Source organism: Colias eurytheme, chromosome 23 (assembly GCF_061535395.1).
Source record: "Colias eurytheme isolate Ceu_HAF_F1 chromosome 23, ilColEury1 Martin Lab GWU primary, whole genome shotgun sequence".
NCBI lineage: Eukaryota > Metazoa > Arthropoda > Insecta > Lepidoptera > Pieridae > Colias > Colias eurytheme.
Genome location: NC_143002.1, coordinates 1708989 through 1997346, shown reverse-complemented (window position 1 = coordinate 1997346; position 288358 = coordinate 1708989). Strand labels below are relative to the sequence as shown.

Genomic DNA, 288358 nt, shown 5'->3' with positions numbered 1-288358 from the left:
CTCTATGCCAAATTTCATGCAAATTGGTTCAGTAGTTAAGGCGTGATTGAGTAACAGACAGACAGACAGAGTTACTCCAATAAACTGTCACATACTCTACAGAGCATGTCATAGTGGTTGAACTCTTTTTCGTGCAGTCGGATAAAAGCGATTGGTAAACAATGTAAACTAAACAAAAACACAGAATTTATTTTTATTCATCTTTATTACTGAAGTATACTTGAATGTAAGCTAAAAATGATATTTACATTCTTCGAGTACGTTACTCTTAGTTGAAAACTTGAACATTATTTATTAAATGCAAGATAGATTTCTGTAAGTAATAACTATGCAGTCTCACAACTTTGTCTTTGAAAACTTAAAGCGTGGGTTTTACGTGATATTAATATTACATCTTATTAACTTGTACAATTACTTTCGCTACACGTTTTAATTGAGATTAAAGAAAAGTTCATGTGAAAATAGCTCTAATGGTCTTTACTTTACAGACCTTTTTCTTGTATAATAATTAACTAAATATAGTTTTAGTGCATACTAGCGGTCCGCCCCGGCTTCGCCCGTGGTACATAATATTTACGTTTTCTCTACATAAGAACCATCCTCGTACTTCAAGGAATATAATAAAATAAGAATTATCGAAATCGGTTCAGCCGTTATCGAGTTATGCGCTTACCAACACATTTTGCGATTCATTTTTATATATAAGAAAGATATTATTCAGGATACTGAAATAATTTTTAAACTATCAGTAGATTACTAGATTACCTACTTACATATGTCATATTTTTTAATGTATACAAAATGGGCAAAAGATTGTCTTTTATATATGGAGAAAATATAGGTATCTACCAAAATGTTTCATGAGGGACTGAATCACACTGCTATTAGTCAATGCAACTACGTAGATCAAAGGCAAAATAATTTGCATTGTACTAAGAAAAACTTAATGTTTCATAGCGATTAATATTGTAATACTGTGGCGATATATTATAGAAAGCCGATTCACTTTCTTTTTTTTATTGAGAATAAGAATCTCGCCTGATGTTAAGCTGAGATGTGGTCTAAGATGGTACGTGCTTCTCCAGAAGGTCCATTCTACGCTTGAAGATCCCCATATTGTACTCGTCGGGGAACACAGACTCAAGAAGCATGTTCCAGTCCCTCGCAGTTCGGATAAAGAAAGTCTATTGATACGTAAACTTAGTTATAATATTTTTTATTATTATATTTAGGTATTTTTATTATAATATTTAGGTATCACACAAGCCATACTAATATTATAAATGCGAAAGTAACTCTGTCTGTCTGTCTGTTACTCAATCACGCCTAAACTACTGAACCAATTTTCATAAAATTTGGTATGGAGATATTTTGATACCCAAGAAAGGACATAGGCTACTTTTTATCCCGGGAAAATGACGCAATCCCGGAAATCCCACGGGAACGGGAACTATGCGGGTTTTTCTTTGAAAACGCGGGCGAAGCCGCGGGCGGAAACCTAGTAGGTTAATAAAAAGTAAAAACGAGTTGCAACAAATGCAAATTTGTTGCAACTCGTTTTTACTTTTTATTAACCACTGAGAGAAGCTCTTGTTATGCTATTAAATGTTATTTTGAAAGGAAGATAAATGTTATATACTCAAACTCAAACTCAAACTCAAACATTTATTTATTCAATTAGACTTCTTCTAGAAGCACTTTTTAAACGTCATTAAGTACATATTTTTAACATTTACCGATTCGGAAAGCAGTTTCTACGGAGAAGAATCGGCAAGAAACTCCATAGTTGCTCTTTTTAATCATGTCAGATTTACAATTTTACAAATTACATAAGTAATATAATAATATATTATCATAATATGCCAAAGAACTGTCCTGTGGTTTATAACAAGCTACATCCAACACACCATCCAAACATCCATTAATATTAACTAATTAATATTCAACGGCTTACAAAATTACTCGCAAACTTCCCTGGTTATCGCAGATTTAAGTTTGTAGCTAAATCAAAGCCGATATTGCCTACATTTTAAGTCTTTAAAGTTACGGGACTTGGGAATTTTTCTAATAAATTCTTCGATATTTTTGTTGAAATATTTTCCTTGATTTACAGGTTTGATCAGTACGGACGAACCATATTTTTATGATATTCAATTTCTGTAAGAAACGATTTTCCATCTCACACTTGAAAATTAAAGAGAAAAAATTGTAATAGGCATACAATATAATACTAGCTGCTCTGCGCGGTTTCACTCTCGCAGTACTCCGCTCCTATTGATCTCAGCGTGATGAAATATAGCCTATAGGCTTCCTTGATAAATGGGCTATTTAACACCGAAAGAATTTTTCAAATCAGACCAGTAGTTCCCGAGATTAGCGCGTTCAAACAAACAAACATACTCTTCAGCTTTATAATATTAGTATAGATTATTATAATCGTGACGTAATAATTAATATCTATAATATATCGTTTATCTAGTCGGGCTTCAAAATTAAGCAAATTGATAGAAAAAAAAACAAATAAAACTGTCATATTTTTCCAACGATATTTAATAAAGGAATAAATAAAAACGCCTCCAAACACGGTATCATTGAATTAAATTATGGTCCATTGTGAAATAAAAAGCGATCGTTTCATCAATAAAAAAGGCAAACAATTTTGTAAATATCTTCAAAAACAAAAGCAATTACGGTTCGGAATCTCTCTAGAGATTGTTTTATTACAGGATCCTATTGTAATGACTACAGTTTTTGTTTGAGAGCTTCCAAATTGTTTAATAGATTACATTAGATGTATTGATGACTTCACAAACAATACTTTTCTGCTTTGTTATGGTAATAATATTATAGACTTATATTGAAAACTAGCTTCCGCCCACGACTTTGTACGTGCATCCCCGTTTTTCCCCGTTCCCGCAAGAATTTTGGGAAATCCTTTCTTAGCGGATGCCTACGTCCTAACATCTACCTGCATGCCAAATTTCAGCCCGATACGTCCAGTGGTTTGGGCTGTGCGTTGATAGATCACTATATCAGTCACCTTTGAGTTTTATATATATAGACTAGCGGTCCGCCCCGCTTCGCCCGTGGTACATGTTTACGTTTTCTCTCCATAAGAACCATCCTCGTACTTCAAGGAATATTATAAACAAAAGAATTATCGAAATTGGTCCACCCGTTCACGCGTGATGCCGTGATCAAGGGAAATGTGGATTCATCTTTATATAGAGACTAAAGAGTTTATTTCATATTTTAACGAGATAATCCAAATACTAATTGAAAAAGTCCTTTGGATGTGGGACTTCATAATCCAATATTGTTATTTTGTTACGCGTCAATAAATTCGAACTTATTTATACAAAATAGATAATTACTAATGTAAAAAACGTATTAAAAGTTTAATCACACAAGTGTAGAAAATACACTTGTATGATTATACATTATATTATTTTTCGATCTATAGAATCAAGCTTAAACTCTTTTCGTTTAAAATTGTGACAGCCCTATTGCAACCAATTTTAAATAAATCTTGCATGCGATGCAATAGGGCTGTCACATCGCGCATTTTACTATACCTCCTCGATTCTGAACGATAAAATAACTTAAATTGACTTGCAATAACATATCTAAAGTATTACTTCAGTCGTCTCATATATTATTTTCTAGAAATAGGTAGGTTCTTTATATGCGACTTCAAGAAATATAAGTTTATTTAGTTATTTCTGTAGGAATTAGATTTTTCAATATTTTGAAAGGAAGTAGGTACATTAAATAATTATATCTCTGACCACTTAACATCAGGTGGTCCTTTCCTATGGCTTACTCTGACCAAAAATATAATAAGTTAAACTAAATAGTTTAAAGGCTTATCTATACTAATATTTTATATTATAAAGCTGAAGAGTTTGTTTGATTGTTTGTTTGAACGCGCTAATCTCAGGAACTACTGGTCCGATTTGAAAAATTCTCTCGGTGTTAGATAGCCCATTTATCGAGAAAGGCTATAGGTTATATATCATCACGCTAAGACCAACAGGAGGGGAGCCACGCGGGTGAAACCGCGTGGCGCAGCTAGTTATATTATGTAACTGCTACTTGCATAATAGAAGATCTTCAATGCAACGTCTATTCACGACGAGACTAGGTCTATTCTGAACTAAATCACACCTAGATAGTTACGGATACACTAAGTCTATTCAGTTTGACCTATTATATTGTAAGGTTCAGACCCTATTGTAGTTTGACCTTTATAATCATGTTTACAGGTGAATATATTTTCTAGTGAAGAGTGGGTAAGATTTTTTAAAATAATAAGCATTTATAGAGATACGAGATCCCACAACAGGATTAGTGCGTTCATAGTTTTTTTGCTAAAACCAAAATTTTATGTATATTTTTATAACTAGGAGAATATAATTAAATATCGACTAGGTTACCAGGCAAAATTTGACCGCAAGCATTTTAAATTTTTTTGAAGTGAAAACTTCTTTAGCGGCGCTGAGCACTTTTTCTGTAATGGGTATAAAATCTTAAACTCGCGTCAGGACACGTGACCTGATCGAAAAAGCGTAAGACGGATGGATATCAAACATGCTCAACGTTAATAATCAAGTTTTCACTTCTGCCGGCACTCCCGGAGTGCAACCCGTCTTTTTTTTTAAGTTTTATTAATATTAGAGTTAATATTAGATTTATAAACGAAGCAATAAAAAGAAGAGTCGACATAGGTAACCTTTTAATTATAAATCCAAATACAATTGACTTTAACTTCATAATCGCATTCGAAATAAAAATGAAACAAGTTGAGAACTGTAAATAACTTTTGTATTAATTTAAACTTAAGAGACAAATTAATCAAAGTTTTGCGAATGATGTTAATTTATCAATTTGTTTTGAAGTATTCTTTCTCGGCCCTTCGTTAGGGAACTCAATTACTTTATCTCGAAAAGAAAATACTGAAAGAAGTGGAAATAAATGTGGGTATATTAAGGATCTGTTTTTAAGATTTTATTCGAAACAAAATATTGCTTTTGCGTATTATTTATAAGTAAGTTTTAAGTTCATATTCATTAGATGAAGATTCTATTCCATTTTTTATATTGCACTAGCTTAACGCTCGCGGCTTCACCCGCTTTGTCTAAAACCTAATAAATTATATACTAAAACTTTCCTCTTGAATCACTCTATCTATTAAAAAAATGCGCATCAAAATCCGTTAAGTCATTCTAAAGATTTAAGCATACATAGGGACATAGGGACAGAGAAAGCGACTTTGTTTTATACTATGTAGTGATATACTGTCTATGGGGCATAGTGGTTGCTATTATGCTATAGGAGCATTAAGACCTCAAGGTTCTAAGTTCAATTAATGGCAGGAATAAATAAAAAGCAATAGTCCGCATTGAAAAGTAGGTTGGTACCTACCTACTTTTAAAGACCTCGTGTTAATGTAAGTAGGTATTAAGTCATAATTCGCTTATCTGAAGAAGCCACACAAACAAAATAACTTTATTAATAATTTAAAGAATTCCTTTCGAACCTTGTACATTGAAATTTGAATAACCAACAATAACTTTGATAAAACGAGCTTCATAAAATTATGCAACCTGATCGCTAATCTTGGAAGCTTTTTCTGCGGAAGCTGAGATATTCTTCTCATAAAAATTTCATAAAAATATGAAGCCTAGATTTCAAAGAATATTACCTATATTGAAATAGAAAATAATGTCACAGAAAGAAAACTATATCATTTTTGAATGGTGTATAGAATGTAGATGATACCTATATTTTTAGTTTTCAATACCTACGGATGATAGTTTTAATTATAAAATTACGCATAATATCTTTATTCATTTATTATTCTTTAAAGAAAGTTTCCAAGAACTTTTTGGCCCCTATTTCAGGCATTTATATTCACTTGAAATATTATTGATAATATTTTTTTCTATTTATTTTGGCTGCTTGGAAAAAGTTGCTTCTTCCGATTATGCCAACTTTTATATCTAACGAGCTGCTTAAATTCCGTCCGAATTTATAAAGGTAGTGGTTTAAAAACAATTTATTAATTTTCAGAAACCTCTTTTATCTTCATAAAGTACATTGCACTCATTCATTCAAATCACAATGAATATACATATACCACAGGAAAGGCCAATAACAGCACCACTCAACCAGAACTCAACTATATCGTATATCCGATGATGTACTGACAGATCTAATTCTTCCTTTGAACCTAACTGAAATAAAGCTGAGCTGTTATTTTTACATACATTTGAAGCGCGGTATGGATTCAAGTTATTAGGGGCCCCGAAGATACCTATTGCCATATCTTTTTTGTCCTTTTGACCGTTTTTTGTTTTATGAAATGAAATGAAATGAAAATGAAATGAAAATATTTTATGTGTAGTTTTATTTTGAATTACAAAGAGTAATAAAATGTCAGTATGTTTTAATCAATATATTATGTTCTCATCACTCATACAACACATGAACCAAACAAGCATTGCAAAGTTATGGCTTTTCCATTACGCGTCGAGGTTGAATACCATGTGAGTCAGGATAAATGTTTCTGTTCCACACCGCATCATAAGCTTAATCATTAGATATGGCAAAAACAGAATAACAAATTACAAATTTCTCTACGTGGATTTTTTATTCTGACCACGATGCGTCATAAGTTATTTGTCCAATCAATGAACGTGACATATACATACAGGGCCCCAAAATCCCCTCATTCGGCTCTGTGCAGTCAGCGAGAGCACTCGCATTTGCGGTTAGCAAAATCGATAGGACCCTTTTCATTTCTACCTACATAAATAATGTAACATTCGAACGCGTCTATTATGCTCTTTACTTCTCTTTGTGAAGCGAGAAATAAGCTTTAGCGCGTTTATTTATAGGCTTTCTTTGGTAATTAAACATGTGTGTTGCGTGGATTTTTTTATCATTGGCCTATATATTTTTCCAGTACAATTACATAGGTCTGAAGGCTTTCGTCATTCTACATTTTTATTTCTAACACCATACGATCGATGTTTTTGATTCTTTGACTTACCGGTTTCTTGACAGTTTTATGATGGAAATTTAAATATCTGAAGGCTCCATAACATAAACTTGCGTGTGTACTATGTGCTTGTAGTATGTGCAATATTGCAATCTAAAGCTGGGTATCGACTTCGCGCTCCTGGCGCGCGCGCCATGAATGACCGCGCCGAGAGTGCGTTCCGCGGAGCGCGTTCCAAATAATTGAAGTATATCAACTAAGCGCGCCTGGCGCGCGTGGCAACTGTTCCAGTGTTTGACCGTTCATCAAGGAAGCTAGTCGTGTACGAGCAGTAGCAGCATTTTTTTCTTTAAATCCGGCACAGGGACTCCCATTTCATTACTGATTTCTCTCCAACCAATAAATCGCTCAGAGAAGATCTCTAAGCGATTTATTATGATACGAAGAAATTTTACTGTTCCAGAAAACTTCTTTCGTACCATATAGCTGAATTAATTTACGGCAACTTTGGTTATCCATAATAATTATTACTCGGAGCGCAACAAACACAAAAAATACGACAAACCCGTCTCCATTGGCGCGCGCGCCACGTTTGATGCGCGGTAAAAAACCGACACCCGACGGAACGGACCGCTCCGCGTTCGACCGCTCCAACGAACATTTTGGCGCGCGTTCCAAACTGGTATCCAGTTCACGCGGCTGGAGCGCGCGCCAATGTTCGACCTCTTGGAGCGCGAAGTCGATACCCACCTTTATGCACATCGCTTTGCAGCAATAGCTTCGACAGCTGAAGGTCACATCACCTATTGATAAATTAAGATCGTTACACAAAAAAATCTATGTAGGAGTACGCTTTTAGCCCGCCCAGCCCCGATAGACATTCCTGTTATGTTTTTTCAAAGTTCAAAAACTAATATGGTTTCATGTTATACAATCTACATACATTTATAGTAATAGGAAACTAAAATAGACTACGGCTGAACATTTTTACAGCTTGTTTCATAAATATAACAAATAGTTTGGCATAGTGTTGGAGCGAGGTGCCAAGGTGGTTTGGCAGATGGCAGTGAGTGCTTGATAGCATGTAATATGTAATGTGTTCTTATCAGTAGAATGTTAGTCAGTTTAAATTGATTATTTTTTTTAATGATTGATTAAGAAATATAAAAGGTTGGTTTGATGCATTTGTGGATTGTGGTGATGACATAGGCCTACTTATTCTTATATATAAAAATGAATCGCAAAATGTGTTGGTAAGCGCATAACTCGAGAACGGCTGAACCGATTTCGATAATTCTTTTTCTACATCTACACTAATATTATAAAGAGGAAAACTTTGTTTGTTTGTTTGTTTGTTTGTTTGATTGTAATGAATAGGCTCATAAACTACTGGACCGATTTTAAAAATTCTTTCACCATTCGAAAGCTACATTATCCACGAGTAACATAGGCTAGGTTTTATCCCGGAAATCCCACGGAAACGGGAACTATGTGGGTTTTTCTTTGAAAACGCGGGCGAAGCCGCAGGCGGAAAGCTAGTTTATTATATTCCCTAAAGTACGAGGATGGTTCTTATGTAGAGAAAACGTTATTATGTACCACGGGCGAAGCCGGGGCGGACCGCTAGTTTTTAATGAATAAAATTGGAATACATTTTATGACTTGTTAAGTTTATATCTGTTTTCAAAAAGATTTAAAAAATATCATGCTTGATTTAACAATTAGTTCGAAAAAAAGCACGCACTTGCTTTGGAATCTGAAATATGATCTACATTTTAAGAGCTACGAACGTCTACGTTACAGTTAAACATAAAATCAATCAATTTATTAATTTTTAGTCTACATCAACGTCTTCTGATTAAAACTTCATCAGAATGTGTTCATTCGTTTAGAAGCTACCATATCATATTTTTTAATTTTGTCTCTACAAATCGAATGTTTGATGAAGAATGTAGATTAGAAACACTCAAATTCTTTCAAACGTTTCTAATAAAAACCAAATCGCTTCAACACTTTTGAAGGTAAACCCAAGTCAAATATAAACTAATAATACAATTCGTTTTCATGTTTTAAACACAGCTAGCGTATTTCATATATTTCAGCAGATGAAATGATCCTCTCAAATTGTTTTATAGGGCCTAATAAAAATAAAAATGCGCGGAATGTAGCAGCGATACGTCAATGGAAGATTTAGTTTTGAATATTACAAGCTTATTACCTTACTTATTACATGGATCTTTAACGTGATTTTTACTACTATAAAGCTTAAAAATTTGTTTGTTTGTTTGAACGAGAAATCTAAGGAAGTAATGGAATTAATTTGAAATACATAATCATGCTTAAAAACTACTGAACAGATTTGCATAAAGTTTTCATCGATTTATATATTATAATGGAGGTTTCTAAATTTAATTGTTATATTATGTTGATGTTATTATATTGATACTAGCTTTCCGCCCGCGGCTTCGCCCGCGTTTTCAAAGAAAAACCCGTTCCCGTAGGATTTCCGGGATAAAACCTATCCTATGTCCTTTCTCGGGTAATCTCTATACCAAATTTTATGCAAATTGGTTCAGTAGTTAAGGCGTGATTGAGTAACAGACAGACAGACAGAGTTACTTTCGCATTTATAATATTAGTATATTGATATAACGAAGCCAGTGCGACCCGGTATTATATAAGAGAAGTTCGTATAATTCTTTTAATGTATTATTACGTACTATTACTATTACTCTTAGCACTCATTCAAATAAGAATATGCGTATTATGTAAAATCAAAAGAATCGTATTCTAAGAACTTTTCAATGAACTCATTTAACTGTAGTTAAATGCAATTTGCTTTCCTAAATAGTAAACAACTATTTATAAAGCGTAATGAAAAGAGCTTTTTATCTTTTAAAATAAACCGAATAAGAATAGTCAGTAATTATGCTATAAGAATTTTACGGCTTCACCTAACTAGGTAGGTTGTAAGTTATTTTTGAACCCCCAAGTGATAAATAAAGGTCAGCTGTTGCCAAGGTACGAGGGACGCTGGTTTGAATCCCGCCGAAAGCACGAAATCTTCCTATTCTTTAAAAAAATGAATTAAAGTTGGCTGAGAGACAGATAGTATTAAACTAAATGTCTCTGTAAAAAATCACTATGCATATAAAACTACATATTATCACTAAATAGTATAAAGCAAAGTCGCTTCCTGTATGCTTAGATAAACTACGCAACGGATTTTGATTCAGTTTTTTTTAAATAGATAAAATTATTCAAGAGGAAGATTTAACATACCTAATTATAATGTATAATTTTTAGGTTTCAGATAAAGTGAGCGAAGCCGCGGGCGGAAAGCTAGTTTCTTATATATCTGTATAACTCAAAGGTAATCATGTAAATATTATACTAGAAATACCAACATAGGCAAGTTTGCTATTAAATTTAGTTAAATTTTGGGTCAAAATAGAAAGCGCTGCTCAATTCATACGAACACAAAGAAAATACGATTTCCAATATTCTGCTATAGTTGTTCAATTTGAAATACTTGATTGTGAAAAAGGAACATTCAACAATCTGTATTCAATGTCTAGTAAAAATATATAGTAGATATGAAGTGGGCCGATGCAATTTACGTATGTTTTACTGATGGACTCTCTTAAAGAGTAGTAACTAACAAATTTAAATGCAACATAAATTCAAAAGTACTCAAGGGTCTAGTTGAATCCATACTAATATTATAAATGCGAAAGTAACTCTGTCTGTCTGTCTGTTACTCAATCACGCCTAAACTACTGAACCAATTCTCATGAAATTTGGTATCGAGGTATTTTGAATTTTGATACCCGAGAAAGGACATAGGCTACCTTTTATTGCGAAATATGTACCACGGGCGAAGCCGGGGCGGACCGCTAGTAATATATAATTTTTGTTGTCTAAGGAGAGAGTCACACAACAGTGATCTTTCAGACCAATTTATAATCTAGATAGGTTATAAAATGTAAGCGGTAACTAAGCTAGGCATTTTTTAACATATGTATATCCTGCAATCATATTCATACATAGGTCGTCTACTCATATGATAGTATACTTACGTGGTCTCTCTACACATCACAATGTACAGTTTTTTCCTTATAATGCGGATTTGTCGAACGTATATTTCATGACTAGCTCACGTGCAGTGGAATACCAGAAGACCTATTTATAATACGAAGGTCCAATCCACTAACAGGCTATTCAAGTATTGATAAATATTACAAATGGGGTGCGTCCATAATAGTCATAAATGAAATAAAACCGTCGGCCCGCTGCTTTTGTAATTAGGTTAATCAACGCTATTTTCAATAAGATGATAAAGCCGGCTACTCACGTACCTGCAGCGGCAATATTGGAATCGCACCCTTAATTGGCTTCTTAATTGTAATGTGTTTAGGCAAGCAGGGGCAATTTTTAAATTGCACTCTTTAACTTTTTAATTGCTCCGACTGCCGTGCAACCCGTATTGCCCCTGCGGCAGGTGTCACGGCATCACGTCACACGTGTGAACGGCTGAACCGATTTCGATAATTCTCTTTTTATTATATTCCTTGAAGTACGAGGATGGTTCTAATGTAGAGAAAACGTTAATATGTACCACTGGCGAAGCCGGGGCGGACCGCTAGTATAAAATAACATCAAGTCTAAAATCACAGCCCTAAGGCCACGTAATAATATTAAAACTTAATATAAATCCTTAATTAAACTGGTTAAAACCAGTGATGAGTATTTGAAGATAGTGGATAAAGATAAAAGATACTTTCTAAGCTTGTTGGCATAAAATAATTTTAGGGTGACTAATTATTAATATTGCGAAAGCAAATCTTAGAAATGTAAAAAAAATATTTCATTAAGTAATAGTATCTGTTTTTATCCAGCAAACTCTTGTATACAAAACAACGTTATCAAACTACTACTTAGAACCCGCGGCTTTACTTAATAAGACAAAGTCGCTTTCTCTGTCCCTTTGAAAATCTTTAAAACTATGCAACGGATTTGAATGCGGTTATTTTAATAGATAGGAAGGTATGAGTGTATATAATTTATTAGGTTTGAGACAAAGCGGGTGAAGCCGCGGGCGGTAAGTTAGTAATAATCTACAAGTACGATATCGCATAGATCCGATCAGAAGTTGTAGATACATCTACCTCACCTTACCTCACCATATAAATTATTATCATTCGTATAATATTCACTGGATTAAATACGTCTAAATAGTTCGCTCTATATTTATATTAGCTACTGTTGTCAAAACTTCTTCATTTTAAACTCAGTCATCATCAATACTGATATTGTAAAGCTGAAGAGTTTGTTTGTATGTTTGCTTGATTGAACTCGCTATTATTAGGCCCTACGGGTCCGTTTTGCAAATTTATTCGACTGATAAATAGTCCATTTATAGAGATAAATTAAAATAAAGATGAAGATGAGGATGAGGATGAGGATGAGGATGAGGATGTGGATGAAAACGAAAATGAAAATTATATTTGCCAGAAGTGAGGCGAGGAAGGCATAGAGGCTGTATGGCATCACGATAAAACTAATGAAAGAGCGGAGCAATGCGGGTAAAACCACGGAACACAGCTAGTAAATATATAAACAGTAAAAAACCCAATATTTGTCCAGCTTTCAAAATAACTCCATACAAATCGCTTACTAAAACTATCTATACAGTCGTAAAACTATAGAATTATGTGATTCATACATTCGTACTGAATTTATGAATTGGCTCGCGCATGCGTGAAAACCGCGCGCTTTCAGTTCGTGGAAGAATATCATTAGAATTGGCCGCGTCGAAAGTAATTTTACAAAGTTCGTCGTAAGTTTGAAACTGTTGTTAAAGTGTTGTGAAGTGTTGTGTTGTGGCGTGGAATATTGGTAAGGTGTTGTGTTTGTTGTTGTTTTATTATTGTTGTTGTTTAAAATTAGATTTAAGTGTTGGTGAATAGAGTCAAGCGATTATCTGCTTTGCTTATGATGCATAAATTTTATAGTTTTTAGACTTTTACGATGGTTAAATTAATATTTTATCATCTCCTGGGACTTTGTTTTCATAAATGTATTGCTATAAGAATAAAATTTCGGGGTTTTATTGTAAACCACTGAAAATAAAAAATGCTAAAGCTTCAAAGCTCTATATCGGAGTTTTGATACAAAAATGTTTTTTAACATTTGCTATAAAATATTAGTTTTTATGCAACAAGACAATAATTTATGTATTCAAATAAAACGTTAAATAAGTACAAGGAGTGAGACATATCGAAGAAAGCTAAATTACGTGTAATTTTAAAATAACGTAACATTTTTCAAGTCGCGGTAATTTTCAATTCTTAGAAACCATAATAATAGTAAATCTCAAATTGTTTCCCGGAAAAGAAGATGCAACATATTGAAGTATCTCCTCATAAGCACATGCGCAATTATTAAATTCAAAGGTCATAAAGTTCAAAGGTCATAAAGATTCAGTTATCAACGAAGGGCTCTGGCAAATTCTAATGTAGTTTTAGAAACATCTTCACCTTAATATAGCGATAAGCTACTGGCCCTGGCTATGTCCGGGTTGTTTCGGTTTAAAACAAAATATATCTTATAAAACTATAAGATAACGCAGCTTTCTATTGCTAAACCGTATTTTTTTATCCGTACAGTAGATCCCGATATTACCCTTTACCTCTTTAAAATTCACAAACTTTTCCTCTCTATAACTGAAGTATATAGTCATGAGTTATGGTCAATGTTGTTTATAAGAACGTTAATTAAAAAGCCAAAAGAACTGTTGATGTGTTTATATTGCAACCCCGATAGTAGTCACTTGATGGTATATGATAGCCGCCCATGACAATTCACAGAATTAGGAACACTGCGAATGTATTTATGAATGGCTTTAAAATAAAACGTGGTAAGGTGGTAGTAGGATTTTAAGGTAGGCTTTTTGGTTTAAGTCCCAATGTCATACTGATTGGGGTACACGGAAGGTAGATTGTTCACAATCGCCTAGGAAATAGTCTGATCTTAAAGCTGTTTATGTTATATGTTTGAAGACACTGGATTTGGAAGTTCTATGCAGAGAGAACTCAGACTTTGGTAAATCCTCTTAAAATGTACGATGGCATTAAAGCCAAGGAGGCTGTGGCGAAATACAGCGGCTACTAGTTTTGTATACCTCTTCAGAAGGTTTCTACTTTATATTATGTACATAGTACTGTGCAATTGTAAATCTTTTATATAAAAATGAATCGCAAAATGTGTTGGTAAGCGCATAACTCGAGAACGGCTGAACCGATTTCGATAATTCTTTTTTTATTATATTCCTTGAAGTACGAGGATAGTTCTTATGTAGAGAAAACGTAAACATGTACCACGGGCGAAGCCGGGGCGGACCGCTAGTAGCTAATATATACAATACTGCTACTTGGACATTTTAGAAATAAAAGGGTTCAAAGTGAAAGAGCAAGTCAAAAAATTATCATACTTTATTGATAATTTTTTAATTAAGATTATTGATGTAATCTTAAACAGGCTTAATTATATACTCCCAGATGATTTGGCTTTAGTCAAAATACGACCATAATCGAAGTCACCAAGCGAAAAAATATTCAACATAATCCAAAACGTATTGCGGTTAAGGGAAAAAATATTTAAAAGTCCGTCAAAAAGTTAATGGTTGCGAAAGAAAGATTCCCCGTGGGCATAAAAACGTGGGCTATAACAATTTAGTGTCTTTGAAGAAAAATGATAAAGATAAAAGGCAAGTTCACTACCAGTTCAACAGAATTTTGTGGTCGGATTTTTATTGAGTTGTTTGGAAGTCTATATCCTAAGATATTTTTGTTTGAATTTAATGGCGAATAGTATTTTCTAGTGTTAGATGTTACGCGAGTATTATACATTTAGAAATTAAAGATTTTTAACGGCGAACAATACAGCGAGCGTGGTCACGTGTAAAGTGTAAAGTGTTCGAAACGTCGGGAAAATAATATAATGAATAAATCGCGTTTAAAATCTATTAATGGCGAATTTTTCTTGTATTATTTAACCATTTGTTGAGGTACACTCCGGTTGGCTATTAAAAAAACATATCCCATATAAATCATTTGCCTTACAGTTAGTGCCTTACAATTGCTATTATACAGTTTTGCAGTCAACAGATTACAAAAATGTTAATAAAATAATAATCTACATTACATGCAGACAACCACATCGTTTTTCGTTATAATTTTAGTGAAGAGCCTTAGTGTATAATACATTTTCCGTAGACTTTAATTTTACTTTTTTGTATCTTTTTAGAGACGACAAATTACTTCCTATCTCATACCGGAGAACTTTACTTTATTAATTATTCACTTCCAACTTCAGCCGAGAAGCTAATAAGGAAATGTTACATTAAATATAGGACTTTGCATTATTGCTTGCATACTTCAATTTTAACAGATTTACCTACCTGTAAGTAAAGGAGATTTTCAATTCATAACGTATTTTTTATTATTATTTAACTGAACATTAGAAACTTATATCATATAATTATTTTATTATTAATAGATAAATCTAAAGTGGTTAGTAATTACTAATTGCATAATGTATAACACGGTGATGCATATAACGTACCTATCTATCTATTTCTGTCATGTTTAGGGCCGATTTTTCAATGCTTGGATAAAAAATATTCGTCGAATAATGTATAAAACTACTATTTTAAAAACGTATTCTAATTGCCCGTATTTGACAGTTTACGTGACATTTTAATATTATTGTGTCATACTTTATTGGATGGATAAGTTTTATCCAAGCATTGAAAAATCGGCCCTTAAACATTTTAAAGCTTCCGTATAATCTTTCCAAATTCTCCGTATATTATACCTCGTATTTTGTATTTTGTAATGCAAATGAGCTTGACGTTACTTGCGATATACTTGTATTTTTGGATACATTAATATGTATATGGAATTTATTATCTGTATAATGTAAGCTAAGCAGACAACTTGAAAGACAGATCAAAAAGTATAGTCCTTAGTACCTGGAAAATCTTCTGTAAAGATGTAATAAATCTTAATAGATGTATGTAATATGACATGCTTTATATTTGTATGTGTGTATGTATCTATGTATGTATTTATTATATATTAATGCATATTATGTTATTTAAATATTTTAAGACCCTCAGTTTCAACCGCGAGCAAAACAACGAAACTAAAATGTTCAGCACCATTTATAGCCTACTAGCTTTTAGCCCAGGGCTTCGCCCGCGTTTTCAAAGAAAAACCCCCATAGTTCCCGTTCCTGTGGGATTACCGGGATAAAACCTATCCTATGTGTTAATCCAAGTTACCCTCTATATGTGTGCTTAATTTCATTGTAATCGGTTCAGCAGTATTTGCGTGAAAGAGTAACAAACATACACACACACACATCTTCACAAACTTTCGCATTTATAATATTAGTAGGATAGGGGTTAACTCTGGAAAAATCAAGTGGCTTATCTTTATCATAGGCTTGAACTATTTTCATTCCTTTAGTTTCGTGAAAGCATTACAAACAGTCAGACATTCCCATTTATATTATAAATTTGTATATATTTATTGTTGTTTACAACGATTTTTATTCACTAATATATTTGACGTTGGTATGTCGTGACTGGTCGTCATTTATTGTAATTTAGTAAACGCCCACGACTTAGTTCTAATAAATAATATGACTACCAAATTTTTTTACAAGATAAACATAGTCTACGATCCAAACACCAGCTATTAACTGGTGAAAGTCCTATCAAAAAAGAAAGCTATAATATTAGCCGTAGTAAACGGAGAGACTATTAATTATTATGAGTTAGATTATAAATGTTATCATATTTGCACACAAAATCATTGGGTAGAATTAGACAATTAATATTGTAACCAAAACATCTCTAATTTGTAAATTCAAATTCAAATAATTTATTTGTTAAGTGTAACTACATTTTTGCAAGTAAATATAATTTGAATTTGAATTTTTGATAATGTTTGTAGGTGTCTGCAGAAGATACAAAATATTAATAAAAAGGAGTAAAATATTCGTGCAATAAATCTATATTATACACAGATTAGGCTTCGATATCGATTGTAGGTTACGGTACAGGTACCTTCTAGGGAAGCGGGTACCATTTTAGACCACATCTCAGCTTAACATCAGGCGAGATTGTGGTCAAGCGCTTCTCTATCGTCATTTAAAAAAAATATCCATTGGGACGTATATTTAAAAAAAAAACTTGAGCGATGTCAAGGGACATCCGGATGGAACGAAGTGTTAAGTTAGATAGAGACAGACAGATAACCACGCGCACGCCGCACGGCTAAACAACTCTAGCACAGAATACATAATAGTAGCTAAACGCTAACTCTAGCTAAAAGTGTCGTGACAAATTTTTGTAAGAATTTTTTCCGTCTAGAACCCTTTCACAACGCGCGATAAGGAACTTCGTTCCAAAAATATTCAATATACAGTTTTGACTTTCCTGCGATTTTATTACATGTAGGTGATAGATGTAGGTATACATACATATATTTTTACCAATGCTCGAAGATATTTTATCGCCATACCAATATATGACCTAAAAAGAAACCTATATTTACCGTGCTATATTCGCAATTTCCTTTCGCGTTGGCACCGACATCCGCAACAGGGGTTGTAGCTTACCATTATATTTTATTTACCTTTCTCATAAAAACTGGCAATAATAATAATTCATTGAAATTAACGGTGTCAATAAATTATCAAACGCTGCGTCTGTGACTCCATAATAAGTACACATAATAATACACATAATTCCTGTGTAAATAATACTTTTAACATTGTTTTGACATAACCAGGGTAAAGAAGAAAAATCTTACTTCTCATATACTTTTTGTATAAGCTATCTTTTATTTAGTTCTAATTAATTATATGATTGTAAAGCTTCAAATCTGTGTTCGACCTGTGAGCGTTATAATTGATATTTCTCTTATTTACTTACATAAAATGCAAAACAGATTCATCACAAACAATATAACAAAAGATTAACCCTAGACTAGATAAATGTCAAATGCTTAAATACTGAAAAGTCACGTACAGTCAGCGAGTAAAGATAAACCAACTTTACCGAATAAACTTTACAGCTGATTGTACCTAATTAGACTTGTGTGAATAGCCAATAAAATGGAAGGTAGCAGTGATTGATTATGCCTCTACAATTGGGTGAATAAATCTAACCGACATAGATTAAAATCTAATTATGCAGAACCGACATTTTTCCTTTATAAAATAAATGAATAGAAATTATATTATGAGCACAATGGTTACTTTGAGACCTTTTATTATAGCAATATATTGCATAATTTTAAGCTCTACCTCTTAAAACATAGGTTTTCTCGTTAAAATTTTAATAATACATGCATAAATCAGCAGCAGCATCACCATTAACAAAACTCTTTATGTTTCCAAAACCGAAATCCATTTTAACTTAAAAACAAGCATCAGATTAAAATACCTTTATTGTAATTTATATGAGAATATTAAAAATAATTTAATAACTTTCCCACTTAATTTCTTGGCAGTGAACCATTATGTAAACAGGATATTTGATGTGCGGTCTATAACAAATAGTAGTTGAAAGTAATGGTAAAAATAAATGAATGTTAAAATACATTTAATACATATTTTCGATAATATGTGCTAAATGTATAAATATATTATATTTGAATTTATAATAAAAATAGTATAATTATTTTAATGTGTTCAATTTAAGCTATTACCAATTGAATCAGAGTAACAAAAATATTATATTACCTACATACGTAAAAAACAATATGTCAGTCGCAGTTGTTTTTATTAACTTGACGTTTGCAAAAACAAGGAAATTCATTTATTATGATTAACTAGCTGACCTATATACTGTATTCCATTCACAAAAATAAATGCCGCCTCCTTGGTTGAGCGTAGAACCGAGGGGTCCTGGGTTCGATTCCCGGTAGAGACGAAGAAAAAAAAATGTCTCGGTCTGGCAGGACACAGAAGGCTGATCACCTACTTGTCCCTAAAGATAATCGATCAGTGAAACAGATGTATAATGCATCTGCCCCTTACCCCACTAGGGGACATGGGACTTTACTTATTCACAAAAATAATATATACTTTTTTCAAATTTTTCAACAGTTTTCATTAGGCATTTCCACACATAGCAAACATCCTCGCTAAGAACTTTCCTCGCGACGGCTGGCTCTATGTGGATTGTGGACGTAGCTTGGTCGAGGAAATCGGCGGCAAAACAGTAGTATATTATATAGTAGTATAGTAGATATATAGAATATAGACCAACTTCAAATGATTTATCGAATAATTAAACTCATTTAAAACAAAAGTCAATTTAGTATGATTGGTTTTTAAGACAAACAAAACTCCGCTTTCGCCATCTTACATCATTACGAATAATCGGTGATATTAATACCTATATTTTGAATTAAATTAGATATTTCAAGTTACATAAAATGTATATTTTACTACTAGCTATGCCCCGCGGTTTTACCCGCATTGCTCCGCTTCTGTTGGTCTTAGCGTGATGAAAACCTTCTTCGATAAATGGGCTATCTAACATCGAAAGATTTTTTTTAAATCGGACACCTGGTCCCTGATATAGGCGCGTATAATAAACAAACAAACTCTCCAGTTTTATAATATTATAAAGTATAGACTAAATTGATGATATGATTTAAAAAAAAGCAACTATGAAGTTTCATATCGTTTCTTCTCCATAGATACTGCTTTCCGAATCGGTGGTAAATGTTAAAATAAGTAATGACGATTCAAAAGTGCTTCTACAAGAAGTCTAAATAGATAAATAAATGTTTGAGTTAGGTATTTCAAGTTACATAAAATGTATTATCTCACTATTTAATTAGTATTTTACAAGATTGAAAGAAATAAATGTATTGATATTACTAGAATTGGAAGAGTCATTATATTTTTCATAATTTATATGAAAACTAAAAGATGGTGGATTTTTTGTCTAAAACCAGTCAATCATTTGACTCAGATCCCGCCCTTTCCATGTTACTAAGTTCAGTGTGAAAGAGACATTTGATGAAGTCAAAAACAATTATAAAAATACTTTAAATCAAAGTTTTTGCTACTTAAATAATTAAAATTCTTGTAGATATATTTCATTGATGTGGTAGGTATATTTTATTGATACGAGTAAGCAATTAATTGCAATACTTACTTCTTTCACAATATAACCTGAATCTGATCTATTTTCGTTAAAAAAATATTATTTGAACCTAATTTTGTTTTTAACACGCTCTTCAATGAGCTTAAGCTATCTATACGTTAAAATTCTCTCTCTCTCTCTCTTCAGCCTTTTTCCGTCCACTGTTGGACATAGGCCTTTCCTTCAATATGAGTAAATTCTTTTTTATCTGCCAACAAAAAGAATAGACGTACCTATCGATCGAATAGGATTATCTAATATTATTAATTAATTGATGAGCCTTTTAATTGTTAACAAATACAAAAAAAATCTCGTCATTTTGAAATCATGCTTTTCCTGTATCTCTAAAACTATATCGCTGATAATAGAGATCAAAGAGGCTATCGCTAACAGGAAAACTTGAAACTCGGAGTGTATGATAGAAAATAACAATGGATGGGTGCGGTAAATGTATGTTGGTATTATGTCACAACAAAAGTTTCCATCTTGCTTTATCGTACGGATTTTGGGTGACACGCCTTGCATTTTGTTGTTGTGGCTTATAAATAACACTAGGTTTCCGCCCGCGGCTTCGCTCGCGCAGTCAAAGAAAAACCCGCATAGTTCCCGTTCCCGTGGGATTTCCTGGATAAAACCTATCCTATGTCCCGGGGTAAAAAGTAGCCTATGTCCTTTCTCGGGTATCAAAATATCTCCATACCAAATTTCATAAAAATTGGTTCAGTAGTTTAGGCGTGATTGAGTAACAAACAGACAGACAGAGTTACTTTCACATTTATAATATTAGTATTGATTAGTTTAGCCTATATAGTACCTTTATATTTCAGTACATAACTTTACATTTGATTTGTTTTAAAATTACAAGCTTCCTAAGAAATCATGCTTGTATGGATGAATTTGTAAAACGATAGGTATTCGTTTATCATGTATAAATTATCAATACTTTATTGCACTTAAATATAAAATAAAAAATACAAACACTCAGAGCATTGGCGGTCTTATCGCTAAGAGCGATTTCTTCCAGACAATCTTTAGTACAACCTTCTGCAGTTTCTGAAGTATTTTCGAACAAACTTAACATCTTTTAACATGTGTAACCTATATATTATTCAATCATTTTTAAGAGCAAATAAGAACAAATAATGACCCATGCATCATAATCCACTACTCTAAATTGCAAATGTGTTGACGCCTTCAAAAAAGTTACTAACACGACTATATCGACTTTTACTAAACTCTTTACAGTAAGTACCACAACAATATCATCCTATTACCGCTAAACAGTTAAACCAACGTTAAACATAAACCGGGCACCGCTCAATTTGTGCCAAAAACACAGTAGTTACTAGTTAGTAAATACGTTATGTACAAAACAGGCAGAACGCCAGAACAACTGCTATCTGATCTAAATTGCACGCTTAATGTTCTGGTTGTACTAAACTAGCAATTATTGTAATGGTTACATTAATGTTTTTCTCCTAATTTATGATAACTTTATTGTCTGGCATTGAAATATGATGGTTTTTGTTGTACACGGGTCTTTAGATGATTGTTTATTTAAATGTGTTGGGTTCTGTTATTGTGTACTGCTTTTAATGGTAAATATGCTGGTCAGGACGTTTAAACGTTAACTATCTATATCTGCACTAATATTATAAAGCTGAAGAGTTTGTTTGTTTGAACGCGCTAATCTCAGGAACTACTAGTCCGATTTGAAAAATGCATTTGGCGTTAGATAGCAAATTTATCGAGGAAGTTTATAGGCTATATATCATCACCCTAAGACCAACAGGAGAGGAGCAATGCGGGTGAAACCTAGGGGCACAGCTAGTATTGAATATGATTCAAGTATTTGGCCACAGATAATAAAATACTAAACTTGTATATAATATGTATTTTGGCTAACGTAATCTAAATAAAGTCAAGTGGAATCGTAAAATTATATTACAGTTCTAGAAGGATTTTAAGATGAAGTTTTTTAATTAAAGTGAAATGCTTATTACAAGCCGTTGGTTCCAATATTTGGGTAAATTTATGGCCTGAATTATGCCTGATAAAATTATTCCAGAATAGTAGTAGGAATAGATGATTTTAATTTTGAATATAAAATAATGTGAGTTAATAATGCAATTAGTTTTCTGATGGAATCAATAAAATCAAACGTTACATAAGAAACGACTAAATATTTGATTCTTCAATAACCGAGTATAATACAGAAAGGTCAGTTAAACCTTCAGTAACCTCGTGAATATAGGTACGATACAAACATTTATATTTTTAACTAGCTGTGCTCCGCGGTTTTACCCGCAGTGCTCAGCTCCTGTTGGTCTTAGCTTGGTGATATATAAGCCTTTCTCGGTAAATGGGCTATCTAACACTGAAAGAATTTTTCTAATCGGACCAGTAGTTCCTGCCAACAAACTCTTCAGCTTTATACTATTAAATAGTATATATATATATTATAGATTTGTCCATTTAAACTTGTCTTTATTACTCACTAGGTTTCCGCCCGCGGCTTCGCCCGCGCAGTCAAAGAAAAACCCGCATAGATCCCGTTCCCGTGGGATTTCCGGGATTGCGTTATTTTCCCGGAATAAAAAGTAGCCTATGTCCTTTCTCGGGTATCAAAATAGCTCCATACCAAATTTCATGAAAATTGGTTCAGTAGTTTAGGCGTGATTGAGTAACAGACAGACAGACAGAGTTACTTTCGCATTTATAATATTAGTATGGATTTCAATTCTTATTATATCTTCATAGTTAACCCGTCCAATGTTGAATTGAGAACATCAAAAGATGTTCAAAATGGCGTCATAATGCGGAGCATTTTAGCACAGATTAAAAAGGTAATTAGCTTGACAAATTAAATCTTGCTTGTGAGAGAAAAAATACAGAGGAAAATTAAAAGCGACTCTATGATAAAAATAACGGTTATTCTGGGGTTGGATATTCGATATTTTGCGAATATTCGTGTAATGTGAGAGTCGTAAATAAAGTGGTGTAGCGGCGGTCCAGGGTGGCTATCTTGAGCGATTTTTCTTCGTTGTATTTATTTATTAACACGTATAAATATGGGTCTGATACTTATTTAATATTTATTTGATTGCTACATAGTATAAAAAATCGCTTTCTGTTTCCCTATGTCCCTATACATGATTATATCTTATATAGGGACATACTGATTTTGATGCGGTTTTTTAATAGATAGAATATTTCAAGAGGAGGGTTTTAGTATAAAATTTATTAGGTTTAGACAAAGCAGGCGAGTCACGGGCGGAAAGCTAGTATTTATATACAGGCATTTCAACAAATAAGTTTCTATAAGACTAACAACATACGTACACGCGGTACACGAATACACAATACAGTAAAACTACACCTACAAGACTCCTATAAGTAAATACACACACGCGTGTAGACACACTCACACATACACAATGATTGCAAATTGCAAAGTAATAAACTTAGCAAATTGAAATGTATAGAAGCGCATAATAACACAAAGCGAAGGAAAGCGATTTCTGTACGGAGCTTTCTACTAATGCAATAAAGTATAATAATAAGGAATATTGTTGTTAAAATCGATGAAGATAGGAAAGCGTTAGTGGAGATATAATAATAAGAATACTACAATGAATAAATTGTATTATTTTATCAATTTTACCAAGAAAAAACTAATTGCTTGTGAATGATTTGATGTGATTGACCTTACTAACACAAAATAATAAATATGTGAATGTTTATAATATCATATCATAATAAATATAGTTGTAAATCAAAAATAACTAAATAGATGCGTTAATTGGATGAAATTATTGTATTATCACCGATCCTTGAAAAGTGTTCAAAAATTTAGTAAAATCACTCCGTTTAGTAGGTCAAAATCGAGCAAGGAGTCGGTTCAATACAAATATACAAGTGAAGCTCATAAAAGCGTGTTAGGACCGTTAATAAGTTAATGACTTGTACCAAATGAAAACGGTGTAATAGCCACGGTCATTAACGTCTGAAACACGATTGGTATCAATTTTGGTCGGGCCCAAAACATCCCATGCTTTAGGCTGATATATGGTTCTCAATAAACAAGGTATTTAACTCGAGTTAACTGTGTCGTTATAGGTTAGGGGCTTGTAGGGTTGAATCTGGGATTGGGTTGTGTAAATAATTGTGATTATTTAAAGAAAAAATACGTGTGGCACTCGAGGACTGCCGCGGTAAAGCTATTGTATAGCATCGCATCGCTGTGCCGGTTGCCGAAAAAACCTAACACCCCCCGTGTTAGGTTTTTTCGTTACGGAATTTTTACATTCGGTCGCCGCGCTCAAAGCCTAAGATTATAAGAGCTGTGCAATAGCTTATAAATGTTATAAAGTTGAGGAATTATGTCGTTTAGAAGATGTAAACTGGATAAAGATAAAAGAAAGAGATAACAAGGGAAAGAGAGCAATGGAATAAAAATAGAAAGAGCCATGAAAGTATAACTTACTAGTGGTCCGCCCCGGCTTCGCCCGTGGTACATATTTCGCAATAAAAGATAGCCTATGTCCTTTCTCGGATATCAAAATATCTCCATACCAAATTTCATGCAAATTGGTTCAGTAGTTTAGGCGTGATTGAGTAACAGACAGACAAACAGAGTTACTTTCGCATTTATAATATTAGTATGGATTAGCGGTCCGCTCCGCTTTCGCGCGGATCGCGTACAAAATATTTGAAAAAACATCTAATTATGAAAAATATTTGAAATCGTTCTATTAGTTGCTGTGTGTTGTTCGTTTAAATAAACAAAACACAAAAAATGTTGTGTGGTTTTATGAAACCACGGTAAAAGTGAAACTGTTCGAACGGTTCCCAACACTGCTTTGTGTAGCGCATGTCGCGTGACGGTCGGCTGCCGAGTAGGTATACCTACTCGGCAGCCGCGATACACGCGACATGCGCTACACAGACCAAAAAGTTTGAGACGATGTAATAAAAGTTTCACTTTAACAAGTATTTGTATTCATAGATAAAGATAAAAAGTTAAATACTTAAGCGATAAGGGATTTAGGCCAAATCATACTGAACAAAATTAATGTATTTCTAAACAAATTCTGTAGGCGGTACGCGGACAAACCCACACATTTAACTGGAAGCATTATGTTACCATTGTTTTTAGAAAAATAGCGTTTTAATGACATAAACTGTACAATTTCGTAGTAATTCAAGCTTTCGTAGAAAACACGTCCAGAAACAAATTACTCGAATTAAGTTTTCATTTTTTACTTAGTAATAAAACGGCACGAGGTTTTCATTTTTGCGACATTAGGTCATTGTTGATTTGGAATGAAATGTATGTGTTTGCAGTCAAATAAATTGGTTTCATGTATCAGAAACTAGCTGCTCCGCGCGGTTTCACCCCCATGGCTCCACTCTTGTAGGTCGTAGCGTGATGATATATAACCTATAACCTTCCTTGATAGATGAGCTATCTAACACCGAAAGAATTTTTCAAATCGGACCAGTAGTTCCCGAGATTAGCGCGTTCAAACAAACAAACGAACGTTTACGTGTTAATGTTATAAAACTCTTCAGCTTTATAATATTAGTATAGATTAAGTTAAATGGACGAAACTGGAACGGTTTTACTTTGTGCATTATAGATATCGGTTTAATTTAAATATCGGATAGGATATTTCGAATTTTTTTTATTTTTTTTAAAGTGAAACTTTTATTACATCGTCTCAAACTTTTTGGTCTGTGTAGCGCATATCGCGTGTATCCGTCCGACCGTCACGCGACATGCGCTACACAAAGCAGTGTTCGGAACCGTTCGAACAGTTTCACTTTTACCGTGGTTTCATAAAACCACACAACATTTTTTTATTTCTTTTTTCGCATAGTGAACTTTTTTAGGAGTAGAATTCAGAAAAAATAATACTTATCTACATTCTAAATGTTATATTACGTTTTAAATTTATAAAAACTATAATATTTTGTATAGCATAGAAAATATCAAGTACCTAATATCGAAAATGTTTTAGTGTAGTTACTCCCACTAAAAATCCAACAATTCATATAATAACGGTCATATTTCATGTAAAATGTCATTCACATAACAATAAAAATAACAATATCATAAAAATGTTATTAGCGAATTGTTTACGCAGACGCTATTCGAAAGGCAGATATATTTTGAGATCGTCTTTCATTGCAAGGGCGGTCGGGTCTCTCACCTGACATCGAATTTTATACAACTAGCTGTGCCGCGCGGTTTTTCGCACATTATTCCACTCGTTTTGGTCTTAGCGTGATGATATCTATTATATAACCTATATGTTGACCAAACCTGTAAGTAATATTCATGCAATTTGCATTGAGATAATATGTACTAAGTTCTATGAGATATTATCTCAATGGCAATTTGAAGTAAATCCATTCCGTACTTTTTGAGTTTAGCCTGGACAAACAGTCAAACAGACAAGAAATCTTGACTCACTTATGATTTTGTTATTTAAATATGTAAATAGATATTTATTTTTAAGGTGCATGCTTTGGTAGAGCAATCAATTGAATTATTAGTTGTCTTCAGTAGTTACTAGCTTTCTGCCCGCTTAAGTATTACCTTTTTTTTTATAGTGGGGAAATCTTCCAAAGATACCCACGGCCCCCGGGGAAGGAGCCGTGGGTTATGTCGGATTCTTACCGACTAAAACCCCACTGTGTTCCGTCGAGCCGCTTTAATGATGGGGCCGCGGGTATTTGTATTACCTACTTAAAAACCATTAAAATTCCTTGCAAAACGCGAAAATGTGTACGCATATTAAAAACCTGATTATTTAACTCATTGGAGCATGATAAATTGCTAATTTGGAAGCCCGATAAAAATAAGTTTCTCTAAGATTACAAGCGTGGATTTTCTCAAATTCCGTTGACGTAGCTGAAATAAATTCAGGCAGTGTTTTTTTTATTATGGAGCTGATTTAGGGAAACTTTTGATCAAAAGAACGAAGATTTTATTACTTTTAACAGAGAGCTGTCGGTAAATATTCTTCTAGATACTAAAATCAGATCTAGCCTGCTTTGTTAGTAAATTAAACACCTAATTTAAGGTTAGTGATGAAAAATAAATTCATGATTAACATTATAAATTAATTTATAAGTCTTGCCATTATTTTTGCTTATTTATTTTATTTTTAACACTTTACTATGCTAGTTAATAATATAAATTACTTAAAACTAAAACTTATACCTAGACTAGCGCAGAGGGCGGCCTTATCACTAAAGAGTGATCTCTTCCAGGCAACCCACTGTGTGAAGTATTACAGGAAGAGGTAGGTGAGAAGTACATAACTACATAAATAATAAATACATACACTTATATAATATGCATACATATGCATACTTATCAAAAATAGTAAATCATTCTTTGTTATTTAGTTTTTGCCCGCGGTTTTACCTGCATGGTACAAAATAATTGTATTCCATACTCTATTCTACCTGAAAACTACAATTAAGATATTTAAGATTTTAACTGATTTTAAACGCGACTTATTCTTCATATTATTTTCCCAACGTTTCGCACACTTTGCAACTAAAATTAAACCAAAACTACAAATCTTGCATGATAATTCACAGGATGATTAAATTTTAATTTCATTCTACGTCAAGATGGTTATAAAGTACTAGCTACGCTCCGCGGTTTCACCCGCATGGCTCCGCTTCTGTTGGTCTTAACGTGTTAATATAGCCCTATTGCCTTCCTTGATAAATAGGCTATCCAACACTGAAAGAATTTTTCAAATCGGACCAGTAATTCTTGAGATTAGCGCGTTTAAACAAACTCTTTAGCTTTATAAAGCTTAAAATATTATTATATTAGTATTGATAACCAAACTCCTTCGAAAAGCTCTTCCGTTTTTCTAACAAACATACAAACAAAGTTTTCAGCATTATAATATTAGTATAGATAGTATATAGATTGAAGAAAATTCTATTCGTGCGATGTGGTGTCACTGGGAGCCATTTCACAGCCGAACGCCTTCAATATCACCTACTTGGTATAATTTATTTGTGCACGGACGAAGTGGTTTAAGTGATTTCGCAAAAAGTAACACCCTGTATAACGATTTTAAATTTTATTTTTATAAATTGTTCAAGTATGTGTTTATGAATTCAAAATCTTACCGTGTGTATACACACAATAAATTACTTTCATCGAAATTCCATTCTCATCTCTAGGTCTACGTAAAAAAGGTAAATTAAAATATATAAGTAAAATTTTGTTAAGTAAATACTTTTTAGCCGTGTAATATAAAAATTATTGTCGGAACATTTTTTAGTCATTGACTATTGATCTATATGATATATTTTATTAATTTCATCTTATTGTCGAACACATCTTTGTACTTTCCACAATTTAAAAAATAATATTCCTGCACATGAAAATAATTACTTAGTCTTATATCTTAATACTATTATAAAGGCGAAAGTTTGTATGGATGTATGGATGTATGGATGTTTGTTACTCTTTCACGTAAAAACTACTGAACCGATTACAATGAAATTTAGCACACATGTAGAGGGTAACTTGGATTAACACATAGGATAGGATTTATCCCGGAAATCCTACGGGAACGGGAACTATGCGGGTTTTCCTTTGAAAACGCGGGCGAAGCCGCGGGCGGAAATCTAGTATTGTAATATATCATTATACTATTGCGTTGAACACTAAATCATAATGATTGATGCATCTGAATTAAGCTCTATATTTAAAGTATGAATGTGCACTAATTACTAATTCACTTATTTTAACGCAAAAAATATATATTAAACTAGATTTCCGCCCGCGGCTTCGCCCGCGTTTTCAAAGGAAAACCCGCATAATTCCCGTTCCCGTGGGATTTCCGGGATAAAACCTATCCTATGTGTTAATCCAAGTTACCCTCTATATGTGTGCTAATTTTCATTGTAATCGATTCAGTAGTATTTGCGTGAAAGAGTAACACACACACACACACACATCCTCACAAACTTTCACATTTATATAATACTAGCTTTCCGCCCGCGGCTTCGCCCGCGTTTTCAAAGAAAAACCCGTTCCCGTAGGATTTCCGGGATAAAACCTATCGTATGTCCTTTCTCGGGTATCAAAATATCTCTATACCAAATTTCATGAAAATTGGTTCAGTAGTTAAGGCGTGATTGAGTAACAGACAGACAGACAGAGTTACTTTCGCATTTATAATATTAAAGTATGGATTAGTAAGATACACGTGCAGTTTCTTTAATATTTTGGCTAATAATAAGAGCATGAAAAAGAAAAGGTCTTTTTATATTATGTTGCTGTTTCAAATTTACTTTATGGTGATAGAGATAAATACTGTATATTTTTTAAAGTGAAACTTTTATTACATCGTCTCAAACTTTTTGGTCTGTGTAGCGCATGTCGCGTGTATCGCGGCTGCCGAGTAGGTATACCTACTCGGCAGCCGACCGACACGCGACATGCGCTACACAAAGCAGTGTTCGGAACCGTTCGAACAGTTTCACTTTTACCGTGGTTTCATAAAACCACACAACATTTTTTTGTTTTATAATTTTCCGTAATTAATATTACCTACTGTCGAATTATAACGAAATAAGAAAATTTGCAATTTATTATTATTAATTATATTCAAATTTTGATCAAATTCGAAAACACGTTCAAAAACACCAATGTTAAAGAACCAACAAGTAATCAAATTATGTTCTCCCGTTGATGTTTTCGTGTAACAAACGGCAAATTTGATAAACTATATATTACATTTTCTTTTCGCCTTTTCGCGTTTTTCTTTATCTGTTTATTGGTTTAATTCCGCTTTTTGTGTATTCGCCAGAAACGCAAAAAACGGAATTTCTGCTTCATTCAGGTCTTATCTCAAGGAGACTCCTAAAATTGTCGCAGCAATGTAATTATTGTATTTAGTTAGGAATTAATGCCCTCAAAATGGTATATATTATGTCGCAGTCAAATTGTATTATTTCGCCGTTTACAAATGCTCGGCATTTTGTAAAATGCCGAGGATTTACTTTTTCCAAAATTCTACAAAAAGACAGTCGCGACTCGCGAGCCGACGGCGCCCCACTTCGTGGGGCTCCTATTTCTGTGTAGTTTTAAAAACACGAACCTAACCTAACCCACCCCCTTATCCAAACGAAAAAATTTTTGATTACGAATTCTCGACATATTACAAAATGCCAATGACAATGACAATTTGAAACCGATCGTAATTTTACGTTACAACGTAGTTTATAACATCGCATACCTAAAGCGCGTCACACACGGTGAAGATACTATAATAATATTTTATCTTAAGATACTGTAATATTTTATATGTAACCGCCATCCTGTTACAAATGACCCACAAAATTTCGGGTCATTTGTAACAGGATGGCGGTTCTACAGGGGTCTCAGTACGCAATGACAAAAAGAAAAATGATGGTCAGAACGCTGATACCGGATACCTTAAGATACTATACTATAAAATATTACCGTATTTTAAGATAAAATAATAGAGTATCTTCACCGTGTGTGACGCGCTTTATACATAACTTTCTTTTCTTTTCTAACCTTATATACTTCAAAATAACTATTCAAAACAATTATTAAGTTTACTTTAGGAAGTTTGCAAATTAAAAAGATTGAATGTAAAATTATAGCTATTAAAAATTTGGTTAACATATTTTTCCAAGCAAATGTAAATTTTAAATTTATAAGAAACGATTATTCTAAATATGTACCTAAAATATAACTTAAATTGTAATTTTATCATAAAATCCCATTTGCAATTTATTGTGCGTAAGAACTCGAACAAAAACCAAATACTTACGGTCTATTTGTGGAAGCGATTATTCAAGAATTGTATTTGCCTTGCCTCTGTTAGCTCTAACCGAAGGAAATCTAGTATTTTCAAAGCCTAATAATAGGTTACTGCACAAACTTCCAATAGATTAAACATCAGCAAATTCTTTATTCGTTTTGTCATGTGTGCTTTTAAAATGGCTTCAGAAATCACGAGTAAAGATATTCTATTTTAAATCAGTTATTGCTGCATTGATATTAAATCTCTACATATTATACTGCTAAGTAAATCGTGAACATTTGGCACTATTTTAATCCTAAACATTTGTAAAAATGGATTTTTGTTTGTCACTCTTTCAAGGAACACAGATTTATGACATCAGGTATAGGAAAAATTAATTATTTTTCAGATAACTAACATTCGAGAGAATTCGTAAACTGAAGGATTTTCACTTTCAGGACAATTAAGATGAATACAACATAGTATAAAACAAAGTTGCTTTCTCTGTCCCTATATCCCTATGTATGCTTAATATTTAAAACTACGCAACGGATTTCGATGCGGTTTTTTTAATGGATAGAGTGATTCAAAAGGAAGGTTTTACTGTATATTTTTTTAAGTTTAAGACACAGCGGGCGAAGCCGCGGGCGGAAAGCTAGTATGTACATATAATATAAATTGGTGTTCTATGATATTGAATATTTAATTTAGCTAATTTATATTTAGATTTATTTTAACCTACTTTAGCTGTCTTCGTACTATTAAGCACACATTAAAAAAAACATAAACGACATTGTTCTCGTAGTTATTATGAGTCAATGATTAATTCATTCGGTTACTGATAGAGCCAACGATAGCCTCTAACAATCAGGAGTAAAGAATGTGCGAAGGTCGAAATCAGAACCCACTTCACTATAACAATATCAACGTAATTGCCCAGACCCTTGTGTTAACAATATTTGGTGTATAATGGCCGCTTTTACTTTTAATTAAAAGCAATTACGCAAAGGAATGGTCATGATGAAGCTTTTTGTCATTTTTATTGCGTGAATCATGACTAGTGTCAGAGTTACTGCTTTTTTCTTTTTTTTGTAATGCTTGTTATAAATTAAAATAAACAATACCAATAAATCATCAAAGCTATTAAGTTAAAAATATTTGATTTAATTTACTACAGATTCATATATCAATTTATAAATATGGAACTGAAAAAATGATGTTAAAAATTAACTCTGGTTAATTTTAACCAAACATAAAACAAGAAACCTAATACCTAACAATTAAAAAAGCCTTAAAAACACATTTAATTACCCGATATATTTCAACACACTCCGGTCAATCTGCTAACCCGCCTGACCTCCATCTCTAACCTTGACACCAGAACGTCATTCGACTCGGCAAACTAAAAATGTGATGGTACTCAAATTAGTTCTTTGTGTGTTCGCTGATTAAGAAAAAATCCCTTCGAGTTCATTATCTTTATTTAGGTTGGATCGTAATATTAGCGTTTATGTAAGTTTTTAGACTTAGAAGATGCATATATAAGAAAGGTTCCTATTTTATTTTCAACTAGCAGTCCGCCCCGGCTTCGCCCGTGGTACTTACGTTTTCTTTACATAAAAACCATCCTCGTGCTTCAAGGAATATAATAAAAAAAGAATTATCGAAATCGGTTCAGCCGTTCTCGAGTTATGCGCTTACCAATTGCGATTCATTTTATATATAAGATAAGAAGATTATCATAATATCTTTCTCTCTATTTACATAAAATTATCGTGTCACAAAGTTACCATACTCCTCCGAAACGGCTGGACCGATTCTCATGAAACGTTGTGTGCCTATTGGGTAGATCTAAGAATCGGCTATCATCTATTTTTCATACCCCTAAGTCATAAGAGTAAGGCAGAGCAACGTTTGCCGGGACATCTAGTTTAAATATAAATATATAATGGACTTCGTAAGTTTCTCAATAGTTTATCTGTTTAAAACAATTTGATGTCCAATATGAATAAGTTTTTATAGATATTTAGATGTTTTTCTCTAATAATAAAGAATGAAAAATAAGTTTTGTAATCGACAACAAATCCATACTAATATTATAAATGCGAAAGTTACTCTGTCTGTCTGTCTGTTACTCAATCACGCCTTAACTACTGAACCAATTTGCATGAAATTTGGTATAGAGATACTTTGATACTCGAGAAAGGACATAGGATAGGTTTTATCACGGAAATCCTACGGGAACGGGTTTTTCTTTGAAAACGTGGGCGAAGCCGCGGGCGGAAAGCTAGTTATTGATATAATTGAAAATGTACATAAAGACATGTCTAATAAATCAATAGTGTTACCTAATTTAACGAATTGTTACATTTGTTACAACTAAAATATTCATTACCACTTTTTCCCACTGTAGAGAAACGGGCCTGTCATGTAGATAAACTACAATGTAAGAAATATATCTCAAGAAAGAAACATTTCAAAACTGCTTCAAAAGCTCAAACAATTTCGAGTTTAACTTTAACCCAGTAATACCGTGGATACAAATCTTAAAAATGTTAAGCTTATACCCTGAATAAAGACGCCAATTTCTTAAAGCAAAGTATTTGAATATTAAGATGTTCGAGCGAATAATTGTACATTTTCCCAGCTCAATAATGTTAAACGTTTAAATTTAATAGCGTTTTTATAGCTTGAAAAATGTTTGAAAAGAAACTCTTCATCCAATATTCGATAATAAACAGTTTTATAGATAGAATAGATGGGATCGATTGGATTCGAGACTACGGGCATGGAAAATTTAATTTGTTTATACTTTACTGTTTCAACTGAAGACAGAAGCGTGCTAACAATATACTTGGAACATAATATAGGCATTTTGATGACGTGAAACCATGAGAATATAATATATTCTCATGGTTTCACGTCATCATATCACACATATTATGTACTCTTTGTGTAGTTGTAAAGGATTTGAAGCATTTGCAAGTAGGATTACGACTAGCCGTTTTATTACAAAAACACGGACTAACTGAAAACCTATAAAAATCGTGGTCTTAAAAAAACATATTTTAGCGTTAAACTGTAAAAAAGTTAAATGACTTTATAATAATTAAACTAGGTCTATGAAAGTTTTTGCAATAAGAAGGTAAAATAAAATTTCACTATATTGTAATTTGTATCTATTCGTAATTTATCCTCGTGCATTTTACGTCTCCTTTATTAATTTATTCATGAACTAACTATGATATAGTGGCCAATGAAACGACTCTACATTGTGAAATCCTATCTTAACCTACTAATATTATATTATATGCGAAAGTTTGTGAGGATGGATGTATGTGTGTATGTTTGTTACTCTTTCACGCAAATTCTACTGAACCGATTACAATGAAAATTAGCACACATATAGAGGGTAACTTGGATATACACATAGGATAGGTTTTATCCCGGAAATCCCACGGGAACGGAACTATGCGGGTTTTTCTTTGAAAACGCGGGCAAAGCCGCGGATGGAAAGCTAGTTCACTAATATTTATGACTAACCAACTAAAGACGCGCCTATAAAACGCGAGTTTAAACCTCTGTAACTAAGCTACTTCTTGTTTATGCAGTGATATAAACAAAGTTTAAAAGTGGTTCACTCCGTTGCAGCGCAAGTTTCAAGCGTTCGAGCCATTTGTATTGCGTCGGCTTAATTACCTTGGAATAACTTACTTGAACATTGCGTCAGGCCTCTATATAATGGAGAGAAACGTAGACTGGGCTTAAGAAACTATGATATATTATGTGTGTTGTTTGCAACTATAATTAAACATACATATATCGTGTAGAAATTAAGATTTTAACGGATTTTAAACGCGATTTATTCATTACTAGCTGCGCTCCGCGGTTTCACGCGCGTGGCTCCGATCCTATTGGTCTTAGTGTGATGATATAGCCTTCCTCGATGAATGGGCTATCTAACACTGAAAGAATTTCTCAAATCGGACCAGTAGTTCCTGAGACTAGCGCGTTTAAACAAACAAACTCTTCAGCCTTATAATATTAGTATAGATTAGAGATATTATTTACTAAGCTTATATTAAAGAGGAAATAATATATTATATTGTTATTCCTTTATTATGTATTAACTAACAAAATACTGGACCTACTTAAAGAGTTCTCAAACCGTATGATAGCGCTATCTGTACCAAGTTGCATACAATATTATTTTTAGTCGTTAGCTTGAACGAAACCGGGATAAAAGACTGATTTAGATACAGAGGTAGTAATGAAACCTTACTGTGATATGTAAATGTGTACTATGCATATAATAGTTGTGTTTATGTGTGTGAGTTAATCGAAGTGAAGTTTATTTTTTAGGATTCCGTAGCGAAAGGCTAAAACTGGACTCTAGAGACAGACGTCTGTCTCAGGCTGTATCTCATAAACCGTGATAGAAAGATGATATTTTCACAAATGATGTATTTCCGTTGCCACAACAAATACTTAAAAATTAAGGGGGGTCCCCATAGTACGGAACCCTTGAAACCCTATGCACTACACTACTCGCACTAGGCGGGTTTTTTTCTTTTCTTATAAATATCTTATGAATATTATGTCAATCGATTGCATATAAAATGTAGAAGCTTATCTGATATTCTGAAGCAGTTCCAGTTTCAGATATTGAGTATTTTGGTTGAATGTAGGCGTTTCGATTTATACAAATCTAATCTTGTCTTGTCGAATGTCTTGTGGTTACAAGCCACAATCTAAATATGTGATAGACCTAGGTTATATTGAGGTTAACACTAAATACGCCACATTCTTGTATCATAACCATCTATAATAATTTAATAGCTGAATTTCGATCTTAGGAAAACACAAAAAAATTGTTATAGCCTTAAAGTAACGATGTAGGCCATTTATTTTATTTACTACGATCTATTGATGGAGTGAAGCATCAATGAAAAGTATTACAAATATGAAAAACAATTTATTTTTGAGAAAAGAGCCAGCTTAGTTTATATTTAACTGGGAAACGATTGTCTTATACGTATATAAGCATGCGTGCATTAACATTTTATTTATTTAAATTATTTAAAAATCCTCTCTCGTATAATAGTACGAAAATTCTTTAATTTTAACGTTACTCCAAATCTTATCCAAGAGTATTTCATTACAAGAGAACTTATGCAAGAGCGGCCATTTGCAAAACTAATTTTGCTAAAGTCCCAAGTTTTGGGATCACTATTTTGCCGACTATCCCAACTATACTACTGTCTTTATCTCGACTTGACATGTGGGAAACATTATAAATTATTCACATTTCTAATAAATCATACAAATCTAGGAAACTATAATTGATATTAAAAGTACCGATAGTTAATTCTTGTATAAAGCTAATTAATATTTTTATTGAAATTTTTGTGATTTTTTAAGTGAAAACTTCTTTAGCGGCGTTGGGTATAAAATCTTAAACTCGCGTCAGGACACGTTGACCTGATCGAAAAAGCGTAAGACGGATGGATATCAAATAATATGCTCAACGTTAACTCCCGGAGTGCAACCCGTCATTTTTTTTTGTGTATGACCATCGACGAGGCGGTCTGGTCGATACGATTTTTGCTAAAAAATTAATAGTTATTTACATCACAAATTCAAATATAAATACAATACATGAAGGTCACGGCCATTGAAAGATATGATATAGGATAACCCATACTACACGATAAAGAAAAAAGTGACAATTATTATTATAATAGAAATTCTGTACAAAATGTTATAAAAACGCTTATGTCTGATACTATAAAATATATGTATTCGTCTGCTTTAATGTACTTATAGTAAACTAGCGGTCCGCCCCGACTTCGCCCGTGGTACATGTTTACGTTTTCTCTACATACGAACCATCCTCGTACTTCAAGGAATATAATAAAAAAAGAATTATTGAAATCGGTTCAGCCGTTCTCGAGTTATGCGCTTACCAACACATTTTGCGATTCATTTTTATATATAAACTAGCGGTCCGCCCCGGCTTCGCCCGTGGTACATATTTACGTTTTCTCTCCTTATTAACCATCCTCGTACTTCAAGGAATATAATAAAAAAAGAATTATCGAAATCGGTTCAGCCATTCTTGAGTTATGCGCTTACCAACACATTTTGCGATTCATTTTTATATATAAGACTAGCTGTTGCCCGCGACTTCGTCCGCGATTACGTCGTTTTTCGTCATTCGTCGTTTAAAAAAATACGTGACACTTTATTTTTGAATGTTCTTAATTGTCTCTTATAAAATTTAACTAAATTAAAATTGAACACTGATAAGAAAATCTTAAAATCGGAGGAAATCGAAAATCTGAGGAAAACATGAATGAATGTGATTTAAATTCTACATTACTTAGTATTTCAAATAATAATCTAAACGTGGCCCGCGTCACTTGACCCCCCGCGAGTTCCCCTCCGTTGCTATGCGAAAATACATTCGTCGCCCTGCTGTAGAAAAAATTGTAATACTGTGGCCTGGGCGTTATAACACGCCCAGAAAGTTCCTGAGTGCCGATAGACGTCCGTCTATCGGCATTTATAACAATTTTATTTTAATATCACCATTCACCATCTTGAGGAAAAGCTTCTAATGTCGATTTAAAACTGCATACATACGAATTAACCTGATGAAACATGTTCTAAAATTGTCCTTACTCCACTTTAAAGCATTACAAAAATAACATACTACGTTAATATCGCCTATACAGAAGATGATCTGTAATCAATTGTGAGGTTATAAGCAAACCCACTTTTATATTTGTCGGACCCCACCACCGAATTCGTAGATTGATCTTCTATGTTTACCTCTAATCTAAGTCATTAAGACTATGTCGAAATCTGTCTGCAGTAAGAGGGGCCTCTCGCTATTCGTCCGTTTCCAGAGACCGAATAGTTTCAATTCTTAATCTTTCATTAAACAAACTTATTAATCGTTTTTGTCTCAATTAATTGTAATATTCGCGTCCTTACTCTAGTCATTGCTTATGCTCATGTTCATCTTCAAGAGATCGAATAATATTATGTGCACCCTATCATTTGTCAAACGGTCTTCATATTGAGTAAAAGTTTCAGATTCTTGAGATAAAATATGACGGCCGTGATCAGCTGTGAGACATTATACCCTCTCAGTGAAGGTTTCGGTCTCACGGGATAGTACATGCCGTTCGCGGTCAGCTGTGAGCCGCAATTCTCGTTGTGAAGCGGTTTCAGGTTCTCGGCATAACACATGTTGTTTTCGGCCTATAGTAAGCCTCTTACCTCTAACGATTCTTGAGAACTCTTATTTCTCATTTTCTTAGCTTTGCTCGATTTTCGAGATAAAGATTTTTTAGGTGGCACTGATGCATGAAAATAAAAATTGAGTTGAAACGGACTGAGAGTGTTATAGACAAATATAATCAGAAAGCTTCGAACTCCTAAGCTATCGGAAGTTACACGTGTTATTGTGAGTCAACCATAAATGATATACATTTATGATGTCGGGAGATATTTTTTATATAATAAGGAGAACATTTCTTTCATACAATATGATTTCTGTGTAGCTTTAACTCTACTTTTACTGCTCTGCTAAGGAATATGTAAAATAATTGTACCAAGTTTCGTTTAAATCCGTCGAGTAGTTTTTGTTTCTATAACGGTTATACGGACAGACAGACGGACAAAAATTTTACTGTTTGCTTCGTTGGAATCAGTGTCGATCCCTAATCACCCCGTGATAGTTAATTAGGAAATATATTTCATGTACAGATTTAATATATAAGTATACATAATATACATATTTAGATTCCAATTTCCATGTAACGTTAAATTCGACTATACAATAACTAACAGACAACGCAGGTTACTCTCGTTTCCGTAAGTTGAGGCGGCTACATATTCGGTCCTCATAACATCACTTTTAGTGAACGAAACGACAGCGCGGTTTAATTCGATGCCAATACCATCAGAAAAAAGGAAATATTTTTAATTGTGAAAAAATATTATTCTTTTAAGCCTTAATTCACCCATAGTCGGGTATAGGCCTCCTCATGTTTTTTCCACTCTTTGCGGTCTTTGGCCAGACGCATCCAAGATTTACCCGCTGTTCTAGAAATATCGTCGGACCACCGTGCTTTCGGTTTGCCTGGCTTACGTCGACCACTCCATGGTCTCCATTCCGCTACTTTTAACGCCCATCGTCCGTCACTTCTTCGGCACATGTGGCCTGCCCATCTCCACTTGAGTTGGCATACTTTGAGAACAATATCAGTAACCTTTGTACGTTTTCTGATAGTTCTATTTGGTATGTGGTCTAGAAGGGAGATACCGAGCATAGCACGTTCCATTGAACGTTGAGCTACTTGCAGTTTGTGAGTAACTTTTTTAGTTAATGTCCACGTTTCTGCACCGTATGTCATCGAAGGTGTGACGCATTGATCAAACATTCGCCGCCTGAGAAATAGTGGGATCTTCTGGTTTTTAAGGATATCGGCAAGTTTACTGAAAGCCGCCCAACCTAGCTGTATTCTCCTGTCTATTTCATCTGTCTGCCCATCCCCTTCCAGTTGTATGGTTTGGCCTAGGTATATGTATGCTGTTACTCTTTGTATTGCGTGTTCCCTAACGGCTAAGCTGTTCAAGTTAGGGTATTCTCTGCACATGAACTTGGTTTTGTGTGTGTTCATTTTTAATCCAACAGCGAGCGAAGCGTTGTACAATTGCTCGATCATCACTTGTAAGGCATCGGGTGTGTGTGCGAATAGGATGATATCATCAGCAAAGCGTAGGTGGGATAAAAATTCTCCGTTGATATTCAGACCTGTTGATGACCAATCCAACGTTCTAAATACGTCCTCTAAGGCCGCTGTAAACAATTTTGGCGATATTGTATCTCCTTGTCGAACGCCCCGTTGAATAGGAATAGGTTGGGTCAGTTGATGAAGTTTGACCTGGAGAGTAGCACCGCGGTAAATTTCTTTCAAAATTTCCACATATCTCGTGTCAATTTGACAGCGTTGTAGAGCATGGAATACTGCCCAGTGTTCTAGGGTGTCGAAAGCCTTTTCATAATCAATAAAAGCTACACATAATGACTGACAGTATTCTGCGCATTTTTCTATGACCTGGCGCACGGTAAATATGTGATCAATTGTTGAGAAATTGCGTCTAAATCCCGCTTGCTCCACTGGTTGTTCAGCGTCGAAAAAATATTATGATTTACACTATTAACACTATTTTAATATAAAATATATGGCTGTGAGTGTGTAAAAATAAATCCAGCTAGTTTCACATCACACTTATGTTTATAATTAGCTATACGACATGAAAATATACATATTAATTCCCAAGCAATAATCATACAGGTAAATACTGAACAAAAGTATTAACAGTCAAAGTTTATTTTTACTAACATTTAACAACATGTAAATGATGAAGAAATAATAATTATCAACGAACTAACCTTTTCTATAATACTTAACACAGCACATTTTTTAAATTATCTTGCTCAACTCTGCTCAAAAATTTGAGGGTTTTGTTGGAACTTTAATGTGTCAAAACTATGATATATCTAAACTACGATACAACTTGCATGCGGAAATGCTCATTACAATCTGTGAATTTAAAGAATAACTAACAACATACTATTCAATTTTATTGAGCTGATGAATATCTTTTGCCTGGAAAATCACCGCCGCCTAATAAATATACTGTGTTTTCTTATAAAATCGTAACATAATTTCTTTTATCTACTAAATTTTAATAAATAAGTTCTCTTTGTTATTTTCATCTAAAAATGAGCTTGAGCTTATATTAGGCAAAAGTATACATTAAAATTTCAGGACCGCACCTTAAATGGGGCGCTTGGAAAATATGCCTACGGGTTATTAATAGAGAAATGATACACAACAAAGTTATGTTGGTTCCATTTTATTTATAAAATATAATGAAAATGGGCAAATATAAAACAAATTATGTAAAATGATTAAAAATAAATAAATGAAGCAACTACGATTCAAAGAAAACATCTTTTTCAGTGTGAAAATGCTCTATGCAATCCTGGATGATGAGTATATCATGTACTCTCATCCCAGTACGGTCGATAGCCATAACGATAAATATTATAATCAGATAACAGCAAAGTCAGAATAAAAATCATAACTTGTACAGTTGTGAGTGCAAAATTTATGTTTCATTTGGCAATAACATTTTTTTCGGTAGTAAAACGTAGTACTTTGATATGTGGTTGGCTGCCCCTTCTCTCCTTCCTGAAAAATATCCTCCAAAATTACCCGAGATACTTCCAATGATTGAACCATACGTTGGACATTAACTTCAGTCAAAAATTGACGAAGCGGATGATTACTAATTTCCACTTAATCCTCGCTGCCACTATCTTCATCATCAAATCATCAATTTTCAAGTGGTGTTGTAAAATTGTCAGCAGAAATCGTCTTCCAAAGGCGATATAATTTTATGAACATTGAATCTGTAAATAAAAAATCAAAAGTTAACTGTAAATCTATAAAAAAAGCTACTTACAAATAAAATTTTATCAACAAACTACTGTTCCCAACGCACCTCAAAATCTTGTAAAAGTCAAAAAGAATTCATCATTTTATTATTTCATTCTAAAAGTGTAATATAAAACCTTTATAAAACCAATAAAAATGTTGTGTGGTTTTATGAAACCACGGTAAAAGTGAAACTTAGGCACAAAATTATCGTATTTGTACGATAATTATCGTACGGTTCGACCGTCACGCGACATGCGCTACACAGACCAAAAAGTTTGAGACGATGTAATAAAAGTTTCACTTTAAAACACATGAATTGCTATCATTATAAATAATAAATACCTATAAAAGTAACAACTTACCTTTTGTGGGAACGCATGGTGAAAATTCACAAAACACAAAGATTGAATTTGATATTTTTGGTTTTATGACATTCAAATGCTATATAAATATAAATTTATAAATAATAAATTTATAAAGAATAGAAACATTCGATCACGAAATTATGTGGGTTCGAGTCCCGCCTCGTGATCGAATTTTTTCTATTCTTTATAAATTTATAAAACACGAAGATTTTAAAAATGTAACCAATGAACACAATCAATATTAGATTAATTGTAATATTGCTCTGAGATTGTAATGGTGTCTAGTTTGACTTAAAATAATAAACATCTACCCTCACTTTTAAAAATGTAGTATATTCACACGAAATATAAGCGCACCTTATAGGGAAGGGAAGATATGGGTTAAAGAGTTAAATAAATAACATGATTATATTTAAATTATTAATTTTCAACAGTATTTTCAGTAGTGTTAACATGTAAATTGATTTGATTTTTACGAAATCTCATAGATGGCGCTGTTTCAGATTTGTCTTTATACTACTAAATTCATTAAACTGTTTCTCTGCCCAAATTACGTAAATGACATAGTTTTTATTTTGTAAAGCTAGATAATAGCATGGCTTACTCGAAACCAACATTTAAACATGAGTCTTTAGATTGTACGCTGTCGTAGTACACGGAATATGTAAGAAAAATAAAGGCTCACAGCTCCTCCCCCGAAGGTGATATCATGATAATATGTTTAAACTATCCTCACCCGACCTCTTAGGAATATTCATGCAAAATTTGAAGTAAATCTATGCAGTACTTTTCGAGATTAGCTCGGTCAAACATACAGACAAACAGACAAACAGACAAACAGACAAAAATTCTAAAAACTATATTTTTGGCTTCTATATCGATTATAGATCATGGATTATGTATTCTTTTAAAAAAATATTCAATGTACAGTTTTGACTTTCCTACGATTTTATTATATGTATAAAGAAGATGTAAATTTAATATTGTAATATTAAAATGAGCTTTGTTTGCCTGGTATCTACAGAAACGCAGCCTTGATGTAACTTTAGTTATTTATTGCATTATATTTTATTCCTCGTCTAGTTTATTACAGTCCCTGCCTTATTAAGGTTCAATTCTGCCAACATCCAGTTAATAAGATGCATATTATTGTTATTCTGCTCTGTTCTAAGGAGAATATTGCATAATCTGCAAACAATATTATTTATAGTTGTCTTGATTTGCGTCAAAAGCTATATATATAATTACTAGCGGTCCGCCCCGGCTTCGTCCGTGGTACCTACATGTTTAAACTATCCTATCTCTCAAGTTGGATCGAGTGTGGTGTGCGAATTTTATTATAATCGGTTAAGTGGTTTAGGAGTCCATTCAGGACAAACATTGTGACACGAGATTTATATATATTAAGATTATAGGTGTCTTTACACACTAACACTTTTATATTCGTAATAGTTGTACCGCGCGGTTCCAGGCCGCGGGCAAAAGCAAGTATTTCTATAGCTTATGTGCTATTTTGGTACATAAGTTACTTCATGAATGAATGGATTGAGAATGGGTTTCCCGTAAAAGAGAAACCTACATATATTCACAAAAACATTCACGTTTATCGTATAAGAAAGATTCATAATGTAATGATTAGAATAGTAATAATATTGTTATTACTCATACCAAAGTAAAGAGACTTACAAAATTAAAGTTAATCAAAATTGTAGACTGAACAGATCAATATGCTATAAAACTAATTATTTTACACAGGTTTTAATGTTCTTTCGATAACTGTTCGTAGCACTTCCCTCGTAGTCAATACCTCGTAGCAATACTTACTCGTGGTGACACCTCGTAGCTATATCTCGTAACCACGCTTCGTAGCATAGCAATACTTACTCGTGGTGACATCTCGTAGCTATATCTCGTAACCACGCTTCGTAGCATTGCTACGTAGCAATACGTATTTAATATACGTAAAGCGCATTTAAACCATCAATAGTTATTGCAAGAGATTTGTATGCAGTTATCATAGAAGGTGAATTTGTAGCGGATATCAAAGTAGGTCAGATGGGCCTATCTGATTCCAATACTAATGTCAAACGGGGATTTGTATGAATTATAAGGACGTGTATACACTGGACAAATAATCTTCTTCTTTATATATAAAAATGAATCGCAAAATGTGTTGGTAAGCGCATAACTCGAGAACGGCTGAACCGATTTCGATAATTCTTTTTTTATGTAGAGAAAACGTAAATATTATGTACCACGGGCGAAGCCGGAGCGGACCGCTAGTTTATGTTATAAATTAAAGTATTATACCTGTAAAGACTAAACTGTAGGTAATAATAAAACTGTATGTATAAAAATAAGGAAAAGGACCTAAATAATGCTATTACATAACACTTAAGATAAGTGATAATATTTTATCTTTAATTAATAGCTTCCAACACATATCTATATTATTACATTTTTGAATCATTCATAAAATCAACGATCTATCAAGTTTGTTTCACATTTTACATCTACCATCCAAGAATGATACTAATTCACTTTTCTTATAAATAGAATTTGATTTACAGCCATTCATTGAAACTACTGACACGAAAAGAAATAAATGTGTGCGTGTCCTAGTGTACACACGTAAGAAGTGAAACTTCTTTATGACCTTATTTTTCAAAAAAATATTTACTAAAATTATGCAACTTTATAGAAATACGTCGAATCACGCGTGGTAGGGAAAAGAAAAAGATGGCGCGTAACGGAAAAATGTCACGCGTACGAAAAAATGTTACACTAAATTTTTTTCCAACCCCGATAAAGAAGTTTCACTTCAATAAAGAGAACATTAATATTAATTCTTGCTTCATTTCAATAGCAATCCATTATTGGTATTCCTGGAAAAATGTAATCAATACTAAATCATTTTGATTTTCATAAAAGGTCCTTTTAATTCTCGGCCCTTAATGTAAAAAGCCTATCGTTTCCTTTCCGCGGAAATTTGATCCAACTTTTTGGTGACTTCCGTATTGAGAAATAAAATAATTCACAAATTTACACATCTTAATTAAAATGAATGAAGGAAGAATTGAATTTTATCCCATAAAAATATACATTGTACATACATAAAAATGTGTGGTTATTTCTATATCAACCGTTTTTTTAACCCTTAATTTGGCACTGTATGCCAAAATATATCTGATTGTTTACGAAATTTTTGCGTGTTTCTTGCGACCTAAATGCGAAACGGATGGTCTGTTTGTCGGGGAACTTTCCATAACATAGAGCGAAAGTTAAGTATGTAAAAGAAGTAATTTAGGCCATTTTGATCTATGATATATAAAAAAGCTAGATACGTTACCCGCTCTCTATTTTGGCAAGAAAAAACTCAGCTAAGTGCCCGAGTTTCACTTAGTCACGCACCATTCAGCGTCGTGGCTGGACGTTCTTTTTATATTTTAATCGGCAGTTGTTATTACGAAGTACATGAGTGAGACATGTATTATGTCTCGTGCGTGAGAGTGAAAGAGAGAACAACTGTATTGGTGATAATGCGTTAGTAAGTAGGTATGTATTAATTACGCTGTTTTTTAGTGCAATGATGTTGGCGTATGCCGCGTCTACTAGTATAATAGAGTCATTGATTTTGATGTTTACAAAAGGAGCTATCTATTTCTACACTTAACTTTTATTAACGTTAACGTTAACGTTTAACTACAAAATGACCGAAAAGTTTCCTCCTACGTTGTAATGTTTTTACTAATGTTTTTTTTTAATTTTTTTTTAAAAATGGCCTTCATCTTTATTTATATTATTTATTTATATTCCCTAAGTGAGTATAATTATTATTATACTTAAACAACAAGTAGAAAACAGAAGCGACAGCTGTAATAATGTAGTGTGTTTAAACTAAACTTAATTAAATATACCCGATATAGCTTCATATTATTAGCGGTGGAAAACAGAATACCTTTGAGAACAGGTTATAAATAAAATAACAAATTTATATGTCTTTGGCTACTGTAATGTTTATTGACTGTGAATGGAGATTTTGCCAAAATAAAGTCTATTTCTATGCTGATAGGAAATTAAATTAAAGATAGCTTTTAGCTACGCAAACTTTTAACGTATATTTCTTACTTTTAAACAATTTGGAAAAAAAATTACGTAAAATTCTTATGTAGGTAACAGTTTATGCAATCAAAGTTTCGTGTTCTCAACAATTTATTTAAAAGTTTAGAAAACTAAAAAGCAGAAGGGCACGATAAATATGATTAATGCCTGGATCAAAGTAAAAACTCATTTATACTGTCTACGAGATCTTTAATCTATGAAATATCTCTCAGTCGAGTTTCAACTTTCTAGTATGGACATTTGACACAATACTTTCATTCGATTAGGGACTTTATGCGAATCGGATAGTGTTGAAATTGGCTTGAAAGTTTATAAGCTATATTTTGTATGCTAATACTCCCCTTAATTTAAAAGAACCTTATTGCTAAATTTGAGAATATGATTTTTCTTTAATACTTGTAAAAAGTGATTTATAAGTTAGTATATTGTAGTTTCGAAATTCAATCTGAAAAAAATACAGTAATTAATTTTAGTACTTCTTCTTTTATTAACGTTCTTGCGTATGCCATACTTAATTCAAAGTCAATTCGATTTATTCGTAATTCATATAATTATCTACTATCAACAAAAACCTGACTACAATATTATAATATAACGAAGCCCTTCGCCATGTATCTTTATCTGTTTGTTCGTAATTACCTCAAAAATATCTGCACCGATTTTCATTCTGTTTTCACCAATGTATATCGGGTTCTCGACGAACGTTCTTACATATAATTAGTTAAGTTTAAAACAAGACGGTTGAAATCGCGATCAAAAAGGCAGTTTGAACAAAATTTATTCAAACTTAGGTATATCAAAATAGCAACATCTTCCGATACAGCTTGCATCGCGATGTACAAGCCGGGTAAACTTACTTTGAACATCGTCTGATAAATTGCATTAGGCCTTATCTAGTTAAGCCGAACTAGGCCACGTACACAACGATTTTAGAAAACCGTATGTTCAGACGTGAAAGCGGCATATAGGGCAAAGTCGTTAATGCAAGAATATTTATTTATAGTATTGCTTTCCGCGGTTTTGCCCGCGATGTCAAAACTTAATAAATTATATGAAACCTACCTTGATAACCATTGATAAAAGTAGAATGAAAATCGGTGCAATAATTTTGAGTTTTTCGCTAGCAGACTGACAGACGCGGCGGGGGACTATGTTTTATAATATGTACCCTTTTATTAGTAGATATGTACTGATGTAGTTTTTAGTTTTTTGGATACCTGAGATCTTAGATCATTAAGTAATGGATGGAGTACGCTGGCAAATGTTCTAACTAAACTTTCTGCTGATTTTGGTGCGGGGAGGGTAACTCACACTATTGAAACACAATCACACATTCACAAAAATAATTTGTGTCACGAAAGTCGTAAAAATTTACGACCTTTTAAGCGACGAGTTTTAAAATTCAACTCTATCCCTAAGTTCATAAAGATTAAATTTGTATTTCATTCCAAGTTGTCTCGTGTGGAGTGCGGTTCAATATCGCGTTCTAAATTCAACTTTATAACTTATATCATAAAGATTAAATTTGTATTTCTTTAAAAGATAGTCTCGTAAGGAATGCGGTTCATTATCGCGTTTTAAATTCAACTTTATCTCTTAGTTAATAAAGATTAAATTTGTATATTTTCTTTCCATGATAGTCTCGTCTCTCTCTCTCTCTAAACATGACTCGATTATTTGTCTTGATCATATCGCTAAACGATACATCGACGATTATTAGAAATTGCATTTAATTAGAAATGTACGTTAAAAAAATAAAAAAATATACACAAATTAAAGGTTATTCCATCTTTTTTAATATTCGACATGTTTGAATTGCTTCTGCAAGACTTGACAGTGCAAAACGGCATTTTTAGCGGAGCACTCGCAGACGTCCTTTCAATGTTTTACGAATACGCAGAGTGTTTGTAATCGATTACGCAAGTAGTTTTTATGAAAGCATAAGATTTTTCGATTCGAATAATCTTATACCTCGGCAAAAGGGTAAACGCCTGCGAGTGTTATCCATTACTTAATGATCTAAGCCTGAGATTGAATACTATTACAACCTACGTATTGAGGCCATTGCTTTTAAATAATTATTCTTGACAAACATTAAGAAATCAAATGAAATTTGTAAATGTTTTTAATAATGTTAATACCTCATGTCAGATTTCGTGTGTATCTAATATCTTTATATTATAATTCTAATAATAAGACGAAAATCATAATTAATTATCATTAATCATAAACAATTGTACCTATACTGAGAATAGAAATATATTGTATAAAATGCTTAAAAGAAGCCAAATTAAAATAAATACAGGACGTGACGGCTTGAACCGTTTAGAATCCAATTTGCCCTGGTTCTAATTAAGATATTTAGATTCCAGGAATTCAACCTAATTTCATTAAAATTTATTCTTATATATATCGTATTACAGTTGAAAGGTTAAAGATTTTTGTTCAATTTCTAAAGGCTTTTGATGTTTATTTGAATGAATCCGCATTTTATTTCATGTATAATGAAATACTGGCTTTCCGCCCGCGGCTTCGCCCACATTTTTAAAGAAAAACCCGCATAGTTCCCGTTCCCGTGGGATTTCCGGGATAAAAACTATCCTATGTATTAATCCAAGTTACCTTCTAAATGTGTGGTAAATTTCATTGTAATCGGTTCAGTAGTATTTGCGTGAAAGAGTAACAAACACAAACACACATCGTCACAAACTTTCGCATTTATAATAATACATAGTAGGATAGGATAGGATACATTTGAATTAATATTATGAGTAGATATTTTAATACGATAAAATATATTTGTAACGGTGCGTAAAGGTAGCTCCAAAATAGTATGGAGTACTCAACAGTCTAAAGTCTACAACAAAACACTGTTTTATTGCAGTATTATTTCCAGTATGGCTCTAGTTGACATATTATTAAGTCATGTCAACTAGTGATAATATAACTAGTAATTTAGATTTAATAGCCGAATGTTACAATAATGCTATCTTATTATGTTTGTAATTGTACCTGTGTGTTCTCCAAATAAATAAATAAATAAACTAGTACCAGCTCTGCTGTATAAACAGCGCTGTCATTTTTCTATACTGGAAATAATGCTGCTTTTAGACATCATAGTACTGGGATAGGCTTGACGGTAATGAATTAATGATGTACAATCCATACTAATATTATAAATGCGAAAGTAACTCTGTCAGTCTGTCTGTTACTCAATCACGCTTAAACTTTTAATTGTTTAAATAAAATAAAATAAATAAATAAAATAAACTACAGAACCAATTTTCATGAAATTTGGTATGGAGATATTTTGATACCCGAGAAAGTACATACTTTTTATCCCGTGAAAATGACGCAATCCCGGAAATCGCGGAACTATGCGGGTTTTTCTTTGACTGAGCGGGCGAAGATGCGGGCGAAAACCTAGTAATTGATAAATGGATCTACGTAATATATAGTTTTTTAGACAATAAAGATACTTCTGTCTGTCTGCTTACCTATTTTTTGGGATACCAAACATTTATTTTGTAGTAAAAAGAGAAAACTCCTTACCGTACAGTTTTGAAGTGCTAAGAAAGTTTTAAAGCACTTGGATTTAACTTCCTACTAAATACCGGCAAAACCGCTACTTTAGTTTGGCTAAAAGTTTCTTTTTTAAACGGTTTTAAGAATCGCTTTAGCGTTGCTATTTTTACTTGACAGAAAACATTTTACCAGATTTTACTGCTGTGGATTTTTAAAAGGCATTGTAACAATTGTTTTTTTTTTCCAAAAATATTTAGAATTATTGCTATAATGTTTGGAAGTATAATATTTTCGGCAATTTTAACTAATATTATAATATAAAGCGGAAGAGTTTGTTTGTTTGTTTAAACCCGCTAGTCTCAAGAACTACTGGTCCGATTTGAAAAATTCTTTCGGTTTTGGATAGCCCATTTATCGAGGAAGGCTATAGGCTATATTATATTATCATCACGATTCACGCCGCTAAGACCAATAGAAGCGGAGCCACGCGGGTGAAACCGCGGAGCCCAGCTAGTATAATACATATATGTATGTATACCTCCAAGGGGACTGACTGGCATAGTGATCTATCAACGTCCGATTGGTCCGATTTGATAATTTATTCCACTGAGTGAGAGGAAGAGGGAGAGAGAGAGGGAGACTGAGAGTGAGAGGGAGAGGGAGACTGAGAGTGAGAGGGAGAGTGAGAGGAAGATTGTGAGGGAGAGGGAGAGGGAGAGGGAGAGGGAGAGGGAGAGGGAGAGGGAGAGGGAGAGGGAGAGGGAGAGGGAGAGGGAGAGGGAGAGGGAGAGGGAGAGGGAGAGGGAGAGGGAGAGGGAGAGGGAGAGGGAGAGGGAGAGGGAGAGGGAGAGGGAGAGGGAGAGGGAGAGGGAGAGGGAGAGGGAGAGGGAGAGGGAGAGGGAGAGGGAGAGGGAGAGGGAGAGGGAGAGGGAGAGGGAGAGGGAGAGGGAGAGGGAGAGGGAGAGGGAGAGGGAGAGGGAGAGGGAGAGGGAGAGGGAGAGGGAGAGGGAGAGGGAGAGGGAGAGGGAGAGGGAGAGGGAGAGGGAGAGGGAGAGGGAGAGGGAGATGGAGAGGGAGAGGGAGAGGGAGAGGGAGAGGGAGACGGAGAGGGAGACGGAGACGGAGACGGAGACGGAGACGGAGACGGAGACGGAGACGGAGACGGAGACGGAGACGGAGACGGAGACGGAGACTGAGACTGAGACTGAGACTGAGACTGAGACTGAGACTGAGACTGAGACTGAGACTGAGACTGAGACTGAGACTGAGACGGAGACGGAGACGGAGACGGAGACGGAGACGGAGACGGAGACGGAGACGGAGACGGAGACGGAGACGGAGACGGAGACGGAGACGGAGACGGAGACGGAGACGGAGACGGAGACGGAGACGGAGACGGAGACGGAGACGGAGACGGAGACGGAGACGGAGACGGAGACGGAGACGGAGACGGAGACGGAGACGGAGACGGAGACGGAGACGGAGACGGAGACGGAGACGGAGACGGAGACGGAGACGGAGACGGAGACGGAGACGGAGACGGAGACGGAGACGGAGACGGAGACGGAGACGGAGACGGAGATGGAGAGGGAGAGGGAGAGAGTGGGAGACTGAGATTGAGAGTGAGAGGGAGAGGGAGAGAGAGAGGGAGACTGAGAGTGAGAAGGAGAGGAAGAGGGGGAGGGAGACAGGCCCTCTGCAATAAAATTATTATCACAGATCCTACATTATTGTACTCCAATATTATTATTTTGAAATCAAATGTAATTATTTATTGAAATATACCATTTGTATTTTAGGATCAAACGGGTGCCACTCCAAATGTTATGTTTGTCTTATGTCTGGTTTATTTCACATATTTGTTAAAATAAACACATGTTAAACCTTTGTTATATTTCAAGCTTACCATAATTAATCTTAATTCGTATTAATGGATAAATTATATTCGTTACTCAACACCGGAAATTACCTTTTTAATTAATTTGATATAACTATTATTTTTAGATCAAAAATATCAAATGCAAGGCCTGCTCTTGTGGTTTCACATTCAGACCAATCGACAGGCAAAAAGTGTCACTCTATATCAAGTCTGGGATCGATTCAAAATACTTGAACTTTTAAAAGTAATTCAATTAATACAAATCTACTTAAAAGGTCATCAATTTATAAATAAACTTCAGAATGTTTCTTAGAATTACTAAAGTATACGTGTTTACACTTTACGGCACTTTCTTTTCATAAAAACAAGATGTTTTATCCACCCTTTAAGCTTTAGCGAGTTCTTAGTAAATAAATTTTCTACGAAAACCGTTAAGTAATTATTTGTTAATTACTTTATTCGTTAATTAATGAATTAATTCATCGAATACGTTCTTTGGAATCATATTAATGTTGTAAATTAGAAAGTTTTTGTATTATCTGTGGAGTCTGGAGATGTTTTGAAGATATTCTTCAAGATTGTTGAACTTATTTGGCAGTTTATACCTAGAAAAATAAATTATTATTAAGCACTAGTAATAGTATTTTATAAGCGAAATTTTCTCTAGATGAATGAATGAATGTTAATTGTTACCGCAAAATAGTCTGAACAGGAGCTTGAATCAAAGAATGAGCTTGAATGAAAGACGTGAATTAACTGATAAATATTATTTTACCAAGAGTTATTTTAAAATACATCATTAGTAGGTATTCAAATTTAGATAGAAATTCAAATTCAAATTACATTTATTTGCAAGAATTCAGTTACAAATATAGGTGTTGTTCTTACAATTTTATAGCACTTATACATTCTACCCACTATCTGGGTGTACATTTAAACAGAAATAAATTAAATGAAACTAAACTAATTATTATTCGTGTCACTAATTCTTAAACGTCACGATTGATATGATAAATTTTAAAGTCACCTACCTACTACTCGGCAGCTATCCATATTTCTTAATCCATACTAATATTATAAATGCGAAAGTAACTCTGTCTGTCTGTCTGTTACTCAATCACGCCTTAACTACCGAACCAATTTGCATGAAATTTGGTATAGAGATATTTTGATACCCGAGAAAGGACATAGGATAGGTTTTATCCCGGAAATCCTACGGGAACGGGTTTTTCTTTGAAAACGCGGGCGAAGCCGCGGGCGGAAAGCTAGTATACAATAAGTTAAATTATAATTTTATAATTTTTAAAATCAACCGCGTAGTTTTTTACCTAATTCGAATACAATAAACAAAAGAATCAATTTTAAGGTACCTTTTATTTAGATATTTATTTAGATAACACACCTTAATAATTTATCATTCCATAGTAATAATTTATCTACTATCTACTATTAGTTTTCATTAAATTGAAAGCGCTTTGATTATCAATTAATTGAATTATTATGCAATAGTAATTATTTATGCGTCTGGCGCACCGCCCAAATTTTCTTGGCAGGTAAAAATTTCCATCTTACTTCGTTCGTTTTTATGAGATTTAAAACTTGTGATTAAATAAATTTAAATATTAAGTAGTTGTATTTCATAAATAGTTTGGAAAATCCAAAAGTGCACGCCTCATAATTTTTTTTTAATAATTATTTATTAATTATTATCTTTGTTTATTTAATAACAATTAAACCACATCGAATCAGACCCTGAAAAATGAAAGGGTTCTATTCCTGAGCATACTCAAGCGTAAGAGAAAAAAAAAGACTCGATTAGTAAAGTATTTCGGTCGCTATCGTGTTAACAAGAAAATCCTCCGCACATACAGACACACGGACGTCCAAGACAGAACTTTTTTAAACTGTTTTTTAACTAGTTTAAATAACAAAAATGACTTCAAAAATATCATGAATGTTAAAAATAGTGTTTTTTCTTAATATGTGTGTGTATGTATTATCTTACAAGTGCAATGTATGATACATAAAGACATTTTAAGTTTGAAAAATCAGATGTTTTGCGCGAAGTGACAGTAGTACCCACCTCAACGCTTCGCTTATGAGGCGTGCAATAGAGATGTAAATACACTGTTAGCTTAGTTTTTCTAGGAGCAAAGGATTTTGAATAGATTAAAGATTGAGATCAAAGTACCTTATTAATATGATACCTACGTACTACTTGTATAATATTATGAGATTAATACATTAAAAATTCCGACTAGCTTTCCGCCCGCAGCTTCGCCTGCGTAGTAAAGAAAACATTGTTCCCGTTCCCGTGGGATTTCCGGTATAAAAGTATCATAATATGTCTTTTCTCGAGTCCCACAGTATCTCTCTACGATCATATTAAGCGGATCAGTGGTTGAAGCGTGAAGAAGAGACAAACAGACAGAGTTTTTTTTGCATTTATAATTGTTTTTATTATCTGCGATATTAGTAAGAATTTAATTGATATGTTCTGTTTAACTTACCTGTCAGATAAAAACAAAATATAACATATGACAATGTCAGAGATAATGTCGGCAAGTGGTGAAACCGGCCCATAATATTATTACTAAAATAAAAGGTTTTTTCTCTTGAATATAACACAGTTTGCTTTGAGTATTAATTGAGTTACGCTCGTCTTCAAAGTTATTATTATTTGACATTTAATTCTTGCTTTTCACAAACAAGGTTATGTAATTAATCAACGTATAATAAAGTTACATCATTTTATAGAAAATATTGCTGCTTTTATGAGCTTTCGTCATGCTAATATGATGCATGTAACGATATGATGAAATAGCCATAAGCGAAGAAAATAAAATAGATACTTTAAGCATCAATCAATCAATCAATCAATCATCAGTCTTTCGATGTCCACTGCTGGACGTAGGCCTCTCCTAATGCACGCCACTGAGCCCGGTCGTTGGCTCTTTGCCGCCAGTTATGACCAGCAACCTTGCGGACGTCGTCACTCCACCACTTTAAGCATATAACTTTAAAAAATATCATGATCAGCGAATATTTGTTTTTTTTTATTCTCTGGAGTAAAAAACACTTCTTCAGCAACAAAACTGAAACTCAAACATACTTATATTACTTGCTAGCTGTGCCCCGCGGTTTTACACGCATTCCTGTTGGGCTTAGCGTGATGATATACAGCCTATAATTATTAGTCTTCCTAGAAAAATGTGCTATATTACATCCAAATTATAAAGCTGAAGAGTTTGTTTGTTTGAACGCGCCAATCTCAGGAACTACTGGTCCGATTTGAAAAATTCTTTCGGTGTTAGATAGCCCATTTATCGAGGAAGGCTTTAATATCATCACGTTAAGACCAACAGGTTACAGGAGTGGAGCACTGCGGGTAAAGCCGCAGAGCACAGCTAGTTACTCATAAAATCACAAGAACACTATAACAACTTAATACCAACACCGTATCTGTCATTCCACTCCACTGAGTGACGTCATAGGTTATTATGTCACGGAAATGACGTAATCTCGAGATTCCAGGCCCCTAGACCCCGTCCTGAGAACGTTAATCAAAGAAAATTGAGCACATTATAATATGTTATGACGTTACATTCAAGTGAATACATTTATTAATACTAACGGAAGGATAAAATCAAGAAAATATTTAAAAATATGTTACAGAAATATGGTGGAAATGGATTAAAAACGAAAAGTATGAAAACAGCAAAAGTACTTTATTGCATCATAAACACATTCTTAAATCGCTATTTGACTTTGACTGTTTTAGAGATACTCATAGAGAAGCTTTTCTTAACTCTACCCTCTCATATTTATATCTAATATTATCACAGAACGAAAAATTTATCCTATGCTATCCTTTTTTTCAAGTGGGGAAATCTTGCCTAAGATACCCACGGCTCCCGGGGAAGAAGCCGTGGGTTTTGTCGGATTCCTACCGACTAAAACCCCACCGTGTACCAACGCGCTGCTTTAGACGGGATGCGGCTACACATTCGCAATCCTCCGCATGTCCCGACTCCCGCCCAGCAGTTGCCCGTTTCCAGGCCCTCCGCCACATCCTATGCTATCCTATCCTATCCTACTTCCTACTAATATTATAAATGCGAAAGTTTGTGAGGATGGATGTGTATGTGTATGTTTGTTACTCTTTCACGCAAATACTACTGAACCGATTACAATGAAATTTAGCACACATATAGAGGGTAACTTGGATTAACACATAGTTTTTATCTCGGAAATCCCACGGGAACGGGAACTATGCGGGTTTTTCTTTGAAAACGCGGGCGAAGCCGCGGGCGGAAAGCTACTAATACTATAATTTAGTAGAACAATTTGTTAGCGGTAACCTTTGATATGTAGTAAAGAGTTGCTTTTGTATTACTATCGCATCTTTTGCACGACTCATGATGCGAAGCATCAGAGAGTGCTTTACGATCGAAAAATTTTTTTCGCCTCATTTTTGCAGCTATTCTTATTATTATAGCCTTGTTAGTTCACGGAATCAAGATATTTTGCATACTATTGTCGAGATAATTTAATGGAGATTAATCCCATACTTTTTAAAAATTGATTTACTTCAATAGAATTGGAAAAAAACACCGAAATAGGTCAAAAAAATTTCCTGTCCGTCATGTGTGAAACCTGAAAACACTATAACTTGTGAAAAAATCCATCATTTGAGTTAAATTTTTTTTTAAATATTCTAATCGACGATTGTAGGTCACTGAATGCGAATGATTAATTAATTCAGTGTCGTTTAATTGCAATTAATAAAAAACGAAAACTACAATATTTTTTTTTTTATATTTCATAATTAAATGAGCATTATGAGTCGTGCACTTTTGGATTTTCCAAACTTTATTTATCATTTTAAGGCTTTATTCATATAGAATAAGGATAGGCAAGGGCATTGACTGTTTTATTGAACTCATAAGTCAGTAGGTAAGTCATAAAAATAAATCCTGTCATAATTAATAATTGGACAATTGAAAAACTTATAACAAGTTAATAGTATACTATTAACTTACAATAAATTTATAATTCCTTCTATTTTATGAAATATCAACTTAATGAAAAGTAAAGTTTAACTTCAATACACAGGTGATTGACTGAGTGAGGTTGTTGATCTTTTCTCTTGTTATATTTATAAAATTTTAAATTTATTTTTAGTAAAAGATATATAAAGTGTTTCCAACTTTCGTTATTATTCGGTTGACGAGAGCGTCTGTTAATTTGTAGTTCTGTACATATAGAAATTATCTTTTTAGCTACACCGATTTATATAAAAAAGTCTAAAAGAATACATCTTTTTCTTCTCATCATCAGCATCATTTCCAATCCAATATTTATTGTGTTTCAGGAATAATGACGATTTAATTATGCTACAAAAAAAGATTAAAGAAATCATAGCTTGAGCATTTGAAGAAAACCTTCTTTTGGCGCGTTGAAGATAAAATTTCAAGGTCACGTCATGGCAATACCGTCACGTCATGGAGTAAGGCAGTTTTGGTACCTTTGAATCTTGCCAAAGAATTTTCACTTTTGATAGGTGTGAGCGTGTGTGCCGACGCTCTTTTTTAAAATATTTTGAAGATCATACGTTCATAAAATAATATGTAATGTTTTAACTATAAAGTTATGTTATATAAAATGTATAAAGCGGACAAAAGAGGTGTAAAAGGTTTAAAAATAAAGTCACTTGACACCTCTCGACCCGCGAGTTTGACTTGGGTTCAGCAAATTGTTTTTACTATTTTTATAACCTTCATGAAATATTGATTTTGTGTGTTGTTTTTTTGTTGTGTGGGTATGAGTCAGTGGGGTAGGTTTCATTGTTTATGTTTACTAATTTAATATTAAGTTTTATTGCATTCAAATGCTTAGTTCATTTAGGTAATGTTCTATTTAAAATAATAAAGCCGAACTGACGCCACACCCCGGACACTCCATAGGGCGTATTCAGAAAGAAAGCTTGAAACTTGTAAGCGCTTATCGGCGCTTGTCATGTTCATATATTTTCCTGTCAGTGCTGTCAACCCGCGCAGGAAAATATATGAACATGACAAGCGCCGATAAGCGCTTATAAGTTTCAAGCTTTCTTTCTGAATACGCCCATACAAAATTATCGTTTTGACAGTCACACTGTACTCTGTAGAGACTGCAAATGTGTGTGTTAACGCTTTATGGTTGGCACATTTGTGACAAAAAAATTCGCGTTTTTCTGATGAAATACACAGCACAATATCTAACCATTTTCTACGAAAAACGATAATCACAAATCCAAAATAATAAAATTACTTTAAGTCAATTTGATTAATGTTGTCAATCTTCGTTGCGTATCGTCCTTGCAGAAAAATGTGGCCCATTTTAATCACGATCGCGCGGGGTGAGGTAAGTGTTTAATTTTGGCGGGAGGCGGAGAGTGTCCGTTCTGTAGCGTTTAGCTACTATTATGTATTCTGTGCTGACGCTTTAAGGTGCTACGTAGAATGTGGTGTTTTTGAAGTGAAACTTCTTTAGGCGCGTTGAGAGAAAAATTTCAAAGTCATGGCAATACCGTCATCAAGGAGTAAGGCGATGATTTTAGTATCTTTGAATCGTGCCAAAGAAGTTTCACTTCTGACACGTGTGCTCGGCACACACGCTATTTTTTTGCAATTAACAGAATATTATGGATTTAACATAAATAGACACTCCATGACGAGACTTTAATATAATATGTATAGGTATGTGTTTCCTATATTATATTAAAGTATGTGTATAGTATGTGTATATATTAAAGTATGTGTTTCTATATTTAATAATAACTGGGAAAAGATATCTGAGTTAAGCAGCTTAACTCGTGGTCAGGAAATTGATGGGTGGGCGGCGTAGCAGCAAGTAATATACTACATGGTAGAGGTATGAGAAAATACGTTTTGTTAGGATTATTTCAAGTATCATAGAACCAGTAAATAGGAAGGTTAGTTAAGATTAACATATTCACAAGTTTTCTTACTTAAAAATAATATGTTCTTGTTAAAATCGTCTCACATATGCAAAAACTTTTGACTTTAACGCGTTATAAAATTATATATTATAGAATTGCTTCTTTGATTTATAATCATTTGAAAAATATCTAAACCTAGAAAGCTATACGGTAAAAAAATGATAGTAAGTAATACACTTTAATTTATTTTGTATATGTATATTATAATCATTATTTTTTCCATACCGACATTTTAATATACGAAATATTCATATATTTATTGTAATAACGTATAACATTTCAATTGAAGTGGACATAATGAAAAAGATACGATATTAATCTGTCCTAAATCTTTACAATTTATTTCTATGGTTACTTTTTGTTGGAATAATGAAAAGATTTTCAAACCACAAAATATTACAAACGTCCTTTAACTAAAAAAATGTATCAGTAGAATCGTATAGAAAATATACAAATAAAATATATTTCGTTGGAATCTTCTAAAAAAATCATTTGAGGAAAATTACATGAATTACTTAAGAGGATTTTTTTACGTACGTTACGATTTTTAATACGTTATACTACAGAAATGTCCGGTTTCACTACTTCTCTACATTTAATTATATTTCTTTAGTTTTATCTGTCAGTTAAATAAAAACTTGGTTTAGGGCTGATTTTTCAATCCTTGGATCTAGACACGCGGCAGCGTGTCAAGCCAAGTTCAAGCGAAGAGAACTGGCGAGCAGCGGCCGTGTGTATATTTACACGAACCATTTCGAGCCACTTTTCACCCCCTTATAACTCGAAAACTATTTAAGTTAAATAAACCAAATTTAGTACATATCAAGAGGACCTTGAGATAAACAAGAACCTTAAATTTCATAAATATAGATTAAACAGTTGCGTAGATATTAATGTCCAAAAATCGCAATTTTTAAGACTGACTGACTTATAGACATATACAAAACCTAACCCACTTCCAGATGACCTAGAAAGTTCAAATTTTGTAATCAACTAGGTAATAGTGAGTGTACAAAGGAAAAAATCAGAAAATACTGAATTTATCTGTATTTAATTTTTTTTTCAATGACATTAATTTTGTTTGTATGGAAAAATGGAAAAGTTTATAAAAATAGAAAATATTATATTCACCATAATAGTGTTAAAATATAGATCAAAACTAATCAGTGGCAGAAAAAAAAATTGAAATCCATCAATAAATGACTGAGATATAGATTATTGAAGTTTACATATTTTAGCGCGAAACATCTGTGGATTCGATGCGCCTCTGACATCACACTCACTCGCGCTAGTATCGCTAGGGCAGATTACTTCGATTGCATGATTTCTTCCGTCACGTCATGGAGTAAGGCGACGATTCTTCTACGACGATCTTTGCATCTTGCCAAAGAAGTTTTACTTCTGACACGTGTGCTCGGCACACACGCTTTTTTCAAACTTTGCCCTTTTTATCTGGAACGGCTGGACCGATTTTGATAGGACTTGCACTGAAAGATAGTAGATGTAACCAAGTAAGAATCTAGATACTAAACTTAGGCAATAGCCTGAACAGTTATACAAAAGTTTTTAAATAATATATTTTTATTGTTAATTAATACCTATTCTTCATCTTGACGTGTGTAATATTGATTAATGCAATATAATTATTAACAAGTGTATTATTCAAATTCAAATTCAAACATTCATTTATTCAATTAGACTACTATTTAGTAGCACTTTCGAATCGTCATTACATAGTATTTTAACATTTACCACCGATTCGGAAAGCAGTATCTATGGAGAAGAATCGGCAAGAAACTCCATAGTTGCTCTTTTAAAATAATGTCAATAAATTTACATAATATGTAACTTATATCTAACTAAGTACATAATATGCCAAAGAACTGTCCTGTGGTTTTTACGCGACAACCCTCCATGGGTCTTTATCGTCCATATATTCCTGAATACTGTAGTACGCTCTCTGAACTAGTACATTTTTTATGTAAGTTTTAAATTTAGAACTACTAAACTCTTTAATATTGTGAGGAATTCTATTGTATAAGCGTATACCTTGACCCATAAATGAATTTTTAACTTTGGCTAATCGGAAAAATGGCATTTCAATTCTATTCCTGTTCCTTGTGCCATAATCGTGTCTATCTCCTACTCTTGTGTGTAAGTCAGAGCTTTTGTATACATGCAAAATATTATTAAATATATACTGTGATGGTACAGTAAGGATACCAGTATTCTTAAAATGATCTCTTAGTGAGTCCCGAGCACGTAAATTATATATAGAGCGAACGAAAACGCAAGAAAAAATAAAAAAAAATCGTTTATAAAAAGCATTAAATACATAAATTAAATCAAATTTGCAAAGTAATTTTCTGTACAAAAAGTAATGATATCCCAACAAAAACATAAATGTAAAAATTGGAGCCAAGTTCAACCGTCGACTTGCCGAAAAAAGAATTGAGATCTAAATGTGTGCCAAGTTCTGTAGACAGTCCAGAAATTTATTTACTAAGATGTATAAAATTCTTAGGTGAACTGAAAACTCAATTGTTTTATTTTCCCTTATAGAACAATGTTTATTCAAAATATGATTTTTTTTAATTTTAATAAAAGAATTATTTACACATAGCAAACAACTAATGACCTACTGAACCTCATAATTTGACTTGGCTAGTTTTTACAAGTTTCTAAAATAATAACGTTCAATATCAGCAATTTGAGAAGATATTATATAGATAAACAGTACCTAAAAACTAGCCTGGTTAAATTATGAGGTTCAGTAGGTCATTAGTTGTTTGCTATGTGTAAATAATTCTTTTATTAAAATTAAAAAAAAAATCATATTTTGAATAAACATTGTTCTATAAGGGAAAATAAAACAATTGAGTTTTCAGTTCACCTAAGAATTTTATACATCTTAGTAAATAAATTTCTGGACTGTCTACAGAACTTGGCACACATTTAGATCTCAATTCTTTTTTCGGCAAGTCGACGGTTGAACTTGGCTCCAATTTTTACATTTATGTTTTTGTTGGGATAAAACTTACCCGTCCAATAAAGTATTACACGATAATATTAAAATGTCACCTGTAAACTGTCAAATACTGGCAAATAGAATACATTTCATATATGGTAGTTTAATATTCTAGGAATAAGTTTTAACCAAGCATTGAAAAATCAGCCCTAAAACGAATAAAATATGTATGAAAATTTACAACAAAATTGTCAACAGGTAAGTAAATAAATAAACATCAGCAAGTAATAATACAAATGCGAAAGTAATCTGTCTGTCTGTCTAAGCTAGAAATATACTAAAATTACGAGAACTCTCAGTTCAAAAATATTACAAATATTTTATAACGTATAATTATCTAGCTAGAGCAATACTTCTTCACCAAGAAATAATAAACATGTAAATGATTATACAGCAACAATGCGTTTTCATTGATATGCCCCATCCTTCACAAAGAAAACCTACATTAATAAAACGCAAATAAAAACAATAATGAATAATACGCTCCAGGCACCCGTTTGACATTTCAGCGAGAGACACGAGGGCACGTGCGACGCCGCAGGGCAACATTGCATGTGAACATTCCTATAAATAATTTAACAAGTCATTATGGAAAAAAGAGCGTTTATGCGGAGCACACGTGTCAGAAGTGAAACTTGTTTGGCAAGATTCAAAGATACCAAGATCGTCGCCTTACATGGCATGATGGTATTGCCACGACGCGACCTTGAAATTTTACTAAGCCTAAAGAAGTTTTACTTCAAAATGATGCGTGAAAATTTGTGAAAGGCGGGAAGAAGTGACATTTGATTGTTTTTTTTGATAAACTTCTATAATGATATAGAATTAAAAAAAAACACATAATATACTATGTGTATGTCTATGTCTAATTTTTATATTTAGTTTGTACGTAATAAAATTTGCTCCTGTATGTTAAAAATCACTTATATTAGGTACCATTTGTGATATTTGTGATTCTCTTAATTACATAATATATTATACTTATGTCTTATGTAATAAAGGTGTACAATTTTAAAAGGTTTATTCAGCGTAGTTGAGTTGAAATAACATAAAAGTGGTCATGTATTTTCTACAAATCTTCCATATCTCTTTATATCGAGGATATTCTTTACATGAGGGTAGTTACAAACTTTTAACAAGAGACATTGAACTTTTATAACTGCGCTTGTAAGTTTCTTACCGTGCCAAAAGTATATCAAGTGATTTTATTAAAGATTTGGGAAAAAAAACAATTTATTATAATGTTGTTTTATTTCCAATCAAGTATGTAGTTAATATTTAAAAAGTGCTTATTAGTTTGAAGATACACATATGCTCATCATCATCATCATCATCATCATCATCAGCCTTTCGATGTCCACTGCTGGACGTAGGCCTCTCCTAATGCACGCCACTGAGCCCGGTCGTTGGCTCTTTGCCGCCAGTTATGGCCAGCAACCTTGCGGTAACACATATGCTCGCTGTCCCGTAAAGCATTTTTTGCCTTATTTCTTTTTCATGTTATCTGTCCATGAGAACCTGTCTTATGGCTTAACAAAATAGTACAAAAAATTAAGCCGAATTGGTCGAGCCGTTCACGAGTTTATGCTTAGCAACGCAATTGGCGATTCATTTTATATGACGGGATATACAATTATGTCTATCTGTATGTCCTTTAAGAATCGTAAACTATATATGCATTTGAACATGTGATGATATTCAGCAAAATCTTGTGCATGCGCCCACATAGGTGACAAGCGATGCCGGGTGCACAGCTTGTAAGCAAATATATATCTACAAAAAATACGTTTGTAGTTATATTTGCTGACATTATGACATTAACACACCTATTTATTTGATATAAAAGATGTTTTGTCGTCACTTACCACTCCCTAAGTGAGTCAATATTAGAAAAACAACAAAAATAAAAGACAATATAGAATTTCTAAGCAAATATCTACAAGTATCTATTCAAGCAAAAACCTTTTCGAGTAAAAGACAATAGCTTATAGTCAATATTTTATACACGATAAATCAATATTCTGATTACGTTAGTTCTAGAAATGGGTTAAGAAAGAAAAACATGTTAATTTAGGCCGCGATTAAGTAACAATTTAAAAAAATTATCATACAAATGTCTAGTATAAATCAGACTTTTTATGTAAGTGTGTACTTACACTAAATATTACATTGTTTTAATAGTTCTCAGTCATGTAATAGGTTATTTATACGTCTACTATGTAAAGAGTTTTTTTCTTTACTTATTGTGTACTAGATTTCCGCCCGCGGCTTCGCCCGCGTTTGCAAAGGAAAACCCGCATAGTTCCCGTTCCCGTGGGATTTCCGGGATAAAAACTATCCTATGTGTTAATCCAAGTTACCCTCTATATGTGTGCTAAATTTCATTGTAATCGGTTCAGTAGTTTTTACGTGAAAGAGTAACAAACATCCATACATCCATACATCCATACATCCATACATCCATACATCCATACATCCTTACAAACATTCGCCTTTATAATCTAATATTAGAAATATTAGAATATTAGATATTAGATATTAGATAGATGTTTTAATAGGTTCCGTATAATCACGAATATAAATTATTTTATTTTTTCTTTGACCCTTAAATTACTATTTTATTGAACTCTTAAGCTTTGATTGCTCGACGTATTTATCTGGTTTGCATAAATTAGACCCCTGTACTATTTACAGTAATAACGGTATATTATCTTTTATTGTAATGTTATAAAAAGGTTATAAAAGAAACAAACCCTAACCTGGCCTTCTGGGACTCATTAAATATTATTGTTATAGGAAGTAATAGGCATTTTTGTATCTGATATTCTCTATACTTTTATATTGTAAAGGAAAAACAACGAATTTTCATATCAATCCTACTAATTATAAACGTAGTAACTTCATCTGTGCTTATGTTAAAAATGCGAAAGTTAGTGAGATGTATGTATGTATGTTTGTTACTCCATATTTCACAAACAAAACTAGATGGATGTGGGTGAAACTTTACAGTAATATAGGCTATTATGCATCAGAATAAGACATGAGCTATGATTTTGCACGCAGGTTCGTCGTAAATAATAATTCAACGTTATTTTCTCCTTCTGTTATATTTTGAAGCCCAAAAGTCTTTAATTACAATTTAGGATAAAGAATAGCTGCAAATATAAGTTTCTTTTAAACATATTTACGGTAAAATATAATGTTAAGTTTGACATAATAATATTAAAGGGACTTGTACCTTCGAGTCCAATTTCTCTTGACCTGTCATGATCCCAAAGGTACTTAATATTCCGAAAATAACTATTTATAATGTTCCTTGTCTTTTCTTTGTATACAAGCTTTTTGCCCGTGGCTTCACTCGCTTTGTCTAAAACCAAAAAAATTATATACAAAAACCTTCCTTTTGAATCACTCTATCTATAAAAATAACCATCAAAATCCGTTGCTTAGTTTTAAAGATACATACACACATACGGCGGAAAGCGACATTGTTTTATATTATATTAGAGGTTCGCCCCGGATTCGCTCGTGGTACATGGCTTCGTTTTCTCTCCATAAGGACCATCCTCGTACTTCAAGGAATATTATAAAAGGAATTAACGAAATCGTTTCAGCCGTTCTCGAGCTTAGCAACACATTTGGCGATTCATTTTTATTATTTAGATAGACATTGAATAGTGATAATGCATCTGTTCCATGCCCACAGGAACTCCCATAAGTAACCATAGACCATAATGCAACTTCTACCAGGCATAATGAATGCTAATAGTGGTCTGTGGTCTCCGATGTCGTGAATTATGTACCACTTAAGGCAATAGTGCTCTGAGAGGACATGTTTGTGCTTAACACATAAGGAAATTACTTGTCCTATACGAGAAATGATAGCTAAGCTAATAATAATATATATATATATATATATATATATATAATTATATTATTATATTATATTATATTATTATATATATATTATTATATATATATATATATATATATATATATATATATATATATATATATATATAATAAATTGTATCTTTTTTTCATAATATGTCCATAATAAAGTTATTTCATTTCATTTCATTTCAATAATTATAGAATTTATGCAAAGAGTATTAGGTTCTTGAATTAAAGTTTAATTTCAATTGTTTATAAGCTGTGGTTTACATTTATTACAAGTGATGTTTTTTTATGTATATTTAGATAGAGAAATTTTGTCTCAACCAGGATTCAGTAGTAAACTACAAGTGTATCAAATTTTATTTTAAAACTAGCTTACCGCCCGCGGCTTCGCCCGCTTTGTCTAAAACCTAATAAATTATATACTAAAACCATCCTCTTGCATCACTCTATCTATTAAAAAAACCACATCAAAATCCGTTGCGTAGTTTTAAAGATTTAAGCATACAAAGGGACAGAGAAAGCGACTTTGTTTTATACTATGTAGTGATGTCGCAAGCGTTTTGTAAGAATCGGTAGATACTTGCATTATCAATAGTATTATAAGAAACTAGCGGTCCGCCCCGGCTTCATCTGTGGTACATATTTACGTTTTCTCTACATAAGAACCATCCTCGTACTTCAAGGAATATAATAAAAAAAGAATTATCGAAATCGGTTCAGCCGTTCTCGAGTTATGCGCTTACCAACACATTTTGCGATTCATTTTTATATATAAGAAGAAGAAGATAAGAATAATAATAAGATATACCACTATCCGTATTAATATACTGAATACATTGTACTTAAAGTACATGCGTGTGTATGACAAAATATATTCTATGAAGCTGACACAAAGAACGGCCTGTGAATAACGTCCTTTCAAAAATTTTCCATGAAACCTTAACCTCTAAACTGGACATCATACATTTTTTATTATCCCCTGGACCCTCGTTACTCCCCTCATTATAACAATGAATACAAAAAGCCTAACAATGTCTTAACCTAAAAAATATAAAACACGATTTTCACGGTTCCTATTTCTTCTTGATTTTTCGTCATATTTCAAGGGATCATTTGTCTTGAGCGGGTATTTTATTACGCATCTTTTTAACTTGTGATTTAAAATATACTTGGGTATAATAAAAAGCATGAGTGCTTGTTTCTATGTAAAACTAGCTGTGCCGCGCGGTTTCATACGCATTGCTCCATTCCTGCTGGTCTTAGCGTGATGATATAAATTATAGCCTTATGAGCCTTCCTCGATAAATGGGCTATCTAACACCGAAATAATTTTTCAAATCGGACCAGTAGTTCCTGAGATTAGCGCGTTCAAACAAACACACTCTTCACCTCTATAATATTAAGTATAGATTTTATAGGTACCTATTTCAAGGGATTAGATAAAAATACAGTTGACCTTTAATATAAACGATCTATTTTACTTAATAACATTCTTAACATTCTACGCTTTTCTTTGTAACATTTTATTTCTTGTTTCCAAGGAAGAATTTACAGTCCAGCGATTTTCAAAACTACGTGTCTGAAATAGTGAAGAGGCTAGAGATTGACATAGTATATTTTTTACCGCAGTGAAACTACCTATGGGAATTCTAGAAAGAAAGAAAGAAAGAAAGATTCTTTCTTTCTTCTTTCGTTCTTTCTTTCTTCTTTCTATGGGAATTCTCTCGACCACGCAGGCAAAGCCGCGGGTTCAAAGCTAGTTGGGTATAAATTGATCCTTGAAAATCTAAATAATATTGTAAATAGGAAAACTGTGATTTTGTATCTGTTTCTTTGTTTTTGGAAGTGAAACTTCTTTAGGCGCGTTGAGAGTAAAATTTCAAGTTCGCGTCATGGCAATACCGTCACGTCGTTGAGTAAGGCGACGGTTTTGGTATCATTGAATCTTGCCAAAGAAGTTTCACTTTCGACACACACGCTCTTTTTACACGCTTTATATTAGCTTCACGTGTATGTTTGTATGTTTGTAACCGACTTCTTTGGGCGCGATTTGGACCCACTTTAAACGGCCAGATTTCGTTCAAACTTTGTAGATTTATTGAGGACCGATGACAATACACTAATTTGATAAAATTTTCTATTTTTTAGTTCGGTTTTCTATAAAAAGCGTGTTTTTTAGTTTTATTAAACTATTATTATTTTTTTTGCTACGCATAATCTTTCTGTATGCGTACCTGTATATTATCTATTTATATCCAAATAAACGCAAACAAAGCCGGGAGAAGCAGCTAGTTTAGCCCAAATTACTTAAAAAGTCTATTCCTAAAAGCATTATAACGTTGTGCGTCAATATCAATTTTATATCCCAAGCGATGTCCTTCCAAATTGGGGAAAATACCTGAAAATATATAAATATTTTTCTCATTAGGCTCAAAATCAGTGTATTGAAGCGTACGAAATATTTTCCTATAACCAAAGGCATAATAGGGTATTCACTGAACCTAAATTATATAGAGGAATAGATGTCTAAACCTTCTCCTTTGATCGGTTAGGAGACACCTAGCTTCTTAGATAATTCAATGAACTTATAAGCTATTTTAATGACAGTTGTTTACATAATCCATACTTAATATTATAAATGCGAAAGTAACTCTGTCTGTCTGTCTGTTACTCAATCACGCCTAAACTACTGAACCAATTTTCATGAAATTTGGTATGGAGATATTTTGATACCCGAGAAAGGAAGGCTACTTAAATCCCGGAAAAATGACGCAATCCCGGATATCCCACGGGAACGGGAACTATGCGGGTTTTTCTTTGACTGCGCGGGCGAAGCCGCGGGCGGAAACCTAGTAATCTATATATTTTATGAGAAAACAGAGTTATCATAACAGAAAATGAAAAACACACATAGTTTTATACTAAAAATATAAAATCACATTTCTCAACCTTATCACTACATAGTATAAAACAAAGTCGCTTTCTCTGTCCCTATGTCCATATATATGCTTAAATCTTTAAAACTGCGCAACGGATTTTGAAGCGGTTTTTTTTAATACATATATAGAGTGATTCAAGAGGAAGGTTTTAGTACATAATTTATTATGTTTTAGACAAAGCGGGCGAAGCCGAGGGCGGAAAGCTAGTAAATAATGTAATAGTAAAGTTAGTAAAATAATTTTAAATTATTAGAAACCGATTCAATGTTATATTTATTTTTAGAATTTTTTCTTATAGTCCAGGAGGAATCGGCGCATGAGTACCGAAAACTATTCCACCTCAATTTTTTTACGTGATCCTCTTCAAATTGCCCTACTGATGATATAAATGCATGTTGCCATGGGGCAACCCGGTGCCATATTGTTTAAACCGAAATTGTTTAAACAATTGCAAGGAATTGTTATTTTTCAACCGGACAAATTTTTTTTATATTTTTTATCGAAATACCAATAAAAAAGGTCCAATTACTTTTCACGATAAAGTTAATATTTTCAAAGATATGAATTTTTTAAGGTTTGAAAAATCTCAAATTTGGGTACTTTCGACCCATGAAAAATATATTTAAAAAAAAAATAATATATAAGTAATATTTTTTTTTCAATTCTCTATACAATAGTTAATAATATTGTTAATAGAGATTTAAGAAAATTTCATTGTTTATATCTGTTTTTTAATTGTTAACTTCGCGCGCTCACAAATAATATAAGTTGCATACTTCTATGTGGTTGTGATTCAGAAGACTGTAAGAATATAATATATAAAAATAATATTGATAATAAATAAATACTTATTTTTAAATCTTGTTTTATTATTTCATACTTCTCCATCTATAACTTTCGTTTGAAGAAGTTATTCAATGTAATTAATAAGGTAAAAGACCTAGTTATTGACACTTTAAATTTTATTTTAGTTAAAAAAAAAACAAATCAATTCTAATAAATTAATAAATATAATTTTTGAATTAAAAATTTTAAGATCTTTGGTTTTTTGAGAACATTTCATTCTTTTAATTAAAATCAAATTGCGAGTGTCAAACAACTAGGCCAGTGTCAATAACTGGGTCTTTTACCTTACTTGCTGTTTCAATAACAAAAAAGTAATATAAACTGACAAAAAAGTAATTTTAATTACATGTTTCAATTTATGCTTAAATAACTTTAAAAAAATTGATTTCAGAAAAAAATATATAAGAAACAAATTGTAGACAATTTAATTATTAATAAGATTGCTCTCTTTAGAAATCTTGATAAAGTTGATAGTTTTTAAGATAAATGATAAATAATGATTCAAGACACAGAGAGGCCGATGCAGCGCATGAGTAAGAGAGAGACGGCGATACTTAAAGGTAAGCGGCGCGTACTTGTGAGCGCGCGAAGTTAACAATTAAAAAACAGATATAAACAATGAAATTTTCTTAAATCTCTATTAACAATATTATTAACTATTGTATAGAGAATTGAAAAAAAAATATTACTTATATATTATTTTTTTTTTAAATATATTTTTCATGGGTCGAAAGTACCCAAATTTGAGATTTTTCAAACCTTAAAAAATTCATATCTTTGAAAATATTAACTTTATCGTGAAAAGTAATTGGACCTTTTTTATTGGTATTTCGATAAAAAATATAAAAAAAATTTGTCCGGTTGAAAAATAACAATTCCTTGCAATTGTTTAAACAATTTCGGTTTAAACAATATGGCACCGGGTTGCCCCATGGCAACATGCATTTATATCATCAGTAGGGCAATTTGAAGAGGATCACGTAAAAAAATTGAGGTGGAATAGTTTTCGGTACTCATGCGCCGATTCCTCCTGGACTATTAAGAATTTTGATATACTCATGTTATAGAAACCATATACAAAAGTAACAGAACATTTAAACAAAAGTTATAAAACACAATACAATGCAATCTATACTAATATTATAAAGCTGAAGAGTTTGTTTGTTTGTTTGTTTGTTTGAACGCACTAATCTCGGGAACTACTGATCCGATTTGAAAAATTCTTTCGGTGTTAGATAGCCCATTTATCGAGGAAGGTTATAGGCTATATTTCATCACGTTACGGGCAACAGGAGTGGAGCCACGGGGGTGAAACCGCGAGGAGCAGCTAGTCTTATATAAAATATTGTTATTGACGATCCTTCGAGCATTATAATAACAAATACCTCTGTAAAAACATCAAAATTTTATATCATAATATAACATCTAGCACATAATGCTTTTGTATTAGTCATATTTATTTATATTTGGCTGTGTTCACGTGAATTGATACTATAATCTTATTTACTATTATAAAGGCGAAAGTTTGTATGGATGTATGGATGTTTGTTACTCTTTCACGTATAAACTACTGAACCGATTACAATGAAATTTAGCACACATATAGAGAGTAACTTGGATTAACACATAGGATAGGTTTTATCCCGGAAATCCCACGGGAACGGGAAATATGCGGGTTTTCCTTTGAAAACGCGGGCGAAGCCGCGGGCGGAAATCTAGTTGACTATAATGCTAGGCGTCCATTACAGGCGGATCGGGCCGGGCCGCATCGCAACGGGCCGTCTCTAATGGACGCGCTGTTTGCTCCTGCGTCCACCTGTACGGGGCGCGGCGGATCGCCTAGGCGGATTTTATCTAACAGACGCTCGCCGCTCACATCCGCCTGCCTGCGTCCACTAGACGGGTCGGGGCGGGCCGGGCCGCAGCGCACCGCCGGCAGAAATCCGCCTGCGAAGCGATATCCGCCAATGCGTTGCGGCCTGCCCCGGCCCGATCCGTCGCTAATGGACGATGTTTCATACAAAACATAGGCCGGCGTATTTTTGCGTTGCGATGCGGCCCGGCCCGATCCGCCTAGTGGACGCCAGCCATAATATAAATGGCGACTAAAAACATTGTGATATAAGTCAAAGGCTCAGCAAAATCTGAAACGATATGCGTAGATTTTCAGAAATTATTTTGCTTAATTAATTGGTGTAATTAACTATATTTTTTTTTCCTGTCAAAAACAATTTTTCAGAAGTCATTCGGTTCAGTAAAATATACCTAGAACTATCTGCATAGATTTTTACCTACAATAACTTTGCTTTCTTTGTTCATCATGAGAAAAAAAATGTAGAGATACACATACGACGTAGTTCTCACATTAACGTGCATTTACTTTTATAAATCAGACTACACAGATTATACACCCGTTAATAAATATTCACATATAAATCTGACTATACCACAAAAACGTGCTCAACCTAAAAATCTCCAGAATTTCTATACGGAAAATTTTCATTTGTTTTGTATAAATAAACGAGTATTTTTCACGAGTCATTACTCTCTTGACCTGACATTGATAAAATAAAGAGTACTCTCATTAACCCTAGAAAGATAATCATATTGAGTAGTACGGGAAAGATAGTCATGCGTCAAATTTACGCATGTTTTTTAGTTCGCTCTAAGTCGAGGTATATTATTTTTTTCCATAAATTGTAAGTTTTTATATATTAACAGTTATATTAGAATAATTAATACTACATATAATTTATTTATTATTATTTTTACATATATAAAAAGACGAAAACATTAAACGTCTGCATTAAATCAAAAATTCTTGTAACACGTATTGTTTCTTATAAAAACTTACTTTTTACCACAATTATCAGACTTTTTTATATGTTATAAAAATTTTGTAGATATAGATATAAGAAAAATTAGTGAGAAACAACTTTAGGACATATCAACGTATGCTCACAACATAATATAACTATGTTACATTTTTTGCAGGACGCATTTGCCTTTCGTCCTATTTCAGACGGACAAAAGTATAGTAAATACGTTTTTTTACTGAAGGTCTCCTCAGTACTTTCTTACGATGTACCAGATACTTCATTTGGCAACAAATTGGAGATATTATCACGCAAATATCTTCTGAAAGCTGGTGATTCTAAACCCCCACGCATAAACAAAGAAGACAGTTCCATGCTTCTATATTTCACGTTTTTTTGACTCGGATGTTTTTGTACTTTGTTATTAACATTGTGGCTATAAATTTAATATGCAATATGCAGGCAATTTTTATGATTCCATAAAATAAAGCCATTGGCCATCTCATTGTCTTCCTACTATAGGACATCAGGGAACACATTCGGTCTAATGCATCTACTCCGCCTTTTGCTTGAATGTAATATATCATGTTTGCTTTGTACCTCATCAGGAAAAGCTTCTTCTAAGTATATCACTTTACTCGTCATCTTCAATTTCGTGGTCCTCCTACCTAACTATCGGTACCTTCACAGGGACCCTCATCGCTTTGTATAAGAGCGGCCAGTATACAATATTCTTCCAATTTTCTATTCCCAATTGTTTTCTATATTTGCTTCAATATGTATAAACATAAATTTATAATATAAGTTACAATATACAGTAATAATAAGCTAAAAATATTCAAACTACCATAGAATTCAAAATCTTAAAAGTCACGGTAAAGATAATCATGCGTAATTTTGACTCACGTAGTCGTTATATTTCAAAATTGGTTAGATTAACTTTATTGATATGTATACCATAGGATTTCTCTCAGTGAGTTATGAAATGTCCTAAACGCACAGTTATGGATTCGCGACATTTAAAAAGATACAGCTATATTTCGAAAACGCATGAGTCATTTTGACGCAGACTATCTTTCTAGGGTTAAGACCTCTAATACAAGTGTTTGTTGCCTCTGGGGAATACATAGTACAATGTTCTAAATTAAAAACTGTAATACAATTTATAATTTAGTTGAACTATTTGATAGCGGTAACTTCGGAAATCTGATAAAGAGTTGCTTTTGTATTACTATCGCATCTTTGTATCACTGTAACAATTCAATTATTAAGAACTAGCTTTCCGCCCGCGACTTCGCCCGCGTTTTCAAAGAAAAACCCACATAGTTCCCGTTCCCGTGAAGTTTCTGGGATAAAACCTATCCTATGTGTTAATCCAAGTTACCCTCTGTGTGTGCTTATTTTCATTGTAATCGGTTCAGTAGTATTTGCGTGAAAGAGTAACAAACACACACATACACATCCTCACAAACTTTCGCATTTATAATATTAGTAGGATTAGGCAAGGCAATAAGTTTCTTATTGACTTTAAACTTCAATTCATATAGTTAGGAAATTATTAACAACTAATGTCGCGCGGTTTCACCCGCGGAAATAAAACAAGTATTTCTATAGGTAGCTCATATTATATTAGTCTTACCTATATGTTTTTAACGTGTCTTATTCCAAAACTTTTTACAAACATTTTATTCCCTCAACAAGACTTCCTTTAGAAGCACATTTGAATCGTCAAAATACATAACTTAATATTTACCATCGGTTCGGAAAGCAGTTTCTACAAAGAAGAGCCGGCAAGAAACTCTGTAGTTTTGCACTTGGAAGGAAAAATATTAAATTATATAAAATTTAAACTAAATAATATAAGTAATAATAATATAATATAATAAAAATTTATAATATAATAAGAAACCGGTGCCGCACCTCTCTACACCCTATAGCCGTTCAGCTGATGTTGCCCCCTTGTTGCCATTCTCGGTAACCTTTTTGGGAGCCCATCGACCGAACTGGCGAGTCACCGTCTGCCATTATTTTCAATTTTTAATATTGAAAAGGCAGACGTCCATAGTCCCCATAGAACCAATATACCAGTCCATCTAACACCCCCTTCCATAACCCAGTTTTGTTTATTCCATTTTTCTGCAATAGTCCTACATTGGCCGCGGACTGCCCAAGGCTGTATCTCTATAGTGCAGTCATGGGCAGGCTGCGGCTGGTGTCCCACAACACATTAAATTCTCTAAAGGGCCTCTGCGTGTTGGACCTGTGTCCCCACGTAAACCTTCCAAAGGACCGGGTATCTTCCTTCTGGTGGTACCCGTGTATTATGGAGAGAGACATAATATAATAATATGTAATAATTATATAATATAATAATAATATAAAAAATATAATGTCCAGTAGCTATTAAACATAATGCTGCAAAATCAGAGAGTTAAAATAGGTAACACAAAACGGTATAATATTAATGGCATTTTATTTTATACGATTAAAATCGGACACGTCATTAATTTCAATATATTTTTGGATCGCAGTGCATCATTCATGTTTGCAGTATAAATAATGAAATCATGGTTTCGAATAATGAGGTTAATTATTATAATAATGTTGTTTTATTCAACATTTTCATTGTGATTCATCTGATGGATATACTTATAACAGCATTTAACAACGTAATATTATAAAGCTGAAGAGTTTGTTTGTTTGAACGCGCTTATCTCAGGAACAATTAGTCCGATTTGAAAAATTATTTCACTATTAGATAGTCCACTTATCGAGGGAGGCTATAGGCTATAATATCATCACGCTAATACCAAAAGAGCGGAGCAATTCGGGTAAAACCACGGGGCACATCTAATAGTTTAGAAAATTAATAACCTGATTTCGCCATTAATACATAACTAGCCGTATATACCTACTAGTACGATAATTTGAACTCAATAAAAATCTTAAAAGCACAAAATATGCATAGAAATAGAATTTCTTTAAATAAACGTTTGCTAGCGATATCTTGAATGCACTTTTCATATTTTATTATCATCAAAGTGGGTCCGTTTCTTATACAATGGCTATGACCATTTATGAGTACACGCAGTGTACTTGACCCTGGAGAGAACATAATAGCAACCGGGATAAAATGTTTTCCTTCAAGCGTTGTCATTTTGAGTTAGAATATTTTTTTACATGAAAATTAAAATTATTTGTACTATAATGAGGCCTTATGGATTAAAGTTTTTGTTTAAATTGCTAAGAAGGTATTTCATTTTACCTTTATATTAATATTTTGAAGAATGTTTTTTTATATAGAAATTAAACTATAATTTCAACGTGACATAAAATAATAAGACTTTACAAAAACATAATTTCGTATTTAGTTCGGATTGTTAGAAAAGCTTCTTACATAAGCTTATTACAATATTCCTTTCTCATTCTAGTCTATACTAATATTATAAAGCTGAAGAGTTTGTTTGTTTGAACGCGCTAATCACAGGAACTACTAGTATAATATAAAAGGTGTTTCTATGAGATGAGAATGAAACGTAAAAAAAAGTAAAACTCTTGTTTTTTACTTGATTCTACGATATAAAATGTGCAAATTTATACAATTTATGGAGTTCTATCAAAGGTAAAGAAAAATCTATCGAATACGAAAATCATCTATCGATTAATATCCGATATTTATGACTTATTTGAAATGTATTCGTAATGTCCGGTCCGGTCAAGACGTATTGAACTAAAAATAGTACAAAAGTCATAAATATTCCAAGATTCCTTTAGCTATAAAAATGTTAAACCGAATATAGGAATTTATGTTTGTTTTCATAGCATTAAGGGAATTGTGTAAATATATATAAAATGGGGAAATATTGGGGAGAGACGGTTAAAGTTATTGGGTTGTAAAACCTGATATTTTTATGGATGCATACAGTTTGTAAGAACAAAACGAAATTTGGTAGAGTGATGGAATATCATGTACTAGCTTTCCGCCCGCAGATTCGCCCGCTTTGTCTTTGTCTGTCTATGTAGTGATTAATAGAAAATGGAATAATAGAATGGAATGGAAAATGGACTAGATTAGAATGGATAAGCTAAGTATGGTGCATTTTATCCGGAAACTAAATTCAACAATAATAATATTATTTAAATATGCACTACATTTTTGGGGCACGCAATTACACATATTAATTTGCATTTGTGATATTTTTTATTATTTCGTACCTACTAATTTATAAATTTCAGGACAATTTTCACACATCGTGCCGATGCGTGTCATGCCGATCTGATCCCATACTAAGCTTTCACTTGTGTTATGGAAACCAGGCTGATAAACATACATAAATAATTATTTTAAATAAATACTTTTATATAGATAATTTACACCCAGACACAGAGCAAACACCTATGTTTATCACACAAATATTTGCCCTGGGTGGCCACCAAGCCAGTCAGTCAATATTGTTATTGTCTCTTTCTTTAATATACCATATATTTGAAAGAAAGAAAGAATTTACTACACAGGAGTTCCGTAGCTTATGTAAAAATCTATCTTGTTTCCAGAACATCGAATGGATTGCAAGCATCGCTCTTCGGTTCTCAATTTCCATAAATTGCGAATCGATGCTACAAACGATTTGAAAAGCAAAAAATAAAGACACTATAATTCGGTTTGCAACTTGATGCGGGATGTTTTAGGGATCTGTGGTGAAATAGTAATTTTTGTATACAAAGTAATAACTTGCCAAAGCATTTACAGACTCTTAATTATGATTTTGATCAATAGTCAGATCACAAAGATGGATACAGAAATATGTGTTTAATGTTAAAAAATCGATCAGTTTGGCAATAGCGTGTAAATCAATAACTTGGCGAAAATGAATAACAACACACTAAAAAAATGAAGAGAAGAAGAAATTTTTTTAGCAAATAGCTTTTAATAAATCTGTGCCTCCAGTGAATAAGGGAATAACTCAAAAACAGCACTTTTCAGGAGAGACAAAAAACTATATATCAATACTAAATCTTTATTAATTCAAAATTTTAAGCTTGTATGTGTAAGATATGATGTTAGACTATATTTTTACATATTATGCACACATATTGTAACAACCCCATAAATATACTTTTTTCGTGTTTTTTTGTAGTTGTGGCCTTATGAACGAGTACTTCATGGAATAACTCAATGTATTCACATAATTTTTTTTTTACTCTTTGCAATATAACGACTTATGCCCTTATGCACTATGTTCATAATCGCACAACACGACTTATATTATTGCCAGTTTTGGTTTTATAGAAATGATGTGACTTATTATGCTTGAAATTTGTGTACTTTATGACTCAATTGAGGCATTTTAGTGGAAAAACTATGCACGGAGCTTGAAAAACGAATGAAATCAACGGGTTTTTTTATCGTTATTAGATAATAAAAACAAAACAACATTTAGGTATTTATGCATTTAACCCTAGAAGTCCAATCTACGTAAATTTGACGTATGAACTCTTCTATATTTACCATCGAATCGCTGCAAAATCCAGAACCAACTTATTAGCCGTCGAGACCTAGCAGTACTTAGTTGGCTCATCCAGGTAAATTCCGCCATTTGGTTGTAAAGAGGATGTTGTGCGTCATTTTGACGTATAATTGGGCTTTTCGTAACTTTTAAAATGTTTCAAATTTTTATTTTGTGATTTATTTGAATAATTTTTTTCCAAGTCACGTTTCACATGATATCTATAGTATTATACTACAGATTGAGTATAAAATGGGATCCAGACAACTTTTATACTAGGACGAAAAACCTTCAATTTTAGTAAATGACGATTATTGTCCTCCGCTGGATTTGGACTTCAAGCAAAGGGCTTGGGTGGCTGAAGATGTTGCCCGGAGTAAAACCGAATATGTTATGGGGTTTTGTTACCCATGTATAATGAAAGTCGTAGATTGTAAAATAAACCTTTAATCGATCTTTCAATAATACAGTACTATGTTGTTAATGCTATACAATGTTTCACCAGCCACCACAATGAGTCTAGTCTGTACAGGTTAGCAGGAGACAATCATTGAGTATTGGTATTAATTACGTATCAACTGCGTATTGCGTTTTGCGTATTAACAGCTATTGTCCTAGTGAAAATGAATGGTCGAATCAATTTAAAATTCGATCAAGTGCGTTCCGTTTCGGAACGCCACAGATAATAAAATATAGAATAATAAAAGTGGCAACGCCACAATGTCATGGTGGTATACATTGAGGATACAAGCACTAAAAAGAGATAAGAGAAGCCCGAAAACCATATTCCTGTATGTTCAGTTAATACAGGAAAAGTTATAGGTGGTCAGTGGCGATATTTTACGGCATGATATAGAATTTTAACAATTTCTATATCATATAATATCAAAATAATGTAGATAAATAAAGAAAATACCGTAAAGATTTTATGAAAAATTTAAGCACAGATTTGAAGGTGCCTTGGATGCAAATACGACTTGTGGCACGCACTTTGAAGAGACTCTACGTGACAATAGCCCAATTTTTTCAAAATATGTGGTACCAGAGTATCCATAAAATTTTTACGAAAATGCAGGACCAAAGAAGTATCGATATTGCGGATTTTTTTCCTATAAAAAAGGCAAATTAACAAAGCACAGTGGCTAAAACGCTATATGCGGAGAAAACAATAGGTATTCATAATTATTGTCAAGACTGGTTATAAATACTTTTTTTTTTATGCGACTATTATATATATATTTTATGCGTATTATTGTCTTGATTATTGTAGTTAGATAATTTATTTGAAAAAAGATTAAAAACGAGTTATTTTTTAAAAACTTAGTTACCCAATTATAAGAAGAAAATATGTTTAACATTTTTGTTGGCTTTTTTAGATGATTCAATTATCGTTCTGTATTTATATAAAGAAAGAGTATAATATCATTAAATGCACTTAATGTGTTAACTGTATTTTTAATATCTATTGCAAAAAATAGTTAATTTCCATAGAAATATATTATTAGTATCCCAAGTTAACTAATAAATACCTTTTTTAAAAAATATAAAGATTTGTTGTTGCAGATTTATTGAAAAAACGATTTAAAAATAATAAGGAATAGTGTGTGTTGTTTCCGTGCAGTATTCAATTAATAGACCAATAGGAACACGGCATTAATGCCAAACTGTCTCATGTCGTCACTTGAACCAATGACACTAAAAGAGTTGTTCCTTTATGCTCATGTTAGAAAAATGACACAAATGCGTTTATACTAAAATAGTGTTAGGACTGATGGAACAAAATGAATTAAGTCTTTATTCAAAAAGTATAACTACACATACGTCTTTGTGTTCGTGGGTACTTTTGACTCGAGACGAATAGTTCCTTTGTGATTGCCTAAAATGATGGATAAGGTAACTTATACCGTTAATCACACCCTACTTATACCGTTTGGGTCATTCGAAAAAATGGGTTAGGACGCAGCTAGAGATATGACCTTTTGATATGTTGTGTATTTTGACGAGCTGAATCCAATGGTGCAATAAAAACCAAAGGGAATAACTCGTCTTACTCCCTTATTCACTGGAGGCACAGAAATTTCGTAGCTAACAGACAAACAAAAATACCTCTTACCCTTATACAAAAATGTACTAGTCCAGTCCTAATGTGACAATCTATTGTATTCTACCGCCATTACAATTTAAATATAGGTCACGTTAAACTAAATATAGCTCGCTTAGTGCCTAGATATAGCCTAAACAAATGCTGAATTGCTCCGAGCACGCGATGCCATTGCAAGGTGAACGAAACTTTAATGCTCAGAATTATTGTTAACTCAGTGACAGCTTAACTAATTTCGCTATTTTAGGGGCTTGAGAATATTTATTTTTAAGACTTAATTTGATGTTACTTTTTTTGAAATTTAAAATGAATATGGTTAGTGATGTGAATATTATTAACAGTTTTCTTAAAGTAATTAAATCCACTAAACCTTCCTAAAATGAGCAATAACACAACAAAATATATTGAATTTAAACTTAAAACTATTAGAAATAAACAGGCCACATTATTATCATAACTTATAATGAAGGAACTTACAAAAATAAGTGACATAAAGGTAAAAGGATTGATTAATTTACCATGAATAGTGAGTTTAGATTAAAAAAAAACACACATACAATTCACTTAAGCACTTTTTGAATTGTTTGTCTAATATAACGTATAAATTAGATATATAAATATACTTTAAACATTTTAAAATGCAATACATTATAAAATTCTAGTTTTATTTCAAACTCCAATACCCAAAAAATATCTCTATTACTGAATCGCAATGTTCAAAACCAATTACTTGTATCAAATGGAATGAAACAAAATATATGAATGCAGCGGAGTCGCTCGAGCGTCGTGTCCATTAACTGAGGTGTTAATTGAAAAATTCACATACATCTCCTCGTCTATTATGTGCGCCTAGTACCTCTAGATGCATTCAGTACGACAGTTTATTCAGAGCACAAACATTGTAATCGAAATTTTATTTTATTACACAAAAAAATGCCTATTGTTCGTTGTAGGAATTGAAAAACATATTTTCTTCTTCTTTAATATGTGCGCCGAATACATGTTGATTCATTAAGTGCAACAGTTCATTTAGAGCACAAACATTTGTAATTGAAATTATTGTACGCCTTAGGGCGCTTGTGCACTACAAGGAATTTTACTGTCCGGCATTCCGATTTTTTACGGTCCGGTTTGGCATGAAAAAACCGATGAATTGCTTGTGCACCTGTCCGTCTTTACTCGGATCAGTGCGGTACAGTTCAAGGAAGTTTGGCGGTATAATGCTATCATAAATGATTGTTTTTGCATTTTACAAGAAACGAGTAAAAAATATAGAAGGTGAAATATTATATTACTTCGTTATAATAAAAAGTAAAGTTCCGTAAGAGATTTAAAATGCGTGTTTCACTTATTTATTTTAATCGGTGACGAGGAGCTAAAGCTATTCCCACTTGAACTTTAACTTACCAACACTTACTTAGATAATAATTATAGGTCAATGCTTGGTCAATGTATACAGGGTGTCCCAAAAAGTATGGATGAACTGAAGCCAGGAGGTAGAAGACCTAGAGGGCTATCCGAATCACCCCCATGTATGTTATGCGATTTTTCGTAGTTTCGGAGTTATGACTCTTTTTTCAATTTTTCACTTATCGCCGAGTACGATGAGATTTTGACTCATGGTGACGTCAATTATTGCGGTAGATGCTTTTTTTTTTTGTGTGCTAAGCTGAAAGATAGGCCAATTCAGTATGGTTACATTTACCGTCGTAAGATCTTTGAATGGAATAAAAAAAAGAATTAAATGCCAAGAAAGATAAAATCACCCAGTAAGTTCACAACTTCAAGGGCCCGTAAAAAAATAAAATCACATAAAAAAAGTTTTCCGTTTGGCATTTAAAAACTTGCTCTATCCATCAGGTAGCTACCCTAAAAATTTAATGTTATTATTCAGAAGGCTTCAATCTAAAAATTGAAATCTAAATGTGATAAGTGCAAAAATTTAATTAACATGATGATTAATAAAAACAAATTAAAACCAATAAAAAGGTGCTTAATTACCAGAAATTTTTTAAATAACCCCGCTGTTGGTCAATGCAAGTGCGACATCACCGTAAAAAGTTGTCTTTAAATGTCTGAATGCCCTTTTATCGTTTTTAATGGTTTCTTTTGCTACTATGAATTTCGGGGTTATTTCGTCCAAATTGTGGCTTTCTCTCGTTTTTAACCGACTTCAAAAAAAGGAGGAGGTTATCAATTCGGCCGGTATGTTTTTTTTTTTTTATGTATGTACAACGATTACTCCGAGGTTTCTGAACCGATTTACGTGATTCTTTTTTTGTTCGATGCGGGATGGTGTCGAATTGGTCCCATAAAAATTTTATTCGGATAGGCCCAGTAGTTTTTATTTTATGAGCATTTTTGTCTGTAATTGTAAATGTTGCAAGTGCAAGTTTGAAGTCGGTTGTTTTTAACGCAGTTATCACTTGTTGTAGTACCTATTCCCACGGAAAAAAGTCAATGGGATTTATGTCTGGGGACCGTGTAGGCCAGGTTAAAGGGCAAAGATACCCTGAAAGATGGATTGGTCGTTGCAGCCTGCGCATGCGCCGGTGACGCCTGCCTTAAAGCCTGGCCTCCACGGTCCCTCGACTTTAGGTCGAGGGACCGTGGAGGCCATTCATTTATTTCAATGGGGATACTACAAAGACCGCGGCTACTTGAGAGAATGCCACAATTTGGACGAAATAACCCGGAAATTCATAATAGCAGAAGAAACCATTAAAATGATAAATGGGCATTCAGACATTTAAAAGACAACTTTTTATGGTGGTGTCGCACTTGAATCGACCAACAGCGGGGTTATTTTAAACATTTCTGGTAATTGAACACCTTTTTATTGGTTTTAATTTGTTTTTATTAATCATCATGTTAATTAAATTTTTGCACTTATCACATTTAGATTTCAATTTTTCGATTGAAGCCTTCTGAATAATAAAATTAAATTTTTAGCGTAGCTACCTGATGGATGGATAAACGGAAAACTTTTTTTATGTGATTTTATTTTTTTACGGGCCCTTGAAGTTGTGAACTTACTGGGTGATTTTATCTTTCTTGGCATTTAATTCTTTTTTTTATTCCATTCAAAGATCTTACGACGGTAAATGTAACCATACTGAATTGGCCTATCTTTCAGCTTAGCACACAAAAAAAATCAAGCATCTACCGCAATAATTGACGTCACCATGAGTCAAAATCTCATCGTACTCGGCGATAAGTGAAAAATTGAAAAAAGAGTCATAACTCCGAAACTACGAAAAATCGCATAACATACATGGGGGTGATTCGGATAGCCCTCTAGGTCCTCTACCTCCTGGCTTCAGTTCATCCATACTTTTTGGGACACCCTGTATAAAATAACAATACCGACTTCTCAAATCTCATACGTAATTTTACTGTCCGACATTTTACTTTTCCCTATTCCGGATGGTTTTTTGTGTCTACGAGTCGCTGTAGGTATAATTGTTTTCGAATGCCCACTTGCTTGGATTATACTGTTTTTACTGCATATGCCAATTAAAAGCAAGCTCTTGTTTTACATTCTTTTAGTTGGCAATGAGATTTGAGAAGTCGGTATTGTTATTTTATTTGTATACGTAGTATATTATTATTAGTCTGTGATTTTATATACATTGACCAAGCATTGACCTATAATCATTATCTAAGTAAGTGTTGGTAAGTTAAAGTTCAAGTGGGAATAGCTTTAGCTCCTCGTCACCGATTAAAATAAATAAGTGAAACACGCATTTTAAATCTCTTACGGAACTTTACTTTTTATTATAACGAAGTAATATAATATTTCACCTTCTATATTTTTTACTCGTTTCTTGTAAAATGCAAAAACAATCATTTATGATAGCATTATACCGCCAAACTTCCTTGAACTGTACCGCACTGATCCGAGTAAAGACGGACAGGTGCACAAGCAATTCATCGGTTTTTTCATGCCATACCGGACCGTAAAAAATCGGAATGCCGGACAGTAAAATTCCTTGTAGTGCACAAGCGCCCTTAGGGCCAATTTTTCGTTCGTTAAAATTTATCCGTCCAATAAATTATTACACGAACATTTTAAAATGTCACCTGTATACTGTCAAATACGGACAAATATAATATATTTTAGAAATAGCAGTTTAATACGTTATTCGATGAATACGCTTTAACCAAGCATTGAAGAATCAGCCCTTAAATAAATAATTATCAATCATGGCAGTTTAAAAAATCGCACTTCCCCTTATTTATGTGCGCTTAGTACAACTTCATAGCAGCAATTTGAAAAAAACACATTTCCTCTTCTATTATATGTGCGCCTAGTACCTATACATGCATTCAGTACACAAGTTTATTCAGAGCACAAGATTGTGATCGAAATTGTACTTTATTTCGTAAAAAAATATTATCAATTCTCGTAGCACACTCGTAGCAGTAACTGAATAAAATCCTAAACATTTCCTTTTTTTTTCAGTAGATCCAGAGATTACCCACCTTCAACGTCATAAAATTTCAAACTTTACCTCTTCTATACTAATCTACTATATGTATAAAAATAAGTTGGGTTTTCCTTCCTGACGCTATAACTCCAGAACGCACGAACCGATTTCCACGGTTTTGCATTAATTGGAAAGGTCTCGGGCTCCGTGAGGTTTATAGCAAAGAAAAGGTGTCCCTGGTAGCGAAACGGAGTTTGCCGGGTTTGCTAGTACATTATAGAGGAAAGGTTTGTATGTATGTATGGTTTTCACGCATAAACTACTGGACCGATTTTGATGAAATTTGGCACAGATAATCTTTAGACATGCTTTAGACCCTGAGAAAGAACATAGGCTACCTTTTATTGTGAAATATGTACCACGGGCGAAGCCGGGGCGGACCGCTAGTAATTTATAATATTAGCTAGTAGATAGTATATGTGAAGAAAAATGATTAAAAGCTCGTCGCACAAATTGGAAAATTCACATAATATAATATAATAATTTTCCTTCTATTACACCTAGTTTTTGATTCATTCAATACAAAAGCTTATTCAGACTGCACACATGCATTGAAAATATGATTGATAAGAGATAGTAATCAATCAATTAACTAATACACAACATCCATCCTTTCCTATCAATTTTAGTTATTCCTGTATGAATCTCGATATTTTCAATATTTTAACAAATGTTTTCTATTTTATAATACCGCAGATTATCAATAATTTAATCAGATCATAGACATCGGAACATACCTATATAATATCTATATATATATACAACTCAAATGTGACTGATACAGTGATCTATCAACGCACAGCCCAAACCACCGGACGTATCGGGCTGAAATTTGGCATGCAGGTAGATGTTAGGACTTAGGCATCCGCTAAGAAAGGATTTCCCGAAATTCTTGCGGGAACGGGGAAAAACGGGGATGCACGTACAAAATCGTGGGCGGAAGCTAGTCTTAATATAAATAATATACTCGACGAATAATTTGCTTTTTGCTTCATTTAATATGTGTTCAAAATAGTTTAATTCCTTGTTAGGTATACAACATTTTAATTCAATATTTATAAACATTCAAAATTTGTCTCAAGTATAATTATAAAACATTTTAATTCAATATTTAAAAATATTAAAAAGTAAGATTATTTATCCTGAAAGAAAAACTCTACTATGATGGAATAATCATATTTTATCGGAAATATAAAGCAAATTATATATGACTAAACATTAAAACAATATTCCTCCAACTGGTTTAACTAAGACAACAGAATAGTAAAGTTTTAAATGAAAAGACCAACACAATAGGCTCATATTACGAGGTGTTCTTAATAATATGAACAGAAGAGATAACCATCTCGGCTTATACAAATTACAATAGGTAGGAACCCTTTTGGAATTCGTGTACTTTACGAAGATTGACTTTGTTTACTATGCTTATTAAAATATTAACTACATAAATATTAACTACTAGCGGTCCGCCCCGGCTTCGCTCGTGGTACATATTTCGCAATAAAAGGTAGCCTATGTTCTTTCTCAGGGTCTAAAGATTATTTGTGCCAAATTTCATCAAAATCGGTCCAGTAATTTATGCGTGAAAACCATACATACATACATACAAACCTTTCCTCTTTATAATATTAGTATAGACTAGCGGTCCGCCCCGGCTTCGCAACTGGAACATATTTACGTTTTCTCTCTATAAGAACCATCCTCGTACTTATAGGAGGAATATATATAAGGAATATTATAAAAAGATAATTATCGAAATCCGTCCACCCGTTCACGCGTGATGCCGTGACCAAGAGAAATAGTGATTCATTTTTATCTATAAAGACTTACTTATGTTTGTAAATATTAAGTTTTATATGTAAACTTTTAACTCCCTTTAATTGACAGTGTTTTTGTAAAATATCTGCGGTATTATATATGTTGCCGTTCTGTTATAAGTTATAACAGAACAACAGTAGTTTGCAATTTTCTATAATATGAAATATACCTACCTATTACTATCCATTCCCTAAGTAATTATCAAGGTTGTGCTACAAAAACTACATTGCATTTATTTGTACGAACATAATGTCATGCATATTATTATGATACTGAAACAATTTAGTTCATTATGCAAAATTTTCTGAAGTGTAAATAGTAAAACGCAATATCCTAATGAAAAAACTAGGGTTTTAAAACTAGATCACATTAATTTATTATATTATCTATGGACCTAGATAATATACACACCGTTTTTCGCATTTTCTCTAGAAAACGCTTTCCAAGTTATTTTTTTTCGAACAGGAACTAATTTTCATTTTATACGATTCAAAACTGTCTTAGTTTGGAGAAATAAATTATTTTAGCATCGAACCCACAGTAAATATATTACCAACCTGGCCATTCGTATTTGTGCCTATTATTAAAATCTACAATAAAAGGACACGTTTCATTACTGCTTGATGCACCATTAGTGAATTGGTTTTGCGTCGTTATTTCACTGACCGCACTGTGGTTTTTGATTGAACTGTTTTTAAGGAATTACTAAATAAATACCTATTTGAATAATTGTTCTATTCTCTATTGTTTACATCTTAAATATACTGTGTTATAAAATAATTTATATGATACGACAGATAGTATTTTAAATTATTATCATTATTTCCGTAACCTTGTGTAATATGATTAACGTTGTTTATAAATTATTATTATCAATGCAGTACATGATGATGAACAATCCATAATACAGCGTAATTCCGTTTTTAGATAATTACATACATATTATTACATATTATTTATTAATTTTATTCAACAATATTTTAAACATCTAACTATTCGAAACAATAATTGGTTAACCAAAAAAAAAATTATACAATTAAATCATAAAATAAAATCACATTGTCCACAGGGTGTTCACAAAAATGCGCGCAACATAACCAAGAACGGGCGATGCGCCGCGCGCGCGCGCACTCACGTGCCAAGCGCGTACCATGCGCTCGCTAAACGTGACTGCGTGCGCGGCCCTGCTAGAAGACGTGCGCTGGGACGAGCCCACTAGCGTCGCGAGCCTTGCCGTGCTCGCCCTCATCGATGTACTGGTTATAACCGGTAAGATACGAAGTTTGGCAACATCGCTTATTGGTGTTAGCTAAACGTGACTGCGTGCGCGGCGCTGCTAGAAGACGTGCGCTGGGACGAGCCCACGAGCGTCGCGAGCCTTGCCGTGCTCGCGCTCATCGATGTACTGGTTATAACCGGTAAGATACGAAGTTTGGCAACGTCGCATATTGATGTTAGCTAAACGTGACTGCGTGCGCGGCGCTGCTAGAAGACGTGCGCTGGGACGAGCCCACGAGCGTCGCGAGCCTTGCCGTGCTCGCCCTCATCGATGTACTGGTTATAACCGGTAAGATACGAGGTTTGGCAACGTCGCTTATAAGTATTAGCTAACGTGAATTGTAATTGCAGGGAAATTACATTTGCTAAACGTAACAGTTTGGCAACGTTAGTCATTACAAGTAAGGAATTAAGATGTTCAAATTATGTACAAGCTCTCGAAATTATCACAAAGTTGTTATTACTTGTAAAAAAAATATTATTCATGTAGCACGCACATATCATTAAAGATTGTGTGTGAAAGGCAAAAAATATATCATACTTCATAATATGAATAAAAACTCGCGGATAATTATTTATAGTTATATATGCAGAATAGAATATCGTAACAGTTATGATGCGGTAAAATAGACTCACGTTTATTTTAATAAACTAGCTGCAATAAAAGTTAAATAAAAATAAATGGCTTTCTAATAATAAACTAAGCAACGCTTTACATTTATACATTGTGTTATTTTCTCAGCACTCATCATATTATTATGAAAGCATTCAATTGTCTCTTGCGTAGCTCAAAGCTAGAATAGAATATGCAGATAAAATGAAATAGAAAAATTGCCTGTAAAAACTCAGGGTGTTTCCATAAAAATATATTTCTAGTAAGCCTTTCTTTGATTGAATAAACTTCAACGACAAAAATACACTCTATTAACGAGTTGGTTACGTCCATACTAATTTACTATTCCCGTAACGCAAACTTTGTTCTCTACTTCAAAATAACTAAAGAGGAGCAAATGCCAATAGTATACGGAAACCGTTGATACTCCACTATTGATGTGTGTTCTGAGTCACTGCGGATAGCGTTTTGTTGTTCAATAATCGTATTAATAATTTCGTATGTGAAACCAAACGAAGTGGGTAGTAAATTTTTTAACAGGTGTGTTCGAGAATCTGACTTTTTATGTTTTGATATTCCCAAGGTATAGTTTATCACCAATGGCTTTCCATTGCTGAAGTTAAAATCTAATCAAAATTAAAATCTAACCTAAAATAAATTGTGTGCCAAAGGTCTCTATAATCATTTATGTAAGATAATATAAGAAATAAACACATAATTTATCTTACATAAATGATTATAGAGACCGCTTCCAGAAATGAAAAATTATAAACTTCATAAAAAATTGACTGCATTACATAATTTCATCGTAAATTGAAATCTAAACTAACTATTTGTATACTGAAGTTATATTATTTATTAAACATGTCCGCGACTCTAAATATAGCTAAGAAGGCTATACTGTAAAAATCTCAAATAGAAATGGCGTCTTTTGTCGGCTTTAAAAGAACAATCCCACTCAAGTGTAACTTGCTTCTGAATTTATATTTTGTTGTATCTTGTATCTGACTACATGGGATAAGGCTTTATTTTTTAAAACAACACAGACAAGACATGAATTTTCCTAGTTATTCAGCAACAAAAATTACAAATATAACGAAACAACGTCTCAAGAAGTATTCAATATCGACTGCAAATTAAGTTAAAAACGAAAGATCTCATTCAATATAGCCCTTGATACAAGAGCCTAATTAATACGATGATATAGTAAAAGCGAATCTTTCCGCCTTACGCCTGCTCTCTAAACAAACGGTGAACGTATTCATTTATTCCGAAGTGGGGGAACCATTAGCAAATTACATTAGATTGTACGCTGTAGGTATAGAAACACTTTGATAAATTTTGCACAAGAGGCAATTTTTAATAAGGTAAATAGACTTTCTTAAATGGCTTTTGCGCCTCATATTTTATACATGTGCGATTCGTAAGCGAATGAAATGTTACCGCTTTTTTTAACTTTAGCGTCGCGGTGTATATAGGGTGATTCTTTTTTGTTAGTGTTATTTTTGTATTCTTTTGTTTTTGGGATGGTTCCACTTTTGGTAAAGTATGATATGAATTGTTTTGTTTTATAAATGGTAGTACTGACATTGTATGAACACTTATTGAAAATAATGTACGATACAGGAATAAAAAACTTAACACTAATAAGCAAAAATATATGAGGATACATTCAAAATCATACTGAGAATTATTAATAAAAAATAATAAAGAAAAAACATAAGGCATTTTTACGTATTCAGAGGATAAAAAGTTATTTTCGTTGAAGCTATTTCCTTCCGATAATCCGTCAAAGAGATGCCGTAACTATATTTCAGAAGACATGAGGTACCTACACAGAAACATACTTATAATATTATGTTAGTTTAATGTACACAGAGCATTGAATGTACACAGAGCAAAATCATTTTCTTTTTAAATAATATGATAAATTTGGATTTAATAGTACTATAAAATTAGTAGATATCTATTTGTATGAACGCATGGAATTATCCGCGGGGTTCAACTAGTCAAATAGGTTTTATTGAATTTACATGGACACTGCGGCTTTATATGACTACATACGTTTATCATCATCAGCCCATATATACGTTCCTATTGGTTCTTCACATGATAGATATTATAATAGTGATGTATTTTATGTAATGGTAATAAGTTTTTTAACCAATATACAATAATAATTTTTACCACTAACCTAAAACATTCTAGAATCTTTTTTCATAACCAAATTTTCCAAATAAGTACCTATATTTAACCAACAAAAACTTCAAAACAAATTTGAAGCCGTTTTTCAACTTACCCTATCTACATCCAATATCAAAGTTACCATAAATCATCATTCACTTACGAAAGTCTACCGAAATGCCACAATTCAAGCGACTTCTTAACTAAACAAAGTTTCTCGTATATTTATGGCGAATTTCCTTTGAAACTTTCTTCGTTGTGGTTTTAGTAAGTTGAGACGTTTCAGACTTTTGTATTAGAATGCTTTTATTAATATTTGCGACGCAGTCTGGGTGAACTGTTTGCTGAGGTCGTAGTTTTTGGAATCTTCGAGATTCATGGTCATTTGTATGTTTAATCCTGTGATTATTAGTTTTCGTCTACGTTTGCTAAATTAGATTCAGATTCATATTGTGTGGTCAATGTATGATATAGGTATATATTGGGATAATTTTGTTTCTTTTTAAATGCTTGTGCGTTAGGTTCGGTTCAGTTTATATGCTCATATTTACATGAATGATATTTTTTTATCGATGTGTCAAAATGTTACAACACGAACATTCTGAATTCATTACCTAAAAATTAAGATTATTCGTCGTTCTGAATTAAGATTCGAATACAGATTCGAATTCCGGTGAGATCATCCTAAAGGAAATAGGAAATATATGAGAATGTAAAAATATTTATTCATTATAAAAAAATAAAATGCACGCAGTCAAAATATACCTCGATATTGGAGATACAAATAGTAACCAATTAATAGCACTCTATCAGCTTTGATGTTTAATAAAGTTATTTAAAACACATTGTTTTATCCACTGTATCGCTTTTACTGCGTCGTATAATTTTATTAACGTCATCTATCTATGTAACATAGTGGCCAGTTATATCTATGTAAATATCAGTATTGTCTATTTTCAAATGTCAAAGAATAACTCAAAATAAAAGCATTTAAATAGACGTCGTTTGTTGACCGTTTTTTTACTGTTTTTAACAATTTTTAATTATTCTTTGGGTGCATTTGAATTTGATAATATCTCTTGAGCAGGTCGTCCAATTCAAAAATGTGTATTGTGATTCATCAGTCATTGAATAATGTAACAAAAATAATCAAGGAGCTTCTTGTGAAGGTGATCTTGTGAATAATGCATACCTAACTTCGATTTCATAACTACCCACCTTTTCGTTAAAATGCAACACGTACATGGGATAAATTACAACACTTCTACAGTGTCACGTTTCACTTCTATTAGAGCGAGCTATAATCGTAGGTCGGGGGTAAGGGAGCATAAAGATAGTGGCATAGAAGCTTTTTATAGAAGCGATGACTCAATGGCTTCAAGACCTTCGCATTATAGGTCATGGTTTTCTATTTGAATTTTAATATAAAAGCAAAGTCCACAGTTCCATATTACTAAATAAGCTTACTCCTTGATGACGATATTATCTTGACAATAAACTAAAATACAACTGATTTTTCGATTTTGTCAATAAAAAGAAGCAGGCAAAGAACATCTCTATAACTTTTCCAGATACATTTGACATTTTTATTAAATTCAACAGATTTAAAACAAGAAAGTGATGAAAAACTGATCTCAAAATCCAGAATTATTTAGCACTCAATCATAGCAAAACGAAGCAAGCCCACATTTTCACATTTTAATATTCTGATGGGATTCCTTTGTCCAAGAGTAACAAGAGTTTGTCCGAATTAAAATTACAAAACCGTGCGCATTGTTTACAAAACAAAGCCATTGATCAACAAAGGTTATATTCAGCGATAGCCTGACGAGTGACAAACAAAATCCTATACAAATATAGTCAGAATAAACACAGAAAGGTTTCAAAGGTATGAAATTACAATTTTCCAGTCGACCTCCGCTGTAACGAATTTATCAAATCCCCTTTTCTTTGCCTTTCTGTTTTCTGAGGATTTTAAGAAATGTATTGTGAAGCACATTCAGCGTCGATAAATTCGTTTCCCTTTGCAGCAGGTTTTGCCAAGTTTTATATCCCGAAATTATTAAAACTGTAGTAGTAAATCACTAATAGTCCAATTAATCGTATAAAAGTATATAATATAAAACGAGTAGGTATAAAAAACCGTTATCATAATCCATCACCGCTAGATTTCCAAAACTTTTCTCAGTCCTATTCATGAAAATAAATAGTTTAACATCGCAAAAAATCAACGATTTCAACCTAAATCTGAGCAATCAACCGAATAGTTGTTTGACTATCCGCTCCCAATAGGCTCAGTGAAAAGGTTAACCTTGTATAAGATACATGACGTCAGTCCAAATAAAAAAGGTCTATGTTTATTTGGTGAATAAAATCTATTTGGAATTATATTGCGTAAAATGAAATCGTATTGTATGAATCAGTGTAATTGTGTAGTGGTATTTTTAAGCTCCGACGGGCGCGGAGGTGTGGCTTGAAGGCATAGCATGCTTTACCGCGGCAGTCCCCGAGTGCCACACGTCTTTTGCACGCCTCATAAGCGAAGCGTTGAGGTGGGTACTACTGTCACTTCGCGCAAAACATGTGATTTTTCAAACTTAAAATGTCTTTATGTATCATACATTGCACTTGTAAGATAATACATACACACACATATTAAGAAAAAACACTATTTTTAACGTTCATGATATTTTTGATGTCATTTTTGTTATTAAAACTAGTTAAAAAACAGTTTAAAAAAGTTCTGTCTTGGACGTCCGTGTGTCTGTATGTGCGGATCCTTTTTCTTGTTAACACGATAGCGACCGAAATACTTTACTAATCGAGTCTTTTTTTTTCTCTTACGCTTGAGTATGCTCAGGAATAGAACCCTTTCATTTTTCAGGGTCTGATTCGATGTGGTTTAATTGTTATTAAATAAACAAAAATAATAATTAATAAATATTTATTAAAAAAAAATTATGAGGCGTGCACTTTTGGATTTTCCAAATTATTTTTATTTTATTCTACGAATATTTTAGTACAGAAGATATTAATAGCCCTCCGACATCAAGTTGGAGTTGCCAAAATATATTCCTTCAATTCTTAATTATTACGAAAAATTTGCATACACTGAAAACATTGTTTTAGTTTTGGTTATTTATTACATAGATAGATAAATTTTTAATAGCTCGAGGTGTTTTTTATTGAAGTATGTTTTATGTGTCATATAGATTTCATGCAAAAAATATAAATTATTTTAAATTGCAAGTGTAAGTTAGATGTCAGATTATTAACAGTTGTCTATACGTGTAGATTATCTGGTTTTGTTCAATATAACCATTATTTTTAATTAATCAATAATATCTACTCAAAAATATACATTGATGCATATTATGTACTTTTAACAAATACGTTTGGGCATTTATAAAAACATTTTCCCACTTTTCAATCAAGACAACGATTGTAGGTATGTGTAATCTCAAGTGAACTTAAAAAATATAGTAATATAAACCGCGGCGTTAAAAACGCTCGCTCCGTATGCCCCTTAATTAAAAATACTGCTTTTCATAGTAAGATAAAAAATATAAACCACATATGTATTCAGAAATGCCGACTAAACAAAATATTATGATTACTGCTCTTTTGTTTTCCAAGCTTTTGTTCGCTATTACAATTTAATTTTTATTTTAATGTTCCTTTTTGATTTATTTAATAATTATTTATTGTACATTTATGAAGTACCGTGTACATAAATCTATTGTTGATTAATTCTAGTGCAAGGAATTTTATATTTAAACTAGCTGTGCTCCGCGGTTTTACCCGCATTGCTCAGCTGCTGTTGGTCTTAGCGTGATGATATTATACAGCCTAAGCCTTCCTCGATAAATGAGCTAATTAACACCGAAATAATTTTTCAAATCAGACAAACTCTTATGTGTTTGTTTGTTTGTTTGAACGCGCTAATCTCAGGAGCTACTGGTCCGATTTGAAAAAAATATTTCGGTGTTAGATAGCCCATTTATCGAGGAAGGCTATATATCATCACGCTAAGACCAACAGGAGTGGAACACTGCGGGTAAAACCGCAGTGCACAGCTAGTTATTAAATAAAAGGAGGAAATGGTATTTTAGTATTAAACCCTACATTAAAATCTATTAATATATTACATGTTTGAGCTTCTAAAAGCCCTCTTTATTTCAATCAAATCTAATCCATACATTTGTGAGATAACAAATGATAACGTTGAAGATAAATTATAAAGTGCTTTGACAATTTCACTAGAGTTCTGTATAAATAAGTTTACGCGAAAAGTTGAAACTACAATGTCTTAATAAATAGGATTTATTTGTATTTGGAAATTAAACATTGTAGAATAAATAAATGATAAACATATTGTTTACTACAAATTTGAGGTGAGAAAAATTACATCTTTATGCATTTTTTTAATTAAGATGTTTAGCATAATGCATTTATAAAACTGTCTTACACAGTAAAGTTGAATATCGAAAATAGAATAGCATAGGCCATAGACTATAGGTAAATAACAAAACAGCTGTATTCATTAAAAAAATATTCGATTCATAATTATTCAGAATAATCAAAGATGACCAAGTCGTATTTTATCGTTTCATATTGTCTTCATATCACTCGATTAAAATATGATAAACATGAATAAAGAAATACGATGACTGCAACCGACATCTTTAGAATGTATTCTTGTCAATGTATAACGGTGCATTTACACCAAACGAGCGAATGCTCATTCTAACACCGCTATGTCAAATTCTTTTAGGGCCGATTTTTCAATGCGTGGATAAAACTTATCCGTCCAATAAAGTATTACACGATAAAATTAATCCGTCAGTCCTCGGATCACAGACACAATAGAAAATCTATTGTGTCTCGGCCCGATCGGACCGCTCGGTGGTCAATGGGTTAAAATGTCACGTAAACTGTCAAATACGGGCAATTATAATACGCTTTTATAATGGTAGTTTTATACATTATTCGACGAATAAGTTTTAACCAAGGATTGAAAAATCAGCCCTTAGTGTAAACAGGCGTAGAGCATTCTTTCGATGTTCTTAGTGCGTTCAAAATGATGAAGCGATGTTCTAATACTGAATAACACTGAATAGAAAGAAAGAAAGATCATTTATTTAACTCAACAAAATTGCTATAAACACGATTAGCACAATACGAGTTTTAGTTTACACTAAAAGATCACCAAAGAATGCTCTTGCATTCTCTAGCTCTATGTTCGTTTGATGAAAATTCACCGTAATGGTGTATCGATTTTAATCATTGTACTCATTTAATATTTAATTAAAATGTCTTTCATGTAAAGGTTCTATAAATAGTTTAATTGATACAATATCGATGGCAGTGTCGCTATTTCTTCATTGTTCTTGCAAAATATTGTTCGTATAGTTTTTAGTTATATTTTTAGCGATATCTTTTGTAAATTTATTCCAACCTCACCATAACAATTTGCTTATTGTAAATTTTTAAATAATAAATGACAAAGAACAAAATAAAATTATCTGCCCTATCGGTCGTTTAATCTTAATAATTTATTATTACTCTATTAGAAAAATAGAACATGTTATACAATAAAATAGTTAGTAATAATGTGTATAGATGATATCTATGGCAATGCTTTGCAATTAAGTTTTATAATATTTGAAGATTTTACGAAATTTATTATTTTTATTAACTAAGTATAATATTAGTACATAAATCAGGATAGTATCAACATTGTTATTTAAATTTCCTAAAACACACAAAATAAATCAGCCTCTTTATCGTTTCCACGAAGATCTATCAGTAACCAAAACATAATTAACTTTCCGACTTCCCCAAACTTTGAGAGGAAGCGAGCCGATTGATGAGTTTTGCATCACATGATGTGGGTTCAATCCCCATGACTGGATAATATTATGTGGGAATAGCCATTTTCTAGTTATATTATTTGGTTGGTGCAAGCTATTTAGGTAAACACACAAATCCGTCCTTAAAATTAATTTCAATATCCTTTTACCTATAATTTACCGTTCAAGATAAAACTTAAAGCTTATAAAATAATAAAAATTGGTTGTCGAACGCCTCAGATGAGTCAGAGCGAGGTAACGCCGCATGAGTCATGTTTTTTCGTGCGTGCAGCCGGCTTTATCGAATTATAAGACGTTGTCACGTCAAAAATTAAAAATACAATACACAAAAAGATTTAATGAGATGTTTCTTTATAAAGATGAAGTGTATTTAAGTGTAGACAGAATAAAATAACCTGAATCAGTAAGAATATTAATTTATTACTTATAATAATTATGATTATGATGATGATGATGATCAATATAACATTCTTTACAGGCAACTGCCTAGTCATAGCGGCGGTCCTCTGCTCCTCCAAGCTGCGTAGTGTGACGAACTTGTTCATAGTCTCGCTGGCGGTTGCGGATCTGCTGGTGGGCCTTGCTGTACTGCCTTTCTCCGCTACCAGGGAAGTTTTTAAGGTAAATAATTAATTACTATAATTGATCTTTACTTAATATTATAGTGTATGTATTTATTATTTATTTAGTTATGTACTTCTCACCTACCTCCTTTATTACTTCACACAGTGGGTTGCCTGGAAGAGATCACTCTTTAGTGATAAGGCCGCCCTCTGTGTTAGTCTAGCTATAAGTTTTAGTTTTAAGTAATTTGTATTATTAACTAGCATAGAAAAGTGTAATAAATAAAAAATAAATAAAAATTATAAAGCTGAAGAGTTTGTTTGTTTGAACGCGCTAATCTCGGGAAATACTGGTCCGATTTGAAAAATTATTGGCGTTAGATAGCCCATTTATTGACGAATACTATAGGCTATATATATTATTACGATGAGACCAATAGGAGCGGAGCCAAGCGGGTGAAACCGCGAAGCGCAGCTAGTCAGATACATTTGTTGTGGCATAAAAATTCCAACCAATACCCGCAGCCCCATCATTAAAGCGGCTTGACGAAACACTGTGCGGTTTTTAGTCGGTAAGAATCCGACATAAACCATTGCTCCTTCCCCAGGGTCCGTGACCGTGGGTATCTATGCAATATTTACCCTCAAAAAAAATAATAAAAGGAATACAACTGTTGAGGACTCATCAAAATGTTCTCCTTGAACAACACTAGCTATTAAAAAACCGCATAAAAATCCGTTGCGTAGTTTTAATTGTTGCGTAGGTACATAGGGCTCATCAAAATCTTCGTCTTGAACAACTCTTTCTGCTAACAAAACCGCGTCAAAATCCGTTGCATAGTTTTGAAGAATAAGCATTCATAGGAACATACTGACGGTGGGGATCTTTGTTTTGTACCTACTATGTAGTCAAGAAATAAAGAAAAAATCTTTGTTTTATAGATTTAGTAATATTACATAGTTTCTACATTATAAACAAACTAAACAACCGAAGATAAGTACAGAATTTGTGGCGTTTAAAATATCATTTAATTAATTCTCCACCACAAATGAGATCCCCTAACTTACTATTTTACCTTTGTTAATGAGCGTTCATTTATATACTTTGGCAGTCGTCACGTATGTCAGACGAGTAAACATTAGGGAAACAACTTAATCAAACCATCTTCCTTTACTATGGGAACTTAGAATAGAAAAACTATTATTTATTTAGTTATTTTGAACTAAATTGTGACTTTATTATTTTATCATAGTAATAGAGCGGAATAAATAATATTTTATTTGTAATTCTACAGAAATATAATATGTTGCATTCAGATATTTTTTTACATAATATTTATCAAGTAGAAATTTTGTCCTAGCAAATCCATGGTATCTCCAATCTCGATTGGATTGGATTGGAATTCGCACTAACGCTCTGAAGCTCTTTACAAGCTTAATTTAAATTTATTTATCAGTTTAAATATGAGATGGCATTCAAGTAATTATTCTTATCTTTCTAAAGATTCAAATGCATACAAAGAATGGTAAATTACTTGAAAATCGCATGAAATGTCTCCCAAGAAACTCATTCAAAATTACATTAAAATTGTATTGAAATTTCAAGACGGAATCTCGAAGTTTCGATTCGAGAAACTATCGAGTGAACAATGGTAGCACTTGTAACATCTGTTACCGCAATTTAATTCAATTGCAGATGTAATAATGAATATTTATACGAACCTTACGTATTTCCACTTTGCTTGAAGACTTGTAATTTTGTTCATTTGTTGAGATTTTGGGATGTTTTTGTTAATAGTGAGGAAATAAGTTTTTACATTTAAAATTACTATTAGTATTAGTATAATTAATAATGATTGTAAATTGTTATTATACGTTTTACTAGCTGTGCCCCGCGGTTTTACTCGCATTGCTCCTCTCATATTGATCTTAGCGTGATAAAATAATATTAGGTATAGCCTTCCTCGATATAATATTATCTAACAGTTAAATATATTTTTTCATATCGGACTGGTGGTTCCTGATATTAGCCTGTTCAAGCAAGCAAACTCTTCAGTTTTTTTAATATTAGTATAGATTTATTCAGAAGTATTTTTTTTAGCTAGATGGCTCTTCATTGCAGGCTCACTACTACACTACTAAACGTTTATCGTGACAAAATCAAACGTTTATCTCGAGAAAAAAAGAGCGCCAAAAGTGGTTTATCGCAGATAAAACCAAAACTAAAAGTAATTACACAAAATGCTCTGACAAATATCTTTCAAATGTTTTAATATAATTGTTTATGAAAAAAAAATCATAATAAGTATTACCATGTCAAGTAGAAAACGTAAAAGTGTGAAAATTAGAGCTAACTTGGTGATTTTTTTTTATCGAGTAAATTTTTAATATTTTATGTTTTTGATTAAACAGAATCGTTGAACATATCATCTAGTCTGATATATATTTTATTTTTTAGATTTGGTCTTGCATATTACACGTATCATCTAATAGAAGATTGGTTATTTTGCTTTATCATCTAACTGCCTGCCAAATTTCAGCCCGATCCGTCCAGTGGTTTGGGCTGTGCGTTGATCACAGTCAGTCAGTCACCTTTGAGTTATATTATAATATATAGATGTATGTGCCTGTCTTTTTTAAATAAATAGAGAATAATCAAAGCCCTATTTTAAATTGGATAGAGAAGAGAACCCTTGTCTTACAAAACTATAAATTCTCAACGATTTATTAAGGGTAACTTTACTAGGGGATGAGATAGATCGCTCTTTTACCTTATATTAATCTTTAATTGTTCATTATACGTTCAAAAGGTAGGGTATTATTAGGCGGTAATCTCTATTTTGACAATCTTGTAAACTAAACATTTAATTTAAAAGGGTTTGGTATACCTTTAGGGTTTCCTTTATTCAAATTACCGAAGTTATTATCATTTTATGTATTCTTATCTACTTTATTGATTTAAAATGTAATATACACATAAGGAAGATCTAAACTTTTACCTATAAATACTTCTATTTCTAATTTTTATCAGTTTAATATTTAAAAGCTTACTAAATACGTGTTTTTTAACTTTTAAACCATTGAACTACAGATCCTTTATTTTTAACTAGCTTACCGCCCGCGGCATCGCCCGCTTTGTCTTTTTAGACAAAGGTTTTCCTAATAAATTATATACTAAAACCTTCCTCTTGAATCAATTTATCTATTAAAAAAAAACCGCAACAAAATCTGTTGCGTAGTTTTAAAGATTTAAGCATACAAAGGGACATAGGGACGGAGAAAGCGACTTTGTTTTATACTATGTACCTAGTGATTCCCTTCGCTTCTACAATTTGCTAACACCAAAGCTATTCTCAAATACAGTTAATACATACCTACGTATAGATTGAAGTAACACAGGCATTTGTTCACCAGCATTCGATACTTTATCTACACGAAAATAGAATACGGTTTGGTTCAAGTTTAAACGTTCTGCTAATTTTGTAAGAGAATGTCTATTAGAAAGACTCTCTGTCGCAATTGCTTCTGATTTTGTTTTATTGTTGTCTATTACAATATTATATTTCAAAGGAAATGATAATAATTCATATCCACCACGCTGGCCAAGTGCGGGTTGGCGGAAACTTTTGATTCTTCGACATGCCGGTTTCCTCATGATGTTTTCCTTCACCGTTCAAGCAGTGGTGACGTTATAAACATGCACAGATAAATTGAAAAATCAATTTATTTCCTGCACGCCCGCCGGGTCTCGAAAACCGGTCTTATCCTAACTTTATTCCTGTAAATAAACAAACAAATGAATTTGATATCCGAAGCCTATAATTTCTTATTATTCTAAACAAGTATAAATTGATCTTTTTATTTTCTTTCATTAGAAGAAGAGAAGAATCGTTTGATTTGTATTTAAATGAAGTCGTAGAAATAACAACGAATCGAATAACATATTTTATATTCTTCCTTTTCGTGAAGGATTCCATACAATATTACTACTTTTGCTTATCGTGAAGTTTCCCTAATACGTATATTTCTTACACCACACGTTAACTTCTTAGCCATTTGCATTGTCGTCACAGATAAAACGTTTCCGACTACCTATCAGCACTTTGTGGTAACATAATACCTGTTTTGGTGATGTTTTTGATATAATATTTTTAATCTATACTAATATTATAATGCTGAAGAGTTTCTTTATTTCTTTGTTTGAACGCGCTAATCTCAGGAACTACTAGTCCGATTTGAAAAATTATTTCGTTGTTAGATAGCCCATTCCATCACGCTTAGACCGACAGGAGTGGAGCCACGTGGGTGAAACCGCAGGGCACAGCTAGTATATATAATAAATCCTTACTAATAAAATAAATTGGTAGTGTGTTTGTTTGTTTCACGTCGTAAGTAATAGAGTGATTTTTACCGCTTTTAAACATATTATCATTCGAAGAATCCGTAGGCGAATAGTAGATATATTATGTTAGCGTTTCAGTGAAAGTAAATACCTAAATAAACAAATTAAAGTAACGACTCAGGTATTTCCAAGATAGGCTTACATTTCAACTAATTAAATTATATATAATTTTTGGCGCTATCTAGCTTATAAGGGCCGATTTTTCAATGCTTGGATAAAACTTATCCGTCCAATAAAGTATTACACGATAATATTTAAAAAATGTCACGTAAACTGTAAATATTTAATTCATTTTGTTATTTCTCAACTAATTCTTCAAACCGAATCACATTTCTCACTTGCAAAGCATAAGCGGGTGCAAAACGTGTTCTTTTTATTACAAAATCAAGGGTTTTACGGGTTCAATTTCCGTCTAGGTACGTCTTTGGTAATACGGGGTTTCCGGGGTGTTCGTGACGTCATTATTCGCTTCCTCCCTCTAATATTAAGAGGGGTGGGTCGAAAAATCACTGACTGTATAATGATAGTTTCATAGTGTTTGTCTTTTGATAGTTATATGTCGGGTGAATCTATATAATTTAAGCTTATGGTAATATTTTGATGTTTTAAAGCTTTTGTTATTAGTGACTAGCTTTCCGCCCGCGGCTTTAATTGTATACTAGGTATATAAAAATAATTTCATACTACAACCTTCAACGAGAATCACTCTATCTATAAAAAAACCGCATCAAAATCCGTGTGTAGTTTAAAAGATTTAATCATACAGACACAAAGACGGCGGAAAGCGACTTTGTTTTATACTATGTATTGATGTCTTTCGAATTGATGATAAAGTATATAGGTATAGGTATATATATACAGTTGTTGAGTATTGAATAAAATTTAGTGAGGCCGGGTTAAATATTAGTTTGAAATGTAATAAGAATGTACTGCGATTCTACACAGCTTTAGGTAGCTGTGTTGATAACAAATCGCAGCAAGTCGATTATTAGCAAAGTGAGGGTAGTTGGGTCGAACGTCGTATAAACAACGTCCGAGCCCCTAGGCATGATTCGTACGAATGCGCCACGAGTCAAAGGAACGCGGCATTTTAAACTATTCATCCACTAAAATATTAAATCAAAAGTTACGTCTAACAATATAATAAATTGAAATACAGAAGAAAGTAGGCAAAACATCCATATAACTTTGAAAGTCTGTCTTTCTGTTCAATACAACACAAATTCATTTAAATAAGCTACTTTCATTGCTTCGAGCCTACAAAATAAGCTAAAAACTTTCGTAGCCAGTCGCACAATCCGCGCAATAAGTATATTATTTGTATGAACTGGTTTTCTTTTAATTAAGCAGTTAAATGAAGCTATCTTAGTTACTGCGTATAACAATGAAAACTCATTGCATCTAGCTTTAATGAAATTAAAACCAGATTAAATGCCGTAGTTAAATGGGTTTGTATAATTTCAACGGAGCCTACCTATGCTTTTTCTTCTGTGTGTCATAAAATTCGTCATAATATTTGTTTAGAATTAATTTCTCAAAAGTAATAAAGACATTTTAATTGTATAATATAGGGTATAAGTATTACTATTATGTATGTAATAAAGTCTCGTCAACTGATTAATTTTAACAAGACTATTGTACTAGGAGATGGCTGTAGGCCTATATTTTTTAGGGATTCGAAGTTCGAACCCGCATTATTCCTTTCAATGATTTTGAAAAATCTTTCACCATTTGATATATGAACTTCGTACATCACTCCTGAGTGTTATAGGTTAAATATCGTGTTAGTTACATCATCACTATCACTACATAGTATAAAACAAAGTCGCTTTCTCTGTCCCTATGCCCCTATGTCCCTTTGTATGCTTAAATCTTTAAAACTACGCAACGGATTTTGATGCGGTTTTTTTTAATAGAGTGATTCAAGAGGAAGGTTTTAATATATTATAATTCATTAGGTTTTAGACAAAGCTGGCGAAGCCGCGGGCGGTAAGCTAGTCACTTATAAATCACATCTTAATCTGAATCTAATGATTTTTGGTTTCGTCGAATTTTTTTATACTGTTGGCTGTTCTATGGTTTTTTACTGTTGCCTATAAACCACTTAACGTTAAAGTATTCTTCAAGGGGAGACGCAACTCGGGACCATTTATTTATTCAACGCTAATGTTTTACGTGAATCGTAAATATTTGAATTACATTCTCAGGCTCCATCTTACCTGGGGTAAGTCGTTTACGTCCTGATGTTGTATTTTTCCCTCTCAGCTATCTTTATGAAGGTAATTTTAATCTTTGTTTATTTTATTCGGTAATATTACGATGTTCAGATCATTATTTGAATATTTAGTAATTTCTTGCGTTACTCATTTTCTCTTACACGAACAAACTTTTTATTTTTTTACCTTAGAACTTGGGACTTTTTTTTTCATTATTTGGAAGCTGGTGCCTTCCGTGTAGGCCGTTTAAATATGGACTTGTTGACAGGAATAGGAAGGCAGGTAAGTTTTTTTTTTGTTAAAAAATTCCTTTATAGTATCGTAAACTGCAATTGATCACGTGATGATTTTCAGCAGTGTTGTGAATGAGCCCATGAAGGTTTCTGAGTTGGTACAATCAATTCTTCGACCACAGGAAAATCCGGGGTGTACATTTAGTCCTATCCTTCCTACTAATATTATAAATGCGAAAGTTTTTGAGGATGGATGTCTATGTGTATGTTTGTTACTCTTTCACGCAAATACTACTGAACAGATTACAATGAAATTTGGCACTCATATAGTGGGTAACTTGGATTAATACAAAGGATAGTTTTTATCCCGGAAATCCCACGGGAACGGGAACTATGCCTGTTTTTATTTGAACACGCGGGCGAAGCCGCGGGCCGAAAGCTAGTGGTATATAAAGTCTTGCGTTTAACAAATTACGTAACGTTTTCGTTTCCTTTTGTATCTGGGTGATTTTATTATTGGATATTTTATTGAATATTCTGCTCCATTATTATCAGTCGTTTTCCATTACGATATCTGTTACGATTGCAGATTATACAAAGTGAATTGAAGTGATGAACTTTTCCACGTGGAGAATGGTTTTGTGCGACATTTTTAGAGTTTGTTGTTATTGTTGATACTTACCTACACTTTAATGTATATTATCTTTAATTTATTTATCTATTACTGTCTGTCTGCCTGTGACCACGCTCGCTGTAAAAGTTCGAAAGTAAAAGTAAAAGTTGTAAAGTGTTCGAAACGTCAGGAAAATAATATAATGAATAATTAGCGTTTAAAACCAGTTAAAAATCTTTAACTTCTAAATCTATTACTACTATTGCACGCCTCATAAGCGAAGCGTTGAGGTGGGTACTACTGTCACTTCGCGCAAAACATCTGATTTTTCAAACTTAAAATGTCTTTATGTATCATACATTGCACTTGTAAGATAATACATACACACACATATTAAGAAAAAACACTATTTTTAACGTTCATGATATTTTTGATGTCATTTTTGTTATTTAAACTAGTTAAAAAACAGTTTAAAAAAGTTCTGTCTTGGACGTCCGTGTGTCTGTATGTGCGGATCCTTTTTCTTGTTAACACGATAGCGACCGAAATACTTTACTAATCGAGTCTTTTTTTTTCTCTTACGCTTGAGTATGCTCAGGAATAGAACCCTTTCATTTTTCAGGGTCTGATTCGATGTGGTTTAATTGTTATTAAATAAACAAAAATAATAATTAATAAATATTTATTAAAAAAAAATTATGAGGCGTGCACTTTTGGATTTTCCAAATTATTTTTATTTATTTAGTACTAAACTATTCATAATTTAAGTCTACCAAATATAGGATATAAGTGGATATTTAGATAGCATTTTTAAAATAATAACATAATACGTTGTAAACTTAAACTACAACTTTTATTTGTTGAACTAGATTTCTTATAAAATCATGTCAAATTAACATAGATAATACCAAGAAACTTCCCTGTATGTACTTCGTAACCAACACCATTCTATAGTCTAAAAATTTCCAGTAAGTAAACTAAATAGGTATCCATACTTAATATTATAAAGCTGAAGAGTTTGTTTGTTTGAACGCGCTTATCGCAGAAACTACTGGGCCGATTTGAAAAATTATTTCGGTGTTAGATAGTCCATTTATCGAGGAAGGCAGGCTTATATATTATCATCACGCTAAGACCAACAGGAGCAGAGCAATGCGGGTGAAACCGCGGAGCACAGCTAGTATTTAGTAAAATAATACTATGTCAAACGCTTTTTTTTTAAATCCACGCACCCTTTTTTAATTATCATCTTGTTTCAGTTGAATAACAAATGATGAATAATTCATATTCGCATTGAAACGAATCTTCCGTTATTTTTAAATGAATTCCTTAGAGATTTATGCGGTGATTAAAAATATTGAAATAAACTGTAGATAATATTAGACCATTGTTCGTGTTTATTTTGAAACTTTTATCATATTTTGGATAGACATTGGAAATAACTGAACTTTATATATTACTAGCGGTCCGCCCCGGCTTCGCCCGTGGTACCGCCCGCCGCCCGCCCGCCGCCCGCCCGTAAAAATAGATGTTGGCCGATTCTCAGACTTACCCGATATGCACAGAAAATTTCATGAGAATCGGTCCACCCGTTTCGGAGGAGTATGCAGACTAACATTGTGACACGAGAATTTTATATATAAGATAATTTTATGGAGATAAAGCGTAATATTAAATGCAAGTAGCTTTTATTAATTAATAATGCTATTGTTCCGTTTGTGATTTTATCACTTATGTTATAATATCCCAGAAAAATGTACAATAAAAATAAATGTAATGTGTAAGTATGTAATCTATCCTAATTATTGCATCACTAGCTGCGCTCCGCAGTTTAACCCGCGCGCGTGGCTCCGCTCCTGGTGATCTTAGCGTGATCCTTCCTCAATGAATGAGCTTCGCGCTCGTGATTTTTTAAAAACTTGACTCCTTCATTTGTTTGCAACGAACCTATCGGAAAATACCCGATAATTTTGAAGCTCTTGTGGTAGGTATTATAAGTTTTTTTTTTTACCTAAAATAATGAACCTAAGGTATCATTATTGAAAATTACGATCTAGCCCTTTACTATAGGCTAATGAGTAATATAAATCTAACTTAATTTGCTAGGTATAGTATGTCTAAGAATGTGTCCATTAACACTTTTCTTAATGTCTCTATTTAAGGCGAAGACACTTTGTTCATGTGTTCTTTATGAATAGCACTCACTATATTACACTGACACTTCACTAAACTAACTCAAAAGGTTTTGTCCTTTTTAGTCTTCTCACTATGTCCGTGTTGTCAAGGAGCTGGATAGCCTCGACGTTCACATGATGGTGAAGTCTGCGTTCGTGAGCTTCGGCGTTTTTTTTAATTATGTCCGTGACGAGATCTACTTTAAGGTCCCGATGTAGGTCGTCATTTCTAATGTACCAGGGAGCATTCACGATCTCTCTCAGCACTTTATTTTGGAATCGTTGTATGATAGTGATATTACTTTGTTTGGTACAGCCCCAAAGCTGACTACCATAAGTCCACAAAGGCATAAGGACTTGTTTATACAAGAGTAATTTGTTTTGCTTTGAAAGTGTAGAATGCTTGCCAATTAGCCAGTACATAGCCTTATAGCGAAGCTCTAGCTCCTCGCGTTTCTTTTTGACATGAGCCTTCCAGCGAAGCTTTGCGTCTAGAGTCATACCCAGGTATTTCGCTGTATTTTGACAAGGTATTACATGATTATTTATGTATACCGGATGATAATTTGGCTTTTTGTTTGTGAAGTCTATGTGAATAGATTTAGACTCATTGAGTTTTACTCTCCATTTTTTCGTCCAGTCAAAGATCGTATTAACAGCTGTCTGAACTTTTTCTACTGCTTCTTCATGAGTGTCACCTGTAGCCATTATAGCTGTGTCATCCGCAAATGTTGCAATGGTGTTGTTCTCTAACTCAGGAATATCGCAAGTGTACAACAAGTACAGAATAGGACCCAGGACACTTCCTTGCGGTACTCCAGCTTTTATAGGCTTAAGCTCTGAATATGCATCATCTTGTCTTACTCTAAACATACGTTGTGATAAGTAAGACTCTAAGATGTCAGCAAACTGTTTTGGGAGCATATTTCTTAGTTTGTATATAAGCCCTTCGTGCCATACTTTATCAAATGCTTGCGCCACATCCAAAAATACCGTGGAGCAAACTTTTCTTTCTTCTAGAGCCTTTTCAATTATATTGGTTATCCTATGTACTTGATCTATTGTAGAATGGCGTTCTCTGAATCCAAATTGGTACTCAGGAATTAAGTTTCTTTCCTCGATTATGGGTTTTAACCGTTTCAAGAAAAGTTTTTCAAATAATTTTGACATGATCGGCAGCAGAGAGATCGGCCGGTATGAAGTAGTCTCATGTGGCGGTTTACCAGGTTTTGGTATCATTATAACTTCGGCTATTTTCCACACATCAGGCACACACTTAAGCCTAAAGGTAGCATTAATGATTGTAGTTAATTTGACAATAGCCTTCCGCGGAAGGTTTCTAAGGATTTCTCCAGTAATGAGATCATAGCCAGGTGTTTTCTTTCGGCTAAGTCGTTTAATTTCACTGGATACTTCTCTTGGAGTGACTAGTCTTATTTCTAGCTCATCATTTGCTGTTTCTTCTACTAAAGTGAAGTGTTCATTCTCTTCATTGGGTTTGAAAATTTGCTCCAGATGTTATGTTTGAGGTATTATAAGTGAAAATTAATGAATTGAATCAAATATTCTGTCTGAATTAACATATAAAACATAAATCACTTACCACGTTCTTTAAAAAATAACTATACTATCTTTAGTATAGTTATTTTAAAATATAGAATAAAATAAAATTATCCCTACACGAAATATGTAGGCATACCTAAAGCAAAAGTATTCGACAAAACGATATTTTCCCCAGTTCCAAGCTAAAATGCATTGAAGTAGAAATTTAACAAAGCAATAATTTATGTTATCTTTTTAGCTTCACTATCTAATAATAGAATTCTATTGGATCACAATGCAATTGAGATACTGATTGTGTTCTTTGGTTATATCAAAGACGGAGTTTACCATGATGTCTTATCAGTTTTATTTTTATAGTGGAAAAATGACAGAGCTATATTTTCATTATACCCAGGAGAGATCCATTTTAAGTAATATTTTAATAAATTATTGCACATTAAAAATTTGCTTGACTTTGTTAAAATTCATTTTAAATTCAAATTTTTCATAGTTTTTATGCTAATCCAACCGGAGCCAAATCTAACAACAAGTGCCTTACATCTTCAATGATAGAATTTTTGAAATCGTTTCAGTAGTTCCTGAAATTACCACTTTCAAACAAACACTGCAGCTTTATAATATTACTAGCTGTAGCAGCGAATTGCATATGTGTGTCCCTACACTAGCTTTTCGCCCGCAGCTTCGCCTGCGTAGCGGAAGGTTCATAGTTCTCGTACCGCATAGTTCTCGTGTCCGTGGTATTTTCGGGATAAAAACTATCCTATGCGTTAATGTATGTTACCCTCTATGTGTGTGCCTAATTTCATGAAAATCGGTTCAGCAGTTTTTGCGCGAAGGACTAGGGAGGGAAAAACATACTTTCGCATATTTTAATATACTTAAAAAGTTAAAACATTCGCATTTATAATATTAGCAGGATAATATTATCTATTAGTATTGATAGAAGAAGTATTTTTCCTTCATTTTTATTTTTTCCTTATCGTGACTCCCTGGCCAATAGAATTGAAGATTGTTTTCTTTGATTATGTTTGACAAAGATTTACGATACTTTTCATGGTGGAGTGCTCTATTTGCATAAAATTATTTACAAGTGCGTAAAAGGGTGTAAAAGTGGTAAAAACAACTTAAAATTTTACTTACTTATTTGAAATATTTAGTTGGTTAAATATTTGATTCGATGTCCCCGAATTTCATTATTTTGTGCTGTTTAATCGATAGCTGGTAGTGGATTTTCTTAACAAACTGCTTTTCTTTTCCAACAAAAATGCGTAGTTTTTGTGAAAATCGAAAATGAAAATTATTTTTTTTAAGGTTATTTTTGTACTAAAAACGACACTTTTATACCATTGTCGTATTAAAACTTCTAGTAATCTCGCACACAGGCAATATTTTTAAATATATTGCCGTATTATTAATTTATTTATAACAATTTCTTAAATTATATTACCTGAAAAATGTAAGTTTGTATTTACCACGTATTTACGACATGCCATTATAGATAATAAATGTTATATGACGCGTTCACAATTGTAGATAATAAATATAATTCGAAAGTGATTTTTAAAATGAATTTGTCAAAAATAATTTTAAGGACAGCGCTAGTCGTCCGCTAAACGGATGAATAAAATAAATTAGTTGTCCGATTACCGGATGAATAAAATAATTTAATCGTCCGATAATTCTTTAGAGAACTGCCGCACGTATTATTGTAAGGGGAAGAGAGGGGGGAGGAGGGCACACGTAGGTATTTGATTTTTTTTGCGCGTCGACGGAGCCCCGCTTCGCGGGGCTCCTATTTCTGTGTATTTTTTTTAAGAAACCTAACCTAACCTAACCTAACGGCTAACATAACCTAAACTTGATTTTTTTTGCGCGTCGACGGAGCCCCGTTTCTGTGTAGTTTTTTTTTTAAGAAACCCAACCTAACCTAACCTAAAGGCTAACCTAACCTAAACCTAACCTAACGAATTGAGGGCGCATATCTCGGCCATTTTTTATTTTAGAGAAAAGTTTTTCCTATAAAACATGCTTATATTAGCGTAATCTTTACGATAAAACAATATCTTTACGATAAATAGGTGTTATAATGACACCAACTCCATCAAAAATTTTCTAAGTCCTGAGCCCCCTTTGCTTTAGTCCAACCCAACTAGCTTTAGTGTTAAAAGGTTATCTAGTAATCCGAATAATCGGACGATTAAATTATTTTATTCGTCCGGTAATCGGACGATTAAATTATTTTATTCATCCGGTAATCGGACGACTAATTTATTTTATTCATCCGTTTAGCGGACGACTAGACACTAATTCGTAATTTTAATTTAGATAGCATTTGATAATAACAAAAATTTTACGATACATAAATAAAATACAAACAGGTTGTTTAAACCTACGTAGTTTTTTTTTGTTTGAGTGGGAATCGCCCTAAAGTCGCTTCTGGCACTCGCCGGCCGCTGCCGCGGCACGCTCGCTTCGCTCGCTCGGCTCGTGCGGCAGTTAACAGTTAACCTAACACGCTCGTCGCTTCGCTCCTCGCTACCTATTTGAATTCTAAAAGTAAAAGTTAATCGATTTTAAAAACTGAAGCAAGTGAGCTATAAAAAAAACATTAAAAATTAAAATGTATCATTTATACTCTTTGACTGCCGATGGCTTTCATTGGCATTCCTATGAAAACAAACAATTAAGACCAATACGAGTTATAGCTAAGAAATTGCACCATACATGCAACCCAGATAGAATTGTAGAAGACCTGAAAAGAAAAGGCTTCAAAGTTGAGGAGGCAGTAAACAAGCTGAGGTGGAAGGACAAGACACCTCTCAATATGTTCATGCTTACCTTTAATGACGGAGAGGAAATAAACAAAATCTATGAGATAACGTCTATATTAGGATGCAGGGTGGAAATCCATCCCTTGAAAACCTCTAAATTAGTTCCTCAGTGTAAAAGATGTCAAGCCTACGGGCACACCCAAAAATATTGCTCCAAGGATCCAAGATGTGTAAAGTGCACTGGTAAACATCTAACTAAAGATTGTAAAAAGCCAGCAGAAGAAAAGCCAAAGTGTGTGCATTGTGGCGCTCCACATCCTGCGAACTATAGAGGATGCATGGTAGCAAAAGAAATGCAGACGCTTAAAAATAAAGCGACAAAAAAACTAAATATCCCAAATCAGCGGAAAACAGCAGATACAAAAGTGGTTCCAGCTGTGAAAGAAAGCAGGCAAGTAAGTAAGCACATCACTTTTGCACAAATCGCGAGTGGTAACCAGACGAAAGGAAGCAAACAAATGAAAGACAGCGTTGAAGGAAAACTCAACCAAATTTTAAGCCTTATGTCCACATTTGACGAGAGACTAAGGAAACTGGAAAGTAGCAATAGAAATGCTACATCTACTGCCAAAAAATGACTCAAATACTTAGCATAATGGAATGGAATGCCAATGGGCTTCTTAAACACCACAATGAATTACAAATTGTCCTTGAAATAGAAAATATTGACGTGTGCTTAGTATCGGAAACACACTTCACCAAACAATCATACATTAAATTTAAAGGTTACAAAGTATATCTTGCACTTCACCCAAATAATACAGCTAGAGGTGGAAGTGCAGTGATAATAAAAGAAAAGTTGAAGCACTATGAAATAAGTAAAATCGAAGAACAAGAAGTACAGGCCGTAACAGTATGCGTTGAAACCAAACGTGGTCCTGTATCTATATCAGCCTTGTATTTCCCACCGAGAGAATCTTTTAATAAAGAGAAATACGTTAGCCTTCTCAAGAGTTTTGGCGACAGATTTATTGTTGGTGGTGACTTTAACGCCAAACATACCCATTGGGGCTCCAGGTTGATTACACCTAAAGGCAAAGAACTTCTAAGTGCCATGAAATATATGAACTGTAACTTTGCATCTACGGGCATACCAACCTATTGGCCTACAGATCCAAACAAAATACCCGACCTATTGGATTTCTTTATATATAAAAATATATCATCTAACTATTTAGATATAAAGAGTATGAACGATATGAGTTCAGACCACTCGCCCATAATTCTTAAATTATGTATAAATATTATAAATAAGAATAATAACCTAAGATTAGTAAATAAGAAAACAGACTGGAACAGTTTTAGAATCGACTTGGACACACATATAAAACTTAATATACTATTAAAAAATCCAGAACAACTTGACATTGAAGTCGAAAAATTTATGGTAGACATACAACAAGCAGCATGGAGAAACACACCAGATAGTCACCCTTGTCACAGGGGAGCAGTCTACCCGAAGAACATTATCGAACTTTTACGTGAAAAGAGAAAACAGAGAAACCGGTGGCACCAAACTCGTTTTCCTGGTGATAAAAAGCTACTAAATAATCTCACAAAACAGCTACAAAGAGAGATACAAAAACTAAATGACGCTAATATGACGTCATATCTCAAAAAACTGACTAACGATCGCTGCACAGACTACTCACTCTGGAAAGCTACGAAACATATGAATAGACCCGTTCTGCATATTCCACCAATTAAGGAAGAAAATGGAAAATGGGCTATCCACAATGAACAAAAAGCTAAAAGATTTGCGCAACATCTGGAAAATATCTTTAAGCCATATGATGATGACGCAAATGAACTACCTGAAGATCAAAACCTTAATGAAGAATTACAAATAAAGTCTGTAACACCCAAAGAAATCTCCAACGAAATTAAGTTTAGTATTAACCCAAAAAAATCTCCGGGGTTTGACTTAATCACAGGCGAAATAATGCATAATTTGCCTCGCAAAGCTATAATCAAATTAACAACACTCTTTAACGCTGCATTTAGGTTGAAATATGTGCCTAATTTGTGGAAAGTTGCTGAAGTTATTATGATATTAAAGCCAGGAAAACCGCCAAACGATGTAACATCATATCGACCGATCTCGTTGCTACCAATAGTATCAAAACTTTTTGAAAAACTGTTACTTAAACGGATCATGCCAATACTTGATGAGAAGAAAATAATTCCAGAACACCAATTTGGATTTAGAAAGAAACACTCCACAATAGATCAAGTTCACAGATTAACAAATGTCATCGAAAAAGCGTTTGAAGAAAAGAAAGTCTGTTCAGCAGTGTTTTTAGATGTCGCACAGGCTTTTGATAAGGTTTGGCACAAAGGTCTCATTCATAAAATAAGAACAATGCTACCAAAACAAATTTCAGATATCTTAGAATCGTATATAACCAATCGAGTCTTTAGAGTTCGACAAGACGATGCCTTCTCGGACCTCAAGGAAATACGAGCTGGTGTGCCACAAGGAAGTGTTTTAGGTCCCATCCTATACCTTTTGTACACGTGTGACATCCCAGTATTAGAAAAAAACATTACTGCAACATTTGCTGACGACACTGCTATCATGGCCACAGGCATCACTTACCAGGAAGCAGGAGATAAAGTCCAAGAAGCTGTGAACCAGGTCTATGAATGGACTCGGAAATGGCGGATAAGATTGAACGAATCAAAATCCGTTCACATAAATTTTACAAACAAAAGAACACAGATTGTCCCGATACTCCTTAATGGCCAACAAATACCTTATGCTAACACGGCGAAATACCTTGGTATGACGCTTGACGCTAAGCTACGCTGGAAGGCTCACGTCAAGAAGAAGCGAGAAGAATTAGGCTTGCGCTATAAGAAATTGTATTGGCTTCTTGGAAGATACTCCCAGTTGTCGATACATAATAAGCTTCTCATATACAAACAAGTCCTCATGCCAGTATGGACGTATGGTATTCAGCTGTGGGGCTGTACCAAAAAAAGCAACATTAACATAATACAACGTTTCCAAAATAAAGTACTGAGAGACATTGTAAATGCCCCCTGGTACATCCGTAATGGTGACCTCCACCGTGACCTAAAAGTGGACACCGTGGACAAAATTGTTCAAAAACATGCAGAAGCTCATCAACATCGACTTCATCATCACGTGAATGTTGAGGCTATCCAGCTCCTTGATACCACGGACCTAGTGCGAAGACTAAAAAGGACTAAACCTTTTGAGTTAGTGTAGTGATAAGTGAAAAGTGAACAGTGACAATTATCTGTATACCAAAGCACACGAGCAAAGTGACTTACTTCCCCTTAACAGACACTAAGCAAGTGACAATGGACACTCTCTTAGAATAAGTTATTTAGAAATTTAGGTTAACATAAAATTACTTATTAGTCTTGTAGGCTAGATTGTAATTTGTATAAGGTGCTATTTTAATTAGCAACCTTATTTAATAAAAAAAAAAAAAAAAAAAAAAATTATACTCTATGATAAGCTAGTATATTTGTATTGCTAATCTGTGATCTGCGTCATATTAACTAATCTGTGTTATCTGTGGCTTGTTATGAATACAAAATATGGAACGATTTTTGGCTATACTAAATTGTTAAAATACTATTTTAACAAAATAAATTGTAATATGTAAATAAAGTAATAGGTACGTAAATATATTTAAAAATAATGCGTGTGAGTGTGATAATTAGACATTTTGATACTATAATGGCCTAGATTTTACTTTAAGTTGCGTTTTTAGTACAAAAATAACCTTAAAAAATATCATTTTCAATTTCGATTTTCACAAAAACTACGCATTTTTGATGGAAAAGAAAAGCAGTTTGTTAAGAAAATCCACTACCAGCTATCGATTAAACAGCACAAAATAATGAAATTCGGGGACATCGAATGTAATATGCAGCCATTTAGTTTAATAAATAGCGGTAAATAAGGAAATTAAAATACTTATACGTCACTAGCTGTGCCCCACAGTTTGACCCGCATTCTTCCGCTCCTGTTGGTCTTAGTGATGTGCATAGCCTATAGTCAATAGCCTTCCTCGATAAATGGGCTATCTAACACCGAAAGAATTTTTCAAATCAGACCAGTAGTTCCTGATATTAGCGCGTTCATACAAACAAACTCTTCAGCTTTATAATATTATAGTATCTAGATGATATACCGAAATATCGCAATTGAGCTTTATACAAATACAGTACCCACCCAATATGAAAATAAATTCAAATATGACGAAAGCCAAAAACAGAAAATTTCATATGTCTCCTATATTTACTTGAAAACAGCACAATTATAAAAGCACACATTATAAATTATAATGGTCATTTGATATACAACAGTATAAATGTCACATTCAGCGTAGGAAAATGACCCAGAACTTGTAAACGTATAATTTGTATCGATAAAAAAGTCATTAGGGCAGCCTGAAATATGACCTGTTTTTATATTCACCTACTGATAATGTTTCGTAAAATATTAAAGCGAAATAAATGAGTAAGTATTTTTAGTAGTAAAAGTTTGTAGACATTAAGGATATATGTACTTAAAAATTGTTATGGAAATTAAGTAAAGCAGAAAATATCAATGTTATACCTATCATGAACTCGATCTGTGTTTATTATGTGTTTAAGCATAGTAATATTATATTAAAAAATATGAATATTAATCTAATATAATAATTAGCATAATGAAAAATCTTGAATGGAGCTGCGAGAAGATAGAGTATGGAAAAATGTATAACACAGACATAAAGACATGTATTCTATTTCTATCTAACCAAATCATAAAGTGTTATAAAAGCTATTGCTTTACAAAATCTGATAAAATTACTAAATACTAGGTCAATGAACGAAATGATTACGACATTTGGCCATGAACTTATAAGTATTTCCTCATAGAGTCGCTTCTAATCCCTTTAAAAATGATCTCTTTATTCCTTATCAAGATTTAATTTGACCTGCTCTTTTGACTGTAATAATTAATATAGTTAAAAAAAAACTCGCTTATCCTCATGAAATTATTATTATATTTTAATGTCACCGATCGTTGATACGTTTACAAAGTTTCAATTAAATCTGTCGGTTTAAAGTGTGTCAAAAATTAAAGTACCTAGTCGGTTACATGTGGTTACACACAAACATACAGGTGAAGCTAATAAAAGCGTGTTAAAAACATTACTTAAAACTACATAAAGTCGAATGTAGTAAAACATTATAAAACGATTGTACAGTTTTACAGCGGCGTGGGCGGGTAATAAAACACAAAATAACACTTTCGGGGCTGTTTTGTGTAGTTACTGCGTCATTCACGGATTTAGATATACTAGAGGTCGCATTTAACGCGATTTTTCATTATTATACCTACTTATACCATGTTAGAATTGTGTTGAGTGAGCGGAGTAATAGTGTGATGGGTTTAATATTCGTTAAAAAGTTATTTCTAAATTTATAATGCTCGCGTAAAAATAGGCGGGTCTACACAGAACCAGCATCCACGCGAAGCAATTTCAGCACGAAGCTGCTCTCTGTGGATTGTAAACCGATTGTAATGATTCCGTAAAGGTATTTGTATGGGAAATGTTACACAGCATGGCTATAACTTAAGCAATATTGAGTCATAAATTAAATACAGAAAGGTTTTTGTGTTGGTTAATAACTGAAAAGTTTTTTTTTCTGATTATTAAGTTGAGATTACTTCTGGTCTATGAAGCCATAACACAATATGTTATAGTGCCATACTATTATTGTCAAATTCGTGGTTTGTTTTAGTTTTTACGGCATCTAGTCATACATAAATCTTTGGCAATACTAAATTGTAGGAATCAGCGCATTATCGAAGTATAAACAAAAGCACTAACTACAACTTAAATTTTCGAAACATGAATAGCAGTGGTTGAGAATTTTCGTTTTATTGCAATTGTTATAATTTTAATAAAGTGAAATCTTGTAATACTTATTTGTAAAGGTAATAATGAAATGTATTTTAGTCGTTTAATTTTATTTTATTAATTAAATTCTTACACGTAGACTTTAAACAATATCATAGATAAAATTTATGCCGGTACAATAAATATAAGTATAGGTGCTGTGAGAAAAGTCGAGTTCTGATTGCTCCAAAACAGAAAGATTTTCAAAAAATTGTATCGCACCATTATAATTTTTACACATATCAATAAATTTTGAGAAACATAAAATATAATATTAAATTGAACAATACACATTCTTCTACAAGTCTTAAAACTAATAATAATGTAACAGACTCTTTTCTGATCTCAAAATAGAAAATACACGAAAGATATCTAAACCGCAACAGACATAACGTTAAGATAGATTTTATTTCCCTTCTCAATTTGTTCGTATCTTTAGAACGATCGATTGAAAACTGTAGTTCGTAAGAGCAATGTTTAATTAACTTTAAATAGAAATAGAATAGATATATAGAAATAGGTTAAAATAGGGATGAAATTCATCTCCTGAGTTTTGTCTTATAAAGTATGATATTTCTTGAAGGTAGTTTTGAAGCATGTTGTTGTTGTTGATTTTGCTAACGTTTTAAAAATGAAAAATAAAGTTTATTTTTATTGACTTAAATCACATTTAGGTATACTGGCTTAGAGCATTAAACCAATTGGAGTGGGGCTATTTGGAATAGACTTGTATAATATGTATGTACTTGTATACTTGTATAGATTTGTATATTTTTAGTATAGTACTTCTAGTATTAATTACTATAATTTATTTAAAGATAAATAGGCATAATACAACTAAGCTTAATGGCATATTAAAGGCATGAAATTTCGCGTCTGAACATGAGAATATTGTTTATTTGTTAACCACGATCGTAATTTACACAGTAATTTTAGTTAAATCGTATTTTGCATTCAGAAAAGAGATTAAACTGTTGAGGACTCTCACTGTATTTACTCTTCGGATTGGATTTTTATTGAGTACGTCGATAATTTTCCATTTATTCGTTTGTATATAAATTGTTTACAGGTTCTTATTTTACGTATTGTTTTATTATGTAAAGTGACTGTCATATTGTTGTAATACTATTTTTGAAGTGAAACTTCTTTATCGGGGTTGGAAAAAAATTTAGTGTAACATATTTTTTTCGTTACGCGCGCCATCTTTTTCTTATGCCTACCACGCGTGATTCGACGTATTTCTGTAAAGTTGCATATAGTAAATTATTTTTAAAAAATAAGGTCATAAAGAAGTTTCACTTCTAACGTGTGTACACGCACACATTTTTTTTATATAAAGTATATATTATATATACCTTCGTTGTTCCCGATGTTACTTCTTCGTATAAACATGTTATTATCTTCCTATAAACCAACTAAAAATCTTGAAGTACCATTCATTAGTTAAAATAGATAGTAGATACCATACCATTCATTTGATTATTACTTTTTCCTAATTTTACATAAATGTTCCACTCGCAGACCCAACACGCGGTTAACGAAAAACCCGATTAAGTATAATAATTTTCAGACCCACAGAAAACACAAAAGCATAATAAAAATCCTTTATACATCGAAGATGTTTTATTAATTGGGTACATAAATTTATATTATCGTGATTATATACTAACTTAAATAACGTTACAGTTCAAAACTATATTAACAAAGGAGTTATTCATTTCTTCTCTTCCTAATCTTAACATTCATATTCCAGATATGGATCTTCGGAGACGTCTGGTGTTCCGTCTGGCTGGCAGTCGACGTGTGGATGTGTACAGCGTCCATACTGAACCTCTGCGCCATCTCCCTCGACCGCTACGTAGCAGTCACCAGACCAGTTAGCTACCCGTCTATTATGAGCAAGAAACGAGCCAAAGCATTGATAGCTGGTGTCTGGGTTCTGTCTTTTGTGATCTGCTTCCCGCCGCTGGTTGGCTGGAAAGATAAAAGGGTGAGTTTGAATCCTGTAATTACGTAGTAGCCGTGACCAGACCAGTTAGATACCCGTCTATAATGAGCAAGAAACGAGCCAAAGCATTGATACCTGGTGTCTGGGTTCTGTACTTTTGTGATCTGCTTCTCGCCGCTGATTGGCTGGAAAGATAAAAGGGTGAGTTTGAATCCTGTAATTAAGAGTAGCAGTCACCAGACCAGTTAGATACCCGTCTATAATGAGCAAGAAAAGAGCCAAAGCCTTGATAGCAGGTGTCTGGGTTCTATCCTTTGTGATCTGCTTCCCGCCACTAGTTGGCTGGAAAGATAAAAGGGTGAGTTTGAATCCTCTAATTAGGAAGTAGCAGTCACCAGACCAGTTAGATACCCGTCTATAATGAGCAAGATACGAGCCAAAGCATTGATTGCGGGTGTCTGGGTTCTGTACTTTGTCATCTGCTTACCTCCGCAGGGTAAGGTATTATTAGGAAGTAATTCACCTGTACGTGGCTTTGACATTTTAGTAAGAGGCGGTGAGGTTAGAAATCGTGCTGCTATTTTAAATGCAAATGTTTGTGAGGAAAAGGTTTGTTCACGTAAACATCTGAACGAATTATGTTGACATTTGACAGATATAAATTATATGTGCTCGACGCTGGTGCTCGATTAGCTAGCGATAGGTATTTGCGCTTTTAAAAATAAATAAATGTTTATAATAGTTCTAATCACAAGATTGTTGCCGAGAGCTTAAGCTAAGAAGATCACATCTTGTTACAAACACATAATATACTTACCCAAATTACGGGAATTTACTATTTTAGCTTTTGCGAAGAAAAATAATTTCTGTTGAAGATAATATCTGCTCACGATATTTTTAATCTCTAATATGACTTATTTCGGAAGAAAAAAACGTATTCTGTACAGAATCTAAATCATTAAACGCAATAAAAGATATTCGGATAACTTCGAAGTCTCTGAAGGAAAATAGCAAAGAACATCATTGGCTACGCTAATCAAAAAGGAGAAAAAACACATCTTTTGTTAAATAAGCATTTCTGATCAGGTCAATATAACCAGTGCCGAACGGTACATTTAGACCAAACGAACATAGAGCTAGATCTAGATAGAGCAAGAGCATTCTTTCGTGTGCCAGTGTAAACGAAAAGTCGTATTCAGTGTTGTTCACTATAAGAACATTGCATAGAATATTTTCGAACGCACTAATAACAACGAAAGAATGCTCTACGCCTGTTTACACTAAAAAAATTGACATAGTGATGTTAGAATGAGCATTAATTGCACCGTTAAGTGCGTCACACACGGTGAAGATACTATAATATTTTATCTTAAGATACTGTAATATTTTATATTACAGTATCTTAAGGTATCCGGTATCAGCGTTCTGACCCTCATTTTTCTTTTTGCCATTGCGTACTAAGACCCCTGTAGAACCGCCATCCTGTTACAAATGACCCACAAAATTTCGGGTCATTCGATAAAATATTATAGTATCTTCACCGTGTGTGACGCGCTTTAGGCGAATACAGCTTAGGAGCCCGAGCCTCAAAAGACTGGAAAAATCGTAGTAATGATTTACAGTCGAGCCCTAGTAAATTTTCCTATAAGGCCTTCATTAAAAACCGGACAGAAATTTTAATCCAGCCCTGTTTCATCTGTAGAGATAAAGTAAAGGCACATAAAAGATAAAGTAAATGAGTATTCAGATAAAAGCGATGAGAAAGCAAAGAATGAAAATAGAAAAGCGGTAATCGATGCTTATTTTGTTAATCAAGCGAATCAAAAGCCATTTCAATGATTCCGTTGCTATTCAATTTTCGATCTTTGACCTTTAGCATTTAGGTTAGTAATCGCTTGTTGATAATTTATCACGGGAAATGCTGTCAACCCTCTTCACATGTTGGTTCAAGTTCGTGACTTTGGTCGCCTGTTAATGCAGTTCCTGGCAGTTGTAAAAAAAAGTTTGATTCAGAAAGTTAGATTGTATATGAACCCCTGAAAAATAAGGAACGTTTAAAAGACCTACTTATTTATGATTTTTTCGACCTTACTAAATAAAAGTTTCCTTGACTTTTTACCGCCCGATACCCTTTTTTTTATAGTGGAGAATGCATTTAGGCATACCCAGGGCACTCGGGGGAAGAGCCCTGGGTTATGTCGGACTCACCCTGCTGAGTGCAGGGTCCTACCGACTAAACTCCACTGTGTTCGTGCCGTGCCGCTTTATTGACGGGGCCGCGGGTATTCGGTAGAACCGCCCGATACCCTAGCTTTCTAGCACCCGCACCTAACTAGCGGTGTCCCACGATTTTACCCGCATCGCTCCGCTACTGTTGGTCTTAGCGTGATGATGTATTTCTTGATACATGGGCTATCTAACACCGAAAGAATTTTTCAAATTAGACCAGTAGTTCCTGAGATTAGCGCGTTCAAACAAACTCTTCAGCTTTATAACATTAGTAAAGATTCAAATTGGTAAGAACATATTATTATAGCTAAGAATATACACCACAGATTAATTAGAGAAGTTTTTTAAAGGTATTCCATGATCCGCTACTATAGGTACCTATATAAAAAATTTACAACGAAATGTATTACTGGAAAATTTATTTTCAATTGAAAACCAGGACAATTGTGCTGGTTTTCTATTGTGAGTAATAAAACTTGAGGTATTCTATACGCGAAGTATAATATTTGATGTTCAGAATTATATCCTAAAAATTAAGCTACAATTGTGTAAAAGTGAACATTTCTTTTTATTTGATAATGTAACGTAATAAAATCCCGAAATTCAATCACTACATAGTATAAAACAAAGTCGCTTTCTCCGTCCCTATGTATGCTTAAATCTTTAAAACTACGCAACGGATTTTGATGCGGTTTTTCTAAATAGATAGAGTGATTCAAGAGGAAGGTTTTAGTATATAATTTATTATGTTTAGACAAAGCGGGCGAAGCCGCGGGCGGAAAGCTAGTTGAGTAATATTTTATGTATCCAAGAATAGCTGTCCAAACCAAAATCATTAAATAACATTATTACAGAAGACTTAAAATTTTTGCGATAATTTTTTTCGAAGCATATTTCAAAACATAGAAAATAACTTGAGCTCTAAAGTATAATGTAAAGAGGCGACTAATCCCAGATTTTCGCGAACCACAATGGAGAGCAGGATAAGCTGGTGAAAATTATGATTTTCATGAATTATTTATTTATTCTTCACTTTTAATCGAGTTGTTTCGCGAACCCTGATTATCACTTTAATATGTTTTCGTTATACGGGGATTTGGAATAACCAGATGTTAGGTAATATGTAGAGACAGGTTCATATTATATCCTTAATTCCTACATATTATAAAGTTGAAAGTTTGTAAGGAAGGTCGAATGTTTGTTACTCTTTCATGCAGAAACAGTAGATGAGATCTGACTGATATATTTATTACACTTTCACGGAGAAATAATGGATCTCTATAGGAATAAATAGAGTAAGAAAGAGTTAGATTTCACATTTACAAGCAAAGTCCGGTCAACAAACTAGTTACGAAAATTTACATAATGTTGTAATATCGGAGGGTGAGAATTCAATGTGTTGCCAAATTGCCTGAAACGACTTTTGGAAATCACCGCATTTATTCTATACAAGCACGCACGTGGCTTTGCTCGTGTTTCTAGAAATTTGTTATAGTTTTTACCATAAGGAAAGTGCCTTGCTCACTTGTCGTCAATTATGTGCTGGTGTAGTTCTATACTTGTGACAATTATTACATACAAAACATAATTTTTCTTACAAAACACTCAAGACGCCTTTAAATTGTTAGAACAAGACGTTGTACATGCTAATGCCGAAACCTGAGGAAACTAGCTCTCAAATAAAAAAAGAATCATCAAAATCTGTTCAACTATTCGAAACTTCTGAGGTAACATCAAAAAAATAGAGACAACTTTAGAACCTCTCATTTTGACGTGACAACGTCTTAAATTAGGTTGCGACTGGGAGTCACTTATGAAAAAGTGTAACGCTCGGTAACGTTACGATGAGTCACCGAACGAGAGAGAGGCCCGCCGAATGCCTTGCGTCTCTCTCCCACTCAACTATGATCGAGAAAAAGACGTTGTCACGTAAAATCTTCGCCCGTAAAACCGACTTTACAGGCAACCATTTTTTTTTTAATTGATTTAAAAATGAAAATTCCATCGAATTTATGAACACTGCTATAAACTCAGTTAAAAACAATAGGTACATAATCAACGAAAACATAAACACTATGTTATAAATTCATATATCTTTAACTAAACTAATATATTATTAAACTGAACGAAACTACGTCACTACGTTAATATAGGTACGTATAATTGTTTCATTGTGACATCGATTTCAGGACGAAATTAACTTTGGTTATGCACTACATATAGAATAACATAACTTTACTCAACCATAATATGTTCGTAAATATAAGAGCTTACTTGAATATAAATAGATAATGTGCTTATAGTTTGCAAGTTGTTATCAACTTGACTAATATTTATATGGCAATAATTTTCATGGTAATACCGTAACATCATGGAGTGGCGATGATTTTAGTATCTTTGAATCTTGCGAAAGAAGTTTCACTTCTGACACGAGTGCTCGGCATACACGCTCTTTTTTTTAAATAAGCACACGTAGACGTCAAATCCGACCATTTATACAGAAATTTAAACAAATTAAGAACGGGAAGACATATTTTATAAGAAACAAGGCTTTACAAGGCGTTGCTCCCGTGGTTTTGCAAAATGTCAGTTCGTTTAAAACACAAAAATCATTTATGTTTATAATGTTTATCAAAACAAAACTCACGAACTATTCGGTTTTTAAAATCAATCAAATATTGTGACTATTCATACTTCTTTGTTTAAAACATGACCTATTTACATATGCATCTTAAAAATAATTAAAAGCGACTTCGGTACTTTTTTCTTTTGTCTACAAAGAAAGGGGTTGGAAAAGAACTGAATCTGTTACACAACAATGGCTTACAAAAAATACAATAGCCTTTTAGTCTTAATCGAAAAAGATGAAAATAATTTTATTTTGTGGGACGCTTATCAAATAACCAAACGAAGACGTCAATTATAATGAAAATAAATATTACAAAAATATTTATTTATTTTGACTAACTGGAAGTAGATTCAAATTTAAATTAATTTATTGTGTGTAATGTACGCTCCTGTACACCTAAAAATTTTACTTTTATAAAACGTCGCATGGATCTTTTTAAGAAACTGAAAATGTACTAATAATCAACGTTGGTGAACAATAATAAACTGTCATACATACTATATACAGGCAGACAGTCGTGGCAAGCGAGTTTGCTTTTTAGTAGGTATGTAGTGATTATATACTTACTACTTTTTTTCAAGATCGAAATCACGAATCTCTCAAACGTCCTTTATTTATTACTAGCTGCGCTTCGCGGTTTCACCCGCATTGCTCCACTCCTGTTGGTCTTAGGGTGATGATATATAGCATATACCTTCCTCGATAAATGGGCTATCTAACGCCAAAAGAATTTTTCAAATTGGACCAATAGTTCCAGAGATTAGCGCGTTCAAACAAACAAACAAACTCTTTAGCTTTATAATATTAGTACCTATAGATTTTTTCAAGATCAAAATCGCGAAGCTGTCGATTTTTATTAATTACTAGCTTACCGCCCGCGGCGGTAGTTTGAAAGATTTAAGCATACAAAGGGACATAGGGACAGAGAAAGTGACTTTGTTTTATACTATGTAGTGATTATTTGTTTATTCCAGCCACAAGACGAGCTCAAAGGTAACCAAGAGATCCACCCACCCTGCCCCTGGACGTGCGAGCTGACAAACGACGCTGGCTACGTGGTCTACTCCGCGCTCGGATCCTTCTATATCCCCATGTTCGTGATGCTCTTCTTCTATTGGAGGATTTACAAAGCAGCTGTGAGGACCACGAAGGCTATTAACCAGGGGTTTAGGACTACTAAAGGTTAGCGAGATAATATTATGTGGTTTTTGTTTGTAGGTATATAAAATAAATGAAATGAAATGAAATAAATTTATTTGTCCATTATATGATTTACAATTAATGTACGACAGTGGGTCCCAAACTTAGTGAAATACTTGTGTCTTGGGACCCTGAGTTGCGCTTCTTGGTTAAATGAATAATGTTTGCGTGTATAATTTGGATTTTTCTTTTCTTTTCTTAGATAGAAAGCGTATTGTTGTTAATATTTCGAAGAAGAAGAAGTTATGTGTGCTTTTTGCCAAATTTATTTCTTTTTACATTTTTATAGAGTGACATTTTACGTAGCACATCGTACCTATAATAGATCTAATATATTTCAAATGCACATTAATTGTTCACAAGATGTTTCTGACTAATGGAAAGAGGAGTTAGTTTTGATACTATTCACTATGATTAAAATATAATGTCATGTCGCTTTAAAATAATATACAAGACAAATGTATCTTATTCTGTTGTTTCCTTTATCTTTACCATTTTTGCAAGAAATACTTCTTCTATGTTCTTTATTTATTTTATTCTGCAGGTTTAGGAAACCGCTTCGACGATAACCGCCTAACTCTCAGGATACACCGGGGTAGAGGTTCAGCTAGGCCGCACGGTTCCCCGCTGTCTACAGCATCCAATCATTCCACTAGCACTTCTTTGAGCGCATCTCCTGAAAGAATTAGAAGGTATTTTACATACATTATTGTTCATTTTTTTTTTGTTGTTCATTTATATTAGTTTAAATAAATACACACGCGTACAAGCATTAAGTTGAACAAGATTTAAAACAACTGCGTGTAAGATTGTAAATTATAAAATGGTTATAGTTATAATGACAAAAAATGTATGATAAAAATAAAACAAACAGAAGATTTATAATGCGTGGTATTTCCAATAAAACTGGCGAGCCCCGTGGAAAATCCTCAATTATACTTACCAAACATTTCTATTATAGCTACGTTTTCATACTGATGTTTTTTAGTAATAACTCAATCTTGTGTCCTGTACATTAAGCATGCATGTATATTGTATACAGAGAATTTATTGTCAAAAACAAATTATTCTATAAAATTACAATAATTTACTAATTCCAAATTCCAGGCATTCAAGCGCCCGCAGAGCCCACGAGAAAATCAAAATTTCCATCTCCTACCCTTCATCAGAACAAATATGTCCAGCTTTAGAGAACTCCAGGTCACCAAGTCGTTCACCAAGTCCTTCCTTATATGCTGTTCATTATGAGAGAGATGGCAGGGAACTGACGGAAAGCAGATTGAGGGTCAGACCTCATCACCTCACACCTGGCTCTCTGTATGATGAGTTAGAGGATAAACCAAGGACACGGCGTATGGGAAAGCGAAATATAAAAGCTCAGGTAAGTATTTATAAAATAACATGAGATAGAAAAATATTACGACTATAGTGGCTTCACCGCTTGCTTTGGTTCTGTTGCTGGTTATCTATTTACAGTTTTTGACGGATATTTTAATTTTATCCGACAAAATATGAATTAATTAATAAAACATAAACAGCTCTGAATATTCGCCATTGATTTCCGGATTCATACAAACATCCATACTAATATTATAAATGCGAAAGTAACTATGTCTGTCTGTCTGTTACTCAATCACGCCTAAACTACTGAACCAATTCTCATGAGATTTGGTATGGAGATATTTTGATACCCGAGAAAGGACATAGGCTACTTTTTATTGCGAAATATGTACCACAGGCGAAGCCGGGGCGGACCGCTAGTATTTTTATAATGTATAAAGATAATACTTAAACCCTTTGAATGCTAATTGCTCCTACCGAATGTTACAAGCCAGCAAATTTGTCTTTTTCAGTGCGAATGATAATAATAACTGATATAGTCCATAATTATTGACCTATCGTGCGAATTTTTAATATATTTTTAAGACTTGCCATATTTTTTTTATTCCTGCCTGTTCTGATTTAGAATTAACGCTGTTTCTAATGTGTTACAGGTCAAAAGATTTCGTATGGAAACAAAAGCTGCAAAGACGCTCGGCATCATCGTCGGGGGCTTCGTGTTCTGCTGGCTTCCTTTCTTCAGTGTGTACGTGGTTCGAGCGTTCTGTGGTGACTGTGTTACGCCCATCATCTTCTCGATTCTGTTTTGGCTTGGTTATTGTAATTCTGCCATCAATCCTTTGATATATGCGTTGTTTTCTAAGGATTTCAGGTGAGAATTAATTTAGTTTGTTTGGAGAACAATTTTAGATACGCTATTTTCCTTTCTATTATCGATTTTTTTTCTCTTATACGTAAATCTTCTCAAGTTTAAGTAAGCTTTGTATTGTTTATTTAAATTAATAACTTAAGATGCATTTCTCAATTGCTTTATGTGATCAAAAAATTATAAAAAGCACCATATAATTACTCAATATTGGTTTTACAACTTGCTATAGTTCAAACATCTTCCTTGATCCTAATGTTTTTTTATCCTTCAAAAAAGTTCAATATTTAATAAAGGTTCTTTACTGCATTCTTGATAGCAAATTAAATTAATTTGAATTAATACTCTTTCTCAGGTTCGCATTCAAGAGAATAATATGCAAGTGTTTCTGCGCGGGCGGCGGGTCGCGAAGGGAGTCAGACGGGACTGATAATGCAATAAACAGACGGCCCAGACCAGTACATGGTCATTCGCATTCGCTGGACGAAGAAGCTCCTACTTCAAGTGCTGATAGGTATAAAAATAAAAAAGACGTGTGGCACTCGGGGACTGCCGCGGTAAAGCTATTGCATGCTATGCCTTCAAGCCACACCTCCGCGCCCGTCGGAGTGGGGAGCGTGAGGTTTTTCGTTACTAAATTTCTGGATTCGGTCTCCGCGCTCAAGGCCCGCGATAGAAGCTATGCAATAGCTTAATAAGTGCATGCACATGTCACAGAACCACACGTGCAAGAAACATTTTCCTTAACAACCAATTAACACATACAAAAATGTTAAACGAACTAAACATTTAAATAGTCATTTATATCATAATTTTCTTTTCAGGTGACGTCAAGCTCTGCGACGGCAAAATGCTCAATTTAAGACTTCCGTCGCGTGTGTTTAGATAAAAACTTAATTATAAATATATTATAGAGATAACGTAATGTGTATTAACTAAAATGCATGTGTAAAGCACTATTCTAAATGTTGTAGCTAGATATATTATTATTGTTAAATCGTCCTTTATTACAAAATATAATACCTATAATGAATGAAATGGCTTCGAGCCAATTTTGCTTTTCACTAAAGATTTGGAAATTTTATGGGTGTTATTAGATCAATATCATGAGTTATAGTGTTTCAATTCATGTACGTATGTGTTTAATGCTATAAGCCAAAAATATCCAAAACAAAAAGGTACCTATTTCGACATTAGTCTACTCAAAGAGCGGTAAAAAGTGTGTCCGTATGTGTTTGTTCGTGTTTTTAATTTTAGAAGTAAATCCTAGTCCCTTTAAAATTATGATTTTCTACAGCGCATTGTTACTTCTTATTTGTATGCATTATTTTAGTTATTAGTACCTAGTCAAATAGTCCTATATCGAGATTGCTTCAAAGTTCTGTAAAAGTAGTTAACATCGAATATATTAATTTCACTTTTAAATTAATATTATAGTCAACAGCATTTGTTTTTGACCTGTTATTTAATTTTAATTTCTAAATATTGAACTTATCAAAGTTGAAGATTATAATGATAAAATTAAAAACAATGCCCCTGCCTGTTTTATATATAGGCGAGTATAAAAAAAATCAAGTAGATTTGCGAAGGCGTAAATTTTTTACCATTAATAGATAATAATGTAATCAATAATCAATATCTATCTGTAAATTACGGCCTGGTAATTATTTAAAAAAAGTCCTGAATTGCCTGATTATTGTGGACAGGTTATCTGAGCTTAAAACTATTTAGTAGGTACATATACATTGTACTTAGTTCACATTAAATTTAATTATTATAACTAAAAAGGTTCTAGTCGATTTATGATAACCAAAGAATAAATAAAATAATATTTAATATTATTATAATGAGGAAAATTATAACAAAATTCTTTTTTAAACCATTAACTAAGTAATATTATTGAATTTAATTTAATTTGATGAAAAAAAAAATATGTATTAATTTTTACACTTGCCTGTTCTGTAAAATACTAAAGTATAAAACATAAAACAAGCATTAAACACACAATATTATAGTTAATAAAAATATATTAATTGTATCCATATTCCATATAGATATACATATTATATTAAGTAAATTGCTATCCTAATAATTAATACTCAAACATTTAATTATATTAATGAAAAGACTGTTGTGAAATAATTAGGTCTTAGCTAAGTATTAATTTTAAAAATATTAGTGAGTGAATATAGGTACTTATTGTAAATAGTAAACATTTTGTAAATCGATGTTTTATCTCTTAGAGATTTCGTACTTATGACTGTAAATAAATTGTCTGTATGTCACTTAATTATTGTAAGTGATAATTGTAATCCTATCAGTGATTTTCATGAATAAAATTTGTAAAACTATTACTAACTTATTAAAATGTAAAGAATCATTATAATATTATAGTACTGTACCTATGTATATTGAGAATTACAGAATTTATATGAAATGGTTCATTTTTATTAAATGACTACCTCACAGATAATCTAATCAACTATGTATAGAATATGATACTTATATACTTTTTGCAATAAATGTCTTTGTGAGACAAGGAAAGAAGATCTTTGCGATGTGTGTATTCCATCTCTGTCTAAGCGTTATGGTGCATTTACACTTTCGTGCGAATAGCGAGGCGAATAAAGAACACGAATGTGTAAATTCGTTATAAAAACAAATAAGTAACGTCTTTGGTTCGTTGAATAAATTCAGAACAAATTATATAGAAAATATTAATATAATAATATAATAATATAGAAAATATTTCGTTGTCATGCATTTTAAATGTTTGCATACCTACTTAATTACATTACCTACTTAGTATTAATCCTACATTAATAATTATTAGTAACTCGATCATATTTCCTTTTTTATTTTATGTAGTGACTTAGTAAGTACCTACATATGTAAATACTTATTAAATTCGTCTTAATTTTAATGTATAAGTATTAAATGTCCCAATGTTGTAAGTAAGTCAATGTACCTTATAATAATTTGTGTCCGTGAAATTCCCTTGGAAGAATTATGTAAAAATATATCAGATGTTACAATTTGAATGTTTTATTTCATTTATTTACCTGTGTACACATACGAGTCCCGATCTTTGCCAAGCTTTTTGTTCAATCATAATTTATTTATATTTCTATAACAAAAAATGTTGTGTGGTTTTATGAAACCACGGTAAAAGTGAAACTGTTCGAACGGTTCCGAACACTGCTTTGTGTACCGCATGTCGCGTGACGGTCGGCTGCCGAGTAGGTATACCTACTCGGCAGCCGCGATACACGCGACATGCGCTACACAGACCAAAAAGTTTGAGACGATGTAATAAAAGTTTCACTTTAAAAAACTAAACAGCCTTTTGATTTTCAGAAATACAACAAATAAAACTAAGAGCAAAGAATCTAAACGGGATCACACGGGACGCACCAGCCTTCAAATAAAAAAATAATCATCATACTTATTCGGTTTACAAAGTAGAATCATACTCCTTTTTCGAAGTCGGTTGAAAATACAATGTTTTTCCCTTCTGAATAGTTATCGTTTAGATAGTAGAGTAGAACATTATTAATTGTTTATAATAATTATGTTATTTTACAAAAACGAAAGAACGAACCAGTTACATTTAAGGCTGTGTACGCGGTCCGTGCGCTGTTTGGCTCAAATATGTGATTTTTCAAACCAGATTGTCCATCAACCACTTATCTTACAAACATATGAATTACTAATAATTTTAGGAAATTTTATTGTCTATGTAGTTAGTTAAGAGTTTTTTTCAATTAATACAGTATTTCTGAATACCATCAAGATAACTGATCCGATGATTACTTGATTTCACTTTTAGTGTCAATTTCGAAGCTAAAAATATCTGAAATTGCTGACAGATCTAACACACAATTATTTTTAACTAACTGCAAAAATCCTTATTAAAATAGTTAGTTAAAAGATTTTTTTATTTTGGACTCCTAACTTACGAAATTAAAATCCGAACAATGTGAATTTTTTTAGAAATTATAGTCGACAAAATTATTATTTTCACCAAGATATTTGACTTTATTGAATATAATTTATACATATTGCAATAAAAGAATGTCTTACTTATAAGATAAAATTTAAAAAATCAACTAAGGTACCTCTATTATTTTTCTACAATTTTTTTTAAAGTACTATAAAACACTGCGCGCGACCCGATTAAAATCAGTCGGCAGCGAGCCTTTCCAGAGTGAGGACATGTTGCTCGGCGCTCTCCTGCGGACCTATGCTGTTCATAGTAAAAGGATAGCGCAAGCCGCGATCTATCGTAATAGATCGCGGAGTTTTTGACTTGCGTTAAATAGAATATGCGCTCTTAAGACATCCATACTATTTTATCTGTGTATAATACGCATATGCGCGATGAGCAGCACGAAATATTATCTATGACGTGAACCAGTGCGTTATCTGTCAAATGTCAATATGACATTGATTATGTCATGTCACAACAACGATTCATGAATCCGTCAGTTGTCACTTGTCATTGAAATTTTAATAGTTTTTGCTTTAGTTTGACGCCGTGTTCGTGGCAAATTGTTGTGTTTATTGTGATTATAGTTTATTGATAAGTTACCGCCAATACGCCTTACTGTTGCTGTACTACAAGTCTAATAATATTCATTGTTTTTAAACTATGAATGGACTGAAGCTATTTGGCGGTGTTGAGGGGTAAGAACATTTATTAATTCAATAAAGTTTACGAGTATTGCTTACTACAATATCGTTGAAAGTAGAAAGGTTGCCTTGAATTCTTTGCTATTTCGAAATGCACAAATTATTGTAACAATTGCTTAATTAAAATATACACAACCTACAGGTTACATACAATATGTCAGTCGATACAGTATCTTATAGCTTCACGACAAAAAAAAAGTTAAATGTCAACATTAAAAAGCTGGCCACGTTAATTAAAAAGTAAACATTGCATATGGAATATAATTCAAAATCATTTCAAAATAAACTTTATGTGATGGTATTAAGATTGCTAATAGGGAACTGGTTTTACTATAAAGAATGTGAAGAATTCGCTGCACCTGACAACCTTGAACACTTTTCGCGCTTACTTTTCTATATCAATAGCGATTGGATTTTATTATATCCGTCATTGTTTATGTGGTTTTTTATTAGAAAAATTAATTGTTACTTTTTTATATAAATACTTTATAGTCAATAGAACATAAGACTCTAAATAAAAATTACGAAGAATTAGTTGTTAATCCATATTACATATTTTAATTTTTATTCGATATTAAGTAAGTAGGTTATTCAAAAAAAATTATTTATTCATAGACTGTAATGCGTTATCTGTACGAATTTTATCAATAATATGTGAGAAGCTAAATATTTTTTTCGAACGAAAATTAAAAACGAAACAATTTGGTCTCATTGTTCTTCCTTTGAATTTATGATTTCTAATTTCTCACAAAATACGAAAGCCTATTTCAAATATCACCGTGGAGTTATTTATTTATGTAAATTAAATTGAAGTAAAATGTGTGTGTAAGTAACTACTTAATATTATATAAATGTTGCACACATACGCATTGTCTATGTAACGCAGGTTATTGACATTTGAAAGTTTTAAATGGGATAGTCGTACTTCTATTATCGCCAGTTATAAGTGGGTTAAATCGATCCACAGTACTGTTTGAATTTATACACTAAACTGGCGAATTACCGCGTATTCAGTCTCGTAATTATTTTGTAAAACCTCATGATTTCCGAAGGACTCTAAATGTATTGTTTTTTTTTTTAATAAAATCCAAATGCAAAGATATTAGTATAAACAGCACATAGGTATTGCATCTGTGTCATTAAGACTGTAAAATTTTGCGTACCTAATACGTACCCAGACAATTCAGTTAGCAAAATTAAATATCACTAGCAGTGCCGCTCGGTTTCACCCGCGAAAGAACCCGCGGTCAAAATAAACTATGAAGTATTCCTATAGCTCATAAGTCATAGGCATGTTATTCTGATGTACCAACCTCATCACAAACTTTCGCATATTTATAATATTAATAGGGTTACTTGGTAATTAACTACAATTTATTAAGTCCGTGTTTATAGGTAATTCTGCTTTATTGTAAAAACAAAACATTATTTTGGCAAAATAATATTTTTTTACCGAGTTGTCTAAAGATAGTAGGTATGTATTGAGTACTTACGTTATCTTGTACGTAAATATAGATTATAGTCTAAACAAATTCAATGTCTAGCCTAGACCCTTGCCTTATTACGATTGGTTTTGACCTCAACGGAATGAATCCAGTTTATTCATAGATTTAAATTTTAAATAGTGCCTATATGAAACCAGCATTTATTTTGCGATTACACAAAATAAAATCTTATAAAAATAGTTTAAAAGTCTCGCTATATTACCGCTATAGTACAGTGGTTGCACCTCAATTGAGAGTCTTAGGTTCGATAGCCGTTGATTCATTATACAAATATTTAAAGATATATTATATGAACTCTAATAAAAAACAGTGTGTGTTCCGAGCACACGTGACAGAAGTGAAACTAGGCAAGATTCGAAGATACCAAAATCGTCGCCTTACTCTATGACGTGACTGTACTGCCATGACGCTACCTTGAAATTTTACTCTTCACAACTCACAAAGAAGTTTCACTTCAATATTTTCTTTCAAATATTTTACACTAACTGTGCCTCGGTATCATCCGCATTGCTCCGCTCCTGTTGGTCTTAGCATGATGAAAAAATGAAAAAAATGAAATGAAAAAACGTTTATTTATACACACATCGGACCAGTAGTTCCTGAGATTAGCGCGTTCAAACAAACAAACTCTTCAGCTTTATAATATAAGTATATCTTATCAATTATTGTGTGTACAACTATTACTTTGTACGCTCTATACCTATTTCACTTGCAATAAAATGAATGCACTCACGATAAAGTTTATAAAATTATTGTTTACATGTAAATAATAAAGATATGATCAAATGAGCAGTCGCTATCTTCCTGAATCGATATCTGCTATCAATTTCATGAGTTCAAAACAAATTGTTATGAAGTGCGTTTTTTGTATCATACTTACTAGCTTTTCACCCTGACTTTGGTTGAGATTAATTACCACTAATTACTTTATTTATTTATTTATTTCTAAAAGGTACCTTACAGCTAAACATAAATTAAATAGAACATTATACAATACTATACGCCAATTACAAGGTACACCAATAACAATACGATACAGTGTGTGAGCAAAAAAGAAAACATAAAAGATACAGTACTAATAATAAACAAATCCTATATTACAATTAAGTATAAAGGTAACATTATGCATGTGTGAGTGAAAGTGAAGTGTATGTGTGTGTGTGTGTGTGTGTGCATGTGTGTGTGTTATTAGTGATTTTCATTACAATTTTGGTCAATAAGCTGTAGTATTACTTTTTTAAACTTCGTGCGAGATAATTGAAAGGGATCAGCCGAGGAGAATTTATTATTATAATTATTCGGAAGTCTCAGAAAGGTTGAATGTTTGAGATAATTAGTAGAGGCTGCTGGCACACTAAAGAGAGGCGTATGACGAGTACGTTGTGATGGCACACGATACTGTAAGTATTCTAAAGCAACAGGAAAATCAAAGTTATTATTGACAATATCATACAATAGCATAAGGTCGATTACGTCTCTACGATCCTCTAAGGTATTTATTTTATAGTGAGAACAAGCTTGTGAATAGGTCAAGTCATATTGTTTATTTTTATAGTTCATTTTATTTACAAATACCTTTTGAATCTTTTCCAATTTTATTATATGGCATTTATAGCTAGGTCGCCAGATGACGCTAGCGAACTCAAGAATACTGCGTACATAAGCATAGTACAGAACTTTCAAACATGCCAAATCATTAAAGGGTTCAGCTTGTCTCAAAACAAATCCTAAATTTTTATAGGCTTTTTGAGAAATAAATTCAATGTGCATGCGGTAACTAAGTTTGTCGTCGAGGATCACACCTAGGTCCCTTACTGACGTAACGGATGGAATAATTTCGTTGCTAATTTTATAGTCAAAACGTATAATTTTAGTAGCCTTATTTCGAGAAAAAGTTATTTTTTGGCATTTATTTATGTTTACTGAAATTTTATTTAATTTATAATAATCGGTAAGCCTATTGAGATCGTCCTGAAGTAAGAGGCAATCCTGAGGGGTCGTGATTTTTCTAAAAATTTTCTTGTCATCAGCATAAAGCAGAAATTTTGAATTTTTAAAACAAGTATCAATATCAAATAAATAAATATTATACAATAAGGGACCGAGGTGCGATCCTTGGGGGACTCCGGAAGTAACATCAACAAAGTCAGATCTATAGCCTCCCAAGATAACAGACTGACTACGATTTCGAATATACGACTCCAACCACCTGAGGAGATTCCCTCTGATGCCAACCGCGTAAAGCTTGCGAATTAATATATTGTAACTGACTCTGTCGAAAGCCTTCTCAAAATCTGTATAAAGCACGTCGACCTGCACTCTTTCATTCATGCTACTATTCACAAATTGTGTTAATTCTAATAAATTCGTAGTGACATTACGTGACTTAACAAAGCCATGTTGGTTGGAAGGGATGCAATTAATCGTTGAGCTATATAAGTGTTTATGTACAACTTTCTCTAACATTTTCGCGAATATATTAAGTAAAGATATACCTCTATAATTCGTTATTTCATTTTTAGATCCTTTTTTGTGTATGGGTATGATTAAAGCTTCCTTCCAGCATTTAGGAAAGACTCCTTCGTTTAAAGAACGCTGGAAGAGTAATCGTAAGGGTATTACTAAACCAGACTGACAGTTTTTGACAAAGATTGCAGGTAAACCATCGGACCCAGCACCCTTCCGACTATCAAGCTCTCTGAATAATGCTTTTAGATCCTTATCGGTAAGAAAGATTGAACATAAACAGTCGGCTACATTTGACTCCTTAATAGGATTTACAAGATCAGCAGAATCGTCTGATCGAAAAACAGATTGAAAGAAATCGCTAAATGCCGAGCACATATCTTTACCCTTACTTAACATATGTCCACGATAAGACATACAACATGGATAGCTAGAATTCCTACGTTTATTATTGATATACGTCCAAAATTCCTTAGGAGAAGATTTAATAGAATTTTGACATCGTAAAAGATAATTTGAGTGAACTTCTACTTTTAATTCTTTTATTCTAGCTCTGAGTAGTGAAAAGGTTGAATAATCGCTAGGATTCTTATATTTTTTCCATTTACAGTGAAATTTATATTTTTCTTTTATGATATTTATCAAAGCCGGAGTGTACCATTTTGGATAACGCCGACGCGAAGAAATACGAACAGAAGGCACATATTTATCTATTAATGACCTTATAATACCATAAAAATTATTGGTAGCATCATCAACTGATCCAGAGTTTAAAATTTCATCCCACTTAAATTTACTTAATTCTAAGTTGATAGCATCGTAATCCGCTTTAAAAAATTTTTTTACTTTACCAAACTGTGGTCGTAATGGCTTATTATTAATGTCGTAAATTGTAATTAATAGAGGTGTATGAAATCTATCCATATTGACTAAGAAATTAGAAGTAATGTCCTGACAGTTGATACTTAAATTAGAGAAAACTAGATCCAAAATATTTCCACAAAAGTTTGGTGTATGGTTAAACTGACCCATACCCATTAAATTAGTTATATTTAAAAAACCCAAACTGGCTTCTAAAAGATCCGAATTGCAATAATTGTTAATGCTGTAGTTAAATTTATCCACCCAAGAAATAAAGGGTAAATTAAAATCACCAATGATTAAATAATTATTATTGGGATAATTGTCATGAATCGAAAGCAACGCAGAACTGAAAGACCTTAAGAGATTAGGCAGATCTGAAGAAGGAGGCAGGTAAGCGGCAATAATGTGGAAATCCGCCTTATCTTCGAACATATCACCCGACATTGACAGCCAAACATTTTCTACATTACCACATTGAACATTTTGAGTGATGAGAGCATTGTAAATTTTTTTAATGCAGATTAATACGCCACCGCCTTTCCTATTGTGTTTCCTATCGCATCTAAAAACCTCGTAACGCGAATCGCAAATCTCCGAGTCTAAAATTCCATCGCATAACCAACTTTCTGTGATAATAATTAAATCATAATTGTTCGACAAAATGTTTCTATGCAACTCCGGTAATTTCGTACGTAAGCCGCGAGTGTTTTGATAATAAATACTCCGATTACAAATATATACTCCGAAATAAATTAATAATAGTCATTTATTGCTGTAGAAATATACATTTAAAATAAGCAAACGTCGGCCTTATCGCTAGGTAGCGATCTCTACCAGGCAAACAATTATGTATTCTTTTCATGAGGCCCGCGCATATTGCAAACACATTTTATTTATTTTAGCTACTAGTTATTATTCCGTGTTTATTTATGGTATATTTTCTTTAAACTATAATTATAAAATCGCTTAGATTTATTATCCATATCGGCTGAACTTACTAAGCGAATGTTTATTCGTAGATATTGGGATAATTTTAATCGTATTCAAAATTCAACGCATCATTAGACTCATATTACTCGATAAATGGACTATCTAAAATAAATTAAAAAAATCCAAACATTCGCCTGCAACACATATTTTGTAACTGCATTCTTGCAAATAAATGTAGGTACCTAATTTGAATTTGAATTTCGGTACGTACCTAGTTCAATTAACAATCTGAGGAGATTATTTGTTTGAAAAATTCAATAATATTTAGTATGTACTATGTAGATTAAATAGCAACATGCAATTCTGATTCCTATTTTCTACCAAGTGTAAACACACCGCTATCATTAATAAATTTAATATCTCGTTTATCAACCTGCTTGTGGCGGTATTATCAGATATCCAAAATCTATTAACAAGCCCTTATCACCTTGAACTTGACTAGCAAACAACTAGTAGTACTTCCTCCATATTATCATAATATGCCAGATTGTATTACCATGGTATTACTAAAATAGTTTTTCCGCTCGCTGCTTCCCCCACTTTGACTAAAACTTAACAAATTGGATATACCTACTATGGATATACTAAATTATTCTGCGAGAACCGGTCTATTTATTAAAAAAAACCGCATAAAAATTCGTTGCGTAGTTTTAAAAAATACATGGGGACAAATATACACTAGGAAGCGACTTTCTGTTATACTATGCAGTAATTATTATATGTAGTACATATGTAATTGATAACAATTGATTATAACTTCTGGCCGAGATTGCTTTGCTTTCTTTAGGAACAGTCTGTTGGATACAATTCTATGATATTATAATATTTTGTAAGTTATTAAATTTAATCCCATTAGATCAACGAATATAAAATAACCAAAAGGCTTCTTTAAACGACAAAGTACAGCTACGACAGCTGTTTGAACAGGAAAAAATAATTGATCGCGTCCTTGAATATGATTGAAACGACATTTGAATGATGATGAGATTAATTAGATCAATTAATTAGTAGACACTTAGACAGATACCTGTAATATAATATATAAGTTGTAGAGGCTTTGAAGTTTAAATATTGCGCCAACATATTACAAAATTATTTGCAATAACTAAACCACGTAGACAAACTGCAATCCCGATCTTTGATAAAGAAATTAAGCAAAATGTATGTTTTGTATTTTTCCTCTATCACCCATAAAACAAGACAAGAAAGACCAGACCTAATAAATTAAAATTCCAATCATCATTCTAAAATCTAAATTTCTCCACAGAGGCGCGACACATTCAAATCTGGTGATATGCGACGAAACAGGGAAGGTGGTTGGCCGCTCAAAAGGGCTCGGCACAAATCACTGGAACCTCGGTATTGAAGAATGTGCCAACAGAATCATAAAGATGGTGGAACTGGCGAAAGACGACGCTGGTGTACCACGGGATGTGCCTTTGGATTCTTTAGTAAGATCTTTTGTATGTTTGTTTCCCTACCATTAAAATGTACCATTTAAAGTGCTACATGATTCATGATCAGCTGCGAGTGACGCCGTCCGCGCAGAAATAATTTTGTAGTGAGATCTGCTTGTAGTAAACCACAAAAGCAAGTAACTTTATATTAGAACAAAATATTTTCTCATAACGACGACATAAATGAACGAGCAGTCAGTTAAATTTTTATAATTTTCCTTGGTATTGAATATGACACGACTCTTACGCACCTTATAATATCCCCTTTTTAACCATGCAAAGATTAAACTCAATTTTGTAATCATTAAAGATTTCCTTAACAGTTCTTAAGCAGAGTTTAACAACAAAATCTTATTTATCTAGGGTCTAACACTATCAGGCTGTGAGCAAGAAAGCAGTAACGCAGAACTAGCTAGGCGCGTGAAAGAAATGGACCAGAATTGTGCTCAAGAGATCTTCGTAGCCTCAGACACAGCCGGTTCCTTGTTCACAGGCGCTACTGAAGGAGGCATGGTACTTATTGCTGGTAAGTAGAGTATCTGGAAATGCTTTTAGAAGTGTATAGAATAAGCTAATAAGCATTTAGAGGTGTAAAAAAGTAACATTTTTTTTAAACAGAAGAGTAGGCAAAAAAGCGCCTGGTGGTAAGGAATTCCACAGCCTATAAGCATCTAGAGACGTTTCCGAATATGGTTATTAATTATTTTTTAATTATCATGGCTTTGTATGTGTAATTTGATAGGATTTTAAAAGAGTCTTATTCTGGCTCTTCTCTGTAGAAACTGCTTTGCGAATTGGTGGTAAATATTTTATTTGAAAATTCTACGTGAATCGTCTTAAATGTTTCCATTTGAATCATTTTTTGACAAATTAATTCAGAGTGGTTTTTCTCCCGATTCAAAAAATGTTGAGGAAAACAAGAAAAGCTATTTGGAGAAATTATTTAGGACACACATTATTATATTGTGATTCAGGATTTCATGTGCTCATGATATCATTGTTATTTTTAATTTGTGTGCATTTAGAAGACCAAAATATTTACAAGTATTTTTAGCAGTTGCCTGTTTATAACTTTTCTTATTATGGGACTTCATTCAGTTGTGAAGAGTCCAGGAATATTTGATTAATACAAAATGCTATCCTAACGATTTCCTCAACATGTATTTGATGTATCGGCTTTGCTTTCTGGAGAATCCCTTGAATGATAAATGGACAGCCATTAATTTAGTTAGAGACTACTTTACCATGCATCATATGATTATATACTACTTGTGGACGTATCTGCAAGGCAATTGACCTGAACCGTTTTACTAATAAGATCAATTGAACAATTTTTTGATTGCTTCGATTAATGTCATTGTATTTTTAGTGTAATGATATTGGCCTTGGCTGTATTGGTCTGAATATTTTGCACTTTACTTAATGGGCAATGGGCACCGTTGGGCGAGTAGAGGCAATCACGATAGTGTCCCCTACACTTAATTAGTAAGCCTTAATGTCTACGATCGTCATTGTAAAGGCTTTTTCATGATCGCCGTACTGGCAGCAAACATCGACGATCATTTGTTGGGCCAACGTTGCCCATTATGTAGAGGGCCCATTATCTGTGAACTTTATTATGATGGCAATTCTTTGCAGGATAGATGGATCTTAAGAATGTGCTTTTGCGTTTTATTTGCTTGTTGCATGAATTATTTATTGGCTTACAAGTGTCAATATAGATGCGCATATGCATATAATGCAAAACAAAATAATAAAATGTTGCTATTATCCGAACACGTGCGATTTAATACCTACTAGTTTATATTACTTGTAATGATTACGGATACGGTTTTGATAATAGTATCTTTTATTAAGGTATTTTTTGTATAATTTATAGAAATGATACAAAAAATACCTTAAAAAATATGTTTTTACTTGTGACACTTCTCCACATATTATTGACTTATTTTATCTAATTTTTTTCATAATTTCTGCTTCAAGTTTTAACCGACTCCTATAAAAAGTGGAGGATCTCTATTCGAGTGTATTTTTTATTCAGTGTTACATTTCTAAAATCAGTGTTACGAAGGAGCTGTTTTTTCCCTTTTTTTACTACGTGATTTCATACCACTTAAATGGTTATGTTATATCCAGTATAGTATTTGTCCTTTGCTTGTCTTCTTATTATCTTCTTCGTTGTAAACAAAATCGTTTCCACCATCAGGATAATATCGCAATAGGAAACAAGTAACCAATACAATGAACCTTGATCGACGTATCTTGCTCTCATTAGTAAATAGGACATCTGATAACCCCTTGCCTTGATCGCGACGTGTTGTGAATTTATAACGTCATGTTGTTTTCGTTTTGCAATCGATGAAAGTTTTGATTTAATTTAACTAGCTTTCCGTGGCTTCGCTCGAGTGTAGGAAAACCCGTATACTTTCCGTTGGCCGTGGGGTTTCCGGTATAAAACATATCCTATGTGCTTCCTTTCAAACTATCTTTGTATCAAATTTTATCCAAATCGGTTCAGTGGTTAAGGCATAATGAAGAGACAGACAGATAGTTACTTTCGCGTTTATAATATTAAGTAGGGATGTCGTTACAGAGTTTTGAATCCATTTATCTATACTAATATTATAAAGCTGAAGAGTTTGTTTGTTTGTTTGAACGCGCTAATCTCGGGAACTACTGGTCCGATTTAAAAAATTATTTCGGTGTTAGATAGCTCATTTATCGAGGAAGGCTATAGGGTATATATCATCATGCTACGACCAACAGGAGTGGAGCCACGGGGGTGAAACCGCGCGGAGCAGCTAGTTGTATTATATAGATGCGGTTATTGGTTATTTCCATACTCAGGTTGATCTTGCTGGCAGGCTGTTTGTTGATTGTTTTCTTTTTTGAGTTCGTTAGTAATAATTTAAATAACTTTTCCTCTTAAACATACGACACTCGTACCCATTTTACTATGCTTTTACTTTTGTTCTTATTATCTATGTACATAGTAGAGATACGTACAGACATAGAAAGTGGGTGGTAGCATTTGAGCGATTACATTGAATAATCTCTTTAGACTTATATACTATAGTTAATATTTAAACTTCATTTCGATAAAAAAAGAACATTTTTTTTATTGGTAAAAAAAATTAAATGGAATTTTTCCAAAAAATACTTTTTTTATTTATAGAATAACGCGCTAATACATTAAATAACGCGCTAAAGTATCCAAAAATGGCATTGAAATGTAAAATTCTATGCATATATTAATTAATAAACGCATGACCTTATCAAGCGAATGTGTAATATCGGAAACGACTATCTCACATACTGTTTAGTTTTTAGATCATACAAGTTGCTCATCTTGGTTTTGCCCGCGTAACTTATCTTATTTTTTAAGAGATAGAAAAACTTTACTTAAGTAGCTAAAGGCTCTGCATCTTACAGTAACAAAAATAAATTCAATAATGAATACTATTTATACAAAAAAGATATATTATTATCATATTAATTGATGCAATCGTTTGGCAAGCCCGTACATATATTTTGGTGATTCATATTTATTTATATATAGACGTAGATATAGATAAAAGATTTTGGTATCACGATAAATAAAAATATTTTACATTTTACACATTTCCCATTATTATTTATGACCAAACATTTAAATAATTTATGTACACAACATATATAAAGCGGATAATGACCATTATTATGTTTGCACTTACCTCATCCTATGCAAATTACATAATAGATATTAATATAATGTATTTCCTTATAAACAAATATATTTTATTCTACAAAATAATATCATGTAAAATTTTCTTCTAGTTAAAAAGACTATGAAAACAGTTGGAGGTTTTAAGTTTTAACTACCAAATTAATGAACAAAGCGGCAAAGGCTCAAAAAATAGTTTATTTATTCAGTCAAAAATCATCTTAATTCGTTCAGTCGTTCTAGTGTGACTGAAAATACAAAACCTCGAAATATTCAGGTTTTAAATATACCTAAACATGATTATACAAATATGTGACTATTACTTTTTATAATACAAGATTAGACACAGGAGAAAAAAAATGTGCGCGTGTACTAGTGTACACACGTAAGAAGTGAAACTTCTTTATGATCTTATTTTTCAAAAAATAATTTACTATATGCAACTTTACAGATATACGTCGAATCACGCGTGGTAGGGAATAGGGATAAGAAAAAGATGGCGCGTAACGGAAAAATGTCACGCGTAATGAAAAAATGTTACACTAATTTTTTTTCCAACCCCGATAAAGAAGTTTCATTTCAAAAAATTTATTAATTATATATAGTAGACTAGATATCAATATGTTAATGTCCGGAATATTGATTAAATTCCGTATTATTCATAATTAATTATTCCTGTCACACTAAAATCTTGATAATATTCTTCCTATTAAACAATTCAAGTTTTTTATCAGCTATCTTCAATGTTTTTTAGTATATTTTATCAACGTAAATGTTTATCATACTACAATTGTGTATATTATGTAAATCTAAAGAACGTTTGTTATCTTGCATCAAAAAGATAAAACAGGTAAATAACCGTATAGTTAAAGGAAATTCAATTATCAATGTTCAGATAATAAACTAATTCGTCTTATCGCGTAACTTGCATTCTCTATTTATTCCCCACTAGCTTTCGACCCGCAGCTTCGCCCGCGCAGTCAAAGAAAAACCCGCATAGTTCCCGTTCCCGTGGGATTTCCGGGATAAAACCTATCCTATTTCCCGGGGTAAAAAGTAGCCTATGTCCTTTCTCGGGTATCAAAATATCTCTATACCAAATTTCATGCAAATTGGTTCAGTAGTTAAGGCGTGATTGAGTAACAGACAGACAGACAGAGCTACTTTCGCATTTATAATATTAGTATGGATTTAGTTTGATTATATTACTATCCTATCCCATCCTATCCTATCCTACTAATATTATAAATGCGAAAGTTTGTGAGGATGGATGTATGTGTATGTTTGTTACTCTTTCACGCAAACACTACGGAACCGATTACCATGAAATTTAGCACACATATAGAGGGTAACTTAGATTAACACATAGCATAGATCTTACCCCGGAAATCCCACGGGAACGGGAACTATGCGGGTTTTTCTTTGACAACGAGCGCGAAACCGCGGACGGAAAGCTAGTAATAACTATTTATTATTAATTTGAGTATATAAGGTATCCTAGATGATTAAAATACTAATATAACATTGTTTCTGACTGAACATCGAGTACATTATATACAAAACATCATCGTTATGACGCAAATGGTAGTTAATTGCATGTTTATCGCACGAGTCGATTGCAATAACAGATGTGTACTGAATATGCTGAAAATAATAACTTGCATTATTAGATATTATTGTTATATGAAAAAGTGAAGTTCTGTGTCCCTTTGTGGGTGTGTTAATTTGTTTTAAGTGCTTATAAAGATAACTTACACAGATTAAACACTGAAAATATTATGTTATTAATGTAGTTCATCGAATGGGGCAGATGTCTTTCCTATCTGTTTTACTATGAGATTTACTAAACCGAATTTTTGTATAATTTAACAGGTACCTATCGTGTATGAATAGATTTTCTATTAATAATAATCTATTATCTATCGACATGGCACCGTTGCTCATCTAGGTTTTTAAAAGTGTATCAATACTAAAAACCTCCCACTGTAAATTATTAGCTATACAATCTAATAAATAATTAAAGACGTTTAAAACAAGAAAATAAAAAATCAATAATTGAATTGATATTAAGACCACTTGCATCCTATTACAAATCATTTCAGTTTTCAAACATCGTAAGTTTACACATACATACTATCGGTCTTTACTAATAAAATGTTACCCATTCGCTATGCAATGGATTAGTTATTGCAATAACCTGTCTTGTTTTTATGATTGACGTTTCATGTGAGTAAGAGCAGGACACAGCTATGGTAGAAAATGGTAGAAATTTATCCATTGTTTAACTTTTTATTAGTAAGGCCGTAAGTAATTATACCCATTTTTTTTTGTAAATTACAGGTACTGGATCAAACGCTTTGCTCAGGACACCAGATGGTCAGCAATTTGGTTGTGGCGGATGGGGATACCTTCTTGGAGATGAAGGCGGTGGTAAGTTGTTTTAACACCTTGAAATTGTTGATAATCTATTTAAAATATAATAAAAGTGTAGTTTTCCACATATAATAAAACTTTTACTATTACTTGGTAGTTGGTAGGTAATGCATCACGACTTAAATTAATGAAGTACTTATACATTAAAAGTATAAAGACACAAAAATTCAGTTTTTGTTATAATCAGAATCATGTTAGAACATTTTATTTCGAGGTTTCGAATTACTATACAAGCAAATAAGTCCCATTTTTTTCCTTTTTTCACATTTTTTTTTAAATTCCAGCATACTGGATAGCGCACAGAGCAATTAAAATGATATTCGACGATAATGACGGATTCCGCGCCTCTCCCCACCCCACGGACAAAGTTTGGGAGGTAGTCAGGAATTACTTCAAGGCTGAAACAAAAGCGGATCTGCTGCCGTATGCGTATAAACACTTTGAGAAGTCGTTTTTTGCAGGTGAGTTTGAATGTTTGAATGAACATTACTGAAAGAAAAAACCTACATTTTGCGAAAAAAACCATCGTTTATTTTGTTTGCAAGATTAATTTTTAGTAAAGAATTAGGGTTCGTATAATTATTCGATTTTGGTACGCGGAAATCCCAAAAAATGCAGATTACATAAAATTACGATGTGGTGCTAGTTTAAAACATGCAATTTGTAAACACTTGTAAAAGTATATAATAAACACTTGTAAAAATATATAATACTAGCCGTGCTCCGCGGTTTTACCCGTGACTCCCCATCTCTTGGTCTAAGCGAAGTAGAATTTTTCAAATTGGACCAGTAATTCTCGAGATTATCGTGTTCAAACAAACAAATAAACTCTTCAGATTTATAATATTAGTATAGATATGAATCTTTTTTTTTTAGTAAGTAATTAATTGTCAATTTGATTAATGTTGTCAATCTTCGTTGCGTATCGTCCTTGCCACATTGCCACAGGTCCTTGCAGAAAAATGTGGACCATTTTTAGCCTGATCGTGCGGGGTGAGGTAAGTGTTTAATTTTGGCGGGAGGCGGAGAGTGTCCGTTCTGTAGCGTTATTTATTATGTATTCTGGGTCTAAAGTTTGTTAATGAATAAAATAATTATTTCCAGGTCTAACAGCACACTTATCCGAACTAGCGTACACCGGGGACCCCCTCGCACAGCACGTGTTCGCGGACGCGGGGGCGTCCCTCGCGCGGCACGTGGCGGCGCTAGCGCGGCGCGCGAGCGGTACCGTGCGGGTCGTGTGTGTGGGGTCGGTGTGGAACAGCTGGCCCGTGCTGAGGGCGGGCGTGCTCAGCGTGCTGAATGAGCGACGGGTGAGACATAATAAATCCTTTTGACGTGACAACGTCTTATAATTCGATATAGCCGGCTGCACGCACGAAAAAACATGACTCATGCGGCGTTACCTCGCTCTGAGGCGTTCCATGTACTTCCAGTGCCAAGACTTGAAGTGCAAGCGAGAGCGCGGAAAGAGTGACAAAAAAGCACAATCGGACGTTGTCACGTTCAACTATCGTCAGTAAACCGACTTTACAGACAACCAATTTTTTTTAAGTGGGAAAATCTTCCAAAGATACCCACGGCTCCCGGGGAAGGAGCCGTGGGTTATGTCGGATTCTTACCGACTAAAACCCCACTGTTATTAAAGTCCGGATGTGAACTAGGAAGAATTTCGTACATTAACCTGTCATTACCTGTCACTGTCACTCCCGCCGTCCCGCGTAAATATAATGTGTCTTGCTCGCACAAATGCAATGACCGCCGTCCTCAGGGATTGTAAACCTTTAACCTGAGAGCGTAAGGTTTGTTCTTGATTGCATGTGGTTTTTTTTATTGACCTTGAGTCACGACAAAACGTATCGTATAATATATCGTGGTTATTGAAAAAATTTAAATGTAACTAATAAGTATTGTAAATGAAAAAAGGACATTTATTTAATAAGTTAGTACAAAACATTTTCTCCTCCAAATATTTCATGTAAACTGCACTTCATTCAAAAATGTTTGTGACCACTGTCAGTAGGTAAATAGGTCATTGTACGAAATTCTTCCTGCTCCGCGACTGGACTTTAGACGTCTAACATTCCTAATTAATTGTACATTGTAATAAATTGTAATTGTAATTGTATTTAAGTATGTTTAATAAATAAAATTTGAAATTTGAATTCCACCATCACGTTTAATGTGTTTATGAATCTGCTCGATGGTACCATAAAACAGAAAAAATACATTAAAATAGTGTATTTATTTTTCAGATAAATATGGAACTTGAGCTAGTCCGCTTGCGAGTATCAAGCGCCATGGGCGCCGCGTGGCTCGCAGCAAAACACGTAAACTACAATCTGCCGCGAGACGATACAGCATTTTGCGAGGTTTTCTATACATACAGACCGGAGAACGGGAAGGTAAATGGTCACAAAGAGAATGGGTGTATTGGCTGCGGATGTACCGAATTTTTTAGCTAATTAATGAAAAAATATTGTTTTTTTTTATCTGGACTATTAGACTACAAGCCCGCATAGGACAAAAATATGGGTCAAATGAACCACCAGGGGATATATCTAGAACGATAGCAGAGCAAAAAATAATAAGATTCATCACTATGCCGTCACTTGTAAGCTGTCCAACTGAGTGCAGATGAGAATTGAAAAGTACAGGTAGACTCGGTAAATTTTGGTCATATATTTTTGTACGGCATTCTTAACCATCGATAGATCCATTAAAAATAATAAGAAACCGCTCAGTGCCGTACAAAAATGTTGGTCCACCAAGTCAGAATTTTTATTTAATTTCCGAGAGTTACCGGGGGTAAATTTGGTCATTTGACCATGTACGGCATCTGTGTCATACTATTGCTATACTGCTTTTAATCCATTATTCCGCAACGCCGTACAAAAATCATGGGGACAAGGGGAAAAAATCGAGAGTTGCAATCCCCTCTCTTTTCCCACTCCAGGGGGTCATTTGACTAAGTACGGCTTCGGTTCCAAAACATTATCTAGCACTCAAAAGTACTATTAAAAGCAATGCCGTCAAAAAATAATTGTTCTTTTAAATGTATACCAATAATCATCTTAATTTCATCGAATTCTTGATATAAAGAGCTGTAAGGTCATTTGACCCTGTACGGGAACTTTTTTTTTAACATGATATTGTAAAATTCAATTGTTGTATAGTATTGCCGTTCAAAAGAAACCGTTCTAAAAAAAGTTATAGAGAAATGCAAAACCAGAAATTTTGTTAAAATTTAAACATCGTAGATTAATGAAAATTAATAGTTTTCTACACTTTATCCGTTGTTTTAAATAGTATTAACATAGATAAATTAGGAAAAAACGATGCCGTACATTTTTGTGCAGACCACATCTTTTAGGCTGATGAAAGCGACGAAAGCTACAATTTTAAGGGTGCTTTATGGCCATTTGATACAGTACGGCATTAACATATTTTTACCCAACTACGGCAAAGCAAAAGGAGGGTTATGGTTGTTTACAGGTCATGTTACATATTTCATCTATTCCCTCGTAACTTCTAAACTACTTATCAGAATTCGACAAATGACATATCATTAGAAGCGTCTGAATTGTTCACTGGATAACCAGCGACCAGCTAGCTAAAGGCTATATGGGGTTTCACAAAATCTAATGTGGCGCCCTCTAGCGGACAAAACAAACAGAGTAAAAAAATAAAGTTAAGATAAATATGCAGTGTTTGGTATCATTTGAAAGCGCTTTACTTGTACATTTTGAATATGTATATATTGCTAGCATTTGCTTGTGACTTTACCTGTATTCATGGACTGATTGCATATAATTCACATCTTTTCGTTCATAGCTTTTTTATTAGTTCATCAATTTAACGGAGTCCATTCCACCTGACTCCAACTTTCCAAGGTGATAATTAACCACCTCGAGCTTCTTAATATTAATGTATATTTATATTTTATTATAAAAATATAAAGCAAACATTTCGTTATATGGATTTTTTTCTTTTTCAGATTTTTCCCCTTTGAACCAACGAAAATGTACGGCACATGAAAAAATATTATCTATGCATAAAATACTTTAAAAATAAATTTATTTCGTATTGTGTCAAATGACCCCCTGGAGTGGGAAAAGAGAGGGGATTATAACTCTCGATTTTTTCCCCTTGTCCCCATGATTTTTGTACGGCGTTGCGGAATAATGGATTAAAAGCAGTATAGCAATAGTATGACACAGATGCCGTACATGGTCAAATGACCAAATTTACCCCCGGTAACTCTCGGAAATTAAATAAAAATTCCGACTTGGTGGACCACCATTTTTGTACGGCACTGAGCGGTTTCTTATTATTTTTAATGGATCTATCGATGGTTAAGAATGCCGTACAAAAATATATGACCAAAATTTACCGAGTCTACCTGTACTTTTCAATTCTCATCTGCACTCAGTTGGACAGCTTACAAGTGACGGCATAGCTATGAATCTTATTATTTTTTGCTCTGCTATCGTTCTAGATATGTCCCCTGGTGGTTCATTTGACCCATATTTTTGTCCTATGCGGGCTTGTAGTCTATATAGCTAGTCTGGGAAGTCTAGACTGCATTTAGGTATCATATAAATTGTACCAGAAATGGTGTGTAGAACTTTTTATATAGCTAACATTGTGAAAGGAAATGTATTCGTTTGTTTGTAAAGAATTATTAACAAGAGTAATTAGAAGTTCTAAAACTAAATAATTTCAAATGCATTTTCCTTCAAAAAGCTATATAAGGCAAATGATGTTAGTTACTGAATATATGTATAGATAAATAAAACACCATCTCATATCATATCAGTCAAGAAATAAAGGGCTTAGATTTAAGATCTATGTGCCAAATCTATTTTTTACAATTTAAATGTAATATAGTTAACATGTATATGACGAACGAAAATAATTCGATTTTTCAAATATTATTTTTAGCAACTCAATTTTTATTTTGAGTTGTAATTTGAGTTGCTTAAACTCTCGTAAAAAAATTAAGAATCGGGTCTCAATTGAATTAAATAATTTTATTTAAGACAATAAGTACCAACCTGTAATATAAAATTAATATAATATCGAATTATTGTGAACAATTGAAACAATTTCCAATTTAATTACATGATTTATTAATGGAAATAATTTAAGATCTGAATTGATCTGGATCTGATAAGAGATTTTATCATTATAAATAGCTATAAAACTGTTTATCAAACATACAGGTATTAAGTAAATTGAAAATTGTAAAATAAATACGTTTTTGTAACGTAATACAGTATGCTTAAGGTTCATTTTTGGTTCTATGTAGTGAAACTAGTTTTTGATACAGTAGGTGAAAAACATAATTTGTTTGAAGGAACAAGTCTAACGGTGATTTTACATCAAACGAGCGAATGCTCATTCTAACCCCATTATGTCAAATTATTTTAGTGTAAACAAGCGTAGAGCATTCTTTCGTTGTCCTTAGTGCGTTCGAAAAGATTATATGCAATGTTCTAATTCTGGACAACATTGAAAACGAGTTTTCGTTTACACTAAAAGATCACGAAAGAATGCTCTTGCTCCAGCTCTATATTCGTTTGATGTAAATACACCGTGAGAAACTACTGGTTCGAATTTAAAATACATATTATACAGGGTGTAAGGTAAGACGTTTCACGAATTTAGACAGGAGCTTCTACTCATGAAACTGAACAACTTTTGTTCTACAACTTTGCTGAATTCGTATAAAAATTGAACTTTGTAAGGAAACTTCGCTAATCAGCTGACCGATTTCCACACAAAGTCCAAATTTTTTTCTACGAATTTAGCAAAGTTGTAGAACAAAAGTTGTTCAGTTTCATGAGTAGAAGCTCCTGTCTAAATTCGTCAAACGTCTTACCTTTAACCTGGTATTCATGGCCTATATTAAAAAGGCTATAATAGAATGTATGTAATACTAGTTTACTTATATGTAAAACAAAAAATGTGAGATATCTTGAAGAGGTCTATTTTAGTCAAATATGTATCGTAAGTTAAGTAGTTTTAAGGTTGTTTATTGTAGAAATATGATAGTTCCTAAAGCATCTAGTTTTAGATTTGTAATCATTGTTTTGTCTTTCTGTGTAAATTTCAACCATGATCTTAGTAAAAATAACAATGTATATATTGATTATGTTATATTTGATAGAATAAAGAATGTAAATCTAAATTATAATTTTAAGCCACTTTACTATTGGCATGCATGTAGGTTAAAATCATAGGAAAACTTTTTCCTTGATATTTTCGATTTTTTTTTCTGTATATAGAAATTTGTTTTTCATATAGGGACCAATGTGTTTAGCATGTATCAGTCATATCACATTTATTTGAACCTTTGTTAGTATTAAAAGTGGCAAATTATGTATTCAATTTTTGTAAATAAATCGAATAAAATTATACTGGCTTTTATTTAATCCCATATGATGCATTTATGCTAAGTAATGTAGTTTTATGTGCTTTCCGTCTGCGTTTTCAAAGAAAAACCCGCATAGTTTCTGTTCCCGATATCCGGGATAAAACCTATCCTATATGTTAATACAAGTTACCCTCTATATGTGTGCTAAATTTCATTGTAATCGGTTCAGTAGTATTTGCGAGAAAAAGAGTAACAAACACACACCTATCATCACACATACATCCATCCTCACAAACTTTCGCATTTATAATATTAGTAGGATAGGATAGAATAATATCACTTTTTGTAATTTACGGTAGCCTGGAAGAGATCGCTACCTAGCGACAACTTTATTATTGGTATAGATATATAAATAAAAAGCAAAACAACAATTTACAAATCATTTAATGAATTTCAGGCGCAATAACAATAGTGGTCCGTAATCTTCCTCTAACAATCTGCATTGTCAATTTGCCGCCCGAATTTTCTAGCACAGAGTATAAATCCGTTGCGCTTGTCACCGGCGTGCCGTTTATATGCGTCACTATGTCACCTGGCTGTAGACCACCGCTGAAAGAAAAAATGTATGCGTGTACACACGTAAGAAGTGAAACTTCTTTATGACCTTAAAAATGTCACGAGTATGGCGTAACGCAAAAATGTCACGCGTACGGCGTAACGCAAAAAAGTCACGCATACGGCGTAACTCAAAAATGTTACACTAAATTTTTGTCCAACCCCGATAAAGAAGTTTCACTTCAAAAATAAAAAATTGGTTGTCTGTAAAGTCGGTTTACTGACGATAGTTGAACGTGACAACGTCCGATTGTGCTTCTTTGTCGCTCGTTCCGCGCTCTCGCTTGCACTTCAAGCCACATGGAACGCCTCAGAGCGAGGTAACGCCGCATGAGTCATGTTTTTTCGTGCGTGCAGCCGGCTCTATCGAATTATAAGACGTTGTCACGTCAAAAAAAATGTGTGCGTGAACTAGTGTAAACACGTAAGTGAAACTTCATTATGACCTAATTTTTCAAAAAATAATTTACTATAGGTATGCAACTTTACAGAAATACGTCGAATCACGCGTAGTAGGGATAAGAAAAAGATGGCGCGTAACGGAAAAATGTCACGCGTAACGAAAAATATTACTTACACTAAATTTTTTCCAACCCCGATAAAGAAGTTTCACTTCAAAAACAACGATATATTTTTTAAGCTGAGTTGTTTATGACAGGAATATGAGGAAATATGGACTTTATTTTTGATTTTTGTTAATTATTGTTCATGCTTTTACTGCTCTGGATAAATTACACATTAAGACTTAACATAGCATATATTATTATAACAAAAATCGCAGTCTTAATGCGCAGTTTCGAAGAAATCGCTTTATTCGAATCTACCGAATTTTTGGTGGATTCGATAGATCTAAATTTGAAATTTTTTTAGCTTATTTTTTAAAGGACGACATAAATTTTTTCAGTAATTTCATTATCAAGTACAGTCACGAGCATTAACAATTAATATATCACTAGGGGGAGATTAGCAAAAATACAAATAATCATCTTGTACAAATAATATAAAACTAAATTAAATAAATAATATAAAATGAAACAACATAATTATACTCACTTATAAGCTGGAGATCCAATTATGACCTTCCATACAAGGATACCATGTTGGATATCTGAAGGCATCTGAAATAATAATAAATATGGTTTTTATCTACTTCGACAAGTTATTCTTTAGTAGCATTCGCATGTTCCTATTATTTAAAAAATATATTAATATTGTACATAAAGTGTAATCGGTTCAGTCGTATTTGCGTGAGAGTAACAAACACACAGACACACTCACATCCATCCTCACAGACTTTCACATCTGTAATATTAGTAGGAAGTAGGATGTATTCTAAGATTATAACCATATTATGTTATATAATATACTAGCTGTGCCCCGCGGTTTTACCCGCGTTGCTCCATTCCTGTTGGTCTTAGTGTGATGATATATAGCATATAGCCTTCCTCAATGAATGGGCTGTCTAACACCGAAAGAATTTTTCAAATCGGACCCGTCGGAGTAGTTCGGGAACTATAATCTCGGGAGATTAGCGCGTTCAAACAAACAAACAAACCTTTCAGCTTTATAATATTAGTATAGATTAAATTACCTCTGGGTTCCTCATCCGTAACTCCATGAGAATATTCGGCGTCAGAGACAACATCGTGATACCCAAGTATCGCCTAGATACTTGAGGTGATTTAGTTTTTCCTGTAAAATTAAATATTGCAATAAATTAAACTGTAGCTAATTTAAGTTAATATTTATTTTGCCAGTATTGAGGTTTAGAAAAACTTAACGACATAGTATTTATTTAAATTACAATTGAAAGCAGTGCAATAGATGGCAGTAATTTGTAAAATATCACACAAAAAAAGATTTTTATTAGGTACTTTTGTACAATGCAAAATACATTAAAAAATCATAACAAAATAATAAGTTTTGTCCATCAATATGTTTCCTACTAAATAGATTATACATACTCTATTTTTTATCCCTGGTTAAAACCTAGCAGAGCCCAGGCTGGTTGCTAGTTTATAACTAAATTTGCGCTTGAACCGCGTTTTCAAAGAAAATCTCGAATAGTTCCCGTTCCTGTGACATTTCCGGGATAAAAAGTAGCCTATGTCTTATTCTGGGTCTTCAGCTGGCGACATACCAAATTTCATTGTAACCGGTTCAGTAGTATTTACGTGAAAGAGTAACAAATATCCAACCATCCTCACAAAATATCGCATTTATAATATTACTAGTGGTCCGCCCTGGCTTCGCCCGTGGTACATATGTAGTATCCTTTGTCCTTCTCCTGGCTCTAAACTACCTCCCTGCCAATTTTCAGCTAAATCGGTTCAGCCGTTCTTGAGTTATAAGTGGAGTAACTAACACGACTTTCTTTTATATATATATAGATAGTAGGGTTAATGCGATACTTACGTTTAGCCAGAAACTCCTTTACATAATCAATGGGTATAGCGAAAGATATGCCAGACGTGACTTTCATACTATTAATGCCAATCGCTTCGCCGTCCAAATTTACCAACGGCCCGCCGCTGTTACCGAATGTGATTGGCGCGTCTGTCTGTATGTACACCATGTCTTTACCTGGAATAATATATTTAAAATGATTAGTTTAGTTACTACTTTCGTTTTTCAAGATATTTAAGCATATTTTAACACCTGTAACCAACTCCTTTAGAGTCGATTTTGATCAAATGTAAAAAAAAATTTATGTCTATTATATTTATTTTTGTATATTATATTGAAATTATCTTGAAATTAGACAAAGAAGTAGTACTAAAATGAATAACCCAGTATACTTTTACAATATATTTTTCAAATAACACAAATATTATTCAAATAAAGTAGTATCTAAATAAAGTAAGTATGTAATTGATTTATTGAAGTAAAACTTCGTTACGCGTTGAGGGAAATTTTTTAACTTAGCGTCATGTCAATACTGTCACGTCATGGAGTAAGGCAAAGATTTTGGATTTTGCTAAAGAAGTTTCGCACACACGCTTTTTTTCTTATAATATTCAAATCACACAAAACTTGTTCAAATCTATTCAAATTAAGTAATTGATTTATTAATTAATCAAATGTAAAAAAAAGACGTGTGGCACTCGGGGACTGCCGCGGTAAAGCTATTGCGTAGCATGCCTTCAAGCCACACCTCCGTGTCCGTCGGAGAGGGGAGCGTGAGGTTTTTCATTACGCAATTTCTGGATTCGGTCCCCACGCTCAAGGCTCGCAATAGAAGCTATGCAATAGCTTAATAAATATCTCACCTTGTAACCCCAGCTCTTTGCTAGCTCTATGTGTAGAGCTAACAACTCCCGCTGTCACTGTGTTACTTAACGCTAAAGGACTACCCATCGCTACCACCTGAAAATAACATCCCCTATTAAATATTATTTAGCCCTTTCCTAAATCATTTTAAATAGATTCCTATATAAATTAAATTAAATTCATTTATTGACAGAACATCATAGGTCCACTAACTTAGTAATCTCTTAATAACTATGTTAGTAAATTAAATAATTTGGAAAATCCAAAAGTGCACGTCTCATAATATTTTTTTTTTAATAAATATTTATTAATTATTATTTTTGTTTATTTAATAACAATTAAACTACATCGAATCAGACCCTGAAAAATGAAAGGGTTCTATTCCTGAGCATACTCAAGCGTAAGAGAAAAAAAAAGACTCGATTAGTAAAGTATTTCGGTCGCTATTGTGTTAACAAGAAAAAGGATCCGCACATACAGACACACGGACGTCCAAGACAGAACTTTTTTAAACTGTTTTTTAACTAGTTTAAATAACAAAAATGACATCAAAAATATCATGAACATTAAAAATAGTGTTTTTTCTTAATATGTGTGTGTGTATGTATTATCTTACAAGTGCAATGTATGATACATAAAGACATTTTAAGTTTGAAAAATCAGATGTTTTGCGCGAAGTGACAGTAGTACCCACCTCAACGCTTCGCTTATGAGGCGTGCAAAACTAAAGATTTTAATTTTAACAAAATAAGGTTTTAAATTTTAATCATAAAAGAAACTGTAAGCATACATTGTTTTTCTTCAACCTTAGTAGCAGTAAAAAAAATATTGAATTTGAAAATTTTGAAATATAAATTTAGCTTTAGCTTTTGAAACAGAATTATTTAAATTTTTTGCTTGAAAATACTACTCAGTAAAATTGTATTCCTTATCCTGCAAGGAAATATTCTCAAGCTATCTCAATATTTAATACAAACCCACTCGCCAGGCCGTAAATCAGCGGATGACCCCAATTTCATTGTTGGCAAGTTATTCACTGGTATCCTTAATGTTGCCAGGTCTGATTTCATATCTACATCTTCTAGAAGTCCTATGTGGGTGGATCCATCCTGAAATACAATTTTATTTTTAAAAACTAATAACTACCTAATATTGAATTGACTTTGCTGTTTTATTTTATCAATACCTGCGCTTCGGGGTTTCACCCGGGTTAAATGGGCTATCTAACACTAAAAAAATTTTTCAAATCTGACCAGTAGTTCCTGAGATTAGCGCATTCAAACAAATAAACTCATCAGCTTTATAATATTACTATAGATTTTCTAGCTTTAGCCGACAGACATTCTCCTTTCTTAGCACAAACTGTCAAACCCTTAAAAATTTTTCTTTTTTTTTTTTAGCGCAAATTTCTTAAGCTTTCAATACATAAGATCCATCTCCTGATAATAATGAATACATCAGAAAAAAATTATAAGATATATATGTCACAATATGGTCAAAAGATTACATCACACATTTTACTCACCATAAGCCGTACATGGACCACAGCATTCGGTTTATTTACAACAACGTGAGCGTTCGTCAATATCAACCCATCTGGGTTCACTATAAAACCAGAACCGTTCGAAATAGTTATAGGTTTCCCAGAAAACAAGTCTAAACGTCTGCTGTCCTGGATTTCTATATACACGACCGACGGGGCCGATACGGCCACAACATCAGCTATGAAGTTATACTTCTCACGCCTACCATCTAAACTTATAGTAGCAGCTTCTATCTTCTCCTTTAAGCTCACATAACTACAGACTCCTGCAGCAACAGCGAGAATGCCGCCAAAATAGTGTCCATTGCGAAAACTATCACCACCGTTGTGGTCAGAATACTTAAATGTAGACAAAGCACGACTAGAACATCTACAATGAATGTATTTTAATGATTTTAAGTTAAAAAATCGAGATACTATCCTTGTATTTATCATCTTGTTGCCAAATTGGTGAATAGATTTGTAATGACAGTTGACATCTTGTTGACAAGTGACATATTTATTTTTACTAGAAGGCACATAGACTACAAAAAATTACTCTATGGCTCAAGTCTACACGATTAATAATTTAACTAAGCTGTGTTGTTAATATTGTGATATAATTCTACAAAATTTAACAATTAAATTGAGAGAAAAATACAACAAGGTTTTCTTTGCTTTTATATGGTACTTACGTACTTAAATAATTACAAAAAAAAAATATGTACATCTAAATAAGTTACTGTCATGCCATTTTTTATGTTTGCATACAAACACTTGCACCGTACACGTATTATATAATACTAGAGGTCCGCCCCGGCTTCGCCCGTGGTACATATTTCGCAATAAAAGGTAGCCTATGTCCTTTCTCGGGTATCAAAATATCTCCATACCAAATTTCATGCAAATTGGTTCTAGTTTAGGCATGATTGAGTAACAGACAGACAGACAGAGTTACTTTCACATTTATAATATTAGTATGGATAAATGGATTGTAAGTATTAAACGTTTTAAATATTTATTAGGTACTTAAATGACGTTGCTACTCTTCTTTATCTGTTCAATATAATATTAAATCAACGATATATTGCTAGGTACTTATTTCCAGTATTGTATTAATTATTCCTTATTATTAAGATATCAACTGTTCAAAATTAAAGCTCAATAATAATTAAACAAATAACGTTAATAATTTAATACCCACATACCACTATAGCCAGATAATTTATCTCCCATAACGCTCCAATTAACGCAAATAATCGAGCTCCTAAAATTATTATACAAAGCTGAAATAGTGATTTTCATAGATTAGTTTTTATATATTATAACAAATGATAATTATTGGTATTGCTCACGAGCTTTATTTCATATTGAATTCATTGAAAAATAATGAATGTAATCGACGATTATTTTTATTCATCGCTTTCATGTTTCGTGCGCTTTCGTTCTGAAATGGAAACAAACGTTACAATATTAAATTTAGATGAGTATTAATTGTCCGTATTTATGCAAAATGGAACCACTCGACAAATTTCGTTTTTTACTTTTATTGAAGAATACTCATTCAAAAGTGGTCTAAATTCTTATACAAACAAGAACCACATGATTTTTACGTTGGAAACAAGGTATACTAAAAGCAGAAAGGAACCACCAGCAACAACGAATAATACCATATTAAGCAAAACCGAACCACAGCACCACGGGACTGCTTTGTTCAAACAAATAAACGATATTACTATCATGTCATTTTATACAAAACAGATCCACACCTACTTGGTACCATTATACATTACACATATTTCTATTAATAACAATTATTTTTAATACACAAAATGGAACCAGGTTTCTGTGGTATGGTTATGCGTAAAATAAATACATAATTTAATTGTAATTTTTTATTGCAAAATAAAACCACAAGCATTCGGTTCTATTATGCATAAATAAATATTGTAAAACATTCTGAAACCCATCATCGCTATATGGAACCAAATGCCTTGAGTTGTTACAATGCTTCTCATCTTTAAACAACGTATTTCATTACTTAAGTGCAAAACTCCAATTTTTTAAGTAAAACGTCGAACATCTGTCAATATAGGTGACATTCAGCGAAGTAGTTCGAATACGTGACGGTGTTTTTTTCCTCCGCGAAGTATTGCTCCGCTATTGTTTTTGTTAATCTTCTTCTTCTTATATATAAAAATGAATCGCAAAATGTGTTGGTAAGCGCATAACTCGAGAACGGCTGAACCGATTTAGATAATTCTTTTTTTATTATATTCCTTGAAGTACGAGGATGGTTTTTATGTAGAGAAAACGTAAATATGGTCCACGGGCGAAGCCGGGGCGGACCGCTAGTTACCTTTAAAATTAAATGTGAAAATGTTTAGTAATAAATAAATAAGCAAGCAATTGGTAAGAAAAGCATTGGAGACCAACACCGAAGATAATAATGAAGATACAACGGGTAAGTAGTTTTATTTAATGCATTTAAGTACTTATTGAATCTGAGATGCAGGTACGCTTTATCCACTTTTGATTCATTCCCGATTGTGGTGTGATTTTAAGAAGATAGTTCATTAAGTAAGTACAAGAGGAATTCTCTGTGGATTTACGTATTTTAACGACAATGTCGTTGTTCACGAAGGCGCGGCGAGTCGAATTAAGAGATCATTTTGTTACGATTCATCTGTCATTGTGAGATAAAACTACTAAAGTCTAAACCCTGTTTTAAAAATAACTGTCGATGATCTAGGTACCTACCTACTATTTTGGTAAAATACGTTTAGATTCAGATTCAGTACAGTAAATTCAGCCACATCATTCAGCGCATATAATTATTTGTTTGATTTTAAAACTCGCGCGGCTACTGTTTTGACCGGAACAAGGCCCTAGCCTGCGAAATTCAAAATTTTAACAAGTTTATTTAATTTTTTGCTAGGGTTGCCACTGTTGCGTATGATTTTTAGGGTTCCGTACCCAAAGGGTAAAACGAGACCCTATTACTAAGACTCCGCTGTCCGTCTGTCTATCCCTCTGTCTCATGAACCGTGACAGTTATCTAACTGTCACGGAAATACATCATATGAAATTTCGACTATCTAGTCGAAATTTCATATGATGTATTTCTGATACCGCTGTAACAACAAATACCAAAAAACAGAATAAAATAAATATTTAAGAAGCTCCCATACAATAAACCGTGATTTTTTTGCCGTTTTTATAGATAATGGTACGGAACTCTTCGTTGCGCGAGTCCGACTCGCACTTAGCCAGTTTTTTGTACATGGCGCATGTACATACAACATAGTCATAGACACGGCTTTATAAGAGCTCAGAGTGCACTTTTGGCGTTCCTCAAGGAAGTACATTAGGACCTACCCTCTTCCTTGTATATATAAATGACCTATGTTGTATTACCTTACGTGGACTTGATCTTTTCATGTTCGCAGACGATACTGTTTTACTCGTCCATGATAAGACTTGGTCAACTGTAACAAAACTTGCTGAAGATTGCCTTTCCGTAGTGACTAGTTGGTTGGAAAATAGCTTACTCACTATCAATACTAGCAAAACGAAATATATGTGTTATAGTATTACATCAAAAGGTGCCGCTAGTGAAGACACGATTCTTAAAATACACACTCACCCATGTAATCGTGGTAACCATATCGGAAGCTGCAACTGTGCTACGCTCTCGCGTGTTCACTCTATTAAATATCTTGGAGTTCAGATCGATGACAATTTGAATTGGACTTCACATATTTCCACTTTATCTTCTAGAGTTCGTCAACTAATTTATATTTTTAAAACTTTGAGATCTGTCGCAGAACAAAAATTAGTAATAGAAACCTATAAATCCTTGTGCGAATGTTTAATAAGGTATTGTATATGTGCTTGGGGCAATGCATCCAAATCGCTCCTTATAACAGCTGAGCGTGCCCAGAGAGCAATTCTTAAAGTCTGCCTTCATCTACCATTCAGTCATCCCACAAGTGAGGTTTATAAAAAAGCCAGAGTTTTAAGTATCAGAAAGCTTTTCATATTTGAAACCCTGAGACGCTATCATAAAAAGGACGTGCCTTACTTACCTGAAAGTACCAAGCGTGTGGACCGTTGCCCATTTCCGATAACGAAATCAAGATTCGCACAAAAGCACTACAATGTAGTTGCGCCGCACCTGTACAATATTATAAATAAAGAATTAAAATTGAAAAAAGTAAATAATAATGGAATAAAAAACTTAATACTCACCTGGCTTGAGAACTTTGACTACGACGACACTGAAATTATTTTAAGGGATCTTTTAACAACATAGTATAGATAAAAAAAAAATATTGTATATAATAAATCACATCAACAGAAAATGTTTATAAATTACAACATTTATGCACAACTACACTCACTCATTCACACACGCACACACGCACACACTCTCACACACCCACACACACCCACATACACACACACACACTCACTCACATTCATCTAGATATACACAAATGCGCTTACGTATAAATTTAACTTACCTTGTCTTTATTTTTGTTATTTTAGAGCTTTTAGTTTAGTTTATAGACATAATACTATGATCAATATTGGGAGAAGCCTCTGGCTCCTGAGACACAGTTTTAACTAGTTCAGGAGTCGAAGGATTCATTATCTAGACCTGTACAATTATTATGTCAATAAAGATTTTTATTATTTATTTAATAATATTTTGCTGTCGCCATATACCTACCTACGTATAAAAGCCATGCGGCTTTGTTTTGATTTAAAGCTTTTTTCTTTTTATTACAGAAGATAACGAAGAACCTTATACGTCGGTGCCTCTGGAGAAGCTTTCTTCACCTTCTAGCGATATTCAGTCCATATTACATCTCATTCCACCAGATGCACAGTTTTTATAACGGTCTCATTAGTGATGATGCAATTGAAGACCACATAGATGGACTGGATTTCAAAATCCAATTTGATGATAACGTCGAATAAACGTTCTATATAAGTATTATTTTATATATTTTATTAATTAAAGCTTTAATTACGATATTATAAATACATAGTTTCATTTATATCATTAAATCCCTGGGATGTGGTTCCTTTTTGTATAAGAGAAAACTTATCAATTGATAAATGTTAAAAGGAACCACATGCACATTTTCTTAATTATCTAGAAAGTTTAAGAATATTCAAAGCAAATTTATATACACATACTTAAATAAGTAATTTATCAATGAATTTAAATAAAATAAATTTTAATTTTACTTCATCTAACAGAGCTGCAAATGTTTTTGTAAATCCTTTGATATCTCAGAAGTGCGTTTTTGCTGGGTGGTTCCTTTTTGCTTAAATACGGACAATTATGATTGCATCATTTTTATCGATAGGTAATGCTAAACTGCTAATTGATTTTCAAAATGAAAACTAGGTACGACACAGAACTACCTATGTTGCGTCAATAACAATTTTCCTTGTATTCTTAGATACCAACCTAGGTAATTATTATTTTATACTTATTATTATTTTATTAAAAAAAGTAGAAAACATAACTGATTACTTCATAATTTTTTCTAATTGGATAGTAAGCGGGATTAAACTTACTTTTCTTTTTGCTTTTTCTCTTTCTTTTCTTCGAATCTGAAAATAAAAAACAATAATCTATTGCTGTTACTTTTACTGTTTGCTACTTACCTTCCAGAAACATACTACTGAAAAATCTTTCGCTAATTGGAAGTAAGTAGGTAAGTATACCAAATAATATTATCCACTTCCTGTATAGTATAATCCGTTTTTTTTAGTTAAATAAAACCCTCTTATGCAATTATCATTACACTTAAATTCTACAACTAAAACCTTCTGCCTATGTCTATCAAAACCTAATAATTCAATCCGTGCAAAGACGAGAGTCGCAACTAGTATCAACTATCAACAAACAGAATTTTAGTATCCTCATAGGTCGGTGTAGTGTCATCACAGATAACATATACGTATATCAAAGTATACATGTCATCAAGCGAACTCGCAAACTTCGAGAGCAAGTTAATCAATTGATCGCTTGTCGTCTTTGATTATAGTCATAATTAATCAATATGTCAGGAACATAATTATATTAGGATGTAGTGCATTTATTAAGACTTCTAACAATAATTTGATGGAAAGAAGTTAAATATAATAGGAAAGCTTAGTGCCACGCCACAAATATTACTACTAACTAAATAGTAATGCTTTATGCTATCTAATTTTATACGGGTATCTACTATGGCATGGCTTTGATATAGTACATAAAATTAGCACATAAAACATAGAAGATATTTAAGTAATCTGTGGCAAGAAATAAAAAAAATATATAATCAAACGAAATTGGGATCGAAAAATAAACATTCTACCGTTATCATTACTAAACAATTCTTCCATTGATCAAAGGACAAATTCACACACTCATTCAGTCGTTATCAATATTTTATTTATATAAAAAAAGAAAATATATTATTTAACTTACCCCGACTCATTATCTTTGATGCTGCCTTCAATTCTTCATAAATAACAATTATTTTACCTGAGAGATGTTTAACATCCAATCTTTATATTATGTATGTACTTATTTTGAGGCACAAAAAATAATAGAAAATTAAAAGCGCCTATATAAGTGAGAAACAGAAATACTTACACATATTATGTAAATAATATGGTAAATTTAAATATCCTGTGATCTCGGGTTTTGTACTGAATTATGTTCATGAGGTTTTGTAGGGTATCCGTGACCTTAAGGGATGTCATGGTACGCCTGGTGGGGTTTTAGTATCAGTCCGTCGTATAAAACGACACTCATACCAATTTTACATGGGTACCTTAATTATTACAAGCTTTCTGCGCGCGGTTTCGCCCATTTTATAGAAACTTTACAACTTATACCTACTGACCGTCCTACAGGTACTTAAACCTTCCCCAAGAACTATATATTATTAAAAAAAACATCACTAAATAGATCGAAACGTACATTGGGACCAACAAACAGCGATAGCGACTTTGTTCGTCCCCATGTGTAGACTGTAGAACCTGTGGTAGAACTATGTAGAACTTATGGTTTTCTGTTATACCTATCATACCTACATATCTTTAACTTAACAATTTATATCAGGCTTTTAACAAATACTTAATGATTGAAATTTTTCTAAGAAAAACAAAATAATTAAGAACCTACGTTATTTTAAATTTAACTTACCAAATTCATCGACTACAAAAATAAAAAGATTAATGAGCACTTAAAAATCTTCAGAAACATTGAAATCATTGTTTTCTTGTTGTTGTTGTCTAGACTAGCTCAGTTAATTAGTTAATAAGCCAAGTTAACTCCTTTGTATCAAGTGTTTTACTGCGAGTCTCGAATAAAGAATAGAAAAGGATTTTGAGTTTTAGTTTTTGGTACTGTATTTCCTTTTATTCTTCTTTAGAACAATTTTAAACGAAAATGGATATTAAGGATTAGTTAAAAGACTTACCATCAATGTCAGTTATTTTAACGTCATGTTTAAACTCGATCGCTGTTAATTTTAAAGTTAATTAAAACAAATTTAACTCACTATAACTACGGAAAAAGTTCAATAGATTTTCATAAAGGCAAGTAATGAGTTTTGAATTTCGAACAAGATTTTTTTTTATTAAATTTACGCAACCAGACAGGACAGAATATTATTATTTTATATTCTATTTTAAAATAAAGATACAGGCTGGTAACACGGGCGCGCCGCCGGCTGTAGGCATAAAAAAAAAGAAAGACAAAAAGAGCGCGTTTTGTTTATTTTGCACATAGAAAGAAATGAAACGTGGAATTATTATCTCACGAATGTTATATTAATTTTTGGCTTGCAGCTGTTTAATAAACTCAATGTAAAATTTTGAAGATGGATTACAGGTAATTTTCTTACGTAAAAATATAGTAAAACTACTACTTAGTATAGTCTATAGTATTTTTAAATCTAAGTAGCTTAGATTATGGATTGGTCTCCGCGCGCGTCGTAGCGCGCGCGGAGACCAATCCTTAATCTAAGCTAAGTAGGTAAAACATAATGCGTAAAATAATTTTACTTACTCTTAATCACTGGTGTTAAAAACTCTTGAAAGTTCTGTCTTCCAATGCTTTCTATTAATATCTTTATATAATTCTTTAGATTTTTCAGCCATTCGGGTTCAGGGGGTTCTAAAAATAATTACTTACCCTTTACAAAGTTTAAATATTTATAAGTACATGGAAATATTATTGCTATATTAAACAGTGATATTAAAACTTTTTTCTTAGGAATGACGAGCTTCATCATGCAACTTGTGTAACACCAAGATGCTAAAAGTTGTCTGTTCCAAATTTCATCCAGTTTCGATCAGCTATCTTAATACAGGTAATAACTATCTGTTTTATACAATCCAGTACTGTGCAAATTGCAATACAGTTTGATTAACCGTGCATATTATATTATTTTTTTTGCTTTAAGTGTCTGCCGCCAAAATTTCATTTTAAAAAAGTAGGAAGTAGGAAAGTTCATTATTAGAAAATTGGCGAAATTCAATCTTAAAAGTGATTGATTATACGTGCTCTATCAATTTCTTTTGATCTTTCGAGCTTTGTCACCTCGCAAGCACAAAGCTGATAATCTCATACAAGTGGAGTTACATTTCCTTGTTCCACGAAAAATTTGAAAGAAAGAAAACTTTCATATATTATTATCATACTTTTAAAACAAGATAACAAAAGCAAGCGCTTAAAACAAAACAAATAACAAGGAAATTTAAAAATAGAGCAAAAACTAGGTACTAAATGTAAAAACTAAATGTTGTAAAAACTATTTTGGGTTCTGGTACTGTTTTTTACATAGGTACCTATATTTTATAGATTTTTAATTATAATTATATAGGAAAAGCACTGGCAATCGACTGATGTTAGCGACATGCAATTTTATTTTAGAACAAGTACCTACAAGAGAAGGACTAATGTTAGCGACATGCAATTTTATTTTAGAACAAGTACCTACAAGAGAAGATTATTACGTCGTCAGTTATATGAAGAATAATTTCTGTGAAATAAAATAAAATCTGTGATAAAAAGCGACAGTCTCAGCAAAAGCCGATCAGCAATACTCATGCCAGCGCTGATTTTCATTACTAACCATATTTTTCTCAGTACACAATTGTGACAATGGATTTCAAGGTAAATAAAACTAATATTCGAAGTAGACTTAATACCTATTTTGATCTTCGCAAATCGGAAAACTTCCGCGGATTCATTTAAAATTCAATCTCAAACATTTATTTACTCAAGTGAGTCTTATTTTAGAAGCTTCGTCACATATTGGTTTATTTATAAGCCTTACGGTACGTATTTTCTAGAATCTAGAGAACGGTTAATATAATAAAATTGTAGGAAATAAAGAAATATTTATTTTACAAACAAGTAGTAACAAACGATGAAAATAAATAAAGATACTACAAAAAGTGTGGCGAAGCCTTCTCTAGCAAAGAATCAACTTAATTAGAACAATGTATATACTTACATTTAACTTGAGCATAAATACAAGAATTTCTTTGCACGAACTCAATAAATAAAGAAACTGAAAAATGTGAATGAAGGAAGCGCGAATAAAGAGCTTCTACTATATTCTATGATTGTCTGTGGAAAGTGCATACATAAAACCAAGACATAAAACACTAGTTAATACGAGTAGGAGGGTAGTTAGATAATATAAATACCTTCCGGTGTAGGCCCAGCTCGTAGTATTGGTTTGTGCTGAACATTTGATACTCCTGGAAATTTAAACAGCAATTTTTTAAACAAATATTTTATTAATTCTTATCCTAACTAATATTATAAATACGATTGTGTTTATTTGTCTTTCTTTCCCTTCGCAAATCGCAATGGAGCGATAATCTTTGTCTGGTAGTAAGAAGGATTATAAATTATTATAAGGCTACTTTTTAGAGCGATGAAAAATCTCATTTTCAAGCAAGTAGGTATACGTGGGCGAAAAGCTAAGAGTGTTCTGTTAACCCATTAGTGCATAAAGTTAATTAGCGCTTTTTTCATTATGATCACTATAATATATCATCATTTAGAGTATCTTTAATGATTAAATTACATAAAATATTTAGTTTATGTAAAAGTTCAGATTTTATAGCCCGTCCGATAAATCGGACGTTATGCATGGCGGACACAATTGATGTTAAAAGGAGGTTGAAATAAAAGTACGGATTTTATGAAGAAATTTATTATAAAAAGCAACAGAAGATAAACGTATTATAATGTACAATGTTATATGCCATGTGGTATTTCGGGTGAAGACCTACATCACATTTCTGACACTGAAATTTACTTTTTCCTCCACATTGGTTTGCACACCAACGTTCAGTACTTATTGGAACCAGCCTATGAACTTTACCGTCGTACCTCATTGTACATAATGGTTTCGCTGGCTTGTGACCTTGATGTGGTGGTATGCCATGTGACGAAAGTAAGCTTCTTGCTATGAAACGTCTAAAAACGAATAAGGACTCAGTGTCTCTTGTGCAGCCATTCTTCCGAGCAAGTAACCAGGCGTTTACTACTGAAACGTCTACTAAATATGCAAATATGGGCCACCACCACTTCTTTATATACATTCGAGTTCTTAAATTTTCAACAGCCTGGTCGCATTTGTCTACTACACCCATATACTTATTGTAATTTGAAATAAGTGATGGCTGAGGGACTTGCACTCTGGCTTTTTTTTTTACCAGCGGGTTGCAGATGCAATTTCTAGATTTTCAAAGTTAGTGGCTACTGTGACAACATTCTTATCATTCCACCGGCATACGAAGACATCATCAGCTAGTACCGACTAGCTGATGATGTCTTCGTATGCCGGTTACCGAATCGTAATAACCTCGCACCTCCTTCTTGAATTTTTTGACGTCTTTGACCGGGCAGTTCTCAGTGCGATTAGCTCTCAAGGCCCCTGTAGCATAATAGCCAAGCTCCTTCAGGTGTCTCATCAGGCTCAAAGACGTAAAATAATTGTTGAAAAACAATTTTATGCCACTGTTAGGCGGAAGTTTGCTCAATGTAATTAGGCTGAGAATCCGATCCGATCAGGTCACTGTCTTCGTCAGTGACCTGATCGGCATTCTTGATGGGGGGCTCAACGTAAATTATATTTTCTGTATAATCATCAACCTCCTCACACTCCAAAGCAGATAATATTTCATGAACTTGTAACCTGTAACAATTCAACAAAACACGACATGCAGTGCCCACAGTGCATAACGTGCGATAAATCGGACGGTACGAAATTCGCAAGCATAGTATTCAAAATGACAGTGGCTACGTAAAAATTACATTGAAAATAAATAGTCGAATAGTTTAGCAATCAAAATATCCATTTATCACCCATAACACTAAAAAAAATATAATAAAAACACAAAATAATCTTACCTTCGCCGCGAAGAATTTTGACCACGTGCCGCCATTTTACGAATTGACAGCTGTCACGCATGCGCGTTAATATATTTTATAACAACAGTGTTTCCGAGTTTGAAAATATATTCAACAACTGTTTTATAAAGATAAATCTTGAGTAAAATATATAATACTCCTAAAATAACGATTTTATTGACGTCCGATTTATCGAACGTTATGCTCTAATGGGTTAAACAACCTCATATTGTATTTAGTAATACAAACACGATTCCAATTATAATATTTACTTTATACACTTGACAATTTTACAAACATATCAAATAATTAATAAGTGTGAATACATTTACATAGTAATATTAACAATTAACACACACATACACTCACACGCACACACTTGCACGTATATTTCTTAACTGAGTTTTATAAAAAAAAAAAAAAATTATTTCATCATTATTTATTACATAGGTATTACTATTAGGTACCTAATAATATAAAAAGCAACATTTTGAACGACTTACCTCTCGGATTTACTGTAAAAAGATTAAATTTTAGTTACATTTTAATAACAAAAGGTGGCCCACCTGCCCCTTTGCTTGCTCTGACATAAAAAAAAAACAAACAAAGATTCACTTTATACCTTACAAAAACTTTTACAATATATTTCCTCAAAAATAACATTTATCCAAGGAATGATATAGAGCAATTAAGTTTGACCCACCATGAATTGCTCTATATAATTACTTCATGTTCTTATGAAATATGTAGACAAAGTAAGAGCAATTTAATTTAATCTTGGCCTATACTTCCTTGAAGATATAGAAAATTCTTGCTACAATATGAAGCAAAAAGACAAATTAATTTTGTTTCCTAAGCATGAAGCAAATAGTAAAGGAACACTAGGATTAATTTTGTATATAAAAATAATAAAGGGTATATTTTCAACCGACCTTAAAAAAGAGGATGTTTTCAAATCGATTGTATTTTTTTATTGTATACTAAGTCTTAGTATATTATTATTAGTCTGTGGTAATACCTCGGAACTGTCGACAGGGTGAACCGATTTTGATGAATAATATATTAAATTTTATAACAATTATTTCTTTCTTATGTAATATAAAATTTAAATAACTGCTATTTATAAATAACACTTGCCTTTTACGTGTAGTAATATGCTGGAATTTCTTTCTAAATCTGTAAAATTTTAAATGAAAAATACAAGGATATAACAAGGATATTCTTTTCAAATTCGAATACTCGCATAATCGCAATACATGTTTCCTAAAAATACATAATTTTAAGTTTATTTACTAATATCATTTTGTTATATGGTATTTTTTCATCCATGTTTAAATTTAAAAGCATTACCTTCAACATATTTTTGTATGTATGGCTTCGCGTCCTTATAACCATATTTCTTCACAACTTCTTCCACATATTCCCGAAGATTCGTTAGCCAAGGAGGTTCCACATCGATGCCTTTTGTTATTTTATCTATAATAAAAAAAATGTTTTGTTTTATAATACTGTTATACGTATCTTCTCTAATATATCTTATATATAAAATTCTCGTGTCACAATGTTAGTCTGCATACTCCTCCGAAACGGGTGGACCGATTCTCATGAAATTTTCTGTGCATATCGGGTAAGTCTGAGAATCGGCCAACATCTATTTTTCATATGTACCACGGGCGAAGCCGGGGCGGACCGCTAGTATATATATAATTATATATTATATAAATCTCGTGTCACAATGTTTGTCCTCAATGGACTCCTAAACCACTTAACCGATTATAATAAAATTTGCACACCATGTGCAGTTCGATCCAACTTGAGAGATAGGATAGTTTAAACATGTAGGTACCACGGGCGAAGCCGGGGTATAATATAAGCGCTAATAAAAAAAGAGCGTGTGTGACGAGCACACGTGTCAGAAGTGAAACTTTTTTGGCAAGATTCATGGATAGCAAAATAGTCTCCTTACTCCGTGACGTGACGGTATTGCCTTGACGCGACTTTGAAACTTTATACTCAACGCGCGTAAAGAAGTTTCACTTCAAAATGCGAAAGTACGTTTGTTTGTCTCTCTTTCACGTCGCAAAGGACTAATGGAGCAATTTTATTATATGATATTATCGCACATGCATTCGTTTTATCACGGTCAAAAATCTCACCCCCAGGGAAATGTACTTTGAAGGCTAGCAGTTAAAGATAATCTTTAATTCATACAAAACACTGTATATTATGTTGAAATAGATTAAATTGAAACCATAAAAAACAGATACCCTTGAAATAGATTAACTGCAAAAAATAATTAAAAAATATTGTTTCCGCCCGGGATCGAACCGGGGACCTTGTGCGTGTGAAGCACACGTGATAACCGCTACACTACGGAAACTTATGACTGAGTCGGAAAATATGAATAATAATATTATATTCTATTGATATTAAATTAAATTTCATACGCGTCGTCTGTGACCACAGACAAAAGAAATTCGTGTTATGGCGAAAACACTCACGACGTCATGTGACATAGAAAGACCACAATATAGCAAAAGTTGTGTCGTGGCCGATATCAATGCTTTTGTAAGTAAAAATATGTAGATAGGTAGGTTACCAACACAACAACAACGATCTTCAAAATGGCACATTCATGTCACCCTGATTCGATTATCGTCAAAAAAGTGACAAAAGTAAATTCCGGCTACCTAGCGACATTTTGACGCTCTCGGAGGAAAAGACTTTCCTACCGTACGTAACAACGTATGTAACTAATTTATCTAGGTAAACCTTTGTACATAACAATTGACATATACCTACTATTGCACCACGATGCGTTGTGGCCAAGTTGTGGCAATGAAAAGCCATGACATATAACAGATAACCATAAGAGTTCTAACAGACGAACGGCAAGTTGTGAACGGCAGAGGCTACTTCAGCAGTCGCCACATGTCGACGGCAATAAACGGTGCGTCGACGGCAGCAGTCAATATGTCGAGGGCTGCCGTCGACACGCAAAAACGGATTCCGTCACACGTCAAACGCTTGCAGTTTGCCAACAACACACAACTGCAAGTGTCGCCACTTGTCGACGGCAGTCGTCGACGAATTGACTGCTGCCGCCGCGGCCGACGCCGACGCGAAGACGACTGACGTCAACATATTGTGGAGACGGCTGAAGTAGCTTCTGCCGTTCACAACTTGCAGTTCGTGTGTTAGAAGTTAGAACGCTAACATGCTTTTATTACTTGAAACAATTTTTGCGTGTTCATTTTATGGATAAGAATGTTACCTGATTCATTATTTGCTTTCTCTTCATCCCGTAAGATTGGTTTGCCTTGCTCCGTTAAACCTGTTTTGATAAATTATTGCTTAAATATTTTTTACATAACCGAAAACGTTGATTTCTTATTTCTTTCACGTAATCACAATAATATTCTCATGTTTATAAAATGAAAAACAATAATTATTTTGCTTATTATAGATTCATTATTTTTATTAAAATTTAAATTAGTGTTTACAATAAAACTTACTTGATGTATGACTGTATTCACAAATAACTAATGAGGGTAGCCGGAAAATCTAAAACAGAATAAAAAATATATTATCGGTGGAGACGAATATTGCTATTTATTATTATTACATACAAAATATTATATGACCTCAATATAATATTTTTTTAATAATGAACTGACAGGCAACAACAATCTTTGAAAAAATGCTTATTATTGGGATTTGACAACATTACTAAAATAGTAATTCTGTTAGTAATTAGGTATTTATTTATTCATTTATAAAAAAGGTTCATCACCAGTTGTTACATAATATTATGTATCATTCACGTTAAACAGTAACAATAGGATTTACACATTATTATATGCACAACTATTACAGATGAACACTAGGTACATTCACAGAAATCCATACTATCCATACTAATATTATAAATGCGAAAGTAACTCTGTCTGTCTGTCTGTTACTCAATCACGCCTTAACTGCTGAACCAATTTGCATGAAATTTAGTATAGAGATATTTTGATACCCGAGAAAGGACATAGGATAGGTTTTATCCCGGAAATCCTACGGGAACGGGTTTTTCTTTGAAAACGCGGGCGAAGCCGCGGGCGGAAAGCTAGTTAATAATAAATTAGGCGATATCTAAAGGTAAAGGTAAAGGTATGTAATGATTCTATATTTTAAAAAGCACAAAATTTTCGATAAAACTAAAAACACTTACCAAAACTGAAACAAAAAACACACAATACATATTTTCATTTAGTTCTTATCATGACAACGTTGCATGTCAAGTTTATGGCAGATATTCAATTATTTTCCCATTAAAATTAAGAACTGAAAAAGTTATTGGGTAATGAATTATTTTCCTTTTCATAAATGGATAGTCATCTAAAATACTTTTACAAATCTATTCATACTCCATTTTAAAATGTAAAATAAAATAATTTATGAAATAATAGGTATGTAAAATTGTAAAGTACTAGAATTATTTTTATTTTATACTAGCTATAACATTCTTGAAGTTCTATTATTATTTTTTTAAACTTTTTCACTATACTAGCTTGATACTATGAAATAATTCAAAATTAAAAATACGAATCAAACTCAAACCATGGCTCAAACTCAAACATTTATTTATTCAATTAGTCTTCTAGAAGCACTTTTGAAACGTCATTACATAATATTTTCATTTAATCTACAAAACTACGTTTCGCTTTCGACTTATAATTTAGATAAGGTCTCTATTTTCCTCTATTTTCCATTAAAATGCAGTTAACGGCCGTAAAACCATTCATTCTTGTTAGTTGTTTGTTACCTGAAGGTAATAAAAGTTTCTCGATTCAGCGCCAAGTTCTGGATAGAAATTTTGAAATTATAACGGTTACAATATTTCTCTTACAGTGTCACAAATACAATCTTCTTATTAAGATAAGTCATAAGAATGTCTCTGACATTTAAAACTAGCTTATCAGTTTATCAGCCGTGGCTTCGCCCGCGTATTATCTACACATACAATAAATATTCTGTAGAAGGGTCATTTCTGTACATTGAAAATATTGAAAAAATAAATAGCAGGGGGTGTTACTGAATCGATACCAAACCCAAATATGTGATTAAAAAAAATTTTGTCTGTCTGTCTGCCTGTATGTGAAGACATCACGTGAAAACTACCGGTTCGATTTCGATGAAACTTGGTATAATTATACCTTATTATCCTGGGCGTAAAATAGGATACTTTTTATCCTGGAAAAATACGTAGAAAAAAAATTAATCTTAATTTTTCAGTTTTATCCATAGACGTTGTTCTGTAGAACCGCGAACACGTTGCGTATTATTATAGGCCTAGCCGTATTTGGGTCCAATAGATATTTATAAGATGTCATTGTCAGAGTTACTCAAAATGGAGAAATGAACCATCCACGCGAAGACCGACATCCGCGCGGACGGAGTCGCGGGCGGAAGCTAGTCTACAATATATTATAATCCGTGGCCTGTGTAGTCAAAGGAAAGTGCCGGCTGGACCGATTTTGACGGTACTTTCACTGACAGATAGCTTAGAATTAAATAGAATGGCTTCATTACGATTTACGAAGTAAAAACAGACAAACAAACACAATATATTAGCTAATGATTCTTTGAAGAAAGTGTGGCATCTAGTTTTTTTTTAATTAGAGTGAATAAACAAGCTAATAGATCGTCTGATGGTCACCCAACCCAACATTCACAAAGCTAATCTATGTGAAGGTGTTGTAAGACATTTATCTTCTTACTAGCTTTCCGCCTGCGGCTTCGCCCGCGTTTTCAAAGAAAATCCCGCATAGTTCCCGTTCCCCAGGGGTTTCCGGGATAAACCTATCCTATGTATTATTCTAAGTTACCCTCTATATGTGTGAAAGAAAGAAAGAAAGAAAATACATTTATTTGTACCGATGCACATTAATACATAAAAAATAAATAAAATTAACTTATAACTAGTTACAACGGCACAAAATGGATAATATCCACTCAGTGCTTTGAGAATCTAAGGACATATACGACACTTAGATTCTCCACTGATTTTCAGTGGACACCACATTGACACCATGTGTGCACATTGTAATCGGTTTTGTAGTATTTGCGTGAAAGAGTAACAAACACACACATACACATCCTCACATTAGTATGATAGTGAAGTTCATATTTTGGTTCACAGGTGACAGGCAATAGGTAAAATCATTTAAAACACATAAGTCTATATATGGCTATTAGTAAAGGCTTATGCTAAATTTACGACCAACCTATAAACACGCCAATAATGGCTTAACATTGTTTACCTAGGGACTTTATAGTTTAGGTAACAACCACATCCTACTAATATTATAAATGCGGAAGTTTGTGAGGATGTGTGTGTGTGTGTTTGTTACTATTTTACGCAAATACTATTAAACCGATTATAATGAAATTTAGCACACATATAGAGGGTAACTTGGATTAACACATAGGAGGTTTTATTCCGGAAATCCCACGGGAACAGGAACTATACGGGTTTTCGGGAAAGCTAATAATAATAAAAATATTTGTAAAAGCTTAGGTATTTTTTTCGGATTACAACAACAAATATGACGGTAATTTAATTGTTAAGTCAAATCCAATAAAAAACAAGTTTTTGTTTGTTACGATATAACTAAAAAACTACTAGTGAACTGGTAAAAAATTTCAATACGCGCTTCGTCAGCCTCTCCACATCCGTAATAACTTATATTAGAAAGAAAGAAAGAAAGAAAGAAAAGTTTATTTAACACCACACACATAATAAAAGAAAAAAAACAAACTAAACAAAAGCAACAAATAAAATAAAAATTAAAAATAGTGACTTATTCCTAATCAGTGTGGCGCTAAAAAGGGTCGCTACTCAGCATGTGCTGCACTTGTTGTGAAGCGCTGATTTTCAGTAGCCCCTTATTGGAGTGCCAGTCAATAGACTTGAGTTATAAAATATGTATACATAATATTATAATCTCTTATGTATACTTAAATATAGATAATAATATAAATATATAATAATGAATAGAATACACAACACAAGTACAAATTAATAATAATAGTAACATAAACAGAACACAATAACATAATTCTTTACATATTATATAGATTTGAAATACAATATAGCACAATAAATAATGAACACAATCGTACCCTGTAATATCCTATGCGACTAAGGCTGGTTACGAAACTCGGTAAGAAGCTGTTTTTTAAAGCCATGTTTAAAACTTGATAAGGACCTCGAGTTTCGTAATGGAGGTGGTAAATTATTCCAGCACTTAGTCGCACTATATTTAAAACTACCTTTAAAAATCGAAGTATGGTGTTTAGGCACTGCCAGTTTGACGAGAGACGCCCTAGTAGTTAAGCCATTATTACATCCCATCCATGTCAGTTTATTATAGAGATACGCTGGGGCTTTGGTACTGGTATTACATAATAATTAATTAATATTACAATTAAATCATTTAATTGTTGTACTTGTAATAGTAATATGGTAATAATAATATTATTGTATCGTGGTTTCAGGTGTATGTGGTCTAATTACTAGTGAAATTTGAAACATGATATACGCATATTAGGTTATGTATTAATAACAATGTTCAACCAAATATATTTAATAACGTATTATCAATAGGTACGTAGTATAAAAAGTTGCTGATGCTGTCTGCCCGTCCCTATGTATGCTAAAATCTTTAAAACTACGAAACGGATTCTGATGAGGGGTTTTTTTAAAAGAGAGTGATTCAAGAAGAAGGTTTTTAGAATATAAACTAGTACCTTTCTAATTATATAAACGCAAAGACCGTGTGTGCCGAGCACACATGTCAGAAATGAAACTTTTTTGGCAAGATTCAAACATACCAAAATCGCCGCCTTACTCTATGACGTGACGTGAATTGCCTTGAAATTTTACCCTTCACTTCAAAAGACAAAGTAATACTTGCCGAATCAAAAAAAAAGGCTTGTAATCCTCCAATAGTTTGACAGTGTAAATAATGATATTGGACATAAAAGAACCCTACTTTTCCAAACTCCCAAAGTATAGTATTATATTATCTATACCAAATAAATAGTGGATAGGCTAATGTTTGTTGTTGGCTATTATTCCCCGCTACATCAATCCAGATCACGTAGTAACCTTTGAAAGGGTCTTTAGTATACTGTTTGATTTATCTGAGTTGAATTGATGATATTGTTTTACTGTGGCTTCTAGCTGACCGCTTTATTAGTACCTACTCGTTCAATTCGTGGAGACAAACCTTTAAAATTAAGACCTGTAACTTGTCTGTAAGAAAATTTTAATTCTACAATAAGAGGCTACTTCACTTTTAATACTAATTGTATCGATATCTATACAAATATTATAAAGCTGAACAGTTTGTTTGTTTGAACGCGCTAATCTCAGGAACTACTGGTCTGATTTGAAAAATTCTTGCTGTTAGATAGCTCATTTATCGAGGAAGGTTATAGGCTATATAATATCATCACCCTAAGACCAACAGGAGCAGAGCAATGCGGGTGAAACCGCGGGGCAAAGCTAGTCTAGAATATTTTACAGACTCACAACATGAAATTAAATACTCCCCAATTTTTATAGACTTTTATGTTTTAAAAAGTACCTATGTTTTAACACACAGCGCTATCGCAAATTTCGGTGTACGTAGAGTCTCTTTACCTTTTCAGTGAGGATAGAAAGACTTAAAATAAATGAGAAATTTTGCGTTTCGTTAAAATAAATGAGAAATTTCTATGAACTCAAAGAAAATTCGAGTAGGTATACCTGTATACAGTACATTACCTATTTTGTGAAATATTCTTATTCTCCTTTGTCTCTCTTCAATAAAGAAGAAGAACTCAATTAAATTAATTATTAATGATAGACTGCAGACTTCAAGAAGAATTATACGAACTACTTACTTGTAAACGAAAAAATAATAATATTCCTATCCTAAATTGTTCCTAAATAACTTTATCCTAAATAACCAAGTTCAACTCAGTAGTATCAACGAACTAAAATAGTTTAAAACAAGTAAATCCGTATAAAAGTTAAGGCTAAGCTCTAAGCCAGGTATTAATTAAACGTTGTACGTAATCCTTATTATTTAGATACAGCGGTAATTACTTAGTTTATCTAATATTAAAATAATAATTACAAGTGATCCTCTTCGTTGTGTTTATTTGAGATGTATTTTATACTAGCGGTCCGCCCTGGCTTCGCCCGTGGTACATATTTACGTTTTCCGGGATAAAATATAGCCTATACAGGTTACAGGTTAACCTAATTCGACAGAGTTCTTTTATAAATTAAGAAAAACAAACATATCTCATAAAAATATAAAAATAAACACGTTGTAACACAATAATAGCCTATTAAGCCTCAATAATTCATAAACTTAACAGTTCTGCTGATAGCATAATATATTTAGTAGTACCTTTGAAAATTCGCTCAAACTGCAAGAAAACACATCTACATATTATATTGTGCAATTCGTTAATTGTACGAAATGCACAAATAAGAGGCGATTTGGCTAATAGATTAGTTCTCGCTACTGGTACATACAGTATATTGGGTAAGATTCTTTTTTCTAAATAGTGGTCTGGAACCTTTAAATACATTTCCTTTAATATTCCGGGATTGTATTCTTTGCCCCTTAAAACCCCCACCAAGTATGCCACCAGCTTAAATTCGCGCCTTACCCTTAACTCATTGTACCCCACCATGCCCAGTACAAACAGTGTGGGATACATTAGGGGATAGAAGGGATATACGCCATAAAGCTTCATGTACAGGTGGCGCATGAATTTATTTTGTACTCTTTCCAACATAACCGTGTACTTTGCTTCGTGCGGTGCCCATATGACCGCACTGTGTTCCAAATAGCTTCTGACAAGACTATTGTATAAGGTTTTGACTACCGTTATGTTGGTGAACCCCTGTGACTGCCTGAGTACAAAACCCAATTTTCTATACGCTTTTTTACAAATTTGCGTAATATGTGCTCGAAACGAAAGGTCAGCCGTGAGATTCAACCCCAAATCCCGTACTTCTGTAACTCTTCGTATCGGCGCCGCATCCACTATGTACTCATAATTTAAAGGTACCCGTGCGCGAGTAAAACTAATGATGGAACATTTACTTACATTAAAATACAACTTGTTCCGATGACTCCACTCCACTATACTATCTATATCCTGCTGGAGCCTTTCGCTATCCATTTTATCCCTTACCTCGAGCAGCAGTTTAAGATCATCTGCAAATAATAAACATACTCCATGCTTGATGACCTGCGGCAGATCGTTTATCATTATTATGAATTCGAGAGGGCCCAAATTACTACCCTGGCTTACTCCCGATAGGGTGTAATATGAGTCAGATAAACAACCCTTGTAATCAACATACTGCTGTCTATCCTTTAAGTAACTACTAAAAAATTTTAAAAGATGCGGTGTACATCCCAATAAAGCCAGCTTATTCAATAAAATATCATTATCGACAGTGTCAAATGCTTTTCTAAAATCAAAGTAGGCAACATCCACCTGATGACCAGAATCTACTGCAGGCACAACATTTGACATGAAATTTAGAAGATTAGTAGTAGTACTACGACCAGGCCAAAATCCATGTTGGGCATCAGATATCAGACTACTAATTTGCTTCTGCATGGCACGATATATTGCAGCTTTAAATACTTTAGCTGGTGTCGATAAAACAGCCACTGGTCTGTAGCCACTGATATCCGATTTAACCTTTCCCTTAGGAACTGGAATGACTCTAGTAACCTTCCATTGAGCCGGAAAGGTCTCGAGTCGCATGCAAGTGTTAAAAATATATTGCAAAGGCTTCGCTAGTATCCTACTACAATCTCTAAAAAGAAACGCCGGTATCCCATCGGGACCCGCCGATCGTTTTGGCTTAAGAGACGCTAGTGCTTCTTTTACATCCTTTAAACTAAACGCATCAATATGTACTCTAGTGCTGGCGTACTCTTCTCCTGAGGCGCACTTTACCGCCATATTTACATTCAACTGGGGTGGCTCACTTGTGTAAACAGATCTAAAGAATGCTGCAAACTCTCTGGCACATTCCACATTCGTCAAAATATTACCATTTTTTAAAATTACCTCCTCCCTAGCACAACTCGATATCGATTTACAATAACTCCAAAAAGATTTTGGATCATGTCCAAATTGATTCTGTATTTTAATTAGATAATTTTTATACGCAGTGTCTATTGACTTTACAGATTACAGATTCGGAAGAATCCCTCTAAGTTATGGTAAAATACATTTTGAAATCGGTCCAGTAGTTTTTGAGCCTATTCAATACAAACATACAAAAATACAAAGGTTTCCTCTTTATAATAGATATTAATATAGACTGAAACTAGCTATAGTCTGTCCACTATAAGAATTGCTTTTTGACAGCTCGACGGGTGAGACCAGAAGTGATGTTCAAAAGATTATCGATTGTGATACCATTTCAATTATAAATTCAAAATATTATCATAAATCGAATCAGGTACGTAAATAATAATTACAACGTAAACGTACTAATAAGATATGTAATAATAAGACCACATATCTATGCATTGTATGTTAAAACTAAACTAAACTAATATTTTATTATTTATTGGTTTCTATCTTACAATTTGGTTGTCTTTACGTTTAAATTATATAACATAATAGAAGAGTTTTTCTGTATCGGATATAATATTTTACAGAGTATTTCTATCGATTATTTTAATCTATCGACCCATCATTGAATAATTCTGTGTAGGCATCACTAAGTGGGCGGGACCTGTCCATGAAGTACGATAATTATTTGTATGAAATCTTAACATAGACAATACAATCCTACATGGGCGTGAAGCTGTCAAAAAGCAAATAATATAATGGACAGAGTATAAGCAAGCAAATTATTTTATTTAATGAAATTTTGTTAATGTTACATTATTTACTACATTTATCTGCATATTAAAAATTTATATTTCAATGATTTATTACATACTACTAAATATAATATTTTACTAAATCTAATATTTTAGAGCAACCCATACTTTTATCAGAATGTTATAAATTATAAATTTATGTTTTTGCGGATCCCTGTAAAAAATATATTACATTACAGAATATTCTTATATATAAAAATGAATCGCAAAATGTGTTGGTAAGCGCATAACTCGAGAACGGCTGAACCGATTTCGATAATTCTTTTTTTATTATATTCCTTGAAGTACGAGGATGGTTCTTATGTAGAGAAAACGTAAATATTATGTACCACGGGCGAAGCCGGGGCGAACCGCTAGTTATTGATAAAATACCTTCCGGATAATAAAAAGAGAATTTATTGTATTCGTGCATTTACATTTATTAAAAAAAATGAATGAAGTGCAACAACAAAACAGTTTTAATATTAATAAAATGTAATATTTTTGAATCAACTAATAAATTACATTATACAAAATATAAAGTCAACAAAGGAAGTTCTAAATAGGAACTGAAATTCTTTTCACAATGATATACTTTATATTATCCTCGTACTTCAAGGAATATTATAAAAAAAGAAATATCTAAATCGGTCCACCCGTTTACGCGTGATACCGTGACCAAGGGAAATAGGGATTCATTATTATATGTATATAGAGATACTAGCTTACCGCCCGCGGCTTCCCCCGCTTTTTCTGAAACCTAATAAATTATATACCTACTTAAACCTTCCTCTTGAATCACTCTATCTATTAAAAAAAAGACGGGTTGCACTCCGGGAGTGCCGGCAGAAGTGAAAACTTGATTATTAACGTTCAGCATGTTTGATATTTTGAAATGGTATTACGCTTTTTCGATCAGGTCACGTGTCCTGACGCGAGTTTAAGATTTTATACCCATTACAGAAAAAGTGCTCAACGCCGCTAAATATATTATGTATAACTGGACCCTTAAAGACATGTGTGGACGGAAATTCGATACTGAATACCCACTCAGTTAAGGGTCTGTAATAGTATTATGTATCGAATAGCTGACCCAATGATAAAATGACCCGACTTCGTAGCGTTTATTCAATTTCTAGGAATGTCTTTTTTTTTACTTGGCGGTACCTTATAAAATAATTGTTAACAATTTTTATATTATATACTCTACTATATTCATGAAAGCATTTTGCAGTAAATTTGAAGTAAATCCATGCAGTGTTTTTTGTAGCCCGGACATACCTACATAATTTCTAAAAACTGTATGTATTTTTGGCTTCGATATCGATTGTAGATATTACTCAAAGTATTCTTTAAAAAATATTCAATGTACAGTATTGACTACGATTTTATTCGTAAAGATATTAATTTGCAAATGAATGATTGGCATGATACATAGGCCAAGATATATTGGTCCATGGTTTATCCACTCACCACCGTGGTCGTTTCAGAAAGCCTTCAGTGGTGTTGAGACCGTCGTCGTGAACGAACGTGTGTAAGTTATACGGGATTTCATATCGTGTTTTGCGCAACTTTAAAAGTTCGAAAGTTGGTTTTTGGGTGTGTGCTTTGTTGTACGTTAGCCGACGTTATTATTGGTAAGCTGTTTATGGCATTTTTTTGATTCACTTTTAAGCTTTTTAATATTATGTACAGGATGTTTTCTTTTAAAAAAAATAATTTCAAGTACGAGATAATTATTGCCACATGCTATGTTTTTTTCCCCTATTTATAATTATTATAATTATATAGTAAAAACGCATATAGATTACGTGATAGGAATGCACCAGTAAAGATTGCGGATATGAATTAAAATATTATATGAAACAGCTAATAAATTATTGAAGTATAGAAAAACAAATATATAAACTAGAAAAATATACGAGATTTTATCTAAATACTAGAATTTTTTTATATATCCCTAAATAATATGTATTTAGGTCGGGTTTTACTATTATTATACCGAATTTACTATTATATATTACCTATACCGATTAGACTAGCTCTGTGTGCCTGGATTGTCGGAAAATAAATTTTATTACTTAATTTTATTATATTTGGCGAAAAGCTAAATAATTTATTTGATACTATAAATGATTTAATTATAATTATTTGCTTTTTTCCAGTGTAGTTAATATTAAATTAAATTACTATCTTTATGTACTATTTAATTAAGTACCTACCTATTTATTACTTACCGCCTCCTTGGTACAGTGGTTGACGCGTGAGCGTAGCACCGCCTGCCTGGCCGGGCCTGGGTTCGATTCCCGGTGGAGACGAAGAAAAAAAATGTCTCGGTCTGGCAGGGCACAGAAGGCTGATCACCTACTTGTCCCTAAAGAAAATCGATCATTGAAACAGATGTGTAACATCTGCCCCTTACCCCACTAGGGGACATGGGACTTCACTTATTCATTACTTATTCAAAACTATTATTTTAATTTTAAAATATTCCAGGTTTCTAAATAGTGGAAAGTTAATATTTCCTAGTAGGTAGATACTAGTTGGATAAAATATTAAACATAGGTTTAAAGAATCATTTATTCTCATTTAAAGACTTAAAGCTAATTACATGAGAATAACATAACAAAGTAAATAAATAATCTAACAGTCGTCCGGGCAAAGCTATTCCAAAGGTAGGTGTTTTATTCCAGAAGTGATTGGTCATTAAGTATGTGATCAGCTAGGCGCTTTTTAAATGTATAAATCGATTCAGCTGTTTTTATATCATTGTTTAGTTTATTATAGAATTTGGCACCTTCAAAAGTAATACATTTCTGTCCATAGCCGGTCCTGACCTTCGGTATGTCTAGATCCTTTGTGTTACGTTTAGAATAAGCTGGTTTATTTTTCGTGAAAGTTAGTGCTGTATGTATGTTCTTGTCTAAAATTTTCTTAATAAGAATACATGTTGTATATTTATATAATTGTTTGATGTTCATCAGTTTTGTGTCTTTATAAATTTTGATTGACGGTGTTAACATCAAGTTATAATTAAAAAAAAATACTGTAAAGTTTGACAAATAATGTTAATATGTTCAAATTAAGCTTATTGGATTTTTGAGATATAACAATTTAATTATAAACGTAATCTAAAGATAGAACTTTTAATCATGTGCCAAATTCAAAATGCGCAATGTTTTTTGAATTTCATCTAGAGCTTTGATTTAAGGTTTTTAAATTTATAAATTAAATACTTAAACGGATTCCAACATTTTCCTAAAAACCACAGGAAAATGAAATGATGAATATGTACGAAATATGTACGAAACATTACCAAATTTTATAATAATATATATATTATGTATCTCGGAAAACTCGGTTTTGTAAGTAACTTGACTAACCTCATCTAAGCTATTTTACCTTTTACCGACATTGGATAACCACATAAACAAAATGTGTAGACGTACACAATATATTTTACAAGAATAAAGTTGTCTTGTTTGCTTGAAAATTTAATCAACGTTCGTTCTTACATTTCTGATTTTAAAGTTTGAATAGAGAAATTTGTATTGTTTTAATATTGATTATAAAACGTACGTATAAACTTATTATAACAATAAAATGTAGATTTTACTAATATGAATAAGCCACGAATTACATTACTACAAAATTTTCTTTTGGCATAACAAACAGTTTGAGGTATTATTTTTTTTTAATTGTAATAATATATTTAAAGTTTAAACAAACATTAGCATTAAATTTTTTATACTTAAAAAATAATCATATTTTTACGATTTTATATCTACTCTTGTGGTATATATTACAAAAATAATTTAAAGCAAGCAAATAAATTTAACCCACTTACAATATAATATTATTTACGTCCCTTATCTACCAATCAATAAATTAACTCATTATCTATGTATAAATTATTTTATTGATTGGCAGATCGACTTAAACTTTATCAAATTCGACACAGGGCACCGTACGTCAGAGACATTTGGTCATTTTATTCAAGCTACATTAATCAGAATAAGGTAATAAATAGGCGATCTTCACAATGTTTGCCGTCATTACGGCGATTATGAATCTACAATGACGGCCGATCATAGACATTGGCCCTCTACACTATAATGGCCTCTACTCGCCCAACACTGCCCATTGTGAAAAGGGTCCATAAAATATCTCGTCATCATAAATCGAAGGTTATCTAACAGATTGTCTGGAAACTGGAGATTACGGGATAACGATCGGTTATTTTGGGGTGACAAATTGGAAGAATGTATTTTTAACTGTTGGTTCAGTTAGATATTTGTGTGCAAAATAAAATTCAAAACATTTATCAATAAGTATTTTAGTGAATAGAAGCAGTCGTATCTATTCATATAGAGCTGAAAAGTTGGTTTGTTTGGTTGAATGCACTAATCACGGGGACAGGGTTAGAAAATTATTTCAGTATATTTATCGTGGAAGGCTAATATAGACGCGGAGCAATGCGGGTAAAACCGTGAGTCACAGCTAGTTTTATAAAAAAAATAATTTCGTATGGCGCTATAGAGATTAGAGACGTACCTAGTCATTAATTTTAGTAAAAATTCCAAGTATTGACTATATTTTCGTAGCATTAACAAGCTCTATAATATTATTATAATATTATCTGTGGCACTGCGTTACAGAATTATTATGTATTCATTGTTCGTACTCGAAAGGGAGTAAAAGCACAGACTAATAATAATATACTACGTATACAAGTAAAAGGTTAATTTGATAAAATACCAGTTAGAATTGTTCAGCCTAAAATTGTTAATTTAATTTAATTTAATTTGATTTTAAGTTACTTTTTGTATTTCTCCTCGCGCTTTTATATCCAATGCTCTTTGATGTAACATAAATACGCAATATTTATTTTTACGTCTTAGGGTCAGCTCACACCGAGACGCGACGCGGCGCGACGCTGCGCGCACATTTTTCATAGAGCGACTCAGAATATACTTTATTCACTACACGAAAAGATACACATTGCTACGCCGCGAGGCACCTCGAGGCGCAGCGCTGCGTGGTGCAACGTAATCTGAATTCTCACAATATAATGTGTATCTTTTCGTGTAGTGAATAAAGTATATTCTGAGTCGCTCTATGAAAAAAGTGCGCGCAGCGTCGCGCCGCGTCGCGTCTCGGTGTGAGCTGACCCTTAGAATTCCTGAGTTGGATATTTACATACGTTTCCCTGTTATATAAATAAGATAATAATTTCGTTTTTCAGGTCAGCTTTTCATCTTACTAATTAAAATATATCGGTTTAGCGCTTTCGGCGTAGAATTAGATACTTTAAACGAACAGCTAATTTAAAACAGCACTATATGTATTTTGAAATATTTTCTATTTTGGAGAAGCTAGTTATGAGTAAAAGAGAAATTATTAATATCTAATACTAGCGGTCCGCCCCGGCTTCGCCCGTGGTACATTTTTACGTTTTCTCTACATAAGAACCATCCTCGTACTTCAAGGAATATAATAAAAAAAGAATTATCGAAATCGGTTCAGCCGTTCTCGAGTTATGCGCTTACCAACACATTTTGCGATTCATTTTTATATATAAGATTAACTACTTACTATAGCAATGTGCCTTATTCAAAGAATTTTAGTTCCCTAACTTTAAAATTTTGTGATAGGTAGGTATGGAACTTAATTGTTATTTTAGTTTATAAAACATTAAAAAAATTGACGACTGAGTTTAACTTTCCTACCATTCTAATACCTATAAGAAACTCAAAAATTTGAAGATGTTCGTTTCTCTTTCGAGTTCAATTAACAAGACAATTTGGCAGAAATTTATATACAAACTGTTGAGTTCGTGGTATATCGTCTTAGTAGAATATAATATGATAAACTTTAATACACAGTCACATCCTGAGACACAGTATTTAACTAATTCAGGAGCCTATGGATTCATATATAAGCTGTACCTATTTATTTATGTCAATAAAGTTATTATTATTATGAAATAAATTAAATTCGTCACATTACCTAAAAAAAAAAAATATTGTCATTGTAATCTCTAGCCTCTTAGAAAACTATTTTTGAACATAAAAATCAAATAATACAATTGCTACGTTACGGCGTGACAGAAAGAACACCGTTTCACATATTTTATAATACAAGTAAAAATGATTACAGTTTTACATCACAGAAAAAAAGGAAGTTCCGTGTTCCTACCGTGTGCTGAATGGGATAAATTAAATCTACATCAATTTCTCTGTTCTTATTTCATGTAGAATCAAACTCACTGTCTAATAGAATATTTTGTGAGACTCCTTTGGAAATCGACATCCCCATATATCAAGAAACAAACAGATATAAATCATGCATAGTTTAATTAACAAAGTATTCAAGATGTCTCGAAATTTGGCTCAAGATTGCAAAAGATCTGGGGCAGACAAAATGCAGGGCGCTCACAACTGAATATTTTATGGCCAAAGGCGTTGCCGTGGGGCACATTTGGGTCAATAAGGTTTTAGGACCATTTTCTTTATTAAAAATATATATTTAGTACCTTTTTTTAGAAGAGAAACTTCTTGAAGTAAAATTTCAAGGTCGCGTCATGGCAATACCGTCACGTCATGGATTTTGGTATCTTTGAAACTTGCGAGAGAAGTTTCACTTCACACGACACATGTATTTGGCACCCACGCTCTTTTTTTTAATTGTTAAACTGTCACTCACTTATTCTGAGCTTTACTAGGAGTCGTATGTTTCAAAGCGCAAAATTATTTAATTAGTTCAGCAATAAAATATGCGATATATAATATATACAATTCCAATACCTAAATTATAGATAAAAAAAGAAATTTTCATTTTTAAAACATATTAATGCTATTGCCAAAGTTGCAGGCAAAACAGCAACAATTTCAATAAAATAAAAGGTAACATGTCTTTTTGTTAAGCAAACGATAAAACTTCCATTCATATTTGTCTTCATATCTATATACTACTAACTAATAAACAAACAGACATGTCACATTTAATGCATACGTCCATAAAGATAATGCATTGCATATTTAAATCCACACGGTTTTAGGTTGACATCAATTTTGACGCTTTCCTTCCATCGATTTACATTTTCCATATTCGCTATATAGTGCAATTTAACAAAACACTGCATACAGTTTTACACACACATTTGTATGATTATGTTGTATTATAAATTATCAATTAAAATAACCATTGAATGATCTTCATTTATGATTTACCCTAGCTATTTCTATCGATAGATTTGTTTCTATTTCAAAAACCAATAATAAACACTAATATTAATAAGCGAATTCGATGGAGAATATATTGTATCCCAGCTACGCCAAGATTAATAATAATTAAATGTAAAAAATTATTTTAAAGTTATTATATACAACTAGCGGTCCGCCCCGGCTTCGCCCGTGGTACATATTTCGCAATAAAAAGTAGCCTATGTCCTTTCTCGGGTATCAAAATATCTCCATACCAAACATGAAAATTGGTTCAGTAGTTTAGGCGTGATTGAGTAACAGACAGACAGACAGACAGAGTTACTTTCGCATTTATAATATTAGTATGGATTTAAAATCTTCATTATGTTCTGTTGTGCTTTTAGTAGCAGAGTCAGAACTTTTGCAAGGCTATGTCTACTGTTATATACGCGTTAATCTTGATAATATCGCCTCTCAGTGCTCTCTTAAATTATTATTACTCCGTCATTACGATTAAGTCCCAGCAGGAAGCAAATTGGATGCTCGTAGTTGCTCATAGTTCACATGTGCCTTGTTTAGTATCCCTAGGCTCTAACTATTCTGCCAATCAGCTAGAATTGTCTTGTGATGAGCCGAGATACTGGTTCACTGCGTTGCTCATCCATACTAATATTATAAATGCGAAAGTAACTCTGTCTGTCTGTCTGTCTGTTACTCAATCACGCCTTAACTACTGAACCAATTTACATGAAATTTGGTATAGAGATATTTTGATACCCGAGAAAGGACATAGGATAGGTTTTATCCCGGAAATCCTACGGGAACGGGTTTTTCTTTGAAAACGCGGGCGAAGCCGCGGGCGGAAAGCTAGTGTAATATAATATGGAAATTCCCATGGGATCGAGTTGTTTCACAGTGGTAAGAAGGTTATTCTCTAGCCTCCTATCTCCAAAAACAAATCGCTCCGTTGCGACGTAAAAGAAAGACAATCGAACACAAATAAATGCATTGCCATGCAGCTGCTATGCAGATGATTTTATCGAATTCATTACAATGAAATATCACTAATAATATTAAGAGAACAAAATTGAATAGATTGTAGGTTTTTTGTAGGCCTGTAGAAACCATTCGCTAAAAACTCAAAGAATGTGTAATTACAATAAATTCTCCAATTAATGAACTAATTTTCATACTTAACATTCTTCTATTCAAAAGTTAAATTAACATAAGAATTACTTTATTAAGGAAATTCAATTCTATTGTTTATGTAATAGGTAAAGTCAGATAATATAATCTGTATCATGCGACTGGCAGCGCTCCAGCGGATTCATTGATTAATAATACTTTGTATTGGTTTAATTTATTTGTTTTGACATTATTGAAATTATTTAAGGGGTGACATTGTTTTACTGCAGATATTTTGTATTTGCTGTTACATATAAGTAAGGATTCTTGTATCTTGTATCGTTTTCAAAGATACGCATACTTCCTGTTCCCGTGGGATTTCCGGGATAAAACCTATCCTATGTGTTAATCCAAGTTACCCTCTATATGTGTGCAAAATTTTATTGTAATCGGTTCAGTAGTATTTGCGTGAAAGAGTAACAAACATACCTACACATATATCCATCGTCACACGTGTCTTATATCATAAAGACTAATTATTATGACATTAATATAACATTTTTCTTTAAACATCTAACTTCGTAACGCGTTGAAATCTAATATTACAAAACAATGTGACATGAAAAACGTAACTGAATTCTGTTGACAGAACTTGTAGCTAATTTTACCCCACAAAAATAACGTATAATACCAAAAGTCAAGTATATTATTATGAACTAAATGAGAATGTGTGGTTATACTACATTCGCAAGTGTCACCACACGTCAAGCCGGCTTGGTATTTTCGCAATATTATAACTTAGCGTGGCTTTAGCTGACATTTAGAATTATAAATTGTTCTCTGTTTTTCCCGCAAAAAAATGTTCTAAAAATATAATACAACTAGCTGTGCCCGCGGTTTTATCCGCATTGCTACGCTCGTATTGGTCTTAGCGCGATGATAAATTAGCCTTCCTTGATAAATTGGCTATTTAGCAGTGAAATAATTTTTCAAATAGGATCCGTTGCTCCTGTTATTAGCGCGTTCAAGCAAACAAACTTTTCAGCTTTATAATATTAGTATAGATAAAAAGTCAAGTATATTTTGATAAACAGCTAGTAAAAGTAAAAATCTAATATGTGGTTATACTACATTGGCAAGTGTCACCACACGTCAAGTAAGCTTCGCAGACGCAATATTGTAACTTAGCGTGACTCTAGCTGACATTTGGAATTATAAATTGTTCTCTGTTACGGTTTTTTCATATTGTATGTAATCGCGAGGGTGTTACTGAGGGTGTTACATATATTGCTTAATAAGTGTCACGTCGGCTGTGATATTTGAAGTGCAATGTTAATATAACAGAAGCTTACTTGTAATTTATTTAATATAAAAATTGTATTTGCAATTGTTGTAGACTTTATAAAAATATTTTAATATTTGTGAGTTGACATTAATAATTATATCATGATTAACAGCTAAGCTTTCTCTTATTTCCTTGTAGAAATTGAACAACTGTAGGTATGTGGCCGATAAGTAGGTACTTTAAAAAGGACAGGAAACTTTACGGTTGCAATAAATTAATTATTTATATCTACACCATAAAATACTTCTAACATTTAAATTAACTAACAGGAATCATAAAAAATAACATTATAATTAAAATTATACTTTTGGGTGCGATAAACTTTTGAAAAGTAGTTAAATTTTTGGACCTAATTTGTATTTCAAATGACCTTTATATCTTCCCGTGGAGACCAATAATTATTTGATTACGCTTCCATATTTCAACGAAAATAGCTATAAAAATCTTGCTATAAAATGGCAATAAAAATAAACTTTTAACAACTTTTATATAAAATATAACAAACTTTTCGTAACATTACGATAAGTTCTTAAGTTTTCAAAATGACTTGAGTCTGTTATCGTTTTAACAAATGATTAACTTGACTTTGATAATGATTTATAACTTTTATAAATTTTATTTACACAGATGAGACATTTTTAGTTTTATAATCATTTTATTTTATCTTTGTAACGGCGTAGTGAGAAATCTTACCAGACTATAATTACTAGAGAAGGCAAACATCGTACAACTTCTATCCTATTCATGTCTTTCAATCACATTCATATAATATGAGCTTGTATTTAAGTTTACGATACTTAGTAATTAGTACTCACATATTTTTAGAAGCCTAAAGAAGACCTAAAGAAAAATAGTTTGTCCGTACATATAGTACAGTCCGAAAACAGAATACTGTCTTTAATCCAGTTCCATCGATCGTCGATACCACTGCATTCACATTGTCAAACCGTAGAAAATAGAATAAAACTGCTCGTACCAAAAAACGCTTTCTCACACTGGATTCAGAACGACTCCACAATTTACTCCGTATAAAGCAAATACGATTTGAAACAAAATAGAAAATTCGGGAAAGAACCGTGTACGCTGCAAGCTATTTTAAACCTTAGCTCGTTAGAATATGAACGTTTTTCCTTAATTTTTGAGACAGGGGATTACCTGGAGTAAATAACCATTGCAGCATTGAAACCATCACGGTGTTGTTAATGTGAAATGTTTTTGCTTTCGTGTTGTATTTGCGTTTAGAACATTTTAATTATTGTTAGTATAAAGAACTTGTTTTTACTCCTAAATGCAGGTGCAGTTTATATTATATAGCTTATGGAATTAACCATAATATATCACTTTTTGAGAATGGCATCCCTCAGTTTTAATAATGTAAGATACGGTTATTTTTTCAAAACTCATCCAAATCTAAATAGTACTTTTAAAACCGCTGTCGGATCATCATTGATATTAATTATTATGACTAATAATAAGAAGAGCGACTATTAATTGGCGCCACAATTTTATACGTAGAATAAGTACTAGGTAGTTATTGTTCCACCTACATGACGTAAGTTTTTGAATTGAAGATTTGAGAGCAACGTTCTTTATCTGTTTTGTTGTGATTGTTATTTACACTTCCACGTTAATAATTTTATACAACCAATGGTTTTAATGTACCTATAGTTAGTTCTTTATTGATTAACTCAAACTAGTAAACCGATTTTGTATATTTCCACTAGGGACTACCTTTTTTCCTGATTGACAAAGCGTATTATTATTGCTCGCTGGTCATTTTAAAATGTGGTATATCCCACGTTTTATTTTAGAATAATTAGATGGCTATACTAGATCTTCAACAACTAGAAAAATATAAAAAAAACAACAGATACTTAAAACTCCCAAAACATGTTACCAAGACATTCTAGGTTAATCGATCCTTATTTTAAATTGAACTTTGCAGCTAAATATTTGCTACATTCGACTTAATCCTGCTAGTTAGATGCTCCCATTTATTGTTAAGAGCTTTTTGAAATGGAGCCAAATCGTGTCGAAAACACCTTACATAACCAGCTGGATCGGAAATTTTATAATGGTCAGTTATGTGATCGTTTGTGATGAATATTGCTTGTACTTGTGGCTTTTAACCACAGAGAAAGGGTCAATTCATTGTTGAAATGAGCACTGTTTTTAAATACGTACTATAGGAAAACGCTTGACCACGATCTTGCCTGGTGATAAGGAAAGATGTGGTCTAAGATGCGAGATTTCCTAGAAGTGCCCGCTTCTCTTGAAGAAGAAAGAAAGAAAGAAAGAAAGAAAGATCATTTATTTGACTCCACAAAAAATAACACGCACACAATACAATTAGATTAAGACAATACAATTCAAACACAGTAAAATTAAAATATATATAACTAAAATTAAAAGATATAAAATTAAGAAGTGGAGCCAAAATGGTAGCCACTCAGCATAAGTTGCAACGCAGCTGTTGCAACACTGAACAAGACACCTATATCTATATCTCGTTATTCTTCTTACTATGGTCACAAAATAATAACTACACTATGTAGTAACTATGCTATGGTTTATTGTATTATATAATCTGTGCTGTGATTATATCGTTAAGTTCTGTTTGCTGAGATGGTTCTGAACTATGTTAAAGTACGTACCTATACATACTTGCAACAGATGAAGTAGGCATTTGAATAATATTGTCATTGATAATAATTAATGTACTTACGTATTATCGTATATTAAAAGGGTCGTAATCTATACTAATATTATAAAGAGGAAAGGTTTGTATGTATGTATGGTTTTCACTTTTCACGCATAAACTACTGGACCGATTTTGATGAAATTTGGCACAGATAATCTTAAGACCCTGAGAAAGAATATAGGCTACCTTTTATTGCGAAATATGTACCACGGGTGAAGCCGGGGCGGACAGCTAGTATTAGATATTTCGTATTACAAGTAACAACTGTAACAGTATTTTTGTTTGCTATAATATTAGAGTTATCTACTTAGGTATACATAAATATTGTCTCAAGTTTTAGTAAATGACTGTAATGAAAAAATCTAATTACTCAACGAACAATTTTTATAAAAGGCTTATATTGGAGTCTATTCACGATTCACTTCCCAATATACGAATGCCTCTCGATTGCCGATGCGAATATATTTTGTTTTAATCGATTTTAAATCGAATACTCGGGATTGCTTTTTAAACGAATAAAATTAAGCTTGAGTGTTTCATTATTCATAATCGAGTTGGCGGTTTTGTTCAAATCAATTAATATTACGAATAATTGAAATATTTTGCTCAAAAGTAAATAAATTAAGGTGAAATAGGTTTTCTGTTTCCTTTTAACGCGTAAACAGTATGAAATTTATAATTAGGTTCTAAGTTATATGAATATTATTACAAATTTATCCAAAACTAGCTTACCGCCCGCGGCTTCGCCTGCTTTGTCTAAAACCTAATAAATTATTTACTAAAACCTTCCTATTGAATCACTTTATCTATTAAAAAAACCTCATTAAAATCCGTTGCGTAGTTTTTGAGATTTAAGTATACATAGGGACAGAGAAAGCGACTTTGTTTTATACTATGTAGTGATGTATGTGATGTACATTACATATTTTGCCATTGTTTCATTACCATTGTATAATAAAATATCAAAACCAAAAGAGTCTCTCAATAAGACTTAAATTGAAAAGAAAATGTTGTAACTCTTAAACACTAAGCCAAATCTCTTATTTAAAATTCCACTTAAATCAACCTTTTTAGGATGTAATTTTAAGTGGGGAATATTTTCCCGAAACAAATTCAATTTAATGCCTTAATTGAAATTTGTGCTTCCCTTTTTTATTCTCCACTCAAGAAATAATATTTCTTTGTTAAATTTAGTACCCTTCAAGGAATTTAAGAAATTTTTTGCACAGTAATTTCTCAAAGGCTGATAAAAATTACTCACCTTCTTTCTTATTTTAATTGTTTAGGAAAAAATATCTTTAGAATATATTTTCAAAGCATCAGTTCTAATCTCAGTCGTCGTTAATATTCAAATATAGAGGGTAACTTGGATTAACTCATAGAATATGTTTTCAAACTCAAACTCAAACATTTATTTATTCAATTAGACTTCTTCGAGAAGCACTTTTGAAACGTCATAGATATAGTTTTATCCCGAAAATACCACGGTAGCGGGAACTATGCGGGTTTTTCTTTGAAAACGCGGGCGAAGCCGCGGGCGGAAAGCTAGTTGACTATAGGTATTTATAAACCTACCTGATTTTATCTTATCATGTATAGAAGTTGCTTATCCTTCATTTACGGTAGTACATTATCGTTATATTGGCTTAAGCTAATATCTTCAATACAGTCTAGTTTCTCATCACAGCGATGACAAACACTAAAATTTTCAACAGCCATCAATTTGGAACCCACATTAATCAGTTGCGACAAAGCAGCTGTTTCCATCGCGATTGTTTTTAAAAAAATACCAAATCGACTCGTATTTGTACTTGCATAGGGGTCGAAATTACGTCTACGGATTTCTGGCAAGATGCCAAATTGGAAGCGATAGGCCAGGCGAAATTTTAATGTGTTACTGAAACTTCATAAAGGACCGAGGCATATACGGAAGCAATCCGTGGGATATTATTTCATGGATGGGTAATTTCAGGGCAGTTAACTGCATTTTATTATGTACTCAGAACTGCACTGATCCTAGGGTTGGCAAATGTGTTTCTATAGTTTGTTATTCCTTGATGTGGTGTTCAATGTGCTACTACTAGGTAGTTAAATAAGTCTGTATTTTTCTTATGTGATGAGATAAAAAAATCTCAGGGTTAAACTAATGTTCTATCAGCTATGGTTTAATGTTTTAACTCATGCACATAACATTTCACATCTAGAATAACTAAAGACTATTACTTATGTATTTAATTTTTTAATAATTAGCTTGAAGATAATTTTAATAAGTATGAAAGAGAATTTCTATCTCTCTCTCTACTCTATCAAAAAAAAAACGTTCTAACATTTCTGTGTGTGCCAATTAAATTAAATAGATATATAATTATATAACCAATGTTTATTGGAACATCCTGAGAAATGTTCTATAGCTTACGTATAAACTATTTACGTTAAAATAGCGGCGAAAATTTCACTTAGCAAATGCGAGTTAAGTTTTCACTTCAATCCGAATTTCAGAGACACTAAGTATGTGAAATATTTGCATTTATTTCGATCAAAGAAGAAGTTATCACTTCTCACAAATTCAAGTCCAAAACTTAACGCTTGAAATCACTTTGTGTATAATAACTCCATTAGTTGCGAAACTCATAAGGCTTAGCTCTTTGAGAAATATCCGGATTCATTTAAGTTCGTTCCTTGTTTCGTATCATGTATAATGTATAATTCTGTTTTAAATTGTAGAAACAAAGATAGGTAACTACTTATGGCAGGATCGCTTCGCGGTAGATATATTTAGACCTTCTCAATCTAACGTGACTCATATCATCATCTCGACTCATATTAATCTCTAATTATTTATTAAATAATGTTACTTACATGACGTAGGTAATAATTTTAATCATCATTTTTTTTACATTTTAAAATAAAATCTACACACAATAGCATTTGTTCAAATCTATGTAAGATTTTATTATCTAGCACAGCCATATTTGTTCAATTATGACGACAAACACACACACTCGCTTTGGCGTGACAAATATTGGAACAAAATGATGTCAATTTGGACGTATTTTTAACCGACTTCCGTAAAATGATGTAAGGTGTTCAATTCGTAGAGTATGTTTATTCATTTACTATGTTTTTTAAAAGAAACGTTATTGTCGATATAAAAAGAACATATTTTAAGCACCGACTCCAAATTGACTCAAAAAAATACTGTCGAATTGAGTTCCTCCTCCTGTTTATAAAGTCGGTCGGGAAAATAGATACAATTAAAATTATTATTACCATAAGAATACAAAAATGAATAAATATTAATATTTTTATTATCTGTTACAATTTTTACAATAAGTAAGTAGGTATTACTTAGATATTTTATTTCCCACCACGAAGAAAGATTACTGTAATTGGTAAATAACAAAGGATTGCATTAGCAGATTAAAATATAATAATGAAATTGACGTTTGCAGAAAAGAAATGCTAAGGAAATGCTATTGTAAAGGCGAGTAGGTACACATTAGCGTTTCGTGAATGAGATTAATTATTTTTAAACTTTAGGATGAACGAGTAATATTATTTAAGATTTTTTTTGCATGGGACCTCTCTTTTTATGTAAAAGTGTAAAACCACAAAATAATCTTAAGTGCTAACTACCAGAACACATAATATTATTAATGTGCAAGACCATTACATATTATCAAAACTAAATGTTTTTATTATTTACTATTTTGTAACAACAATTGAAAGACTATTTTAAAATATTCTTAATGTTTATATCAATTGAAAAAGCAAAAATGTCGAGGAAGTTTTGAAACCAAAAATATTCACAAATCCGCATCATGTATTTTCAAAAGCAAATACAAATTTTATATCTAAAAATAATCCTGATTCTCATGAATATAGAATACAATATGAATACAATAGTGTTATTAGATACTGCTTTCACTACATTGAAGGTAGATTTACATTATAGGATGTTATGAATGAAATATTACGATTACCGTGTGTAGTGTGTACCTATCAGTATTATATTATCTGTTGTAGGGATAGTCTGTAATAGACTCTGGTAGTATTATTTGGTTATATCTGAATATCAGTCTATTAAAGGAGTAAATGATGTTATTAATTACTAGATGTGCCCCGCGGTTTTACCCGCATTGCTCCGCTCCTATTGGTTTTAGCGTGATATTATATTATAGCCTTATAGCCTTCCTAAATGCACTATCTAACACCCAAAGAATCAAATCATCAAATTGGACCAGTAGTTCCTGAGATTAGCGCGTTCAAACAAACTATCTCTTCGGCTTTATAATATTAAGTGGGTATAAATTATAATAGAGGTCCTTGATTGAAAAACACGTTCTTAAAAGGATACTTTTAACTTGACGTGAATTACTAATAAATATTTTTCAGTTCTATTAAGATATTATTTATCACCCTCATGAAATGCTATAATCAAAGGAAATGCTTTACCTATAATTGGAAACAGATGCTTTAAACACACATACAAGATAAAGCTATAAAAAGGTACTTAATAAACGCTCAAACAATTATATTTTCAAACATAGGTATCCCAAAAGTGCACGTAAAAAGTGCACCATAAAGTAATATCTGCATTTGTCTACTTCACAACCATAAGCTTCACTTGGCAGACACTCCGTTAACTTAGCTTGTAAAACTTGAACAAAGTTATTTGCAAAATGGAAACGGGCCACATATCTTGAAAATGTTAATTCTTAACTTGTTGTGGACAATTTTGTGAATTCGAAATAATGTTGGTTGGAAAATGGTATCAATGTTGTATGAAGTTTGTTATTATCATTTTAGATTTTCGGTATGCTGTTTTTTTTGTTGGTAGTGTTTTTAAATAAATATGATTGTTTTTGTTTTATCATGCTGATGCTATTCTTGCTAATGTAAACAATAATACAGCCTGTTTTGATTTTATGCTGGATAATTTAGACGAGAAAATAAATAAATAATTATTTTAAAATGTTATTGTAAGACAATACAAATTTAAGGACTATCTTAATAATTATATAAGGTAACTAGCAGTCCGCCCCGGCTTCGCCCGTGGTACATAGTTACGTTTTCTCTACGTAAGAACCATCCTCGTACTTCAAGGAATATAATAAAAAAATAATTAACGAAATCGGTTCAGCCGTTCTCAAGTTATGCGCTTACCAACACATTTTGGGATTCATTTTTATATTATAGATAATTATTACTAGACGAATTATTTCCATCAAATTGTTAACATATTAGTTACGTAAGCTTTTTACTGCAGTCATTGTAAATCACTGAATGACGCATACTCAAATACAAAAATCCCCGATATAGGTAGGTACCTATAGGTACCTATAGGTATGCTACGAGCATGCTACTGACCACTCAACAAAATTTGAAAACAAAAAAATACGATTTAAAAATGCATTTCATTCCACTTAAACATACCCGATTTCATACCGCAAAGTTCATATGTCCCGAAAAAATATTTGTTCAAATATTGAAATGTGAATTTCGAATCGAAGCGAATGAATGGCCGCTTTTAGTGAACCACTTTAAAGGCAATTTGTAATTGAATCCACTTATATAGTTTGCGTTAAAATGCTAGGAAGTGTATACGTCAATGCAGGGAAGGAATAATAATTTATACGTATTATAAGGTGCAAAGTATTTACATGCCATCTATATTTCATAATTGATGTTTCGTGTTATAGCCATGATTGTATAATATACTAGCGGTCTGCCCCGGCTTCGCCCGTGGTCCATGTTTACGTTTTCTCTCTATAATAACCATTCTTGTACTTGAAGGAATATTATAAAAAAACAATTATCGAAATCTATCCAGCCGTTCACCCGTGATGCTGTGACCAAGGGAAATATGGATTCATTTATATATTATATTGAGATTTATCTACCAATCGATACCTTATGGATGTTAGTTGATGCAATCACATACTGAATGGACTTGAAGCTCGAAATCTGAATAATTTTAGTATATGTACATAAACATGTGCTATAATATTGATGTCCCATAATGTAAAACGATGACATATTTTACATATTAGAATAGGTTTTGTACGATTTATGTTGATCAAATTATGTATCTGATCTCTATGCACTATGTAATAATCTTCGCTAACAATTTAGTAATCTGTGCTACGAGCATGCTACGAGCATGCTACGAGCATGCTACGAGCAATAAGAATGGGAAAATTATTCTCATTTCTTACATAATTCTAAACATATAAAATTTTTTGAATCGTGCTAACAGCATTTAAAAGATATTTACATTTCCAATTATTAGAGATAATTAATAACAACCCGGAGTAACCGGGCAATAAAAATTAAAAACATAAAAACGATGAACAGTTTAAAAAATAAATCCATCTCTAAAAAAATAAATAAACACGAAGATGTCTCGACTTGAATACACAACATTAATTTCGAGAAAATTAAACAAACATTTTACTTTCATTTGATATTATTTCGAACATTGGAGAGACATGGCCCGTGGTGTTTTTAAATTTGTAGCGCTACGCTGAGTCACGGGAAAAAAGCTGTAGCATGCGGTCCGTTTTATTTCCGCAGTAAATTTAAAGTCGCCATTGTTGTTATATTTATATCATACTAGCTTTGACAGATGTTCTGTCTGGAAAAAAAAACATTTCAGCATAAAGCTATTTCAAATGCGAAATCTAGTGTATTCTCCGATTTATAGATTGAAATTAGAGAGCATAACTAGCCACTTATAAAATATCGCTGCATACCTAAACAAATAATTTTAAGGCGGGTACACACAGAGCGAGCAACTAGCGAAGAAATTGCTGCGCGAAGCAGCCCTGTGTAGACCCGCCTATATAACATCCTTAATAGACGAAGGTATTGAAAAGGTTCAAAGTCCAATTACTCGATCTTGGAAGCAGCTGCTACCTATAAATTCGTCCACTCTTTGTACTATAAATAGCACAGGTGAATCAAAAAGCTATTTATATTTACGTAAATTATTTCTTAATTTCTCCATTGAAAGGCTCATTCAAAATGACTAATGGTGATAAAATGATTGATATCTTTAGGAAGGTCGTTTTTGTGAAGCGATTTCTGAAGGGAATTTCATTAAGATGTTCTCATTCAAGACGTCGACGAAATTTCAATTGGAAAAACATAATGAACTGTATGGGAGATCGAGTTAAATAAAACAAATTGAGCAAGGTCAGTGATTTTTTAATAAACTGTTTAAATAAGTGAACTATTATATTGGACATGCACTCTACGCATTGTTTATTTAATAAATATTTTTTCAACATTCATGAAATGATATTAACTGCTTCCATGTACACAAAATATTACATGATTTATGTGTTTTTTTTTTGCAAAATAAATTAAATATGGAAATCTCTATTAGTACTTTAGATATCGATTTATTGTTAATATAGACTACATAATATAAAACCATAAAATATGTTTTCTGTATAAAATAGTTCACTTTATAATAATGTGCAAGTCTACGGCAACTAACAATACAAAAATATTATGTTTATTAAATTATAATATTAATAAGTATGAATCCATTAGCCATCGTATTGTATTTCAATTGTTTTATTGATAAACTTCGTTGGTAAATGAAAACAAAGCCTTGCCTCATAAAATACAAAGCTTCACACGCAAAATAATAATGAGGGTAGCAATTAAACTAATGACCCAACTTATATGGCAGAAAAGCTAGATAATTAGTCTCTTATGGATGCCCTAAAGAGAGCTCTAGACTCTAGGTAAAAGATGTTTTTTCTTAGATATGGAGACACATAACAATGACGAAACAATAGCGTGTGTTGATTTTAGTGTCGGCATTTTTGTCGTGTTTTTGCAAAAAAAACTCGTTTGTGTGAAGAAGATAGGTCACGGGTTTCGACTATGCGGGAAAGGTTTTATTTCGGTTTTTAATAAATAAATATTCAGAACAATTTTCACACACGGCACGATCCGATCCCATACTAAGCTTTCGCTTGTGTTATGGAAACCAGATGGCTGACAAACATACATATATATATACATAATTTAAAATAAATACTTAGATAATTAACACCCAGACACAGAGCAAACATCTACGTTCATCACACAAATATTTGCCCCGGGTGGGAATCGAACCCACGACCTCTGGCTTGGAAGGCAAGGTCACTACCAACCAAGCCAACCGGTCAGTCAAGCAATGCAAATGCAGCCCAAAATCTTAAATCGGTTAATCGCAATAACAATCCGCTTACTGAACTTTTCATAGTGAGTTCAATAGTTATTGTTTTCTTTAAATTACTTATACAAGGTAACGTAAATAGAAAATCTCTAAGCAATTTATATAGACCTTATTACAACATATTAAACAGAACCATGGAAATAGTAATAGAACTAAAAACGATTATAACAGGATTGATCTACAAAGCAGAAATCTGTCTGTCTGTCTGTCAAGCCTGGTTTGTACTATCATAGATAGACATACATTTCTTTACATATATCTGAACATATTATATTATGAAACCGAAGATTTGTGAAACTATAAACAACTGAACGAAATTGGCTGAAAATATCTTTGCTGATAGTTTTTAAACTATAGACCGAAATACAAATAGACACAAAAAATAAGCTTTCCGCACACATCTTCGCCTGTGTTATCTAAAACTTACCTAATTATATACATACTTAAAACCTTCTCAATAACTACGCTATCCCTTGGTGAAAACAGTATGAAAATGAATCGCGAACAACATATTATCTAGTAAGTAACTTGTAAAGTGCTACGAGAATAGTCACATACTAAAACTAGTTCAACAACAAAAAGAAGAAAAACTAAAAATATAGCCCGACTGAAAAGCTTTCCCGCGATTTACGCATAAATTTACATAGGCTTAAGATAAAATGACCCATGGGCCATGACTTATCGCGGTCTATTCTTCAAGGCTTTGCGGTAGATTATGGAGGATGTGAATTTATTTGATACCGTTATAGAGGTGAAACTTTAAACCTATCGTATTTGGTCGATATGATAAATAGGTTTACTATTTAATTTTCATAGGCGGTGACTGTGATGGTATAGTCTAATTTGTCTAGGTACCTACGTCCTTCTGTAAATGATTAATAAAATATAATATTAATTATATTATGTATTATGTTAATAGTCTGGGATACATCGCCCATTTTTGCAAGTGATTACTATCAAGCTAATTTTTCGTGAGTAGCTTTATTTTGATGAGATGCCCAATAATTTCATGTACGAAACTCTCGATTGTGGTAGCTACCAGAGGAAACAAGGATAAAATATTTTGATTTGATGGTTCTCAAATATTAATTACTAACTGAATGTTTTTTTTTGTTCAATCTCAAGATAATTATCTAAATTATTCGAAAAAATATTTGTCCTACAAAATCTATGGTTTGATCAAAGAGTCCCCCTTTCCAATGTGTATCGATAACGAAGTCATCATAAATGATTACTAACCAGCTGATTTTTTTATTTTCACTTATTTAATACTTATATAATTCAACAGACATATTGTCCTACAAATTGCGTAATAAATATTTGAGAACCATCAAATCAACATTTTTTATCCTTGTTACCTCTGTAAGCTACCACAATCGAGAGTTTCGTACATGAAATTATTGGGCATCTCATCAAAATAAAGCTACTCACGAAAAATTAGCTTGATAGTAATCACTTGCAAAAATGGGCGATGTATCCCGGACTATAACATTTAGAACAATGGATAAATTTGTACCATTTTCTACCATAGCTGTGTCCTGCTCTTGCTCACATGAAACGTCAATCATAAAAACAAGACAGGTTATTGCAATAACTAATCCATTGCAAAGCGAATGGGTAACATTTTATTAGTAAGACCGTTAATCTATACATATTACCTATTATATACTTATATTATACAGGAATACATTAGCGTAAATCATTACCCATATGTTTGACTACAAGCGTCCAGTTTACACAAACACCAAGTTAAATTGGGGTTCAAAGGTTATTAGGGTATGTCAATAAACATGTGGAAATAAAATTTATGGGAGTGGGTACGGAATTTCCTGTAATGGTTTCTAATTTGGGGTTACAATGGTTACACGTGCAGAAGGTTTTCCTAAACAATTCCTACACAATTATATTATTATTAAGCTTTGCTATTACCTAGGTATATTGAAGTAATTTTAATAATTAAGTATTAATGATGATGATACAATATGTTAACATTTCAATTGGATTTTAGTCGACACACAACATATCTGTAAATAATTTTACTTTCTTAGTTATATACTGCTTTGGAATTTGAATTATAATTAATTGGCATTAGAATGCTTTTTGGAATGTCGCTGAACTACCTTATCCGAAATATAAGCATTATGTTTTACGTGAATTTAACAAAAAATTATACAAGTAACTACAATAAAATAATCTACAAACTAAACACAATAGGTATTTTGTTATTTGATCTACAGAGATTTAAAAATGCATTAAAATATAACCACTGTATTCTAAAATTACTCAATCCCAAAATATTTACCACTAGTAATCTCATTATAGGCCCCAATACCTTCATTTTATGCGATAGGGAATATCGTAAACACAAAAAGGTATGTAATATATCCAAATTGGTTTACCCCAAAGGTGTAATGTGGTAAACAAAAATCTTAATAACCGTTTAGTAAATTTGTGTTTTCTCCGTAATGTTAGACTTTAAGTGCTAAAAGATGTGTTCTATTATGAGCATGGTTGGTAATAGGTTCTCTTTTTAAGTGTAAACTGTAATCGAGTTATAACGTGTTTAATTTGTTACTATAACCACAGAATAATAACTAGTAGAACCAGTTAAAAAGTGGATGTTCTGTGAATTTCCTTATAAAATTTTACGCTGTCAAAAATCGATTATGGATCGGGATTCGAACCCATATTTAAAATATTCACTAATTGCAATAAAACAATAATTAGAAAGCTAAATTTAAATTTTCCAGCTCATTAAATATAGGCTATGCTTAAGAGTCCTAATACAAAATTGCGCTGGACGAAAGCTAGTATTTTTACGTTTTAACGCGATCATCGTGTAGTCGAGTAGCAAAGGCTGAAAGCGCTCAAAGTGGAAACATTATAGGACCTTATTATCTCGTTATCGTCTACTCCACCAATTCTAATCTAATATCGTGGGCTTTCCGCCTACTACGCGCGGGAAAAACGTACTTTAGTAATTTTGTGTCTGACGGAGCAGCGCAACACGTCCTACTCCCTAAAGCGCGGAGCGCGGTCTGCCGTAACAGCGTTTGCGCTCCCGTATATAATCGAAAATTCTAGAGAACTTTAAAATATTCCATTACTTTCATAAATCATATAATATGTATTTTTTTGATTGCAAATTTTTAAGCATAAATCTATCATTTAATGTGTATTTTTTATTTATTTTTTACTCTGTTGTATGTTTTAGAAATTCGACGCCAAATACACATAAAATTTCATCAAAGTAAGGCTATTTTAACTTAGATTTTCTTTGAATTTTTGAATAAAAGTACTTAAATTGCCTCGAGCATATTTTAGGATGTCTCAGTATCTTTACTGTTGTATATTTTATATGAAAACTTCTTCTTTTAAATTCCGTGTAAACTACAAAGACACGAACGTCCCGCATGGAAAAAATTGAAACACGCCTGAGGTTATTGGCTATTAAACAAACTGGACAATGAATATCAATAAATTGTCTCGAGCATATTTTAGATATTGAATGAATCTTTAATTTAAGATAATAAAACACATTGTTACTAATTTAGTTTTGTTAAACGAGCGCCTAAAGAATTACAGAAACAAGTCAAAATCACTCTAAAATCGATATGGCCTCTTAAGGGATACCAGGCTAGGATCAGATAGAAAATACAAAATACAAAAATCTTTATTGTTATAAGTTTAATAGATAGAACTTACGAACTAAATCAATTTTGTTGCAGACAATGAGCACGTCCCTCACAATCCTCTGTCTACTGGCGCTAGTAGCAGCGAGCACTGGCATCCGCTGCTGGCAGTGCGGCCAGTATAGTGATGGGGTCGGGTCTATCACACCCTGTAACAACAGAAGTGCTACGAGATTGGCGGAATGCGCGCCGAATGCGAAGTTTTGTATTGTAAGTATAATATATTAGATACTTTATGCCATCCGCTTCTGGCAGTGCGGTCAGTACAGTGATGGAGTCGGGTCTATCACACCCTGTAATAATAGAAGTGCTACAAGGTTGCAGGAGTGCGCGCCGAATGCTAAGTTTTGTATTGTAAGTATATATTACATTACTTTATAACATCCGTTGCTAGCAGTGCGGCCCGTACAGTGATATGTAGGGTCGGGTCTACCAAACCATGTATCTGAAAAAATAACATACTAGAGCTTAATATTAATTCGGAGGGGTGGTGATTAAGACATAGACAAATATAACATCACTTATTGTCGAGCCAATTTAATAGGCAACATTTGACGTCTATCAATTTTATCTTCGAAGAGAGGTAACCTGCTTAAAAACATCGATTAAAGTGAATTAATCGATACGGATTTGAAACATTTGTCAATCGAATTTATTGATTTATGATAATTTTTATTCACAAGTAATCAATGCATTCGATTCTAGATGTCAGATTTCGATTTTTAGAGTAACGTCTCTGGTATTTAAAAAGAAAAAAGGTTTATTGACACAAAATTGTAGTGACGTCAGTTCTTCAATTCAGAAATTGTTTATTATGTTTAAAATGGTTTATCAGTAAAATGAAATCTTAAAATTACTTGTATCGGTCATTGTTATTATAAATATGTAGTCGTAATTGAAAAAAGTCAAGCAAATGTGCAGTTCTAACAAAACGAAATATCATATTATTCTATGTCGTCGTTACTAGGTTACGTTCTTGAATTTTGTTGAACTGCCAAATGTTGCCTATTAAAATGGCTCTACTATAATATGTAGGAAAAAAGTAAATACCTGAATGCAGTTATTATTTATCTTACAATGCATTGAATAATGTGTTATAGGTATGCTTGTTAGAAACCGCTATCATTGGTTTTATTTTTGAAAAGCTTTTTCCTACGGACGTTTTTAAATTTATGGTCGAAATAAATAACATGCTGAATTTTAAGGGAACACTGTCACAGTACATTTTTGTAAAACAAAATATAATAAACTAACATTTTAACAGAAAAATTATAGTTTTGTTGACGTAACAACAAAACTAAGTAGGTACGTTTTTAGATAAAAAGCTTATTCCAGGCAATAATCACCAGGAGACTGTAGTATTATTTAGTGTGACATGCAAGCTACACTAATTTACAACATAAATCACATCATAGAGTAGTAACTAAATTACACTAACCAAACAAATCTTAGCGACGTCAGTTGCGGCCATTTTGAGAAAGGTCGGACAAGATGGCGGATAAGAGAGAGCGCGGGAAATTGACGCGTAACATAACCTAAATCCTTAAATGTACTTCGATGGCTGTGTTTCCGATGGGAGACCATTGTTTGCATCATTTATTTGATTTAAATGTATGGTAGGAGGTTAATTGTGATCTGGGTTGTGTACGAAAATAAAAACGTCATTTATTATGTGTTGTTTTTGTAAGTAAAGTAATCAGTTGCTAACGCCTAACAAGGATATACATTATACATACAGACTTAATTTAGATTTAGGTTATACTTACCACAGATAACTAAATAGTTTGAAGCTTAAACGTATGCTTAAAATTAAATTCTAAACTGTAAATTTCAAATGTTTAGGTTACGGACAAAACTCATAACCGGTCTAAACCACTTTCAGCTAAAAAAAGTTTTGAAATCAAAATATATATAAAATATACAATACGTAGTTACCCAAAAATGTATTTAATACCTATGTAAAAACAACCCGATTAAAAATAAGTCAACTAAGCAAAATAGCTTACTCGGATAGACCTTAATCTAAAAATATCTGTTTTTATCAAAGAGTTTTACAATAAATTTTCCGAGTAATTTGCTTTCCAGAAAATAATTATTTAATCGAATCGTTTTCATCCATTAGCGAATAACAACTTCGTGATAAAAAAAAAAATAAAAATAAATAAAGCTTTATTTGTTCCATAAGAATATACAATTTTAGTTACAGTTATAGTTTGAGTACATAGTAGAACAATTTAGACACTAATCTAGTTTATATAATTTAAATTAAGTACTCGTTAGGTTCTTATGGACCCCGTACGGGTAAAAGCCTCCCCCAAAGAATGCCACTTTAACATTTTTTTTATTTTTTATTTCTTTGTTGGTAAGTAAGTTTGTATAATTTTTTAAGATTTTTTTTTTATCGGATTTAATGTAATCTCTGTCTTCGATTATCTTTTCTCCTAGGCGACGAACCTCGCACAAACCTATTATATCATGGTTAATATTTTCTAGTGCTGCTTTGAGCTCTGTTAGTTTTTGATCAGAAGATAATGATCTTACATTAAGGGTGCAAATATAAAAGGTAGTTTAAAAAAATTTCATTTTTATTTGGGGGGTTTTGGTCATACTCTCCCGCGGTGACCGGCCGTACTGGGAGAGTTGAGGTTGGGAGAGGGATATGGATTGCTATTCATTGTTCCGTTTAGGTGTCGTCATTTGGCGTTGCGCTGATCCTGTCTGGGCGACGGTTAATTTGGGCTTATGAATGATGTAATTCTTCATGTTTCCCTTATTCTTCTTAGGTGGTTGTTTGTTAGTTTGTTCAAGATTTTCGTTGGTAGGTTGACTAGTCTCCGGAGATTCTGATAGGATTCTTTTGCTCGGCTGTTTATATGGATGTTGTTGGTTATTTAATATAATAATTTTATCGTATTTTATAAAAGCGATATTGCCTGCATCTTTTTCTTTCTGTACTTGAGCTTGTAGTTCTTTACGTTTATTTAAAATTTCAATTGGGTAGTTTAAATAGTATGAGGTATTTTGTAAGTGATGTTTATTTTTTTGTATTTTTAGTTTTAATCCCAGTGTGTTGAATGTTATAACTATCGGTCTTACTTTCTCCCCCTTTTTTCCTAGTCTTCTCACAGCTTCGATGTTGTTAGTATTGCATGAGATTTTTATGTATGTATTTATTATGTTCACTACTATTATTTCAAGTTCTTCGTATGATTTTTCTTTCTCTTCTACGCCAAATAAGACTAAATTTTTGCGTCTTAACTGTCTTTCTAGGTTGCTTACTGTTTTTGATTGTTCCTCAATTTTTTTCTCCAAAATTTCATTTTTTATTTCCAAGTTGTTAAATTTTTCGTTGAGACTATTGATTATAGTGCATTTAATATCTTCCTTCATTTCTAACATGTCTTGTTTTTGTTGTTTTAAATCTTGCTGCATGTTAATTAACATATTTTTTATTTCCTGAGCGTTTTCAAAAAAAAGTGTACCCCTCACTTTCGGCCTGTCCCCTGTGTTTCAAGTCGAATAACAAGTAAAATTTATATGATGGCTAATTATATAATGCTTGAAAAGTATTAAATACATCATAATTTGATAAATGCAAACAATTAATTCACGGAAACATTGCGTACTATTTTTTAAATAATCATTTTTAAAACTAAAGTGTCAGTTTTTGGCGTGTCCCCATCCAAGTTCTTCGATGTTAGAGAAGCGATTCTAAAAAGTTTTATACCAAGGTACCATAAGTTTTAGTGTCATCTAAAAGTACATTTATTTGCGAATCGTCGCATGTAGTTCATAATTAAGGCCTTATAATCGTTTAAAAGCAATTTGATTTCCAAAAATATCTTAAAAAGTGGTACCGACCGGACATGTCGGGTTTATCACGGCTAATAATGCCACTTACAAATTTTAGATTACTATTTGAATTTTATAAATGGCAAAATTATCGTTTACTTTCACCGTCCGCTAATTTAAAAAAGCTTATTTTCAAATACAGTTCGAGTAAAACAGAAGTGTTTTGTGAGTGCAACGGCCGTTGCAATTTCTACTGTCTGGTTTGAGACATATTATTACTTGATACAGGGAAGTAAACATCGTTTAAATACTTTCAGAAGATGAGCAATATATTCATTAACCGTTATTTACATTTGATAATCAGTGTAGGCACATTTTTTCGTCAGAATATAATTTTGACTAAAAACTGAAAAGAAAACGTCACGTCAGTTTTGCAACATTTTGCTTCGTGACCTATAGGCTGACAAGAAAAGTCGCAAAACTGCAGCATAAAGCCAAGTCTAGATTGTCATTGTAATATTCTTCATAATTTTTATAATTTTTTCATATTTTTAGGTTTCACTGATCTCGGGACCAAAAAGGACATGTATAATTTGCAAAAAATGGTATTGCAATGAATGCGTTGGTCAGCAGGTATACCCTGAATACATAATATGTGATACATGTATGGAAAGTTAAAAGGTGTAGGTAGTGTAACTCTGAGTTTTACCCTAAAATTGATACTGTGTCAAACTATGTGTTGGTGTATTTTTTTTATGAGACTTAAATAAAATTTTTGTAAACATATTCTCGGTTTTATTTTAACCATGTTAATTGGATTCAATATAAACCTAGCCTTATGAAAAATGGTCTATCGGTTTTGCGACTGTCCCCCGTTTTGCGACAAGAAAAATTTTAGTTTTTACATTTTTTTATCATACGAGACACAAATAATTTGATTTCAATATTTAAAATGGTTTTACTGTTCCGAAATAAAATAACCACTTTGCCGATTTTAATCGAAATGTATTAAGTATCGTAAAAGTAACGGCTACTTTGGCATCAGCTGTGGCAAAACAGAACTTAAAGCTCGTTTAATAGGAATTTTATTAATTTGTCGACTTCAATTTTCTATTTTTTAAATAATGTATGTTATAATCTTCGTAACACAATCAAAATATTTTGCGTCTTTCTTCGTAGTTAATAGTTACATGAGCATTAATGACTGTCGCAAAACTGACACTTTTTTCACAGTCCCAATTTATTTTGATGATTTCTCGTAAAACAAATTAATCTGCAAGAAATTAAATACAATTTCACTTACTATGATGTATATTTAAAATTTCTAAATCAAAATTTCATTAAAAATGCAACATTTAAAATTTATCCATAAATTCAGGCATGGTACACTTTTTTTTGAAAACGCTCTCCTCCATATCCTTTTTTATTTCAGCGCCCTCTATGAGATAAGGTGGGAACTTCTTATTTTATCTTCAATTGATCGGATCGAGCGGACTAAGTGGTGTCGCTACTTTCTGATAGATGGCGTAGTGCAATTCGACTAAGGAGTTCTAATGGGTTGTAATAGATGGTGCTGCTACTTTGATCGATGATTAATTATAATTATTATCATCAATCGTCATATTATAATATTATGTTTACTTTTGAGGTTATAATTTCAAATGTTTTTGTTTACGTACTGTTATGGTGTTTTCAAGTTCCTTCTAATCGTACACACACTCCACTAGTTATTTGCACTCTAATAATGATGGATTCTATGTATCTGTCGTGGCCATATCGTAAATTTGCTCATTTCATGATATGATTGGCCATTTCACGAAATGGTCGCATTTCGTGAAATGGCCAATTTAGTTTGGCCACATCATGATGTGGCTTGAGCAGATCAATGATAAGAAATCGTTTCACGATATGGCCAACTAAACGCGCGGTTTTTTCATGAAATGATCAAAATTATTTGATCATATCGTAAAATAGTAGAGGCGCTGCATGCTCTGTGTTTATGTGATAAGATGGCGGCCGCTGGCGAAAATCTAATTATTCGCAGTTAAAAACTTCATAATTCGTTTAATAACAATATGAAGAAAGTCATAGCAAAGAATTTACGACAGTTCGAGTACTATGGAAAATGTGGATATCTTATATGTATTAAAGAAAAAATGCGTCTTAAATAAAATAATTTAAGACGCATTTTTTCTTTTAGGATATATATTTATATATCCTACTTACTATAGTATTATCACAGACTAATAATAATGGTATTATAATTGTTTGTTTTTTAAAAAGCGATCCGCTTCTGGCACTCGCCGGCCGCTGCCGCGGCACGCTCGCTTTGCTCGCTCGGCTCGTGCGTTGTTTATCAAAGTCTAACCTAACTGTTTTTTATTGCAAAAACGATTCGCTTCTAGCATTCGCCGGCCGCTGCCGCGGCACTAACTTAAATGACATTAAACAAGTTTTTAGAATATTCTGAATTTTTTTAATATTTTATGGATTCTTTATATTTTATACGATCTGGCCAAATGTGGATGGCCAAATCGTGAAACGTTGACGATTTAACGATCTGATCAAACTATGTTGGCCATTTCATGAAATGCGACCAATTCGTGAAATGATCGATCATATCATGAAATGAGCAAATCTACGATATGGCCACGACATATCCAACGGATTCCGAGTGAGTATTGACTTACGGGTATTGATAAGTCGTTTTTTTATAAATTGTATTGATTTCGCACTTTGTTATTTATATTGATTCGAAGCAGTTTATACAGTAGTTACGATTTTAGATAGTTTCACTTAATTTAGATCACTTAAGCAATTTTAAAATTTTATTTATTGACGAGTACAGTATTGACAGTTGGACAGACGCGCCCTCTCGTGATATACCTAGTTAATATATATTTATGTATGCGTGACTACAGGCTGAGTCAGTTATTACTTGCATGCAATCCTATCATAATTGGTGCAATGGATGTAATAGGGGAGTGCGTTCAATTTTAGAAAGTTTTTGCTTGCAATATCATATAAAAATTTGATATACATAATATTGTAGTTTTAAAATAACATAAAATGCTTGGTTTGCTCAAATATAATATGACTCCTCACATGTCACTTAACTTAAATAATTCACGACTCGACAAAAAAATTTTCGTTCTTTGTCCTAAAGTTTATACTATTATTTTCCAGTTAGTTATGCACAAAAACGAAAACAAAATACCTTTTTGCGGTATAAAGTTTGCTTTTGTGATAGTTATAATAATAATACTCATTTTTCAATTTTTTCATAAATTTTAATTGATTTTAATATTTTTAAAAAGACCGCGTGGTGAGAGTGGGGTATTAACGTTTACACTGTGCCGCTAGATGGCACCCGAGTGATAAACAACCATCAGGCCCAGAATAACTTAAAATGTCGTCACGAAAGTGCAAATACGATGCTGATGAATTTTGTTTTATATGTGGTCAATTTATTAAAGTTCGAGACGTGAAATATGAACTAAAGACATCTCACGTTCTCTGTGAAGCCTATGAAGCATATTTTGACTGTCCTGTACAGAATCAAGATAAGCCATGGGCTCCACATGTTGCTTGTAGATATTGTAAAAGGTGTTTGGAAGGTAATGCAAATTACAAATTACAAATTTTAAGGCCATGGGCTGCAGGATGTCATTAAAAGTACATATGCTGCATGCTCATTTGGATAAATTTAAAAACAACATGGGAGCCTATTCCGAAGAGCAAGGAGAACGTTTCCATCAGGACATCATGAATTTTGAACAACGCTATCAAGGCCAATACAATGAAAACATGATGGGCGAGTATATTTGGGGTTTATTGAGAGAAAGTAGCTATGAACATAAAAGAAAAAGTAAAAGTGTGCACTTTTAAGTTATTTTCCACTTTTCTGTAAGCTAATTTGATAGTAAAACTTAATAAAAATAATAAACATTTTTATTGCAATAGTTTTATTTTCAATCAAAAATTAAAATCCGAGATTTTTAAAAATTTCCTTCAATCAGTCTTCTAAGCACAAAAGCAAAGTTTTTCATGCCATATATTTTTTTTCCGTCTAATTACGACCTAAACTACGAAATTTAATGCTTTGCAATCAAAGTCAAATTTCATGGTGACCCGTTGTAATCAATAGAGTTTCAATTAAATATTAAGAGTAATTATTCAATATCATGAAACATAAGCATTAAATAAATATACAATACTAGTGGTCCGCCCTGGCTTCGCCCGTGGTACCTACATGTTTAAACTATCCTATCTCTCAAGTTGGATCGAACTGCACATGGTGTGCGAATTTTATTATAATCGGTTAAGTGGTTTAGGAGTCCATTGAGGACAAACATTGTGACACGAGAATCGAGATTTATATATATATTAAGATATAATATTTTCACTATCCAATTCTCATCTATAAAACATAAATAGATACAAATAATATCAAAATAAATACACAGACTATAACATAACAAACAGGCAGGAACTAGAAATTAATTCTTTACTATTTTACATTTGATTGAAATAACACGTTTCATCACAAAAGCTCACAAGAAAAAGCCCTTTGTCTCAAATATGAGTTGTTATAACCACATAACGTATCGTGGAGAGATCTTAAAAAATAGCCGACAACGGTACCATTAAGTCTTAAGCATTATTATTTCCAATGTGGAAAAAGGACAGCGCTATAAAGGTCGTCTAACGCCATCACTTTCCCACACTGGGAATGATACGGCTAAAAGACATGGTAACCTACATCAGTTTCTCGTTTCCACGCTGCTTTGTGCCTCCCATTGACCCGTTTTCCCATTTTTCATCAAGCAATATTACATGTGAGATATTTAGCTTGGTGTTTAATTGTTTTTTGAAAATTGGGTAAGCATCATATTGTGACAGAGTAACAGTTTTAAAAACAATCGCTAGTCAAAAAATACAAAGTTGATCAAAAAAGAACAAAATAGGTCCGTTTACAGTGAGTATCCTGCTTTGTTTAATTCAGGATCTATCGAGAAAAATAAAACTCACATTTCATAAAAGCTCATATTTTATTTCTCGACATTCATTTACTACGGTCAGCCTACGAAAATTATAATTACAGAAATTCTCATCAGGTAGTAAAAATGTATCAATTTAAGTATTATGTCTAGCCTAATTTTTTTTCTTACTGTGTTGAATAGTGTTGAGAAATGATAATGTTACGTATACCTTAAATATGTGTATGTCGTGAGGAGAAAGAAATACACAAGATATTGTAGTGAGGCATTTTATTTTTATGTACGTACATTAGGGTATACACTATAGGTACATAGTGTTCAGTGTTGTAAAAATCTAGGCAATCTTCTAAAATGTAGATATATTTTTCAACGAAGACACACCGTATGGTAAAATGTACCAACATTTACCAACGTAATGTTTCATAGACCGTGATTATCATATAGCTACGAAACGGTTAAAAGTAATTTGTGTAAAAGCCCCCTTTAATATTTAATAACGATCCCTTGCTTTTTAAATTGAAGGTGTCAAGTTTTATTTAACTAGAAAAAATTAAGAATTAATTAAACACAGTTTTTATAAAATATAAAACTACCCGCAAAAGCTTCATTATAATGTAACTTGTAGGAAAGTGGGACATTTGAATCTTTACAACTTGAGATGAAATCCGATTTGAAAGCCATTGAGGTTTTTCATGAACTAGAAAATGTTTTATCAACACTCGCTTGTAATAACCAAGTTTCTCGGTTCTTTAACATTTTATACTAAATCAAGTTTTATGGTCGTATTGAAGGGTTCTTACTAAATACTATCATCGTAAACCTAGTTTCTTTGACTGATGTTACAAACTTTTCTTCATGATTCTATAAGATGGTTAGATAGTGTCAATTTTTTACTAGTATTAGACATAGATGGGGAGATCATGATTTTATCTAACTGTATGAATTTTTATCTTCACTGCAGTGATGTGGATGTTAGACGTCTATTATAATACCAGCTGTGCCCCGCGGTTTTACATGCCTTGCACCAAAGATATAGGTATGGCCTATAGTCTTCTTCGATAAATACCCTATCTAACACTGAAAGATTTTTCTAAATCGGACCATCATTTTGATTCTTTGCATTTTGCAATACTTTGGATTGAAGCAGTGGTGTGTAGTATATGCATATGAATTCAATATTCCTGTAATTCGTATTAAAATAAAAAGAAATATGTTCGTAACATATGGATATGAGAGGTGCGGAGTGTATTGTGTTTGTTTAGATAAATCATAGTTCATATTTTATTTGATATCTTTATATGGGGTTACAATCACTGGGGAACCATACCTCCTCATGGAGAAGAGATATTCGAAGAAATATGCGACGACGACTTGAAGTAGACCGTAATAAATCTTGTTAGAATAAAACAAAATAGAATAATATTATAATATCATAGTAAATAAGATAAATAAATTGCGGCTGGAACTTTATATAAGTTAAGGTGCCGCTCAAGAAAATGGAAAGTATTACCCGAAAATTATGTTGACAAAATCATATTAAAATTTTATCCAAAATAATAATAATACTTATATCATGTGAATTCATATTATTATTTATTATGTACTAGCGGTCCGCCCCGGCTTCGCCCGTGGTACATTACATCTACGTTTTCTCTACATAAGAACCATCCTCGTACTTCAAGGAATATAATAAAAAAAACAATTATCGAAATCAGCCGTTCACACGTGATGCCGTGACAAGGCGAAACGGGTTTCATTTTTATATATTAGATACTAGCGGTCCGCCCCGGCTTCGCCCGTGGTACATATTTACGTTTTCTCTACATAAAAACCATCCTCGTCCTTCAAGGAATATAATAAAAAAAGAATTATCGAAATCGGTTCAGCCGTTCTCGAGTTAAATGCGCTTACCAACACATTTTGCGATTCATTTTTATATATAAGAAGATATTGATTCATCATATAAAACATCTATGCTTTTTCACTTTTGAGCGACCTACATAATATTCAATCTTAACATTTGGTTACTAACTCGTGGTCAAAGTTAGCCCTCAGAGGCCTTTAAATTAATATATTCAGCCTTCAGCCTAACGTTTAGTAATTGCTATACTATGCTATACTATGCCATACTATATTGTTCTATACTATACTATTCGATTTACCAAACATTTTAACAGTTATCAGCGCACATAAAGTATCAATAATTAGAATATGTTGTTCTAATCTTTAAATGTTGTTTGAAAAATACTTAGTTTTCTTATGTATTCCAATTATATAGCAAGTTCATAACTTTCTGTTTATAGTTTTGCTCACGGAATTAAATGAAAACCGTTTTCTCTTATGATCTATTTCACACCATGTATGTTAGTTCTAGAGTCGCGACGAAACTAACCTAATAATATTATCTATATCCTTATTTTATTTTACATCTAAGTCTTTCTTTCGTCATTAAATGCAACATAATATACGTATATAGTCTATATAATAACATTTAAAGTAGGTACATACCTCTTAGTATTTACCAAGATATAAACAAATAACTTTAGTTTTTGAATTCCTATATTATAATAATTCTAATAATAAATTTATAATAATTCTACCTAATATTATAATAATTCTAATAATCAATTTTTTCATTGCTTCTACCTTACCTTAAGTAATTATTTAACAAAGCTGCATTAAGAAATCATTGAAATAAAATACAATGTCATACGATCGATACCGCAGTGCGGGTAATAAATTGCAAGAAATGCTATCGAATTCCGATCGACCTTGTTATTAACTTTAATGAGGTATAAAGTGCCTAGTTTGTAATTTTATCGCGGATATTTTGGCATAAAATCATATTGGATTTTATCTAGATTCACATAAAACTAAACTTATAATTTACTCTACGTCAAAAATGAACACAATTTTATTGTTTTTGAATCCATATACTAATATTATAAATGCAAAAGTAACTCTAACCGAACTCTAATGAACCAATTTTCATGAAATTTGGTATGGAGATATTTTGATACCCGAGAAAGGACATATGTTATTTTTTATCCCGGAAAAATGACGCAATCCCGGATATCCCACGGGAATGGGAACTATGCGGGTTTATCTTTGACTGCGCGGGCGAAGCCACGGGCGGAAACCTAGTTTAATATATTTTTAAATAAAAATGATTTATTGAATACATTACACAAAAAAGCGGACCTCAGACTCCTTATATAGGTTTCGCTGTGTTTCAAATTAATAAATATGTTTTAAATTTTGGGCTAGCCTGAATCAAACAGCATACGGACTCTCCTATAATATAATCGAATCAAAACATTTAATTTCCATTATAACCATGCCCTAATTTCTATTCAATATAAAAATAATTTCTATTCTATTATTCAATAATTCAAGCAAGATGAATGTGAATGAAATGAATGAAATATTTCTCTCTTTATTGTAGATACACAGAAAGTAGTTGGAAATAAAGTTTGTTACATAGTTAAGAAAGCTTATAATAAAGATGTACAAAGAGCGGCTTCGCTGCGCTCCGCCATATCTGCACCGGCCCTAACTAAAGGCATTTTCATAGCCAAGCAAAGCTACTGTTATGAATGTATGTGTAATGCATACGGCATAAATAAACGTGCACCAGGTGCCGTAATTAGGGTATTCAGAGTTTAGCTTTTAGCAACAATCCTTGCATGATCAATCATGTCTGGCTTGAATAATGGTCAGCAGCAAGCAGCAGCGAGGATCCGAAATATTCCATGCAGATAGATGATGATACAATGATGGATTTAGTATTCTGATATGCTTGATTTCACGCGAGTATATTTACTTTAGAAATTAAAGACTAACGGATTTTAAACGAAATTTGTTCATTATATTATCCTGACGTTTCACATGCGAGCGTGGTCGCGAGGAAACTAATAATACATTCGATGGATGATTGATTGTCTTTTATTTAAATATCGTTTGACTGACTAGGTTCAAAATATGCTGTTGGGATTCGATCTTGTGGAATGGAGAAGCATAATATTATGACGTAACCAATAGCAACGCTATCTAGGAATCCCTAACTATCCTAACAGCATTTGAACAGGCATTATAGGTACATGTGTAGAAGTTTTGGGTATCAGATTTGTTTTAAGAAACAGTCGATGGATTGATATATCCGTATTCCTTCTGTTGCTGTTGAAATGAAGTTTGAAGTTGGATGTTCTAACACATTTACGTAAAGTATGTAATCGACTTTGGTTAAGAATTAAGAATTAACAAGATTATAATATAATAGCCTACGTAAGCAAAAAACACGAAAGTAAAAACACGTGAGCCAAACCGTGGAATACAGCTAGTCAGTATTTCATCTTGCAATTCAGAACAACTCTTTTAGTTCAAAATTAACTCCAAAATTGTGACTATGATTAGTCATTTTCCCGAGAACCAATTTTTGTATCATTTCCCTAATACACCTTTCATATCAAATGCTTTTGTCTTAGAACTTCTCCCCCATCACGAAACTTTTGAAGAAGCGAACCGTGAATTGGCAAAAATTGAGTCACGATCGCTCAAGGCACTGAAAATTGGATAAAGTGGTATATTTTATTAACTACTAACCCTTTTTGGCTGCGGTTAAGTTGATCAGCTCCCCTAGACAAGTGGCTTTCTATTAGCGTAAAGTTCAATAGAATAGATTATGAATGTATGAGATTGACGTAATCAATCGTCGTCGTCGTCGTAATCAAACGTCAATCTCATACATTCATAATCTATTCTATTGAACTTTACGCTAATAGAAAGCCACTTGTCTAGGGGGGCAGGGCTAAGTTATTATAATACCACAGTACCAATAATTGTTAATACTTCAATCGATTCACATAAACAGAAATTAAACGTTTAATATTTTAGTTCTGTTTCCACAGATCCAAATTTTCTTAATTTTTATCTCATTTAAACCACGTTAAACATCTTTACATTGGTTTGATTTTCTTATCATAGAGTATGTTTATATTTCTATAATATGTTATAGAAAATGATGAAAGTGATAATGTAAGTTATAACATACTGTTTCTACTTCTTTCTGAATACATCTTTAATTTGCAAAAATATATTCTGTGGAAAACGTACGAAAATAGTGAAAATAGTGATAAAATCAAATGGGCATAATAGTGTTATGTAAATAGCTCTCATTTGAACCAACGAATCACGATGACGTCCTCAATTCATTAGGGGTCGATTCATTCTCAATAGTACCTAGAGTTAGGGCTGTCACAAATAGTTATAATTTATTGTTTTTGCATTAAATGTTTATATTAAATGACGTTATTAATATCCCCTTAATGTTCCTTATAATAATTACGTCAGTTACAACGCAGCATGGATAAGTGAAAAAAAAAACATAATATTTATTTATTTAATTATGAAAGGCACTTCGAATTTATTTTATATTTGGGTATCTTCTTATCTTTATAGGTTTAAAAATAAAGTGTGTACAAAATGACACATTTAAAATAGCGCTTGTGCCTACTTTTTACAATTGTTTAGTTCATTCGAGATAACATAATGATTGGCAACCAACAATTTGCCAACATTTCTTCTCACACTAATCTATTGTTAAAAAATAGAAACATACTTTTGACAGCCCTACGTCGTGATTTCGGTGGAGTTAATCCATTTTACCGGGGCACCGGCAGCTATTGTTTGGTAAACATACAATTAATCTTGCTGCTACATCAGAGGTATTCGTTTGTTATAAATTAAGTAAATGTAAGGTACATTTCTGTATTTTTTATGCTGAAAAAAGCTTGTTCATTGGTATTTAAGAGACCTGTCAAATACCAGGGCTGCCGCCTCGGGGTTAATAGCGATATGTAGTTACCCGAAATTTGGAAACATGGTTTTTGCTTTTTTTCTTGTATACTATTTTATTATAAATGTTTTTTTTAAGTATTTTTTTCTTTGTAGGCTTATTTAAATGTATTAAATTTAAATGTCGCCTTTGGGTTTATTGCAATTGTCAGCAAATAACACAGACTGGATTTGTCATAAAATATTAAATATTATTATATTAATTGGTGCGACGATCAACTCGGAAACTTATAGTAAGCTAGCTTTTGTATGTATTAAGGTAAAAGCATCAGTAGATGACCACTTAAGGAGACAGAATATTCTTTTTAAATGTTTGACTTTAATTATCATATGAATTCAGTAAGTTTATTTTTTTGGAAACCCTGTGAAATGTGTTTTAACATATGAATAAGCATTTCACCACGTACAATGGTCGAATAAACTTAAAAAAAATTAAAAATGTTCTTATATTAGAAATTTAGTAGTTGACCATCTAAAAACTAGAAGATGACCATATTTTGCATCAGTAGATGACCACTCAGATGCTACAATTTTAATGGGGTTATTTGTTAACCTTTAACTAGTGACGCGGAGTCTCACAGGCGTCGCGTGTTTTACAAATTCTCAGAATTGGTCACTTCCCCCCGCCTGCCGCGACCCCGCTTCTCAGTAGCCTCTGTTTTAGTGCTAAAACGATCGGGGAACGAGGCGGACTTGTCGTCGGTTGTAAAACACGTGAGTAAAAACACTTACAAAATCAAAAGGAGTCTGTCAGGCTAAATGTCCCTAGTTGTCATACAAATGTTTTTTAAACCATTTTTTTGTTTTTCAGTGCAAAATGGCGGAAAATCAGAGGAAACGTAAATTGTCTGCCACAAATTCACTGGCTTATGTGGGTACAATGAAAAAAAATATCACGTTTCACGATTTCACGAAAGAAAAGACCCTGTGCTCGTACGTACCCAAAAAAAATAGAGCTGTGATATTTGTGTCTTCAATGCATCACAACAACGAAGTTGATGAGGATACTAAAAAGCCTGAAATTATTCTTTATTACAATGCAACCAAAGGTGGTGTAGACGAAGCTGATAAAAAGTGCTCCAATTATTCCAGCAGCCGCCGAACGAGAAGGTGGCCAATGGTTTTATTCTACCGCATTATTGATTTGAGCGGCATGAACGCCTATATATTATACAACATGTATCAACCTAAGGTTGCCGATAGAGGTGATTTTTTGAAGTCATTAGCCCGTTCGCTAGTGATACCACATATGCAAAGACGTGTCATCAGCAGTCAATTACCAAGGGAGTTACGACTAGTGATAAAGCGAGTTCTGGGGGATGATATGATCGAAGAAGGTGACCAAAGTCATGAGCCAAGTCAGGGTAAACGAAGAGCATGTAGGGTTTGTCCACCTAAACTACACAGAATGACAATTTACATGTGACGTGTCGGGTGTTCTAATCCCGTTTGCTTGCAATGTTCTCGCCCCCTGTGCAAAAATTGCCAGTGATTTATATAAAGTTAAGCGGTTGTCAAATTTTTTATATTTTTGTTTTCAGAAGTGCTGTTTTGTTCTTTCGTTTCTTTATTGATTAGATTTTAAGTAAAAAATGTTAAATTTCAAATGTTACTTGTATTTTGTCAATTAAAAGGCTAAAATGGAGATCTCAAGTCAATTAAGGCTGAATAGTACTAGATAGAGTTAATGACTGTTTTTTCTTTAATTTTATAATAAAAGCTGATTGTATTTAGTTTTGTGTCTTTTATTACGTACCGATGGTTAAATATCAACACAATTTTGATACGTACATATTACATTTTATGCCTAAAATTTACTTTGAAAGTAGTAGTCTGTCAGACGTCATGTCCCGTATAGTGTTATACATTTTTCACGTCACTGGTTAAGGGTGACAAATCAACATCGAGCTATGCTGCGCTGTACTGCGTTGTGCTGTGCTGTGTTTCTTAAGCTACGTTTTTTAACCTTCCTATACTCGCGCGTTGGTCTGTGAGACCGACGAAACACATTTTCGTAATTATTTTTATGAAGGTAAATCCTGTGAAGTCGAGTTCCTTGCTAGTTTCCGGATTTGGGGCTAACTTCATTTTAGTGCACGTCGCGTGGTCGGCAGAAGTTCACGTGTGTGTGCGATTTTTTTTTTGCATTTGGCGCCAATCGGTCCATGAGACCGACGCGAGTATAGGTGCAACTTTTTGTGTAAGTATTAATATTATATATTTTATTTATTTATTTATTTATTCATACTTTATTGCTCTGACAAAACTTAACTAGGAACTTAATCTAATTATAAATTAAAACAAATGGCGGTCTTATCGCTAAATAGCGATTTCTTCCAGACAACCAGACGTACGAAAGGAAGTTAGCTTGAGGAGAGGAATAGGGCAGAGCATAAATATAATAAGTAAGAATATATTAATATGTAACTATAAGATTATCGAGAAATACAATATATTATATTCACAATAGTAGGTATAGGAAGGAATAATTAAGGCCATAAAAATATGTTAATAAATATATAAAGCGATAAAGATATAATACAAAATAGATTATTAAGTACGACAAGAAGAATGATAATTATCGCGTACCATTATTTTAAATTTATGTAATGACTGTGCCTTTTTTATTGGTTCTGGTAATGCGTTCCACAATTTAATAGCCTGAACAGTGAAGGAAGTATCGTAGAAACAAGTAAGGTGTGGTGGCATTCGTAAACGATACATTTCAGTGGAGCGAACAGGTTCTCCATTGTTACCCCTGAAGACAAATTTTTCTTTTAGGTATTTCGGCATCTTTGGGTTGAACATTACCTGATAGAGAAGATGCAGCACATGAGCATTCCGGCGAAATCGGATCGGTAGCCATTTGAGTTTAGATTTTGTACATTTATATATTTTTACAGACTTTGAATTCTTTATGAAGTATGTATAGTAAAATATATGTATGAATGTTGCTTTAAATTATATTTTGGCCAATTTTTTAGGCCATACTTCATGTCAAAATGAACGATGATCAAATCAGATTGTTGCTGGAAGAATCAAGTTCTGGTTCTGCTATGAAGACGAAAATGACAGTGAGGTGGAAGACAACGTGGAGGTACAAGAAGAGACATACGAAATCGAGCAAGACGATGACAATGAAGAGATATCTGAGGAAAAACACAGTGAAGTTCCAGTGATTTTTACTTGGGAAAAGATGGACAGACAAGGCTCAAAACTAAGCCAAACATAGATAAATATTATGTGCTTTGATATGTTTATTATTATTATTTAGAAGTTTATTTTGTTTTGAAAAAGAAGTTCTGTTTTTAATTTAGTTTTCCCTAGTACTTAAGAAAAACATCTCAAATTCGAGGACTGATTTGTGATAGACTATAAGTCAATAAAATAATTAATAAACTAAGTATGATCAATACTATTTTGTTTTAGTACATCCTAAACAATCTAGCTCAGTATAAAGTAATCAGCAGCTCGTGTAGTCGTTTATCTCGTCAATTATGACCCTATTTTCAAAATAAAAACCGGCCAAGTGCGAGTCGGACTCGCGCACCGAGGGTTCCGTACAAATAAGTTTAAAATTATTAAAAAAATATATATTATGTTGGGATTTGGTAATATTTTCAATAAAACTTCTTCTTTACAACCGATGTATTTATTAAAAGTTAAACGCATTACATTACACAGCAGTACAACACAGAGCAACCATGAAAAGACAGATAGCACCAAATGTCAAAACGAGAAACTTCAAACATTTACAAAGACAGTTTGTACCATAGCATTCACAGATACACATAAACTACATTATAAATTTATATACTCAACACTCCCACCTAAATTTATAAGGTAGACATAACAACTTAACTGGCAACTAAATGTTTTCTTAAACAAACATAAAATATTCTAGTTAACTTCATACATTTTTCATAAAGAACAAATAACTCCTCTAATACATAAACTACAAACTGTTTTATTCTCAACTTACACTTTTTATTCCAAATTTTATATAAAGTTAAATATTATTCTCAACTTACATACACTTTTTATTCTAACTTTATATAAAGTATAATACTAGACACACTTAAATGAAGTTTATAAAAGTTAAACATTAGGCACATTTATATGAAGTTTACATAACATTAAACATTTCTCATAATCTTTTGAATTAATTAAATAACGTAGAATTCTTTTCACAGCTATAACATGTGAAAGACCTGGATTATTGACATACCTGCTAACAACATTTACAGCATAAGCTATGTCAGGTCTAGATATTGATGATAAGAATAACAATGCTCCCACTGCTTCTCTATATGGGAAATTAATAAGTTTATCACTAACTGTATTCTTAGACAACTTTACATTTACATCAGCAGGGGTACTGCTACCCTTAGCATCTAACAAATTGAATCTATTAATTATTGTTTGAATGTATTGACTTTGACTTACACTAATATAACCTTTTCCTTTATCTATTTCCATTCCAATAAAAGAATTACAGTCTAAAGTCTTAATCTCAAATGTTTGCATGAATATTTTTATTATTTCAGATAAAACAACTTTACTTTTAGCCATTAACAAACCATCATCAACATAAAGAATTAATATTACTTTAACATCTTTAAAATATCCTACAAATACACAATTCTCAGATGGACAAGGTTTAAATCCATAAAAAGATAAAAAAGAACTAAATTTTTCATTCCAACATCTCGATGATTGTTTAAGACCATATATAGATTTAACTAACTTACATACTTTTGAAGCATGTGTTTCCAAACCCTCGGGCACCTCCATGAAAATTTCCTCGAAGAGCTCACCATACAGGAAGGCCGTCTTCACATCAAATTGCTCGATATGCAGTTCATCTCTCGCAGCAATGCTCAGCAACACCCTGATGGAATCATACCTGCTAGTAGGGGAAAAAATCTCATTATAGTCTTCGCCCTTGACTTGTGTGAACCCACGTGCACACAGTCGTGCTTTGAATCGTACTATTTCTCCATCTCTATTCTTCTTTATAGTGAACACCCATTTACAAGAAACAGGCTTCTTCTCAGTTCGATCAGTTAATATCCATGTTTTATTTTTTTCATGTGACTGAAGTTCTTCATCTATAGCTTTCTTCCATAAGTGAGAATTTGGACTATTCATTGCTTCTTCATAAGTGTTAGGTAATTCTAATTCAGTTATATTTACTTCCAGGTTTCTATTCCGACGTGGACGTAGTGTGATGTTTCTCAGTTCTTCCTCTTCCAAACATATACTTCTTGGAGGGATATAAGTTGCATCTAAATCCTCTGAGCTCTTCATACTATCATCAGTACTGCTTTCTTGAAACTCATCCTCTGGAGTAGACCTTGTAAAATGATCTTGTTCTCTTTCTTGTGAAGCTGTTACTTCTACAAAACTTTGCTTTTCTTCTGGCATACTGTATTCATCAAATTTCACGTCCCGCGATATTATAATCTTTCTAGTATTTTGATCAAACATCCTGTAGTTCTCATGTTCATACCCAACTAACAACATCTTCACACTTTTCTTTGCAAGTTTCTTTCGCTTTTCTTTTGGTACATGTACATAACCAATGGAACCAAATATTCTTATGTGTTGCAAGTTAGGCTTAACTCCATGCCACAGTTCAAATGGTGTAACATTTCCTGTTTGGCTTGATGTACCTCTATTTAATAAATATATTGCACAGTTGACAGCTTCTGCCCACAAGTTTAAAGGAATGTTTTTCGCATACAACATAGTTCTTGCACTTTCCATGATTGAATGCATCTCTCTCTCTGCTCTCCCATTCTGTTCAGGGGTATAAGGGGCAGTACGTTCATGTGTTATTCCCTTATTCTCCAGATATGATGTAAATTCTTGGTTCACATATTCACACCCATTATCTGTATGTAATATGTGCAAATCATGTTGAAATTTGTTTTTCACTATTGCATTATACTTAAGAAAACATTGAAATACCTCGCTCTTATGCTTTATGAAGTAAACATGGCGGTAGCTTGTAGCTCCATCTTTGAATAAAACAAAGTACTTCATACCAGACACAGAAAGTTCTTCTATAGGGCCACAAACATCACTGTACACAATTTCACCAGGCTGTGTTGGACCTCTGGTTGATTTACAGAAAGGGCGCCTTGCTTGCTTTCCATACTGGCACGCTTCACAAATAAAATCCTGATTTCCACTCAATGTAACAGGAATTATACCATTTTTACACATATTCTGAAGTTCCTTCACATTTAAATGTCCCAATCTTTCATGCCAAACTTTTATATCTGTTTGCACAACATTACAACTTTCTTGTTTTATTGTTTTGACATCTAACTCATATAGGTTATTCTCTGATAGATATGCCATCATAACAACAACATTATTCTTCATAATCATTGCCTTTTCATTGCTCTTCATTATCATATATCCTTTTCTTGTCACAGCACCTTCCGAAAATAAGTTTCTTCTCAACTCGGGTACATACAAAACATTTTCAAGTTTACACCTCTCCCATGAACCATTAACCTTTTTGTCTATTAGTACAGTTCCTTTACCACATATTTTTATATTCTGTTTGTTACCCAATTTAACAGAATTGTTCTCTTGGCACTCGTTAAACTCACAGAAGTAGTCCCGCTTGAATGTCATATGCATTGAGGCTCCACTATCAAGAATCCATGCCTCTTCATCATGTTCCTTCAGTGCAGCGCTGAAAGCCAACATATTGTTAGGTTTCTTATCATGCTTTTTCTTTGGCAGTCTGCAGTCTCTAGCGAAGTGGCCTCTTTTGTTACAATTATAGCATATGAATCTATGACTTGTTTTTTGTTGATCTTTTGAAGTTTTCTGTTTATTTTCACTTCTTGATATGAAATTACTTTTTGATGTCACTAATGCTGTCTCACTAACATTTATATCATTGGCAAGGCTGGCTTCTTCATCTACTAGCCGAGAAGTGAGGTTTTGAATTGTTTGACTTCCTTCATCAAGTGACAACCATGCCTGTCTAAGTGAACGGTACGTTGATGGTAATGTACTTAGAATTTTTGTCATAATTGCTGTGTCACTGATTTTCTCACCAGTCTCCCGTAGTTGCTTTGCCAAGCTTTCTACCTTGGACACATGCTGTGCCATAGTATCGTTGCCATTATATGAATATTGATAAAATTTTTCATGAATCAACATCTTGTTGTATTCAGATTTTTGTTCATAGATAGCTTCTAATTTTGACATAACTTGTTTAGCAGTCTCGCAGTTTTCTATTAAAGATATTTGGTTTAAATCCATGGACGATGTCAGAATGAACATTGCCATGCCATCATCTTTGTCCCATTGCACTTGCGAACTGGTTTCCGTAGGTCTTGCCTTCTCGATATTCAATCCTTTTGCTCGTAATGCACATTTAACTTGAAATTTCCATTGTTTAAAATTTCTCCCATCAAACTTCTCAATTTTCATCGAGTTCGCAACCTCCATTTTAGGTTAGTTTTTACACCGGTTGTAATCTTGCTCTTTTATAGATTTCTCTTATTGAAAATATATTTTAAATATGCCTGGGCCCATAACCTGTTGGGATTTGGTAATATTTTCAATAAAACTTCTTCTTTACAACCGATGTATTTATTAAAAGTTAAACGCATTACATTACACAGCAGTACAGCACAGAGCAACCATGAAAAAGACAGATAGCACCAAATGTCAAAACGAGAAACTTCAAACATTTACAAAGACAGTTTGTACCATAGCATTCACAGATACACATAAACTACATTATAAATTTATATACTCAACATATTATGTGATGTAACTAAAAATTTATGGTTTTCGTAATTTTTCCTTTATCTATGCTATAAGACGTTGCTTCGTACCAAATTTCAAGATTCTGAGTTCACGGGAAGCACCCTGTAGGTTTTGATTCCCTTGCAAGTGTCGAAAATTTGCGGCATAAACGGCTGTATCTTTTGATTGCGTTGGCTTAGAAGTTTTATTTTTTCACAGCTTCAAGGGACAGTAGACCTGAGTAATTGATATAAATTTCAGCTTCATACCTCCACGCGTTCCTGACAAAAAGGGTCTTGACAGACGGACGGACGGACGGACGGACAGACGGACAACAAAGTGATCCTATAATGGGTTCCGTTTTTTCCTTTTGAGGTACGGAACCCTAAAAACGTAAACATTAAGACATAGTTGAATCCGATGAAGATGAAAGTGAAGAAGAAGCGGATATGGATATTTTATGTGTTATTTTGTCGTTAAAAGAGTCCAGTCACGGTAGCTTGTTACCTCACACCATACGTGAAAAAAAAGGAAAATTTTAATGAATTTAATGCGGCGATGGAGGGGCACGCAGCGTGCTCCAAACCTAGCATAGCTCGACACAGCGCACATGGCAGAGCTCCATAAAAACATAGCACAGTTCGGCACAGCGCGGCTCAGCACGGCGGGTAGCGCGCCTCGCTCGAGACTGCTGCGTTTTTAAACAGAGCGTAGCCTCACACAGCGCAGCACAGCATGGGTTGTTTGTATCCTCATTAAAATATTAGACGAGCGAGTTGACCAAACACAGCACAGCGCAGTACAGCGCAGCATAGCTCGATGTTGATTTGTCACCCTAAAGGTTAAATAAGAAGCAATAAGATGAAAAGATAACGTTTTATTTGAAATATAATAATAATTAGGCCTTTTTAAGCCTATAATTTAAATAAAAACAAGATTCTAAAAGATCCGAAAGATGGTTATAAAACAAAAGGACACTGTCAAACACAAAGCGTAAACGTCAAACTTTTTGCCAAATTTATCATATCAAGGAATGTATCTCTGGAACATCATATACATTTCTCGTAGAACTGGTCTTCTTGGGAGCCTCTATGTGAGCAACTACTGCATCCCAGGGATAGTCGAGCACATCTTTATGCCATTTTTTGCCATTTTTTGCACCCAGTCGCATATTTTATGCTCCTCTTCTGGTGTAAGGATGGATGTCGGACCCATTTTTCGTTCCATCGGTGACTTCCCTTTTACTTTATTTGTAAGCGTTATTCTTGGTACACCGAACTTTTTTGCAGCCGTTCGTATTGGTGTTTTATGAAGACGAACATCGTTCACTGCTACAAGCATTGCAGCTTCAGTATAATTTAGGAATGCGCCCCTTTTCCCAGGCATCTACAAGATAAAAATTGGTTTTAGTAATAGATCATAGCCATAAATTCGTACCATAAACAAAACTAACTAACTAACTAAAGAAAATCAATCTATTGTTAAAGTAAATAAAATAGTTTATTTTAATTAATTATTATATGCAGTATATTTAAAAGATACAGAACATAATCAAAAGTTGACCACCATGGTCAATTACTAGAAAATCATAGTCAAACGGTAATTCAGTAATGGACCACCATGGTCAATTACTAGAAAATCGCAGTCAAACGGAATCAGTATTGGACCACCCCCACATCTCAATTTTGTCAACAAATCTTTAAATTTGAATTACCCTGTCATTTAAATAAACCATAAACGAATAAAAAACGAAAAACACTTACCGTCAACAAGGTGACAAAGTTCCTAGTATTCAGCTTCAAACTTTTTCAATCTCTACGAATATTATTACAAAAACGAATTTATTGATTTAATGGTCCGTCACTCAACAAACAACTGACCACCATTTATTATATTTGACAGATATGGATGCGCAATTTACGCGCCTATTTGACCAGATAGCAGCACTAACTACTTATTAACGAATGAGTTTTTAAAATTGCCGCGAATTCTTATTATAACGGTTTATGTGCATTAGCGGTCAACTACAGGTACATGGTCAACTACTGGTGACTTTACCCCTATATGAATATGTGCGTGTATTTTTTGTGCGTTCTTAGCCCCCGACGAAAGAGGGGTGCTATGTGTTTGACCGCTATGTGTGTCTGTCTGTAGCACTGTAGCTCGCAAACGGGTTATTTTATTAGCTTTAAAATTGGCAATTTAACAGTCAACGAAATAACTATTTCATTTCACAATGTTATGCTATCTATGAATTTTTGACGTACGTAGCCTCTACTCTAGATTGCGTTATTTTTAACAAAGTCAATTTATTTTTATTTATTCACAACTATTGTTATGATATACAGCTGAAGTATAATATTATTATGTTATACAGTCAATATACAGTATACGTGTAATCTTCGTGTAATATTAATATACCTAATAATAAAACAAATGAAAAGCGGCCTATCCTTCACAATAATTTTATACTACTGCAATTTATACCAGTTTCACTAAAATATATTGGACAAGCTTTCTAATCTTGCTTTGCTTGCTTGCTTTCTAATAAATTTAATACTACAACCTTCATCTTGAATCACTCTATTCATTAAAAAAAACAAATAAATACATCGAAATCCGTTATGTAGTTTTAAAAATCTAAGCATACATACAGACAGACGCAAGAAACGACTTCGATTTATACAGATTATACTATGTTGTGGATATCTATTATTTTGCTTCTATTTACATCGATTAAGAACACTAATGATGTAACTATGCAATGTAAGACAAAGAAAAAATAAATAATTTAGATATTTTATTTTCCTCGCAATATTTATTCATTCGCTTATCTACAAACGGAAAAACAAATCCGTTCATTTAACTTCCCTCATACCTGACAATATTGATGAAACTTTGTTTTCCAACTTCGTAAACTATTAGTCGTTGCAAGCTTTAATACTATTTGTACTAGATATTTGTTGTTATTTTATATTTTTATCTCATAGCTTTTATCTCAGACTTTGAGCGCGGCGACAGAATGTAAAAATTCCGTAACGAAAAAACCTAACGCCTCCGACTCCAACCGGCACAGCGATGCGATGCTATGCAATAGCTTACGCGGCAGTCCTCGAGTGCCACATTTTTTTATTGTTTAAATTTGTCAATTAGTTATTTCTGGTCAAGTAAAGTTTAAATAGCTTATGAAAAAATATGTTGTTTTGCTATAAAATTTGCAATTTATCTTCTACGATTAGCATTTACAATTTAATTGTTTTATAATTAACACATAATGTATTTTCGTATGAAAATTGTTTGTATCAATGAAAATAAGCGATAGAAGAACATTATGTTGATCATTATACCATATTTACTCAAATCGCTGGATCTCTTCTTATTATTTATCTACAAAAGCTTACAAAATAGTCCAATCATCTTTGCTCAACCTACCATGAAAAAACCTCTACCATCTAATATCTATCTAATATTCTAATATCTAATATCTAATATATATTATAAAGGCGAAAGTTTGTAAGGATGTATGGATGTATGGATGTATGGATGTTTGTTACTCTTTCACGTAAAAACTACTGAACCGATTACAATGAAATTTAGCACACATATAGAGGGTAACTTGGATTAACACATAGGATAGTTTTTATCCCGGAAATCCCACGGGAACGGGAACTATGCGGGTTTTCCTTTGCAAACGCGAGCGAAGCCGCGGGCGGAAATCTAGTTTTACATATTCCCTTAAGAAAATAGCCTCAAGAGTCAAGACATTCACATGAACTATACAGTCAGTACATCTTACCACAAAATTAGATCAACCCTTGACCCGACACTTACGGAACTCGACCCTATTTATATATAAATGAGAATAGTTCATGAGGAGAAACTTAAGATGTATGTTCATTTAAATGCGTAAAAATAGAGGAATTTTGTTTGAATTAAACCAAGCATAGCTGAAGTGAAGGGAGTGTGAAAAATTAAAATAAAAATTACACTTGAGTAACAGCAGCATCATTAAGGAAATAATAGGGTGTAGGTACTTATACAGGGTTACTTGTAAAACACCAGCAACCTCGCAGGACAAGATAGCTAACATCATAAGTAGCAACCTACGACTTTTGTCATAACGCAATAAATTATTTTTAAATGATTTTTTATGCTTTTATTGTACTCTCCTGAAATTTGTAAGTCTTATATTCTATTCATTATCGAAAGGACGACGCGACGCCCCCTTCCACCTCTCGTTCGCTCCTTCTTTACGTAATTTTTGGGATGCGTGTTCGTTCGTTTCAGCCGTGGGACGTCCACTGCTGGACAAAGGCCTCCCTCAAGGATTTCGAGTACGACCGGTCACCGGCGGCCTGCATCCAGCGGCTCCCTGCCACTCGGACCAGGTCGTCTGTCCATCTGCGTGTATAGAGTTTATGATATTCAAACGGAAAATTAAATGAATATTTATTTTTGTATAAAAATAAAATCTAACAAATTATCAAAATATCTGTACATACTAATAAATATGCTTGAGTTTAGCTTCGATAGTTTTTGGAGAAGTTATAGATCTGTAACTTATAATAGTTAAAAAATCTGAAATACCTACAGATTTTGTATAACCGTAAACTGCCGTTAGTTTCCTTCAACAATCGTAAATCGTTCAGGAATATACTCCTTTTCATTCATTTTCATATTTCCTACCTATTAACGCGATTTTAAAGTAGAGATACACAAAAAAATGTAAAATTAATTGAAATATTTGCACCGTCTACTCCTGAACATTCTTTATGATTGAAGTCGAGCCTCACACACAGCTTTAGTGGAAAAAATCTTCATATTTCAAGTTTCATATTCACGTGGCGTCAAAGCTCAGAGTTACAGAGATGCTTATTAGGCAGTTATTAAGGAAATGTTTACACTTTCACGTAATTGTAAGCTAGGATATAAAAGGTACTAATTGGGAGATGAAAGCAGATAATATGTCTTTAATTCTGAATGATTGTAAACGATTTTCTGTACGTTTTGGTAAGTGTAATGAATATTAATATAAAAATGTAATAACTAATAAGAAAACTGAATGTGTCCTTCTTTGTGTTATGAATATTATTGGGAATGTAATAAGATAACTGTGTTCTTATTTGCATTAAATGTCTTTTTTTTTTTTTTTTTTTTTTATACTTAAGCGGGCAAGCGAGCAGGCAGGTCATCTGATGGAAAGTGATGCCCGCCGCCCATAAGCATTCGCGTTGTCAGGGGCACCGCGAATGTGTTGCCGGCCTTTAAGAAATTTGTATGCCCTTTTTTTGAAGGTTTCTTTGTCAAAGACGCTTGGAAACACCTCAGATGGTAATTCGTTCCACAACGATGTTGTTCTAGGCAAAAAATTACGGGAGAATCGCACTGTGGTAGAGCGCCATGCATCCAGATGGTGAGGATGATACTTTAGCTTGTGACGCGATGTGCGGTTGTGGAAATCGGCGGCTGGAATCAAGTCGAAGAGTTCCTCAGAACATTCCCCATTATAAATTTTGTAAAACACACAGAGAGAGGAGACGTCTCTCCGCAGCGACAAAGCATCAAGCGATTTGGCAATCTCGGTGTCGTCAATGATGCGGATTGCTCGACGCTGAACGCGGTCTAGTGGTAGGAGCTGGTATTGGGGTGCTCCGGCCCAGAGGTGCGAGCAGTACTCCATATGGGGCCGGACTTGAGCTTTATAAAGTTGCAATAGGTGGGCGGGTGTGAAGTACCGTCTCGCTCTGGCGAGCACCCCTAACTTCTTTGAAGCAATCTTGGCTTTGTCCTCCAAGAATCCACGGAACTGCACGTCAGACGTAATCTCAACGCCGAGAATGCTGAAGCTTGGTTTGATAGTCAGGGGACTGTTCTGGAAGGTAAGTGGTACGACAAAGGGACTTTTCTTGGTTGTAAATGCGCAGACCTGTGTCTTCCCTGGGTTGAACTCGACAAGGTTGGATTGGCCCCACGCAGAAATTTCCTCGAGTGTATGCTCAATGTTCGATACAAGCTCGTTTCGATGCTGGTTTGTTAGTTCCAGAGAGGTTTTTGCTTGGCCGGCATAATGCGTGTCACCAGTGCTGTCGTCGTAATGTCGTCTGATGTATTAGATGTATTAACGTAGCGAATACAAATCGTTTCTTAGGAACATTAATAATCTAGGTCTGTAAAATATATTTACAAAAACTAAGCAAATTCATACGACTTTTTCTCAAATATTTCAACAAAATTTTAAAAAGAATAAAAACAGAGTAATCGTTAAATACATTTGATGCCATACAATATTACATTCAAACAGAAATTTCTGTTACCATATTATTATTTTTTATATATAAAACGAATACTTACTACCTACTCAATTCTTTATAAATATAAATTGTCAAAGAATAGAATAATTCGATCAATGGAATCTAGCATGATGGAAATTTTTCTGTTCTTTAGAGTACAGTAACAAAGACCCATTTCAAACACAATACACAAACATCACTAATATACATATAAAATTGACATGTCACTAATAATAATCGATGAAACATACATAAAATCACGGAGAAAAATTAAACAAAAATTTAATAAACAGTTTTTAATAAACAGTTAAATAATATCATTTTCATGACATGATACATCTCCACCACGTTCCATCCTGTACGTATCTTGCAATAAGATTCAAAGTCACGTTGTAATATATCAGGAAGCGGGAATCTTTTGAAGTGTAACTCGCACTTAACGTCAGGGACAGGAACAAACGACCTCCCAACACGCTGTCATCTTGGCTATTGGCACGGGATTTATATTGTCTGTTACAGGATATATTATACGGACAAATAGAGAATAGTTTGTGTATTGTAGGTTGATATCTGAGTTTGATTGAACGCGCTTATCTCGGGAACTATTCAAACTCAAACTCAAACATTTATTTATTCAATTAGACTTCTTTTAGAAGCACTTTCGAATCGTCATTACATATTTTTAACATTTACCACCGATTCGGAAAGCAGTATCTATAGAGAAGAACCGGCAAGAAACTCCATAGTTGCTCTTTTAAAATCATGTCAATATTACAATTAAATTTTACATAATAATATGTAACTTATATTTAACTAATATAACAGTACTTGGATTTATTTACTTTTCACAGAAACTCAGCATATTTTAAATACTTTTTCAATTAGTACTCAAACATATTTGTTCAATTAGTCTTCTTATAGCACTTTTGTATCATCATAAGATTAATATTAAGGTATCATTTACGGCCGGTTTCTATAGAGTCGACAAGAAACTTTGTAGTGCGTAATATTTTTATCATGTACCACCAGTTTAGAAAGCATTTTCTACAGAAAAAGCCGGCATGAAACCTTCAAAGTATAGTTGTTGTTCTTTTAAATCGTGTTATTGAAAATGAAGAATAATAGATGAGATTGAAACGCTATCAACGTATAATTCAGATAATTAACAAGTATAAAATATGCGTCTTTTCGCGATTAACATACTTAAAAGTTAAAATTATTTTCAACTTAAATAACATAGCATTTCTCGACTAGTTGTAGCTACAAGTTAAGGTCAAATAGTTTTATAAACGACAAGGAATTATAAAAAAGAGAGATTTTTTTTTATTTCTATCGCAATTCCAAATCTCTTAGGTCAGAAATAAATCTTGATTCAATCTCGGATACGATAGTGGGCTTCAGAAAGTTATAATTGAAAAACTTCAACCGTGACCATTGTACGCCTAACTGACGTTTTGATAACTGCTTGATTTCTATTTCGCTATTTGTGGGTGAAATTTGTAAACCAGCGAATCATTAGAACTTTTTCTATATAGTGTAGATACGTATGATGTGATTTATAATCTGAATACTTAAAATGTAAACAAACTACTTACAAAAACCTTCCTATTAAACTACTCTATCTATTGAAAAAGCGAAATGTACTTTTCAAGATCTAAGTATAGTAACGGACTTTGTTTATACTATGTAGAGTTAATAATATACTATCTGTGGTACGGTCGGTTTCAATCGCAAACGAACTCGCGGGTAAAAGCGTTGCGTAGCGTAGTTCCTATAGCTTTTGTGGTACATAAATTACATCTCTGCCAAGTATAATAAAATCAGTTCAGTTCTATAATTTTAACGTACACACAATTATTTAAATTGGTCATATTTGACAGGCAAAGCAAGGTTAGATTTACACATGCACAAAGTATTCGATCAATCCCTATACTGATGTGTTAAAAGTTTAATGCCAAAAACAAAACTTTACACCGGTCATAAATAAAGCGTGTTCAACAAAATGTGAAGGAAATGCAGTAAGTTTGGCAGTTAGGTGACTCGTATCGTTTGATTCCCATGGGTCAGTGGTTAAGAACCTGGCTGTATAAGTTGTGGGTTTGATTGTAAAGTATTTAGTGGTGAATATTAAATATAATATATGATTTGTAGGCTTATACCTACGAATTTTTCTCAATTAGGTATAAAAAGTTTGGTAACATTTTTAAGTTCCCTTACGCATTTTTTATGGTCAAGTGTTGATATAATTTTGTCAAATATCCGGGAGTATATTTCATTATGTGTCATTAAATAATATTAGAATCGTAAAATATAACTGACTAACTTTGTTTACTCCTTTTTTGTTTTGCATAATATTCCTCTACTGTGTTAAATTTTTACGTAACAATATACGTATAAAAACAACCAGGAGCTTATTACATAGTTAAATTAGCTATTATGTAAAACAAGCCTTTATTGTTTTCAAAGAGAAAAATAAACGTATTTGCGTACATAACACGTTTTCATTTTACACAATTCATAACACACGCAAATATTTTGCAATACCGCTACGAGTCGTGTAGCAAATTGCCTACGAAAGGCTACGGCGTAGCTGATAAAAATTTATAATCCATGACCGAGTGCTACGAAAATGGTGGTGGGCTAGACAAAAATAAAGTTGGTTTACAACTACAAGAATAACAAATTTAGTTTATTTAATATTTTTGCTTTTTATTACTTTATAAGCTTTATTCATTGAGCTTTTTTAGGAAAAGTATTAAAACTTTACAATAACCAATTCATAACTCTTTATTGAAGATATTAAACATTACTTTTATTTATAGAAAATAACTTTGATTTAAAAAGTGCGTGTCAAGTGCAATAAGGAGTTAGATCTTGATTTGACGATGAAAAAGCATAACAGCACTTTGCAATAGCAAATGGCCAAAGTTTTTATAGTTCTTTTGCTACTTGGAGTGGATGAAGTGTAACTTATCAAATATCTGAATATAAATTGGCCCATCCATTGACTTCTGTAATGTATCAGGAGTAAGATTTCATGTGTTCTTCCTTGATAAAAATAGTAAAGTAGTCCTATTTTTATACTCCTACTGAGTAATACCACTTTATTATTTTTTATTAGCAATTGCTATATTAGTCTTATTGAATAAAATAACTGTTCATAAACACTTGTTAAATTGTTCAATTTACACGAATAAAAAGAAATTGAGTTTGTGTATTCCTTTGCGTGGGGTAATTAATCCATACTAATATTATAAATGCGAAAGTAACTCTGTCTGTCTGTCTGTTACTCAATCACGCCTAAACTACTGAACCAATTTGCATGAAATTTGGTATGGAGATATTTTGATAAACGAGAAAGGACATAGGCTACCTTTTATTGCGAAATATGTACCACGGGCGAAGCCGGGGCGGACCACTAGTAACATTAATAATTGTATGTGTGTGAAACAATATTTTTTTCTCAATGAAATTTAATGGCAAACAAAATATATTCCAAACACGACGACTAGATAAGCCACGTCCATTAAATTTCGTAAACTCTCCCCTATTTGAATATATTAGCAGTTATGAACCCTTTCTAAGGCTAGCAACCCATTAAAACAACCTTTACAAGTTTTTAGTATCTCAAAGAGACGGTTTATGCTTTTTAATTAATTTATTTTAATAATGTTCTTGGCCTACGGTGCTTTTTAACTTTAGAAAGCTAAAAATAGATTATGAAGGTTCATGTAGTATAGTCATTTCTCTTCCATTAAACATAGGACCGCCTCCTTGGTACAGTGGTTGACGCGTGAGCGTAGAACCGAGGGGTCCTGGGTTCGATTCCCGGTGGAGACGAAGAAAAAAAAAATGTCTCGGTCTGGCAGGACACAGAAGGCTGATCACCTACTTGTCCCTAAAGAAAATCGATCAGTGAAACAGATGTATGAATAATGCATCTGCCCCTTACCCCACTACGGGGACACGGGACTTCACTATGTAGTATTAATAGACTAGTATAGTTCAGGTAGTAGACGTTACCGGAACATAATGTTTTACAAAAATTCCATTAGAGATATCATATTATAGTTCTGAGTAGACCTACATAAAGGTAGAACATCGTTTTCCGGATTATCTGGTAACACATAAACTATTGTGAATTGTGAAATTTATTTTAAAGACGCTTTTACGCTTCACCTGTATGTAATGTTTGTAATTTTTATGTAACCAAATTCCTTTAGACTCAATATTGACCCACATTACACGAATATATTTAATACAAACTTTGTACACTACTAAGATTCGGTGACAATACAAAAATTGTTAAAAAAAACCTGTTTTTAACTATATTTATTAATAACTAGCGGTCCGCCCCGACTTCGCCCGTGGTACATATTTACGTTTTCTCTACATAAAAACCATCCTCGTACTTCAAGGAATATAATAAAAAAAGAATTGTCGAAATCGGTTCAGCCGTTCTCGAGTTATGCGCTTACCAACACATTTTGCGATTCATTTTTATATATAAGACTAGCGGTCCGCCCCGGCTTCGCCCGTGGTACATATTTACGTTTTCTCTACATAAAAACCATCCTCGTACTTCAAGGAATATAATAAAAAAAGAATTATCGAAATCAGTTCAGCCGTTCTCGAGTTATGCGCTTACCAACACATTTTGCGATTTATTTTTATATATAAGATAAATTGTCTTTGTTCCAGAAATATGTAAGCGAACTGACAGTGGTGAGGGATTGCGTGCCGACATGCAGCGAAAAAGGTATTTTTTAATATTTTAATTGGCTTTTATCAGCAGTTTTATTATCATGTTATATCTTTCTAGTTCTTCCGTTATTGCAGTATAAAAGCTATGCTATCAAAGGTCAGAAACAAAATATATTTAGTAGTTAATGTTTTATTATTCTAGTAAGCAGGTACATAAAGTCAAACTATTAAGCTTAATCACAGAATAATAACTAGTAGCTAGCTACCGTCCAGTTGTTTTGAGGTAATTGAGGAACAAACATTTATTCATCTATTCATTCAAACATTCAAATTCTTACCCAAGATTATAAATATTTTTAAACTAAAACTTGTTCTTTTTATTTTTAAACTTTCTCGCTGCTTGTTATATAGCCCATTTATCGAGGAAGGCTATATCATCTCGTTAAGACCAACAGGAGTGGAGTACTGCGAGTAAAACCGCGGAGCACAGCTAGTAGTAGGTATATAATATTATAAATGCGTAGCAAAAAGTTTGTACCCGTTTTTACGAAAAATACGCGGACGAAGCAGAACGATATTTAGTACACTTTTCGTTGATCAAGGAAAGAAATGAACCGTTTTAAAAATAAAGCCAACAAATACATTTAATAAATAGAACCATGATATGTATAACTATTACAGTATAAAATTCACATGAACCATTCTTCAGCAATCTTCCTTATTATCATAAGTAAGTTCAGTATCCATTTAAATGATTTTTCAGCAGTAAAAAGAAATAAAACTTTACCTTCAGAAAGGCTTGAAGTGCGTGTAGGTAAAGCTGCAATTGTGTGACACATTTAGTGTTTAATTGCGTTTCTAGGAATTTTGACCTACATCCTAGGTGTTCATGTACGTGATGTAGATCTTAAGGGATGACGTTTTGAAACGTTTTATTATGTGAAAGAAATATAAATAAGTAGTAGTTTATGTCTAATATTCATTTATGCTTATGGATATCCGAGTCCAATGTCTAAAATGTGTGGAATATAATACCTATGTGTAGAAAAAAAGCTTTTTCGTGGGTTGATCGTTGAAAATATGTTATAATAATAGGTACATTACAGCTGTAGGTAAAGTGGCTTGAACAATTATTATAATTCTTGTATCGGTATTATGTATCTGTCGCAGGCAAATTGTATTATTTCGCCCTTTTACAAACGCTTAGCGTTTTGTAAAATGATAAGTGTAATATTTGCGGAAGTTAAAATAAATATACACGTTTCAAGATATTAAAGTCTCTACAGAAACTAGTAAAATACACACACGAACTCAGTAAAAACTATTTTTCTTTTCCCAAAACATTCTGTTTCTATTCAAGCACACTAATTATTAGTTTTTACTTCGACTTTTCAAATAGTCACCAAACAAAATCCTATAACCAGTTTAACAGATTCCTGAATGCAGACAGAAACATTCCAATCAAACGAGCTCCAAAAATTCAACAAACACAAAGGCTTTAGGCAAAGGCAAACAGGAATATCCTAGCTTTTTATGCTAACGCTTGAAAATCCTAGGGAATTCGGAATACCGTACTGTAAAACGTCTATTAGGGTATTATTTTAATAGCTTTTATTCATTACTAGAGGTCCGCTCCGGCTTCGCCCGTGGTACATATTTCGCAATAAAAGGTAGCCTATGTCCTTTCTCGGGTATCAAAATATCTCCATACCAAATTTCATGCAAATTGGTTCAGTAGTTTAGGCGTGATTGAATAACAGACAGACAGACAGAGTTACTTTCGCATTTATAATATTAGTATGGATTTATTTAGCAGGCAATTATATTAATATTTTGTACGCTATTGTATTTACGTGTAATTTCACTTATTAGCAAATAATTACTTTTGCATTATAATATTTAACCTTTTATTATTTTCTGTCTGCATATGGAATTTAAAGCTAGCTTCTGATTCCTGAAAAAGTACAGACTTTTATAATTCAACACTTCTACGTTTATAAAGGACTAGCTGTGCCGCGCGGTTTCACCCGCATTGCTCCGCTCCTGTTGGTCTTAGCGTGATGATAGCCTTGCTCGATAAATGGGCTCTCTAACACTGAAATAATTTTTCAAATCAGAGCAGTAGTTCCTGAGATTAGCGCGTTCAAACAAACAAACTCTTCAGCTTTATAATATCAGTATTCCGTTTAAAACTAAGCTTTTATTCGATTCCATATTGATCTAAATAGGATTTAAAACTAATAGCTAATACATCTCATGATCATCAGACATTGAAGTTCCGTCTATAATTTATAAATTGTAATATTGTGTATACCTACTATAAATGCTTTAACCTGAAACTCAAAATCTCACGATTTCTTTCAAAACACACATTTGAGGTCATAACCCAGCAAATCTGACTCATATAAAAGAAATTGTGTGAACAAATTGTTTCTAGTGTTTCTCCCTACATGAACTCTTTATTTGAGAACATTAACGCGAATGTCCTACATTACACTCCATTTGGGCTCTTTACAAATCGCCTCATTTCGCTATCTGTTCCTATTGTTTAATTTTTAATTAATATAAGTGTTTCTGGTTGTCTTTATGTTCCTGTAGTAGATGTATGATTATATGTTATTAAGGGCCGATTTTTCAATGCTTGCATAAAACTTATCCGTCCAATAAAGTATTACACGATAATATTAATATGTCACGTAAACTGTCAAATACGGGCAATTAGAATACGTTTTTGAAATGGTAGTTTTATACATTATTCGACGAATAAGTTTTATCCAAGCATTGAAAAATCGGCCCTTAGAGAATTATTTAACCTAATGTTATATTTATCTATCCCTTCGTGAAAAGAATTCTTTTATCCTTTCCTACTAATACCTAATATTATAAATGCGAAAGTTTGTGAGGATGGATGTATGTGTATGTTTAGGTATGTATGTTTGTTACTCTTTCACGCAAATAATACTGTACCGATTAAAATTAAATTTAGCACACATACAGAGCGTAACTTGGATTAACATTTAACACATAGGATAGGTTTTATCCCGGAAATTCCGTAAAGCGGAAAGCTACTAATTTATATGTTCAGATATCAAACTATCTTTATTATTATTACATTTTTTTTATATTTCATAGCTTAATTCCTTTGGCTTTAACATTTTCTGTGGATTTTTGTAATAAAAAGATTAGAAAGTACTTTTGAATGCCGGCTTAGGGCTAATTAGCTTTCACATTTTGTTTAAAACATTACTAAATGAAAGCTTTGATAAGGGCTTAATTTTACGGAATTTGTCTCATAACAAATTTGAATCCCAAAAATTTTAACCCCTTATGACTGTAATTTAATATCTGTAACATGTCTTTCATTAATTAACAAATGTAATTATCCGTTTCTGTAGGTATGCAAAATGAAATAACCTATAGTACCTACAATGTCGGAGAATTTAAATTACTCTCCATAATTAATTATAATTAGGTAGATATGTGAAATAATATTAAATAATGACTCAGTGCGCACACCTTGCGAGGTCGATGGTAGTACCGAGACTATATCATCGAGCTACTGACTCAAGGAATATCAACCATAGCATGGCCCGTAACATGCATTTCATATCAATTCAATATCGACATTATGTTGTACACCATAGAGTACATTAATAGGAAGGTATAGCCACATAACAACTACTCTGTTATAATTCTATAATATAGAAGCACACAATAGAAAGTAATGATTAATTTAAATGTTTTATTCATGTCTTGGCTTGGAATATTTGAAATTGCGAAGCACGCTTTGTTCGTTGGCAGGCGGCCATCTTGCCAGATTCTGCGATGATAATATTTTCCAAATCGATAGGAAATATTTTATAATATTTATTAATATTTTGAATATCTAGCTCAAAATTTGGCTGGGAATTGTTCTGTTCTAATTTTTTGTGATAGGAAACATGTTACCAAGAACGGGGCCAAAGGTGGCGATAAAAAATACTTAAAAATACAAATAACAGCCCTAATGTAAGGAACATTAGGGCTGTTATTTGTATTTTTAAGTATTTTTGTTATCATTCAATCAATATTATCAACTATGTAAAATAAAATCTTAGCGAGCCAGATTAATATCATTAATAACTAATTCTAGACGTAGGTTTTGAATAGAACATATTTTACCAACACTTTATTATCAACTAGCGGTCCGCCCCGGCTTCGCCCGTGGTACAAATTTACGTTTTCTCTTACTTACATAAGAACCATCCTCGTACTTCAAGGAATATAATAAGAAAAGAATTATCGAAATCGGTTCAGCCGTTCTCGAGTTATGCGCTTACCAACACATTTTGCGATTCATTTTTATATAATATAAGATTTATAGATTTTAAAATATTAACTGTACCCTGTAAAAGCTTGATCTTTTATGCAGATGTAATAAGGCAGACAAAAAAAAAATTTGTTTACGTTTCGTTCCTGAAATCCTGAGTAAATAACAACAGGCGAGACAGCACAATAATTATTCTATACTAACTGCGCTCCGCGGTTTTACCCGCTCCGCTTCTGTTAGTCTTAGTGTGATGATAATATTATATAGCCTATACACAATATTATGTAAAATACCTAATAGCTTGTGTTAATTGTTAAGCATAATTGATTAGTTTGACTTGTAATAATTTATGTGATGATTAATTAATTATTCCACTAATAACTATTACCTATAGAATGATATTATAGAAGTCAGCACTCTCGTTTTAAATGTCTTCATGCTCATTTTTATATCCTAAAGATAAAGATTTTTCAAACCAAAGCATTTCACTTAATAATTGCCAAGCATTTCAATCCCCAATCAATGATTAATAAAAAACACAGCGCGTTATTATTAGTATTGAAACAAAAAAACAATAAGTCAATTTTTCTTCAGCTAAATGTTTTCTGTAGATGGATTTGAAGGATTTACGAAAGTGGCATAGCATTTATCACGAGAAACATCTTGGGATGATGTTGTGTGATATATAATCTTGTAAGCGGCCATTTTGTTTGTAAGAAAACATTTTTCCGCCCCACCTGACTGGCAAGAAAATTACTGACTATAAGATACATGGGTTTGACGTATTATATTATGTAAAAAAAAGGTTTTGACGTTTAGAAGTAATATTTCCTGTCTGTGTTAATAGGGTTGTGTATATTCATGTTATGTACATGCGAGCAACAAAATCAGTGAGTAATGGTGAGTATATTTAAGATTTAGTACTAATATTATAAAGCTGAAGAGTCTGTTTGTTTGAACGCGATAATCTCGGGAAATACTAGTCCGATTTGTAAAATTCTTTCGGTGTTAGATAACACATTTATCGAGGTAGGCTACACGCTATCATCTCGCTGAGACCAACAGGAGCAGAGCACTGCAGGTTAAACCGCGGAGCACAGCTAGTATCTAACAAAATTACAGTTTCTATTTTTTTCTATTTATATTTTCACGCATATATAGCATTCTTCGATAAATGGGCTATGTAACACCGAAATAATTTTTCAAATCAGATCAGTAGTTCCCGAGATTAGCGCATTCAAACAATCAATCTCTTCAGTTTTATTATATTGGTATAGATTAAAAAACATAGGAAAAAACGGTAATAACGATAATAGCGGACGAGAGTAGGTATATCGGAAAGACCACACAATTCTATATAAAGAAAAATAGATACTTTTGGAAAATAGAGCAATATAGAGGAGGATAAAAATCTTTTTCTACATTTTATTTGATGATAAATAAAAACAGACATGCTTTTTCGCACTTAAGTTCCTTAAAATTTGCGGATTTGTTCATTAATGCGGAATAAATGTAATAATAATACGAAAATAATGTATAAACAATAAAAAATAAATTGGTATAGTATATCTACGTATTCGTTGGCGTAATAAAAACAGCTACAATTAAATTGAGTAAGTTTATTTTATGAAATCGCTTATAAATCGGTATAATGTACCAGCTACCCCTTAAGAAACCATTAAAGAACATCTGAAACGCAAATAGGCTGATGATTATTACATAATAGCGTTTTATTACCAAATTGTTATTACTAATTTGGCTCTTATTTGGCGTAATAAACGTTATTCGTTCTTGGGTCTGGGTGTTATTATCTATATATATGTATTTATTAAATATTATATTTATCGTCGCCTAGTACTCACAACACAAGCCTTAATTATTGAGCTTACTGTGGGACTAGGTCGATTTGTGTAATAATGTCCTATTAGACCGGGAGATACTGACACAAAATTTCGAGTCATTTGTAACAAGGATGGCGGTTCTACAGGGGTCTTAGTACGCAATGACAAAAAGAAAAATGATGGTGTGAACGCTGGTACCGGTGGCTTAGTCGCGTGGGCGTTTGTCGAACTCGTCGGAAAAATAGCGAAAGTCAAACGATTTGTAACACAAAAATTTTAGAATTTACCGATAGCCCATAAAAAAGTAGTAGGCGGTAGTGTCATGCCATACTTTTCCGGTGTGACTTACAGCCCGCCATACCGACGCGAATGTGTTGATTTAAATAAAACAATCATTCAACCATTTGTACCAGGCTAACTTTTGCACAGGTAACTATCGTCGTGCAGCCATTTACGAAAATCGCCATGCCATACTTTTCGGACGATTCCAAATGGTCGCCATACCGCCGAAAATCTGCAAAAAATTTTTATTTCGCCAAACTTTTTGTACCAGTATTGCATTTGGATTTTTGGAGAGTATTTGATAAAATGTGACCATTATTATATTTGCCATACTTCTAGTAGGGGGAAAAAGTGCTGTCATACTTGAAAACTTAATTTATTATTAATTTATATAAGTGGAGATTTCCAACACTTAGATCTTTGAAATTTTGTATTTATGTTTGTTGATCCTCAAACTTACAGGAAAAATAAGTGCCATACTGTTACAAATCGTTTGACTTTCGCTATTTTCCGACGAGTTCAACTAACGCCCACGCGACTAAGCCGCCGGTACCAGCGTTCACGCCATCGTTTTTCTTTTTGTCATTGCGTACTAAGACCCCTGTAGAACCGCCATCCTGTTACAAATGACTCGAAATTTTGTGTCAGTATCTCCCGGTCTATATAATATTTATTTATTTATTATTTTAGCCAATGACGAAACACTTCTCTAATTATAAGTACTTAGAAGATGTATAAAATACTAGCGAATTTACAATAGGTAATGGCAAATAATAATATTTCTCGTGAATAAAGTCTCGTTATTGCTAGAATTTAGATAATTTAATATATTTCACTATCTTCTGAACGCGACTTTGTCTCTATAATATTTTACTAATAATGAATGAAATCTGAAATACGGGAAAATATTTTTGACTCTCATACGTTTTTATGCAATTTTTTAAAGAAGTTTAATTATATTTATCGTATTCCTATATTATTAACACTAGATTTTCGCCCGCGGCTTCGCCCGCGTTTTCAAAGGAAAACAAGCATAGTTCCCGTTCCCGTGGGATTTCCGGGATAAAACCTATCCTATGTGTTTAAAGTTACCCTCTATATGTGTGCTAAATTTCATTGTAATCGGTTCAGTAGTTTTTACGTGAAAGGGTAACAAACATCCATACAAACTTTCGCCTTTATAATAGTATTAAGATAAGATTATATTTATTTACAGAATGGTGGGGAGCACGCACATTCTGCTGCGACTCAGACGAATGCAACTCAGCGGTCACGCAGAAGCCCGCCATTACAATATTGGCCATGGCTGTCACGGCCGCCATCTTGTTTTTTCATTGACGCGCGTAATTTCGGTTGTTTTTTTATTATGTAATTTGAATTATTACGGTTTGTTTGTTTTAATAATATGAGTTAATTGTTATTCTTATATACTTATTAAATAATTTCCCCTGTAAAAAGTCATGTGTTGCGTCAAAATAATTTAAAATTTTGCAAACAATATTGTTTAATGTTTATTTGAGATATTTTCTTACAGGACTTATATTTTGTTCTGGGGATTTATAAGTTGTTATATTTTTCGAATGTTGTTAAGTGATTTTAATTTATGTAATAATTATCAAAGTATCTTATTGTGTATAAGTTATTTATAAGTAATTTTATTATATCTTTTACCATCTCATAGAATTTAAAGCCACGCGGTTACCTACTGTCCTAACCAAGCACATTTGCTATGTAAACAACTCACAAAATATGACTAAAGATTTAAGACTAATTTTTAAAGAAAATATGTTATGAAATTCTTAGCAAAATATGTTTTTTCAGACCAGAATAATTAAAAATGATTATTGTTATTTATACGTTCTAGTATATAACTTTGCTGCTTTTCATTTTTTTATGTAAAACGGATGTGTAGTTACCTAAAGTAAATAATTCACAAAAAACTGAAATATGAAAAAGCTGAAAATCAGGTCGCACACTCTTTGTAATAAAGAGACTATAGATAGTTTAGCATCAGAAATACAAAATATTTACAACATATTGGCAAAACCACACATATACAAAAGCATTTGAGAAACAAAGGCGAATAAAAAGATAATTTCAAGCCTACATTGGAGACAAAAGCGTAATGTTTCAGTGGTCTTTTTATTTTTTTTATTTCACTCATTGTGCTTCGTTGAAATTCCCTTCACAACACAAAGTAATGGCGGTTTTTTGTTTACAATAAATTGGGTACTTATAAAACGTTGTTAACAAATTGAAGTGTTATATTATTTAGGAAAGAAACTAAAAAGTTTAACTTTCGGATAGTGATGATAGGGTTGTCACGTTTTAAGGTTTAAGTATTATTTTTTGAAGAGATAGGTATCTACTTGATTTATAAGCGTACACAATACACTTAAAATTAACATCCTTACATTGGATTACCATCCAATATTAATATTAAAATTATTGCGTAGGTAACTGTTTTCAAAGATGTGGCAGCCCTATTTAGTAACCATGTCACGTTCTAAACACGTACAATAACGTCCTTTTAAAACCTAAAAAACAACAAGACGGAAACAAAACTGCAATCAATCTTTCACTCTAAAGAACAAAAAAAATGTACTTGAAATAGGAAAAATTTTAACGAATTTTAAACAAAATTTAAGACACAAGGCTTAATCATATTAAATTCGAATCCACGGGCTCAATTACCTCTCCGTTCTCTTAAAATGAAAGTGCTGTTTCAAAGGCAATTTAGCCAAAGTTGATAACTGGCAAGTTAGCACTAATGGTTTTAAAATTTACGAATTAAACATCTACAGTACAGAAATTAACTCAAACGGACTTTTAATATAATTTATCTTGGTTTCGGCGTTCTTCAAAAATAGTTATGTACCATAATTTTAAATTTAGAAACACAATATTATAATAGGCGTGAAGATCCCTTCAAATTGTTTTATATTTAATTTCGATTTTATTATTATGTAACATCTTCTTTATTTCTATTATTAATTATACAGGGTTACATGTAAAACACCAGCAACCTCGCAGGACAAGATGGCTAACATCATAAGTAACAACATTTGTTCTACGACTTTTGATAATTTGTTAGATTTTATTTTCATACAAAAATAAATATTAATTTAATTTTCCCTTTGAATATTATAAACTCTACGCGCATCCCAAACATTACGTAAACAAGAAGCGAAGGAGAGGGGGAAGGGGGCGTCGCGTCGTCCTTTCGATAATGAATAGAACATAGACTTACAAATGTTAGGAGAGTACAATAAAGGCTTAAAAAATCATTTAAAAATAATTTATTGCGTTATGCCAAAAGTCGTAGAACAAATGTTGTTACTTAAGATGTTAGCTATCTTGTCCTGCGAGGTTGCTGGTGTTTTACAAGTAACCCTGTATATGGTACAAAGTAATTGTTATAGTTTAAATTCCTTTACACTAACTTAGATTAATGAAAATAGAATATACATAGATGTAGAGTTTAATTTGCAATTTTAGTGTGAATTTATTGTGAAAACGTACAAATATATATTAATGATATTATTTTTTAAATAGTTATTATAAGAAAACTGGCTTTTCATGGGTAAGTAACGGAGATTAAAATATCGACAAATTAATATAAACGGTGCATTTACACCAAACGAACATAGAGCTAGAGCAAGAGCATTCTTTCGCGATCTTTTAGTAAACGAAAACTCATTCAGTGTTGTTCAGTATTAGAACATTGCATAGAATCTTTTCGAACGCACTAAGAACACAAAGATTGAAAGAAATAACAATAACAACGAAAGAATGCTCTACGCCTGTTGACACGCTAGCGCGCACGAGCAACTTTGTCTCCGCAACTATTTTGTCTCTCCCATCAATTGTATGATTAGTTGCGTCGCTACGTGCGCGCACTTTCATACTAGCCCATGGGTGGAGACAAAATAGTTGCGGAGACAAAATAGTTGCGGAGACAAAGTTGCTCGTGCGCGCTATCTCTAAAATAATTTTACATAGTGGGTTTATAATGATGTAAATGCACCGTAAATAATTGCACTTATAATAGGAATTGATAATAAAACTATAGTTCAAGTTATGGCGATGTTTTACGACTAAGCAATGTCTCGACTTAGCGTCTACTGGCTATAAACGGCGGTATTAAAACGACGCTTTTCTATATTATTATTAAAGTGTTTATTTTTGGTTGGTTTTCAACCATATATTTAGAATTTATCTATAGACTGTACTTCTCAAAATATAAAACAATTAAAATAACCCATGAAGAGTCAGTAAATTTTATTGGCTGTCTTATTTAAGAATTTTTGCTGATAATATATTATCAGCTATAGAAACAACAACATGTGAATGTCGAATTAAATTATAAAATATACCTATGTATATTACATAATTTTAAAAAAGACGGACAAATGCGTTTGTTTCTCTGGCTGATGTATGTGGATGATATAAGGGTCACTTCACACTGTACAAAAACGAATCGCACTTGGACCAGTGTGAAGTGACCGTATTACTTATAATATACAATAAGTTCGCTTCGTTATAGAAATACATAAATGAACGCTTTATAGATATTATCACGAAAACATCAACTGAATAATTCTAAATTATCCTATAACTCTATTTAATTAGTAAGTTAGATATTGTAAGTCACTTATTGTAAGGAAATGAATGTTCTAAAAATTTAGTAGGTTCTATTTTTAATTAACAGATTCCTTCTCGTCAAAATTTGAATTACAATTGTAATATGTATTAAAAATGTATTTTCTTTTATAGTTAAATCAGAATTCTTACATTTGAAAATTGTTATATTATTTTATTAAATATACTTAATGATACAAAAGTTTTACTTATGAGAAAATCTAGAATCGTTTAGAAAAGTAAAAAGATAAATTATTATAATGAAAATTGCACTTTGTTTCCTGCCTTTGAATTTATTACAAAATGCTTTTGTTACAGAGTAAGATATTGTTACTATTTGCCTTCAACACAAATATTAATATTTATTGTTAATTTTTTTTTGTATCAAATGCGTATGCAAAATATTGTGTTTTTACCATATTGTATTGAGAATATTTAAATGATTTATTAAGTAAAATTTTGTTATTATTCAAAATACTTTATGATTAGATATAACACTATGAGTACAATCAATAAAGACCGGTTTCTGAATCGAGAATTGATTTAATTTGAGAAATCTTGTGTCACATACAAGAAAATAATATTTAAGAAGCATTTAAGTAATGTTTGAGACTTTCCTAACGACAATTATTCAATTCAGAAACTGGCCATACCTATATCATATTTTTATTTATATTTAGTATTGTATCAAATGCAACTACGCATAGTTATGCTATTTAGATTTCGTTCCTAGCTAAATAAAGACCAATTTATCACTCATTGATATTGACTTTTTGTTGTAAAACTCCGTTTACACTGTACCTTTGTATTTATTGATCTTAAATTTTCAAATAAGTTAAGGTATCCGCATAAAATAATAATGAATAAGATGTTACTGCATCACCACAGCATCAGTTTAATATAGAGGGTAACATGGCTAAATAATTTTATTGCTAATGTAGGTAATTCTACAATTTACTACTATCATAAAATGAAAGTTTTTATGAATATAGGTTACATTATAGTCTACATTAGCACATAGAGAACATAGGCTATTCGAGTAAAGCCGCGGGCAAAATTAGCCTATAATATGTTCCTTCATCATCTCAGGACTTCAAAAAAGAGACAATTTTGTTTACCTCATACAGGTTCAGGAAAACAACCTTACGTTTCAGATTGCCTATTATTTTGTTTGTTCACAAAGCTACAAAAAACACAATAACAACGTAACCATAAAACGTAACGTTTTTTATATTGCACATAGAGAATTGACCATAAATAACAAAGCATTCCATCAAGAATTACATGTCGGCCATGCATGTTTCCCTACCATGAATTTTCAGTGACCTTACTCGCTACGAAACTACGACTACGAAAAAATATTGTATGGAAAATTACTACCTATAGCGCCTCTAGCAAGTAAACTTATTTCGGTCTTTAAGCTATATTATTTATATAATATATTGTATCTAAGTTTCACGTAAGTTACACGATCCTTGATAAGTGTGCAAAGTTTGGATTCTGTCCATTTAATGTGGGTCAAATTCGAGCATACAAACATCCAAAGATATAATAAAAGCGTGTTAAAAATATCAAAATCTTACAGCAAGTCACGTCTTGCAGCATTTTCTACAGATTAATCAACTTATTTGACAGATACTTTCTCGATCCAGGCTTACTCGCTTTTACCGCTTATTCGATAACTCATGGTAGGGGTACTGAAAATCGAATCGTAAATTTATCTCATATCGTTTGACCGACATTTGAAATGATAAAACCGAATGACAAATGCTTTATTCGAAACGGTATAGAACAGAATATGGTTACTTTTTGGCAATGTTTTTATCATGTTGCGTTTATAGGTAGAGTTTTTAACGTAGAATTTAAAAAAAATGTTTCAGGCTTTTTTTAATTTTTATGTTTGATGCCTAATTTGGGTGTAAAATTAGTCTTTAACGAAGTAAAAATTGCACTAAATAAAATTTACACTATATCCCACAAGCATTTTTAATTAAAAACTTGTAAAAGATAAATTGTCATAATAGAAATCGGAGCCAAAAGCCGCTATCAATATACCTATGTATTATTTCAGAAACGACAGTAACACAATATACATAGATTATATTAGTTGGAATTTTATGAACAAAATAAAGTACCTATGATTGACACACCAAATCTATTATGTAACTATTTGGAATAAAAGAAACTTTTCAAGTTCTGTAGAGATTTGCTGTAAGAGAACGACCTTGTGACACGTTAGAAATTATTTACTGAATTAAAAATTTTGTAGAATTCCATTTTGTAGAACATCAACATATTAAAATTAAAACTAAAGTAAATATCCCACAAGGACAATATTTATAAATTGTTATCGAAGCTCTTTACATTTCATTTACAAAAACATTGTCAACACTACTTACCAAAAGTCCACAGAAAACTTACACCGTCTTTACAAAGTGCCAGCTCTTTTGGTTCCTATATTCAGTCTACAGTACAATCTTTAAAAAATAACGCTCGTCAAGTCCCCTAGGAATAAATAGCTTCTCCAAACGGAACGAAAATACGAGCTTTAAGACTTTAAAATTACCTCTCTGCTTGCGTCATTTATCATTATTACTTAGGCATTGAAGAAAATAGGACACATTAGGAATATTATCCAAATAAGAGCTAATAAACAACACAGTAAAACTTCCAGACAATAAAAGCTAATTAACTTTATCTTCTTATGAAAGTAATAAATAATTCATTCAACGAAAATAGAGCTTATAGCACTCATGATATCAGAAACTTCTTTGGAAGAGGAGAATTGATTAATCGACATTTTAGTGTACATTGCAGAAATAGTACCGTATCGCGTGAGATTGTGTAGTTCCTAACGCGCAATCTATATCAGAGTAGTCTTATGGATTATTTATATGAGTCAATATAATTGATGGGTTTCTCTTCCATACATATTCTATTTGTGTTTACTTTCTTTTATTATTAATATTTGCGATTGATATACAGTATAGGTGAGTGAATATTTTATATATTGTTTTCGTCCAGGTAAGTTATACTATTTCTTGTTCAAGAATGTTCGTGACGATACATTTTATATTTAATCTCTTGTTATTGACGATTTGTCTCTACTTATTTAATGTTATAAGAACTATACCGACATTTCTTTACTTTTTATTCGCACAAACTACTGAATTAATTTTAATGCCAGTAATATTTCAGTTTTTAAATTTTCCATTTTTTTTTAAATATTAATTTTAAATACTAGTAGTTAGTAGCTAGTTGTTTTTAGTCAAATTCAAACTCAAACTTTTATATATTCAAATGAACTTCGTTTATAAGCGATTTTGAATCGTCATAAAAGGAGTAATAGTTGATAATGTGATAGAAATTAAACCAATCAAGTATTTTGGAACTGTAAGTATATTTTTTTACTATAAATATAGACTTTTACTTTACACATCGAGAAGAGAAGAAGAAAAGACAAAGAAGAAGAAGATAAGAGCAGTACCAATATTAGAATCAGTACGCTTTGTCGTCACTTGGCGTGAGCTCACAAAACGAACTGATTCTTAAATTGGCGCTTGTTCGATACTTCTAGAAGGAAGAAGAGAAAAAAGAAAAGAAGACTGTGACGAAGAAGAAAATAATAATGGTAAGAAAGTATGCAATTCTGTGCTCATCAATTTTAAATTATAGAAACTGTTTCTGGTAATAATGATGTTTTCAATTATATATTAATAGTTTTATAGGTCTGAAAAAGTCGCTGTCGAAGTCGCAGTCGCAGTCGCAGTCGTCGTCGCTGTCGATTCTTCGGATTGTACCTGTTAATTAATATAAGATTGAAGTTTTAATAATCTATATCTCTTATATATAAAAATGAATCGCAAAATGTGTTGGTAAGCGCATAACTCGAGAACGGCTGAACCGATTTCGATAATTCTTTTTTTATTATATTCCTTCAAGCACGAGGATGGTTTTTACGTAGAGAAAACGTAAATATGTACCACGGGCGAAGCCGGGGCGGACCGCTAGTATATATATAAAACTCAAAGGTGACTGATATAGTGATCTATCAACGCACAGCCCAAACCACTGGACGTATCGGGCTGAAATTTGGCATGCAGGTAGATGTTAGGACGTAGGCATCCGCTAAGAAAGGATTTCCCGAAATTCTTGTGGGAACGGGGAAAAACGGGGATGCACGTACAAAGTCGTGGGCGGAAGCTAGTTACTAATAAACATTAATATACAGCAGACAGAATAACTCATGAAATATCTTGAAAGCTTACATAGCTAGGTTTATCAGTCCGATTAAGAGATTTTATTGCGTATTATTATAATATTCTCCTGACAATATCATCTTTGTTTTACAAACCGATACTTTTAATTTAAAATTTTTAACCAGTTTGTAGACTGATTTTCGTTTATTATATCCATAATTTATATTAAATATTATATTTTGTATTCTTGTTTTCCGTTAATTTTTAGAGAAAAAACTCAATTAAAAAAAAATTCTTTTTTTTTAAATTGCAGTTCTAAGTATAGAAACCGCGTAAAAATTCATGCTTTATATCTTTAAAAAATATAATTCTATGCATTTTTATACAGGTAAAAATGTCACTACAACAATTCCAAGTAAGATTCCAAGGTTGGCAATGGTATCGCATGACAGAATTACTTAAAATTTTAATAATATTATCATGTATTATCCACATATTAATACCAGTGACATGCAAAACTGTTTTGAATCGGTTAAAATTTATTACAATTGTTCATGGTATGGAAAGTCTAGTTATAAGAAGTATTGTTCTATAAGTACTTACTTTATGTTATACTAGCGGTCCGCCCCGGCTTCGCCCGTGGTACATATTTCGCAATAAAAGGTAGCCTATGTTCTTTCTCAGGGTCTAAAGATTATCTGTGCCAAATTTCATCAAAATCAGTCCAGTAGTTTATGCGTGAAAAGTGAAAACCATACATACATACAAACCTTTCCTCTTTATAATATTAGTATAGATATTATAATTTTTAGGCTACCTGGTAGAGATCGCTGCTGGCTATAATTTTGCCTAATGTGCATTGGTAATATTAGTTATACAATTAATACATTGTCATTAATAAGTTAATCATAAGATGTAAATTATGTCCTGTTTTAATAACTTCTGGATATGTTCTGATTAGATTATTTGTCAGTAAACATCAGTGGCATCATCAGCAAGGGCTAAAAATGACTTGATGACTGAACTCAAAAAGTAACGATCCGATTTTGAAACTCCTTTCAGCAATAGATAGCATATTTTTTACTGAAAATTTAATAAGTGTATTTTATTGCTACAAAAGAATGAGCTTTTTGATATAAGACGCATATTTTAACTAATGTTGTTATTTTTTACTTTTCTGTACCATATTACGTATCTCATGAATTGATCCGGTAGATCCACTCTTAAATGATCTCTAATACAAAAAGTTTTCATACAACCGACAAATCTACTTAAACTGGTTATTGCATTTTCCGTAAAAGTCGATTGTTTATTCAAATCTCATCATACGCCTTGACCTCGTTTCATGCAGATGCAGTTAATGATTTTATTCATTTATCGGTGGAAATTTCAATACTGGAAACAGCATAATCGCAAGGCTTATAAGATTACGACTGCATAATAATATCCTACTAATATTATAAATGCGAAAGTTTGTGAGGATGGATGTATGTATGTTTGTTACTCTTTCACGCAAATACTACTCAACCGATTACATTGAAATTTAGTACACATTATGACTAGTGTATCAAATAAATTAAAAAAGAGCGTGTGTGTCGAGCAAACTTGTCAGAAGTGAATCTTTGGCAAGATTCAAAGATACCAAAATCGTCGCCTTACTCCTTTACGTGACGGTATTGCCATGAATCTTGAAATTTTACTCTCAATGCGCCTAGGAAGTTTCACTTCAATTATCGAATATATACGACTGACGGACTTATGTATGAAATAGATTAAAAAAAAACAATCAAATGTACGACATAACAACTAAAATGTGTCCATGGTCACGAAAAAAAAATAGTAAAAAAAATAAACGAATGAACGCAAACAGTTTTGGCGGCAAAAACCGCATAGATTATGCAACGATTTGCATTTTATTGACACTGGCGGGAAATTTGAAGCCGCTTTCGCACGGATTAGACTTGCGAATGAGTGATATGGGTGGTTCAAACGGATTTAAACGTAGAGCAAATAAAACTAGGAATTGAATATAGTAATAGTTTGTCGGGAATAGATTTAAATGTTTCGGGACCTGTCAGCTGTGTAATCATCAGGATTATTTAGGTTTTCTATAAGTTTCCACAAAATTAAGGCAAGGAAGTTTTAATATAAGAAAACCGAATTACCGATTACGTAGGATTACAAAATTTTTAACAACATTATTTATGAGATATGTATGTTGTATATGCTATAGACGTTGTTTTGTACAGTAAGCAATATCGCAGATATTATTTCCGTAGCAAGAAATGCTGAATTGGGGGCAACAATAATTTAGGTATGACTCAATTCCTTACGACTGTATTTTTTATACCACACTATATTATTTCTTGAAATAAATAAACAGATTGTAAAATAATAACTTGTCCTGACAAGTACTCATACATACTATCTGAATTCTAGAACATAAATTTATTAATTCTTAAATTGCTTTATGTACGGAATATTCTGGAAGGACTAAAAACATATTTCCTTTTTATCAAAGCAAGCAAACATCTTTATACTAATATTATAAATGCGAAAGTAACTCTGTCTGTCTGTCTGTTACTCAATCACGTCCAAACTACTGAACCAATTTGCATGAAATTTGGTATGGAGATATTTTGATACCCGAGAAAGGACATAGGCTACCTTTTATTGCGAAATATGTACCACGGGCGAAGCCGGGGCGGACCTCTAGTAACTCATAAAACACATTATTTCAACCTAAAACGTCATACTATTTCGCGCTAGAATTCGGCCAAGTTTGCATGATATTTCCCCAGTTTAAGCGATAATAGAACGGTCTGTTTATACCTTAAGCGTTAGCTTAGCAAGTGACAGTGTGACAAACGCTAATCCAACCAACGTTGACTAAGTGCCGCCTGTAAATGTGATATTGTTTAATTTAAACTACATTTTCGTAATAACTAGCTTTAATGTGCTGGTTTTGTTTCTAATAGAGTTTGTAATGTTTTTTTTGAGTTTCTATGGCATAATCTGAGACATAATTTTATAACGTTCGTGGTATAAAATAATAAAAACTTTTTTCAAGATTGGAAAGTGGCTTTGGTTTCGGAAAGAAGATTTTTCTAAAATAAAGCAATTTACTCGTTTTATTTGTTTGTTTTATTTCTCCTATTCTCAAATAGGCAATAGGAAAAGTAAGAAGAGAATGTGTTTTATACACTTTTATCGTTATAAGTAACATGAATAATTTATGTGTGTGCCTTCAGGTGGTTTCCAGAATAATTTTGATTTAGAGTTTTAACGCGAGTAAAGCCATGGGCTAAAGCTATTACTTAACGGTACTATAATATATTATAGAGTTACCAACTTTTACATTTAAATCCCTCTCATGTCTTAAACAGGTAGGTACCAAATTGATTAAACGTGTGCCGTCAGCCGCTTAACTCGAAATACAGTATCGATCGGCTTAATTGACTAAACATAAACATTAAACACACCTATATTAAAACTAGCTGCTCTAGCAATCGTTGTTCTGCGGTTTCACCGCATGGCCACGCTCATGTTGGTCTTAGCGTGATGATGTAATATGGCCTTCCTCGATAAATGGGCTATCTAACACCAAAATAATTTTACAAATCAGAGCAGTAGTTTCTGAGATTAGCGCGTTCAAACAAACAAACTCTTCAGCTTTATAATATTAGTACAGAAGTATAGAAAAAGAAAAGATACACTGAGCCCAAGACCTACTTGGAAACTCGTTATTTTCTCCACACTGCAGTTGAAATTACTCCGACTCAACGTCTCATTATTTGAAGTCCCGAAATGATACTACATTCTACGTCGCGAATGAGAACTTAGCTATTTAGAAATGTATTTATTATGCATGTCCAAACAGTATTAGAATAGACTAAATACTGCATCAAATGGTATTAAGAGGTTTTGCTAGTTTGAAGGTACTACAATTTGTCTTCGTTAGTTAAACATTTTTGTTTAATAAATTTGCATTTAGCTATATACCCAATGCAGACTTTAATTTAAATGAAACACAGGATTTTTTAGCTTAAAATAATGATTTCAACATGTTTAAAGCGCGCCTGGTGTTTTTAACTTTTTATTAGACGTAGTACTGCGTGTTTTTTAGAATGTATCATGATTTTTCAAAACTTGATACTGTTACTACTGCCGCGTACAGTACCTGTGCTCTTACTGCGCTTTTCAGTATCTCGTCATTAGTTTGTGTACTAGCTGAGCTTCGCGGTTTCTTCTCGCTTATTAGCCTTCGTCGATAAATGGGCTATCCAACACCGAAATAATTTTTCAAATCGGACCAGTAGTTCTTGAGATTAGCGCGTTCAATCAAACAGACAAACTCTTCAGCTTTATAATATTAGTAAAGATTTCACGAATCTTTAAGCGTCTCATACAAACACCGTATTCAACACAACCAATGCTGAATTCAATTATCTCTATATTTATTACAATCAAGATATCAAGACATCTCAAATAAAATATCTAATACACCATTTACACGTGGATAGCCAAGCACCAAAAATTTTAAGCAAAATAAAAATATTTATTTGTATTTTCTTCCAAGCCAAAGTCGGTGACTTATTGCCGGCTTCCTTACGGAGAAATAGCTCAATTTCCTACCTCCATACATTCTATAGTAAAATCAACCCTATCTGTATAGGATAGAGTTTAAAATAGAAATTTTATTGGCAACATCGCCGTGCAGTGTTTAGTTAAGATAGATTTTTGGCTGAAATATTGTTACAGTGATCTGTATTGAGGATGAGGTGGAGAGATGAATTCCGTAAAAAATTTTTTTCAATACTTTTATTAAAGTATTTGTTTATTTTATCTCTTAATATGTGATAACATAGGGAGAATTTAGGGATAATACAATTAATAATGTTAAAGAATAACCCTATTATTAAACAGCTTTAACTGTGTTTTATTGAATACTAGCTGTGCTCCGCAGTTTTACCCGCAGTGCTCCGCTCCTGTTAGTCTTAGCGAGATGATATTAGATAGCTTATAGCCTTCCTAGATAAATGGGCTATCTAACACTGAAAGAATTTTTCAAATCGGACCAGTAGTTCCCGAGATTAGCGCGTTCAAACAAACAAACAAACTCTTCAGCTTTATAATATTAGTATATACTATATATATAATAGTCCCAACTCAATTAAGGTCACCTAATCTGATAAGTAAAAAAGAAATGTCTCTTCTACTGATTGTACTGATGAATTTAAGTCCTCTACGATCACGAATTAGTAGAAGACTTATTAAATTACTATTACCTTTGTCTTTTGGTAGAATTAAGGTAAATTTGGTGGGAAAGAGACATTCAGATAATAATAAATACTTAGGTATTTTGTTGAAATTATTTGCCCATAATATTGTTAAAAATGCATCTGAAGTTTATTTATATTTTTTGCTTAGTTAGTAGCTGTTGGTTTATTTAACGGTTTATTGTTTTCTTAAGTTAATAACATGGACGATAAATTACAAACTAGCTTGACTCAACTGGCAGGTACGTGAAAGTTAGAAGAAAATTAAAATATGTAGAAAAACTATATTTTTAGAGAATTTATGATCCAGAAATATTTTTCTTAATGCTTAAATGTTTTTTTTTTCGATTTTCATGAAGAAGGTCTTAGGTAGGCCCTATTCAAAATTATGACTCTGTTCAAACTCATCAAAATTGGTCAAATCATCTTTTTATTGTATGAATATTGTATGTAGGTACAATGTACATATTGTGTATAGAATATTAGTAGAGAAATTTCAAGTCCAGAAAAATATTATACACAAAGACTCACTCTATTACCTATATTCTTTATTATTGTATCTTTTAGCTTATAGTAGTGCCGCGCGACACTTGAGTGTGAGCGCACGTATTTGTTCCGGTGTGTAAATCTAAATTAATTTATTCTCGGTTTCGAACGTTCCGTGAGTTAACAATGGACGGGGTCGCCCAGCGGCCTCGTACCTACAGTACGCGCAGCGACATAAGTGCGGAGGGTTTTGATAGTGCGGTAATAATGGATATAACAAGTTTACAGACTTCCAGACCTGAGAAACGACCAAGAAATGAAAGTGACGAACAGGAGAATTTGGTTTCGGAGGAGGATGAAGAATATCAATTGGTACAAAGTAGGAGAAGTAAAAGGCTTTTGCGTCAGGATTCTGGCGAAAAACGGAATTTAATTACACAAGACATTAACACCTGTATTGAAGTATGTATATCTTCGGAAAAGCCACTACCAAAAAGAATCGGTTTTGCAAAATTACTTAAAGAGATAAATATAACAACAATTCTTAACATAAAGTATAAAACCCCATATAAAATCATCATGAACGTCGAGAATAGGGAGATAGCTGAAAAATTGATAAATTCCAAAAAAATGAAAGAGCTAGGATATCGCTGTCGTATAACTACCGAAGTAAGTCTCACTTTTGGAGTTGTTAAATATATCGAATTAGAGATGAAAGAAGAGGATTTGCAAAAAACCTTCCAGAGTGACTATGAAATTGTGTCAATAAAAAGACTAAAGAGGCTTAACGAGGAGAAGCAATGGGTTGATAGCGAGACAGTACGCTTTTGTTTTAAAAGTGCAGTTTTACCTAAATATGTACTTGGATGTGAATGTCGATTTGAAGTCGAGCCGTATACGTTTCCAGTATCGCAATGCTCAAACTGCTGGAAGTTCGGGCACTTGAATCGGTCTTGTCCAAAGAAAAAACTTACTTGTCCAATGTGCACTGGTGACCACAAGGATTGTGACACTCAAACTTATCGCTGTATAAATTGTGGAGGAGATCACCCATCATTCTTCAAAAAATGTCCGTCTTTCATCAAAGAAAAGGAGATAAGAAGTCTTATGTGCAAAAATAATTACACATACAAAGTAGCTTTAAATAAATATCTAGAACAAGAAAAAGATAGTGAAAAATACAAAAAGAGTCTAAACGAGCATTTCTTGGATAATTCTGAACAACCGCTCAAGACTTTTGATACTGATATGGTGGAAGAGGAAATAAATAAAATGATGGATAGTGACAGCGAATCTGAGGTTAGTTACGTCAGTTATACAGAAGAGGTTAGCTACGCAGACATTGTACGTAATAGTAATAAAAGTAAGACACTAAAGAAAAAGGAATCAAGAAAGAAACGACTGAAAAACGTAGTCAGAGAAAATCAGCTACTTCATTCGCAAGAGGTAGATACAATGCCTCAAAGAGAAGAAAGTTATCTTGAAAATAAAGAACTACAAGAAGATAGAGAGAAACGAGCTAGAAAGAAAAATTTGGATAGGGAAAGGCTTAATGAGTCTATATGGGATAAAATTCAAAGTATTTTTTTTACAGACACAACAAATTTGGAACAAAAGTTTGTTAAAATTGTTAAATTAGTACTAGATGCATTTAAGACATTTATTTTAAAAACTGTAAGTAGCTGCGATACGCTTAGAAATTTTATAAGTTTGTTTAATAATAATGGACAGTAATAGTCATAATATATATATTAGTGCTGGGCGAGGTTCTGGGGGGTCTATTGACCGACATCTATGCATTGCTCAATGGAACTCCCAGAGCTTATTTCCAAAAAGACAAGATCTCGAATTACTTTTAAACCGGGAGAAAATTAGTATATGTTTAGTAAGCGAAACTTGGCTTAATTCAGACGCTGTAATTAATATACGCAATTATAATATTCTTAGAAGAGACAGAAATGATGGCTATGGAGGAGTTGCTATTATTGTCCATCGTTCTATACTTATCCAGCCCTTTCCTATAATAACCAGGAATCCTGGGATAGAGGTTATTGGTATTAAAATACTAAATTGTAAGCAGTTAAAGTTTATCGCCTCTGTATATTGTTCACCGTCTGTAAGGACCTCACAATGTGATTGGGATGATATTTTTTCTTTGAGTGTTGAAAAATCTATAATTGCTGGGGACTTCAATGCCCATCATACCAATTGGTCGAATCGAAACAATACAAGAGGCCTTCAATTGTTCGATGCTTCTTCCGATTTTAATTATGTTGCATTAAATTCTGGTGAGCCAACTAGAATTAGATTAAGTAATGGTAGTCTGCAGGAAAGCTCACCCGACGTAACATTCGTTTCAACTGATATAGCTGTGTTTTGCAAGTGGAGTGTCTCAAAAGAGACCTTAGGCAGTGATCACATAATAATTAAAACCCTCTTAACATATAGTGATGATGGTGGTAGTATAATTAAACGTCGTAATTTTAAGAAAGCGGACTGGAATATATTTCGATCTTCTTTTAGCGAATGTTTTTCTGAAAATTGTATAGTGTTAGATAGTGATAACATTCAATCAGTATACGATAAATTTATAGAAAACATTAATTATGCGGCCAATGAAAGTATACCCTTTTTTAAAATTGATACATTAGATCAATCAAAAAATTTTAGACCCAAACACTATTGGTGTGCAACTATATCCCACGCCATAGCCAAACGACGTCTAGCTTTAAAGACCTTCAGACGTAATCCTACACCTGATAACTTTGATAGACTTTCAGAGTGTATTTCTGAAGCTCAAAAAGTAACTAGACAGGTAAAAGCTAAAAATTGGCAGAGTTTCTGTGATAGTCTCGATCAAACCACAAACTCTTCAGATATGTGGAGAAAGATGCGCTGGATGAAAGGTATGCGAACTACTTCATTTCAAGCTTCCGATGACCAAAAAGAGCAGTTACTATGTTCACTAGCACCTGATTTTGTTTTGCCCTCACATTTAACGTTTAAATCTAATAACTGTGAGCTAGAAAGTGAATTTAGCTTTGCAGAACTTTCTAAGTGCCTGAAAAAGAAAGACAGTTCCCCTGGCACTGACGATATATCTTATTCTATGGTTTATAATCTGCCTGTGGCGGGAAAGTACCACCTCCTTAATATATATAACTGTGTTCTTAAGAGTGCAGTGATACCGGATCAATGGCGCGATATAAAAATAGTTCCCATTCCTAAACAAAATATTAATAATCAGGCCCCCCCTAAATTCAGACCGATTTCCTTGATGTCATGTGTTTGCAAGATATTTCACGCTATGCTAGCTAAGCGCCTCGAATGCTTCGTAGAGAGGAACAAAATTTTGCAACCTTCCACTTCAGGATTTCGTAGAGGTCAATCTAGTATAGACTGTATTGTACGCCTTGTATCGGAAATTCAAACCGGTTTTTCTAAGTATACTCCGACATTAGCTTGCTTTCTGGATATTGATAGTGCATATAATAACGTCTTAGTTGACCAGCTTGCTATAATATTAGATGAACTGCATGTTGGAACAAAAGTGTGTAACTATTTATACACGTTCCTCAAAGTAAGACATTTAAAAATTTATGGCGCAACTAATAACTCCACTGATGCTAAAATTCGGTGGACCGGAAAAGGCTTAGCACAAGGCGACCCGATATCCCCCCTTTTATTTAATATAGCCACCTCTCAACTATATAGATCCCTAGATAGCAACATGCGTAGTTTACAATATGCTGACGATTTTGTATTTTATATACAAAATAAAGATTGTAATTTTAGGGCTTTAAAAATGTCTCAATGCATTAATTCAATTTCATTAGCTTTGGCTCAAATTGGTTTAGACATCTCATTGGTAAAAACACAGTTATGTTTATTTAGTAAAGCAAGAAGACGTGAACAAGTATCGATTGTGATTAATAATAATTTAATACCATTTGTTAACTGTGTAAAATATCTGGGGGTATGGCTAGATAGCTCATTATTATGGAATCTCCATATAAATGAGCTTCAAGCTAAGACTCTTAGATTTCTTAATATTTTAAAAGTGCTAGCAAGTTCGTCCTGGGGAGTACATCCCATACACCTTCGTAGGATTTATATATCGTTGATAAGGAGTAGACTGGATTATTCTAGCTTCGTTTATGACTGTGCTGCTAAAACTCATTTATTAAAATTAGACCGTGTTCAAAATGCTGCCCTTCGCGTTGTAGGTGGCTACATTAAAACCACCCCCATTCATGTGATGGAATATGACTTGTGCATTCCGCCCCTTTTTTTACGAAGAAAGTACTTAGCTTATAAGTTTTGCCTTAAAGCCCAATCAATGTCAGGTAATATAACGTTAACTTTTGTAAACAATTTATCACAACAAATTAACACACTATATTTTCGGAGAAAGAAAAAACCTCTGCTGGCTACTGTTTACAACGAGACCGTAAAAGAAAAAATAAATACTTGCTCTTCTTTAAATATTTATAATTTAAGTATGTGGGTTTCAAATTTTAACGTTGATAACATACAAACCACAATAGATAATATTATAGCATCCAAAAACAGTTACAACAAACAAATACTCAAATGTAATACATTATTAACTTTGTTCAATAAATATGAAGGTTGGGTTAAACTGTACACGGACGGTTCGCAGACGCAAGATGGTCGCGGTGCTGCTTTCTATGATCCCAGTCACAATGTGAGGCAGTCATATAAGATTGTCAATGTGTCTAAGCATTCAATAATGTTTGTGGAACTCTTTGCGATCTCTGAAGCGCTCTCTTATGCTATTGGTGCTGGATATGAAAAGGTGGTTATTTTATCTGATAGTAGAAGTGCCTTACAACATATAGCTCGATGTGCTTCTGGAAACAGAGGCGCAGCGATAGCTTATGCAGTTATCAATAAAATATTGGCACTGATCGCTGGAAGAAGGTCTGTTGTGTTGCAATGGGTTCCATCTCATGTTGGGATCCGTGGTAATGAGGTGGTGGATCATATGGCAAGGGATGGAATTTTAAATGGTACCGAAGTTTATATTACACCCGAATATTCAGAAGTCTTAGTTAAATATAGGGAGCGTATTCTCCTAGACTGGAAGGAGTGGTTTGATGTAGTTGCTAAACAGAAAGGCATCTGGTTTCGCACTATGCAATGTGAGCCACCACGCATTCCATGGTTTGCTAATACTAGAATAGACAGGAAGTTAATTGTTATTGCCCATAGGCTGCGGTCCGGACACATGCCATTAAACAACTTCAAATATTTAATGAAAAAAAGAGCTAACGCGAACTGCGACGTGTGTGGTATATTAGATGATGTACATCACTTTCTCATGGAATGTGTACGGACTGCACCTATGAGGCAAGAATTATATAGGAAATTTAATGTGTGTCCGACCGATGTGGGTATGTTTCAGACCATTTTATCTGCACCTAATACGGAGGCGGCTAGGATGGTCTGCATATTCACACGACGGATATTAGTAGGCTAGTTAAGTTAAACTTATAGCATATACTATGGGACTGACATAGTCATCGCTGACTCAAAGTCCCTAAATTAAATTAGAATAAAAAAAAAAAAAAAAAAAAAAGCTTATAGTAATTTGTTTTTTTGACGATTAATGACTTTTGTAAAAAAATGTATCTTGTTAATGATCCAGAAGAAAAAGAACAACACCCTGAGATGGCCTTTAAAAAAAGTAAACAAACATAAATACCTCTATACCTATTATATTTTCAGTAATATTAATACTAAGCCTTATATCTGTATGTGTGAATGACACGAAGCTGCGACAGCACGTTGGCGATGATTTCGACCAACAGGACATCGCTACCATGATAACGCAGGATCAAAAACATGCTGATCAAGCCGCTCAAAGGTAAAAAAACTATTATTATTCTATTGTAGTATGTAGTATCCAAGAAGTTCAATCCTTTCGCAATGTTTTATGAAGAAAAAATACTTTGTATGTTTACCTGGCACGGGTTCGAATCCCACCTCGTGATCGAATTATTTCTGTTGTTTAAAAATATACTTGTTATGTTCATTAATTTTGGCATTATAGAAAATCAGCATCTTATATTAAATTCTACAAAAGCGGCCAGACTGATTTTTATGAGTAAGATAAAAGGTTGCTAAATATAACTTAGTGATAATGGAATTCAGACTCCTGAGCAACATGCTGTTCCTTGCCGGGAAAAGAAGGCTGGTTTTACAATGGTAACATCACACAGAACTAAAAAAGGTCTTTATGACTGCTTTTCTAAGTTTTAATTAATCTGGTTTTTATTTAATTCTTATTAATATTCACAACATAAATGTTTGTAGATACTCAATACCAACAACAACTGCGAAACGAGTGCATCGCACGCAGCCTTACCGAATATCATTCAAAGAGGACTGCGACTATCTTGTGCATTACTGTTTGAGAGCCTATACGTATGTATCTCGTCTATAGACAATTAAAATATGAACATAAGGTAGGTGGTATAGGTATCATAAACGCTAGAAAATAAGCAATAGGTACAAACCAAAAAATCTAACTTGTGTATGGTTGCCTTGAAGAGACAGCTTAATAGCCATAACACCGCCGTCTCTTTTTTGTATAATGTAAGCATATCTGCTTTTCCTATTCCAGAAATATTATTCACTCTCTTCAATAAAACTATACATAGAAAACTTATTGCTAATACACAAAACAAAAAACAGTATAGTTTATTAGGCGGCCTTATCACTTAGAAGTGATAATATTGTTAAGTTCACTCTCCCTTCTCTTGAAACAATAATACTTATAAATTGTTGGTTTGATATTTTTGTTTTGTAATATAAGTCCAAAAATGCACTCTACTTTTGTTTTCGTTCAACAAAAATGTAACTAAAATTTCCATTCATATTTTAAACCATTCACAGATAAAAAATATCATTATTTTAAATGCTTTTATACTTAAATTGCGCAATTTGACTCTTTATTTTCTCTTTGTAGCACCGGGAAGCTTTGTGCTAGAACATTATACTACACCTATTATACGTTCAAAAATTACTGTCTCATGGATTACGTGAATTGTATGGAAAGATATGAAGGTACGTAATATACCTATAGCTTAGAAATATTTTTCGTAGGGTCAATGATCTTCCTGTTTCTTAGACCCTTGATAAATTTAATGTGTGCTATATAAATATATTTAAAACATTGTATCTATTGTGTCTATACTAATATTATGAAGCTGTTTGTTATCCTAAACGCGAATCTCATGAACTACTGGTGCGATTTGAAAAATTGACAGTGTTAGACAGCCTAGAATTTTTGAAATTGTTTAGGTATTATAAATAAATAAATAAATTAATAAATTTTTGAAATTGCTTCAATGCTTCCTGAGCTTAACGCGTTCAAACAAATAAAATCTTCAGCTTTATATTATTACTATAGATTATGGGAGCAGTTATTTAAATTACTATGACATTTCAAATTCCATTACCGTATTGAAACCCACCTTACCCTCAATCTGGAATATTCAATAAGCATTCAATAATGATTCATATTTCAATTTGAATTCAGTCAATTTTGCAATGCAGATTTAATTTAGTATAATGTAGATTATAGTTTCGCCGAATCGATCGTTTTTGATTTATTTATCTGTTAGTTAAAATAAATAACAAAGAGGTAATGTGGGAAAAAATTAAAAAGTGTTTAATTTTTTACTAAATTACCTCTCAACAAATGGCGAAACTAGCCTATAATAAATAAATATCAGTAAAAACGAAGAGCTAATTTATTGTTAATTTTCTTTTTTATTTCATATTTCAGTATGGCAAGTTGTCCATATGGGGGAGTGCTTCGAAGTTAGAAATCTAACAGAGTATCTGCGTAAGAGTTTAATTTATTTTCAATGCCTTTTTTTATCTAATCCAAAATCTGTTCTAATAGCAATATTCACAATTTTTAGATTGTTCTGTTTTTGGCTTATATGTCAATAAAATCCTATCCTATCCTACTAATTATTATTATAAATGAGAAAGTGTATGTTTGTTACTCTTTCACGCAAATACGACTGAACCGATTACAATGAAATTTAGCAGAAATATAGAGGGTAACTTGGATTAACACATAGGATAGGTTTTATACAGGAAATCAGACGGGAATGGGAACTACGCGGGTTTTTCTTTGAAAACGCGGGCGAAGCCGCGGGCGGACAATAATGTGTGAAAAATTGGTTGTCTGTAAAGTCGGTTTACTGACGATAGTTGAACATGACAATTACGTCCGATTGTGTTTCTTTGTCGCTCGTTCCGCGCTCTCGCTTGCACTTCAAGCCTTACATGGAACGCCTCAGAGCGAGGTAACGCCGCATGAGTCATGTTTTTTCGTGTGTGCAGCCAGCTCTATCAAATTATAAGACGTTGTCACGTCAAAAAGTCAGTGTCTAAGTCAGTACCTATTTCCCTAACTGCTTATAATTTAAAAGTAAGATTATAATACTTTTTTTTATTTTCAGTGTATCCCTACGATGACGACTATTTCCTCGATCAATATTATGTTATGGAAGATCACTAAATTAAATAAAAATACATATATTTTTAATTATAACAAAACATCCTACCAGTGCCCTGTATAAGTCGTTTCTTTTTAGGTATTAGCAAGTTAAATATTAAGAAAAATATTATGTCGCTTTAAACTTTACCCTACTACTAGCGTTAGCTACTATTAAGTATTCTTTGATACTACTTTACCTGTACTATCCATACTATTAATATTATAAATGCGAAAGTAACTCTGTCTGTCTGTCTGTTACTCAATCACGCCTTAACTACTGAACCAATTTGCATGAAATTTGGTATAGAGATATTTTGATACCCGAGAAAGGACATAGGCTACTTTTTATCCCGGGAAATAGGATAGGTTTTAACCCGGAAATCCCACGGGAACGGGAACTATGCGGGTTTTTCTTTGACTGCGCGGGCGAAGCCGCGGGCGGAAACCTAGTTTACAATAAACAAAAAAACCATATATATTGTGTAGTCCTTCTTAATTCTGCATTTGTAAATCTACTTATACAAAATTTAATTGGTACCAATGTTCTTTAAAGGCACCAATAATAAATAAACAATAACTCAACAGCAGGTGAGTCAAATTATTTGCGAACTTTAAAGTCGTTGATCGAGGATTGAACCTTATTAAATATACAATCATTTGTTTGCAAACGATAATTGGGAATAACTAATTATGTTCCACTAATTAACTGTTTGTCAATATACCTACAGTTGAAGGCTTTGTAGATTAGCTTGTATGTCTAAATTGCTTGATTCTACATACTTTGATTTGTGCTTAAATTTTCACTCGTTGTAATTAGAAATAAATAAATTGGTTAACACTTGGCCAATGTGGTGCAATGTGGCCCAAACTAATGGTCCATTACTAAAGAAATGCTGCTGCAGCTTAAAGCAGTATAATTATTAATTCCTGTATGAAAAATATAATAGCACTATGAAAAAATATAGAGATAGCTCACATTGGAAATAATGCTTTAGACATGATAGTAACCTCGCTGGACACAATATTATGTTAAAATTTTTAGTGTCAAGTTTCTAAGTCCTATTGTAACAATATATTCATAGTAGTTGTAACCAAGTAAAGAATTCGAAACATAAATTAACCAACCCAACATTGGGGCCTTAAAAATATCTTCGTGTTAGTATTTTCCAACGTTTTCTAAGCTTTTCTAATTCATTCAAAAGATTACTTCAGGCTGTAAAAAATGTACGTTTGATTTATTCTACAAGATCCTTATAATACCCAGTGGTATTGAAAAATTAATCACAAAGAAGGGTTTTAAGGAATAGAGAATTCACCCTTTCGATTTGTTCTTTACGCTCTACCGGGAAAACCTTTTGTTTGTTTATTTAATTTATCTTCGCAACACTTGGAGAAGTTTCTAAATATTTTAGTACTATGGATAACAACAGTTTATTTTTATTTTAAGCTATTGCATAGCTTCTATCGCGGGCCTTGAGCGCGGGGCCCGAATCCAGAAATTCCGTAACGAAAAAATCTCACGCTCCCCGCTCCGACGGGCACGGAGGTGTGGCTTGAAGGCATAGCATGCAATAGCTTTACCGCGGCAGTCCCCAAGTGCCACACGTCTTTTTTTATTTTATTTAATAACATTTAAATCTCATGCTAGACTGTTTTTTGTAGTTCTAGGCGTCAAACCTAAATTCTATGCAAATGCATTAATCACTGTTTCAAAAAGACTGTCGTTTCAAAGACGTTTAACGGTTGTCTTAAAACAAAAATGGCTGAGAAAATATAAATGGAAGTTTATGAAAATATGAATAACGCTACAAATAAGCCCGCACGCAAGCATAACAAGAAAATACCAACAGGCAAAAGCTAACAATATCCTATTTTTAAAGCCAGACATAAGAGTAATCCGTCTTCTGGAAATAGAGCAAAAAACAATGAATACGCATGTCTTGTACACTCTTTTCAAAACATATTGTTATGAATGAATTTGATATTTATATTTTTCTTGCCGACCCGAATAACTTGGTCCCGCGACATCTTTTATGTTCATTTTTCACTGTTTTTCATCAAGATAAAATACTTTTGTCTCAAGTGAGATATAACACTAAAACTTTCATTAAAATCTAAGTAAGTATGGTTATGAATAAAAAATATATTACGAAAGCAGATGTTTTATTTTGTACCCACCTACATCCTACATACTTAATATCTACTTAGGTAACTAATACTTAAGTAAACACATATCATACGAATAGGTTATTCTCAATTTTATATAGTTTATCTAGTAGCTACTTTATAATAATTAATATAGTTTAAAAAAGCTAAAAAGCACGCTTAAATTCATGAAATTATTGTATTGTCACTGAATTCAAAGTTTGAAATTTTGTCCGTTTAAAGTGGCTCAAAATCCTATCCTACTAATATTATAAATGCGAAAGTTTTTGCGGATGTGTGTGTATTTGTTACTCTTTCACGCAAATACTACTGAACCGATTATAATGAAATTTAGCACACATATAGAGGGTAACTTGGATTAACACATAGGATAGAATTTATCCCGGAAATCCCACGGGAACGGGAACTATGCGGGTTTTCCTTTGAAAACGCGGGCGAAGCCGCGGGCGGAAATCTAGTAAAATATAAAAGAGTAGTATAGGAATACACACATACAGATGATGCTAGTAAAAGCGTGTTAAAAGAAGACAAAGTACCTGTTTAATATTCTTATTGAGCCCTTATTCTATCGATTAGTCTACAGAAACGATCATAAACGACTATCATCATGCATCAAAAACCGAATTCATCATTTTAAACTTCACTACAGTTCTTCCCAAGTCTCTAATTTAAATTTCAAATTGATTGTTTTCTATCACAGTCACACACGAATCGGTGACTCCAAAGCTTTAGATTGCATTTACATGAAGACAATAGTACACATTAGCATATCCTGTCAGCGAACATGGCATATATTTAAGCCGATTTGGGGTGGATTCAGCTTATAAACACCAACGATATAGACTATAGTTTTTACTGTATTGGGGGAATAGAGTTTATAAATACATTCTTATAAAATATAAAGGATATAGATTGTATTGTCAGTTGTAGATTAAAGCGCGTCACACACGGTGAAGATACTATAATATTTTATCTTAAGATACTGTTATATTTTATATTACAGTATCTTAACGCATCCGGTATCAGCGTTCGGACCATCATTTTTCTTTTTGTCATTGCGTACTAAGACTCCTGTAGAACCGCCATCCTGTTACAAATGACCCACAAAATTTCGCAATCCCATTTGTTGCAATATCTTCTGGTTATTCAAAAGTGGGGGGGAGATATAGCTCAGACTAATGCAAAATAAATAACTTTGTAGAACTTACCTCTATTGAATATTTAGCAATGTCTACATTGATTAACAACTTTACATTTAATACTTGAATCTAAACTTGCTCTATATTTTCATTTTTACAATATTCACCATGACCGGTTTCCACGCAATCGTCATATCAAATTTAATCAACAAAGTAACTGCAGTTCCACAGAGGTAACAGTAAAAAATGTAGGTCGAAATTTTATAATTACGATAAATGGTACGACAACACAAAAGAAATGAGCATACATTTATACAGCTTATTAGGCTGCGTTTCCACCAGGAATGTGCGAATGCGTAGTGATGTGTTTGTAAAGAACCAATAGTATCGCTTCAAACACTAAATGAAACACATCCCTTGCTTACGCATCCTCGCACATCTCTGGTGGAAACGCACCCTTATAGTTTTGTTAATAGCTTGACATAGCACGTATCGTTATGACTATCTCCTAAAATTTACGCAACGTTGTCAAGATTGTTATTTATGACTTCGTTGTTATTAGGTAATTCAATTATCTTTGAGGTTGGGACGGTGAATTTTATTATGGTAGAGCCTTGGTTGTGGCGATCGATATTTTTTATTTTTTTACGGCTCTTGTACATAGTGTTTTTCAAAGATGACCTAATATATTATTTTATGTAAGTATTTTTATGTTAAATGGTATGATATAATAAACAGTTAAATCCATACTAATATTATAAATGCGAAAGTAACTCTGTCTGTCTGTCTGTTACTCAATCACGCCTAAACTACTGAACCAATTTGCATGAAATTTGGTATGGAGATATTTTGATACCCGAGAAAGGACATAGGCTACCTTTTATTGCGAAATATGTACCACGGGCGAAGCCGGGGCGGACCACTAGTAAACAATAAATAATTAATATCTAATGTTATGTAGTTAATTAAAAAGGCTTTAAAATAATTATTGTAATATAAATATAAATCAAGCAACAGAAGAAACATCATTGGAATTTAACGGCCTTTAGTAATGATTAGTAATTTATGCCTTAACTCTTAAAATACCTGAACCTATCTCTCTGTCAGAAACAGGCCAGGTAGCTGATTTCTTTCGAATCTGTTCAGGTGTTTTTACACAATTCAGTTTGAAACATGGTAATAGGTAGATACCTTCACTACATAGTATAAAACAAAGTCGCTTTCTCTGTCCCTATTTCCGTATGTCCCTTTGTATGCTTAAATCTTAAAAACTACGCAACGGTTTTGCGGTTTTTTTTAATAGATAGAGTGATGAGGAAGGTTTTAGTATATAATTAATTAGGTTTTAGACAAAGCGGGCGAAGCCGCGGGCGGTAAACTAGTATTATTCTATAGTAAAGAAGTCAGGATAAGACCTCATTAAAAATGGCTCAAAAGAAAAGTGTTAAAATGAAGATAATTTACTGAAGCCAAAGAGTTAGTTTTTATACTACCACAAGTTTTATGAAACTTTTACTTGAACGACTTTTCAGAATATATTTTTTCCACTTCATTTTGAAACAGAATTAATATTAATGAAACAATTCTGAATTAGAGTAATATACTCGAGGTTTAATGTATTTTTTGTACATTCTAATAAAATATCTTGTGAAATAAATAAATATTTCAGGACAATTTTAACACACGACACGATCTGATCCCATACTAAGCTTTCGCTTGTGTTAAGGAAACCAAATGGCTGATAAACCTACATATATATAATTTTTAAATAAGTACTTACCATTTATATGATTAACTAGCGGTCCGCCCCGGCTTCGCCCGTGGTACATGTACTTACGTTTTCTCTACATAACAACCATCCTCGTACTTCAAGGAATATAATAAAAAAAGAATTACATAATATCTAAATCGGTTCAGCCGTTCTCGAGTTATGCGTTAACACATTTTGCGATTCATTTTTATATATAAGAAGATATAATACCCAAATACACAATAGCTTTCACGGTAATTTTGGTACCTACATTCATAACTTTCGTTATAACCTGTACAAATAAGACCATAACTTTATTTTGAAAACATCTTAATATGTTGGTTTATATCCTTTTTCACTTAGTTTCCCAGAAAATCCACGATAGGTACATCTCTATAGAGAGTAGGTGAAATTGATTTAAAAACAGCTATATAAAATCCATTAGGCCATTACTTAAATGGACCTAGATTAAATAGTACTGAGAGAAAACGTATATACGATGCATCTTTACCAATCTCAAAGGATATCAAGTTAAGTGAACCTTTTTACACGACTTACCAAAAAGGAGGGTAATGGTTTTATCAAAGTGCTAGAGTAATTATCTTAATATTTATAAGTGTTTCTTATTGAACTATTATTTAAGTGAAACTTCTTTATCGGGGTTGGAAAAAAATTTAGTGTAACATTTTTTCGTTACGCGTGACATTTTTCCGTTACGCGCCATCTTTTTCTTATCCCTACCACGCGTATTTCTGTAAAGTTGCTTATAGTAATTGTTTTTTTTTTTTAAAAATAAGGTCATAAAGAAGTTCCACTTCTTACGTGTGAACATTAGTACACGCACACATTTTTTTATAATTTTGATCTTTACATTTCAATTATTATTTGTATAACAATTGTACAAAGCATTCAAATTTTGATTTTGCTTACTTTTACAAATATTGTCTTTGTGTAACGCTTAGGTACATTCAGGCAAATAAATGATTTGATTTGATTTTAGGGAAATTTTTATTATCTCCAACAACAAAGCCGCTTTTTACGTTAGCTTTTAGCCCGCGGCTTCGCCCGCTTTGTTTAAACCCTAAAAAATTTTATACTAAAACCTTCCTTTATACTAAATCACTCTATCTACTAAAAGAAACCGCATCAAAATCGGTTGCGTAGTTTTAAAGATTCAAGCATACATAGGGACATAGCGACTGAGAAAGCGACTTTGTTTTATACTATGTAGTGAAGGTCCCAAGTGTTTCAAACTGAATTGTGTAAAAACATCTGAACAGATTCGAATGAAATCAGCTACCGCATATTACATAACTCCATTTAAATCAGTGCCAATATTATAATTTAATTTAAGCTCGAACGCTTTAATCAACGGAACATTTTCACCACAAAAATATTAACTGGTCGCTTAACACAGAAATCGCATTTCCCAAATATTTTTGCAACTACTTGGACTAATTAAAACGCACTCTGAAAATTTTTGTTGAACAATTTTACAGCTTTATTACTGTAATTTTAAAGACTTTTTTTAAATAACACTTGTGTTTGTTGGTGCGGTAATATCTGCACTTAGAATAAGGTTTTTTTTAATATATTTAACTGGTTTATTATTATTTTTATGTTTTTAAATAAACCTACGGCTTACTTAACTTCGTATCTATCTTATATCTTCTTAAAATTCGTCTTACTACAAATTGAAATTATGTAGGTAAGCCAGCTCCTATAACTGACTTAAATAATAATAAATTCAATAAAATATTTTTTTTCATGCAATATTAAATGCATAATATCATTTTCATTTTAAAATAAATCATCTGTGCCCTCATGTAACACTTTTTATACACAATTATATTTTAAAATACATGAAAATGTACCAACTGTAACAGCATTCCTAAACTCTTACAGTGAAAATATAAACAAAGCATTGTTTGATATTTTATATTTGTACGCCTCAACTTTTTGTTTTCTATTCACTCACTGATTGACAAAGGAAATAATTGTATTTAGGGCCGATTTTTCAATGCCTGGATAAAACTTATTCGTCGAATTATGTATAAAACTACCATTTTAAAAACGTATTCTAATTGCCCGTATTTGACAGTTTACGTGACATTTTAATATTATCGTGTAATACTTTATTGGACGGATTAGTTTCATCCAAGCATTGAAAAATCGGCCCTTAGAGGGATATTTTTATTTTTAACGCTTAGATATTTGTGGCATTCGGAGCCTGTTGCCAACTGACGACTGAAGTCTTTAAAAGGTTGGTTTTAAATCCTTTTTCACTTAGTTTCCCAGAAAATTCACGATAGGTACCTACGTCTCTATACGTTTAAATTATTACGACATAATTCCTGAATGTATGCAGCGTTATTATAGTAGAACCAGGCTTTATATGCATAAATAATGTTCATTTGGTTATAGCATAGAGTTATACAAATAAAGAAAAGCGCTATTTTAACTCACTTTTATTCGTACTTACGCCTAAATTTTACATGTAAGTAGCGGCCCGCCCCAGTTTCAACTGTGGTAGTTGGTACATAAACATCAATGAAAGATTTTTTAGAAACTCGTTTTAAAAACTCTTGAGGTTTATATATAGTACCTAACCTAGATGTTACACAACAAGTACCGTACAAGGAGTTCTTTACCTATGAAAAGGCAATTGTTATATTATTTTTTTAAATACTGCTTTCACAGTGCCGTTTTCCTTCAGCGATTAAAGCAGTGAAGAAAACGTGTTCTGCACTCGTCATGTCTCCAACCCGCAGTTTTGATTGAAGTCAGAAACAAAAATTAAGTCTCCTCCGTAATAAATAGGTATATTCCCTGTTAAATAGACTAATAAATAAAAAGTTAAACATCCAAAATTACAAATTCTCTCCAACATGCGGAATACAAGCCCCATTCAATCTGTTTTCACGTAAATGCTTTATGAAAAACTCCAACAGAATCGACCTTTATATTTTCACACAATAAATCTCTATAAGGAATATTTTTTGCCAACATTATTGCATCATTTATCTTAGAACGAGTGGCGTAAATAAATTGCAACTGTATTCCGTAGAATTAAAGGTTGTTTTGCTGTGTAGTGTTGGTTAAAGGAAAGGTGAGGGTAACTAAGTATCGTCAATCATTTTTTATGCAAATTGTTGCTACAAATGCAATAGCGATAAATCAAAATAACATTATTTATTTTGTTACAATAGAAGATAAAGAAACCACAAATTTTGTTCCTAAGTGCGCCTTTGTTGCGAGAAACCTTAATCCTTATGAAAAACCTCGTTTATTAAGATTAATAGAGAAGAAAACGGAATTAGAACACGATATTTATTCAAAGAATAGAAAAAATTCCATCACAAGCCGGATTCGAACACGCGTCTTTCGCCTTGCCGCCCGTGATTCTTCTGATCAATCGAATTTCTTCTACTCTTTCGGTGTTATGTGTCTAAAGAGCATCCATCTTATTCTGTTATTTACAAATTTCTCATAAAGAATTTTTTCCTTTTAATACTATAAAACTAAAGAATTCGGATTATCAGTACGAACACTGTCTTTGTAATCAATTTGTCATTTTACTACTAGACCGGGAGATACTGACACAAAATTTCGAGTCATTTGTAACAGGATGGCGGTTCTACAGGGGTCTTAGTACGCAATGACAAAAAGAAAAACGATGGCGTGAACGCTGGTACCGGCGGCTTAGTCGCGTGGGCGTTAGTCGAACTCGTCGGAAAATAGCGAAAGTCAAACGATTTGTAACAGTATGGCACTTATTTTTCCTGTAAGTTTGAGGATCAACAAATATAAATACAAAATTTCAAAGATCTATGTGTTGGAAATCTTCACTTATATAAATTAATAATAAATTAAGTTTTCAAGTATGACAGCACTTTTTCCCCCTACTAGAAGTATGGCAAATATAATAATGGTCACATTTTATCAAATACTCTCCAAAAATCCAAATGCAATACTGGTACAAAAAGTTTGGCGAAATAAAAATTTTTTGCAGATTTTCGGCGGTATGGCGACCATTTGGAATCGTCCGAAAAGTATGGCATGGCGATTTTCGTAAATGGCTGCATGACGATAGTTACCTGTGCAAAAGTTAGCCTGGTACAAATGGTTGAATGATTGTTTTATTTAAATCAACACATTCGCGTCGGTATGGCGGGCTGTAAGTCACACCGGAAAAGTATGGCATGACACTACCGCCTACTACTTTTTTATGGGCTATCGGTAAATTCTAAAATTTTTGTGTTACAAATCGTTTGACTTTCGCTATTTTTCCGACGAGTTCGACAAACGCCCACGCGACTAAGCCACCGGTACCAGCGTTCACAACATCATTTTTCTTTTTGTCATTGCGTACTAAGACCCCTGTAGAACCGCCATCCTTGTTACAAATGACTCGAAATTTTGTGTCAGTATCTCCCGGTCTATACTGAGTGTTTGCTAAATATGGAAATGATTAAACATTTAATTAATTATTTAAATGCCAATTTACCAAAATAGGTATGTTCTAGCGAATTCAAATAGTCTGAAAGCCAGATTAATTCATTGTTTATGTATTTAATATAGATAATGCTGGTTTGATGTGATGTAGGTACTCAACAGTAGGGCGATGTCTCAAATTATATCAATATTTCTCAAATGACGTTGTCTTTTAGTCATTCAATCAATAGTTGTCATACAATAAAGCCACTAGTCATTCAATCAAATAGCACATTCAACCAGATGACTGCGACATATCAATTAGTACAGAAATAACTTTTCAATTCGACCAGTTGTTCCGATTACTTCGTTTAAACAGACAAACATTTTGACATCATACTATTAGGTATAGTTACAACTTTACCTATTTATTGATAGAATGATAATTCGCATTTATAAAGAAACCTAAACGGGTTTTCCATGCATTTCTATTTTCCTGAACGACGTCGCTTAAATAGAAAATCAGACTGAAAGCGACCAGGCACACGTATCAAACGTATCCGGGCTCTGAGACCATGTTTCTTGGAAAAGTGGGATAATTTTAGAAGTAAGTTACATAACTCTACTTTATGAGAAATATGAAGATGAAGATGGAGAGAGATGAAGTTTGTAAGCTACGTAAGTATTAAGTACCGATTTTAAATTATTACGACATAATTGCTGAATGTGTGCAGCGTTATTATAGTAGAACCATGATTTGTATGCATAAATAAGTAAGTATGTATTCTACGTACAACATTTTTTACTTCATTTTCATGTGGTCAAACTTTACAGGAGATCCAGATAAACATACACTTTCATATCAACAAGTAGTCATATAATTAGACGCAATTAAGAGAAATAGTTCATAAACAAAAATATTTGGCGTACGCTACTACACATTAATTACCTTTTTTTAATTACTTTTTATTAATTTATTTATAATGTTTTGCGTGGGTTGAAATAAATAAGTCCTTCTTTGTGTATTTATTTTGTTCTTTCTAAAAATATAAGAACCTAAGTATTACTTATGTCCAAACTCATACTCAACCTACACTCAGCGATCTATTCTATCACGTTCCATTGGGCACTTTCTTGATTTCTGCTTCAAATAACTCGCAAGTATCACTTTTATTAGCACATATGTGCTACTTAAAAATGTTAAAGTATTTTATGTAGGTACCTACTAAATATTACATATTATATTATAGGTACGGTTTATACTTGATAGGTAATCAGAATTATGTGTAATGTAAGGTAATTACAACAATACTTATGTTGGTATTTCTATTTTATATTGGTTTATATCTTTAGCGATAAAGAAAATAAATGTAGGTGCATTTTTATACGTTTATTGTTTTATTACCACATTTATGTTGTTTGCTCTATTTACCTATTTTGAATTTTATCATAAAAGATTAAACTATTTTAAGAAATGAACAAGGCTTCCTTAAAATAGCAGAGATTTTAAACTTTTATTTTCTTTTCTTTTAAACTTAAACATCAAGTTATATTTTTAATCAGGTTAATGTCAAAACGTAGCATAATTTTTTATCTTTTAGCAGAAGGGGAAGCGTAAATTACATTAAAATATTTTGTTAAGGGGGAAAATAAACATATGTATGATACTTATACCAGTGTGAGCTAAATATAACATTTTTTCAATCACGCAGCACGCTCAAAGGCGGTTTATTATATTATGTAGTTAAATATTTTTCTAAATTTATAGAGGAGAAACAATAAAATCGTAGTTAAGTGAAGCTATTAAAATTTTCTTTAAAACAAGGAAAATATACAATCCGCTCGCGTTTTCTTCAACAAAATGTGAGTGCTGAGCAAATAAGTAGCCTCGGAAGTGTTGAAACTTGAAACACTTATGTTGTAGTGCAACTAAAAACAACATAGCATTTCGTGAACGTCCTAGTAATAACTATAGTTATAGAGCATTAAGATACTTTATAATAATAAATATAAATATAAAAATTCACAAGGTGGGTTTCGAAACCCCGGCAAAAGACGATTGTTTGTATCCTGCGAATTCATACTTCATATTTTTTATGTACCTACTCATCTTAAAATGAAGTAGATAATTAATTTCTCAGTGACAGGTAAGGTTGTGTGAACTGCATAAGTATACTTTTGAGTTATTACGCCGGTAGAGAACTACATACCTACATAATTTCTGAATTTGGGTGACTTTTTCGTAAAATAATTTCGATGACTAAATACATTATTATAATATGTTACGTACCAAACCCAAATCGTCCCTGATTCGTTTACTCTATCAAAAATTTAAAACCAGAAGTTCTGTAATACGTCAGAATAATTATACTACACGTAACACGTAGCTATGCTCAACAAATACAACGACAATTGTAGTGTGGAGTGCTATGGAAATGCCGTGGATGAATTTTAACACTGCGGCCATAAACTAGATATATTTTATATTTCACAACATTTATTCAAGAGGGTACTGTTGAGACGCTTTACGTGTTTTTTAATAGAAAATTTTTAAATATTATTATAAATCCGTAAGGGAAAGAAAGAAAGCTGTCTATGAATCCCTCAAATCTATAGAAATAAGTTCTACCTTACCTCTTGTCTATGGATCTTTCACCTCACTAGCAAGGGCGCGTCCCTTTATCCGCTTCCGCCTCTGACGCGCCGCCATCTTCCAAGCGCATAGCATCTTCATCAGCAAGCAGTAAAACTCAACGCTGTGTGTTTTATTCGACACATAATACATGTTTTGTTTTAATGCAAAATTATTCGGATAGGCCCAGTAGTTTTTATTTTATGAGCATTTTTGTCTGTATTTGTAAATGTTGCAAGTGCAAGTTTGAAGTTATATCTATAGGTAAGTATGTTTTTTATGATGTAACGATTCAATAGTTTTTGAAAGACCTCATAAATATTGAAAAGCGTCTTAAGATATGCAAACAAAATATTAAGCATTATAATGCTAACTTATAAGTAATATTATTATGATTGCTGTAGGTATATCCCACTACCTACCTATAAACTGTATATGAAACGTGGATGAAAAATAAGACTATCTCGTGCTGGTCCAATAATTTTATAAAATATCCTTTCCTACTATTCCTACTAATATTATAAATGTGAAAGTTTCTGAGGATGTGTGTGTGTGTTTGTTATTCTTTCACGCAAATACCTACTACTGAACCGATTACATTGAATTTTAGCACACATATAGAGGGTAACTTGGATTAACACATAGGATAGGTTTTATCCCGAACGAGAACTATGCGGGTTTTCCTTTGAAAACGCGGGTGAAGCCGCGGGCGGAAATCTAGTTATGAGGGTACAGACTACAGGCCATGATCCACCACGCTGGCCAAGTGCGGGTTGCCATTTGTCACATGTCAGATATCAACTAGAGATACCTCGACATATCGGTTTCTCACGATGTTTTCCTTCACCGTTTCCATTCGAAAGCTATTTATGAACTCTTGTGCTGCTATTTTATGAAATACAGTGATATAATATTAGGTAGAGCATAACTGCAAAACTAGTTCTGCGTTAGATTCTCTTCCTAATTATGGATGCAATTATGAACTATTATGAGATTCTGGGTTGAATTGCGATTCGGAATTCGTCTCTCGGTGTTATTGCTTTGGTGGTAAATTCTTGTATTGTATGTATTTTAAAGAGATTTTAAAGAGATTTTATAAATTTTGTTGCTTAATTTAATATCTTTTCGATAGATTAAACTAAATTGAAATTGCCTTCTTGTTTTTCATTATTATGTTATTAAAATATATCGTATATTGAGCCTTTATGTACTTTGTCAATTTTTTCGTTCTAATCTATTTTATATCTTGAAGTTAATTTATAATTTCAAGAATGGGCTACTGGATAAAGGCCCCACGTCCTAATGTCATAAAGATAAAACATTACTAGAACAATCTTATAAAAATATTTTATGAACCATCATTAAAATATGACTTCAAGACTGGTAGTAAAATATAAGAGTGGTTGAACATTAATGGAGGTATTATATTTTTACGGCCCTGGACCCGTATTAGGCTAAAGAAACACGGTAATGGATAATAAACCGGTTTTATTACCGTCAAATCCTCCAACGAAATATAGGGTCATTGTAATAAATTATAAATTCAGCTACAAATCCTTTATAATAAAAAACCGGCCAAGTGCGAGTCGGGCTCGCGCACAAAGGGTTCCGTAGCAGCAAATATAATAAATTACAGTTAAATCAACCTATCTCAAAAACTATAAGAGATACTTTGATCAAACCAAAAATCGTTGAAAGAGTTAATTAGCATGCATCACCTCTATTTTTTTTAGAATTTTATACCCCGTAGTTATAAAAATAGAGGGGGGGGGACATACTTTTTACGACTTTGAGAGCTGATATCTCAAAAACCGTTCACTTTAAGAAAAATGTTTTTTAGAAAACTTTATATCATTTTAAAAGACCTTTCCATTGATACCCCACACGGGTATGTACATCGAAAAAAAAAATTTCATCCCTCAGTTACATGTATGGGGGGCCCCACCCCCAATTCTTTTTTTTACTATTTAGTGTCATATTTTTGTAGCGGTTCATACAACACATATTCCCATCAAATTTCATCACTGTAGTACTTATAGTTTCCGAGTAAATCGGCTGTGACAGACGGACAGACGGACAGACGGACAGACGGACATGACGAAACTATAAGGGTTCCGTTTTTGCCATTTTGGCTACGGAACCCTAAAAAGGACCGACCGTTGAATTGGATAGCAGTCTGCTAAAAGCATGGTCATTTTCATAGTATAACTTATATGAATTTTCCATGTGTAGCGAGGAATGTGTTTATAAATAACCAATAGGATCGCTTCAAACGCTAAACGGCTCAAATTTCAAACTAAATGAAGCGATATGATTGTTTATTTACAAACACATACCTCGCTACACATCCTCGCACATTTTTGGATGGAGAGCACCCTAAAGGTGCTATTAGCTATGTGATCTCCGGTTTTGTTTAATGTTAAATAGCTAAAAGTAAAATTGTATTGTTGTTGTTGTTTCGTGGCGTGACGCGGTGGTTCTTGCACTGCTGCCTCATTCAAGGATTTGCACCACGACCGGTCATTAGCGGCCTGCATCCAGCGGCTCCCTGCCACTCGGACCAGGTCCATCCACCTTGTTGTACACCAAATTCTGTAAAGCAGATATTATAATTTACAAATATACATTACACATACATTACATTTACTACATTTATATTTTGCCTAAACTTTGAAGAAATAATTGAAAATTTTATCTTTATGGTTAGCGCGTCTTGGTTTTGATACCCGGCGAGTAACGAAAAAATGCTTGGTCCCGTTTGGCTGCTTACCACATAATGGCAGATTTAATTTATGTAATTTGCAACTCCCAATTCAATAGTTCGATCCGGAAGTTAATATATTGTAGGTTATGTTACATTATGATAGGTAAATAATTGATGTAGCAACAATGCAACTGAAGTGCTTGAGATCTGACTATCATCCCCGTTTTGGGTATTAGGTTATTATAATTACTAATAGTGCCGCGCAGTTTCGACCACAAAGGCAAGTAATTATTTATATTTTGGATAAGAAGTTGACATGAACAAAAAAATGACTTTGAAACAGCTTTACCACTGCCAAGTATCATCAAAATCCGTTCAGTGGTTTTCGACGGAAAGAATAACAAACATTCTTACAAACTTTCGCGCTTTTAATATTAGTAGGATAAATATTCCTCTAACAATTTATTTCTTACTTATTAGAGTTAAGAGAAACAAGTTAATATTGGATAAGCCACACATAAGATAATTAATGACACAAAATCCGAAACTATTTCATTAGAAGTCTTAATTAAATTCGTAGGTAGAGTAAATTGAAACCTTTGGTATAATACTGGAATTCATTAAATTATGTCATTTGTAAAGAACCTCTTCACTTTGTATGGAGACCCAAATATGTAGAGGCGGTTGAGACTTGGACGTTTTTTTAATTTTTTATACTAAAATAATTACAATATTTTCACTACATTTTATAAAACAGTCTTACACTCTGCATGTCTGTCTTTTCACAACATTAATTATGCATACTGTATAGTTTTCAGTGCATTAGGGTAGGTACCTATGCGGGCGGAACGCCAGTTAAATATAAAATTTTTGAAACCATGCGTCGATGTGTATGTATTTATTTATATACAAAACAGGCCTTTAATTTCCTTGCTATAGAAGAAAGAAATGCTAACCTTCCTTAGCTTAACTAGTAGAATTTATTCCATGTACATTTAAAACAAAATTGTACAATTTTTTTTTAATTTTACCTAAACGCTATGAAGTTACATATTTTATAATAACTAAAACGTTCGTGCATAACTGGTCTAAAACGTAACATACTCCGTCACCCAAATCAGTATTATGTAAATAACTTGTTTTGATGTTCCCGTGAAAGCAATTCAGTGTGTAATTATGTAAAAAATAAGAACTTGCCCCAAATATTTTATTTATTTGGCCTTTTTTCATCCTTTTCTTTGTATAATATATATATATATATATATATATGTTTTAGGTTTTCGACATAGAAATCTAAATAACAAGACACTAGAAGTCGTAAGCGTGCGTGACCTTGTCGCCACTCAGGTGATTTGCACATCACCAGTGCATTCGTCACTGTTCAGTTGCTCTGGAGACGTATGAGTGTATACATGGTGTGTTTCAGCAATTCCCATTGCGGAAATTCTTCCACAAGTTGTAATTATACTTATAAAGGAATGATATTTCATCGGAAAATATTTTTTTTTAGAAATAATGCCGTTTTTCCTTAAAATTATAGAATACTAGCGGTCCGCCCCGGCTTCGCCCGTGGTACATAATTACGTTTTCTCTACATAAGAACCATCCTCGTACTTCAAGGAATATAATAAAAAAAGAATTATCGAAATCGGTTCAGCCGTTCTCGAGTTATGCGCTTACCAACACATTTTGCGATTCATTTTTATATATAAGATTTACAAGTATTACGAGCGTCACCATAGTAATCGAAATAACAATGAATGACACAGTCGACCATTCTTATTATCACGTTTGTTCGTATTGGAGCAAAAAGTCTCATATACTTAGGGATGTTATTCTAAAATAAACCGTAAATTCGTGCGTTAGGATACATATTCAAAAGCTTAATTTAATAGATAAGTTAGTTTTCACTAAAATCAAGCTGTCCAATAAAAGGCATAGTTTACTTGTGTGTACTGTTTAGCTTTCGGTTTGAATGTGTTGATTTTGGCGACAGCGGTTTTCATACGAATTATGACATTATAGCCCTTCTATGTGTCTTGTTATTTAGATTTCTATGGTTTTCGAGAACATAAATACAGGAAGAAACAATTGTTCGTAAACAACGTTTTTTTTTTGGGACACGAAAAGGGAAGGAATGAATTTAAATAATAATGGGCAAAAGATGGCGCTATTTATTAAGTAGGTAATATATTGTTTTATTATACTCATAATAATTAAAACACTTGTGTAGTACATTATCATAAAATTTTAAGGAATTTTATACTTACTGACGCGGTTAATAACACCGGCGAATTACGAGTCGGACTCGCGCACCGAGGGTTCCGCATAAAGCTGTTTTTTATATGTTCTAACTGTAAATTTATAATGTTCGCAATTATTCCTTTATCTGTGCTATAAGACGTTGCTTCGTACCAAATTTCAAGATTCTATATTCACGGGAAGTACCCTGTAGGATTTGATTCCCTTACGAATAAATTACTCATTTGATATAAATTATTATAAGCTTTTGAAATATAAACCAAATTGGTATTAGGTATACAGACTTAACAATACCTATAGATAAATAGTTTTATACCAAAGCATTGAAATGTATACCACGCAACTGTAGCAACAACCAAAAGTTTGAAGCCACAAAAATCCCAGTCACACTGTTTAACTTTGCGAATAAAGTTGGCAATCCGAGAATTGCAGTGACGTAATGCATTTCTGTTGTTGTGTGCAACTTGATTATTGGTTTGGGTTTTAACAGTATAATACAATGTGTACTATCAGGGTTTGTATCCTATCCTACTAATATTATAAATGCGAAAGTTTGTGAGGATGGATGTATGTGAAGGTGTGTATGTTTGTTACTCTTTTACGCAAATACTAATGAACCGATTACAATGAAATTTAGCACACATATAGAGAGTAACTTGAATTAGCACATAGGATAGGTTTTATCCCGGAAATTCCAAGGGAACGGGAACTATGCGGGTTTTTCTTTGAAAACGCGGGGCAAAGCTTTTATTAAGGCGTTACCCGGCAATTTCGACTATGTTCAACCTCTATAAAGTCTGGTACAACATAAAGCACAATACCGAAAAAAATATATAAAATAGGATGGTCTTTGATCTTTTATTGCTCGCGAGGACCTTTTTCAAAGTTTATAGATTTCTAGAAAAAAAATGTGCCGTGGTCATCGATTTTTCCGCAAATACTCTATAAACTTCGTAACCTGCTGACTTAGAGCTCTGAAAATTTTATGTTTAATAAATTATCAGTTACACAACAGTCCCTGACGAGGATTTTTTGTTTCACTGATTGGTATCTTTTTAAATACAAAATGCGAGGAAAAAAGAAGGTGCAGCGGAAGAGGTTTGAGATCCGTTAAGTATGGTCAAGGTTATTAGCGCATGTATAAGCCTTAATAAAGAAGAATTAATTATAATTGAAAATAAATTATTAATTTCAAAATTTTTATAAAAAATATTTATAGTATTATAATTATTAAGACTTAACCATATTACGTGCTGTTTATTATTTATTAATTGACACTCATCGTTTACCCACACTTCAAACTTAATAATATAATGTAGGTGCTTAGGAGTTTGAAGGTTTAGAAAAAAAATACAAAAGATATTGTCGTTCGAGGGACGACTTATAAGTTATTTTAACAGCAGTAGAAAAGAATAGGTCTTGTCAAATTATAATATTATGGATACATTATTATACATAACTACTTATTTTTATGTATAGAATACTCAAGTAAATAATAGTTTAATTAATAGATTTATTAATCGAACAAGCCAATTGGAAAAACTCTCACCAATCAAAAGTTTACAAGTCAATAAACTAAAATCTTATTGCACGATTGATTCCGACAACTATTTCCAAGGAAACCTTTGTAATTACAAGATCAAAGTAACTAAAAATTCATTCTATTGGCAAATAAAAGTGTAGCGTCCATTTCATCACGCAGAAAACTGGAAGCCTTTGAGGCTTTCCGGTGAAATACCTCGGTTATTTTAGCACAGTCGATCTGTAGTGTGGGTAGAAACGTACCTAGTACCTAAATATTTATAGTATTCGTGTATATTATATGATCTTATATATGGTGTTATGCTGCATAAGTGAAGGCCCGTGTCCCCAAGTGGGGTAAGGGGCAGATGCATTATCCATACATCTGTTTCACTAATCGATTTTCTTTCTGATTATCGTGGTTATTATGCTTGATTATCGTGGTTATTATGCTCCTATTACATTCCTTTGTAAAGAATTATCGAAATTTTAAAATAGAAAAACAAGAACAAATAAAAAAACAAACAGAAAATACTACCAAAATTAAATTCCTAATTAATAATTCATTCTAATTATTCATCTAGACTTTTTCATAGTATCTAATCGGATTATCATAATATACGTAGATAGAATAATTTGATAGTTTCTCCAACTTTGGAGTTACACAAACTACGTGTAAGCTAGCGCAAATATCGTTAAACTCATATTTGATGGTTTCAGAGATTAAGGGAATTCAAAGGTTATAATTTCTAATTCAAGTTTAATAGAATTTCTGGAAATTGAAGCTTTGCGAACTCAAGTATTTAGTTTTTAACTTATAATTGTTATTTGTTATACAACTTTTCATTTGTTTTTCATTACCTAGAAATACCAAAGTAAGCACTTTCTACTGTAAAGAGCTAGTGGAGTATTCCTATCAATATACTTATTTTATAAAATCTAATACGAAATTATCCCCAAAATAAAGCTCATCATTTTTCAGAGCGTCTCATATTATGTTTGTAAGATCACGTATTATATTGGAGCTCTGATGACTGATACTAATCACAGAATTGCTTGGCGAATAAAAAAGTAGTGTTACTTTAAGAATAGATACCTATTCTTTGGTACAAAGTTTAGAAACTTTGTTACTAATCTGTAGATCTAGAATTCTTTCTCTATACGTGGAAGGAACTTTAAATTGTAAAGAAGTTGACCTGTGTTTAAATTTTAACTTAAAAAATCTATTAGAAAAGGTAAATTACAAATTAAAACTATAGGTACACAAAAACATGTTAGGTAACCAGTTACTAGCTTTTAGTTGAAACTACTTTCAGTACCGGTGGTAATATTTTAACGATTCAAAAGTGCTTCTAAAAAAAATAGTTATAATGTAGTATAAATGTTAGAATTTGAGTTTGACTTTAAATGTACGTAAGATCGTAACCGACTCCTTTTAAACAGTGATAAATAGCCGATCGTTACAACCGAGGAGGTGGATTCTATCTCCGTTAGGAATCTGCAAAATAAAAGGGTTACTTCAGTAGAGCAGTAAACGGCCCCATCTATTCTGTAAAGAAAATTGATCTTTGAAATGCATCTGCATCTTATAAGCGCATTTGCTTCTTGAAAGAAGTATAGTGCTAGTAAAAACTATGTACACTGAAGAGAACTCTACTATGAAGAGTTTGTTTGTTTTAACGCGCCAATCTCAGGAACTACTGGTCCGATTTGAAAAATTATTTTGGTGTTAGGTAGCCCATTTATCGAGGAAGGCTATAGGCTATAATACATTACGCTAAGACCAACAGGAGCGGAGCAATGCGGTTGAAACCGCGGGCCACAGCTAGTTTTGGATAAAGTCGTTTATAATATTACAAATATACTACTTAGTTTTCAAATATAATATTTTAAAACTACCAGCTGTGCCCTGTGGTTTTACCCCGGATAAAACTACGCAAAAACTTTCATACCAAATTTCATTCAAATCAGTGCTGTGGTTTACACACGTCAAAGCATATATGTAGATAACGGAGACTTTCGCATTTATAGTAGTTATGGATGTGGATTTTAAATAATCTTTAAAAGAATTTGTTTATTTTTTTAACCAGCTGAGTTCTGGAACTACTGGACTGACTTTTAAAATTCTTTTGGTGTTGGTTATGTATACGTGATCCCTGTATCACGGAAGAAGTCGGGGCTTACCGCTGTCGCTCGCGTTTTCAAAGAAAAACCCATATAGTGCCCGTCCCTGCGGAATTTCCGGGATAAAAAGTAGGCTATGTCTTATTCTCGGTTTTTAGCTACCTACATACCAAATTTCATTGTGATCGGTTTATTAGTATTTGCGTGTAAGAGTAACAAACATCCATCCATCCTCACAAACTTTCGCATTTATAATATCAGTAGGATAATGACAATGAGTTCCATAACTCATAAAATATCTAACATACCTACATCTATAACTAATAACACATCATATACAAAAGGCCATTCATTTCCCTCAAGCGGCAATTATTTAACATTAAAATGTAATGTGAAGTTCGTCAGGATGCAGGCTT

General features: G+C 32.8%; 6 protein-coding genes, 2 long non-coding RNA genes and 1 other non-coding gene across 9 annotated transcripts; 4 read left to right on the top strand and 5 right to left on the bottom strand.

Moving 5' to 3' along the window:
• Positions 1 to 86998: 86998 nt before the first annotated feature.
• Positions 86999 to 126620, top strand: Oamb (Octopamine receptor in mushroom bodies). Its single transcript, XM_090115320.1, has 7 exons — positions 86999 to 87191; positions 96349 to 96491; positions 118152 to 118388; positions 124179 to 124386; positions 124949 to 125096; positions 125512 to 125785; positions 126399 to 126620. Exons 1-7 carry the CDS (start codon positions 87074 to 87076, stop codon positions 126618 to 126620), a joined length of 1350 nt encoding a protein of 449 aa, XP_089971446.1. The 5' UTR covers positions 86999 to 87073.
• Positions 126621 to 131116: 4496 nt separating this feature from the next.
• On the top strand, positions 131117 to 270485 carry Nagk (N-acetylglucosamine kinase). Its single transcript, XM_090115423.1, has 9 exons — positions 131117 to 131296; positions 138395 to 138578; positions 138948 to 139110; positions 144628 to 144717; positions 145005 to 145181; positions 145825 to 146033; positions 146976 to 147222; positions 149281 to 150093; positions 270314 to 270485. The coding sequence occupies exons 1-7, from the start codon at positions 131262 to 131264 to the stop codon at positions 147183 to 147185; spliced, it is 1068 nt and encodes a 355-aa protein (XP_089971549.1). The 5' UTR covers positions 131117 to 131261; the 3' UTR covers positions 147186 to 147222; positions 149281 to 150093; positions 270314 to 270485.
• On the bottom strand, positions 151526 to 157009 carry HtrA2 (HTRA2-related serine protease). The gene is made up of 7 exons (XM_090115426.1): positions 156510 to 157009; positions 155962 to 156093; positions 154984 to 155080; positions 154130 to 154297; positions 153306 to 153406; positions 152768 to 152832; positions 151526 to 151708 (listed from the first exon to the last, which is right to left on the bottom strand). Exons 1-7 carry the CDS (start codon positions 156960 to 156962, stop codon positions 151543 to 151545), a joined length of 1182 nt encoding a protein of 393 aa, XP_089971552.1. The 5' UTR covers positions 156963 to 157009; the 3' UTR covers positions 151526 to 151542.
• On the bottom strand, positions 166566 to 168151 carry LOC149898129 (uncharacterized). Its single transcript, XR_016458091.1, has 2 exons — positions 167956 to 168151; positions 166566 to 167740 (listed from the first exon to the last, which is right to left on the bottom strand). It is a non-coding gene; the product is annotated as an uncharacterized LOC149898129 (long non-coding RNA).
• On the bottom strand, positions 170263 to 170335 carry TRNAV-CAC (transfer RNA valine (anticodon CAC)). Its single transcript has one exon. It is a non-coding gene; the product is annotated as a tRNA-Val (tRNA).
• Positions 181412 to 247003, top strand: LOC149898124 (uncharacterized). The gene is made up of 4 exons (XM_090115421.1): positions 181412 to 181543; positions 204247 to 204420; positions 237629 to 237686; positions 245280 to 247003. The coding sequence occupies exons 2-4, from the start codon at positions 204250 to 204252 to the stop codon at positions 245399 to 245401; spliced, it is 351 nt and encodes a 116-aa protein (XP_089971547.1). The 5' UTR covers positions 181412 to 181543; positions 204247 to 204249; the 3' UTR covers positions 245402 to 247003.
• LOC149898127 (uncharacterized) lies at positions 206370 to 207663 on the bottom strand. The gene has a single exon (XM_090115422.1). The coding sequence runs from the start codon at positions 207652 to 207654 to the stop codon at positions 206878 to 206880; it is 777 nt and encodes a 258-aa protein (XP_089971548.1). The 5' UTR covers positions 207655 to 207663; the 3' UTR covers positions 206370 to 206877.
• On the top strand, positions 219410 to 220281 carry LOC149898126 (uncharacterized). The gene is made up of 2 exons (XM_090115238.1): positions 219410 to 219569; positions 219667 to 220281. Exon 2 carries the CDS (start codon positions 219673 to 219675, stop codon positions 220279 to 220281), a length of 609 nt encoding a protein of 202 aa, XP_089971364.1. The 5' UTR covers positions 219410 to 219569; positions 219667 to 219672.
• LOC149898125 (uncharacterized) lies at positions 227498 to 228697 on the bottom strand. Its single transcript, XR_016458084.1, has 2 exons — positions 228401 to 228697; positions 227498 to 228023 (listed from the first exon to the last, which is right to left on the bottom strand). It is a non-coding gene; the product is annotated as an uncharacterized LOC149898125 (long non-coding RNA).
• Positions 270486 to 288358: the final 17873 nt, after the last annotated feature.

Coding starts and splice junctions, on each gene's coding strand:
- LOC149898124 (XM_090115421.1), top strand. CDS start 204,250: ATGAGCACGTCCCTCACAATCCTCTGTCTACTGGCGCTAGTAGCAGCG. Junction 204,421..237,628: donor CGAATGCGAAGTTTTGTATT/GTAAGTATAATA, acceptor TCTTTGTTCCAG/AAATATGTAAGCGAACTGAC. Junction 237,687..245,279: donor GCCGACATGCAGCGAAAAAG/GTATTTTTTAAT, acceptor ATTTATTTACAG/AATGGTGGGGAGCACGCACA.
- Oamb (XM_090115320.1), top strand. CDS start 87,074: ATGCGCTCGCTAAACGTGACTGCGTGCGCGGCCCTGCTAGAAGACGTG. Junction 124,387..124,948: donor GGGGTTTAGGACTACTAAAG/GTTAGCGAGATA, acceptor TTTATTCTGCAG/GTTTAGGAAACCGCTTCGAC. Junction 125,097..125,511: donor TCTCCTGAAAGAATTAGAAG/GTATTTTACATA, acceptor TCCAAATTCCAG/GCATTCAAGCGCCCGCAGAG.
- LOC149898126 (XM_090115238.1), top strand. CDS start 219,673: ATGGCGGAAAATCAGAGGAAACGTAAATTGTCTGCCACAAATTCACTG.
- HtrA2 (XM_090115426.1), bottom strand. CDS start 156,962: ATGATAAATACAAGGATAGTATCTCGATTTTTTAACTTAAAATCATTA. Junction 154,298..154,983: donor CAAAGAGCTGGGGTTACAAG/GTGAGATATTTA, acceptor ATATTATTCCAG/GTAAAGACATGGTGTACATA. Junction 152,833..153,305: donor TACGGATGAGGAACCCAGAG/GTAATTTAATCT, acceptor TTATTATTTCAG/ATGCCTTCAGATATCCAACA.
- Nagk (XM_090115423.1), top strand. CDS start 131,262: ATGAATGGACTGAAGCTATTTGGCGGTGTTGAGGG. Junction 138,579..138,947: donor ATGTGCCTTTGGATTCTTTA/GTAAGATCTTTT, acceptor TTATTTATCTAG/GGTCTAACACTATCAGGCTG. Junction 145,182..145,824: donor TGAGAAGTCGTTTTTTGCAG/GTGAGTTTGAAT, acceptor AATTATTTCCAG/GTCTAACAGCACACTTATCC.
- LOC149898127 (XM_090115422.1), bottom strand. CDS start 207,654: ATGTTAATTAACATGCAGCAAGATTTAAAACAACAAAAACAAGACATG.